Genomic DNA, 288358 nt, shown 5'->3' with positions numbered 1-288358 from the left:
AGTCTGTTCATAACAGTTTTGAAGCAGCAGCAGTAGGAACAACAATAAAGGCTGCATTCCTATGCCTCTGTACATATTTGGCTGTAAGCACCACTGAAAATGGCAGCGCTTGGTTCTAGGTAAACATGCATAGGATTGTGCTGTTAAGCTGCTGTTTTTTCTCCATGGATTTTACCATAAGATTCATAAACATGCTCAGGGTGTCCATCTGCAACAGCAAATGTGTCACTTTTACCGTAGAAAATCACAGGTATTTGCTTCATCTGTAATACAAACTCCAGCCCTTTCTATTTACAGTGTTAGAGCAATTTAGCCATTGGCCATGCATGGGGCTAGCAATTAACCTGAATCAATGGAAAATATGACAATCTGAGAACCAGCGCACCAGTCATAAATCTGACATTTGTATTCCAATTAGTATCTTTCCTTTCTTAACGTCACACTTTCAGACCAGCATCAATTACTGGTAATGCTAGACCGCAATGCCGTTGCACAATAACAGCAGCTTGCAACATGATAATAACAAAGCTCAGCTCTTCAGACAGGTCAACTATTTTCCTCACTGAGTAAATATAAGCTGGCAAAAATAAGATATGAAGTACCTGGTGTGAACAGCTAAATGACTAAAGATAGTTGATAAAAATGAGTGGGCAGTGGTGATGGGGGGCAATATTCAATGTGATGTCACCACAGGAGTTGTGGAATGCCTCCCCCTAATTTCACCATCCTTGTTTTCTTTTTAAAGCTCTCCCCCTCATAAGTATTAAGTATGAATAATAAATGTCAGTTACTCATTTGTACAGATTGCCGTGGCCAGGGGCCAGTTTTTTTTTTTTTAACAGTGACATTGATTTCTTTCCTGTTTAGTGTACAAAGAGAAAGCCAGCTTTCACCAGTTACTTATCCTACACATTAAGCCCCCACTATCAGACAACTGCATGGCTCTGATCTTGAATTTTCTTTAGTTTAAAAATAGCAATACAAAACACCAGAGTATTAATTGGTCATCACCGGTGCTGCTGTGCTGGCTTAGAGTTCTCAGATGGATTTTCTGACAAAATCTCAGCCTTTTGGCTCCAAAATAATTGGATGAATTAATATGAAAAGCTGATGTGATGACTTATTGAACTTTGAAGGATCAGACCACAGGTGTTAAAAGGAACTGCAGAGTGTCAAGCATTTTACAAACCCGTGTCCTTAGCTGTGCCTGAGCAGCAAGTTCATTATTTTATCTATGGGTTCCTCCAGATGACCTCTTTATTCAGCACTCACCCTGATTTGCTTGCACAAATTTTACGTGGTAGATACATTATGTTTGGTCTTTATTGAGTATCTGTTCTTATTTGTTTGCAAACCTTCATGAGGACTATAACAAAAAATCAGAAACTGATGTAGAAATGTTGAGAACATAACTTAATACTGGAAAAACAAGAAGCTGATAGAAACTGACAGAGACACATTTAGCCATTCCTGCTGGACAGTGGGACAGGTTTTCCTGTCCCCTGTGGCAAAAGTAATAATCTCTTTATTATGGTCAATGACCAGTATTCCTCTGAACTATGTTGCACTGCTTTAATGTAGCAAACTCAAGTGCCTAGTCAATAACTTTGCTCCTTTTGCTGGTGTGACCAGTTTTTCTTCACACACAGACTTCCAAACCCCAGTAAATACCAGGCATATCTGGGGTCAGAATGTGCATGGCTCACAGATTGTGCAATAACAGCCAGCACTCTTCATGAGCAATCTGAGTCATAATGCTCTCACAGCCTGGAAAAAGATACTCACTGCTGACAGATCCTGGTCACGAGTTTGATATTTCCCACTCTTTGAAAACAATATAGACGGCTGTTTCACATGTTTTGGAACCAGAGTGTTTTGAGCTAGGCTGAGGAGGGGGTGAACAGCATCACAGTTTGCCGAGTTACAATGCTGACATGTGATTTATGCCTACGTCATGAATTTTACTAAATCAGAGGAGCTTTACAGATGTATAGTGCAGATAAAAAAACATATCATAAAGCTTAATTAGCTGTACAGACTTAAAGAATTAAAACAAAAGGCAGGGACCTAGTTAGCAATATTGTTTGCTTGCTTTTCACATACAATTAGGAATGATTATCCCTTGATTCCTGGGGCTGAAAAATGTAAGGAAATGGGGACACAGGGAAGGAATGTTTCTTTACCACATGCACCCAGTGCCCCTTGCATGATGGCAATTGCTTGAGTGTCTGGAGAGGGCTATAGCGATCTTGAAGTGTGAGATTAATAATGCTTCTAGATAACAATTTTCATTGTTATCTCACAGGACCCTAGCAAACATGTGAAGTACCAAGTCTGGTGGTGCCATCTGCTCTAGGTATTTCAAACAGATCTGGTCATCATTTTGCTCAATTTTCCATTTTCAAATAAAAGATATGAAGGAAGCAAATTTCATCAGACTGGAACACTTGTCCCACTGGGACAAATTAAAATAGGAAACGGTGAGTATATCCTATTCTTTTGTCTCTGTGAGGCCCTGTTGTGCACTTGGATGATACACATGGGAGCTTTTTCACTTAATTTAAGCAAGAGTGTTATCAAACTAGGTGCTAAATATAGTGTTTTCCTATAGAGATGCAATTGTTGCAGACCTGCAAACATTATGCAAAGCAACAGACATAGGGAAAACACAAGAGTTTAGAAACATTTTCTGCACATTTTGAAGCAATTGGATGGGGACTGTGCATTTATTAATATCTGCTATTCTTCAGCTTTGGTTTCTTTCTTTCTTTTCTTTTTTTTAAATGCTACATTATAAAAAAAGTGATTTTGACAATGCAATTGAAGGAGCAGATACCCAGCTTGCATATCTGGATCCATCACTGTCGCTCAAGCTTCAAGCAGCCTTGATGGCTTGGCATGCCTTCCTCCATTAGCTGGTGGCCCAGCTTTGCTCCTATTTTAAAGTGATATAGCTTAAATTCTTTCGTCTATGCTCTAATAATCTCTAGGTTATATATCTGCAATGCATTATACCCAGGGTGGTCTTTGAAGATAATTTGGAAACTGCAACTGGTGCAAAATTTGCATGCCAGGTTGCTCACAGTCTGCATGTAACACCAATCCTGGTCCAACTGCACTGCCTACTATTAGTTTCTTGGCTCAATTCGAAGTGCTGGTTTTGACATAAAAAGCCTTATGTGACTAAAGACTCCATTTCCCCAGATGAACTGACCTGGGCCCTGTGTTCATCCTCCAAGGCCCTTATCTTTGTGCCCCTTCACAGGAGGTTTGGAGGGTAGCAACACAAAAACAGTCCTTTTCAGTAGCACGCCTGATGCCATCTTTTAGGTGCAAGGCAAAACCTTTCCTTTTTTTACTCAGGCTTTTGGCCCTTAATTTGAAGGGTTTCATGCATTTGTGGACTCTTTTAGTGAGGTGGGATCTGCAAATCCTATCAATTAGATGCATCAATGTGTTTTTATAACTGGTTATATAACTTGTAGTTCACTTTGGGTCACTTTCATGAATGCTGAGAAAGGTTCTAGTTTGAAATCCTGGAGAGCTGGTTGCCATTCAGTGATACCAGACTAGACAGACAACAATCTGATTTTGTATAAGACAGTTTCCTGTGTGACTATACTGACTAACATTTACAGAAAGGAACCTATGGGATCTTTAAAGGATCTGGTTCCCAAGCTATATATGGCTTTAAAGTTTAGAATCAGCACCTTTTTATTGCCTTAAAAGGAAAAACAAATTATAACCTTTTACTGATTTTCCAATAGTAAATGGGGTAGAGGGAAGAAAACCTGACCTTCCCCAAAAGTGGACTCCACCTCAGCCCCTTAACTGAGCAGCCTTTGAAGTCATTTGGGTCTCAATGAGTTGTTTCTAAAACACCATTTCAGCATTTGAACGGAATCTTGTAGTCAGTATATACTCCTAGTAACTAGACTGTCACTTAGGATGTGTGGGTAACTAAAAGTTATTCAGCTAGCTATAATACACCATGCATGTCAGAGTAGGACCTCTTAATGAAAGCAGAACATGGAAATTAATTCACTTTCCTAAAAGAATTAATCTACTTTAACGGCTTTCCTCAGAATATTTCATTATTTTTCATAAATTGCTTCTATTAATAACAGCAGCATCAATGAACTGCATGCTTCTCTTTCTCCCAATTTCATCCCTTCCTGCTAACAAGTGCATTCTTTTGTCACAAATGTATTTGTATATAGAAATTATCATGAATATAATGCATCATTTTCTGCCAGCTGCTCTTATTGATGTTTGTGTCTTTTGTGAATAAGGTATTACTCTTTTTTTTATTGGTGTAGCCTTCACAACATGCTAAGTGCCTTCAAAAATACATTCAAAAGATATTATCTCAGTTGTGCAGAACTTGCCGTGTAGTAAAATATAATTACAGACAATACTCAAACTTACAAGGGGAAAATATTCAATTTTAAAAGCCTTGGACAATCTTGCAGTATTGAGTACCCCCCCCCCCAACGCAGACTGCATAAATACACTATGCTCATTTTATTCACATCAATAATAAACAGGGGCTTTGACATGCTGCTTTAGCACACAATGGCTTTTAGGGAATGTGGTTGTGATAGGGAACCAAGAAACGTGCCTTTGGGCATTTATATCAGATAAGACTCTGGCAATAACAAGAAGCAACAAGGTTTATCTTTAAAAGCTCCACCTTTCCCAGCATGCTGTTCTCCAAGGCTAATGAGCTGCAGAAGCTCACATTAGATCAGAAAAAGTGGCTGTTGACCTTCAGTGAAGGTGTCAGAGTTGCTACCTGGCCAATTTTAAAAAGCATTTCCACCACCTAATTTATTGCAGGTCCTGGTTAACTCAAAGGATTTATTCGTTCCGATTTTTCCATGACACATAAAAAGAATCCCTGGTGAACCCCCTGAATTCCAATCCCCAAAATTTCCTAGAAAGAGGAGATGAATGTTAAGCAGTTTAAGTCTGTATTAAATATATTCATTGAAGGTGGGTTGCAGCATATATTTTATTTCACATGATCGTCATGTGATCGTCATCCATGACACTCAATGGATTAGGGCTCCTCCACTCCTGCAGGCTTGGGAGATGGGAAGTGCTATGTGTGCTCCCAGATGGAGGAGGGACCAGATACCTAATGTGCAGAAAATGCTGGAGCTTCAGGCTCTTTATGTTGACACAAATAGCCATACAGGGCTCCCAAAGGTTAATGTTGTTAAGGTTTTCCTAGGACAGGGGTCAGCAAACTTTTTCAGGAGGGGGCCGGTTCACTGTCCCTCAGAACTTGGGGGGTGGACTATATTTGGAGGGAGAATGAACGAATTCCTATGCCCCACAAAGAACCCAGAGATGCATTTTAAATAAAAGCACACATTCTACTCATGTAAAAACACCAGGCAGGCCCACAAATAAACCAGAGGTGCATTTTAAATAAAATGACACATTCTAATCATGTAAAAACATGCTAATTCCCGGACCATCCGCAGGCCGGATTTAGAAGGAAATTGGGCCAGATCCGGTCCCCGGCCTTAGTTTGCCTACCCATGTCCTAGGACTTTAGTGTCCTATGTCAATGGGTTTTTTTTAATGAATGAATAAAAAAAAATGGGGGAGTGTCCCCTGTGACTCTGAAAAGAGGCAAAACATCCCATGATAACTATTGATGACTGTGTCAATTACACTGGCAACTGACAGTCCTTGTCCCACGTGGTCCATTGCTTGAATGCCTTCTTCTTCCACAAAAAGTACCACTGCAATTGACACCAGTTAATTTACTGCTGCTCAGAAGCCTGACTTCCCAGCTGCCCCCCAACTTAACTTCTGGTCCATTTATCCACTGAGCTTCATGCTGATCTTGTTGTTCCTTGCTGGCTTTTGCTGTTGTCTCCCTTCTTCTGACCGTAGAAGTGACAAGCAGGGCACCTGTTCAGCACCCTGCCTAGGTCACTCTATTGTTGCCTGCTGCTGTTTTCAGTACATCAAACTCAGTCCATTGAATTCAGTGCATCAGACTGAAAGCATCAGCTGCAGCCATGACAGCTCTGTGCTCTGAAGGAGAAAAATACTGTAATGCAAGGAGGAGGGAAGGTGGGCAAATAAAAGGAAACAAATAAAATAATGTAAGAAGGAAGGAGAAGTACAAAATGAAGTATTCAATAAGGATTTTAGGAAGCGTATATTTCTGTATCTGCCCTATGTTCCCTGAGAGCCTGCTTGCAATGCCTGTCATGATGCGTGCCCTAATATCAATTTTAACATTAAAAAGGAATGGAAAGGATTTTAAAACGCTGTTCTAATTCTTCATTTGTTTTCATCTGAGATTGTTTAATCTGGATCCACCCACTTTTCAGATATGGCCCCATCCTCACTAGTGTGCAGCCCTAAGCCCATTCCTATTGGAAATAACCCACTATTTAAAAAATTTAAACTATTATTTCCATCACCACCCAGCAAACATTATTATTCCACATTGATATTCAAGTGAATTAGACAGTTTCTTTCTTTTGGAAGGCTCAAGAAAAGACCAAGATGATATTAATTTTTTTTTAAAAACCTCATCTAATTAAAGCTATAAAGGAAACCACAATAATCAACTTCGTTCATCTAAAGCCATCAGATGACAAGTAATTAAATAATTTTTTTACCAGTTAGTTTCTGGATGGACAATTCCAAATACATCTTCTGCTCACTGTGATATCATATTCTGATATACATACACTCTCTCTTTCTCTCTCACTCACACACACACATATACACCCAGTGGATGCTTTCTAAATATATTAATATGGGGGTGAGGAGTCACAGCATGCTCTAATGATAAGAGATGGGGAAATTATAGCTGCCGCACTCCAGACATTAAACTCTGCTCAGTAGACACTCCTGAAGGTATTACTTTATTAGGTCAATTTCAGTTACCTATTTCTGTGCTTCAAAATTTTATCTTGTTTTCTGATGCCATCTGCACAAGAAAACGCTTCTCTGATTACTTGTTCAGCAAGCCTCTTTTTAACGTCATAATTTACTTACAATAAAGCAGGACTGATGCAGAATACTTGAAGATTCCAAAACACAAATGTGAAGACACTAGTTTCATGTGGCATAGTCAATGGTTCCGAATCTGTTACTTATGAAGAGCTGCTATAACTGGCCAGCCCAAAGAAATAACTGTTAACAGAAATGGTCTACATGCATTTGGGGGGAGTGGAGAGGACAAACCACAATCTTGCTATTCCTGTAAGATTAGAGGAAATTTTTGATGGGTTCTTCTTTTGATGAACAGACAGACATCTCATTTGCAGAGTTAGCCGGAATAAGATCTGCATGGGCTCTAGTTTAAACTAGGGTCTACTTGAATCTTTTCTCTTTATTTTGTATCCAAGCTTAGCCTGGAATAGGGATGGATGAATCTGTCTTTATTTAGTCCATGTCCATTTTGCACATGTTCACTCATAAGTCCATTCTGCCCCATTTTGTCACTAACCTTTGAGATTTCATTTTTAAAAGTCTGTATGAAAATTCATATTTATTTATTGAAATAATGAATTTTATCTGAATGTATGCATTTTGAAACATATTTTACCCTAAAATCCTTTTTTCTTCTGACAATTAAATCACAAAATTTTGGGAAGTGCAAAGTCCAAAGGATAATAAAGTGCAGATACCTAAATAAAATTATCCCTCCTTTCTACTGATATGAAGCCATGGTTCCAGCTCAGGCCAAGTGAATGTTACTAAATTTTGTGTCATCTTCTTCTGACACCTTAACTCATGCAATTTCTTTCTCAGCACTGAAGGTCTCTGCCTACTACATCTTCCATTCTCATCATCAGTTCAGCTTTAATGACATAAGGTGAACCAGTATTTGCAGAAGAAGAGTGGTCACCATCTCCATCTCTTCAGTTTAGCTGTTCACAGAGGAGCTGGGTAGCCTGATGCCAAGTAGTTCAGCACCAAGTTAGAGTGCTGAAAGCTTACAATTTGGAGATCAATAACCAGCAAGGTAAATTAGAATCTGTAAGAATTGCAATCTCTGGGTGAAAAAGGGAAGTCCAGGTAAAAATGAGGGTAGACTTCCAAACAAGTTAGATTTTGAGTCAGGGTATAGAATAATAATTTATTTATACCCCGCCCATCTGGCTGGGTTTTCCCAGCCGCTCTGGGTAGCTTCCAGCAGAATATTAAAATACAATGATTCATCAAATATTAAAAGCTTCCCTAAACAGGGCTGCCTTCAGTTGTCTTCTAAAAGTCTGATAGTTATTTTTTTCTTTGACATCTGATAGGAGGGCGTTCCATAGGGCGGGCACCACAACCAAGAAGGCCCTCTGCCTGGTTCCGTGTAACCTTGCTTCTCGCAGTGAGGGAACCGCCAGAAGGCCCTCAGTGCTGGACCTCAGTGACTGGGCAGAACAATGGTGGTGGAGACACTCCTTCAGGTATATTGGGCCAAGGCTGGAAATAATAATAATAATAATAATAATAATAATAATAATAATAATAATAATAATAATTCCTTTAGTGTTTTCTTGTCTACATCTGTTGTATGATTCTGATGTTTATCTGTCTTTCCTTATTATATTTTTCACTCAAGGAAGAGCATTCTGTCTTTCTGTGATCCCTTGCTGGAATTGAACAAGCTCAAATTCATGGAGCACTAGTTCTAGTTTTTTTAGAATGGATAGAAAAGACAGGTTGGCCTTGAACAAATGATTCTGAAAGCACCATTGTTATTCCATCTATTTGAGGGCAAAGGTAGCATTAGCAAATGATGTAGTCACGATTTCACCCCATTTTCTGCCTGCATTTTATTATTATTTTTTACCTTAAGAGTATCTCATATTAGAATATCATAGACCCACCAGGGTCGTGCTCACTACCTTTTCATAGGGATTCATAATACAGAAGATGCAAGGATTATCTATTATGTCCACATTGCTCAGGTAGGAAGAAAATTATCAGGAATAGATTCCTTTAGCACATTACAAAGTAACAGGAGTCATTTGTTTAATTCCCTAAGTGCCTTGCTGAAAATGTCCCCATGGATATTCATCTTTCTTATCTTATGCTTGCTTTAGAAATAGCACTATTTGTGAATGCTGCTGCTTTGTTCTGAAGGCTCCCATTGCTTTTTATATTTATCAGTGGTGTGCATTTGTAACGGCACTTGAGATACTAATTATTCCAAATGTGATAAGATCACAATGACACACTGTAGTCAACAAAAGGTAAATAAGTCATTAGTCCTGCAGAGATATTTAAACCTAAATTGCACATTGCTTTTTTTTTTGCAGGCATAATTTTAAACACAAATAGAGATACCTACGGTTCTTAGTCTTTTCTTTCTTCTTCCTTACCTATCAATAGCAATGCTTTTTATTACCATCCATCTGTGCTCTCTAGGAGTTGTTTTCAGCTACACACAAATTTGTTTGTTCAACAGAAATTTGCCTAGCTTTCAGGAAGCTTCTTCATTCACTTGGGCACAGATGCTGCCGTCACCTTTGCTTTTCAGTGGAGTTGTCACTGTGTTAAAAATAAGACGAGTAGCAAAAGGCTTATCTAGACCAACAGCCTGTTCTCACAGTGGCCCAACAGATGCCTTTGGAAAGCCCGCAAGCAGGCCATTACCAGAATGGCTCTCTCCCCACCTGCAGCTCCCAACAGCTGGTATTCAGAGGCAGAACACTATGGTGTAGTGATTAGAGCGGTGGACTCGTAATCTGGTGAACTGGGTTCGCTTCCCCGCTCCTCCACATGCAGCTGCTTGGTGACCTTGGGCCAGTCACACTTCTCTGAAGTCTCTCAGCCTCACAGAGTGTTTGTTGTGGGGGAGGAAGGGAAAGGAGAATGTTAGCCACTTTGAGACTCCTTCGGGTAGTGATAAAGTGGGATATCAAATCCAAACTCCAAACTCCTCATTTTGGAGGCACTATTTGTTTAATTTTTTTCTCACATCCAAGGTTGGTGGCAAAATTCACACCACCAGGCATGAAACTACATTCTCCCTCTCCTAGCATCCTCAGTCGCTCTTACAACTGCACACTATTGCATAAGTGCCTAACTAAACAAACACACACAGGTCAACAAAATAAAACTTGGTGACCAAAATCAGAATTATTTGGATTTCAAACATATAGTTCTCCAGTGAAGGACAAGGCACGGCTATCCCCTGTGCCCATTGTTTGTTTTAACTTTGGAGCCACTAGCCATACATGTAGTGGGATCATAAACTTGTAAAAAGAATGGACAGCTGAGGACTTGATTGGCAGTCTTCTTGTGATTTTGTGTGGACAGCAGATGCGAAAAGGTACCTTGGCAGATGATGGCAATTATGTGAAAATTCCATTGTGTGTAGGAAAAAGGCATTTGAGGCTCATAAAGCTTAAAATTAGCACTTTGAATTGTAGGTACCAGTGTTGTTTACATAGATATTAATTTAGATTTTTATAAATGTGAAGTCTCATGTTGTTATAATGAAGGATAAGCACAAGGAAAAAGAGGAGCCAATTGTAAGTGTGCCTGTGGCAGAGTAGTACCAAAAACTTGTGTGTAAAAGTAGTTCCCCCTCCCCCTTGCTTTAGGTGCTTTTTAAGCTGACCACTATGCCCTAATTTTAGTATTGCAGTTGGTGTGCCCTTTAAATTTTACATTAAACACAACTTTCTTGATTCATAGACCTCTGCACTGCCTCCGATGCTTTACTGCTTTTCTTGCTCCTCATGTCTGGTATTAGCTTCTCTTCTTCAGCTGACTATATACTTTAACCGTACCCAGCTTACCATCTCATTTGGACTAAGCCAGATAATGTTTTCTGCAAATAATTAAAGTGCCAGGTGTGATTTCAGAAACTTATTCCAGATAAGTCTCACAACTGACACCACAAATGTCTTACACCCTAAACAGATTTACTCAGAAATTAATCCCATTGATTCCATTAGGATTTAAGACTGAAAGGAGGTATGCTTGGGGCTGTAGCCTTCATCTATTTAAAGTTCTAATGCAGGGCTGGTTAACTTTGTACCTCCAGATGTTGTTGGACTCCAAATCCCATCAGCCCAAGCCAACACAGGGATGGTGGGAAGTGTAGACCATCAACATGTTAGCAAATTCTGTCTAAAGCAGTATGGAAAGGAATAAAATAAATAAATAATGCACATCTGAATTTACATTATATTATTTAGAATGTTTTATATACAATTTATATATGACTGTCTAAGCCATGTAAACAATAGCAGTATATAGTGTAGATTTTACATCTGAATTATGAAGCAGAAAATGCAAAAGCCAATTGAAGCACCTCATTGGTGTGTGTTTGTGTGTGTGTGTGTGTGTGTGTGTGTGTGTGTGTGTGTGTGTATTCTGAGTGTTCTAGGAGTTTACTGAGTTTTGTAAAATATAGTTAGATTAGACATTATGTGTCTATGCTCCTTAAGCAGAAGTGAATAGGTTGCCATGACATTCTTTAGGCTCAACACTTTCCCCAGAAACAATGGGAATGTGATCATTGTAAACTGTTCCTGAACAATAAAACAAATATCGCTAAAGACTAGATACAATGAAGCAGGCTGGCTGTATTTTATAGCTCTTATTATGCAGGCACATTAAGCAGGATTACATTCTAAATGGAGACACCCAGTCTGTCAAAGAATGTCCACATTGCTGCTCTATAAATTGTTCTGCTCTGTTAAATAACATGCAATTCTGTCCTTCTTAGTGGTATTGCTGATTTAACTTTTGAAGCATTGAAGCATTTTGAAGCAAAGAATTTAGAAACTGTCCATGTTGCCTGGGGCAAAGGGATGTAGCTCAGGGAGAGTTCCAAATGTAGCAGAAAACCCAACACTAACACCTGGAAAAGGCAGAGGTGTCTTGTCTGGCCAACCTTGGTATAAAGGAAGGAGCCCAGCCTTCTCTTATTGCCCTTATTGCAGAGCCACAGCCACACTACAGAAATGGTGATCCGAGCCTTAAACTGGGTTTCAAGGAGGATGACTCATAGCCCCAGTTTGGGGAGTAGGAGGAATAGCAGGATCTGTTCAAGTAAGAGTACTGAAGGTGTTTTATTTCCTAATTACACTTGCTTCTTCTCCGTCTCCACACTCCTTTCAACTCAGACTCTGGACTGCCCCTTGGTGTCAAGATGGCACCTGACTTTCTGCCCCTGGCCCTCCTTTGCTCTTGATGTGCATTAGCACAATGACTAGAACTTCTCTCAGAAGCTTTGGATTGACGCTCATTGGGGGAATTAGTCAGCTTCAAAATTTGGCTTATATACAACAACACAATTGTTTTCTAGTAAGTGTATATTGCATACCTTCCCAGGGCCAAAACCCATGTTTCCGCCTCAGAAACAGATGGGAGCTACGATTAGGTGCACTGACAGAGAAGCACTGTTAGGTGAACTGACCCCACCATACTACATGGCTGCTATGGTTTCCACAATGCCTATGATTCCAAAAAGCACTGTTGTCATCAAGCAATCGCAAGTACTGTAGCCCACAGAGAATTTCAATCACACGTAAGAGGAATGCTGTTGAAACTCACTAAAGGTGCATCTAATCCAATATCCTGTTATCCGCAGTGGGAAGCCCAAAGGCAGGATGTAAGGGCAAGAGCCTTCTCCTGCTGTTGCTCCCGAGCAGTTGGTGGACAGAGGCAAGACACATCTGAACCTGGATATTGCTTATAGCCAGTGCTATCAATAGACCAACTAGGCAGTTGCCCAAGGCACAGACCTCAGAGGGGCACAGTACTGACCTTTGCGGAGCATGATTTTATACAGATTCTTTTTTGTTATAAATTTTAGATAATATTTTTCTTTTCTTTAATATTGTATCATTTCTACAAGACACCTGTTTCTGACAATTGAAGTTAACCATTTGGGGGGTGCAAGTAGTCAGCCTTGCCTATGGCACAAAATAGCCTGGTACCAGCATGATGAATTTGCCTAACCCTCTTTTAAAAAGGAGTTAAAGCATCTAAGCTAGTGTGGCTTTGCAATCTTTTGACAATGGCACACAAATTGTACCTTCACAGAAGCACTGTTCAACCCTGAACCCTCACAGGAGCACAAAAATGTCTACGTTCTAGGAAGATATGTAAACTAAAAGCAGTTATTAGAAAGTTATACTCAGAATCACTTAAATACTGCCCAGGGCACTGCAAACCAGGCCAAATTCCAGGGAAGAAAATAGCTTATTATGAGTGAGTCAGTGCAGCTTTCAAAAGGGATGTGAGAAATATGGATTAGGAAGCAGTTAATTTCTGACTCAATATGCTTCTGCATTATGTACATATTTGACATACTCAATGCAGAGTTTTCAAGCAAGGTTAGGTCTCTTTCAGCATTACAGTGGGAGGAGATATAGTGCTTACTCATTTGACTGAATTGTATCAAGCTTTCAAAATGAAAGGTTTATGGTGAGGGAATTGATCTACCTATAGCACAGCTGTCAGGAAAAGGGAATATGTGCTGTGTGCCTACACAGACTATTCTTTTAAAACTATTCTTTTATTACATGCTGAACACTTTTTTAAAAGTAGGCTTGCCACAGTGCGACTCAGAATACTTTGCAATGTCAAACATCAATAAAATAAAAGAAAATAAGAGGAAAATATAAAATATAAATACAGCAATATAACAAATAACTTGATATTTGTGTATACTTTAATAGTGGGTAAGAAATTACACAATGCCCAATGCCAAGTCATGTTGCCAATATTTGTACATGGGCATACAGACCTTATTTATCTATGATGTTTTGTGTTATGAAAAGTTGGAGTTTGTTTGGTTTGTGTTCTTATAATGCAATTGTTATCAAAATAGTGTATATTTGCAGCTATCAATCATAACAGAATATAAAATTGTTTACCCCAAAATACGTTGCCGAGGGTTTAAAGGAACTATTCTAAGTAAATAGGTTTGTCAGCTTGAACCTTAGTCTAACATTGCACACACAAAAAACAATTTTCATGTGGGATTCTCACCATTATATCAGAATTGTTGTTGTTTCCTATATAAACCACTCTTCGTTCAATATTTCAATCCCAGACCAGGTAGAAATGAAATAAAGTAACAATTTACAGGGGGAAAGATAGCAATATAAAATTGTGAACTCAATTCTATCAGATAGTCAGTGCTGTTAGCAGTGATAACTTGTTTGCTGGTGGGGACTAGGTCAGTAACATAGCAGAGGAAATACTGAGTTCTTCAGACATGGAAATCCAGCTCTGATATGGAAACAATTGTTTTCCAGTGTTTGTTTGGAGCAGGGTTCACTAACATAGTGCTCATGCGAGCTCATGTGTCCCATAGACCTTCCCTGATGCCTATGTGATTCCCTCCCCTACCCAAAGTTTGACTTGGAAGAAGCATTCACTTGTAGTCAATAGAACAGGTTGAGGTGTCTGCTTGGTTGCAGGGTGCATGTTGTACCTCCAACAGTTCCTCCAGTTTGCAAATATGCCCATGGTCCCAGAAAGGTTGTTTACCCCTGGTCTGGAAAATGCTGATGAAGAGGAGGAAGGAAAATGAATCAGCATGTTGTAGCACTACCCTGATTTTTTCTTATTGAGCACCTGAAATGCCTTTCCTAGCACTGGAACTCAGGAATGCTATCTCTGTGCTGCCACATGAAGGAGATTAAAGGATCTGTATCTGATACCCAAGGCGTCATGTTTGATTCTTTATCTTCAGATTAGTGGGAACATAGTTGCCAACAGCTGCCTCTACCTTGCAGCTCACAGTTAGCCACCCTGATCTCAGGTGATTGAAGAAAACTAATTGCCCCAGAAACTGTCGAAATGTTGACTTAGAGAAAGCAAGAGCAAATATCTAACTCTACAATATCAGAAAACCTTGTGATAGGCTGCTGCTTAAATCTGTGTCTGCCTTTGCTGTTGCCCTGAGCCATATTACTGTTCAACCCAGCCTTGCTTCTTCTCTATCTGCTGACACCTGTCAACTCTGGCTCCAGATCGCCCCTGGATGTGTTGAGATGACATCTGACTTTCTGACTCCATCCCTTGTTTCTGCTTTGAAGAAACAAAACATGAACAGCAACTGATGAAGATCTGTTATGACTACTCATTATGCTACCACTCCCTGAACCTTAACATTATGGGTTGTTCTATCTTCTATCAGGCACCACTTCACATGACTTGGGCCATCTGTTACAGATCCATTCATACATGGTAAGTAATGTCTTAATGTCATTTTTGATGCCATTTTGGAAAATATTGCTCTGAAAGGAGAACACACACCAGCAGTGGAGGAAGCTGCTCGGGCGCATGGGACGGAGTGCCCAGGGGCGGGGCAATCCGCCCATAGGGGCGGGGTGCACCACAGGACCTCTGGAGTCTGCCTGCCTCCTCCCACTCAGCCGCCCTACAGCTGGGGAGAGGTAGAGGGCGGACCGTTTGGGCAGCACGGAGCCTGTGCGAGCCCAAGCCACCGTGTCTCTCCCAGGAGAGACACGTGGCTCGGGTGTGCTGCAGCCCTTGCGGTGACACCCAAGGCGGCCAGCACCCACCGCACCCCCCTTTCCTTCATCCCTGTCACACACATCCTCCCCAATGTGCTTCAATACCTGTCTGACACATTTCCCCCTCTTTGGTGATTAGAGGATTACTGGGAACACTGATAAAACTATACCTAGCAAACTTCAATAGAAGTTCTGTATGAGAACAGTAATATGCTTTCAAACTCCACCCACCTCTGTATATTGACATGGAAAAAAAAAACCCTGATATCTATATCTCTGTGTGTGCTGAACTCTCTTTACCTTTGGAGCAGATGGGACATGGCCTGAGGCAATAGTAATCAGGAGAAATTGGATTCCAGAAGAGCTTGAATACAAAGAGAAATGTTCACAAACTACTTCTGCTGATTGGTGCATGTGTGTGCCTAAAGGTAAGTAATAGGGCTAAAAAACACACAACAGTGTACAGGCTCACTATACAAGTCTGATTTCTCACATGTTCATGAAAAGTTTGCTTTTAAATTGAAACTACATACAGAAATTGTTTTTCGAAGAAATTACAGCATCATACGCCCCCTTTTGAGGCAAGACTAATGCTTCTGAGGCAGTTCTTCCAGACAACAGACTTGGCCACATACTTAACACACTTACTGTAAATTGCCTATGACAATGTAGTTTTTCTTTATTTATTTCTTCTTTTTACATAGTATAAGATGCACTCCTAGAGGGCAAAGATATTTATTTGACTTACTAATCTAAAGTTCTAGAGGAAAGCATGCAGACTTTCTCTATTACTGATAGGTTCAAGATGGGTTGAAACCCATAAAAGTAGATGCCAAGTAGTCAAGGGCAGCTGTTGGCTCTGCTCAACATGAAAAGGGGCAAAAACATTCAACTAAACTAAGGAATTGCATGTGTGAGTTTCTAAAAAATGAAAACAATCTGTGCAGGCAATGGCTTGTTCCAATGGAATTTTATCTTCGTATTTTTACGGGAGATTTTTATGTCGCAAAACTTGCTTCTTCGTTAACAAAACTTTTTCGCAGGGGTTTACTGTTATAAAAAACTTGCTTCTCAAATAAATAAGATAATTTATGGTATTTATCTTTTTCACATTATTCACTTTCTCAGTTAAATATCTTCTTCTCTTGGTGACTTATCAGGCCTTCCCAATAATGCCCCAATTGCTCCCACTAGAAAGCTCCTGTGAAAAAGTTTTATTAATGGAGAAGCAAGTTTTGTATTACATTGGAAGGTATACGTGTTGTTAAGGGTGCAGACCCCTTTGTGTTTGGCAAGAAATGCCTGAAGAGGGCTCCAGACACTTTTAAGTCTTACTCAGAAAAAGAAATAGACTAGGTTGAATGATTAGTCACAGAAGCTTACAAACTTGCTCTAATAATAATAATAATAATAATAATACATTTATTGTCTTGTACAATGTACATTGTACAATGAAATTAAATGAGCCTCCCTCGTTTAAACAAGCACTCAATCTCTTATCGAACAACACACCACCTCACAAGTCAAAATGTTATTTTCCGTTCTACAGCCTAACAGCCCACGGATAGAAGCTATTTTTCAGCCTGTTGGTACAGCTGATTACACTGGTCAACAACAAATTTGTTGTCTGTGTTTTTTCAGTTGATTTAGGACAAATCTGATGCGCTGAATCCAAAAATCACATTGGTTCTGCTCAATCAGGTCAAGTTTTTGAGCTATGGCCACATGTCATTTTTTTACATTTTTGTTCACATGTACGCTTGTGTGGAGCATTTTAGAAGAAGTTGGTGGGGGTAAAATGCCATGTCCAATAACTGTTTTGATTGGAAATGATTATTTTAATGACAAGAAGTATTCAGGTCTGATAGTTGTGGGTGATTATGTCGAAAAGGGATCAGTATGAAGTCATAAAACCTTGAAATCTTCTATAAATTGGTGCGGCAAAGCATAAAGTTGGGAGATCAAAACTAAGTTAATGGGGCAGCCGCTCCACGAAGTATCCTGATCTTCAATCAGCATGTTGTCCTGTAGCTCATTGTGATGAAATTCCAGTGCCTATCTTCGGAGAACTTCCTGACATTAGTGACGAAGATGCCTCCAGTGTTGAAGGACATGAAGAAGAAGAAGTGGTTCTTGAAGATGATGCTCCACATCCATTTTCCCAAAAGGAGTTGAATGATCTAGTTCGCGACCTCAGCTTGTCAAAGGACTCTGCCGAACTGTTGGCATCCAGATTGAAGGAAAAAAACCTCCTCTCTGACAGTGCTCGCATCAGCTTCTTCCGCAACAGGCATCAAGAGTACCTCCGTTTTTTCTCAGAAGAGAAGGACTTGGTGTACTGTGCAGATATTGTGCAGCTTCTACTCAAGCTTGGAGTGCCACAGTATGAACCCAAAAATTGGAGACTGTTCATTGACAGCAGCAAGCGATCACTGAAATATGTTCTGCTACACAAGAGCAACCAGTTTGCCTCTATACCCCTGGCTCACTCGAGTACACTGACGGAGAACTATGAAGCGGTGAAGTATGTGCTGGAGAAAATTGGTTATGATCAGCATAAGTGGTTTATTTGTGTTGACCTGAAGATGGTGAACTTTTTGTTGGGACAACAGTCTGGCTTCACCAAGTACCCATGTTTTCTGTGCATGTGGGATAGTAGGGACCGTGCTCAGCATTACACGAAGAAGGACTGGCCTGTGCGGGAGGAATTGGTGCCTTGCAAAGAAAGGAATGTCATCAACGACCCTCTGGTGGACAGAGACAGAATACTCTTCCCACCGCTGCACATCAAGCTCGGCTTAATCAAGCAGTTCACCAAGGCTCTGAACAAGGATGGTGACTGCTTCACTTACTTGTGCCAGGCTTTTCCAGGATTGACCATGGAAAAGTTGAAAGCTGGCATCTTTGATGGTCCTCAGATCCATCAGCTCATCAGAGATCCAGAGTTCATAAAGTCAATGAACGAAGTGGAACTGGAAGCGTGGAAGGCATTTGTTCTGGTAGTGAAGAACTTTCTTGGCAACAATAAGGCCAGAAACTACGCAGAACTTGTCAACAACATGCTGACTGCTTTCAGAAACCTGGGCTGCAACATGAGCGTCAAGATACACTACCTATTTTCACATATGGACTGGTTTCCTGAGAACCTGGGTTCAATGGGGGACGAGCAGGGGGAGAGATTCCATCAGGACATGAAAGAGATGGAGACCAGGTATCAGGGTCGGTGGGATGGAGTCATGATGGCTGACTACTGTTGGACTCTGAAGAGAGACCTCCCTGCCGCTGAGCATTCCAGCAGTTCCAAGAAATGGAAGTTCAAGCCCCGAAGTTTGAAAAATGGTGAAGCAACATGCAATTTATGTGTACTTACCTTTATCAATGCCCACCATTCAGTTTACAGTAAACCTGACCTGATGGAGAGAAACGGATGCCATTTCCTGATTCAGCAGTACAAAAATACCCTAAATCAGTTGTAGAAATCTAGACAACATTCAAAAAGTAAAAAATTGTTGCCCAGTGTTATACTTCTATATCTCCTGCCCGAGGGTAGAAGATTAAAGAGGTGCTAGCCAGGGTGTGAGTCATTCCTGAGAATTTTTCTCGCTCTTCTAAAGCAATGATCCCTTGCGATGTCATCTAGTGGACTCAAGGGACAGCCCATGATATCATGTGCTGTATTCACCACCCTCTACAGACTTTCTGTCCGTGGCTGTCAGGCCACTTTCTATTGTGGACTGGTAAAAGGAGTTCATCAGCTGTTGTTTAACATTATTCTTTCGCAAGACTCTGAGGAAATGGAGTCTCTGTTGGGCTTTTCTGACCATCTGAGTTATGTTGATTTTCCAAGTGAGGTCCTCACTAAGGTAAGCTCCCAGGAATTTAAAGGAGGAGACTCTCTCCACACAGCCCCCCCCCCAATATATAATAGGGCAGGTTCCCCTCTCTTCCTCCAAAAGTCCAATACCATATCCTTTGTCTTGCTAATATTTAGGTGCAAGTTATTCTCTAAGCACCATGTAGATACTTTTTGAATCTCCCCCTGTACACTGTTTCATCTCTGCCTGCAATTATTATATTATCAGGTTGGGGGAGAATTATTTCCCAACTAGAATCCACAGTGAAGGTCTGGGTTCTATTTGTGACAAAAGCAATATGGCAATCTACCCAGGATGCAATGCTTCCCTATGAATTCCATCTCTGCTACAGAAATAAGGAATTGTGATATAGCAATACAGTGGTACCTCGGGTTACATATGCTTCAGGTTACATACGCTTCAGGTTACAGAAATAGTACCTCGGGTTAAGAAACTTGCTTCAGGATGAGAACAGAAATCATGCTTCAGTGGCACGGCAGCAGCGCGAGGCTCCATTAGCTAAAGCGGTGCTTCAGGTTAAGAACAGTTTCAAGTTAAGAATGGACCTCCGGAACGAATTAGGTACATAACCAGAGGTACTACTGTACAACCATCACACAATTTCTCCTTGCCATGCTCTTGAAATTTAATAATATGGACAAAGTCTAGTATTGCCTAGGAGGCATCACCAGACCATTCTAGATCTCATCTAATATGATCAGTCTCCAATATGGTGAAAGAAAAGTGGCATCACCTACCTCTTTACCTCCTAGCATGCACTGAGCAACTTGTATGCCTAGAGTATCTAAGGATCTATTCTAAATTTCACAATCCATTATGGAGTTTAAGCAGTATAAAATCTATTCATTCCACACTGCATCACAACCCGTCAGATTGTTTCTGTTCACCCTAGTCCCTATCATAGTATTTGGAAGACAAAGTCATGTAATAACGTGTCATCACATTTTCTTCCTAGGTCATTTCTTCTCTATGTCATACCCACAATGTAATTATCAATATTCGTGTGCCAGCATACAATATGTTGTAGTTCTATGCCCAAATGTTGCCCTTATTCATTTGTTTTTATAACCATCAATTAATAAGAAAAGAAATTACACCTGAAAAACCATCAAATGAGAGAGAATATTTCAGTGAAATTCTGATGAGCGCAAGGATTTTGTTTTGCTAACCTTACTTCCAAGATGAGGAAGGGGTCTTTGCCCTTGCATTCTGTAAAACATATATCTAGCGATCTTCAGTCTTCTTGGTTCCTGTGTTTCCTGAAAACACCAATGTATCCTCAGTTGGTAAAGCTAGATGTAGAAAAAATGGAATCCACTTTCAAAGGGGAAGAAAACTTTTGAGAAATTGGAGTATGGGTTTTGTCACAGCATTCTTATATTCTGCATGTGTGAGAGAGAGAGTGTTGCTGTGTGAAAGAGAGATAGGGGTTTAACTCCACTCATTAAATATTTCCTTATTTTCCTCATCTTACAATGGGGTAGCACAGTACTACACAGGTTTATTCAGATGTCAGTCCCAGGGTATTCAATGGGTTTGTCTCCCTATTAAGTGTATTTGAGATTGCAGCATAAAATTCAAATGAATTGTGAGTGGATAGACCCGAGTCTTAGCTGAGAGCATTCTACAACTACTTTTACATCTGCTTTGTCAATTTATATTGTTTAGATGAATTCAGAACATTTCTTGTGACCTTTAAAGCCCTTGGCAGAAGCTCTTCCATGGTAGTAAAGATAAGCTGGAAGACGTTTGGTCTATAACTGGGTTTGAACATTCCATTGAGATAGCACTTTTGAAATTTGCTTCCCTTGGCAGCCTTAACAGAAATCTAGGCTAGTGACCTTCAGAGAATAATGCAAGACATATTTTTTATGTTTAGTACTTTTTTTTCATTTGAATGTCATACCTAATTTGTGTTTTAATCTTTGTAATTCAGGTTTTGGCTGACATAACTGATATTAATAATAAATGGATAAAGCCATACTTATTTTATAATGCTTCTCCTACATATACCTGTCAAAACCTTATATGAGCCACTAAAACAAAAATATGTTTGTTAGCCAATTTATTTTCTCAGTGTCTCTATGTCCCCCTTTTAGTACCTGGATAGGAATTGTTTGTTCCAAATATTTTTCCTCCAACCTTGGAAATGATGCTCATTTTTGAGATCATTGCATAACAAACCCTTGATTAAGGAGGTTAATAGCAGAGAATCTCACGTTGCCCTCTATATTTGGACAAAACAAAATAGGAAATACATTTTAGAAGGCTATGGATTGTAAGGTCAAGACTGAAGTTATTGTGCTGGAAACCATACCAATCAGCCTTCTCACACCTGGTGCCCTCCAGCTGTTTTGCATTACAACTCTCATCAGCCCCAGCCAGCCCCATGCTGGTTGAAGCTGATCAGAGTTGTAAGCCAAAACAGCTGAAGGATAACAGGTGGAAGAAGGAAACCTTAAGGGCTAACATTGATTACGCTATTCTCTTCTAAAGGCAGGGACCTCTGATCATGTTCTGATAAAGTGGTTTTGTCTTGCCTACAAAAGCTGTTGGTACAGTACATTTGTAAGGCTTCAAGGTGCCACAGAAACTACTATAGATGAATATGCCTACTCATTTAGAATTTTTGGCTAAGCTTATAAAAGTGACTTAAGTCTGACAGTGACTTAAGCTGGTGAATGTGTTGATATTTTGATGGAAAACAGGTTATATCCATCATGAATACTTGCTCACATCTATCAATAATAAATTGAAGAGACATACTAACCATTTTCTTTATTACTCCAATGAATGATCATAAGTGGAATACAAAATTTAACATTTTTATTATGGTTTACTAATTTGATTGTGCACTACCATGATATTTTAAAAGAGTTGGCTTTTGTGAAAGAATGTGTGCGATTTCTGCATGAGGCTTAGAACAAAATCCACCCATCACTCCTTCTAGAAATTTGAAACCATGAGTAGCCCACATACAGAGAACCAGAATAGCATAAAGTAACCACTTCAAGTCTGGAGGCTGATTAAATTATGCCCATGCTCCCTGAACAGCTAGGGTACCACTGTGGCATGGCTGCTTCCTATGCCATCACTGTAATATTTGAAAAGAAGAAAATGTGGTTGAATCATCTGAAGTAAGAACTTCAAGGGCAATGCTGGGGCAGATTAACTATGTCACCTGGCCCATTTACACATCACTCCAATGGCATGAGAAGCAGCCATGCCAGGCTGGATCTCACACTGTTCTGGGAAATTTGATCTAAGGCTCACACTTTACACCAGCAGCTATTCCAAAGTATTCTTGGATTTGATGTGGGGAACATTCCTAAAGGTCAGTGCCAAAGAGTTTGATTCATTTTACCTTTCAGATCTTCATTTTTGGACTGCCACCCTATGTATAAATCTAATGCTTTTCAGCCCAATCATCCATACCTTAGAATACATATGCCCAGTTTCAAAGAACTGCCTTCTTATGGTATTTTCAAAATTAATCCCAGATATAATATTTGCAAGTCAAAAACAGGTTTTCTGCATAGTTTTGCCAGTAGGAAAATGCACAACATGTCTTTGGAACAACTATCATCCAGGTGCCTGACAAGTGAATCGTCCAAGCCATCTTCAGATCAATCATATCAATGTGACTTGCTTTGTTGATCTGCAATAATTGGTGGTTCATCTCACATTCTTTTATCAGAACATCCATATGGATATTATACTGAACTGTAATGTTAAGTAAAAGCCATGGACAGAAAATCTATTCAGTTACAGCAATGGAAGAACACACCATACAAAACAGATCACTATCTGACTTCCCAGTTCAGAAATTGAAACTGAATTGTTTGTTCTGTAACTGAATTTGATCAGGCAAGTGTTCTGTGCTTCAGAAGAAGGACAATTCTAGAAGCATAAAGTTCACTTCCCTTTTATTAATGTCTGACATGTTACCATGTCTAGACTCAGAAAATGTACATTTAAGTACCCATTCACCTATTACCTCTCTAATCAATTACTCCTGTTATTCATGCTTTTGCAACCTCCAGATTAAACTCTAATGTGCAAGACGAGAGGTGCCCTCTGCAGACAATTCAGAAACTGCAGTTTCTTCAAAATATCACTGCTAAATTGCTAACTAGCATTGGTGATTTCTCCAATGCACTCATCTCCAGTCTGTTTCCAGGTTCATTTTAATGTGCTGGTCTTTTGAAGCTATTTGCAGCTTGGGGTCAAAACACTGCCTGTCTCCACACATGCACCTGCCCATTTTAGTATATGGAGCAGACTCCAGATAGCATCTGGGGTGCATTGGGAGGCTGTTGGAAAAAGGATCTTTGAAGTAGTGGTCCCTTGATTGTGGACCTTCCCTATTCAGGATGCTCACCTGGTGACTAACTTGATGTCTTTTCGGAGCCGATTTAAACAATAGTTATCCAGGCTTTAAAATTGTTTAACTTAATCTGGTTTACCCTTGCTAGTGGTTTGGTGCTGCTCTTTTGGATTTCTCTCTGTGTGTGAATTTTTAAGATATAATGGCCAAATGGCCAGGTAGCAGGAAGGAGAGACATTTTGCAATCACATATTTTGTAGACTGTATTGCAACATATTTTTTTGGTGCTGGAAAGTAAGTAATGAGGAGGGGAACAGTGTCTGAGTTAGCAATAATTTGATTCTTAGCTGAGCTATCTTTTGTTCTTGTGGGGAAAATGTGATGCATTATCAAAATCCTATATATCTTCTTTCAAGGAAATTGAACACATGGTATTCTATGTAAGATAAAGGATAATTGGGAGTTGTGACTGACAGATTTGTCAAATAAAATATATTTTGGGATGTGTGGTCAGTGTATTATATAGTTTTCAGTAGTTTATTTTTAATTAATTCTTGTACCCATCAGTGGTCTCACCGTGGATGTTAAAATACGTTTCACTGATTTGGGTAACTTCACAATTTGAATGTAGGAATTGTCCCTATGATCACAATCTAGCTGGATGAGTTGGAAACGTAAGCCACAAGTAAAATAATCCAAATTAAAAACATGTTGATTGAAAATCTGTCATGTTTGGGCTCCCATCAACCAAATATTTGTGTAGAAATATGGCGCAAAGCTGCATCCTTGCAGATTGGAATTAGTCTGGCTTGAACGGAGTGATTTTTATTATTTCTAAACAACTGTGAAAAATAGACAGACCTGACACATAAGCGTTCTGCCATGCAATGGTCCTCATGTGAGCTCAGTCAGGACTTACACTCATTTAATCTTCTGCCAGAATGAAGGCACCACCGTGACTTTTTGTAGCTCTTTCTTTCCTGGCCATATGCTTTTGTTTCCCTTTACAGCCTCTTTCTTCTCTTTCTTTCCCTTTCCCTTTTTTTGCCACATATAGAATTCCAGCCATAATTCAGACTATTAGCTTTTCCACACAAATAATACTACTACAGATAACACAGTCTGTTTCTAGGCAAATTCATCTGCAAATATATTGACAGATTTTTATCACGCCCCACCCAGACTGGGTTTAATTTACAGGCAGCCCTAGCAATGGAAGAGGTGAGCCAAGTAAGAGAAGCAATAGTAATTCTTCTAAAGGTCTGCTGCTGGTTTGGCTGTCTTTTGCTTATCTGCCAAACCACTGCTTTTTAAAGGACTCTTACTCCCATCCTTCTGGCAAACTCTTCAGGAACTTTAATGCCATATTTTCCATTACTTCCTTCCAATAATGCTGTTCTGGGTTAAATCTCAACCCTGTCTTAACTCCAGAATCTTAGAGGGATGACCCATTATTCTTCCCCAACTTGGTGCCCTCCAGATCCTTTGGATTACAATTCACCTGCCCCAGCCAGTATGGCCAATGATCAGTAATGTATCGACTTTCCTAGATTAACCATGGTGGAATCCTCTAAATTTAATAAAACATCCTGCTTTCTGGGTCATCTCTTGTGGACTGAGATCAGCCTGTCCCATTGCAGAAATAGTCATGGGTGGCAGATTTCCCCTGGCACCAGTTATAAATTCTTCCAGACATAGCCCTAAACATAATTGCATAGAAGCTAGTGCTACTAAAATTAACAAGGATTATATTGTACACTTGGCTCTCTTTGAATTCAGTGATATGCAGGTATTGGCCAAGTGACATACAGTAATGTGGCATGAGGTAATTTCAATCTGTTTTAGTATTTTAACTTTTCCATGTTTTAAAGTACAGTTCTGATTTTGTATTGATTTTATTGTTTTATCTTCTAGTAAAACTGCTTTGAGATTTTTTTTACAGTCAAGCAGTGTATAATTTTTTATGAAATAAATAAATAACAACTTAATGCCACTGGCAACAATGACAGGCTGGAAAATTGAGTAGAACATGGGGGAGTGGATTTTTATTTCTTTTTAAGCAGAGAGTTTGGGTTCTCTCTGTGTTCAACAGTTTTGTTATGGGTATGTAGGAAGCCATCTTATTCCAGGTCAGATGATGTTGTCAACCTAGGCCACTGTTGTATACTGACTCACAGAACGTCACCTGGTTCTTAGGTCTGTCCATTCTGCTTCCTGATGGTACCATCTCTGTTATCTCTTCAGTGCCTAGTGAAGGCCTTCCTCTTCCTACAGGTCTTTTAATTGTACAATAAAGTCTGCATCTGTATTGGAATTGTTTTTAGATTTTTTTATAGCTTGTGTGGTTGCCAACCTGGACTCCATTGATAAATTTAACAACAGAAAATGTTGGGATGGATTTTGACCTGAGACCCCTGTATACAGGACATGCACTCTGTCACTGAACTAAGGTTCTTTCCCATATCTGCAATACCATTCTAAACACCAGGAGTAAAACCCACATTCCCTAGTAAGTGTGCTTAGAATGTTGTTTAGGAAACAACTTCTTGAAGTCTGAGCTATAGGTTTTGTTAGAGCTTGTGTATACCCTTCATCCATTTATCTGTTAGTTTATCGGGGATTAACCTTAGATAGGAGGTCAGCTCCTTCCAGTAGAGATAGCTTGTTGCCAGTGACACTAAGAATTATTTTAGAAGATATAAAAATATGGCTGAAGTGGAGCTTCACAAACCATTTTTCTAAGAAATTCATTGATATGAGTGGGAAGGGGGACTTCTAAGAAAACAATATGCTACAGTGTTTGTCAATTATGTATATATAATTGGGTTTTATTTTTAACAATACGTTTGACTCATAATTGAACCTAGAAACTATGGAAAGGTGATCCTGTTTCCTGGTAACTCATTACTGAAAAGGTTTTTCAGATAATTAGGGTGGCTATTTTGTAGCTGAAGATAGAAATATTTGGAGATCGTATTTTAAAAAAAACAACCTGCAGTCAAAACAAAAATTAAACAATAAATTATTTAATTCCCCTGGTATTTCATGCCCTTTAGTTGAACTAGACCAAGCTCTACCTTTCTTGAGGTTTAACTGAACTGGCATCAACATCAATTAAAATTGGAGGGGGAGGAGCAGCAAAGAGTCAAACAGCAGTTTCTTGGGAACAGTTCTGATTCTAACAAGTCTTTACAACTGATTTCAATGGATTGAACTGAGCTTTGAATCTTTCTAAAAAGATATTTGATCTTGCAAATGAAAGCAGCAAACAATATCTTCAAGAACTGTGAGTCTTCTCTTTCTGGCTTGCTATAATCTTATCAAGAAAAACAGAGTGGAAACAAAGTACACAAAATGTCCACCAAGGGAGGAAAGCTTGGACTAGCAGATATTTAGAGCCACCCACTCTGGAACATAGCTATAGTGGAGAACATCATACATAATTTGATATTTTGACAGGGACAAAAACCTCCAGTAACATTTCATATGATTTGGCATTCATTTATGACATTTACAGTGGGACCATCATTTTCAAGACAATGCTTGTCACAAGCCTGGCAAATCTAGAACTCCGCTTGATGATCTGATAAAGTTGATAGTCTTTATCTGGACTTTGTTATTTTAACTCATGTGCAACTCTACATGCCTATGTTATAGTTTGGTTTTTCATCTTTTAATTGTGTGTATAATAATAATAATAATAATAATAATAATAATAATAATAATAATAACAACAACAACAACAACAACAACAACAACAACAACAACTTCACCAAAAAAGCCCTATCAAATAAAATCAGGATACTGTGGCTTCAATGTATGGGATACATATTTATGATGTCAAATACCTTATCCTTTGCAAGCTCATTCCACAACAGTAGAGAGGAAGAGACTGCAGATCTGTTGTAGACTACAAGTCGCATTAGCTTTGGTTAACTGTATGCTGAATCAGGTTATAATTATAAAGTGCTGCAGTGATGCACAATGTACTGATTATCAATACAAGGGATGAAAGATTAGAGCACCCAAGTTTCCAGACAGGTGGAAGCTATCCAACTAATTCATAGGAGGGGACAGTACAAAAGATAGAGATTGGGTATTAGAGGCTGGAAACAAGATGTCAAGTTTTAATTGCTGCAGATATATCAAGATTTAATCACTGGCTCTTGGCAATTTAGATGCTAAATATTTGCACTGGCAAATCTTCCTGTGATGCAGGAGTTAGTATCCTTGCAGTGCCAGCATAACCATGATCTGAGACATTGTGCTGACATAGCAGCCTGCATGTCCTTCCTATCCAAAGTGTTTGATTGCACAGCAACACTTACCCTATGGTTGCAAGGAACTTTTTAAAGTGTAATGGATTCTTAATCATGTTTCTATCTAGCTGCTAGTTCGCTCATATTCTGCAGAGGCACACTAAATGTTATATGGCAGGACGTTGTATGGCAGGACGTTGTATGGCACTGTCCTGCCTCCCAGTCACCATATTCAGATTGTCTGGAAAGTGAACTTAACCCCAGACTGAAAGAAATATATCAGATTCAAATAGGCATTGTTCAAATCATGCCTGATGTCTATCTGTGCTTTGAACTACATATGTTATGCAATTTATCATTAACTATTTGTTTCCATCTGAAACTGTCTTTCCACAAAAGATCCTCCTGCCTTTCATAAGAAAGACGCTTTTTTTCTTCTTCTTTAAGCAATTAAGGTGCACTTTAGGTGGAAATATCCTTGACTGTCCATTACACAGTCAGTCTATCTCAGACATAGGCAAACTCGGCCCTGCAGATGTTTTGGGACTACAGCTCCCATCATCCTTGACCACTGGTCCTGTTAACTAGGAGTGGTGGGAGTTGTAGCCCCAAAACATCTGGAGGGCTGAGTTTGCCTATGCCTGGTCTATCTGTTGCAAGCCCTGTTATATTGGATTTGACAATAACATAGTCCTGTTTTAGCTAACATGTTTCCAACAGACTGTCATATACATTTATCAATGCAATTTCCATCAAAAATATGTATGTATGAATGAATGAATGTATTTTCTAGACCACGTTTCATCTGAGGCTCACAGAATGGTTTACAATATAAAAACACAAAAAATAGCATAGTAACAAACAAAAAGAATACCCCCTCAAGTGACAGCAAAGGATCTAGAAGTACTGCCAAGCTGTGTATCCACTTCTTCCAACCCCAGACTATTTGTAAAGTTAACGTTATAATTAAAAATGTAGTATTAAATGCTTGCAATTATGAATGGTCTAACATTAACTTTGTTCTTTTCCTCCTATTGATTGTGCAATATTTTCCAAGAGACAACTCTTTATGTAAATGTAAACATGACAGAGGGATTGTCACCAAGAAATCCATAACCAGTTATTTGCATAAGTAGAGGATATTGTGTCAGTGTGTTAGCATTTCATTTCCTCAGAGAAGTGTTCTTTGTCAGAATTTTAATGTCATATTAAATAACCTTTTGTGCTATTTAGTTTGCCAAGATTCAGAAACTCTTCATTTGTTACAAAATGAGGTAGTCCTAGAACCCAAGGCTACCTTGAGATGATACACAAAGGAAGTATCATCCCTACTGACAGATCAGTCACATCCACACCATGCATTTAAAACATTCCTGCTCTACTTTAACAGTCATGGTTTCCCATGGGAACCCCGGGAATTGTAGTTTGCTAAAGGTACTGACCTTCCACATCTACAATCATGGCAATTCTTAACAAACTGTAACTCCAAGGATTCTCCATGACTGTTAAAGTGGAATAGGAGTATTCAAAAAGCACAGAGTGAATGTGAATTGAAGGCAGGTTAAATGGTCCGTGGTTAAAATTCCTGGCCTGCGACTTATAATTCATGCTGAAAACATCCATGACAAGGTCTTTTGCATTTTTTCTTGGACAGTCAGGTCTTGTATCCGCAGCAGTGAGCACTGCGAGGAGTGTAGAGAGAAGACACACCATGGTGCTCCTGTAGCAGCAAAACTGGATGCCTTCATCTGCCCCACCTGCAATAAGACATGTCTCTCCTCTACAGCCAAAGCCAGCGCTGTAACTCTCCAATGGTTTGACCTGAGGCTGTACTCTTCCATTGTCTCCTGAGACAGAAGGGTGCCAACAATAACATTGTGTCCATGGTCTTTGCTCCACCATGCTGCCACTAAAACAACATGTGGCAGAGCATGGAAGGAAAGGAACCTACCTTTGGGGAAGGAAAGCAATCGATTCTGAGCAAAGAAGCAATTTAGACAGAGCATGCAGGCAACTCATGTTCCTTGCCTGAAAGCAGTCGTGAACAATTAAGACTGTAGCATCCATGCTCCTTGCAAGAGCAATGCATTTGGTATTTCTTAAAAAGGCAATGACAGAGATAGATGGATAGAGAAAAGGAGAGAATGAATGGCTGTTGGTGTGGGTGCAAAAGAAAGAAAGACAGAGATGTGTGAGGAAGGAAGAAAGAATGGGTGGTAATGGAGAGGGGGGGAAAACATGGATGGGAAATGGAATGAGAGAGATATTGGCGGAATATGTGGCTGGCTGGATTTGTGTGAATGCCTGGGTATGTGTCAATGGATTTGTGTAAATGGATGTTGCTTTTGACCAAATCACATATGACTGATCCTACTAACTTTTGGTTTTTATCATATGCACTGCTGGCATATGGAAATAGTCCATGAGGTAGAAACAGCCAAAAGAGCCTTCCAAGGCCTGGTCTCATGTATGACAGAAGAAAATCCAAATGCTACTTTGCTTATAACACTTTCCAGATCTTGCTTTAAAAAAACAACAACAAAAAACATTCCTGTAGAGCAATTGTCACAGTCATGGCTTCAGAAAAGCATGTGGCAGTGCAATGATGGTGGGATATACTCCCAGTCAGCATCTCCTTGGGACCACCTCCATCTCCCCCGCCCTCCATTTTTTACATGGGAGGTTGTCTTCTTGGAGATCATCTCAATGTAGGGGGGACATAGGAATATGTTAATTTAAAAAATGTGTAAGCACCTATTTTACTTTAAGCATGTATGCTGGAAGCTCAATGCAAGTACAGCGGTACCTCGGGTTACATACGCGTCAGGTTACATACGCTTCATGTTACAGACTCCTCTAACCCAGAAATAGTGCTTCAGGTTAAGAACTTTGCTTCAGGATGAGAACAGAACTCGTGCTCCAGCGGCGCAGCAGCAGAAGGAGGCCCCATTAGCTAAAGTGGTGCTTCAGGTTAAGAACAGTTTCAGGTTAAGAACAGGCCTCCGGAACGAATTAAGTACTTAACTTGAGGTACCACTGTAGTGCACCTGAAGGAAAATAGAAACCCATTCTTTCTTCACAAATGACAGTGCAGAAGAAAAGGGAGAAATAAGATTGGGGGTGGGGAATGCCACATGTGATACAATCCTCAGAATCTGCTGTTTTGTGTCTCATGTGCACGTGTGTGCATGTACACATAACGTTGTTCCATTTAACTCAGTACTGTCTATATTAACTGGCTTTCCAGGAGTGCAGATAGGAGACATTCCCAACTCTACCTGTACATGAGAAGCATTGAATCTGGAACTTTCTGCATGCAAAGCAATTCTACCACTGTGCTATAGTCTTTCCCTTCTAGAGGTCTTTGGGTGGTGGTGTGGAGGAACAGGGAGTCATAAACACTCTACTGCCCAGGTCTCAAATTTGCTTATGCATTGAAATTGATTCTTATGGGAAGAGATGGTATAAATGAGTTTGCAAAATTCTAACAGAGAGGTATAGCACTGAACTCCATTCAGAGCCTTCGTGTTGCAGAGGATAGAGTGTGGCACTTGGGGCAGGGAGACCCAATTTCCAATCCTCATCCAGCTATGATGTTCACCACGGGCAAGTCAGAATTACTTAGCCAAATAGCTCTCTCAGCACTCCAGAGTAGATTATACAGTACGTAGAGGGTGGGCTTATGCAATGCCCCAAGCGCCTTGGTAGAAGGGTGGATTACAAATGTAATGAACAAACTCAGCAGGCATGACTGTTCCTGTAGTTCCCCGTCACAGGCACATAGGCTTTTGTGTGAAATTTATGTGCTCTGGAGTGCAACTTAGTCTCTCCTCCGTTTCTATGGGGATGGTGTACAGTATGAAATGTATGGCGCATGCAGGTAGTAATTGATTCCTTGCCCAAGTCCTTCAGATTGGCAAGACATGGCAAAAGAAGGGAAAACATTCAGCTCTTCCTCTACTAGCTAAATAACCGAATGTTGGCAACATCAATTTCAGAGACAGTAAGCAATGCAGACTGTGGACTTGCTTTCTGTTGGTGGTCTAGCAGGACTACAAGGGCTTCACTTAACAGACTGGGCAGAAGGGTCCTGAAATAGAGCAGATCATGTTGAAGTGGGAGAGATAAAACATGTTACTTTCTAAAAAGGGATGCCTGTAGGACTTGGGTCAGAGAGGCGCACCTTCCAATCCTATTTCAGCTATGAAGTTCTCCACGTATCATTTGCCATTCCTTAACCTAAGGTTAGGAATATAAATTTACCTTCCGCTTGCATCACTGTTGACTTTTTTATATATAGGACTGAGTTTTCTAAGTAAGGACTTCAAATACTAACCCTTCCCATAATAATAACAAATCATATATCTAACTGCAGTTCTAATTTGCTTAGTACATCAGTGAGAAACCATTTTGGGTTTTCCCTTACTCTGTTTTGCACTCCTGCTCATTCTCCACCCCATGAGAACTGACATGGCCTTGGGATGCCATAGGTCAGCCTGCTGTAGTGTGTGCCCTACAGAAGTTTTGGAATACAGTTTGGGATGGGGGAGAACTTCAATTCACTTTTCAGTTAAATGTGGGCTTACCTGAATTGTACTTTCTGAAAAAGTACACAGACTGAAACACATGCTTTCAGATTTGTACTTCTCCAAATTGGGCACTGCTTATTAGGGGAATTTGCATGCAAAAAAGTCTATGTCAGGGGAGGGGAGTGCACTGAAATGCTGATGAATGTGAACAAGGCCTTCTTGTGGAAAATCAAACTTAAGACTGGAAAAATGGGAAACACAGATTGACAGATCCCCAAGGGCCCCAGTCAGCACAGTTGAGAAAGACTGATGTAGCTATTCCATTTACTATCAACCACATGCAAAAGACAGTCAATACTGGGAAATAGGTTCCTTGATAGGTTCCAGTATCTGGAACACTCTGCATTTCTCCTGTTCCTGTTGGAAAACTCTTTCTGAACAAGCCTTTAAATAAAATACCAGCATGTGGCATCAATATGTTTTAAGATCTGTGTGCTGTTTGCCTGCAATAGTTATGCTGACTAGCCTTTTGTGCTTTGCTTGGACTGGGAGAGGGGCTTTCTTTATGCATGTTCTTTCTGAGCAGCAATATATTTTAACAACTGATGAGATAGAGGGTTACCCTCTGGTATCACTCTGTATGACAGGGAGCTTGGCTCTATCCTTGCAATGTAACAGATGTTGTGGAAACTGCCAGGAAATAAGCAAGTAGAAAAACAAAGAGTCATGTTGCAATTTTGCATGGTATATTCTTGATTAAGAAGGACCTTAGGCAGGCAATATCCAGATGATAATATTATTTAAGCACAGAATTCAAAAATATGCACCCTATGCTCATGAAGAAAAACAGAAGAAAGCAAGTGGAGTGTGACCAGGCTCCAAATTATTTAATAAGGTTAAGATCTCTGAAGGGAAGTTAAACCAGATGAGCCTAACACAGGTAATGTTTTATCTTTCCTAGGCAGAAAAGGGAACTGATTCTGCCTTGCAGAGCTCCTCCATATGAGGAAGTTTACCTTGTTATGAGGAAAGAACACAACACCGACTTATTCAAGCCCCATTGTGAATGGCAATGCTGAAGAAGCTTGTATTCAGCCCAGGCCCAGAAAGCCCAAACACAGCTCTTGATTTTGTTGAGGCCTAGCTAGGACTAAGGACCTCTACCAGTTAGGGGCTCAAGACCAGTGTTGTCCATCTTTTTGGTGGTGGAAATTCCTCAGTTTGTACTCTAAGGGAGTCTCTCTTCTTCTGTCTCTCCCTGCACCAAAAATCATCATCAATGTACATCCCTTCACTTGACTCTGCTAAAGGATCTATGCAATCATGAATCCAGCAAGAAAGATGCTGCAGAAGAGGTGAAATAGACAAGAGGAATATACTTACTTGAGGCCAAGGTGAGGTGATCAGGTTCAATTCACAGCACTGTTAAAGGAAACTTGATGTGTTACCAATCCTAATTGTTAGAGTGACCTCCTTCAGGGATTACAACCATGAAGAGGCAGCTTGTTCAGAGAAGGACACCTATAGCCACCACCACCATCACCTGAATGGACTAGTGTCGTTGGAGATGCATTGGATTTGGCAATTCAAGGCATCAGTGCATTATCCCACGCATTTATCCCTGGTACTTACCTCCTCTGAACATTAGAGCCTAATTTTGCTCCTTCATTACCATGAAAACTCATTTCCCCTTTCATACCAGTTGCAAGTGCAAAAAAAGACCACTTTACATACAACATAAAGCTATTTAGGGACTTAGAATAAGATTCCCCCCCCCAATCCATTACTTAGGAAATTGTAATGCTGGAAGGACTATCTTTTCTTCCATCCAGCTAAAATGTATAGGTTGAAAATAGCAGGCTTATTACCAAGTAGAGTGTGTAATATCTCCATATCTTAGAATAGCAAAGTTGTTTGAACATGACTAGATTTGTAAGAGTATCTTGTATCTATCTGACCCTCAGTTCTGTAATGTGGGGCAGTCAGATACATTTTTATTGTAATTTTGTTCCCTATTTATGATTGTCAATATCATTTAGCAATACTTTGTGTTGTTCAAAGTACAGGCAGAGGGAAAAAAAGATTTTATTTCTGAAGCCGGAAGGGGAAAAACAGATGAGGCAAAAGTAGCCAGTGTCTTGCCTCATATGTTTTGAAGCCTTCAAATTCAGTTACTAGAATTGGCTGTTATTACATAATGACTGGAATTTTTAAACTTCAAATACGGACCATGGTCTAGTTTTACAGCAGGGATGTGGGGTGGGGGGAATTCTGTAAAGAAGTGTGCTTACCTGTTATTGGTCTGCCTACTAATCGTGCCTGATACCTTCTCTTCCAGTTCCCTACAAGTATTTAGGATGGGCAGCCAAACCAATAACTGGGAGTAGGCAGAAACTGTGTAGAGCATCAGCATTTATGCCATTGATTCCTCATCCTGCTACCATTTTTTCTTGATCCACACAGATATTTAGGCCTGGAGATGGCAGTTAAAGACAGTAGCCTCTGTGCATGCCTTAGTGTTGCAAAAATCTGCACTTTAGAATACATGAAGAGTGTGCCGGATGTATTGGAAGAGTCCAGCATGTAACATGCCATGTGATAAGAAAGATGCCAGTGAATATTTCCTTGCTTTTGTATAGAAGTCAGTGAGGACTGCAGATTTCTGCCACCCTGTGTGTGCTGCACATGTTGGTAACTAGATGCTATTATGTTTTTGTTTTTTTAAAAATGAGTGTTTTGATTGCACTATTATATGTATTGCATTTTTATCATATATTTCTTCTATAATATGTATTAATAGTGTTCACAAATTTGGGGGCTTTCGGGCCAAAAAACAGTTTTTAAATGCTATGGGGACAGGTTCACATACAAAGCCCTGAACAACTTGGATCCAGAATACCTTCGGGAATAACTCAGCCCTTATATCCCAACTTGATCACTTAGCTGATCCACGGAGGTGCTGTTAGCTGGCCCCCATGTTGCAGAGGCCTGACACCTTCACTCAAAGCCAAACATTTAGTGCTTCTGGTCCTATCCTGTGGAATTTGGCCTGCAGACATTCAGTAGTAATCCTTTGACTTCCGGGCATCTTTGTGCTTTTTATGCAGGCAGGTCTTTGTAGTTGTTTACATTGATTAACCAGTCACATTAATTACTATCGTATTGTTTTAAATGGTGTTTCATGCTTTGTTGTACACCACCATGATATCCTATGATGTGACAGCATAGAAATACTTCTGTATCATAAATCAAAGGAACAATGTTGTCACCCAATGCATGTCAGCAGAAGGCATGAGCCTTTCTTGTCATCACTTACCTTGCCATTCTTCAAAAAGTCTGCATTGCGCTCATGTACATATCATAACTCCTAAGTTCAACTTAAGGCACAAGTGGATTTAGCTTGGAATATGTCCACATCCTTCAGACACAAAGACTGTGACATCTGTGCTGCAGAGGTGAATGTAAAGGCTGCAGGTGAAGGTGAGTGGTTTTTTGTGTTCTTTCTGCAAACGGTTATACCAGAAATGAATTTGTAGACCTTTTGCTTAAACAAAACATGACAGTGTGAACTACAGCTGCAGAGAAATACTTAAGAGGCAGTGTGCCTACCTTCTAGGCATGGTCCCAACTTGCACAGCTCTGGCTGGCCACTGGGGATATAAACTGCATGATCAAGATAACTATGATTAGAGTGGATAAGTGTGCTGAAATCCTCTGTTTCAACCTTCAAGGCTGATCTACGGCATTTCTCTCCCTGCAGAGTCTGTTGTTAAAAGCCTTCCAAATACTCCAGGCTCCAGTAGAAGTTGATTTAATTCAGCAGGGGGAACAGACTTGAGGGGGAGGTGAGCAGGGGGGAAAGGAGTGCAAAGGACTCTCATGAGAAATGGCAGATTGACAGTGCTTAGAGAGACCTCTTCCATTTAAAAACATTGGAAAAAGCAGAAGATTCCAGTTTCATGTGCAAATACATTTCTTATCTTTCAAGGAAGAAATGTTTATAGGGGGAAAAAAGAACAGAGTGCTCTTAGACTCCTCATCTTCTTGAAAGAAAAAAAATGGAATAGAAGCCTGTTGGTGCAAGGGCAAAATAGCTCCCTCACGTCTGCCAGTTTGGGAGGTGCTTGTCTTCTCATTCTTCTCTCCTCTTTCTGATTGGGAGTGATCAACTCATTTTCACAGAGTCTACCCAAGCTGCTTTCAGCTAATAATGACTTCAGCTCTGTTCCCATTCATGTTCAGATCTGAACTTCTAATACCATATCCCATTATCGACCAACAGTTCTACTCTCTTAAAGAGGTCTATTATATAGAGAGCTGAGTCTTGACTTAAACTTAGTTATGAGTAGAATGTGAAAGGTTTTTCTTTAAAAATGTTGGAATGTCTGTTATAGCTTCACTGCAAACTATACAGGTACTGTGGGGAGGGGGGGGGGAGAGAAAGAAAGTCCACCTTAAAGCAATAGATAATTTAGCCAAGGATTGGGAAGTCTGATATAATGTAGCATCTCACTGCTTATATTGATTCTTAGATGAAAGGGAATAGTGAAATAATTGCAAGGATATGTAACTGGATTCATTACAATTATTTTGTATGTATATAACTAACGTCAACCTCATAATAAAATGCCAACAGTGCAATCCTATACATTAAGTTCTGAGATGACCCCCATGGACATCAAAAGGGCTTACTCCCAGGTTGCATAGGCTGTAATCCAATATCCACTTATTTGGCAGTAAGCCCATTTTAATTCAGTGGGACTTATTTTTGAGTAAACATGTATTGCTGGCATCTGTCTGTCTCAATAGATAAGTAGGTAGTTGTCTCAACAGACAACAGAATGAGCCTCTGGGGGCAAAGTCAAACCGTTGGAGAATCACAGCACCTGCTGTGGCTACAGTAACCAGTAGCTTGTAACAGCTGCCTCTCTCATCATTTTTGCTGCATTAGAAGTGGGCAGTGTATATGAAGGTCCTGGGCTGCCCATTTGACAAGACCCCACTCTTGGTCTCACTAATGTGGTCCAAGCAGCGGTGGAGGAAGCCACTCAGGCACCTGGGGTGGCATGCCCAGGGGTGGGGCGGGGTGCACTGTGGGGCCTCCGGAGTCTGCCTGCCTCCTCCCACTCAGCCACCCTACAGTGGGGGGGGGGGAGGCAGCAGGTGGACCGTTTGGGCAGAGTGAAGTCTGTGGGCACCCAAACCACCACATCACTTCCAGGAGAGATGTGTGGCTCGGGCATGCTGCAGGCCCCACAGTGAGTGCTGCCCAGCATTTTGTCACCCCCCTCAGTGGTGAGACCCAGGGCGAACCGCCCCCACCGCCCCCCTTCCTCTGCCACTGGGTCCAAGGAAAGGAAAGCAATACATTTGGCAGCAGCTTTGGCTGTAGGAGTTGCTGGAAGGAGACATAGAAGACGCTATCCAACCATCTTAGGGATTCCACTCTGGATTTGTGTAGGGTTTACTCCTTATCCTTTTCTTTCCCCAAAGATGTCCTGCAAGGCAGCGGGTAGGAATTTTCCTTGGGGTTTATTCCTGAAGCCTTTCTCATGAATGAGTATAAGCGCAAGGCTGGGGAGCTTTAGGATCAGAGTTTCTCTTCTCCTAGATGGGCTACCCTTCCAGCTTGACCTATCTGCCCCTCATTTCCCCCTACAGCACATGCAGAAGCCTTTTTCACCATTGGACCCACTGTTGGTCTTATCTACTCAATCCACTTGAGCCCATCTTTGCATGTAGGGGAAGTCCCTAACTCACTGAGGGTTTGAGACATTATTTTTAACCATTTATTGTGCCATTTATTTATTCAAGCATTGCTTGCATTGTTAGACCTTTATTCATAAATTTCATATGGTCATACGTCTCAACAGTATCAGAAACATCCCTAAGACTGCCTTAGATATGTACAGTGCAAGTCCCTTCAGGATCAGGCATAGTGCTTATGATGACATAGGAAAAAAGGCAACAAGAAAATATAGGTGATGCTTAAAATGGTCCACAGGGAAGAACAACATGTATGTTCCGTAGACCAGCTCAGCTTTGCACCATTGCTATATTAATTTCAATTTATTTAGGCGCAATCCTCAATGACATTTCATTGAATACTTTATTCATACTATCTTTTTAGTGACATATCCAGTAGGACCAAGTAAGCTTCTGCAAGAATTGCTGGTTACATTCATCCTTAAAAATCTGGATCCCTTTCATCCTTAAAATCTTTGAGTAATGCTATTCACAACATTTCCCGTCTAGAATAGTGTATTAAAAAAACAAAAAACCTCCTGTTTGCCAATCTAGAAAACAAACCAGCTTCATTTGTGAGATTGACAAAGTGACCTAACAGGACTTTCCCATCTCTAATTTCTGCAATTCACTTAACTGTGATAATGTGCCTAATTATCTCATTTTAAACTGATTACACCTGTAAACATTCTTTGATCATTGACCTTATGTGCTCATGTATTTTACTGACAAATTTAATGGACCAGAAGTAATAGAAAGAGAGCCAATTACTTAAGTGAAATCTATCTTCATAGCTTTTGTTCAATCATTGAGCAATTTTTTGCTTAGCAAAAGTCACAACTATATAATTTTTATATGTAAATCTCAGGTTTTGAGCAGTGGGGCATTTTTGTCAGCTTTTAAATCCTGATAAGGTCAACGAGGGTCAATTATCCTTGCAACAAAAGGGTATAAGGAATGGGAAGCTGTATTAGGATAGAAGAGATTCAAAATGAATATAAAAAATGAATGTGGCACATTACAGTATGAGGAGTCCAGGCATTTCAGCTTATGGTGCATGAAGAGAATGTGTCTATACAGAGAAACCTTTTCAACTAAGGTTTGCTTTTAGGCATATATGATTTTATAGAAAGGCGAAAAGCTCAGGCATGCAGTTTTAAATTTTCATCATAACTGACAGCAATACATTTGTTCAAACCACTTCCTGTGTAACCCTGGGTGCATTAATTCAACGCACCTCTAGACAGGCAGTGCTTTGAATGATTCAAGCACCCACGGGAAATTTGGGTTTACACAGTTAAAGTGGATTAAAGCACTCTGACACCTTAGAAACCAAGTTCATGCAATTAGGAAAGTGACGGGGAAAACATTGAAAAGTGGAATGAATGAATGATGGGAACACATATAAACAGCACACAAGCAAATCAGAATCAATGCAGGATGAATGGTCATTGCGGTATAACCTCACGACAAAATGGAATAAATGCTTAATAAAGACTGTCATAGTCTAACAATCACTTTGTGCAAGCAAATCAGAAGGAATGGTCAATAAACAGGTCCTTTGGAGCAGCAGCCCCCAGAAGCAACTCCCACCATGTTCAGTAGGAGCTACTTTCATGCCTATGTTCATTGTTCTGAAGCCTTATCTCTCTGCTCCTCTAGCCTAACAGATCCCTAATAGTGACCTTTGCTCAACCAGCTACCCATACATCCAAAGCTCTCCTACTCCCCAGAACAATTCTTCCCCCTTATTTGTCAAACTGCTTTCCAGACTACCTCCTTGCCTTCCTTCAGATCTCTCCTCAACCCCTTCCCCCACTTTTCTGTGAAGCCTTTGGAAGAAAACAGCCCCCTCACTCCAGTACCTTCCTGAAAACCAAATGGCATGTAAACGACACCAAAGAATCACATACTCATTATCAAATTTATAACCCTCCAAAGCAGCATGTTCTCCCCATCTCCATTTCCATCTACTACCCTGGTGTTTCCTTTGTGTCTATTTTCAGATTTCAAGCTATCGAGGTTGGAATGTGCTAATCCCTTTCTTTGGTATGCAGATGGTATAACAGTAATAATAATAAATGAAACTGGCAAGAAAATGTGGCACTGTTCATTTTTGCCAAATGTATTTAAAAACACACGCACAAAAAACCACAACATAATAAAATTGGAAGCACCAGTATCTCCTTGAATGATAGCGGCAAGTACTTGAAGCAAAAGTGGGAACCAGAGGCCATTGGTTGTGGCGGGCAAGCTGGAATGGATTTTAGGAATTTAAACTAGTTCAGCTGCCAATTCTCAAAAGCTGCTAAAGGAAATATTTCGTTTAGAGAAGCACTTCAGTTTATTTGCCTAATGCATTTCAAGTATATCATATACATTCTTACAGGATTTTCTGAGAAGCCTGAGTAAACCTGAGAATGATTGCTTCACTCACAAGGTTCTGGTTCCTCAATAGCTGAGGCACAAAGTGAGCCTGTTTTACCTAAAGCTGCCTAAAGGGCCTGTTAACAAAAGATTGATGTGCCTCCAGCAATATCTTAGCTATTTCCTCCCATTCCACTTAACTTTTGTAAAAGCTGGAGTTAATCATTTAATAAGGGTTCATGTTGTAGTTTGTTAATAAAGCTGTGGCCAGAGTTAACCCGACAGTACCTTACAGGCTTCTGGGAGCAAAGGTTAATACTAGTGTTCTGGCTCCCAGTTGCTGGTGAATATGGACTCAGATGATGATGCTGTCCTAAAACTTCAATGCTCAAATCAGTCTGATAAAATGCAAAAACTCCTCTGCATCTGGCCAGTCCATGACACCATGATCCATCCTTTCCATTGCTTTGGAAACTTCTTGTAGCTCTTGTGCACCAATAAAACACTACAGGAGATATTTCATGCTATTTATAAAATAATTGTTTTATGGATTTTTGACACCAAGAATGTTGGTATCAAGTGTTTGCAAATAATTTGAGGAGGTGATTAAAATGCAATGCACAGAAGAACACCCAAAGAACACCCAACTCTATAGGGCTTTTTAAACTGACAAGACAGAAGCCTTGCCATCTGATAGATTGTCAATATATTGTGCTCTATCCATTATGGTTTGTAGGGAGGCTATTTCTGGCATTTAGAAACTGATGTATTTGTTTATCTTCTGATATTGGCAGGTTGTGACTGGTTCTTTGAGTTTCTACAATATTCCTCAAACTAAAAGAATCTGGGATCTCCATCTGCCCTTCAATGAGCTCAAGGTGTTGTACATCATTGTTTTCATTTAGTGTGTTAAAAAAAATCTCTGCACGATAGTAAGCCCTACTGAACTCCGTGGAGCTTGTTTCCAAATAGACATGCATAGGTGTATATTATAAACTACCCTTTTCCGAGTCCAATTTAAAATGTAGTACCAGAGATTTTGTTTTAATTTCCTTTTGCTTAACCTTATGCAAGCACAGTCTTCTGAAATCTGAATTTCCTACTGGAAAGTGGCAGCATCTGAGGGACATGTGACCGGTGGAAGAATAACCAAGTGGACTTGAGGTGATCCACATACAACCATCTTTCAGAGAATTGTTAGTTTCTTTTACATCATATTCCTAGGGCATTCAACAAAGCAAGAGATGAGAAGGCCAATGCAGCAAGACAAAGCTTTCTGCTCCAGCCTTTAGCTATGTTCTATTACACAGGTATCTTTTGTATCCTGCTAGCCTAGATGTTCCTTCTTTCCGGTAACTGATATATAGAGTTAACACAAAGGAGGCTAATACGAAGGCTTGCAGCATTGTAGTTGTCACTTCTATCCATCTTGGAGTGTTTTCTCTCCCAGATATCATTTGTCTTCATTCTTCAAGACAGTTCTTTATCCAGATAAGCACCTCGTAGCTCCTACGATGCTTGCTGACCTTGTAGAATGTCACTTGCTGTGTGGTCATAGATTTTTTTTTCCTGGAGTAGGTAAATCCTGCCTACAACTTCCACCTGTCAATTATTTAAAATCTTGACTTTAAAAAAAAAAAAAGAAGAAGTTGGGGCAGGTCCATTGCATCCAGTATCATTTCTAAGGCACTGAGTAGGTATTGGGAACCATTTCAGTTTGAAGGATTGACTCCTTTTGGATATCCTTCTAAAGCCCACATGGCTGTGGTGGGCAGGGCCAGAGGCAAAAGAGGGTGATTTGTAGGCTAGTTTCTACACACACTGCTCTCTCTCCGTCACTGAAATGTACATGGCAGAAACATTATCAGAGCTCAATAATAAGTGAATCAGGATAAGTGAAAGCAATTATTACATCCTAGCCATGGGATGCAAAGCAGGTCCAATGATGTATGTGGCATGGGGAGAGTTCTGAAGACCTTATAGAGAGGATTGGAGGGCCACATTTGGCCTCTTATCCTGAGGTTCCTTATCCCTGGTTTTGGGGATGTAGAGTTGTTTGTTTTAAAATTGAATTAGAGCTAATAAAGCTAAGTAGGCATTGTTGTTAATTGTCCCTCTGAGCTACAACCATAATAAATTAAAAACTGGGTCAGTTCAGTCAATCATCTATGAGAACTGTTTGGTATTTTGTATTTGCTGCTTATCCAGAACACCATAATGGCAGCCAACATGGAAGGAACTAGATAGCAGGATGCTCTGATAAATGGAACTGTGCACAGAAGGGGAATGAAGGGAGGATAACAAGCCTGACAATGTTGCTTCTAACTTTAGTAATGTGGGGTGGAATACAGCTTTACTCTGTGAATGGAAGCTTCAGAGTTGCCACTCTTGCTCAGGACACATCTACAGAATATTTCTTTGTGTTCAGGGAGTGAGCTCTCCTGCAGCAAAACTGATTGGCGGAATGCTGTTCAAATGTTCTGCTAGGGCAACTGTTTTCCAATGCAACTGTGGATCTTATTCTAGTGAAAGACTAGCTGCTGTCAATCTGCTAGCCCAGGGGTCTGCAACCCGCGGCTCCGGAGCCGCATGTGGCTCTTTTACACCTTTGCCGTGGCTCCGGGGCAGATACTAGTGAGGGGAGGAGGCGCATTGTGCGCCCCGACACTCCCCACTGTGGCGGGCGCTGTACTGGCTGTGACGTCGCATGGGGGTGGTGCGTGCGTTAGTCACGCACCGTCCCGACGTCACCTTCCCGCCCGCCGTCAGATCGCGGCTCCGGAAATATATTTGTTTTAAATGTCGCAATGGTTTTGCGGCTCCCAGTTTTTTTTTCCTTTGGAAACGGGTCCAAGTGGCTCTTTTTGTCTTAAAGGTTGCAGACCCCTGAGCTAGCCCAATCTAACCCTTTGACCAAATACATGGAGCCCAAGCATGAATAGCATTTTGGTAGTTTAGTCGGGCAAGCAGAGTACCCCATAAGATTGGGGTGCAATGAAGAAAAGTCAGCACTTTTCCAGAAAATGAGGTCAATACAAAGAGTAAATTAGTAGCCAAATTATTAACTCTGAGCTTTCCCAGAAAGAGATAGGGAAAGAAAGAGGTGGGCTAGAATCAATTGCGTGGAATGTATTGTGATCTTTCTGCATGCATAAAAAAGAGAAGGTGCTTTTGGAATTGGCAAAAGAGGTTGAAAGAGGATGAAAAACATATCATACCTATCCATATTATTGTGGCAGCAGACTGGAAAAGGGGTGGACACCAGGTGACACTCCTAAACTTTGGTAGGCAACTGGTCTGACAGTAAAAACAAGGACATTAGACACTTGGACAGATTTAGGGAGACTCATTGAGTTCAGAGAATCTAGAACAGTCATATTTATAATCATCATCATTTTATTTATCACTTAAAACCAAAATAGGCTTATAGGTGATTTACAAAAACCAGGTACACAAAGGTTGAAATAGACTTTAGTAAAATAGACTTTGGTAAAGGGCTTAAGATACCAAAAGATTGCTCTGGATGGGTGACTCTTGAATACAAAGAGACATGGTTGTCCTTGGCTTGATTAACAATAACAACAGAGTAGTTGACGAACTTTCTGTTGGCTTTTAGAGTGAGATTTATAGTACTTCCTTGCACAGTATCCTTTACTTTTGGGGGCTCTCATAATCAACCAATAGCACAGTACAGTGAGGGTTGGACTCTGAGGCAGGCATGGCATTTGTGCACTCAGGGAGTTCCCCTGCTAGCTGAATAGAAGGTCCACAGAGGTAGAAAATTCTGATGAGAAACGTTCTTCATTTGGTGAGAAAGACATCTTAATTTGCCTATCCAGCCAAACCTCTGCTTAGTTTTCCTTACTGTGCAAAAGCTTTTGGCGCCAAGAGGCTGAGGAACATGTGAAGTGGTGTCATAACTTTAGTCTCCTGGCAATGCCTGGCATTGTGACTTCTTATATACTCGAAAGACTAGGAGAGTTCTCTGCTCCTTTTGAAGTAATGCTACTTCCTTTTTTTCTCTGGCTGGAAGAAATATGCTCTCAACTCTCCCATCGCCTATTTTGTTGAGAGAGCTGAAGTATAGCTCAATGTCTGTTGCTTCCAACAATAATTTACCATCCTATCTCTTAAAAGGTTTTAGCCACTTTCCTGGTGGCATTTTTTTCCCATGCACACACCTGGCTTTTAATATACATCCTATTCTCTGCTTCATCTTCCCTTGAAATTGTCTCTGCATTACTTGAGCTTCTTGCTATGCTTCTACATTCTTTTCTATGCTTGAAGTGTTTCATATTATAATAGTGCCCTGCATTTCATTGGTACTTTCTATCTAAGAACCTCAGGCCTTTTCAAATATTAATAAAGAGTTTTGGGATGGTATTTTTTGGTAGCAAGCCCAAAGGAGGTTGGTTGTATGCAAAGGCTCTATGCTGAAAAAGCCTCATTATAAAAGAGACAACAAACTGTCAATAATAGCCACCTTCCCAGATATAGGTGACACATAAAATACTGCAAATTCTCCCAAATATTTGTTTTTGGGCATGAATGGGTTAAAAAAGTAACAGAAAACAATAAAATTATAAATCTTAAGCAGCAGAGAACAGCTACTGAATATATAATTAGCAAAATTATTTTTAGTAAATAGGTGAAAGGCATGTAGGGCTTCTGGAAGCTTGGTGTCCTTGGTGGAGCTGTTGCACCAGTGGAAGATGCAACAGAGAAGGCTCCACCCAATGCAGTAGCTACTCTTACCTCTTGTATGGGTGGCATCTAGAAAGCAGGGTTGCCTTCAGGTCAGAAGATGCTTGTGGGAAGTGGTACTTTTATGGGTAAAAGGGACAGCTTGAAACCGTCATTTAAGATTCCTACAAAGTTCTAGAGAAAATCCAACATGACATTGTTCTGAGGCATTGTAGGAAATATAAATTAGGGCTGTGTGAGAGGACCCCCCCCCCCCATTTCAGTGTTTTGAAATAGGCCCCCATATGCTTTAAATTACATGCGGGGGTACTTAAAACCCAAAATCTGAAGCAAAATTCAGAAAACCAAAGCTTTAGTCCTCCCATATACTTTCATTGGGGAACCCAAACGGCCACTTTTTAATGCAGGTGTGTGAAATCTGAAGTGTAGACAGCCAAGAGGAAATTAACCCTGCCATATTTCAGAGTGGTAGTTCCAGGTGTCACCCCACCCCACCCCCATTTTCCCCAAAATAAATTAATTTATTTTTCAAAACAGCCATGATAAGGATGTGACACTGGTTACGTAACTAAGAACTGAAGACTAATAAGTAATCTCTATGTAGACAAGGGGCAACATACAAATTAAAGAAGGGACTGTGTTGGATTGGAAAGGATAGAATGGATTGAAAAGCAAACAAGTAGGCTGGTTTTGAACTGAAAGTTAAATGGATAGGATAGATTGAGAGAGAATAAAATACAGATGTAAATAAAATACAAAACCTAACACTATGGCTAAATTTAGGGAGTAACACCTAAGTAAACAATGTGAAAGGAACATCAATACTTTAAAAAAACAAAAACTAGTACTTCTGAACAAAGATCTCAAGCTCTAGAAAGAACAACTCTTTAAAAGAAAATTTTGCAGAGATGCCTCTATTGAGGATCTGGAATTTTTCCTCCTGCCAAAGCTTCTTTTACAGCCATCCAAAGTAATAAATCTTGTTCAGGATTATTACAAGAAAGTGAGGTCAGAACTGAAAATCAACATATCCTGTCAGTTGCCTAGAAGAAAAATGTCTTTCTGAGTCAGGAGTGCCATCTGTCTGGACTTTCCTCTATGCTGTTGAACTGTAAATGTTGGGCACGGTATCTTTACATTTGTTGGCAGGGAGTTAAAAACATACTGTGCTTTGTGAAACACAGATGGGAAATAATTATATTTAAGAGTGAACAACTCGGGAAAATATGGACATAGTTAGATGAAACAGGGGAAAATATGTCCTCGTTGACCACTGGCTTGTTTCACTGTTAAATACAGTGGTTGCCACAAAGAATGGTGAAGAACAGTTGGAGAAAATTCTACAAAAGAAGTGTCCTTTTTTTCCAAAGGGGTGATGAAAAGAAAGCTCAGCAATTTTCTCAGAAATAACTCTTCTGTTAAATATCAGCTCAGCTCTTATTCTTCCCCTCCCCTCCCTCAAAGCAACATTGTTCTATCCCTTTTCAATATCACAAGAACAGTATATCACACTACTTCCAAAGGGGTACCCATGTTTTTGTCTGTTGCAACAAAAAGAGCTAAAAGTCTAGTGGTACCTTATAGACTAACACATTTATTGTGTCACAAGCTTTTTAGAACTAAAGTCCTCTTCTTCAAAAAGGCAGTGTGTTGCATCTGCTGAAGTAACCTCTAGTCCATGAAAGCTTGTGCCATAATAAGTGTGTTAGTTTATAAGGTCCACAAGACTCTTAGCAATATCAACCTGCTGAATCACAGTTACACAAGTATACAGCCTAGAGAAGTGTGTAGGTGGTTTTTTCTTTCTTTCCACCACTGGAAAGGTCCTTGATGTGAACATTAATGCTAGCACATTTGCCATGCCCACAGAGGATTTTTTTTCCAATAGCAGAAAGAAGGAAATAAAAAGACTCAAGTAGCAGAAAATCTAAAATCAATACCACTGACAAAGAAACAACAGCTGCCTTAGTCGTAGGACCTTTTCTTTAAAAATAAAAAACATGCACTTCTTATTATGCCTGTTATTATATGCTTGCCATTACCAAGGCCAATTATTATTTTAGTATAGTGACACCGCACAAGACATGCTTCTAGGTCTGTAGCTATGCAGTTGGTTCTTTCTGATGAATTGAGTTGTGCAAGGAGAAAATGGAAGATGGTCCTGACTTAGTTTCCTGGGCTGATGCTAATTTAATCTACCAAATTGTCTACTTACGTCTGGTTTTCCAAGCTAAAATACAATTACAAACAGATAAGTAATTAGACATCATCTATACCATAGAACACGTCTTATAAAAATAACAAAAGGACTATGGCTCACTAATATAGATGCACTTATTGACCCTAGATGGTCCCATACATTCTAAATTACAGGGGGGGGGTAATCTGATGCATAATACATTCTAAATTATAGGGGGGGTGTAATATGATGGGGAGCATGTTCCATGGTCTACAGGAGTTAATGAATGTTGAGGATCTCATTTGGCAGGGAAAGGGAGAGGAAAGGAATTTGACTGCCTGACTCCTTTTAACCATAGGAACTACTGAAATAAATGTGACACGGGTATGTGGGGTTAGGATTGCACCCTAAGCTCCTAGCAATTTATACTCTCCAGGAGGTGGGAATAAGGGTCAGGACATGAGGCTAAACATTTCCTTTCCATACCCATTACATGGGTTTCAGAATTGTAAAGGACACACTTTCCCTTTCCCTCTCTCCAGTAAGCTTTCTCCTTCAATATATACCAATAAAAGCTATACCAGTCCAGAACTCAAGCCTCCTTAGGGCTATATATATAGTGTTACATGGAACAACTTTGGTAGAAAAGGAGGTTTTTAAATATATATACACCGGTATATATTATTTTAGCTATAAATTTTATTATATGTTTGTTTTATTTTGTATTTTTTTCCTCTACCTGAGAAATTATCTAAAATGCAGAATAACAATGTATTCAACAACACTTCTTCTTTTAAAGGAATCCTTTTTCCTCTTCCTAAAAACTTCCCCTAACTGCAGCCCTGAACTCTTCTGCAGCATTCCTTCTGTTGGGGGCTGGAGATGCACTGCAACATTTTGTTGCAGTACATATATATTGTTATATATATTTTTCCATGCTATATTTTTGTACAAGTAAAGAAAGTCAAGTCATGTTTCTTTTCTAGCCACTATTTTGATGGACAGCATCATATCATTACTTCTAATTCAATATTTAGAGGGAATTTTAGAAATTAAAGCAGATGCAGCAATAAATGGCACATTTTAAACCCAGATGGCCAACCTTTTTAACATCTTACCATCACATGGAGTACTGCAGTTAAACAGTTGTTGGGCTTTTATGAATTTCAAATAGACCTATGCTAATCAAGGTTCAGTGAATAATTCTGAAGGGGCCAAACTCTGTTCCCAGTACATCCTGATTTTACTTGGAGTGCAGACTGGCTGAATACTGAAATACGCCTCCTGCTGTTCTCTATGGCTTGCAAATGAAAATAAAAAACCTTCTTTCTCAAACTCAGGTGTGAATTGTATCCACAATTAATTTGGGAATGAAGGTGAAGCTTATGCTGCAACCCTAACCTTTCAATAGGAGTTTATTGTTGTTTAGTCGTTTAGTCGTTGTGTCTGACTCTTCGTGACCCCATGGACCAGAGCACGCCAGGCCCTTCTGTCTTCCACTGCCTCCCACAGTGTGGTCAGACTCATGTTTATAGCTTCAAGAACACTGTCCAGCCATCTCGTCCTCTGTCGTCCCCTTCTCCTTGTGCCCTCAATCTTTCCCAACAACAGGGTCTTTTCAAAGGAGTATTCTCTCCTCATGAGGTGGCCAAAGTACTGGAGCCTCAGCTTCACAATCCGTCCTTCCAGTGAGCACTCAGGGCTGATTTCTTTAAGAATGGATAGGTTTGATCTTCTTGCAGTCCATGGGACTCTCCAGAGTCAACTCCAGCACCATAATTCAAAAGCATCAATTCTTGGGCGATCAGCCTTCTTTATGGTCCAGCTTTCACTTCCATACATCACTACTGGGAAAACCATAGCTTTAACTATATGGACCTTTGTTGGCAAGGTTATGTCTCTGCTTTTTAAGATGCTGTCTAGGTTTGTCATCACCTTTCTCCCAAGAAGCAGGCGTTTTTTTTAATTTCGTGACTGCTGCCACCATCTGCAGTGAGTTACTTCTTAGTAAACTTGATAAGGATTGTGCTGTAAGTCCATTTCAATAAAACTGAATTGCGTTAGATTTATGGACTAGATGTTCTTAACCATTTGTGCATAAGGTCATAATTCAGTGTTTTTCCTGCATCTTCTTAACAAATATATTTATGCATTGTTCTGTTTCTTCTTCTTTGGTGATCACTCGTAGCTGAGGAAGATTGTCTTCCATGAACACGGTCTTAACAGTGAGTCCATAAGTGAATGTGGAGGTCAATTCTGGATCCACACGTCCTTCCACAGTAGGAACATTGGTTTCTGGGAGGGAGATGATCATGGTGAGGGTTTGCCAAGCATGCTTTCCTCTTAAGACATTTCTCCCTTTCATCCTGAGTTGGAGCATCTTTAGTAAAGGCTTTTCTCCAGTTGGGGCACTCACAGGCCATTGTTTCCCAATTGTCGGTGTTTATACTATATATTTTTAGATTTGCCTTGAGACAGTCTTTAAACCTCTTTTGTTGACCACCAGCATTAAGCTTTCCAGTTTTAAGTTCGGAATAGAGTAGTTGCTTTGGAAGATGATAATCAGGCATCCACACAACACGACCAGTCCAACGAAGGGTTGGGGTGTGTGAGACAAATTTTGGCCTCACTCCCCCCATCCCCAAGCAACAAGCCATTGTGTGGCCTGCAGATTCTCTGTTGAAGTACTCTTGCAGCCAACTTGGTATGAAAAGTTGGACCACACTGGTCTAGTGGGCCAGCATCTTTAAATATTCTAGTTGGTCACATTTGACAGGAAGGTATGTGAATGAAAGGGATATTAGGTATACTGATGAACAGCCAGTGTCGTGTAGGAGAACCAGTGTGGTGTAGTGGTTAAGAGCGGGAGACTCGTAATCTGGGGAACCGGGTTCGCGTCTCCACTCCTCCACATGCAGCTGTTGGGTGACCTTGGGCCAGTCACACTTCTTTGAAGTCTTTCAGCCCCACTCACCTCACAGAGTGTTTGTTGTGGGGGAGGAAGGGAAAGGAGAATGTTAGCCGCTTGGAGACTCCTCCGGGTAGTGATAAAGCCGAACTCCTCCTCCTCCTCCTCTTCTTCTTCTTCGGCACCTTTAAAAGTGATAGGCATCTCCAGAGGCCTGCTGGTAGGAGCCATGGAGCTCTTTCCTGGATATGGAACATCCTTGAGGCTAATGAGCCTCATCTGACTGGAGCTGTGAGGCTCAGACCAAGGGCTTCCCTGTGTACCTTAGTTGTGTGGTCCAGGTAAAGCGGTCATGACCCAGTTGGCAGAGTAGACTTGTCCAAAGTTGCCCACACAATTAATTCCTTTTGCAGATGTTTGCTTAAATAAAATATGGCCTGAGTTCAACCCATTTTACATGCCTTGTTACTTATCGTGGTTCCAGTTGCTGCACCAGCAGCAGCAGCAACGTTTCATATGAGGCTTAAGAATGCCAAACTCATTATGCTTTGCAAGTTGTTTGCTTTCAACATTAAACTTTAAAGAGCAGCATCATAGTGATCAGCCAGGAAGCTCTTTTTTTCTGTAAACCTTGCTGAACACAGTGGAATTTATTTTAGTAAATATGAATAGGATCAGGTGCATGGTGTGCATCCAAATCATATGCATGTTAACACAGAAGAACATTCCATTTATAAATACGATTTACAGGAAAGTATACAGCTTTCCTGTATGCATTCAGCCGCATCCAAATTCATTTCCATGCAACATAATTTAAAGCAACCTTCTCTCAGAAATCCTCTAGATGTCTATTCAGTATTGTCCCATTGATTCCAGTGGAGTTTCCTTTCAGGTTAGTATGCATAGTAGAGGCAGCCAATGTGGTACTCTCTGGATATTGTGAACTATTACTTCTTATCATCCCTTCGGCCATGCTGGCTTGGGGGGGGGTAATGGGAGCTAGAGCACAAAACATCTGGAAGGCACCATTACCCACTATGTATAGGATTGCAGTATCAATAGTTCCAGTACATGTTCTTTAAAATATGCCACACAAACGTCTGAGTTTTTTAAAAAATGCTTTTTGTAGAATAGAAAAAACAACCTAGTATTTAAAAATCATCATAAAAAGAAACTATGTAGACTGACCCACAAGCAGTAAGTAAATCATGATAATCCTAAAAGGTATCGTGACAATTGCAAAACAATATAGTATCATTGGAAGTGTGAAAAGAAAGAAATAAATTGTAAGTTACTTCAACCATGTTCTCTTTTCAAGGGGGGGAAAACACATATTGGAGAAAATTCAAGGTTAATTTGTGTCAAAGTTTTCAATTAAAGTGAGAAAAGCTCTCTTTTCATCCAGAATCTCACCAGCGATTGAGAAAATGGAGAGAAATAGTTTTGAGTCATGGAAGGATGGGACAAGCCAAAGACAAGTAATATTATGCAATAACTGGCAGTGAGTAACTTAACAAAAGTACAGTACAGTTGCAGTCATAAGAAGAGATGGCGCTTCAGTGTGTGTACAACTAGAACTATGGTTCAGTGACTAATGAGATGAGGAACAGAATCCCTGGACTATAGAGACTGGAAAAAGTTGAGGAAGCCAAAATGCCAAGTTTGTCACATTAGAGTTCCAAGTAATGCATGTGCAGATTTTGATACAATTTTAGCATATACTGAAAAATTCTTTTTTCACTGTGGACTTGGTTGGTTGCTTGATGCTTGTCATTGTAGAACTTTTTTGTTTTCCTGACTGTTTTCCTGGGCTTTAATTGGATTTGTGTATTGTAATTTATGCTACTTAAAATGTTCACGTAACAGGTGTTAGGATTTTTCTTTATTATGCTATTTATATGGCAATATTAAGTGACATGCTTATTGAAACCAGAGGAGTGACATCAGCAACCGAGGGCAGGAAGAGCCATGCCTAGATGTTCCAAGTGGTGATATGCCTCAGGTATTAGAGATAGTTGAAAGTTGAATAATCAGTGGAAATCACTTCTAACCTCAACTGCAGGAATCAATCAAGTATACAAAACAGAAGACTCCTCAGATGGCCACTGGTGCTCCTATCTCTCAGGTCCTTGTTCTTTATGGGGACACTACCAAGAGGACCTGGAGGACCATGCAGCCATATGAGTGATAAAATGCATTGTGACATGAATTATGAACATTTAAGAGAATGGCATAAAGGAACCTGAAGTAAATAAGTTATTATTTCTGTCTTGATCCTCCATGCCAGGGTTCCTCAACCTCGGCCCTCCAGATGTTTTGGGCCTACAACTCCCATGATCCCTAGCTAACAGGGACCAGTGGTCAGGGATGATGGGAACTGTAGTCTCAAAACATCTGGAGGGCCAAGGTTAAGGAAGCCTGCTCAGTGCTCTGACTCACATCCTCATCACATTGTTCTCCCTTCTGTGTAATTCACAACATTGTCTGCCACAAAAAGCAAAAAGCAAGCAAGGATCCCCAAGCTGAGTTTCTGCATGATTCCAGTAATGATTTAGTATAAGAATCCAGATGGCTTGACTAAGTGGCCAAGCTGTCATGATGTAGGGAAAGACAGAAATAAAACAAAGCCAACCTAAAACAAAACACAGAAGCTAGCCAGGATTACTTGAGACAAAATAGATTGCTGACTGGTATTTGAGGGTGGGTGCAGGGATCAGGGCATATATTATCAAAGTGGTGACTTTGTTGTGGGTGTATGGATGATGATGCTATAAGCTAATATAATGACTTTTTCTGTTTACAACCTGACTAATGTTCACATGTATCAGTCTGGACTTGCAATTTAACTGTGACCTTTGATATCTACATATGAGAATCCAATGTGTTTGATCCATACCAGATTGCCTCCATGCAATCAGCAGGTGTGTGGCGGACACAAGGATGTGGTTCACACACCCTATGCACATGATTGCTGTTGGCAATGTGAGTCAGTCCAAAGTTATAAAGTATGGTCTTCTTGCAGCACTGATAAATTATACAGACTCCAGGCTGAAAGCTGGCATTTTCTGATAAGAGTATAGCCAGAAACAGTGACACTAACACAGGCTCGGGGTGAATGCTGCACTCTGGTCTCCCAGCTGCATTTAAGCTGGAGTTTGTTGCCACTGTTGCTGTAATCAGTGAGAAAACTCTTTGAAATGTGCTCATGATAACACTGTAGCTCATCATTAAAGTAAAGGGTCTTGAAAGTGTCCTTTTCCTTCAGCTGGTAACTTTGAGTTGCATGCACACTAGCCATGTATACTCAGAAGAAAGTTCTTTTGAATCAGTGGGGTATAATCTGAGCTAAGTAGGGCTAGGATTGTAGCCTAAGTCATGCTGATTCTACTAAAATCAATGAAACATAAGTTAGTCACATTTACATATACACAACTGTTTTTGTGTTTTTAAGTGCAGCATGGATGAAAGCAACAATATTTGGAGTTTACTAATGATTGCTAATCAGTAGTTATGCTTTTCTGAACGTCTTTGAACTTCATCAAAATGTTGGTCATTTTTTGTTCCTAAATTAAAAGGTGTATCATTAAACAAGAACAGAATAAAAATGTTAAGAAACTTGAATTTGAATAACACTGTTAGCTGCACAGAGAATCTGTGGTTATGGAACTATACTGATGATTCTGCTTTAGAAAGCAAGTTGACAATGGAAGTGCAAAACAGACACATTGTTCATCACACTGCCATATCTCTCCTGAGGCTGATTCCTCTCACGCTAATTTAGAGTGCTCCTGTCCGGAGTTGTTTTATTAATCCACTTATTGGGTCTTATTCTAATTAGATAATAACTTCCCTGATTGTTTTCTAAGCACGCACACACGCGCACACACACAAAGAAAGAGAGTTTTGCGGTATATATCCTAGTGAGAAGAAGGCCTTGAGGCTTTGGAGTATAGCTTATGATTGTATTCTGATTAGAATTTAGACTGTTATCATCACCATCACCAACAGAAGCCTGGAAGCTACACCACAGTATCTAAGAAATATAGAAATTGTTATTGTTGTTATTGCTACTAGCCTCAATTATAATGATTAACACAATTTAGATGTTGTTTGAGCTACATTGGGCAAAATATTAAATTCTAGGAAAGTTTCACCCTTTGCTATCCCAGTAACTGCTTGTTGGTATCGATATCTGAGGACAAATAATCTTCACAAACTTCATTTTCAAAAGCAAGTCTTTCCTAGTTAACCCCCTAACAATATAAGTTACACTGGAACAAAGCTATTTCAAGAAACTTTCTGTATGGTATAGGGAAATGAATTTTCCAAGAATGCCCCTACAAGATTTAAAGTAAATGGAAAAGATTTAACTCTTTGAAATATGTACTCTGAGATGCTTTTAAAACAGAAAAGGCCATGCTAACACTAGTCTTTTGTTGATATTTGCATCTTTGCTACACCATGGTATATCATTGTAATGGTCTTGCTCACTGTTCTAATCAATGTTGGTGCTTACTCAATTGTATTTTTAATTGTGAGAAAGCATTGCATTTTCGATGATTACTCACTTTGGCTCATCAACATTCATTCAAAATGTTTGAAGATGACAGCTTAGTTGTGTTTGCTTGTTGTATGAAAATAACTCCTAATTTTCTGTGGCATCAGGCAGGAAGCTTTGCTCTTTTTATCTAGAATTTCCAAGGACACGAGTCTGGCCCTGTATGTGTCATGAGTCTTTTAGTCATCATTACAAAGATTCAAGTACTGAATACTTAAAAGGCCCCTGTAGCTACCAAACTGACCTGGCAACTATTTCATGAACATTTAAATCTATAGAGTCAACTGTTAACATGAATTTATTATCTAAAATGAAAGTGGTAACAGTCTCTGGTTAGGTTCAGATGTAAGGTTAAGGCATGGTTTGACCTTGAAGAAACAAGGTTCATATGCTACCTGCTCTCATTCCATCTATATCCTACCCCCACCCCCTTGTGCTCCCAAAGATTGCTTTTACATCTGATCTACATTGGTCCCACACCCTTGCAGAGTAGAGCAGCAACATTTAGCCCAAATCTCACCAGGAAACGGTCCATCTGCAATAATGTACTCACAGTGAGCCCACCAATCAATGGAATAGTGCTAAACTGTTGTGAGACAAAGACCAGGCTAAGGGGTGCTCAGCTACATGTGCTGGGTCACTGATTTACTGAGGCAGCCCCATCTGAGGCAGCCTCAGCTGGATACTGAAGTCCACCAGCACCACTGTGTGGGAGTTCTCCAACCACATCTAAGACAACTTCCGCCAGCTTGGTCAGGGAGGTTGCAAAGAGCGGGGTGGATGGCATACCAGCAACATCCTTATTCTGCCTTTCTGTCTCAAAACCACAAACTATTTATCAAACCCAGACACCATGTGGATTGGTCTCCTGGTGAAGGAAACTGCAAATCCCCTACCCTCCTGATTGGAATATGCTGCACCATGTATCCAGGTGTGCACAGCTGGGCAAATGTAGAGCTATCCGGTCCATCTGCCCAAGACTCAGTTATACATGCCAAGTCTGCACCCTCATCTACTATTAAAGCAATTGTATATCTTACAGTTAGTAATTTAAAGGTTGTTATGTCGTGTGTGTGTGTGTGTAAGTTATATGAAAGTCAGTATGATGGACACTGACACACCTCACAGGAAGGGCATCCACATATCAGGAAATACACCTGAGAACCTTCTTCTCTTTCTCCCCCCCCCCGCCACCACCCACAAGCTCCCAAAATCTGCCTCAGAGGATCAGAGGATGTGGTGGGAGAAGATGAAGGAGAAAGTCCTGTCATGTCCACTGGTGTGGTATTGGCCATCACCCCTTGTCTTTTTGGTTTTGGTTTTCATTCTGTTATCATATGCCCGAAACAGGGCTTGTTCAAAATATGGCTATTTTAGGCATATTGTCTTAGTTTTAGGACTACTCCATAATAAATGTATTTCCCCAAACTTGTTAGAGAAATGTGCTGGTAAAGACTGACAATTTCATTTTGATGACTGTCAGAAGTTGTCATTGTATTGTTGGACATTCACAAGATTCATCTGGAATTCCCTATATTTTGATGCTTTTCAACACAGTACTCCCAGAACCTGCACCAGGTTTCTTTGTACCTGAAAAGGATGCCTTATACCAGGCATAGGCAAACTCGGACCTCCAGATGTTTTGGGACTACACCTCCCATCATCCCTGACCACTGGTCCTGTTAGCTAGGGATGATGGGAGTTGTAGTCCGAAAACATCTGAAGGGCCAAGTTTGCCTATGCCTGCCTTCTACTGTCAGTGCACAACATATATAATGGCTATAAAACCTATAGGCATGCCATACTTTCTAAATTTTCTACCTGGCACTACAGCACTGAACACAGAAATAATGATACTTATACAAGCTATTCACAGTGTAGCATGTCTCCTGAAATAAAAGGAAATGGGCTATTGACTCTATTGGGCTTTCAGTCATCATTTGGAGAAACACTTTACTATATCCTTGAGTTTATCCATATTCCCAAAAACATTTAAGCAATTAGGGGAGCAGTACCTGTCATTTTTCCTATACTAACATGTCCAATTTAATGCACCTTGAGTGGACCAGATTCCACTCAAGAATTTTGCTTCTTTCTCCTAAAGGCTGCCTTTGTCTTACCTTCACAAAGGCCTCAGGATATACTTTCAGCATCTTGTTCCTAAGAAAATCATCTCAGTTTCCCTCAGAAAGTTTGTCTGCATCTGGTCACTGATATCATTCACGGGAGAGACAGAATTTCCAGGGCCCAAGCAATTTATAGTGCCATATAATGAGCATACTGCAATAGTAGTAAACTCCATGCTTACCCACAATATTCCGAAGGGACTGCAGACAACATGTGTACACAATTGGCAGCATGGACAATGTTGGGGGTTGCTACATTTTCAGCTCCTCGCTGATGAAGAATAGAGACATCAATTACAGCTACTGATTCTGATCTCGTAGGTGTGACCGATAACTCTGTTGAACAGCACACAGCAGAAGCATCAGCCATTGAAACAGCCCTAAGTCTATAGGAATTATTGCCAAAATACAAATAAATCACCAATAAATCTGGGAGAGGGCAACTTATTAGTTATATGATGTTCTGTTTTGTTGTTATTATATCATAGAAAAATTATAAATAAATGCTTTTTTTTTAAAAAAAAAACCTATATAAAAGTATTCTACAGGCCTTAGCAACTACTGCTGTAACATATTGTGATGTGTGCACCCCATTACAGGGAAGACTGCAGGAATGCTGGAAAGGGGGAGAGGGGTTGAGGTACATTGAGATACAGTAGCCATGGACTGGATTCTAGCTTTAAAGTTGTGTTGCAGAGCAATGAAAAGCTAGCTATGAAATCTGAAATTATGTAAGTATATAAAGAGAGTGGAGAAAAGCAGAAGAGTTTGAAGAGTGATTAGTAGACATCATCTCCCTCCCCTAAGGTAGTCATGGAGAGGTGGATCTCAAAGAGAGAAAAGGTTGCTGTGAACCAAGGAGTTCTAGCCAAGCATCCACCCACAATAATAAAAAAGAGGCCTGTCTGAATAGGAGCTGGAGCCAAAAAGGTGGTAGAGGATGGAACATCACATCTTCAATGTACTTTAGAAGTTGTTCCCACTCTTTCTATGTCCCGTATTTTTAAAATGTCTTAAAGCCATATGATGCTTTGTTACTATCAGTACGTGTGATCAGGTCATATCAATGGAAACTGTAGACTTGCATTCACCTGCTTTTCCATGGGGTTCTCCTGACTAGGGAGATAACAGTCTCATTACTGGCAAATAGCAATGCAATATAGCTTCTGAGTAAAACTTTCTTGCTACATTATAATGTGAAAAGAGAGTGCAAACGTCATTTGCTTCACTGGTTATAAAATATGTACATGTATTTTTAGGTGCTGTTTTTTCTGAGAAAAGGTCCTTCACAGCATTGAATTGACTGCATATCACACAAACAGTCTACCACATTCATATAAAAGGAATGTTTTTTTTTATTTGCATTAATAAAGAAGCCCAAACCAGCAATTTTATAGACGAGTAAATGAATAGGTGTGAGAATTTGTGACACTTTCAAAACACATGGAAGGCTCCCATATATCCACTTTCCTAATATTATTTAAATATTTTAACATGAAAAGACTGGCAAGTGAATAAACACAATAGTAAGGAAAGATGGTGACATTGAGGGGGGAAGGGAGTTAAGCCCTGAAACTGCATTCAAATAATCATCACTTCTTCACCAAATACTTTACTGTCCAGCTAGGAAAGAATCTGGCCAGAATCCTGCAGTTTAGATCTAATTGGTGGATGTGAGCTCTCCTGAGGACTGGTAGCAACCAACAAAGTGAATACCAAGCACCAGTTCAAGAAAGCAGGGAGCACAAGCACTCTGAACATATTTCTAACTCAGGGGCTGTAAATGACAAGGAAATGCTCACTGTAAAATCTGGAATACAATGCCAACACAGCTATAACCTATGGGGACAAAACCAAATAATAGGTGTCAGTAGGCCTGTATAAAAAGCACAGTGTCTTACAACAATAAATGTGAAATGCTGGCCACTTGCCCTGGGGGTCACTGAGAAGTTTGCCTGTCTCAGTGGAGCATAGCTTTCAGGAACTATACAGAACAACAGAAGGGTAGGCTGAAGACCATGGGATGAATGTAAAATGACAAAGCAGAGGTACACAGGAAGCTGTGTTATTCCAAGTTAGCATACGTATCAAGGACTCTGAATGGCAACAGTTTCCCAGAGTCTCAGGCAGACTTCTTGCATGTACACAGCTACTTGTTTCTTGTAAATGAAGATACAATGAAGACGTTCTGTATGAGAAACATATACTCTGACACTGAGCTACAGTATGCTAGGCTGAAGACATCAGACAATGGTGGAATTAGGGAGCATGGTAAGTCTTTTTCAGTAAGTCTGTATACATTTCACCCTAAATATTTAACCAACGGTGAAAGTAAGTAGAACTCTGTTAGATCAGATCATAGACCTGTAAGCTCAGCAACATGTTTCCCACCATGGCCGACCAAATACTTCTGGGAAGTCCACAAGCTTGGCATTAAGGATGTAGTGGATGTTCTATTAGCTACCATAGCTAACTACTACTGATGGAACTATCCTACAGGTTTCTGTCTACTCACATCTTATTAAGCTATCTAAGCAAGTGGCATATGGTGGGGAAGATGGGGGGGGGGGGGGAGACCACAGTCCTCCTCTCCTGGTTCACACAATATTAATTACATGCAACGGAATGCCCAAACAAGGTTAATTTGGAATATGAGAATTTCACATCACCTTGGCGTATGAGGATGTACATTTTTTTTTGTAGATCAAGATGAAATATGGTTTCAATGATAAAGCTTTACAGTTAAAAAAAAGACCAAAACAATATTTTGCATCATATGAAATAACATCATGGCTCTCCTTGTTATGCTATCTTGAGCCTTAAAGTAGTTATCCAGTGCTCTCACCCACGCATAGCTAACCATGGACAAGTAATGTACATTTTTACATATAGTGAAAATTGTAGCTCCTCTGTTCCTTCCTTGGTCCTGCTGCCACCATGTTAAGCCATTGTTTGGTTATGTAGCAAATAGTCCATGCCACAGTCTCTAAAGCCTTCTTATAATAACAACACTCAGAAGATTTTACTCATCTTCTGCCAGGTCTGCATAATCACTACACCACTATCTCTATATTTGCCCCTTTATCATAAACCTTCTTTTAATTAGTACTTCCTTTTATACTTCCTACATAATTCCCCCCCTTTCTCCTTCTTCTCATCCTTTTCATCCCCTTGTCCCTATAGACTCCCCATGTAATTAAACTCCCATCCTAGTGCTCTTGCTATTCCATATGCCTTCATGAGAGTGGCATTGTGTCTTCCTCTCCGTCTGATATAATTGCAAATCCACATGTTTCTTTCCATTCTGCCTGGTACCTAGGAAATAGCAGGTCCAAGCTGGAAATCGAGAGCAATGCCTAGCACAAAAGTTATTATATTTTCTTGGATATATTATTATTTTAATCTTCCTCCCTTCAAGCCTTAACTGTCATCATATAAACATGATTTTTTTTGTTCTTAGAGAATACAGATGGCACGCTGACAAGTGTGTAGACGGATGAACACTCAATCTCCCCCCCACACGCATACACAATATGCTAGTAAATTCAGACTGCATTTTGAAAGCATAGATATATGTGTTGAGCTGCTACTGAAAATCTTTGAAAGTTAATTCATATCACTTTTACTTGAATTAAAGATAACTTGATTTAACTGTGGGAGAACCTTGTCTGAGTAATAGGAGACATGTTTCTCATGCAGAGAACCCCAGGTTCAACCCCCTTTAGGGCTGGGAGAGACACCTGTCTGAAACCCCAAAGAGCTGCTGCCACTGACAGCCAGTGTAAGCAGTATTGATGTCGAAGGATCAATGAGTCTGACTCAGTATAATGCATATTTCTATGTTCCAAAGTGGCACTGGAAGTCCAATAGCCTAACACAACCTTTGTTTCACTGTTTCACTGTTTCATGTTGGAATTTGACGGCATATTTCATGAGCTCTGACAATTTGATGTATGATTTTCAGATTTCCCTAGTCTAAAAAGAACTCCATATATACCAAATTCAATCCTAGTAGCTAGAGTGAAGAGGTGCATTTCATACCCCTCTTTTAACGTAGTTCATAATCATGCTGTTCTCAGAAATTTCTAGCAATTCAGATGTGTGAATATAGCCAGAGTAGGCCCATGATTGACTTAGTAACCACTGATTTCAATGAGTCTACTTTAAGAATGACAGTTCCTGGATCAAACCCAGTGTGCATCCCAAATGACAGCTTTCTAGATAATATGAATAGAGAAGCAAGCACTTGGCTTACACAAAATTTTGAACACTTTCAGATGGTTTTTCGTGAGATTGATTGCAAACTTCATGTTCCTGATTTTTAATTTTAGATACAGTGGTACCTCGAGTTACATATGCTTCAGGTTACATACGCTTCAGGTTACAGACTCCACTAACCCAGAAATAGTACCTCAGGTTAAGAACTTTGCTTCAGGATGAGAACAGAAATCATGCAGTGGCGGTGCGGCAGGCAGTGGGAGGCCCCATTAGCTAACGTGGTGCTTCAGGTTAAGAACAGTTTCAGGTTAAAGAACGGACTTCCGGAACGAATTAAGTACGTAACCAGAGGTACCACTGTATAAACCAGCACTGGCCCAAAGATATGGAGTCAATTCAGCTCTAGCTGCACCCAATCAATGGCCTCATAAGGGTATGAACATATTCATCCGCTTTAAATTGGTCAAACTGCTACATTGGGGTGCCCTAAGAAGCACAATGCAGGTGAACATTGGAAGCCAGGTGTGCATCATTATTGAAGTGTTGGAGACTGGAAAGATTCAGGTTCAATCCCAACTCAGCATGAAGGGGAGTGATTTGGAGCAATCCTTATCTCTTAATCTAGCACGGACTTTGCAGGGTTCTTGTGAAGATGCATTTGGGGAGAGAACTAGGTACGCTGCCTTGAGTGCACTGGAGAAATGACAGGGGTATAAATGCAGTAAGTAACAATCCAGATGCCAATCTGCACCTGCGCTGGTTGCATAGCTCCTTCTCCATTTAGACTTGCTGGTTTGGAGAGAGAATCTTTGGTTCTGGTGTATCTACCCCACACTTAGTCATTCCTTGCCTTTTCAACCATGCATATTATTTCAGCGCCTTTTAAATCCTCATCACTCAATGATGGTGTGGTTATCTCTCTCTGCCCTTTCACCTGCTCTCCCGTTATGTCCTATATTCCCCACGGAAATTTCACCTCAACTTTGGGCATTCCCGTTTTGGACGGCATAGCCTCAAGCCATTCACCCCCACGTCGGTCTCAGGTGGCCTTTCCAGATGCCCGACTTGTTTTCTCTTTTCTCCTTACAGCCATTTTGTTTTCCTCCTCATTAAAAAAGCAAGAAAAAAAAGATAAGAAAACCGCCTCCCCTCGCAGATACAGACATGTCTTTACAGACAGCCACTCCCCGCGTTGTTCTGGAGCCTCACCCACCGCAGCCCACCCCGCTTGCAGCACCTAGCAGGCAGATTTTTTTCACTGTAGAAACCTTTCTGACCACAGACTCCTCCAGCAGCAGCAGCAGCCTTTCCTTCGCGACTCGTCTCCCTCCTTCCCCGCACCTCGGTGCAACCTGTCGCACTGCACAGGCATGTGAGCCCACGCAGCCCCTCCAAATCTGCATATCCGTCGCCTTTCAGCTCCTGCAAACTTTTTTTTTTCCCTCTCTCTTTCCTGTTCTGCCTCGCCACATGCCTTTTGCCCTTTCGCGCTTCCCCACAGCTCCGGGGGGGAGCTCCCTTTCCTCTTCTCCTCGAAAACCGGCTCGCAGCCAGCCAGCAGAGCCCTTTCCCCTTCGGCGGCATTCCGCCAGGGCGGGAAAGGCGCGGAATGTTGTAAGAAGCAGCGCCTGAGCGCCAAAAAGGCGCGGAAGAATCGCTCTCTCTCTCCCCCTTCCTCGCTCTTTACCGCTCGTCGAGCTGGACCAGCTCCCGTTTGTGTGTGTGTGTGTGTGTGTGTGTGCGTTTTAAATCAAGCCGTGCATGTGAGCCGGCGGAGGGATACTTCCCATTCCTTCCTTCCTTCGTGTGTGTGTGTGTGTAACGGCTCCTCCTCTGCTGCTACCGCCGCCGCCTCCTTGATATAGCGAGGCGCCAAGAGGCGCTTGCAGTCACTCGGCGAACGGCGCTCGCGAGGAGGCTTCGGGGCTGGAGTTTGCTCTCGCGGCGCGCGTCTATGTGCGAGCGGGCGCGCGGCGGGCGCGCGCCTTTGACTGAAGGGGTGAGGAGCCTTGAGCGCGAGGAGAGCGACGCAGTAGCAGCAGAGGCGGCGGCAAAGTAGGAGCGAGACTGCTGGCTTCGCCTCCGCTCGGCGCCTCTTAACTTGGGAACTGTCCACCAACGGGAGCTCCTGAAAATGAACCGCCTGACTCTTTACCTGCTCGGATTGTTCCTCAGTAGCGGGCAAGGTAGGAGAACGATTCCCCCTCGCTTCCCTTCCTTCCCTTCTTCCATGAGCCCCTCAATCTTCCTCCATCTCTTCGTGATGCTTATAATGCAATTAAAATAACGCGCGCCCCCCACCCTCACACTCCTATCGCCAGTAGCAGCAGCAACCTGACACTTGAAATATCATTTTGCCTTTTGCATTGGTCACCTTCTTAAATCGAGGAAGATCTCCCCGTTGATATATACGTCTGTGATATACGATGGAAAACGAGCATGCTAACTGCAGTTTTCTTGGGGGCTAATCTTTCTCTGATCATTCGGAACAATGATTGTCCTTGTTTCTTCACAGCTGATTTTGATTTTTCTTTCTTTCTTCCCCTCCCCTCTCCTGGTACTGCAGTAAAAGGAATGGGATTGAATGTAAAGCCTTCCTTCACATACTAATTAAACTGGATTTACCCAATTTGAATGAATTTGAAAGGGGTTGGGAGTCCTTGCCAGTGAGGAAATCTGGAGGTCCCCCCCACCCCCACAAGAGGAAAAAATTGTCTCCTTGTGGTTCTGTAAGGAGAGCTTTCCTGGATTAAATTTGCCAACAGCAGACACTGGGTGCTGTGTTGTGTATGGCACATCTGTGTAGGTATGCACGCAGCCGTTCTGATACAAGGTGGTGCATGGCATGTATACATCCTTAGAACTGAATGGCAGTTGCATTGCAATAAGAAGGCAAAGGCAGAAGCTGCACCTCGGCGCTTTTGGTTTTTGGATATATGTTTGTGTGTTTAAACGTACATTTTAGCAGTGCTTCGCTTGAAACAGAGGCTGGTCTGTGCCTGTTGTGTGCTTCTTACTCCTAGGTTACTTCAGGATTCCACTACTTTTGGACAGGCAGAAGGAACATTGCACTGTATGAATGGGACGCACTAACAGAACCCCTTTGTGCAAATTAATTGCAGCGTTTCAAACTGTTTAGACAAGTTTTTGGCATGACTTAAAGAGTCAGTTAAATTGCTGGAGGAGCTTGTTTTGCCCTCCCTGGGAAAGGATTTATAGGTATTATGGCAACTAGCTACAAGGAAGTTCATATATATATTTGTGTGTGTGTATGCATGCTGGGGAAAAGCTGGACAGATGCATGCCATACACTTTATTTATAAAGCATATCTAAGAAGGGGGGGGGGGAAATTTCACCAACTGGGATTACTTCTGGACTTGCATTTTCTAGGTTGCTCTTTTTACTGAATTATTCTGTCCAGCAGGGGGTGATAGAGTTCTACTGAAATGGCTAAGTTTGTTAATTTCACTCTATGTCAAAGCAAGGCTTTTACACAGGCAGAAAGAGAGTGAGTCTGTCTTCTATCATTCTTCAAGCACAGCTTGACATTTTGGATGTGACTTCTTCAATTCTCTGTTCTCATCTCTCCCCCCCCCCCAGCTGAGCACAGGCAGTGATATGCAAATTAGCTGCACAAGCCATTTTCCTGCCCTGCTTCCCTTCCATCAAACACGTTTAGAATTAAGACCTGCAGCATCTTTTTTTAAAAGCAACATCAACAATGCAGGTTTATAAAATGCCTAAGAGCAAACTGTTGCACATTTTCAAACCAATGATAATTAGGGATACTGAGGACTGTATCTCACATAATTATTTTGTATCTCATGTCCTTAGGAATGTAAGTCACTGGATGCTATTATCTTAAGTGAAAATGCTGTTTTCTTTTCTTTTTTTGCTATCTCTGGGTAGACTTCAGTTCAACTGTATTTAGTAATTTAGTACTGCCCTGAGGATATTCAGCAGAACAACAGTTAGAGCTAAGAGAAGAGGCAATGGAAGACAGTAGCCTAAGCATTCACATCTGCTTAACGGGGTAGTTTGTGGAGCAAGGTGTTGCTAAGGTTCAAGAAATAGATGGGTGCAAATTTGCAAATTCATATTGTTCTTCAGCTGGGAAGATTCCATGTCCTAAAAATGACTTAACTGCAAACAACATATTTATTGATCAATTTCGCACTCTGCTATAACTCTGAAGAATACCACATCCAAGGCTAGACCTTATTGATTCATCAGTAGATCTAGACCATATGCCTTCAAGATCAGTTCTTTGGGTCAGATTGCTTTTGATAAAATTTGCATTGAAGAGAGATTGTATTTTAATCATTTCTGAAGGTCTTTTCAGCATTCAGTGTGCTTTATAGTTGGTCATCCATTCTGTGAAATAGTGGTTTGTCCAGAACCACTGGGTTTCATAGTCAATTACAAACCATGTTTCATGGTTTTTTAAAGGTACAAATACAACATGTTATTTTCATCCACCTTGTATGTTTGTATGTGTATGTGCATCTTTGTCAGAGTAATCTATCTCACTGAAACCCATATACGGATTGCTACAATTGTTGTGGATGGAACTAAATAAAAGGCTAAATAAAATTGCCTAAACAAATGGCAAGAATTAAGAAGAGAAACTTCATTCATTAACAAGAAACACATACATCTTGTTGGGTGGGGACCTTGGGAAAAAATTGGGGGGGGGGCGCAATTTGGAACAATTCTGTTGGTTAAAATGTCATAATTATTTGGGCATCCTATTAACTTCTTAACTGTGTACTCATCTAGAATCTTAGAATGCATGTTATCTCTCAATAACTGAAAGAAGTGGGAGAGCATATGGGAGGCACAAATAAAATAGACAGTAATCACTGGGGTCATTTGTTTTAGATATACAAACCCCCAAGGTTCAGGTTTTATGTTGGTAATATAGTTGATGTGGATTTTATGAAGCATGGTTGAAGCTTGTTTCTTTGGAAAGCATTGTGTTGTTAGGTTGGTGAAGGAAGAATGCATTTCTTTTTAAGCAATCGCAATATGTTTGAGCTGAAGCAACTGCTTGTTCAGAATAGCAGAAGTAAAAAACTGCCAAGCCTGAGTGCTAATCAATGTCATAATTAAATAAGAAGGCCCAAATCAACACATTTAACTGTACTGATAATGCGATATGCACTCCAAAAACACGTTTTGAAGAGTATGTTGTCTTTTTAAAAAAGCAATATCTGAAAAGTGTCTAGATCAGTATTTCCCAACCTTGGGTCTCCAGCTGTTTTTGCACTACAACTCCCAACATCCCTAGCTAGCAAGACAAATGGTCGGATCATGATGGGAATTGTAGTCCAAAAACAGCTGGAGACCCAAGGTTGGGAAATATTGGTCTTGGTAATTTAAATCCTTGTAGGCCCACATTTAACTATAAGATGCAAAAAATGTTGGCTTGCAACATTTAAGTTGTCTCTATAAAATATGTGTAAAAGGTCGATTCACAGAAAATAGATTAAGCCCATTTTGTTACTATAAGGAATTCTGATTTATAGAGGATGATGGGATGCCAGGTTAAAATTTCATAGAGCTTAATATTAATGCTTATTTGGGATCTCAAAAACTGCTTAGCTTTATGATGGAAGAGGACATTGTTTCTGTACAATGGTGAATTGAAACAAGTAAAGTACAGTACATTCTGATCTTTTTGTTATGCTCAATATGATCTGAGAAAGATTTTGCTGAAGGCCTGGATGTAAATGTACATATGAATAAATAATATGGCTCTTACCTGACACTCCCATCTCTCCTTCTGAAATGTCTGTAGGAAGTTCACTATCACTTCTTAAAAAGGGACTGGGCAAGTGTCAGCTTGTAATATTAAGGTAATATTAGACTACTGCAGAAAATCACTTTGATTTTCCCTCCTCTTTGATTGAACTACAAAAAAGTCTTGCCTGGAAAGAGGAGTGTTGCTAACATTAGCAGTTACCTAAAGCACCCCTGGCACTCAAACAAGGGTAGGTATTCCTGCTACTTTTGCCCTGTTGAGCAACTGATTGGGAAAACATAGAGTTACATTCTGATGACATGTCAGGGCTTTTATTCTTCCTCACTACATTCTTCAAAATAAACAGCATAGCACAGGCGAGTGATCTCCTACAATCCTTCCTGAAAAGAGAATTGGGCTGATGCTGAAAGGTAATTATAGAGGATGTTAATGTGCCAAGAGTGCTCTGTTGGCTGAAAATAAGAACATCATGACCTTAAAACAAATGAAAACCAAGAAAGTTTGTTTACTTTGTGAGAGAGAAGCTTTAAAATTGGTTGGATAAAGTTGCATTTTAAAAATTGAACCATTTTGCTGGCATTTTGCTCTCCCTCCCCCCAAAAAAGTCAGAAAGGACTTTTTTTACTAACTTAAACAATATCATACTGGATGTTGAATGAGATTCAACTGGCTTTAATCCATATACATCTACTTAAAAGGATTACTTGTAAGACTAAAAGAGATGGTAGTGTATTAATTCTGTTTGGGATTCTTCTGATGGTAATCTGCGTGGAGTTCATAGGCCTCTCTTAGTGAATGGGTAAGGACACTGTGTATGAAAACAACTCTCGCATCATTTTAAAGCCATATTTTCATATTTCATTTCATTTATTTATTACTTTTATTCATTACGTATCATGTTCTCTGAGTTGGTCTCAACACAAATCCTCAGTAATAAATAAAAACCAAAAAGAATCAGTAGTATACCTTGGTCAGTGTTCAGCTTTAGATAAATCTCACAGATGGTACACTTGATGCAGCACTCCATTTTCTTGTATATGTACTTGCATATAGAAAGCATTTGCGTGAGAATTGTTGTTGGCTATATTTACAGTATAGTGCACACTTGGCCAAATGCCTCTGCCTCTCTGATTGGTCAGAATTTCTTGTGTGAAATATTCTATTTAGTAGTATTTCCCTCTCTCTAAAGTAGGCCTGCTCTGGACCAGCTCAGTTGTTACATCTGAATCCTTAGATATGTGTACATGACAGATCTGGGAACAGGAATATTCTTACTACCATTTTGCAAACACACTCACTTCCATTAACACACTGCCTTGAACTATCAACCACTGCTGCCACAGCAAATTGCAAGGATTTAGATATTGCAGTGAAAAAGGGAGATTTGAAAGATCCAAATTTAGGCCTATCTACCTCTCGTGTTGGCCTGTCAGTATCAGCTATTTTAGATATAAAAATGTGGCGATAACCAAATGCAATATGCTTTCGACATAAACTAGGTATTGAATTTGTAGGCTTTTAAATGGCAGTAGAATGTAGTTTATCTACAGATTTACAAGAAAATACACTGTGGCTGTTTTTTTTAAAAGATTTCAACTTTTCATGCTTTTCAGCAAATCAGATTTGGAGTCTAAATTTAGTGGTATTTGCTCAATAGCTTTAAATAACTGTTCTTCTCATTTTATCTATTTATCTCTTCCTTTCTGTGACACACACACAATGAAATCAATGGGAGTATTTGTCTGAACAGGATGACTTCAGCAAAAGTATATTTCTGGAAGTTTAATAATTGCTTTCTACCATCCTCTGATGTTTGGAAATAAATCTTACTTGGAATTCAGATGTTTGTGGCAGAGTCTCTGGGCCTGAACATGAGGGCTGTAAATTCTGAATTATATGTGCAATGCATCATGTGCTCTAATAACCAGGTCCTTTACCTTAATGGGTGGGGGGAGTTTTGTTAGATCACATCACATACAAACCAATTCATTCCTTCCATTCTATAAATAAATTATAAAAAAAGAAAAGCACTTTAATATGACCTCAGCTAAGCAGTGTTAAGATTACCCACTCGATACCCACAGCTGTGCATCATTTTTGACATGTGTAACTTATTCAAATAATATATTTTCCTGCCACGTAAGTGGTTATATCCAGACTTTGTTGTGCTTAGAGTGGACGCATTGAAATAGTAAGTCCTATTATTTTAACTGGTCTACTCTAAAGCATGACTTTGGATCAAAGCCAATAACTGGTTAATAATAATAATAATAATAATAATAATAATACAGCGGCAACTGATAAGGCCTTCAAAAGCTCCCAGAATTTAACAATGACATCTGCAGTTTTGTCAGCATCCTACAGTACGTTGGGGAGTGATATATGTGATGAACTGGAGGAAGCAGATGGATTATTCACTTCTTGTACATTGCATGTGTACTCCACCTTCAATTGTCAAGATGGCAGCCAGAGCTGTGGTTTATCTAGGCTCTGCAGCTTGTTTTTATTTTATTTTTTCCTTTTTTTAATGTAGTGTTTATGTTTTTAAATGCTGTCACCACCCCAATACTTTATTCTGTGTTTCTAAGGTGTGCTCAAGCATTTTCATACTTTTTGTACCTCAAGGCTTCATGCATTTTGGGTTTTACTCTAATCTATCATGGTTGCTATCTCAGCATGGGAGATGTCATCAGAGCTCTCTGCATCTGGAATACAACTGAACGAGTCTCCCATTACAAGTGGCAAGATTCTGAAAACTGCCTTCATTATTGTCACCATAGTTTTGTAAGTACATTGAACTCAGTTGCTCCTGGAGGCTTTTTTTTTGTTAATTATCAGATGAGGAAAAACTCTTTACCCCAAACTCTGGTTATCCTGGCTGACAACTCAGGATCATATAACATATAAAAACAACTATATGATGTTGAAATTCACACTACAAGGACACTTGTAATAGAATGCCATTCCAATAAGCTATATAAAAATAATAATATTCCAAGAAAGTACCTCATATCTATCCATACTTGTTCACATGAGCTGAGGTGGTGGTTGACTAAGTGTAGCATGAATTCATTTGCAGTTGATGGAGGTGAATGAATGCTATGGGGTTCAACTTGGTGAGAATAGATGCTTTTCACCTGATTGCCACAAGAAAGGGATATGGTACACTTTAAAAGGAAATGTTGTCTGTATTCAGATCTGAAGAGCTCTAATGGTACACATTTTTTTATTGGCCATACAATTACTTTATGTCATGCAGAACTACCAAATTTGTTAAAGAGGCCATGAAGATGCAAAAACCATTGATAGGCTCTGGAGACCATGTGTGTTAATGCATTCTGTCCTGATTTTGCAAGGGAAAGTTTCTATTCAATTTATTATGACAATGAACTGTGTAGGCATGTGTTTTGTTGTTCCTTTATTGAACTTGGGCTATGTAGTGTAACTGCTTGGGATAGAATCATAGAATCATAGAGTTGGAAGAGACCACAAGGGCCATCGAGTCCAACCCCCTGCCAAGCAGGAAAATGTGATACTTATATGTTGTAACGTTTTTCCCAATTAGTCCCTTGCCAGGCACAACTGCAAATTAAGTTTGTACAGTGCTTCCTTTGTTTTAAATAGTATATTGAGTCGTTTGTCACAATCCTCATTATATCTTCTCCACTGTTGATCATGCAAGTGTTTGAAAAACTTTTACTCCTTTATTCAAGAGCATGGAATCAACTTCTGTGAAATACTAACAGTGTATTTAGTCTTGCTACATTCAGACTGTACCACGTAGTGTCCCTTTCTCTCAGTGTTCCTCCAGCTTTAATTCCATATACCTCTTCATTGCTGTTGTCTGAAGACAAATCTCTTTGAAGAGCTCTAAACAAAATGTTACACAATTCAATCAGAGTAATATGTATCTTATCTCAAGGGAAATAACTTTAAACAAGTTTGCATAACTAGTAAAAACAAATATTTCTTATAAATAATTCTGCACATCTTAATGCAAACATTCTCCCATTCAATTAATGATTCTGTAGCAAGGAAAAGTAATCAATTTTGCAATGGGGAGAAAATGCTTTGATTTTGAAAACTTGCACTGTTGGTTATTTTTACATTTGTAAAAACAAGACAGATGCACATACGTATAGCCTCTTGTTTTAAATACAAAAGATTTCTGAATTCCCATCCCCATGTGCTATGGGATATGGACCAGGTTACCAACATAAATGAATATATTGTTACAGATATGAGGTAACAGAGTTTAGGGGTGCAGTAGCACTCATAATTTCTAGAGTTAGTGAATGTTAGAAAATATTATATGGTAGAATTTAGATAATATTTGGAGTAATGAAGGGAAGATGCCAGGCCAATAAAAAATACAGGCTGAACCAGTTTTCCTGTTCAGGAGATCGCTGATAGTGACACTATTTAGAAGAGAATGAAAACTAAGTACCGGAAGAACAATTGACCATGCAGATGCTGTCTTCCCCACCAGCTGTGTGTTAGTTAGCTGAAGACAATAGCAGAGTTGAGATGGGGAGGTTGGCTGGGTAATAAGGGTATGTAGTGTTCTTTTGAAATTTAGAGGTTAGGAAAGAAGGGAGGGGACTTAATGAGCTGCTGTGAAGGCCAGAACCATCTTGGCAGGATGGGACAGAGGCACAGAGATGGTATTCAGGATGCCTTGGATTTCAGTGCTGCACTGCTGTGGGAAACAAGCCCTTCATGAGATGTGATGCTCTGAACTGTCTCCAAAGTAGACCCAGGTATAAACACAGTATGTGTACAATAAGCCATGTTTATTAAGGATACTAGTTTCCTCTGTGTTGCCAATGGAAACACATCCCAGGTTAGCTCCTGGAACTCCTGGATTCATGCTACTGTTCTGCAGCGATTGGGGGTGGCGCGCAACCTCTGTAGCAATATAAACTTTTTAAAACAACCTTGCAAAACACACTTCAGGGCACTGATTGATCATTATCAGTAAAGGCAAATATGACTTGGGCTGTACGTGCGTATGTCAGAGCTCATCTTCGTTTCTCAATCCCACTGTACCCTACAACTTGTTCTTGTGGTTGTTTTTCTTGAACAGATGATGTACGTAGAGACATGCCATTCTGTAGCATAATTATGGACATAGTCCTAGGAAAATGGGATAGATCTGTTCACTTTTGTACTGACAGCCTGTTTACCCCAAATAATGACAATTGCCACTCACACAGCTTGATATTATGCTTCATACCTTTTGTGGGTGCAAAATAGGAACCTGGAGGAAGTCCTTTGCATGCTGATTCAAGTTATGCTGAAATCTGTCCTCCAGTTTCTTAAAGGTTTTCAATTTTTCTCCCTCATTCTCAAGGTGCTTTCAGATCTGAAAGCTTGCTTTATTACTCTGAGATGGCCATGGGTAATGTGTGTGCATTTTAATTTCCATTAAATATTTCTCTAGCCCTCTACAGATTCTCTGCTTGTGATTCCTGATCTGGATAAGGTCCATGGAAAGGAGCTTTAATTGAAGAATAGAAAGCCAGGAGATGTTACAAAGCACATGAGACTGGTTCAATTGTTGACATTATTTTTAAGGGTAAATCTTGCAGGGTTTTTTCTTTCTTTTTTAAATCCAACCACTTAAAAATGAACAGCTGTTGTATGCACCGGAAGCACCCCAACCCCAACTTCCTATGCTTTTAGAAGACTTCAGCTGAAGAGGTCATGGGGTTTTCAGGATGCTCACAAAAGCCCTTGGCCACTTGGAAAATAAGCACAGCAAAACTCTGCACCTCACCTGTGAGAACTTCTCCATTTTGATAATTTTATTATGCAGATTCTTTTCTCTTTAATTGATGGAGATTGACTGGGAGGGGGGAATTCAAGAGACATTTTAGCATGGCACTAATGCTGATACTAAGCTGTGTGCTGTGCAGGGCTCTGGTGCTGACATCAGGCCCTTGTTCTAACATGAAGAAACAAGTTGTGCCTTTGCAGCTACAGTAGGATCCTCATGCCTGTTCCTGAGTGCAGCTGCATAGAATCTGGGCTTTAATAATGAACAAGAGCATCATTCTTATGTTACCATTTGTGTACCAAATTTTAAATCAATGGCAAGCAGTAGCTGCTTCAAATATATGATGCTGTCTGCTAGGAAATCTCACTGGAGCTCTAGCATGGTCATATTACATTTAATTACTGGATATATATTTTTGACAATAAGGTGCTTGGGAATTACGTTCATCAACCTAGAATCTTTCTGCTTATATCTGTACTATAGATTAAAATCTTTTTTATTGGTGAATGCTGTAGTGAAGCAGGGGGAAGTATGGACATCTAACAGAATTCTAGCACTTCACAAAATTTACATTGCCCGTATTTTGTCAGTTACAGATAGGTAGCCGTGTTGGTCTGCCATAGTCAAAATAAAAAAAAATCCTTCCAGTAGCACCTTAAAGACCAACTAAGTAAGTTCTTGGTATGAGCTTTCGTGTGCATGTATCTGAAGAAGTGTGCATGCACACGAAAGCTCATACCAAGAACTAACTTAGTTGGTCTTTAAGGTGCTACTGGAAGGAATTTTTGTATTTTGTCAGGGAAGCCATGTTAGTTAAAGTAGTATAAGACCAATAAAAACTAGATAAGTATTCTTTTTAAATAATCAGAGCAGGATTCAATAGCCTTTTTGCATACTGCAGAAGAATAATGGCAAGTAAGCACATGATCATAAACCTACACTTTTTTGACATGTGAAGTTCTCATTTTTCTAAGAAATCTTTAACAAAAACCATATTATCAGACCAGCTATGAATGTGTACCCATACACTTTCCATTACATTTAAAGTCTAGGTTTTATTTTCTCTTTGGTTGATGTTATGTAGATACTGATAACAGTTTGACAACTATGATAATAATGAATGATTAAGATCTAAGGGAGTCAAGAGATTAAAATAAAACTCTTTGCAGCATAAATGGGATTGCCATCTAAAATGGGATTGAGTCTTTAATTTCAGGCAATACCTAAATTTATTTCCATGCCAATTTGAATTCATTTCCTAGCTAAATACCACACACCCATGATCTCCCCACACCCGAATACCCTTCTTGGATGTTCCATCCTGCTTATCTCATTGTTGTTGCTGGAGAAAAGGAAGAGAGGGATGAATATTCACACTTTTTCTGGTAGACGAGTAGGCACTTGGGTATAGTCAAATTCTACACCAACTTTTAGAATGAGAGTATAAATTATTTTGATGGCATTATAATGATGGAACACTGAAAAATTCAGACACCTTTTTTTTTTTTTTTTTACCACCACTCCTGCAGCAGCTGTATTGTGGTTGTGAAACTTCTGGCATTGTTTGGCCATGTTACTCTGTTGCTCTGGAATGTTCAGTTCAAGAAGCTAAACAATTTGAAGTACATATTGAGTGAAGGAAGGGTAACTTATTAGTTTGCTTGGGATGAAAACTTCACAGGGTACAGTAGGAAGTGGTCCTGGTATTCACTGAAGCTTCAGGACAGGGATCCTAGTAAATTCAATGAAGCCAAAGGCAACAAACGGAGAAATATGAATTTGAAGAAAGAGTAGATAGAGAATGCAAGTAGGGGCAGTCATGGGTTGGCTTTGAATAAATTTTGCAGGAGAGAGGAGTGATCAGGAAGCTTGCTAAGAGGCCTGGGACTGCATCCTTGGATAAAGAAAAACATAAGGAACTGATCAGAAAAAAAGTTCTCTGCCTCCCCCCTCCTCAAGCCACCCATGTACCTTGGTAATACTTTTTGGACAGCCAGCGCATCTGCTGAACATTGTGGGATAAAATACAGGGACTCCTAAGGAAGGGGAGAATTGCCTTGATCCTGTGCTGTTCTTATTTATGGAAATAACTGTTATTCACAATCTGTGATTCACGCTCTGAATGTATTGATTCCAAGGATATAGCATTTTAGATAACAGGGAACTTATACATATCATGTGAGTTTGGTGGCTTAGTTTCTGGTTTTATATTACAACTTCAAACTGTTTCAGAATGTTCAATATTCAAATCATGTTGCTAGTCATTGAAGCATTGGGGCTGGGTGATTGGATATTAAATGGCTTTGTGCCATTTATGGCAGTTCTGGGCTCTGATTCCAACAACTGCTAAGCGCTTGGATGGGTCTTCCCATAGATTTGCATTTGATTTCTGTAGCTATTTTTGCTCATAAATTCTGTGTACTTACAGGGTTATGATGTAATGCTTTTCCTTTTTAAAAAAGACTGGTACTTGTACAGGAGTATTTATTTTAAGATGTGTCGGTACACCCCAATTTTAACATATCTAGCTCTATCCTGACTATGTTACTGCTATTAAAAAATGGAATCTTCCTGAATATATCAAATATTTTATTTGATATGATTGAATTTAATTGTAGAGTTAGTTTTTTTACTCCTGCTTTTTGGCATATATGCACATTTTTTATTTTAATCACATATTATTGTGTTCCAGTGTTGCTTGAACCATGCCTTTACATTGATAATTGTATGTGACTATGAGAAAGAGGCATGGGTTTGATAAATCTGAGCTGAATTCTGAATTCAATTAATGAACATGGTGGTTTTTAAGAATTTGTACGTAGAAAGGCATTAATATAATATATGCCTACCTATTACTAAACATGTGGGCCAGTATCAGTTGGCCTTTATTTAAAATCAGCATTGTCTAGAGTGACACAAATAAGAATTCTAAGAGTTAATTACTCTTTCGGGACCCATTGGTCATAGCACTGGAACATCTGTGCTACATACTACTATGCAAACATGCTGATTCATGCAGCTACAGTATGTCTATTACTAATAGAATTAGAAGCTGGAGAAGCTGGTGCTGCATAATAAAGTTTGAAGCTTAACACGTAAATCTTTGATATGAAAATCAGTGGCACGTGAAAGAAAGAAATGTAAGGGGAGTTCAAGGCAATGCAATTGACCCCAAGCTTCAATAAAGTGATGTACCGATTAAATAAAGCATCTATGGGACACTTAACCCCCCCCCCCAAAAAAAAAGAGAATAAGAATTGTATTGTAAATGTCTGGATCTGAAAGATGAAGGTTTACTGAAAACTACAAGTTGGATTGGTACTATAGAAATTTCTAATGTACTGTAGGTGTAGTTCCCTTAGAAGTGACTTTAATCTTTTTATATCATTCTTGCTTGTATATCTTTTATTTATACGCTAATTGTAACAGCAGCAGCAACAAAATATGGGCAGCTATCTTTGTCTATTACAGCAGTAACCTATAACCGCCTATAACCACGCCCTCCATAACCTCACTGAGTGCTTTTCTTCATCAGGAATATGTTCTTCTGTGATTATGCCTCTTGCTTTTCTGCATGGAGAGTTGTGCATGAGTGTTACTTTGTAGAACCTCATACTTTCATGTGACTTGTATAATGTAGCCTACTGTACAAAGCTAAGAGGCACATCCATTGCCTCTGACCATTCTCACAATTGGCATGTTTCTCCCCTCCCCCCATGGATACCAACATGGGAATGTGGCCCTTGAGCAATGCTTCATGAAATACTTTTCCGTTTGTACCTATTAGAACATAGAAACTTCCCTCCTTTTAAACACAAGAGGAGTTGTCCATAAGACCACATGTGGAACTGTGGGTTCCTTGTAGTATATCAGAAAGGATATCACAGAGCTGGAAAAGGGGAAGAAAGGGGCAACCAAAATGATGAAGGAGTTGAAGCAAGTCCCAAATGAGGAAACATTTCATAATCTGGAGTGTTACAGTTTAGGTGATTAAGGCAGGGCATTGATAGATTGATAAATCTCTCCCTCTTTTAATACTAGAACCTGGGCAGTTTTACAGCCAGCTGCACCTGGAGAAGCTGGGGGTTGACCCTGGGACCTTCTGCTTACATGACAGGTGCTATTTTACCAAGCTGTATGTCTTAATATCCTGAGGGCTAGATCTGTCAAAATCCAGTTCATTCCAACTCTGCATGAGTATGGGACTAATTCTATGCTGTCCTGCTTCTATGCATATTTGTAAGGGAAAAATCTCTTTAAAAATTCATGCAAAAACATGAGGCAGGTAAATGCCTTTACTATTTAAATGGAGCCAGCCATGTTTTCTCCTGTACAATTCTCCTGAAGAGCAATGGGACATCATCACTCCCTGAGGGAACTGCTGTTGTGGCTCCAGATGGTTGGATTATCTGCTTTCAAACATTTAAAGGAAAGAAATAGCTTTCAGAGGCTGTGCTGCAATCCTCATACTACCTTGTAACTGGATCCACAGAACTGTGAATTCGCTGTGGGTTCACGGACTGATCCAGGTCAATTTATGCCTAGATTGTTAAATTGTGGGCGAACATATCAGATGACACAGCGATTCTTCAAACAGCTCTTGTTTATTCAGAGGCCAGAACAGAACTGAACTGAAGAGCTCAGTCAGCCTGCTTATATAGAGCTCCAGAACAACGTAACTGTAGCAACTTTCTAAAACTATCCAATCACTGAATGTCACTTTTGATCCTTCATTTGCATAACTATCTACAGTATCCCCCTGCTGGCCCAGGGTGAGAACTTCAGTACATAACATAGATCAAATCATGTCAGCCTGTCTGAACTTGGTGGATTCCTTCTCCATGCCTAATTATGGTTCCCAACTTGGAAAAATTTATATTACTGTACCTCCAGTATTAGATGTAGAGTGCCAATTATCAGGGAACAAAAGCAAACAATGGCTATTTCTCTCATGTCCAACTTTGGGGCTTCCCACAGGAGTCTGGTTGGCAGCTCTAGCAAAGAGGACTAGCTAGACATTTGGTACGATCCAGTTCTTCTAATGTTCTTATGGAAGATGAGATATGTGCAATGGTGACATAGAACATTCCAGTTGTATTATTTGCAAAGAGATGACATCTTTCATCATTACGAAAGAGACTGAAGTTGTTTTCCAGATGACTTGTTTAGAGAGTACTCCTGTATGTGACGATGCCAGCTATTTACTGGGCGTTCATTCTGATTTGTTTTAATTGAAGTATAAACTGATCTGATCTGATCATACTGGACTGACATGTGGGTCAGAACTTACTTATTCACCAGTTTTCACACTTCCCAAAAATTTGAATGCAGTTCTCAGCTCAAAAAACATCCCGGAATATATTTAGAAATGTGTATTTTCAGATGAAATATTTTTTTAAAATATGTCTTTAAATGTGGATATTCATCATTGCTTTTAGTTCATAAAAGCAGACTTATGTATGAAAACACAAGAGTGCAAAATGGAATGTTGAAAAGCTGAACTTCTCATCCCTTGTATCAAATAGTCGCTTTGAGTTCTTGCTTCTTTCAAAATATAACTGCAAAAATTCACTGAAAAATTACAGGATGAGCCAAACACTGAAATTTTGGCATCCATACTCTGTATTTTATATCTGATTCTGAAATATTTTTTTATTGGGAAGGGGGCCTTTCCTAGCAGTCCATGAAATACACTGAAAAAAGGCCTTTCTAATTAGTAAAATCTTTGTTTGTAATGTTGCTGCTCTGCAGTGCTGACCAGAATGCTAAGTAGGTTTAATCCATATATCCCTTTTATCTGTGCAGGGTAGCTGCCAAATGTATGCCAGCCAATAACTTTAGAAGGTTTTTGTTATGAAAATACAACTACCTGATAGCCACCTAAGAAAAGGAACTTTCCCCCTAAAACACTACTGTTCTATATTTTTAGATTCCCAGGAATGATCAAATGGGGGTTAAGAAATGACAACCCCATTTTGGGGTCTACCTAGCCTAATTTAAGGAGATTCTTTTATTAGTTCTTGAAATTATAGCTGTTGGATCATTGAGTGCTAAACTATAAAATCGTGGTAATTTTCAGGTGCTCTTTACAGAAAGTGCAGTGCATGATTATTCCAAGCTTTTTGATTTAAACCTTTCCCTTTCCCTCCTGTATGAAGGATAAAGCCCTTAGCTAGAGTGATTACAATAATGTTATCTGAGAGCATGAATAGGAGGAAAGTACTGTGTAATGGACATATTAAAATTATAATGGGCCTGGTAAAGTATCATATCACACTTGGAAGCACATGAGCAGACTAACAATAAACTGTTGAGCAAAATATATGCACTTCCACGGCTGCCCCAGGGAAAAAGTGGTGGTGACTTTTCAGAACCCCCTCCCCCCAATAGCATTACCATTATGTCAGTGTTTTGCTTTGTGTGTGGATACAGGACCTACCTACATGTTAGGTTATTTGTATGGTTTGTTGCACTAACATTTGTGAATTTTAATCCTAGGCGATCCCCACTATTGCATTTAGGCGGGGGAGATCTAACATTTTCTTCTTGAGCTACAGGGCTAATGGAAACCACCACCAGACTATATTTAGTTTTAGAAAAAGTGTCCCTTTGGCAACATACAGACCTCCTCCACCCCATTGCTAGCAGTTGCATGGTGTGATTTCTATGGTAGTGTTCCCATGGGCAATTTTATCCCTCCTGCAGCAGAAAGCAGAAAATTATGGCATGCTTGCTGTGGGCAGCTACATGCTTTTAAAATAGTGAAATAGAAGGCATGGGGTGGGGACTTACCACCTTGTTATTAAGTAAATTAAGCCAAAATATTTGCTCCTCTCAAAACATTTGCAAGGTTTTTTGCTCCCCTGCTGCAGTTTTTGTGACTACTTTCCCCCCAGCTATTTTATTGCCTATATTCTGCAGACACACACACACAAACCCAAATAAAAAGCTGGGCCAAAAATTCTGGTTCAGTTCCATTTCAAAATAGTGTAAAAGGGTTGTGAATCTTACACCTTGCACAGGATCAGGAATCTTTTGGCTCAGTCATTAAAGAAGCACATTTTCAGGCACATCAAAATCTCACCAATTGCCACCAATTCCTTCAGGCCAAGTGCTGATGATTGGGCATGCTAAGTTTATATAGTTATCATTGCAACATAGTTGAGCATAAGCTAGTTTTTGTAATTTTGTGCTTTTAGAAACTGCTCATCACTTGCCACTAAACTAGAAGTATGAGAAGGATCCTTAAAAAGCAATGAAAACATGAAGCACATTATACTGGAATTTTGGTTGTAGTATAAAGAGAATTGTGGATTCCTTGCAGCAGCATAGACTTTGGAAGTCTTCGAGATCACAGCACTGATCTTCAGCATCATTATATTTGTTTCCATTCTGCATCAAATTCGTGCAGGCCTTAAGTGCATCTTCAGTGGGTTTTATGTTGATACTGTATTTATCACACAGGAAGCCAGATTGTTGTAGCTTTCGAAATGATATTGTTGTTTGGCAATGCCTAAGGCAGCACAGTAGAAACCTATTTTGAACTTCTGGTTTGGTTCTTGTGGTGCCCATTTTGGGGGCTCATACTCAAACTGCTATTTCTGTCTCAAACGTTGATAGTATTTCTAGATCCTTTGCAATCTCAGTAGCATCTATCAAAACTTATTGAAAATGCTCATCGTACCGGCGTCTCACAAGGTAATTCTTAGGCATTTGCAACTGGCTTGTAGCTGGATTTAAATCAGTTTTCTTATTTTGCAATAGCTTGCTTGTAAGATTGACTTCAAAAAGGATGTTGCGCTATGTAACAAGGGATACCGCAACTTGAACTTACAAATTGCATTGGCAAGGGCCATAGCTTAAATTTAGAAAATATTTCCAGAGAAACTTTTAGGTGTGTGCCATCAAAAATCTCTATTAAAGCATTATTTATACTACCAATATGATATCTTAGTGGTTTTAAAGCATCCGTCTGACTCTTCCAGCTTGTCTTGCTCAATGGCTTAACAGTTATCCCTAAATTTGATACATGGCTAGTTATAATTTTCCAATGTTGAGTTGATGCAGAGGAATAATTATATATCAGCAGAATGAAATTGAAGAAACTAGTCGCTCCCAGACAACACTTCGCACCATTGGCTACTAAGTTTAATGAGTGTGCATTGAAGAGGACAAAAAACAGTTTATGTCCAGGAGTCTCTTTTGTCTGCCATTTTCTTTGCTTTTCATGTTACTCCCATGATCATAACCTTTCATGATTATAACCTTGACCACATAGATTCACAACTGATAATCAAATTTTCTCAAGCTATCCAGGAAGAGTTTCTGTTATATAAAGGCACCTGCAAATTTATTGGAACAAATCCCAATAATTTTTTTATGGTAGCCTCAGGCTCAGACACCTCACTATCTGATAGTCTGATTACATCAACATAATGCACATTCATTATCATTTGTTCAATATGACTAAAATCAGGTATGCCGTCCAGAATAATTAAGTAGTATTCGGCTGAGTTTGCATGTGCTAAAACTCTGTTTTATAGCACCTGTTAGAAGCTGTATAAGCTCGTTTTGGATATCTTATCCTAGGTAGTGAACCATTGTTTCTTGATCTTTGTGCAAATTTTCATTCATTAGATCTAAAAGGACTAGTTTCCCTGCATGAGCTGGCAGAACTGGTCTGGGAGGCAATATTGAGGACTTTGGGGGGACTTTAATATCAGTGCCAAGGTGACTGGTTCTGGAGTGGCTCAGGACTTCATAGCTACCATGATGACCATGGGACTGCCCTTAAAAGGCACCAGTCCAATGCATATGGCAGGCCACACTCTGGACCTTGATATGTTCTGCTCGGATCAAGGTTTTCATCACCTTTTCCCTTCCAAAGAGGTGAGGACCAATGAAGATGATCCACCCTTGGAGGCTGATGGATCCAGTGGGTCTTCAGATGACTCTGAGGGATTTTCCAGCTGTTATGACTGATGCTCCTGCCCATGCCTTGGCCATACTCTGGAACATCTGGGTGCTTTCCTGCTTTGTGGAGCCCACTTGGCTTCCTGGTACACTCCAGAGCTTAGGGCAGCATGTAGTAACATTAATACTTGCTACATAGTGCTTGATATGGAAGAGTAAGTCACCACTTGATGTTCAATCAACTGACACATGAACAGTCCTTAGATAATGTTAAGATTCCTCATGAAATTCCTACTCTACATTTTATTCTGTATTTTCTCACACCCTTCAGTTTCATTCCAACTCCACAATTCTATGATTCCTTGTTGCAAGAGGACTTGGTGATAAAAAGCCAAACTGGGTGATGATGTTCAAATTTAGTAAATAAATATGTGTCTGTGGGAGGAGTTATAGGTCTGTTTGTTTTTTGTTATGTATTTTGTGTTCTCATTTTTTATTTTGTTGTGAACTGCCCTGTGTTCTTCAGATGAAGGCTGGTACACAAACTTAACAAACAAACAAACAAACAAAACAAATACATGAATGATTGCCCATAGTACTATTAGTAAATGTGAATCTTAAGTTAAACTCTGAACTCTGTGGCTGTATGGGAAATGACACACTAGTAATGTCTTGGTAAAGGAGGATAAAATTGGAGACATGCCTATAATTCTAGTTAAATAGTACATGAAATATCTTTGAAAACAGTGAAATGTGAAGTCTGAGTCAGTAGAGCATGAGAATCCCAATATCCAGATTGTGAGTTTGAGCCCCACATTGGACGAAATATTCACACATTGCTAGGGATAGATCTAGATGCCTGTCATGATCCCTTCCAACTCTACAATTCTATGATTCTATACAAATGACAAAACAGTTTTGTTTTTTTAAAAATGCAACATTTGTGAGATCAAGCATGCACTCCTTTTCTAAACTAGAGGTATTAGGAATTTTCTAGTCACATTGCTAAAGCCGATCTGTGTGTGTGTCCTTGTAAAATCTCTGCATTTAAATATATTCTTGCACAAGGCTATCTGTATGTGTGCTACAGCTGGCTTGATCTTAGTCTTAAAACAAACTACCAGGAATTATTTGCATAAGGTGTACTGTGCCTTTAACATACTGGGCTTAATAGCCTAGTTTGCTGTTTCCAATGTGCTTTCTTTTCTTTTGTGGGTGACAGACTATGAAAAAAACAGAGACTACAATTCTTTATTCAGTGGCATTTCCTCTGGATGTGGGAAATGGGGGTGCGGGGGGGGGTTGTTAAATATGCCATTTTAGTTGATATCCATGGAAAATATGGCTTTTGCAGACTTGGCAATAAAACCTAAGGTTTTCAGAAACCCCAACATCTTTTGATGAAAACCACTTTGCAGGATTTACAAACTGTTAAGTGCAAAAAGATGAAGCTAGTAATTCAGCATTTAGGTCATTGTATTTTTTAAGACATATATATCAAACTGATTTAGAAATAAACAAGTGTGATTCCTAAATTTGTCTCGGCTGTTTTCTCCCTCTCAAGGTAGACTGTTTTAACATTTTACACTTAGAGTTTTAATGGTTGATTTTCATATTTGCACAACCACTGCTGTGTGAACATTCTCCAAACTGCACTGCAGATTTTTAAAATAATATTTTTAGCTGAGCAATAAGGCCACCATCCATTGCACACTCATGTGGGAGTAAATGCCATTGAACTCCTTTGGACATACTTCTGAAAAAACATACATAATCTCAAGCTGTTTCTGAATATCCTGGACATTTTCTTTCTTTTTGAAAGAATATAGCACAATCTTTTAATCACTACCTGGATAGCTTAACCCTATGAAGAGTTGGTCATGTCCTTTCCATCTGATTACATGCTGTTCAAATATTGTATTTATTTTTTTAGTTTACTGCTGTTCATCCGAAAATCACAGGGTGGTTAACAATAAAAAACACACACAATGAGAACACAAATTACATAATAAAACAAAAACAAACCAATAACCTATCTCCCACAAACACATTTGAAAGGCCAAAGGCCTGGTATTTAAGTAGCTTCCATGAAAGATTCTCTATCACTAACGTCACATTCACATTTCAATATGTCCTTTGGGTTTGTTTGTGATGTCTGAAACATTAGGCTGGTCCTATTAAAATCAATGGCAACGCTGTCTTTACCTATTAACTAAGAAGTACCCTGCTTCATCCAACTAAAAGTCCATCTGGTACAGTATCCAAAATATGGCACTGCACATGGAAATATTAATTTATAAAAGCTTATTGTCATGTTTGTTTACTTGACTTCCTGCAGCATCTCTTAGGGGAGAGAACTGCAAAGGTGACATGTACACGTCACGTGTGTATGTGGAAATGCATGAAGCTTTCAGATAATACCACTTCCGTCTTGAATGCCAATTTGAGGAAGAACACTATATCATTGCTCACAAGGTGTGTGAAGTTTGACTGAATTGGGTTTAATGCATTTGCTTCTGCTGCCATGCAGAATGGGAAGACTTTTTCAAGAGACAAGTGCTGGATGGCAGGATGGATGCACCAGAGTAGTCATGCCAGGGAATGGACCTCTCAGTAGTTTTCAGTAAGACTGACCATGGTATCCTCCTGGCCCATCTTCCTGGGCTGAGCTTAGGCACAGCATAATGGTGATTCCAATCCTTTTGGAGCAATATTCCCAAAAGGAAGTGTACACAGATTTCTGCTCCATCACATGGCTTTTGATATAGAGGATGCCCCAGAACTCCATCTTTTCCCCAAACATTTGCCTGAAAATCCAGCGATACAGGCTACAATGTCACCAGTATACGGCTTTAACTTTCATCTTCATCTATCAACCCCAGGGAGGCTGCCATGCTCATAAATAGGGGTCAGGAGCTGTTTTTTTTAATTGGATTTTTGCTGAACCAGCTGAGACTTAAACCAAATAAGATTAAGGTTCTTGGTAGGAAAACCAACTGCTCTAAATGGAGCTTTGCGGCTGACTATTGATTTGGGAGGACAAGTTTGCAGCTTTGAGGTTTTCCTGGACTTGGAAGTGCTAGGTACATCATAGGGTAGTACACCAGCAGAGACCATACCTAGAGAAGGGCGACCTAGTCTCTACTACTCATCCACTGCTCATCTACTGACTAGAATATTCCCGTGTGTCTTCATTTGAAGGAAGTACAGAAGCTGGTACAAAATGAAATCACCTGGATTATATTGGTGACCACCAAGAGACACCACAGCAGTGAAGGCTGCTGTACCTAATTGGCACGAGGGAACAGGGATTTGTCTTCCACAGAGCATTGGTAGCTTCATTGACCTCATAGATTAGATAGTGTGAGATGGATTATGCTGCCTATAGTTCCCTCCTTGAATGGACTGCGTGCGATGAGCAATGGTCAGATACTGGTTGATCCCAGGATAAGAACCAGGGTGGAATTGCTTAACGGGGATGACAACAGGATGTATTCATTCTAAGTATCATCTTACTAAAGAGTGGTAGCCATGATGTGATGGGTATTTATTTGTTTCCATTTGGGGACAATAGTTTTTTCAAAGCTTTATGAAAATTACCACCCTCATCTTTGACTGCAGCAGATTTTCAAGATTTTCTTTAAGAGCACATGACATTTTGAACAGAATCTTGGGAATTCACTGAAATTATCATATCTAATTCTGTCTTTCACTCCTCACTTCCCTCAAGAGTGTCATCTGTTTTTTTATTTTGTTCATCTCCATCAGGATTTTCATAAAAGGACAAAAGGATTTTCCTTCTCAGCTGTTTTAACTCATTATCATTTGTCAAATATTGGACATTCCAATAATCCATCTTTAATACTCTGCTTCTAATAATACTATCCATCTGTTTGGTTGATGAAGATTTGCAAACAGGATTAGCTAAAATTGAAAACTGTTCCACAAAATTAATCCACTATATTTTAATATGCCAGGGCTGTTATTTCTTAATCATAAACTCCAAAGTCTTTGGAGCTCTCATTGTGTTTTAAGATGGTATCATTTTTCTGTATCATTACATTTAAAGATTTTCTATTTGAGAGGCTTCAGAAGAGCACCTAGGTAATAACAATACATTTGGTCCTCATAAATGATTTTATACATATTGCATTCATTTGGGATGGTGAAAGCAGTCTAAAAGAAAAAAAGGAATGTTGTTAAATGAGTTTTGGCATTGATTTATATAATTTATAAAAAAGAGTTTCAGTTTAGGTTGGGACTGTGCTTCCAATGAAAGTAAATAATAATTTAGAAAAGCAGAGCTATGAATATTGCAAAAGTCATTTAATGTATGCGGGCAGGAAATATTTAGAATTTAGCCCGATGCAAGATGAGCACCACACTCCATAGTCACCTTTGACTGGACTTCACCATCCAGGGGTCCTTTACCTTTACCTTTTTAAATTTAGTTATACTTATAATTATGAGGTGGTCCAATGGCCTTTTATGTCTTCTTCTTCTTCTTCTTCTTCTTCTTCTTCTTCTTCTTCTTCTTCTTTTTCTTATAACTTGTTTAAAAGTTAATGCCACATGGAGTGGCTAGGAAACATCCCTGTAAATGTCTCTGAAAATTATTTTATTATTTATTTGTATTTATTGAATTTGTATACTGCCCACTATCTGTAGATCTCATGGTGGCTCACAACATAAAAAACACACAAAAACACAAAATACATAATAAAAAAGAACAAAAAAGGCAATACAGTCCCCTCGCCACATCCCCTCGCTTTCAAACACATTAAAAAGGGGTATAAGATGTTAATCAGCCTAAGGCCTGGTTGAAGAGGAATGTTTTTGCCTGGCACCTAATGATTTATAATGAAGGTACCAGCTGGATCTCCCCAGGGAGAGCATTACACAAATGGGGAGCCACTGCAGAAAAGGCCCATTTTCATGTTGCCACACGGTGGAGGCATATGATATTACCGTGACAAACAAGAGTTGTGAATGTCCCCTAATGGAAATTTTGTCCCTGGAAATTCTGCTATGTGTTCATGCAGTAATATTTACAGGCAGTGATTATTATTTTAGGGGTACTCAAGGGTACACAGTACTGGCAAGATTTGTTGTTGTTGTTGTTAAAAAGTGTGACACTTATTGTAACAACTTCATGATAAGTACGGGCACCTATTTTTCTAGAAAAAAAAGCACTGTCTCACAGGGAAATTCTAGCCCCATTTTGGAAGTATCTATATATTGGCAGCCTTGAAGTGCATTCCCAGTTGTTCCTTGGCAGGTAAGCTTGCATTCAATGCCTTTTACATTTGGCACCAAATGCATCCCCCTTGGAATCTGCTGCATTTTCAAGCTCCTGATCAGGAGATCTTGAAGCTTTGTTGATTAGCAGTGACTTCAAGCCTGCTGCTTTGTGGAGTTAAAAAAAGAGTCATGATGAAATCAGGTGACTGACTGCTGCATTGGGGGGCAGAGCTCAGGATCCCGTCCCCCACCCCTGAACTAAGTGGTCTAAAGTGGGACCAGTGCACTACTGTGCATGTACTTGGAAGTCTGCCTGAGAATAAATGGTGATAAAGGATGTGAGTGTATTTGAAGCAACAGGTACGAGTGGAAGAGTCTCAGCTGCTTCTAAAATAACATTACAAATGAGATTTCTTCTTAATATAGCAGCAATTCAATACTTCCTCTTGTCCTTAACTCTTATAATTTCTCTTTTAGACATGTATTTTCTGGAGTTCCTAACATTCCAGGATCTTCCACATATTGATTACAGAACAGTTGAGCAGTGTGCTTCTCTACAAAGTTGGTTACTCTGTCCAAGCTGAGAGTAAAAGGATGTGATTTTGAATAAAGGTTTAACACCACTACCCCTGCTCAGGTCTGCAATGCATGTTTATTTTTTTTATCCTCTTCTAGGCCCTTTTACCTCAACAATGCTGCTTCTGCTCTGGAGTGGGTATGTTGCTTAAATTCCTCAGTGCCCTATGACTTGTTCCTTTATCTTGAACCTTATGAATTCTTTTCCTGAAAAGTTGCACCTTTCGCTGGGAACAATATGATATCCTGCAGCACCCTATAGCACAACTGCCAGGAAGTTGAAGTATCAGCCCTCAATGCTTCCCTCTGAAACCCGCCTTGAAAGTTTGAGCAAAACCACTCCCAACCCATCAAGCCAGCTCAGTAAAACATATACATGCAGAAGATCAGAAAAAGAGGTGCCAGAACTCACCAGGAATACCTTCCTCATTCTTTTAGAATGGCAATGGCACCCACCTGAGAGGTTCTGGAACTGAGTTCCTGTAAGCTCCCTCTGAAAGAAGCCCTGCTATGGATGATGGTATAAAAAGCTGCTGAGAAATTAAGCCCAGGAGGGTAATATTTCACCCTTCTCTCCTGGACAACTAAAGCCACTTTGATCCATTCAACCTGGACCTAGACTGAAACGAGTCCAGATTGATATATAATAAGTCACTTACCTATGTATATTAATAATAACATATGTACGTATTATTTTCATGGCAATAACCATTCAGAAACTGGTTGCTTTATTTTACGAATTACTTATTGGCAGACAAGCAGGCTGGGTTTGGAGCCAGCTATAGATCAATATTTTATACTGAATCATTTGATTCATAAATATCTTCACATTAAAAACAACAATAACCAGAGTCTTTTGTTGGTTTTATTGATCCCCTTTCCACTTTTGATTTAATAAGTAGAAATATTTATGAGCCATATTAGAAGATCTTAATAGAGATAGCAGGCTTTTAGTACCAATTAGAGCTCTATTGTTGCATGACATGTGTGATTCCTTCATAGACACTCACACTTAATATATGAATGTCAAGGGTGCTGGGAATCTGAGTTAAGATATCCACATAGCGAAAGTTGTCCACAGTTACAGGCAGCTTAGGTCCAAACAGTTTTACTGCTGCAGAAGATTATGCTTCAGTAATACAGTTACATACACTGATATATACATACAGCTTGTAGGCTTTTAGATACAGATACAGATATATACAAGCACAAAGGATATCTGTTGCTCCAGCAATTCAAGACGTAACACATATTCCAATTCACAGACAGACTTATTGACTGTCATTCAGCACAAGCGCCCGGACCGCTGAGCTGATGTGCCTTAATGACTTATATAGACAGCACTGGGCCATTGCCATAGCAACTGGCTTGGCTGACCTTGCACCTGTAAAGAAATTTACCCCTTCTTCCATGTCTAGTTCCTCCAACAAAACATGGGACCAGCTTAGACAGATGACATTGGTGCCAGGGCTATTATATTTTCACATTACAAAGAAAGGAATGTCGTTTGTAATTTGAATATATAGTTTATTTACCACTCCTATTTTCCTTTCCCCCATTCTTATACTGATTTTCACTTCATTCTTAGCCTTCGGAATGAAACACCTGAAATATTTAAATAAATAAGACTGTAAAGTCATAAGAGTTTTGGTGCTGAGTCAGCCCACTGGTACTTAGATGTGCATGACAATTCTTAGGTTCTTATTTACTTAGATGCAAGTAATATGCCTTTTATAAATCAACTGGCATAACTACATTATAGTTCACATTTCTGCTTCAGCAGGCAAAAGTTTATTTTACATTAAACTTAAAAGTTTTATTACAAGTTTATTTTTTTGGAAATTAGACTGTGGTTTGTACTTATAAATTATATGCCCCTATAATTTTGCCAACCTGTATGTGAAATGGAATTACTTGATTTCCTTTTCTAACAGTTTATTGCTGAAATGATTGAAAGAAAAGTGTATGAATGGCAGAACATGTGTGCAATTTCTCTACAAATGTACTAAACTCTCTTTGGTTGAGTGGTTTATAATAAGAATAAATTTGATGTTTAGACATATACCATATCATAACATTGAAAATGCCTTTTGAAATTGAAATGTGTGCTAAATTACAGTGGAATAGTGGTCTTCGCCAGGAAGAGTGAACTCTAATGATATTTGTATAATACACTTTGCTGAATTCCTATTATTTTCTGGACACTGTAGGTCCTAGGCAATGAATAACCCCTACTTTTATTGAGCCACTTTCAAAAGCTTTCATCACATCTTTTTTAATTTTTATTTCAGCAGGCCAGCTTACCATTGTGAATAGAGTGCTTAGTATTGTTTTCTATGTTAGCGTATGTCAATTTGTGACCTCATTCTCATTTCTGAAAAGGAAGGAAACAGCAAAAAATGTTTGTGATCATATTTGTGTGATATGAATTAGCTATCAGAATAGCAATGGAGTATAAATGATAAAAAACTAGGAGTCTGACTTCTTTTTTAAAGCAATGTATGGCTACGGTGGGATTCACTCAGCATTTGAACCCATCTGCATGTTCAAAACTTTTCCATATACTGCAGGGCATTCCTCTTACCCATAAGCTTTATTCTAGATGTTGAATCACAAGACTGAATTGCATGAGGCGAAGAGTGTGGCTAGTCATGGCAATGGAATAGAGGAGGCAGGACCAGTGAATGGCCTCACTCTTTCTAACCCACATGCTTCCAAGTTGGGCTATCATCACAGGGAAAATAGTTTCCTGAGAATGGATGCATATTGTACTGGCAGCAACTCTTTCATATCAAAAGCCATTCTTAGTTATTATTTTTAAAGTATTTAATACTTTAAGTGAATTGGTTCATAAAAAGGGACTGTGAGAGCTAACCTGAAGCACTGGAAGAGACTAGTAATCAATTTCAGTTGATAAGATCTTTTTGAACAATGCACATGTTCCAGAATGAAATTGCTTGTCATTATCCACACTCCCCCTCCACTTACATATCTGCTGGAGCAACAGAAGGAAAACAAAAGATAAAGATAAATCAGTATAACCAGCCTACCAAGATATCTTGATGAAGCTTTTCCTTTCTTGAGGCATGGATTTTTCATCCTATAAATGGCTGACAAAGACAAGAAGTGTTCATATTATCTGAGAGTTCCTAGGCTGAATTAATCTCTGAAGTAATGTAACATAATGGCAGATGCATTGCAGAGTGCTTTCATTTGATATACAAATAATAGTACTCAGATGTACCAATCACTATGGACGTTGTTAATAGTACATATTCCCTTTGTATGGGGAAATCTGTATCGTAGACAGGAGTGTCATTACAGAGGATGCTTTTCCTTCACTCCACCATTTTAAATCAAGAAACAGCCTCACAAAACTGCAGCTTCACTACACCTTATAAACACAATTCAATCTAATAGGAAGAAGAGCAAATCATTTCTTCCACTATTGGGACAATGTCATACAAACATACAATTTTCCTACCTCCCAGCTCACCTCTTGAATGCATTCATTCAAGTGAAACTGAAATATAAAAATTTCTCTTCCAAGAAAAAGCTTTGTTTTAATAATAGTGTGAATCCACTGACATGGTTTTGTCATATTTTCCCTGTGTTCAGCCTCTGGCCAGGTAGGTTTTTTCCTGTATACATGTATGCAGTGGAAGGGAAAGGGATTGAGAGAGAAGACAAAACTTGTATGACATCTCATCCCTTGTATCTATGGTGTAGCCTCAGGTCTCAGTAATAGAGTAAAATAATACAGATAGTTCATGGTCTGCATATTTTAATAGCATTGCTCATAGGTTGGATCATCTGTAATTGCCTACTCATGAGTAACACAAGGAAATTACTTCTGTTAACCTAGTTTCATTTTCAGTTATGATGGTGTAAAGATTAGTGACCACCTTCATTCTCTAAAAAAATGAGGTACAGGTGTAACTTCTTGGAATATAGATTTATACAGTGGATGAATAAAAAACCCATTTCTGAGCCCTAATTCATAGTGCACATTATTTTTCTCACACATCTTTAGAATAGTAAATTAGTGATAATGTGAAAAGACCTATCTTAAACACAAGTAACATTTTAAGGGAGCTTGGAAGTAAGGATTTTGTTTGGGATTTCAAACAAAAATTGAATTATCCCTGAATTGCCTGCAGTCATCTCTAGATAAAACAATCTTAAATAATTTTATTTCTCCAAATATACTTCTTAACAAGTCAGATTGCTACCCAATTCCATTTCTCCTCAATTTATAACCCACTCAGAAACATTTTGGGGCACTTGGAAAATTATCCAGGACCTATTCTAACAACACCCCTGGGATGATTTATGCAAAAAGCTGACCAGCTTCTTCACTGGCAGATGTCTTCACAGAAATATACAAGTGATTTGATTGATTGATTGATTGATTGATTGATTGGAGTGGGGCCACAAACATGATTTGAAGTTCCAAGGGTATCTTTGTTGGGAAAATGTAAGACATGGCTGTATAAAATTAACAGTTCCTGAAATCCATTTGATTGATGTAATAAAAGTAAGCTTATAATGAAAAAGTCTTAACCAATTTATGGCCTTACTGAGGCCAGCTTAACTGAAGGAATAAGTGAATTTATATTCCATGGCACCATGAACTACTGAAAGCTCTGTAGTGGAAAAACTAATATATGTTCAATGTTTCCAGAGGAGAAGCTGTATCACACAATATCACACAAACTGAAGTAAAACTCTTACCAAAGATCACTGGGGAAATGGCAAGTTAAGATAAGAGGCAGTGTCTTCTTTAACAGGAGCTAACATTAGATATGCAGCACACAGAATACTGGATGTGGGGAAGAGCACTATGTGTTGCGTCCATTAAATACTTCTATTTTGTTTTCTTTAAAACATTTTTAAATCCTGCCATTCGCCAGAAAATGCCTTAGTCAACAAGAATGCAACCACAGTAAAACTATTAAAAATGGATGGTGTAGTGCCACAACCCTGATAAGTAAATGTTAAATGGTGCGGGAAGAGGAAATGCCACAGAGTAGAATATATTGCAGACCCTTGAAAGAAATGCAAAATGGAATGTGAAATTGCAAGCAGACGGGGCATGTGTGTCCTAAAACTTCCCTGGTGAGTAGGGACTGCAGAGGATCTTGCATCTTATCCCCAGGGCAGTCAGCCCCATTCACTTGTTGCTGTGGCTCTGATCCTGACTTGAAAGTTGAAGAGGGCTCATAAGTCAAGTGATTAACATCTACAGCCCCTCAACTTTAGTGTTTCTTGTGTGCTTTCTCCAGGTTGCCAATTGCCATTCATCAAGGCAAAGCCATGACTTACGAATACTTTTTGTATTTGTACCTGCACTGCTCTCAGATGTAACTGCACACTCCTTAGTGTCTTAAGCTTAATAAATAAAAGAGGGTATGCTTTAAGGAGGGAGAACTTTAGCCATGCACTAGGTTGTACATACTATGCCGAGTGCCAAGTTCAAGTCTCAGTTATCCGGTTCTATTTGATTTTGAACATTCATTTGCTTGAGGAAATGTCTCTGAATTTAGGTATTATTGCTTTGGAATATAAAGTAGGGATAAGTATGTCTTACTTCTTCAGTGTCTAAAAAACAGAATAAGCACTTGAATTCTTGTATGCTTATAAATAGAAGTAGATTGTTTAGTAAAAGCTATAAACATCTACTCATGCTTTTCCCTTGAAAGCTAAACACATCACCTTTTAAAAAAATTAACAGGCTACAAAGCTGAGAACACTTAAGTATTGTGATGTGATTTAAGGCTGTGCATGAAAGGTCTGCATGGCATGAGTACTAAAATTCTGTTTCATTGAAACGGGTCATAGATTAGATTTTACACGTTTCAGTTTCATGTACTCCAAATGTTGTGCTTCCCACCATTCAGGAACAGTACATATGATGGTAGATGACTACTGTATCAGTTTTTAGCAACAGGCCTCCACACATCCAGCAAGAAAAAGCAACAACCCTGTTTCTCTCCATCGTACTGAGAGAAAGTAAGCCTCAAAAATTTAGTCTGTTAACCTCATAATGGTGTGCACAGAAACAGTCTAGCACACATGGGACATCTTTATCTCTGAAAAGAGTTGCCTGGTCCATTTCCTAGGACAGGGGTAGGAAACCTTTTTATTCTCTCATGGGTAATCTGTCAGATGCTGCATACCAATGGGCAATGGGGCCAGAGGCAAAGGGACAGAATGCAAAAGGGGTGAAATCAGAGCCAAAGGTTGCTGCCCTTTCTTCTACTACTACTACTTCTTCACCATTTTCTCTTTGCCACCTGTGCCCTAATGGAACTACTGTAGACAAAGGGTATTACTGCTTCTCAACATCAGAAATTCACTTTATATCACCCTCTTCAGATGTGTATTTGCAACTACTGCTTTCAAAAGCATTTACTATGCTTTTATATTCAGAACCTTGCTTTGCTTTCTGTACTGTGGCTGCTTAATTTGGCCATTAATCTTTGGTGTCAATATTTCTTTGAAAACTGAAATATACTATAGTTACTGAATTTTCCTTTTTTTTTTTTTAATCAGGGGAGTAATTTTTATAAGAGGTTGTTTAAGCATGACCTCTTCTGCCTGAATCTATGAGTCTGTCATAAATCAAACCACAATTTTGTGTGTGTGTGTGTGTGTGTGTATTCATCATATATCTAAATCTAATTTCAAAAATGATCCTTCATACAGGTATTTATGATTACTCATTTGACGTTTCAGTAGCTCTCCCTAAAGGGGCAAATCAACATGAACCAGTGGCACATATTAGTAAAGTAAAATTGCTTCTGAAGCTGCTACTGTACATAACAAGATGTTACTGTACAATAGTTTGCCACCTGAACCCACTGACCTACATTTTTTTTTTAAGTGTGGGAGCAAAAATGTCAGGAAGGAGCAAACAAGACCATTATCTCTATGCTTGGCTCCATAAGATTTGACCTTTGACCTTTTATATTGTTCTACATTCTGATGTAAGACATAGGAGAAAAATGTAACAAATTGGGAATGATTTCTTTTAAATAATTTATCATTAAAATACAGTACCATTACACGAAAATAATGGCATCCAAACTTTTAAAATTGTTATTTTTTAGTATTATTGCTTCTTGCTTCATACCCGCATGAGAACATACCTGAGATGAGCAAATATATTTTTATGACATAATCATCAGAAGGTTATGCAAAATATTTGTATAAAATTATTTTAAAATTACATTTCCACTACATCAAATATAAGGCTGGAGACTTGAGGGAAATTTTAGAAGTTAGTAGGAATTTGAGCAGTTAATTGATGGGTTGAAATGTTACAGTGCCTGCTGTGGCTGTAGAGATCAATATAGGAGATAGATGTTTTATTGCAGCTGGGAGAGATGAAGGCATTTAGTTGTGCTACTGCAGTTGCACAATGGCGTTTCTTCTCTCTGCACTCCTCTGCATTCCTCCTCTGGTCACTGCTATGGATGCATGACCTGACTGTCATCAGCAAGTGATTGGATGTTAGCATCACATTCTCCCGTACCTTTCTGGAGAGTTGAGATACTGCTATAGCTGTCTTGCTGATATGTTTGTCCAGCTCAGTATCAGTAGAGAGGTCACTGTATGTGGTGGAGCCCAGGTAGACAAAATTGTCTAAAACCTCAAGTATGTGGTCATCAATGCTGCAAAATAAACCTATCTAGACTTACAAAGAATATCCAAGGTCAGAGAACTTTGTGCTGAAGACAGACATTCAAAAGTAGGGATAAGGAACCTTTGGTTTTCCAGATGTTGTTGGACCCCAACTCCCAACAGTCCCAGCCAGCATGGTCAGGGTGATCGGAGATGTAGTCAAAAACATTGAGAGTGCGAGTTTTAGGAAGGCTGGGTTATCCAGACTTCTACTTTGGTTTCCTTATATTTGTGCTGTTAATTCTGTTTTGCTTGGCAAACATCCAAATCAGGCATTGATAATACTTGTGGTTTCTCCTAGTCCAAGAGTAGATTTCTCTAGGTCCAACTGTAGCTTGCGTTTTTACATATTTTTTTGTATAGGAGGGAGAGAAATCAATTACTTGTCATTCCTATTCTCATGCCTCTTGTCACATTATAATATATAATTAATAAGAACTAACCTGCCTCCTGTTTGGTGTGATGTGTATCATATGAAGTTGTATATGCATCAGTTTCCTACTTTTGGATATTACATAATAATAATGCAACATTTTATTTTTCCCTTCTCCCTACCCAAAGCTATCCTTTCGGTGAACCAGTCAGACTAGTTTAGGAAAGAATGTGAGCCTGCAAAATAGTCATTTTTCATGAATTTTTCATTTCTTCATGAAGAGGGAATTACTGAATAAGTCAAAAAGTAGTTTTCTCCCTGCTGTTTTATGTTTCATTATGACATTGCAATGCTTCCTTTTCCTATCTTGAAATACTCTAGCTGTGAAATCTAAAGTAAAATTAGCATGCCTGAAATTGTGCTTGTCTGTTAAAGAGCGTGTCTCTTGTGTGATTCACAAGATAACTTTGCAAGAATCCCAGACAGAAAAACAACACTCATTGGTGCTTTGCTAGAATGTGTTTTGAAATACACACTTAATCAATAAAGAAATTTAGAATTGTTATTTTAAACATACTATGAATGTGTAAATCTTTTAATAAGTTCATTACTAGTATAGATTCAGTATGAAGTATTGAAGCAAATAACCAAGACTGAATTCTTGCCAGCCTTTTAACGGTAATGATTGGCTGTAGATAACCTGACTCCATCCTGCATTTGCTAAAATTATTGGGCTGAATCCAGGCATGCTCTTCCATAAATAGTAAGAGCTTCTTCCATTTGTGGAACAGACTTCTATCCAGTGGAGAACCTCATGATTTGATGGCTAAATAACGAGGAAGATGCAGAGGTTGAACTGAACTAGGATCACAAGGCTGAAACACAACTATTCCCATTCCTGTACATCCATGAAAAGTGTATGAATTAAAGACCAGATTGACATAGTTAACAACACAGCAGACCATCCACTGACACCACCCATTTATTCAGTACAGAGTAGATGGAGAAAACCCCAAAACAAGGTAGATTACCCCAAAATGCCTGCTTGTCCCCTAAGCCAGAGGTTTTCAACCTTTGTAGGTTCACGGCTCCCTTGACCAACTACATTCTTTCTACGGCACCCCTGGAGGACTCAGGAACCCAGCTCTGTCACCCCTTGCCTGCAGAGCTAGCACCCTCTCACCTCTTTTCGAACACGGTCCCTTGTGGAGTGTTCCCTCAGCTTCCTCTCCTCTCCCCTCTCCTTGGGAGTCATCTGGGTCGCCGCAGCTGCTGCCCCTGGTCTCTGAGCTGCCCCCATGCCCCAAAGAGAGATGCCTCCTCACACTGCCCCACAGGGGCCTGGGAAGCACCCCCTGGCCAGATCCAGAGGCACCATTCACCTGGGAAGCTTGTTGTTGTTGTTTAGTCGTGTCCGAGGCTAATGCATCAAACAGCTGTGCAAGCCTTTGGGAGGCAGAGCCACAAGAGGGTATCAGAGGAAGTGAGGGAAGGAAGGAAAGAGGAACAGAGGCCATTGTTGCCTGTGGAACCTCTGATCATCATTCAAGGCACCCCAGGGTGCCACAGCACACTGGTTGAAAACCACTGAAAGTAACCAGGAAGTCACACTGAGACAGGGAGGAAGAGCAGGTACTGGGAAGAAGAGGGCAGGGGAAGGCTGACTAGCCATTAAATAGGGCTTTGACATCACCCGGCCTCCTGTGCCACACAACGCATGTGTGAGGATGCAGAGCATCCCAGGGGAGTGTGCCTCATCAGGTGGCAGGCTGCAAATGTGCCCTGCTGGCTAGCACCAGGGTTGAACGGGTCGTGATGGAGGAGGAAGGGGAGATATGTTTTGCCAGTTCCTCTTCATTGCTAGCCCACAAACTCTCCTCCCATACTGTTCCAGAGGGACCCCCCAACTTTGGAGCAGCTTTTCATGGAACACAGGAGCGGGTAGGAAAGTGCAAAACCCATGCATAGGAAGTCTGGCTCCACTCTATTGTATTACCGTATTTTTCGCCCCATAAGACGCACCGGCCCATAAGACGCACCTAGATTTTAGGGGGGGAAATAAAGGGAAAAAAATTATTTCCCCCCCAGGTGCGCTGCGCTAATCCAGAAGCTTGGGGCAAGCTGAGGTCAGCGCGCCCCAAGCTTCTGCGTGCCGGCAAGCAGTCCGCTGCCGCCCCAAGCCTCCCGCACCCGGCAGGAGGTCCCGCCGGGTGCGCAAGGCTTGGGGCGGCAGCGGACTGCTTGCGCGCACCTAGAAGCTTGGGGCGTGCTGAGCTCAGCACGCCCCAAGCTTCTGCATGCCGGCAAGCAGTCCGCTGCCGCCCCAAGCCTCCCGCACCCGGCAGGAGGTCCCGCTGGGTGCGCAAAGCTTGGGGCGGCAGCGGACTGCTTGCGCGCACCTAGAAGCTTGGGGCGTGCTGAGCTCAGCACGCCCCAAGCTTCTACATGCCGGCAAGCAGTCCGCTGCCGCCCCAAGCCTCCCGCACCCGGCAGGAGGTCCCGCTGGGTGCGCAAGGCTTGGGGCGGCAGCGGACTGCTTGCGCGCACCTAGAAGCTTGGGGCGTGCTGAGCTCAGCACGCCCCAAGCTTCTGCATGCCGGCAAGCAGTCCGCTGCCGCCCCAAGCCTCCCGCACCCGGCAGGAGGTCCCGCTGGGTGCGCAAGGCTTGGGGCGGCAGCGGACTGCTTGCGCGCACCTAGAAGCTTGGTGCGTGCTGAGCTCAGCACGCCCCAAGCTTCTGCATGCCGGCAAGCAGTCCGCTGCCGCCCCAAGCCTCGTGCACCCGGTGGGACCTCCTGCCGGGTGCGCGAGGCTTGCAGACACTCGCCCGAAGCAGGGGGAGCCCTCCAGAGGGCTCCCCGTGCTTCGGGCGACAGGCTGCCGCCCCAAGCCTCGCGCACCCGGTGGGACCTCCTGCCGGGCGCGCGAGGCTTGCAGGCATTCGCCCCATAAGACGCACCCCGATTTCCCCTTCATTTTTGGAGGGGAAAAAGTGCGTCTTATGGGGCGAAAAATACGGTATATATGGCCGTTCCTCCACCAACTCAAATAACTGTCATCAGACAGTTGCCATTACAACAAAGTGTAGCAGAGTGAACAGAAGCAGGACCACTCTATCTGCTCAGCTAAAAGTCAGCAACATTTATTTATTTGTTTATAAGAATATTTATAAAGTGCCCACTCATATAACATAACAAGGTATATAGCAACATGTACAAATACAGCAAAACATAATATATGTAATAAATAAATAAATATCAAAATAATCATAAACATGACTTGCATATTTTGAAGGGGAAAAAATGTAGGCAATTATATAGACCTGTCAACATAAAATGGTATTTAATACACATCTGAAATTAGCAGCAGAATGCCTGACTCATCTCTGCGGATCTTCCTGAAATGTTTTCCAAAACTGTTCTTTGTTGCAAGCACTTTGTGACCAAAGATTAGCTTCCCAGTTTGCCTTTTTCCTTCTCTGTCATAGTGCCTATTCCTTTTGTGTTACAACTTTTAGATTTTAACTGTAAGGAAAGGAAATGTCTTATTATTGACATTTTTTAAGCCTCTGGGAGCCTTTTTGGTGTTCAAATAAATAAATGAAACTGAAATCTTTATATCCAGTGTAACAGTATAACTCTATTTTGACAAAATTGGTTAAATCTGAACTGGTTAAATATTGGTTACATAAGACAATTGTTGTTGAACTTAATGAGACCTCACCAGCGCATGCCCATAAATAAGCTAAATTGTGCTGTTGAATTAAGTTGTAGTACTTAGAATGAAATGTCCATTAGGTTAAAATTCTGTATGTTTCTATACCGATTATGGTTTAGATTGTAAACAAGCATTGTTTCTTATTCAGATTTATTAATATACCTTAAAATACACCAACTGCCTTTAATTGGAAATAAAAACAGCAAATATAAGGGAGAGCACTGAATGTTTAGTGCAAATATAATAAGTCATTACCTAGGAAATTAAATTTATTGGATCAATTGAATTGAATTAGTAAAGTTTCCAGTCTTGCAGGCTCCATACATTAGCTTTTGAAGGCATTTTTGACATTTTTTACTCCATGCAAAGATGAATATTTATTTCTGTGTCCATCAACCACTAAGTGCTACACAACTGATACAACAGAAGACCTTCTACCACAAGCTTGCAGTTAATTGGATTTTGCTTCAGAAAATAAGCTTCAGTTTCCAATCAGTACTGAATGATGATTGTAGGCAAATGCGTTCCAGCTTTTTCGCACCTTTGCCTACCATCCAAGATCCATTGCTGTATACTCTCCACAATTATACCTTATTGCATTGATGATCTGTCAGTCTCACAGTTTAACATTAATTTTCTAGTCTGCTTCTGCCTTCTCAGATTTCCCCCCTTCTCAATTTATTGTCAGCTACCCATAAATGTCCTGCTAATCTGAGTGCAAAACAAACCACACCAAGAAAAATCCTTACTATGCAGTCCTGTGCTCAGGAACAAGTTATACTGAGTACAGCAGAGCTTGTTCCTATGTAAGCAGGTATAGAATTGCAGCCTTCTTTCATTCTCAAATTCTAGCAATGTGATACAGTTTAAAGTACAGCTATTTCTTTAGCTTCATCAAAAGTTTACTAAGACAGCATTGGGTATCAGAAAAGAACAAATATATTTACAGGCATAAGTAACTGCACTAGGAAAATAGCTGAAAATTGTCTAATTTCTCACTTTGCCTAAAAGGAGGAAAAGATTTCTGTGTAACTGAAATTGCATATTTTTCAGACAATGGGTCCAACAAAAGCATTCCTATGCCTACTTTGAATGAAAGCTGTTATTTATCTCAGTACACTTAAGAGTCATAATATTGTAGTGCTTTTCCCAGTAATGAATTCGAAAGAAAAGTTTGCAAAGGCAATCTCATACTCTATTTATTCATGTAAAAGGCATTACAGTGCAGACATGAGAAGATTACATTTCTGTAGCTTCAGTCCCCATGGGATTTGGTGGCACATTAGCTGTTCTCCATCATCAAATACTTCAGTGAGCAGAATGAAATCAGGTGTCACTCTGATGTGATTTGGCATTTTCATAAAGGATTTGTTTGTTTTCCTTTCTAAATTGGATTGTGTCACTTTATAGGTTAAACCAGAGTGGTAATAATAACTTCTCACTATACAGCAGATATGAGAAAATTGTGTTTTGTTTCTTTTTCTTTCTTTTAAAAAACCTCTCTTTTCTCTAGAGCCCAATTGTTTATTTGTTCCTAGGACCTACTGGGTTTCACATTATTGTGTGATACCTGTATACATCCTTCAGCTAACAGATGATTGATTCACTATGTTTGGGGAAAGGTGGGGAGACGGGCCTTCATTTTGGAAGAATCCATGAAGTTTATTCAGAAAGAAGTCTCCTTTGCTAGATTAACTCTTTCTTTTTAAAAAATAATTATAGGTGGGGAAACCCACACATTTTATTGAGATTACTGTATATTACAATTAGTCTTGCTTCAGTATATGATTGATTTACTTCTTTGTTATTTGGGGGGTTTATAGCTGCCCTTCACCCCAAAGCTTTTGAACTATTCTAATGGGGGAAAAGAGCAAAAGGAAGGCGTGTCAGTGACAGATTGGAAGAGGTTTTGGATCTAGTAAATGCGAAGTCTGGCCATTCCCTTAACACTCCTATCCTCATCCCTCACTACAGCCCTTTGGACAGGGGGAAAGTATGCTCTGAGGCTAGCATATTTTTTCTTTTCAGCCATTCCATCACCTTCTGGATAGCTAAGTTGGTTAGAGCATGGTGATGATAACACCAAGGTTGCAGCTTTGATCCCCATATGGGACAGCTGCAGTTGGAGTAAATGAGCCTTGTGGTCCTTTACAACTCTGCAGTTCTATGATTCTTCCCTGTCCTGGTCTAGGCAAGACTGTCTGGGTTTGGGATTTGGCAGCTTTACTCTATCTCTCTCTTTCTCTCTTTCTCTCCAAACCTGTTCTAATTGTCACCTGTTGCTATCTCTAACTCCGCGTGGGGTATAAACAACAAATTATTATTATTATTATTATTATTATTATTATTATTATTATTATTATTCCACCACACTCTGCCATTGCCAACCATTATTTTGTTACACAGCTTCTTAGGGTGATTTTCATTACTGTTCTTGAAATAAAGGAGATGCTATAAAATATTTACAGACACACATACAATTTTGGTAATGTGAAGCAGTTGAAATGTGATGAATAATTCTTACCTCATTCACAACTTTCACCATAACCAATTGATCAAAACATTCACATCCATGTTTTCTCACTTATCACTTTTCACATGAATAGCAATCCTCCTTTCTTTTGTATGGATCTGATAAATCATGGTAGACTGAATTTCAAAAATCTTGAGTGTGATATAATTTATACATTTTTTCAAAAAAAGCATTTTATACTGTTGCTTTTATTGTAGCATGCTCTGCTAGAAAATATTTTTTTCCCAGAGGCTTAATTTTTCTTGTCAAAATTGACTAAAGATACTTACCAATTTACATTTAAATCACATATTGATAAATCCCCTTGAAGAGCAAGTTTGATGTTTGTGACTATCTGCTATCATTTATAATGCAGCACAATTATTAGACACTACGTTTCACTGCATGCAAAATGGAAACAAGCTGATCAGCATGACAAAAACAATACAGCTATTCAGATATGCTTGTGTCATAACGAGGGCTGGCTGCGCTATGTACCAAAGGAACCCAAATTTATTCCAAGTAAGCTCAAAGTATTGTGTTTTAGAATGAATTATGTATATCAAGTACATTTGCATGGTGTTACTCACTTTGCAAATATATTCTTTCTCCATTACAAGTTCAGAAATTTAGAACAGCTGAGCTTCATATTTGTATGTGTTCAAGGATTAGAATGACAGAAGATAAAAAGAGCAGGGGAAATGGATGGCAGGGCATTTGGAGATAAGGTTACATAAAAGGGTTGTAGAAGCAGGGCTGCAAGGAATAGTAATTGTTAGGAAGGAACATGGAGCTGTGCATGACTATTAGTCTCTCTCCAGCCCATAATCAATGGTTCTGAGCCTTCCGATAGCACGTCAATACATTCTCACAGCATTGTTTGTGACGTTGGGAAAATCTGTGCTCTGCGATATAATGTATGAAAATGGGAGGTTATAAAAATGTTAGTCATCCTCATCATCAAACCTTTTATTGGCATCACGTACAAACATCCAAAACAAATCAATACAGAATTACCACTTCCCCAGTGGCACAAAACATTTGCTAAAAGAAAGGAGACAGAGCAGTCTATCGTCACAGGAAGAAAAAAAGTTAGTCAATTTCTTAGTAGAAGTTATCGTTTCCTAATGGGCCTAAAACTCAGACAAAATCAACATTAAGCATCTGTTTTTCTGTTCAGCCATGCCAAGCAGCCTTGCACCACGCTGCTGTGTTCAAGAAGCAATGTATGACCTTAAGCCTCTCTGAATCCTGGTGCTATTTCTCAGCAGCAATTTGCATGAAGGAAGTGGTTGAAATAAGTGGTAGCACTTGTGCAAATTGTCATAGGGAAATTGTGTTTGCATTCCAGGTCAGACATTATTTTGTATTCTTTTTGGAGTTCAAAACACTCAAACGTTAACACTGCAAGTGCTGTAATGTGTGCCAGCAGCCACAAGGGGGAGTTTCTGCTTGTTTGTTTTTTTTCCATTTGTCCCTTCTAGAATTCTGGAGGTTCAGTAGAATACAGTTGTTGAGATTGCCCTAAATTAATATTTTTTTTCTGTTACTGAAAAAGACTCTGTATTCCTGAGTTAAAAATATTACAGTATGCCTGGTGCCCATAGTATCGCATGAAAGCTTCACATTGACATTGACCATTATGAACTCATTTTCTAATCTATTGATTTATTGATATTTGTTTGCCCCACACATGGAATGAAGAATTGATAGTAAATGTTTTGGTAGAAAGAAAACTCTCACCAGTCGCGAAACAAATGCAGGCAGGTAAAACCTAGACATTGGCAAATCTCCCTGTCTGCATTTAGGGACAAACCTCCACAGATAAATTCCCTGGCATTACCAGAAAGAAAAAGGCATCTTTCCATAAAGGGAAGCCATGAATGAGTTACCAGCAGCTGCCTCTGCCACCCAGCATTGAAGGTGGCAGTGTGAGGTGCGGGGGCTGCAGACAGTATGGAGAACCAAATAAAATCACCTCTTTTCCTGTTCGACTCATGGTAGCCTCTACTAAATCAAAGATCCTTCCATCAGCAGGACATCTTTGCATACAAACCAGTATTTTATGGTGTTTTTCCTTCCTTTATTTAGTTTCTTTATTCAGCTGGGGATTGATAAAAAACTTTAAGGATAGTGAAATGGTAATTAACATGTATTTGGAAAACATAAACTATAAACTTTATATTAATTTCCTAAGATGCATCTCAAGCTTTTTTATCTATACTGTACACACATCTTGTCAGCATAATCTGTATTATTTTGCTTCAGGTGGTTTCTTCAGAGAATAAATCATCGCAAAGACAAAGATAATACTTGATGATATAGCGCGGTTTATGAAATTTAATATCCTTGTTGGACTAAATCCCTTTTCCAGCATAAATTCCAGTATAAGGACGCTTCAGTAAAATTCAGCTCCTTAGACTTTTATTGATTTTCAAGTATCATCTTGGATTACATTAAATTATGAAATTCAGATTGCTCTAAGGAAAGTAGCATATGGAATTGATTTCCAAGTATGCATTCTAGCTGTTGTTAGTAATTGAATTGGATTGAAGTTGGGGTTATAAATGGTCCAGATGTATAAACAGGTTAATTTTGCCATTATATTTGGTGTGAAGACCTTCAACATTTCTTGTCTAATCTAAGAATTTAAATCAGGGCATGAAAGAAAAAGAGGGAGAAAGAAAGTGTGAAAGGAGAGAATAGAAAAATTGAAGGTGGGCAGTTATAATACCCCTGTATAGGATTCGGCCATCCAGAAATTACACTAAAGGAACAATTCTGAGCATGTTCTGAGTCAGACACAAGTCCCACTGTTCAATTTTCTAGTGTGTGTAGAGTTGACCTCTGTGCATGTTTGATGGCCTCTGTGTTTTATTTCTATTATTCACTCTACCCCTTTAAAAATATTTTGTGCTACCAGTAATGTGTCATTTCTTATCTGTAGAAAGCAGAAGAGATATTGTTTAATGATAATATTATTGTGGGAAGTTTTCTCATGTTTCAGTGTCTAATTTTGCAACAAGAAAATTTACATTACTAATGCAAGTTAAATATAGGTGTTTGGGTTTATACAAAAGGAGCTTAATGGAATTATGACTTGGATAAATCACTCCATTTCACCCTAACTCATATTGTAATTTGAAGCATTTGGTCTGGTGAGCAAAATGAAATAAGCTGTGTCCCTGTAGGCAAAATTCTGTGTAACAAAACCAAGAAAGCAATTATACATCATTATGTGGGCTTGACATTGCTGAGAAATCCCAATACCAAGCTGGTATAGAAATTGAACAGTGGAAGGTGGTAGTCCTCACACCATATCTCTCACACACCCCAATTTAGACCTGAAGAGATTGTACATTTTGGAATCTCATAGAATAGAGTGGAAAAGTGGCTCAATATGAAGTATCTGCCTTTTTTCAACTGGTATTTAAAACTGGGTCACCCTTTCTGATTTATGTTATTATCATTATTAATGTTAAAACCTAGACTACTAAACATTAAAATATCTAAGCAGTATACAGTTCAACATAGCACAAAATAAAACACAACATAAAACATGGCATGGAAAAAATCACAATGCAACATCAGTGGTACAGAAGTCCAACTTTAGAAGTCAGAAAAGTGCCAGGCACATTTATGTTGCCCCATCAGGTTCTGGCCTGTTGTCACAGTGGATACTCTAGATAAGTGTTTAGGATCAGCATATTGGTTAAAGAAGTACGAACTCACATCGATTTTAAACATCCCAAAGAAAAATACATTTAGAACCCATTTATGGCTCAAAGCCTTCTAGAGTATGGTATAACTCACTTTGTTCTGGAACTGCTCATACTAACATGTCAACTACCGTATTATTCGCCCTATAAGACGCACTTTCCCCCCTCCAAAAATGAAGGGGAAATGTGTGTGTGTCTTATGGGGCGAATGCAGGCTTTTGCTGAAGCCTGGAGAGTGAGGGGGGTCGGTACGCACCGACCCCTCTCGCTCTCCAGGCTTCAGGAAGCTATCCGCTAGCTGTGGGAGACCCAGCTCTCCCACGGCTAGCGGAGACCTTGCCTGCACCCAGAAGCTTGGGGCGCGCTGAGCTCTGCACGGCCCAAGCTTCGGGATTAGTGCAGCGCTCCGCTAGCCCTGGGAGAGCTGCGTGGCTCTCCCAGGGCTAGCGGACTGCTTGCCGGCACCCAGAAGCTTGGGGCGCGCTGAGCTCCGCACGCCCCAAGCTTCAGGATTAGCGCAAAGGTCCGCTAGCCCTGGGAGAGCCGCGTGGCTCTCCCAGGGCTAGCGGACTGCTTGCCGGCACCCAGAAGCTTGGGGCGCGCTGAGCTCCGCACGCCCCAAGCTTCGGGATTAGCGCAGCGCACCTGGGGGGGGGAATAAAAATTTGTTTCCTTTATTTCCCCCCAAAAAAACTAGGTGCGTCCTATGGGCCGGTGCGTCTTATGGGGCGAAAAATACGGTATACCTTACATGACAACCTTTCAGGTGGGAAGAGATTTGAAAATCTACTGGCACCATGGACAATCTGCCTGAGATTCATGCAAACTACATATTGGATAATTTTTATTTGAGCTGCCTTTGCGAAGGAATGAAACTTCATAGGAAGTGGCACTGTCAAGACAGGCTTTAGACACATACACTGTCAACTGGATTACGTAGCACAGTTGCTCAGTGCAGATGTGGTTGTAGTTATGAATAGTAAACAGAATGTATCACAATATATATTCAGTGGTCCTATATTGCTAAACATCCCTCCCCTGTAGAGGTTCCCAATATGTTCAATATTTTAAATGATGTACAATTCCACTGTCTTTTAAACAATATTTTGGGTGGTTTAATAGCAGAAGTTTCTGCTTTGTCAAATACTTTAAGAAACAATGCTTGCTTTTTAGCAATATATTATAATCTGCCATTAAACAAGTATTAAATAGGTACCAACTCAGCATCCAACTGTTCCTGTAATCCCACTGAACGTCTGGGCATAATACAATTTAGATGCTGTTAAACACACTTCAGGTAATCAGCTCATGAACACTAATCCCAGTTAAATTAACATCCATGTTGTCTGCATTTTTTCTAATTCTATTAATTTGTAGATACTGTGGTGATAGAAACCTGGATGTGAGATGCTGCAGTCATTACATCCAACCAGAGGTAACTAGAGCTGCTGCAAAATCTGGCAAGCAGCCTTAACTCTAGCAAACAGCAGAGGCAGCACCAAAGAGTTGCCCAGAAGAGCCACTGACTCAGTATCAACAAGTGTGTTGTAGCTCCCAATGTTGCAAATCTGCCTCTACACCAGCAGCTATAACCACTATGATAGCCACTACTGTGCTGCTAGCAGAATCATTTGGAGGATTTGTATCCTTTTCAGTTTGATTTCTGATCTGCTTCAGGAATGGAAGCAGCTTTTATCACCTTGGCAGACAATTTCATCTTTGCTTGCAACAGTCAGGTGGAGTGCATCGCTGTTGAATCTTACAGAGCTTAAAGTGGTTCTTGATGCCATCAACAATATTTCTGAGCTACCTGGATGAGTTTGTTAATGGATGTAGCATTTTATGTTGGTTCTGATCATGCCTGGCAGGCAGGTCTAAGTAGGTGATACTGAAAAACTAATCTGCAGCCCATGGCCTTTGAATTCTGGAATTCATTAGGAATCCATCTTGTCACTGTGTTGTTCAGCTGTTACATAAAACTGCTTTGTGAAGTGTAGTGGAAACCCTGAACCAGTGTCTGAGATGTAGGCTAACAAGCTGAAGCTTTACCCAGACAAGATGGAAATCCTGTTAGTAGAAAGGATTCCTGACCCAGGACATGTGTGTGACCTGCCCTGAATGGGATTATATTCCTCTCACAATAGCAAATAAGTAGTTTGGAGTGTTTCTGAACTCAGTTTTGTTCCTGAATAGGCAGGTAGAAGTCATAACTAGCAGCACTTTTTCTCAGCTTCAGCTAGTATGTCCCTTCTCATTCCTGAGGAAAGGCTGGTCTTGCATACTCTGGTTATTTCCAGTCTAGAGCTCTGAGTAGGGCTGCCTGTGAAAAATGTCCAGAAACTGTAACTGGTACAAAATGCAGAAGCTAGCTATTGACCAGATCCCACTAGTTTTAAGTCTCTGCCCCCACCCCAAAATTAAATATGGGTTGGATCCAGGTGAGAGGCAAATTGAAATCAATGGTATTGGTTTGAGCGATTCTATCCTAAGCATGACTAATCCTGGAATCATCCCATTGATCTTGTCAAGATCCTGGGCATTCTATTATTGATGTGGAAGAAAATAATTGACCAAACTGCAGGAGGCAGTGGAAGACAGGAGTGCCTGGCGTGCTCTGGTCCATGGGGTCACAAAGAGTCAGAAACGACTAAACAACACAAGGACCAAGATAGAAGTTTTGTTAAACATATATATGCCACCAAGCAACCACATGTCTAATTCCTCTTCCCCTTCCCCCGCTAATGGAATTTGCCTCATATAATGTCATGATCTATGTTTTCCCTTTCACACTGTCAGAAAACAATGCAGTGGAGTTGGGGTGGAAAAACACAGGACATCATTAGATCTTAAAATAATAATAATAATAATAATAATAATAATAATAATAATAATAATAAACAACTATTATTTATATCCCGCCCTCCCCTGCCGAAGCCAGGCTCAGGGCAGCTAACAACAATAAAACAGTACAAAAGTACAGCATAAACAACATTCTAAAATCATTCATTATAAAATTAATTAATTCAAGCCACTGGCAACCATTGGACCAGAGCTCCATGAAGATTGCTGAGGGAGGGAGTCAGGCTGTGCCCTGGCCAAAGGCCTGGTGGAACAGCTCTGTCTTTCAGGCCCTGCGGAAAGATGTCAAGTCCCGCAGGGCCCTGGTCTCTTGTGACAGAGTGTTCCACCAGATCGGAGCCACAGCCGAAAAAGCCCTGGCTCTAGTTGAGGCCAGCCTAACTTCTCTGTGGCCTGGGACCTTCAAGATGTTTTTATTTGAAGACCGTAAGTTTCTCTGTGGGGCATACCAGGAGAGGCGGTTCCGTGGGTACGAGGGTTCTAGGCCGTATAGGGCTTTAAAGGTTAAAACCAGCACCTTAAACCTGATCCTGTACTCCACCGGGAGCCAGTGCAGCTGGTATAGCACCGGGTGAATGTGATCCCGCAGCGAAGACCTCGTAAGGAGTCTCGCTGCAGCATTCTGCACCCGCTGGAGTTTCTGGGTCAGTTTCAAGGGCAGCCCCACGTAGAGCGAGTTACAATAATCCAGTCTGGAGGTGACCGTCGTGTGGATCACAGTGGCTAGGTCAGGGCGAGAGAGGTAAGGAGCCAACTGCTTAGCTTGGTGGAGATGGAAAAATGCCGCCTTTGTTATAGCTGCAATCTGCGCCTTCATGGAAAGGGAGGTGTCGAAGATTACACCCAAACTCTTAACGGACGGTGCTGGCACTAATTGTGCCCCCGCAAGAGATGGGAGTTGCCCCCCCAATCCCATATCGCCCCGTCCCAGCCACAGGACCTCTGTCTTCGAAGGATTTAGCTTCAACCGACTCCCACGTAACCATCCAGCTACAGCTTCCAAACATCTGGTCAGTGTGTCTAGGGCCGAGTCAGGATGGCCATCCATCAACAGATAGAGTTGGGTGTCACCGGCATACTGATGGCAACCCAGCCCAAAACTCCGAACAAGCTGGGCGAGGGGGCGCATAAAGATATTGAAAAGCATCAGGGAGAGTATCACACCCTGAGGTACTCCACACACCAAGGAGTGGTGCGATGACAGTTCCCCCCCAAGCGCCACCCTCTGTCCCCGGCCAGAGAGAAACGAGCGCAGCCATTGAAGGACTGTGCCCTGGATCCCCACGTTGGCAAGGCGGTGGTCCAGAAGTTCGTGATCGACCATGTCAAAAGCTGCTGACAGATCTAGAAGAATCAGCAGCCCCGACCCACCTCGATCCAGCTGTGTACGAAGATCATCTGTTAGGGCAACCAGAGCCATCTCGGTCCCATGACCAGCGTGGAAGCCATACTGGAATGGATCCAGAGCCGATGTTTCATCCAGAAACCCACCAAGCTGTTCAGCAACCGCTCTCTCAATCATCTTACCCAGGAACGGAAGATTCGAAACCGGGTGGTAATTGGATAGATCTAAAGGATCCAATGATGTTTTCTTTAAGAGCGGGCGCACCACTGCCTCCTTCAGTTCCCCTGGGAATGTCCCCGTGCCAAGGGACAAATTGATGATATCCCCCAGGAGGGCCCGCACCTCGTCTGGACACGCTCTAATCAGCCAAGATGGGCACGGGTCGAGAGGACAGGTGGTGGGCTTTCCAGCTCGGAGGAGTCTGTCCACATCGGCTGGGGATATCCGGTCAAAGTGGTCCAATACTGGACCTGAGGACAGTCGAGGGGCCTCTAGTTCCTTTATTGTATCCAAATTGGCAGGGAGGTCATGGCGGAGCAACAAGACCTTCTCCGCAAAAAAGCTCGCAAATGCCTCACAGCTGTGTGTCAAATTGTTATTTAAATTTGGCTGTCCCTCAAGGGACGTTGAAAGACCTGATTATACTAAATAATTGTGCTGGGCGAGAGCTAGCGGATGCAATGGAGGCCGAGAAGTATGACTTCTTAGCAGCCTTCACCGCCATCTCATAGGTTTTCATAAAAGCCCTATAAGATGTTCTTGAGGCTCCGTCATGGGCACCCCGCCATACTCGCTCTAGCCATCTGAGGTCCCGCTTCATTTTCCGGAGCTCCTCAGTAAACCAGGGAGCCCGGTTTCTGCGGGGTCGCAGAGGGCACTTAGGTGCGATCTCATCGATGGCTGCCAGGAGTTGGGTATTCCAGCCCTCAACAAGCTCAGTCAATGAGTCGCCAGGGGGAGCAAGGTCCCGCAAGGCTTGGCGGAATCTATCAGGGTCCATCAGCCTCTGCGGGCGAGCCCAAATTGGCTCGCCACCTAAGCAGGGTGGGGGTGGAAAGTCAATCCTGGCTTTCAGAGCGTAGTGATCAGACCACGGCACCTTCATGATCACATCTATACCTACGCCAAAGATCAAATCCAGCGTGTGGCCTGCTTGATGTGTGGGGCCTGAAACAAACTGGGAGAGCCCTAGTGTCGCCATGGAAGACATCAGGTCCAGAGCCTGTGAGGAGGGAGTGGCATCAGCATGGATGTTAAAGTCCCCCAATACCAATAGGTTAGGGAACTCCAAGGCCCAGCCGGCCACCGCCTCCAATAAGCCTGACAGGGTGGCTGTTGGTGCGCTAGGTGGCCGGTACACCAGCCAGACAGCCAAGCTCTCCTCGGAGCCCCACACTAGGCCAACACATTCAATGCCGGGGATCGATGGTGATGGTAGAGCCCTGAAAGGACAATCTTCCCGGATTAATAATGCCACCCCTCCCCCCCCCAGCCCACAGTCCGTGACTGGTGGAGGACGGAGAAACCCGGGGGCGCCATCTCTCGTAAGGTAACTGTTGCCCCTTCGCACACCCAGGTCTCCGTCACACAAGCCAGGTCGACCCCCTGCGAGATCAAGAAATCTTGCAGGGTGGCGGTTTTATTGCCTATAGACCTGGCATTGCACAGCACCAGTGACGGAGGTGAGTAATCCTTGCTCACCCTACCCTCGTCCCTCGGGATGGGGCACAGATTGGAAGGGGTATGAGCGTATCCATATCTCGGTCCCCTTTGCCTATAACATCTGCCCCCACCACCATACCTCCCTCGCCCCTCCACGGTAGCAATCCCAGGCCTCATAGTAGCCCCCATTGGTGGCAATTAATGTTATTCTTTCGCAGCCTAAAACAATAAAACCTTAAAACAATAAAAACAAAAAACAAAAACAACCCAGAAAACAATAAAACAATATAAATAAAAACTGCAAAAATTACAAATTCATCAAAATCTAACAAATTCCCAAGCCCACCCAAACATCCATCCCACCCCCATATATAAAAAATCTAAAGGGAAAGGAAAATATTTTTTTAAAAAAAATGTTAAAAAGAATTCTGCGCCCCTCCGGGTCCTCCTGGGCAGTAGCAGCATCAGTGGCAACAACCATCCTTGCGAGACCCCACCCTGGGCCAGATAGTAAGTGGCAGGAGCAGTCCTTGTGAGGCCTGTCAGGCCCTCCCTGGGCCAGGTGGTAAGTGGCAAGAAGAAGCAGGGCCCTCAGGCACTCACACAGGGGAGTCTTCCTGGGCAGCAGGCAACAAGCAGTCCTTGTGAGGCTTCAGGCCCCGCCCCAGGCCAGATGGTAAGTGGCAAGAGCAGGGCCCTCAGGCACTCACCACAGGGGAGTCTTCCTGGGCAGCAGGCAGCAAGCAGCAAACATGAGCTGAGACTAGATATTACAGGAGAGAGAAACTAGATGTAGTTGTTTTTATTTGGTGGGAAACACACTTGTACTTTCTTGTTCGGTCTTAAGTACAGTGGTGGTAGAGTGATGCTGAACTTAAAATGCCTGTGAGCTGACTGAATTTCCACAACTGCTGCTTAGTGACAATACAGTTCCTTCTGAGATACTTAAGTAAAGCTTATATACTTGCACAGTTGATTCAGTTGTTCTTAGCTCTTGTCAAAGAAGCTGCTCCCCACTTGTGGCTGATTATTAAATATATTAATTTATAAGATTCATGGGTACTTGAGAGCCAGTGTGGTGTAGTGGTTAAGAGCGGTAGTCTTGTAATCTGGTGAACCGGTTTCGCATCTCTGCTCCTCCACATGCAGCTGCACGGTGATCTTGGGCTAGTCACACTTCTTTGAAGTCTCTCAGCCTCACTCACCTCACAGAGTGTTTGCTGTGGGGGAGGAAGGGAAAGGAGAATGTTAGCCGCTTTGAGAGTCCTTCGGGTAGTGATAAAGCGGGATATCAAATCCAAACTCTTCTTCTACAATGAAGCACCATCTGTAAATGTATGAATGTTACTCTTCACAGAAAGTTTTAGGCAGTTTAAAGTGTTTCTAGAATGTGAATTAGTATCCCTCACTGAGGAGCAGAAATTCAAGGTGTAAAAACTACTGATGTACGTTAAAAGTTTTAAAACTATTTGAGCATGAACACATTCCAGCCACTTAAATTTTCTTGGTAGGTTGATAGCTGCCTTAATTTCATGGCAGTCCTTGACAGCTGCCCATTGAGAAGTACCTTTTTCAAAAGAAATCTTTATCATTTATATTTGCCATATCAGCAGTCAGCTGAGATGATGAGAGACTGACAGGTAAAAAGCAAAAACTTCATAGGATCAAGATATTGTTTCCTTCTTGTGAATCTGATGAGTTTTCAGATAGTGCCCCCTTCCTGAATGAATGATAATAGGACAGATTATTCTGCTAGCCTGATCTGTAACTGCAGTGTCAACTTAAAATCAGATGTTTTTCCTTTCCTTTTATATGTCTCGCATGTATGATAGCTGTTAAATACTAATTACTGCCTGTGGTATTAAATTACAAAGAATTACAAATATAACATAATGTAGCCTGACACCTCATTATAGATTATTTGCTCCAGCAGGATGTGACAGAAATCAACAGAAAACTACCATTTGTTTGGAATATGTTGCCTAAAAGAAGGCTGGGTATGATTGGAGGGACCAACAGCATCTTTTTCTCTCTCTACCCAAATAATTCAAATCACATAATAAATAAGAGAAGTTTCTTTCATATACTACCTTTATGTTTTTAACCCACCTACTCTGCCCCCTAAAATGGCAGCTTACCAGTAAGAATTATGAGCAGTCAGCAAACCATATATTCCCCTCTGATTCCATAGGAGAGGGAACTTTTGCGTATGGATCATGTACCTCATCCACATGTCCCATCAGGTCTTTTGCTGCAGATGGGCCTGGTGTCAGTTCTGTGGAGATGCTGGCGATGTCTAAGGTAGCTCTGGAGTTAGGGTCCTCATTCTGACATCTTCATGTGCTTTTAACTTAGCAAAAAAACCACACAAAAAAACCACACAAAACCCCAAGTGAGCCAATGGTAACAGGATTAAGAGGAGGTTTTATTTTATTTTATCTTATTGAAAAAATCGATTAACTGCTAGAGAAAAAAATCTTCCACAGGAAATGTAAAGAGACCTGCCAAGATGCTTGAAAAAAGTGGGGGGGGGGATTTCAAACTTGGATTCTTTTCTTTTCCTAGGAAAAATAGATCATGTTCAATTTCAAACTAAATTGCTAGGTCTGTGGGCTCTCTTTTTCTAACCATTTCTTTTGTTCGGATTTTCTTTTTAAAGAACACTCAAAGCAGCTAAGAAAAAATCACACAATACAACTCGTGAAAAAAGAAACAAATAGATCAAAAGCACATTTCATAACCTTGGCACCATGGCAGGGAACCAGTGGTCAGGGTATTGGCTTTGAGACCCTGTAGGAGGGAGGCAGTGTGTCAGAGACTCCCATTACATTGTATCTCATATTCTAGCTCAATGGCTGAGTATAGATGATAAATTAGTAGTTCATTTAGGAGGTGATCGTGCCTGTACAGTATTGTGTGAACTTTCCTTTCTTTACTAGTTAATACGTATGGAAAGGGCAAGTAGAGTTTAACATAGATGGTGAGCTCACCATACTTGCAAATGATGTAGCCATTTGAATCCTCCACCATTCTATCTAAATCCTGTATCCTAACCTCAACAAATGAGCCTAGCTTAAAGTGTGGGAGCATTGAGAAGACATTCATGTTTGTCAGAGTTAATATCAAGGTTTATGCCCACTCTCTGACCAAGGGCCAATTTGCCACAAGGGTACCTGGCAGCTGGCGAGCCTTTGCCCTAAAGCATCCATTTTGTGCAGTGCAACTCTCCACCACCAACCACCACCATGAAGACTGATATGTTCCATTATGCCTGCCAACACTTCATAAAACCAAGAAAGTCCCTTCTTCTATCTGAGTGAAACTGTCATTTGTGTAGGAGGGGTGGGATAGAGTGTGATTTCAGGTTAGCTTGGAAATTATATGTGCCAGTTCCAATGTTTTTGAAAAATGGCTTGTCTTATTTTTGGCCAATTCTAATCCAAGATTTCCTGTTCACTTGGGTCACCTTGTGGGCAGTGTTTGCTGCCTGGAGCAGCTGCGAGTCCTGGGTTAGGCCATCTTCTTCCATCATAGCTGAAGGGGGGGTGCCCAGTGACTCTCCTTTTGGTTGCGCTGGTCTGGTGGGAAGGCCAATCAGGAGAGTGGTGGAGGGAGCTAGACCAGGCCTGCCTCCACAGTATTTAAGAGGGTGACCCTTGGAAAATCACCTTTTTGGGAGACCGACATGGGATTTACCACCCGTTTACTAGACTCTAAGTGGCTTGTTCAAATGCAAGTGGGCACGCCAACATATGACCTTGTTATGGTTTATACCAGACTTCCTCAGCCTCAGCCCTCCAGATGTTTTTGAGACTACAATTCCCATAATCCCTGACCACTGGTCCTGCTAGCTAGGGATCATGGGAGTTGTAGGCCAAAAACATCTGGAGGGCCGAGGTTGAGGAAGCCTGGTTTATACAGTTGCTGGGTTGGGAGAAGAGGAGGATTTTACCCCTGCAAATAAGTAGCTCTTTCTGCAGGTTTTTGCCTACTTCATAAGCTGTCACAACTTTGGTGAATAAAGCAATTATTTGGATCCTTAGTTTAATGGGTGCCCCATTAAAGGAGTCCAGGAGGGGTATCGCTGTCTGGGAGCCCACAAGGGGGGTTATGGGTCATAGCATCTCTCCCAATGGTGACCTTCAGGATGAAAGCACCTGGTACATGTCAGGGGTGACTCTCAACTCAGGGTTGACCCCACCCAAATTATCCAGCAGCAGATGGGCTGCTTGACACACACCCAATGTCTTGGTGAAGACCTACTTAGATATGCAGTCAATAAAAAGTTGTGGCCTATTTCAACCTAATACAAATATCCTGGGGTTTTTTTTTCTATGGTTCACCATTCCCCTTCACTGGGTTGTGGTCAGCATGCACCTGGGCAGCAAACACTCCCTCACACTCTACTTGTTTCCTGAGCTCTTCTTTGATCACTTGACCATTGGCTTAAGGCAGGACTTGCCAAACTTTTTGGACTAATGGGCACATTTCAAATTTTGAGAGCTTTCTGAATTGCCAGTCACATATTGGCTGCCATGGAATGGGTGTGGCATAACACAAAATAGAAAGAGACAACTGTCTCCAACAACCTTATTCTTATCATGGGAAGTCTGCTGTAGAGCAGTGCAACTCCATAACCTGAAACATGTGCAAAGTGAAGTAGGCATAGGCAGCTTGCCATTTGTTCAATTTCTCACATTTTGCCTCCTTACTTACTCAGCACCCTTGTTGAATGTCTAGGCTGCCATGGCCCAATTGGATCCTTTCCTGTCTCTTAATTGGTGGCTCTGATGTTTGTAGTGCACTGTGTTTCTAAACAGAAGTTGGTTTTTATACTTTGAGAATCTTTCATTGAAAATATGCTAAAATATGTATACTGTTTTATTGCATTGTTTAGTGTTTTACTGCCACTAAATGAACGTTTACAAACAAGGATGGAATATTGATTACCAATAGAACAATGCACCTTTGCGTATTCATGAAGATAGAGCATTTGGTGTCAGCAGATTAGATATTTGGATGAAAGCCAAACACAAGCTGCAGTTTTATTGTGCTCCCTATGTTGTGTTTGATTTTGCTGTATAACACTTTTTAGACAAAAAAGGAAACAAGGAATCTACTGACAAAGCCTTGTTTATGTAGGTTGCCCCATTGTAACCAAGGAAGCTCTTTATATAAAAGACAGCTGATACCCAAAGAGAAGGAAGGAATGGAATGAGAAGGAGCTAATATTTATTCTAAGAGTGGCTGTGCACAGTACTTTAAACCCCATGCTGATGTTCTAATTCAGTCTTGGCCAACCTGGTGCCTTCACATGGTTTGTACTACATCCCCAACTAGTACATCAGATTGGTGAAGACTGGTCTAATTGTATAAGTGTGAATGGGGGTCATGATTGTACCTCACAGTCTTGGCAGGCCTATAACATAGTGTTTGTGTATGTGCAAGTCTGAATATTTTGGACCACCACACAATTGTGTTATATTGTGTGTTCATTCATGAGCGTCTCTGTCAATGATGCAATCTCCTATTCCACTCTCTGCTTATGTATGTACCTGGTATTAAAAGGCTTTCTTTTTCTTGAGTAATCCTTCTTCAGAAGACTGAGCACGGTTAAGTAGTTAGATTCAGTATTGTTACTGATAGTGTTACTTTTATTATTTTCCAAGGAATAGTAAGACAAAGCTAAACTATTAGTATAAATGAAGCATAATTGTGCTGCAAAATATGTTGCATGTATTAAATTCAAACAACCTGCATAAAAATCTAAACTAACTGAATTTCTTCTGTCTTTCTCTTTCTCCTTCCCCTTTTGAATACAACCACATCACCTGGATTTACTCTCCCTGATGAAACAAAACATACCTTTTGCATTGGGATATATTCTGATATGCTTAAAATAGGTAAGTCAACAGAGTGTTTATGCTCATGTTGTTATTACCCTGTCATTGCAATGTTGTGGTTTTTATATATAAAAAAATCATAATGTTATAAAAAGATTTATTCCCTTCACTTAATGGGATGAATCCAGATAGACTCTGCAATACTTTGGTTCCTGGGAAAGTGTACCAGAAAGAGCATAAGCATTGGGAGGTTTGACCTTAGGGATTTAACATTGAATGCTTTCACTCTGCTGCAGAAAACCTCTGCTGCCCTTTCCCTACTTATAGCAAAGCTACATCTGGAACATTGGGCTGGAACGTTTGAACAGCAGCTCTATAAGCAGATTGGGAGCCATCACATTCCCAGTTCTCTGATGTGCCCAAAGCAGGGATGAATCTACACCAGACCTTCAGAGGGCAGAGTGAATTTTCCTCATAATGGTTGTCATTAAAAGCAAGAAAGCAGACAAAGGAAAAAGGACAGAACAACAAAATAGCACTGTTCCATCTTTGCTTCTATTCTGCTGGCATAAGCCCAGCAGGGCATAGGATATGATGGTGAAGCTACCTTCAGTTTTTTATACCTGCCCCATTAGGATTGCAGCCTAAGAAACCAGTGGCCAAATGAGACATGTCTCAGGTCCAATTTTTGGTTCTAACTTCTTCTTTTTCTGATAGTGAACAATTTCTGTTAAGCTTTTTTTGGGGGGGAGGTACAAGTTTGCTTTTCTTTTATCTAAAAACAAAAAGTGGGATTGTTTATTTTTAAGAGTATTTGTCAGTTTCCCCACTTCACAATGCCCTTTCTCTGTCTTTTCCTTCTTGAGCATTCTGGTAAAGAAGATGATTGCAATAGATAAAGGTTGTATATTAACTGCCTTTCCAATGGTTTACTTTTATTTTGTGAGATATCTTTAAATAAAATTTTGTCACTACTGAAAGTATTCAGGGATTAATACAAGAACCCAACACCTATGCATTCATGGATCTCATGGGCTGGGCTGTGGGAGAACTGTCCTAACAACAGCACACAGAACTGGTCTGAATTAGTATTGGTCCCTCTACATTCAACTATGTGATTTTGCAGACCTTTCTCACATTAATTTTTATATATAATTTTGTTTTGTGCATTTCTTTTGAACCTTGTAGGCAAAGAATCTTATACCTGATTCTCTTATTTTTGTAGCAGTTGACTCTGTCACACAAGTGGACTGTAATACAATATTCAGAGTACGTGGTATGAACTAAAAGCTTAGTTTTCTGTAGCCAACAGAAATCATTAAATAAATCTCCCATAAGACTAGCTTCCTATGGGTAAATTTGAAAAGGAAGGCAATTTCTTAAAATCCCTTTTTAGGATTTAAACCTTTAATTCTTGATTATTTAGCACCCAATGAAGCAAACAAATATACTTCCAGGATTAAGCCAGTACACATACACTAGTTTGTTTTCCCTGGAACAGCTAAAGCCAAAGCTTGGCATTCTTGTTTTGCCTCCTGAGCCAAGTTAATGAGGCCTAAATGGAACTTGTTTGGAGATTTCTTTTATTCTTAAATTGTTATTTCGGTATTAATGGTATTGAAGGCAAATAAGTTGGCAATTAAATAACTGTATATGCAACATCAAAAAAACTAAGATCATGGTCACTGGTCCCATCACCTCCTGGCAAATAGAAGGGAAAGAAATGGAGGCAGTGAGAGATTTTACTTTCTTGGGTTCCATGATCACTGCAGATGGTGACAGCAGTCCCGAAATTAAAAGACACATGCTTCTTGGCACATGCAGTGGCAAACCTAGACAGCATCTTAAAAAGCAGAGACATCACCTTGCCGACAAAGGTCCATATAGTTAAAGCTATATGGTTTTCGCAGTAGTGATGTATAGAAGTGAGAGCTGGACCATAAAGAAGGCTGATTGCCGAAGAATTGATGCTTTTGAATTATGGTGCTGGAGGAGACTCTTGAGAGTCCCGTGGACTGCAAGAAGATCAAACCTATCCATTCTGAAGGAAATCAGCCCTGAGTGCTCACTGGAAGGACAGATCCTGAAGCTGAGGCTCTAATACTTTGGCCACCTCATGAGAAGATAAGACTCCCTGGAAAAGACCCTGATGTTGGGAAAGATGGAGGGCACAAGGAGAAGGGGATGACAGAGGATGAGATGGTTGGACAGTGTCCTCAAAGCTACCAACATGAGTTTGACCAAACTGTGGGAGGCAGTGGAAGACAGGAGTGCCTGGTGTGCTCTGGTCCATGGGGTCATGAAGAGTCGGACACGACTAAACAACTAAACAATGCATTAAACCTCTGTGTCTTCAACGTGTCACAGGGTTGTTGTTTTGGAGTCAGGGAGTATTTTGAAAGTACCGATATTGAATTTATCTAGGCAAAGTTAAATTTTGCAATGTAAATCCCACACTTCTGAAGCTCGCTGAAAAATAAGAAAGATCTATGAGTCTGTCACACATTTTCTTCATCAAATCTCTTGGGGAAATGTTCTTTTCTTTTTTAAAAAAAAGATACTTTGACTTTGCAGTACCTTCACATCTCTGGTTGCCTGTCTCATTTAATGACATAAGAATCTATATTGCACTTTAAATGAGAAACACAATTTTAGAAGTGCTGTATTGTGGAATTCATCTGACAGAAGAGCGTTTGATAAAGTAGGCAGGATAAGGCATGCAATCTCTTCTCAATATACTGCTATACTCTAAAACAACATTTGATTCCTTTGGATGCAGTGATGTCTGTTGGACTTGGTTGAAATTCATGTTCAGTTAAGAAATGTTTTGGGTGGCTTTGAGTAAATTAGTTTCAGACTAACCTGATTCTTGTTGAACTTCTGGTACTACTAAAGACTGTTATTCCAGCTGACATTTTAATGAAAGCTTGATTTTATAGTTATAACTGTTTTTTATGTTTTGTTACTTTTGCACCACTTAAAGGCAATCTTAGTTTAAGTGGCATATAAATTGTTTAAATAAACAAGATAGTGAAGTGTAGGGTCCTGGTAAGACTTGGTCTATTTGAATCTCTTGGAATTCATCACAACCTGCTGCCTAAAATGGCATAACATGATGTGCTTACAAGGATATAAAAAATATAAAAAGAAAGGAAACATTTAATTTTTTTGCAATGTATTTGCTTCACGGTTGTTGCAGTTGTCTTGTGTCAAATGCTGTTTTGAAACTGGCACTATCCCTGTGCCTGCTTGCTTGCAACTTTCTCAGTCTGTATATCTGTATGTAAGAAAACATTACATATAGAACCTTGCAGTGTTCTCACACCTACATCTATAGGAAAATGACCCTATACTGTAAATCTATTCTTGAATTAATATGTTCCCTTGGGTTTATTAGTTTTGCCTATGTTTCTTACTCTTTCAAATATTAGTAGCTTATTGTCCTTAAGAATTATTCTGTCCTTCTCATGTAGCATGCTTCTCACTGACAACTAATTTCAGCTGAGTTGAAACACTATTGTTGTTTGTTTTGACTTTCCTTATTTTAGAAAAGCACCTTGTGTTTCGATGTACTTTAGACTCTCACACAAGCCTTTGGATTTTATCTGTTGTTTTGTTCAAGTTCTGGACACCTATAAGTATGCAAAAGCTTCCAAGTGCTCTGCCCCACCTTGCCCAGCACCATACAATCTCATATCCATCCCATGGGACACAACTCAGGGGGCCTTCTGGAGTTGGTATCAAAACAGTTTTGCCTTTGTCTAATTCACCTCTGGGAAGCTCCCAGAGCCAATTAAATTACAGCTTTGTCAGAATCCCTCTCTGTACTCTCTGTAAGCCCTTGCCTTCATTGCTAGTCACCATATTCATGTTGCTTGTTCTTAAAAGTGAATATATAAAGACACTCTGACTAAGATGGGAACGCCAACTTCTCCCAACATCTGCACACTACTATGCTTCCCCAGTCACTCGTTATGTTTTAAGTATTGGGCATATTGTAAAAGAAAGTACTGAATAATCCAGAGCTGGCTATAGGAATCTAGGAAAGCTGATTTGGCTATTGAAAACAAAACAAAAGCGGAATAACCCTCTAGCATGTAAGTAATGATCATGTCAATGTGGCAGCTCCCTTTGTTCCTGTTTGGGAATAGGTGTACTGTTGAAAATACTTCCTCTGGTAGATAGCAATGTCACCAGGGGCTTGTTTACTTTAATGAGCTTTGACCATGGGTTCTTATAGTTTGATGACAGCCTGCTAGCATAAGAAATGATTGTTTAAAGCTATATGGAATATTTAGCTAAACATTAGCAACCTTCTCTTAGGAGAGCACTTCTAAGAGTAAGAATAGCTGAACAGTGGCTCAGCAGTCCACCCCCCTTTCTTCTGAGGCTTTTATATGAAGATTTGGTAGGCATCTGGGAGATACATGCCTTAGCTGGGGGTGTACGTATAATGACAATTGAATTGTACCTCAAAGGGCACCTTGTCCATTTCCTCTACCAGTGCAGGAAATCTGCTGTTACAGCACCCATTCTAGGTAGCCATCCAGTCTCTGCTTAAAAACCTATGCCAAGGGAGAGTTCACCACATTCTGAGGGAGTCTGTTTTGTGACCAGACACTTCACACCACCATGAAATTCTATACGATATACAATATACGATATCTTTATTGTCATTGTCCCATGCAGAACAATGAAATTGAAATTCTTTGTAATGTTGGGTCAAAATTCCCTTTCTTGTACTTTGAACCTGTTGGTTTGAGTCATAGCATCTGGAGTGACAGAAAATAAATGTGTTGTATCATCTTTAAATGTTAAAATATCCTATTTTCTTCAGGCTACACATAACTCCTCTCACCCTGTGTGACATCGTGAACTAAATGAGCCACTGAACCATTTAGCATTTTCCACACTCCCATTTATTCAGAGTGCTCCCACTGCAGATTTTGGGAGCACTGTACACAGGACATTATCCATAATGCATACCTCTCTTGTGTCTATCCTATATCTAGCTACCCATTGTTCCTTATGAATTGCTGCATTTTAATGTGTTTTCCCTAAAACCAGATTCCATCCAAACTGACAAAAAAGGAATGGCCTAGCTGCATTTTAAGCCAGTAATGTGTACAGAGCCTTTTGGTCCTAAAATCTCACGCTTCTTCATACCAAATCTGCATCTTTTTCATTCTTCACTTTTAAGAGAATAGAAACTACTTGGAAGTCAGCCAAATCCTAAGAAAGACATATCCCCCTGTCTGTTCTTAATGGGACATAGACATAACTTTTCTTCCAACTCATTACAAGAAAGAGACAAGCTAGATATATGATCAGAACTGATGCCAACAGCACTTTAAGGTTTCATTATCCCCAATTCTGTTTAAACCTAGATATCTGCAGCCAAAGTTAGTTAGCTAAAGTTGATATGTGAAATTCAACTCACCATGAACACATCCCTTCTTTGTATTCGGTGGCATACAATTTCCCAACCTTTGAAGCACATTTGCCTCTGTTTGTGGTCCACCATTTGTTGCAGCAGTACAATTTGCATCCCTCCCTAATCATTGGCTTTCATGTCTGGGGCTGATAGGAGGAGGAGTCCAACAACATCACAGGTTCACCAATTGTGCCCTATGTGAGGTCACCCCCTCCTAAATGTTGCTATTAGCATATTTGTGGGGATAATATAGGTGCCTGTACCACACTTGTATATTGTGTGTGTTTCAGATCTGGAATATGGCACCCTGAGAAAAGGTTAAACACTCCCTTCACCAGTATTACTGCTATGATTTGAAATAGAGTCCCTGGGACAGCTTTAAATTAATACTACAACCAACCCCTCATGATGAAACTCCTATGACCTTTTTTGGGTAACCTACAAAAATGTTAATGATTAGCTTGGTTCCCAGCCCCATATCCCGAAGCTGTGGATTTAGTTGGGGTTTCTCAGTTCTTTCACTTGCAAGGATTTTGGCTACCACATTAAATGATTATATTTCCTCCACTATCCAAAATATTCCCCAAACTTGCCACTGAAGCTCTAGGGAGTGTGAAAATCATCAGCATAATCCAGAGATCAGGAACCTGTGGCCCTCCAGATGCTGTTTGATTGTAAGTGTCATCAGGTCCAGCCAGCATGGACAATGGTCAGCGATGATGTAAGCAATTGTCCAACAGCATCTGTGGCATAGTGAAAGCCCCCCCCCCCGTGAGTAAGGAGTCTAATTTACATTGCCTCAATTTTGTAGCCATCTGCTGCTCTTCCACACAGTTCTCAAAACTGAAGAACTTCATTTCTGATACTACATACTGTTTGACTTCATTGGCACATGTGTCTTAGGTAAAGTGAAGTCTGGCCTTATTTAATATGTTGTCATCCTTTTCCATGGTTTCTTACCTGTTTGCTAGACATTCATATTATAGCAGATCATCTGTTTGCTTTCTTAACACTTGAGATTTAATAATATTGCCGGGGGGGGGGTCTCTTTAATGTGGGGAGGAGAAGAATGAATATGCACTCTATTAATAATTTTAGCAGGATGAACTACTGATAGAAGAATGAATGAAGCAGTTCTGAATTAATTGATTTGAAAGCTGGTGATAGGGAAAGAAATATTGCTTAATTAATACTGCTGCTGAAAATATATTTGTATGTTTTTGTGGAGGGAGAGGGGGATGTAGAAGATTAATTATGATTGATTATTAATACATAATATCATAGTCTTATGAAGCATCACAAATATTAAATGATAGCAGGGAATCCATTTTATTCTTGTTGCTTTTTAACAACTGTGGCTCATGAATAGTTACTATGCAGTTCGAAACCCTGAAACACATTCTAAATCAGAGCTGATTCAATAAACAACCTTGCCCTATTCTTATGCTACACACACATACACATTCTCCTTTGCTCAGCATTGATCAAACAAATCAAACACTATTGAGAAGACATGTGTGGCCAATCCCACCAGGGGCTTGGAGGACCTCTTGTTCTTTTCCTTCCTGCCTGGTCTATCTAGTGGTTGTCAGAGTATGTGACAGGTGAACTGCATTTGAGTATGATGGTCAGAAATTGTGCAGACCTAAGTTAGTTGGTTTTTCTAAATACAATTTTTGTATTGATTTTCAACAAATTATAAACATAATGCCCTTCAGCAATTATGCATTTAGCACCAGAACATCCCAGTTGATACTAATTTCCTTTAGATAAATATGTCCTACATTTTGGTACAGAGGGTACTGGGTGCAGTGGTAAATTCTGAAGTTAATGAGCTCACCATGACAGCCCCATAGTCATATTGCCAAAGAGAAATCATATTACATTCTCAATGAGAATACACCTCTATCTCCCTCTCCCCCTACCCTACCTTACCTATCCGAAAGAGCATAATGCATAGCATAATACCATTTTATTAGAATACCATTTTATTAGGATCATCTGACAGAATTGTGAACTGACATGGTTGTTATGCTGGGCAAACAGTTTCCTTTGGCTGGGAAAATCTGGGTTCACTCAGTGACTCTAGCCTACCTGACATGATAAACAATTTTCAAAACCAGACCTATGCCAACCACCCCCACAAGTTTACAATGACCTACTAATATCTCTCTGGCAGGTCAGTAGATTGCACCACCAGTAGAAAGAAGCCTAAAAGTTTAGCATGTCCTTTGGCTTTCACATTAACCTGAGAATAAAAATCTTTTGTAGCTGATAAATATGTTTACAATTTGAGGTTTGAAACCCTGCAGACAGGCACCGTGAAACACATTAAGTGTGGCAAGGTAGGCGGAAGAACTGGCACACTCATGCACATTTCCCTCTCTTCCTACATTTTCTCACTTAGAATGCAGGCATAGATTCCTCTATCTCTATAATTAATTAACTAAGGTCCTAAGGAAGGTTACAACAATTTAAATTCAGCATTAAAAACAACGTAAAACAAGAATATTTTTCTGTGTATGGTTTTAACATCCTTCTTTCTGAAGTAGCTCCACCAGACCAACACCAGCCTAATCCCTGGTAGACTAGGGAGAAAGAAGGTTCCACTAAAGAGCTAGGTCCCCCATACTGTTATATGTGATCTAGAATGACTTATTCCCTGAACATGGGCAAATAGGTTTAAGACCTGAATGAAAGGGCAGCTTTCACCTCTTTCAACTCACTCTCTCTTACTTGGTGGTTTGATTGGGTGTATTGGGTCCAGTCCGCAGCAGTTCCTTTTCCAGAGGAACAGCGCACAGGAACAAGTAAGTGAATGGGACAACTTCTTCTTCCATTAACAAACCAATATGCTTCACTGGAGAGACAGACAAACAGAATATAAGATTTGTCTATTCCACACCATGGGGCCAATCCTCCTTGCCATGATGTCTGGGTTGCAGAGCCCTTCCTAGCAAAATGTGCACGCTAATTTCTTGGCTCACCTGTGGGGCAGAGTAAGGGAAGACAGATTTCTGGTTACTATTTAATCATTTCTCCTCTTCTCACAACCTCCTCCTCTCTCCCTCCCTCTGTTTGTCAGGTACATATTGTGGACATATGATTATAATTACAGTGGTACCCCGCAAGACGAATGCCTCGCAAGACAGAAAACCCGCAAGATGAAAGGGTTTTCTGTTTTGGAGGCGCTTCGCAAGACGAATTTCCCTATGGGCTTGCATCGCAAGACGAAAGCCCATAGGGAAATGCTGGCGGTCGGGAGCAAAGACTTTCGCCCACAGCCGGCCTTCAGAAGAGGACCTCTTCTGAAGGCCGACGGGGGGCAAAAGTCTTTGCTCCCCCCCCCGCCTGCCTTCCCCCCCACCTGCCCCGGGCGATCTTAAAATGCTGGCGGGCGGGAGCGAAGTGTTCGCTGCCGACCCCCAGCATTTTAAAATCTCCCCCTGTCCCGGGGGACACGGGGAGATTTTAAAATGCTGGGGGTCGGCAGCGAACACCTGCCCCAGCTGCCCCGCTTCGTAACGCTGTTCCGAAGCGGGGCGGGGGGCGGGAACACCTGCCCCAGCCGCCCCACTTCAGAACGCTCTTCCGAAGCGGGGCGGGGGGGCGGGAACACCTGCCCCAGCCGCCCCACTTCGGAACACTGTTCCGAAGCGGGGCAGGGGGGGGGCGGGAACACCTTCTGAAGGCGGGCGGGGGGCGAAAGTCTTTGTCCCCCCTGCCTGCCTTCCCAGGGGCTTTTAAATCGCCCTGGACAGCGGAGAAGTCCTCCGCTGTCCAGGGCGATTTTAAAATGCCGCCCGCCAGCATTTTAAGATCGCCCAGACAGCGGAGAAGTCCTCCGCTGTCCCGGGGTTTTTTAAAATGCTGGGGGTGGGAAGAAAAGCCCTTGTCCCCGGACCTGGTCTGAAGGCGGTTTCCCTAGGAATGCATTAATTGATTTCCAATGCATTCCTATGGGAAACCGTGCATCGCAAGACGAAAAACTCGCAAGAAGAAAAAACTTGCGGAACGAATTAATTTCGTCTTGCGAGGCACCACTGTAGGTGGGTGACCATGCCTAACTATGGCTAGCTTCTTTAGTATTTCTGAACTTTATTGTCATTGAAATCTATTCATAACAAGGAATACTTTACATGGCTATAGTTGCCTATGTTTGACATGAAGTTGAATTTATGAGGTAAGTGTATTCTACTGCTCTCCCTGGTCTTGTTTTAATCAATGTCATGGACAACTAAGAGGGAAATCAGTTAAGCCTTACTTTCTGTAAGCACTATTCAGCGCAGACATAATTAAGGATCCATCAAATATATATAGTTCCACCTTAAGTTCTTTTAAGATTCAAGAGCATCAAATCTAAGCCTGATTGTGCTTTGTGTTTTACTTTTTCTGGGAAATCAAGTGGCACAGATTTCTTTGTATGCAACACTATTCATTGCATTAAGTCACTTTTATTTTGTATTCAGCTTAAGTGATCCATGATGTTGTGAAAGTGCATCATTATCAAGCTAGAAAATGCAATTATTCTGGAATGGGTTTCTAATGGGTACTTATTTTGCCAAGAAAGTATGTGAAAAAGTATGTATTAAGTAAATGTCATTCCTCTGGGGGAGAAACATGGTTTTGAAATAAAACTGGATTTTTGCCTGTGTTGTGGTGGTTCTGCACAATCCTATTTTTCACATGATGGCTACAAATGTAGCTTTCAAATTTCTATCAAATGTTTGCTCTGGCTATGATAGCTATTTTATACATGCAGGCAGCTCCTTTTAATTGGATGCACTAAGCTTACCATGTTGCAGTCCACAATAGGCATGTATAGACTAAAATGTTTGTGTGCATGAAGATTTGTGTATGCCGTAAGGGAATACATAAGACATAAGTTGAAAGACGAACACTGCCAACAGCATCGGCAACATCTAAGGTCAAGGAGAGAGCTTTTGCCATAATTTCCCCCTCAAAAGGATTTTATTACTGTGTTATTATGTATTATTTTCACTTATTCTGAACATGTCTTAGACACTTGTTGTCAGGCAGAAAGGCAGGATATTGTGAATAAATAAACAAGACCTGAATAATGCTATAAAAGGTTACTGTGGTTTTTTTAAAACCATCTGGGGCACATTACACTATATTTATCCAATACTAAAACCACACAGATCTTCTTTAAAGAGGATCTCCAATCACCTTTCATAGCCAAGCATTCTAAGCATCTTCTACAAATAAAGTATCACACTATACAGGAGCTGAAGCCGTGACAGGGTGAGCTCCTGTTACTCGGTCCCAGCTCCTGCCAACCTAGCAGTTCGAAAGCATGTCAAAGTGCAAGTAGAGAAATAGGTACAGCTCTGGCAGGAAGGTAAACGGCGCTTCCGTGCACTGCTCTGGTTCGCCAGAAGCGGCTTAGTCATGCTGGCCACATGACCGGAAGCTGTACGCCAGCTCCCTTGGCCAGTAAAGCGAGATGAGCGCCACAACCGCAGAGTCGTCTGTGTCTAGACTTAATGGTCAGGGTTCCCTTTACCTTTACCTTTACTGTGTGCATATGCATGAGATCATTAATATCAGGGTCATGGGTTCAAGCCCCACGTTGGGCAAAGTTTCCTGCATTGCAAGGGGTTGGACTAAATGACCCTCATGGTCACTTCAAACTCAACAAATTCTATTATTCTATGCATATATCTCCGTTAGTATATGCACCTCTTTTTCTCTGAAACATGTAGGTGCCATTTTCTTTAATATGTGTTTAAAATGAGGCTGTAGTACACATACATCAATACATTTAAGGTATTTAATTGACATTTTACTGTGGAACATATTCCTATCAAGCTGTTCTTCTCATTCCTGCTGTTTGTTCTCGTGACAGATGTAGCCTGCTATTTTTTGTTGGGTATTTACATTTCAAAAATTAGCAAACAAAACAAGAATTACAGAAGGTATGAAATGTTTTTTATTTATTTCACCACTAGACAGATTATTGCCATTTTAGTAGTGTTACAGATGATCATGCCACATGTCTCTTTATATTCATCTATCTTCTGGAGAGTCTCTATGATTGATATTTCAATTTATGAAATAATTAGCTCAGAAAAATGCCATGAAATATGAAAGATCTTCTGTATCAGTAAAGGTCAGATTGATAAGTATGGACACAATTGATGGTTTCCATTGTGTCACATGTTAAAGCCTTTTATCAGATTTCTTCCGGAGCTTTCTTATTTTTAAATGTTTGGCTCATTAATAGATTATTTGTATGAAATAATAATGTGGTTCAAATCTTACAACTGGAGTTGAATGTGGTAAAGCTGCTTCTGTTTGCAAATATTTCTAATTTTATTTCCATGGTAGCAATGCATTGAACTTTTAATTGTCCATTGGCACCTGCTTCTGAATGAAACATTTTTACTTGCGAAAGGATATGAGAAGCATCCAAGTTTGAAGGAGTGGGCTCAGTTGATATATTTTGGGTACTTCCCTATTTCCACCTTTGTTAATGTCAATATTTGGAATAATTTCACCTTATGTGCATGTTATGCATTCAGTAAATGTTTTCATTCTTATATCTGTATTTATTGATAAAAAGAGTCAATAACAGAACATTGTCCAAGTTTCATCAGCCACAAATGTACAAAGAGAAAGTCTCAAAGAACTCAAAGCCATTACGCTCATGCTTGCAACGTATTAAAACAAAGTCATGTTTTGAAGACCAATATACATTGTAACCAAAATCCAGATCCTGCCAGTAATGCATAGTCTATGGGGGTCCAGTACCCAAGTATCCATGGATAGGGCTTCATGGTTTATGTAATAGCAAACTAACTAGTATATATATATCAATGACCTCTTGAATGACTAGTTTATGTCAATGCCTTCAGAAGGCGATAAATTCTCCATTTGAGGTTTCTAAACAGAGAGGCTGGATGGCTATCTGTCAGGGATTCTTTAGCTGTGATTCCTGCATTGACCCATGAGTTTTCTCCCAACACTACAATTATACTGTCAGGGAACTGACATCGGAGCGAGAGGCGAAGGGGAGGCTCCCAGATGATGCTGGCGAAGGACCCAGCAGCAGGGGGAGAAACAGCTCAGTAGAGGGGGAAGTTAATCAGCGCAACACCAGGGAAAAAGGGGGGCAGATGGGGGAATTGGAGAGAGGGCTCCAGGACTCTTCACTGGACACCAGTGAGGAGAGCCCAGGTCCTCCGCTACCCACGCCTTCCCTGCGCAGAAGACTCCCGCGCAGTGAGAGGAGGAGGAGACTGGGTGTCAAACAACTTTTATGTTGGAAGAGGTTCAAGAAACGCCCACTGACGGATTCTGCCAGCGACTGAGGCAGCCACGATGAGAAAGGGCTGTGCAGTCAGAAAGGTTTAACAAGGCAAATTAGCCGAGAAAGGCACCAGTTTACGCACCAGTAACTCATACCCATTACATCTACGATTCTATAAAACTATGTTCTAAAAAGCAGTTGGCTTATACTTGTACTGTTATCTCACACACTGCATTGCATTGTATTGTATACAATATTCCCATCAGTTCTTCAAAAAGATTTGTGCTATTCTTTGTTCCTAAGTTACTTCCTGAAACAGTGGGTTTCTCTTGTCTTTGCAACATAGCAGCTTCATCTACTCTTTGATTTGTCAGAACCAACTACCCCTTCTCTCAAATGTTTTCTATTTTCTTCATAGCAGGATGCATTTCCCCCCTCCCTCTCCAAATGTATAAAAAGGTGAGAGGGGAAAAGAGTCCCTCTACCCCTTTATCTTTCTGCTTTTCTCTTTCTTATATCATGTAGGTCGATATACTATCATATGCTTGGCTTGCTGTCTTTTTTTTAATTATTATTATTTTGCAAGAATACCTTTCATCTGACCCATCAAAATCGTTTTCTGTGTGCTATTCAATGGGTTAAGCCATTGTGCTGTGACACCTAGGGTTGCATTGAAGGATGGTCAGGGATGCTGCAGGCAAATCTGGCCTCTGTCCCTCTTTCCTTGCCTCGCTTCTCTGATGCCCTCTTGCGTCTCTGCCTCCCAAAGGCTTGTGTGCCTTTGTTGCAGCAGTCCTGGCTACAACTCCCCAGGCTAATGGTGCTGTTTGCTAGGAACTTAGGCGGTGTCAGAGTAAGCAAGCAAGTGCATGAGGGAGCCCAGCCAGACAGTCCACCAGCCTTTGCTGTTGGGAATGGACAGACAAGTGGGAGGCTGGGCAGGCAGGGGCTGTGCTGGCCTTTCTTGTGCTTGCTGTTTGCAGTGCCTGCCTGGTAGCTGAGTGCCTGGTGCCAAAGGGGAGCCTTTTCGCCATGCAGGCCTGGCAGCACCCACTACTACCACTGCTGCCTCCCAATGTGAGTAAGATGGTGGCCTCACATTCACCCTTGGGCAGTCTCCCATCAGGGTGCTAAGGCTGGGAGCACCCTCTTCCCAGGCTCCTGTGGGGTGGAGTGAGGAGGCTCAGGGACCAGAGGCAGCTGTGGCAGCTGCTACCTGGATGGTTCCCAAGGAAAGAGGAGAGGAGAAGAGGCTGAGTGACTACTCCACTTGGGAGGGTGTTTGAAAAGTGGTGAGGGGCTGCCAGCTCTGCAGGCAAGGGGTGACATAACTTGGCTCCTAAGCCCCACAAGGGAGCCAAATAAAGAATGCATTTGGTCAAGGGAACCGTGGACTCAGAAAGGTTGAAAATCTTTGAGTTAAGCAGTCACATCTCCTTTACAAGCAGAAGACCCCTCTTTTTAAACAAAAAATTATCACAACATTGGCTGAAACCTTAAAGTTCTGGTCCTTAAAGACCATAGTGGCTTGGGTTTGAGTGTGTGTTTCTCCAGGTTACAAACTTGAAGCATTTTATTGAGAACTTCCAGTATATTTACCAACATAGCAAGGACAAAATAGGGAAGTAGGGGAAGAGACTGACAAAATGGATGCTTTATTTGGAAATCCAAGCCTGGTAAATCAAACCTTTCTTAACCACTGCAGCTTGCATTATTTCCTTTCTGGTCCACTAACAGGGAAGAGTTTGTTCATAGCATGCATCCTTCAAATGAGTTGCTTTCTGTTCCTTTGTTTTAGCTGCAATGTTAGATAGGTTCAGATGCATCTCACCCAGGCCAGTCTCCTAAATTATTGCTACAGAAAAAAGTAGAACAAACGCAGAGACAGATACAAATTGGATCAGTTTAAAAGACAAGGTTCATAATGCCCTTTAAAATGAGTATTTTTACAGAAAACAAAACAAAAACTAAATTAGCTACCCATTTGTGCCAGGAATCCAGTGAAGCCCACAGGTTCCCTCATGTCAAGAGTAGGATCTGGATTAGCATGGTGGGGACTGACAACACAATGCCTTGCAGCACTGAGAAAGTATCCTAGGTTGCAGCCTATGGGGTGTAGGTCTCTTACTTGGTTCACTAAATTGGGTTGCTCTGGAGCATCAGGAAGTTGACAAAATTCAAACACTTTCAGTGGTTCAGTGGGAGGGAAGGACACACATCTCTTCTTTAACCTTCAGCCATCATTTTCTTGCCACAGTAGCTGTGCCTGCCAGCTGTCCTAAAAAGTTCAGGTCCTAGGAATATCTTTACAATGACAAATATGTTTCCTTGAACAGACACTGACCATTTTCTCTTCTTATAAGATTGTAAAGGGCACACTCCAAGCAACATTAAGCACTTTTCAGTGCCCTTGTTTTTTTCTTTTTCTTTTTGTATTTTAAAATTTATTTTAAACACTGAACTTTGCTCTTCACCAGATAAAGCATCCCAGGGCAGCTTACCCGAGATCAGTAAAAATGCATTCCCTGCACTCAGGTTTACAAGCTAAAGGCACAACAAAGGGCTTTGATGAAAGGAGGTTCCGTAGGCTTCTCAGCAATTCTGAATGTGGACTTGCTTCTCATACTTTTGTCTGCTGCAGCCTAGTGGAATGGTTGCTGCCACTGAGGAAGAGAAGCCTGATGGAGTGGTCTTGCGTGTCAAGGTTCGGACAAACAAGGGAGATCCCTCGGCTGTGCAGCAGCTTAAATCAGCCAAGCCACGCCCCGCCCCCTGCCACCTGGATTTGCTGGCTGGAGTCCATGGCACAGCCAAGGGATCTCCCCGCTGTGTGTGAGAGGCCACGTGGTCTGTCTGCAACTCCGCCCTACAGGGAAGTGGACCGGACTTCTCAGCAGAGCAGATAGTGACTAATTTACATCCTCTCCCTTTGCTGCTGATTTCAGACAGCTGAACGTGCAATTAGCTCTGTCCTATTGATATGATTTAAGTACTGAATTTTGTTTCAATGAAGCCCAAAGGTATAGCAGTGTCATATTAGTGTAGTAGCACTTGTGGCACTGAGAAGAGAAATAATTGCTCTACTTATTATAGTGACCTGTACCTTTTCATGTTATCTACTATACATTTTGGAAAGTGTATGATCTGTTCACTATGCATTTGGACACCTTAAAATTATAACCAAATCAAGAAGCAGGATTTTGTCTGTCTTTTAAATCAAGATGGCAGGTTGAATTTTTCAAAACTGCACTGATTTTTTGGTTTCTTAGAATTACCAAGCAGTGCTGGGTATGAGGCTTATAGTTCTGAATAAATGATAAACAAAGGTTTCTTCAAAAAACAAAAATTGTTGGCATCTGTCTGTCTTGAGAGACAATGGAAGAGACTGTCAGTATATGGAAACATCGCAGCTGCAGACAGCCAGATTGTTGACATCACATGATGCGCCTATCTGTGGGAAAGAAGAATTTCCCAGGAATGTTCACAGGCTGGAAAAGTCTCTGTGAAGTGTGTAATTTGAAACCTTCCGTGTGCGCATGTACAGGAAGTTTGTCAGACGTGCTGGAAGAACTGAACTGAAGGGATGTGTTTTTCTGTAGTGCTGTAATGTCAGAAATAAACATCATGTAAATAGATTTCTGACTACTTTTCTTTCCCCTGCGGAAGCAGGAGGGGGTGTGCATTTCCCCACGCTTGGGAAAATGTCGCCTATCAAAATCTCCCTGGTCTGTCTGGATGTCAGCCAGAGGAGGTTACCAGTAAGCAAGCTCCGAGGACAGTGAGAGGGGCCAGCCTCTGTGGAGGGGGCTTGCAAACCAACAGAGACAACTGAGGTAGAGTCAAACTACTGGTGAGTTTACAAAAAAACAACTTGTGGATTTGAAACAAAATACAAACATAACTTTCTCTTCTACAAGGTCATCATTAAAATGAAAAATGGGCATTGTGAAATATATATCTTCTTCTTATGTCAGCTATAAATCAAATATTCTATAAATCAATCCATTGAAAATGCATGAGAATCTTGTCAAAAAAATAAATATGCTTTAGAATTCTGATACATTTTTTGACTCTAGACTCTAATGTTGTATGTAAAAGACAGCTCAACACTTCATACAGCAAACAAAATTGCTGCGTCTTCAGCAAAATATGTACACTACAGTGGGGAGGCACACTGTGTCCTGATGTGGACACCAAAATAGAAACAACAGTTAGCTTATACTATTGCTTATTGAACCAAGCCCAGATCAGAAACCATAATTTGTCTTTGGCTTGCTTTAATAAATCATGTAGTTCACACTGACCAGAGATTGTGTGTAACTGTTGTTAATTTAAACCAGAAAACAGACATCATTCTGTTCCTCATCACCATGATGAAGAGGGTGAGATTGCACACAAGGCTCAAGGAGGCTTGTTCCCATAGCACTAAATTATGGTTATGGTTATATCCAAACTAGCCCTATGCATGTCAGACTGATTTTGTCCACAAGTTGGTGAGCAATGCTGTTGCATGCACAGTGGCGTAGCGTGGGGGTGCCAGGGGGGCCGGTCGCACCGGGCGCAACATCTGGGGGGGCGCGCTCGCTGCCTCCGGAGTCGCCGAAGAGCCTCCGGCGTAGGCTGTAGCAGAGCCCCATGTCTCACGGAACCGACGAGCTGTGCGCGCGTCCGGGCTGAAGGCGTCCGGCAGGCAGCGGCTCTCAGCCCCGCGTGTCAGGGCCGCGGAGGACGCGCCAGCCAGCCCCTCCTCACAGCCCCGCCTCCGCCGCTGCTGCTGCAGCTGCTGGGCCATGTTGCATTTTCCTCGCCTCTCTGCCCCCCTCCTCCTCCGGGCAAGCAGCGTGGTTTGGGCGGCAGCGCCAGCGGCAACTCGCCTCAGATCGGCAGGTTAGGGGTTAGGGGGGGGCGCAAATTACTTGCCTTGCCCCGGGTTAGGGGGCTCAAATTACTTGCCTTGCCCCGGGTGCTGACAACTCACGCTACGCCGCTGTGCATGCAATAGAATTGAATATACGTTTCCCCTCTAAGGTCATCCAGACTGATACATATTGAGTAACTATGTGAACATGGTTACCCACTGTGTTTTCTAGTTGTTGTTAAATTCATTTTAGAATTATGGTAATGAGAGAAGTTACATTAGGACATATTATCTGTCTTTGATATTAAAATACATAACTACTTTAAAGGCAGGTGCTTAGAAACTTTGGTAGTCATGCTCATTAGCTCAGCAGTCCTATAGGCAACAGGGGGAACTGGTGAAAAATTGAGTATAGTGAAACTTTTCCAAAATTAAAAGTCTCAATTTTAATCTACTCTTTGTTTTTTTTTTTAAAAAAAAAATCTGTGTTGAAGGACATCTGTGCTGAAGGACATATAAAAGGCTAAAGCTAATATGTGTTGTTTGATATAGTAGGAAATGGTATGGTACAGCCCCAAATGCTCCATTGATTCGGATCAGATTTTCTGGCAGTTAAAGATGCTAATACACTTTTTAGCCATGATAAAACAAAAGGGCAGGTATTAAGGTTTTTTTTTTTAAAAAATGTACAAGGATCATACCATTGTATTGTTGAAAGGGCATTGCATTATTACATTAAAACACTTTGTCATACAGCAAAAAGGAAATATTGCAATAGTCACAAAGGAATTCGGGCAGTAATTAAATTTATAGTCCATCATGTGCTGGGAAGGAAATATGTGGTCAGAATCAGCAATCTATCTTTGCAGTAGCATTTGAAATTTGAAATTCCTAAAGGGCAACTGGCTAGTAACATGGAAAACTAAGCAGGATGTAATGAGATTTCCAAGTCCCATAGAGACTTGGTAGAAAGTTTGGCAATATTTAAGACATTTCCAGATAACCTTTCTAGAGGCTGTCCTGAAAAGACTTGTGTTGGGACAAGAAGAATGCTGTGGAAGTCAATGTTATTTTTCCTGAGATAAAGCCTCATTGTTCAGTAATGAAGTTCTTTGTGCTTCTAATGCGAAACAGGGTGGGGTACAACACCTACATGTAGACAAAGGTGAATTAAAAATAACCATGACTTTATTGAAGATGGGGAAAGAGTTTGGAATGGCATAGGGGATGGATCTATGCACCGGAGAGCCTAGTTGCTGATCAGTATCACCAACCATCCTCTGTATTGGGAGAATGTTAGTGGGAATAGGCGGCAATCACAGGCCCACATCAGCATGATGTAGGCCTTTACTGTGACCGGGTGTGTGACTGGTGTATTGGCTGCTGAGCTTGGATAAGGCCTTGATGTGACAAAGCAAGGTGTCTTAAGGGAATCGTCCTGGGGAATCTAAATCTGCATGACCAAAGGAGGTATGGTCTTGCGTTTCTCCAATGTATAAAGTGATGCTTGAGGAATTTGATCTTTGCTAATTACTGTATGAAGTATTCTGATCCATATCTATCACTCATGTGCAGACTGGAACTTAGGTTTCTGTCTTCAACAGAGACTGGAAATAGCTTTGTTCATCTCTAAATACATGCTTCATGGAAAATGGACTTATGGGCCAAAAAGGGACCTGTTCTGGGTCTAACTAAGCCCATGGGCTGGTGGTTCCCCACTTCTGCAGCCTTGGTTATCAGTAGGAAACACAGTTATAGCAGGCAGACCAATATTCTTTATCTGCCTTTGAAGCTCTACAGCCTTGGCAGAACTGGCTGAAGGCATGATTGTGGTTGACAGGACTCCAGCCAGCTGAGCATCATTTCCCTTAATATTTTTTATGGAAGCACTGTGTGTGTGTATCTTTAGTAGAGTCCCACTCACAATGTGGAGCTACTTTATAGCCCTAAACTACTACACAGCTTATATTAGTGATCAGCAATATATCTTCCTTCTGGCTTGAAAAAGATCCAGTTGAAAATGAATGAAAAACATCCTGTTAATGTAATGTTCAGCAGACTCCTGCTGGGATGTAATTTGCATACTTAAGCACTAATTTTGATATTGGAACTATCCATTTGTAGTTCTCCCCTACACTGTTAGAAAGAAACCATTGATGACAAATAATATTTTCAGTAATAATCAACCAATTCCTCAAAAAAGAGACTTCCATTTATTAATGAAAAATCCATATGCTTAGGAATTATGAAATGATTCCATCTGAACAATTTATTGGGTGTTTCTACTATTAACTTGCTTTCCCAAGTTGCTAACAATAGCACAGTGTATCATAATGGGTCCCTGTGAAGTTAATTAAACATAGCTGCTGTGCAGTGTTTTCTAAGGTGTGCCTCTCAAATGCATAAAAAATGGAAAGCATTGTACATAATACTGGACAAGAATTATAACCTTGAATCAGTTTAATAATGTATAAAATAGAGGAAAAACTGCAGGACATTTTAATTTGCACTTCAAACAAATTTCAGTGGTCTGAACCAGAGCTCAGATTAATAAATCTAAATTCAGTCAAGGGAACACGTTGGCTTCATCTAATTTTGAATAGCTTCTTCTTGAAAATGGAATGTAGCAAATCATTGGATTCTGAAAAGACCTTTGTAAAAATAAGCTGTTCCTAATGCTCATAGAATGTAAAAATAAACTTTTGAATAAGATCATGTTAACGCTTTCAATGTTAAATTAAACCCAGATTATTCCATCCTGAACTATTTTTGTAAAGCTGAAAAGGGAAACTATTGATGATTTTGAAAACATAACGATTTCGAGTCTTTATGCATTTATTTACAAATGTTACATTATCTGGAATGCACCTGAAACAACATACAACATAAAACAAAATAAAACAACTAACTACTAAACTCACTCATTTCAACTTGTTTATTATGGTTGTTTTTCTTTACACAAGTCTCATTTTTATCCACAAGGTCTTACTAGATATAAGAGAATCGCAAGAGAGTCTCTTAAAGATGCTCAGTTCTTTGGCAGTTCTTTGACATTTCCCCAGTCATTCCATTTTTATGGCCAGGGACAATGCTTAACAACTTTTTGGATGGGGGGGGGGTTCCTTCAAACACATGGGGCACGCGTGTGAAGACCCTCAGCCCCTAGGAGTCTTCATGATTACTTTGGATTAGGTAAAGGTAAAGGTACTCCTGACCGTTAGGTCTAGTTTCGGACGACTCTGGGGTTGTGACGCTCATCTCACTTTACAGGCCGAGGGAGCCGGCGTTTGTCCACTTCCACAGAAATTTTTTCTGGGTCATATGGCCAGCATGTCTAAGCCAGTTCTAGTGAAGCCAAAGCAATGCACAGAAACCCCATTTACCTTCCCACCATAGCAGTACCTATTTATCAACTTGCACATCGTGCTTTTGAACTGCTAGGTTGACAGGAGCTGGGGATTCGAACCGCCGACCTTCCGATCAGCAAATCCAAGTGGCGCAGTAGATTAAGGCCTACTAAGTTCAGTGTGAGGTACTCCTGTTGTATAACTGTTGATAGGACATGGATGTTATTTACTCCTACTGCCTTGCATCCTATATTGAAATGTTAGTTTTATCTGCACAGACTACTGTGATGACATAGGAGGAAACTGACTCGGCCTCCGGAAGGCATTTTATTATCTCTGGGGAACATTGCACTTGAAAACCAATATGAATCCCATACCCATAGCATACAGCAACCAAAGAATTCAAGTACAACTGCCTTTTGAATTCAACTACTACAGAAGATTTCATGCACTCCCTTGTATGCCAGGGAAAGAGCTGCTGAGAAGTTGTAAAAGAACTGAAGTGTGACTAGATAGCTCAAATTTGGTAGTTGTAGCTATGTAACATTCATGCTTAACTGCAACCTGGGTTTACTAGCATATAATCTTTCCCCTGGCCCCAGTCCTGCCACTCACCACCTGGCCTATGTTTGTGTTTTGTTTCTCTTTTTTAAAAAATTGCTCTTATTTTTTACCTATGTCATTTTAAACTGTAATATTAATGCTATATTCTTAGTTTTAGGTTTTTATTTATGTGGAAATTGTTTTCCATTTGGCTGTGGGTTTTTTTATGTGGTTTATTTATTGAATATGACTTTTATAATTATGTAAGTCTTGTCATGTAAGCTCCCTTGAGCATTGTTTTTAACTGTGGAAAGGCAGCATACAAATAAAATGATGATGATATAAAGATTGCTGAGAACAACACCACAAGGGGAAGTTGAAAAAAATGTATTTTCCATGTTTAGTATGTTACAAAATACTCCCCAAAACTATGAGGACACATTTTGATTAGGTTTATCTGTCTGTTTCTACATAGATATTTGACAAATTTCAACATATCAAACTGACAAAATATATTCCTGTGTAATTTTCTAAAATATTGTTACTGTGTAAATAACTCATGTACAGCTGCAGTTGTTTGGTTCACACAACTTTTTAAATCACAGTTATGTTTAACTAAGGTTTAGAGGTGGACATGCAGCATGGTGGTGAATAAGGCTAAACTGACGAATGATTCACTCCTTCCCCATGCCTATGAAGCGTGCTGTCCTTTCAGAACCTAAGCTATGGTTTAGCTTAGTGTGTCTGAACCTGGGCTCAAATAAACCATGACTACTAAGCCAAAAGCAAAGCTTGGTTACCGCTTGTGATTTGTTTGTAGAAAAACAAACCACAATCCCATAGTTCGACTGATTTCTGTTTTAAAGTGAGGTGAAAATCAGGCCGGTATCTTTATAAAGTGCAATACATGAATAGATTGTATGAAAGGATCTTAACAAGATGAACATTTGTTTCCGATTTCATGTTTAGTTTATGCATCACATGTCTGCATCACATGCTATGTCTATTTGTTGTTCTTAATATTTTGATTTTTTTTTTTTTGCAGATAAATAATTAAACCAACATTAAGTCCCCAAACCCCACACTTTTATTGGGACCAACGAAAATATTACAAAATAATGATGAAGCTTGCACACTATTCTGTGACATTTTGGTTGGTCCTAATAAAAGCATTGCCCAACCATGGGTTTTTATTCACCACCCTCATCCCCTATTATGAACCAATGTGACTTCATTTGTTTTGCATGTGTCTTGAAGAAATAGAACTATTAATCTACAAATAGCCTAGCTACATGTCAAACAGATTCTCTCTCTCTGGTGGGGAATCTTATAATAGAAGACACACAGCCATCTGAATGTGTAGAAGACAGCAAACTGGGAAGCAAATACATTTCTATGTCTTTGCTGATCTCTGATCCTATCCTTCTTGTTTATGATGGCTATCCCTACCCCACCCCACTGCTTATGTAGCAATGGCATTGTATTCAGGATATAGGATAAATGACTTTCGCCCCTGCTCCAAAGGACTAGACAACTTCAAGGAGGACAGATCTATTCCTTGCTGTACTGTAAGTCATTATAGATTAATTAGATTACTGATTGGCAGCTGGGGAAAACATGAGGGGGAAGAGGCTTCCTGTTCTGCTGTTGAGCTGTCTAGAGGTCTCTGACTGGCTCTCTCTGCCAACAGGACTACTGAGACCTTTCTTCTGATCCAGGAAGGAAGTTGATATGCTCTGAAAGTAATTTATGTTTATATCTGAAATGGCAGTATACATTTCGTGCGTGCTGTGTTTGTGCTTGGCATCATCTGAAGCATTTGCATTGGCATACTTATTTGCAGTAATGGTGTGAAATCAAGTTTTGAGTCGATGTGTTGGTCCCTTTATATAGCAAGCAAGTGCCAGGTTTAAATCTGAAAATATGTGTAGGAATCTAAGAATACAAAGTGCAACCTTATGGTACAGAAAATAATAATAATAATAATAAATGTACCCGGAAGGAGAAAGCTTTATGGCCTATGAGAAGAAAAAGTTCAGTTCTAAGAGAGCATGTAGGGTTTTTATTTATATTGCAATAGTGCCAAATGGGCCCTGATAAATTCAGAGCACATTGAATATGACTCATTGATGACATTTTATTTTCTAATTTACGAACAGATTTCACTCCAGCTATATAATCTCATCAATACCAGTGGTGTTCTGGATAAGCACAAAGGCTTTGTGTTCTGCTATTGAAAAGACCAGGGTAAGCAAAACATTAGGGTTGCCATATTTCAAACAGTGAAAAACCCCTGCTATAGACAGCAGTATCCCATATATGTCCAGGAAATTCTGGACGTATGGCAACCATACAAAACATAAAATATTAAACTCAGCATAGGCAACAAGCTTAGCTTGTTTTGCTCATTGATCATACACACTCTTATTGGGACAGAATTGTTGATTCATACAACATATGGACAATGCTCTGGAGAGTGGGAACTTTTTCCAAAGCATGACACAATGTTTTGTTTTTTTCTTGGTATGCTGCTACACAGCAAGCATGTGGTTTGCCACTACAGTGGTACCTTGGGTTAAGAACTTAATTCGTTCTGGAGGTCTGTTCTTAACCTGAAACTGTTCTTAACCTAAAGTACCACTTTAGCTAATGGGGCCTGCCGCTGCGCGATTTCTGTTCTCATCCTGAAGCAAAGTTCTTAACCTGAGATACTATTTCTGGGTTAGTGGAGTCTGTAACCTGAAGCATCCGTAATCTGAAGCATCTGTAACCCAAAGTACCACTGTACTAGATAGACTTTCTGTCTAAACCAGCAGGACTGTAATGATGTTCTTATAGTGTGCTATATCTGCACTTTCACTTTCCAAATGACTAAAGTGGCACCATTGCTGCACCTGTCAGGCCCTTAGAAAATAATAATGAAAGGGCTTAAAGAGTGGCAGGATGATGAGACATAGTTGGGCTGGCTGGCTAGGTCAGATGAGTTAGCTAGGAATACCTGGGGAAATAACCACCCAGTTTGTTTATCTTGCTCTTCAGACAAGTATTGTCTCAGTTTTCTTTATTAAAAAGCAGGGGGGGAGGGAGGGAGGCCCTGCTCTTAGCCTTAAAAACTTTTTTTAAAAAAGACCACAAAAGGAATAGAAGTGGAAGGAAGATATAGGTCAGTTCTTTAAGGTCAGAACAAAGAACACGGATTTCTGTCTAGTTTGGTCCAAGCCCCATAACTATGAGTTTCATTTGCATCTTTATTGTTATGTGTTAACCCATCCCCTGCAGCTGTAAAACATGTGGCAAGTCAGATAAGTTCATTCAGTAGAGAAATAAAATGGATGGTCATAGTTGTGCAGGGGAAGTTCTTATCAGTTTCATTTTTGAATGACAGACTTATTTGAACTCAAGCTTGACAGTGTGTCTTCTTCTTGCTGAAAACGTATGGTGGGGACTAGATCAATGCTTGAATTATAGGGAATCTAGAAGTCCCAATTGTAGGGAATCCAGCTTGTTTTAACAAAGCTATGGGGTGATATAGCTAAAATTCGGGGGCTGGGCTTTGTGGATACCATTTATAACCATTTTCCTTTTCACCTAAGAAGTGACCACAACACACAACATCTTGCTTAAGCTTGAGAAAGTATCTGTAAAAGTAAGAATGAAAGACAGTCTTTTACCCACTTCTGCAGTTAGCCTGGAGAAGACCCTTCACTGTAGAAGGATCTATTTTAAAATTCCTTGTCAATTACACCACTGCACTGACAGAACCTCTGGGACTCATGCCTACTAAGAACCTTTTTTCAACACAAATTTCCAAGATTGTGCAAGTTCTATTTTATCTATTTATTACAGTCATGTTCACCTTTCATCTCCAGAGCTGAAGGAAGAGTACTTGATTTAATAGAATAATGGAATTGTAGAGTTGGAAGGGACCTTGAGGATCATTTAGTCCCAACACCTTGCAATGCAGGAATATGCAGCTGTTCCATATGGGAATTGAACCTGCAACATTGGTATTATCAGCACCACACTCTAATCAACTGAGCTACCATGTTAGGCTGAGCTTGGCTAGAGAGCTTCATGACTAGTTGGGGATTTGATCCTGGGTCTCCCCTGTTCTAGTCTGACACTATATTCAGCCCCCAATATCCCATTTCTCCAAAGAAAGTCAGATGAGATTGAACTGGACATAAGGATATGGAATTCTTGTCTGCTCAAATGGAACTGCAGTACCTTCTTGACAAAATTGAACCTGGTAGTGTACCAACAAATCTGTATTCAAAATCTAGTGAGGAGTGCATATTGAATTCACTGGATTAAAATATGATTTATTTATTTTTTGGTGTGGGTCACTGTTTATTTATTTTTCACACACAAACAACAAGAAAATAAAGCAATCTTTTACAATCAACAATTTAAGTCATTATATTTACACTGCGTGTCCTCACGCCTTGGCTTCCTTCCTTTCCTGCTTTGATTTTCTTGAGATATGTCCCCTCCTGTAGATTCTTATTCCCCTTCTATGCACATCACAGGAATTAATATATGAATTTAAACAGCCTTTGCAGTTCAAAAACAGAGTTTCCATATTACCTAACATAATCTTGAACATACTGCTTTTCAATTTTCACATTCAGCTGTGAGTAATTGATTTTATGTTGCATAATGTACAAGTGTGTCTGAATCAGCCCTAAGTCTTATTATAAATCTGCATTACTCTTCAGTAGTCAACAGTACCCCTAGAGTACTTAAGAATAATAATTCCTCATAGCAAGTGAGAATGAGTTTAGCTTAGATATGTTAATTGGTTTTACTTAGTCATGTAGATATTCATTTCTCCAGCAATTTGAGAACCATGCTCAGTCTCATTTCTTATTTCTATCATGATCTTCTACCAAAAGTATTTAGAGTAGCTTAGAACATGTAAGAAATAGCTACTCATTACATTCAAATGCATGTAATTGAATCCCGGTGACACCCATTCCCCCCCCCCTCCCAAGTAAAGCAACTTCAGCTGGTGTTCAGAATGGAAAACAAGCTGGGGAATCATGTAATGTGGGCTGGAGAAAAGGTTTAACACCCTTCCATCATTTCCTCACTTCGAATCACCCTGTACTCAAGTGACTTGTGGGGGCAGTGGCAGAGTGCTGGTGTTATGATTAAGTTATATGCATTGGTGAGTAGTGTGTATTTCAAGCCTTGATGTATTTCAAACAGTTTTTGTTTTTTCTTTCTGAATATAAGATATACAATGGTATGCCCCCCCACAGGTGAACCTGGTACTGCCATTGTTCAGATTTCACCACTCATCTCTTTCTTCAAGTGGAGAGGGACACTGAAAAACCCAACATTGGCATAGGTTACAGGGGTTCCTGGCTTTATGCAATTTTGCATTTATACATGGAACCCAGGAACTGAACCTTCATGTAAGCTGCAAGTTACCTGTATACATTTTGAGTCAAGAATCTGTAATACTCTCTCTCTCTCTCTCTCTCTCTCTCTCTCTCTCTCTCTAAATGTTATTTTGATATGATTTTTTTTTAAAAAAAATAATGCATACAATGCTAAAAGAGAACAAAAAATTTAAATGCGCATGTGAAAATGACACTAGTCTAGACAAATTTGTCCATCTGTAATTTTGTGGTAGCTTTTGATAGTGTTCACTGTGCAGAAGAATATAATTTTGAGTGAACAGTTTAAATGTTTAGTGAAGTACCTTATATGAAGTGTTGATTTCATATAAGATTTTAATTTGGTTAGGGTAAGATATTCCAAAGCCAGAAAGGAAAAGATTGGCATTAGTATTTCAGTAAAATTACTCAATACTTTTGGTTATAAAAGAGACATTAGTTGTTTTAAGAAATACGATATGTTTTTGAATTATGCAAATTTTCTCTTTCTTACGTTAAGCTTGCATCACTACATTATCATATTTTTTGCAGTTATTTAGAGATTAAATCTTGAAGAAATGAACACATTATTTTAAAGCAATATAATATTCATTTCAAAAAGGAAAGTGCATAGTTCTTGAGTTAATTTTCAGAGCTCGTTTTCAAAACAAGACATAATTGTTGCTGCTGCTTCCCCCTCCTTTTGTTTGCCCAATCTTAACAGCCAGTACAATGGAAGCACATTCTGTTTCTTTGACACATATTTTATGTAATGTGTATGCGTATGTGTGTGCATGCCTTGCCCCTTATTTTCTGGCACCGGTAGAGTTCTGACATTTTAAAGAACACAAAAGGTCTGGATGTACATATCAAAAACTGTATGTTTCTGAAAACTATACCAACAAATCAATGTTTATCGTATTTAAAGATAGTCCATTATAACTTAATTGGGAACAAGTGGCTGTTATACAACTAAGCATCCTGTACATTTGCCAGAACCAGCAAAGGTTAATAGGACCATTTTTAATTATCATTACAATAACATCATGGAAAAAGGAAGACTGAAGAGGCTTGTTGATTTGAAGGCATTGTCCTAGTGAAGCTTTAATGACTGTACTCTAGGCTGCTGGAAGGAAAGATTTTAGGGGGGGGGGGGAAACATGCACATGATTCTCTTCTCCATCAACCTCACCAGTCTTACATGCACTTTCACTTGCCTTTTCATTCTTCTTCTGAAAGCGTATCATGATGGTGCTGATCTCTTAGAGAGACTGGGGAAGTACAGTGTCATACTCAGGATTTGGAAATATCCAGGAGAAGAAAATGGAGAGGTGGTCAAGCATTGAGTGCACACTGATGGGAGAACTTTCAGATTTCATCCCACCTCCAACTCAAAAGGGCTTGGCATCGGTCTCAGTTTTGCTTCTTGCCCCTTTACCACTGAAGGGTCTTGGACTTTCAGAGGAAGAGAGGGGAACTAGCCCCGTTGTATATCAGGTGGGAGGGGGCTGTGGGGACAGAGTCTCTTCCTTAAAATTTTTGGGAGTTTACCTTAGTGAAGACCTCACTTGGAAAAACAATATAACTCAGGTGGTTAGGAAGGCCCAACAGAGACTCCATTTCCTCAGAGTCTTGCGAAAGAACAATGTTAAACAACAGTTGATTACCTCCTTCTACCGGTCCACAATAGAAAGTGTCCTCTCATATTGTATCACAGTGTGGTACGTTGGCTTGACAGCCAAGGACAGAGAGTCTTTACAGAGGGTGGTGAACACAGCACATGTTATCATGGGCAGTCCCCTGAGCCCACTAGATGACATTACAAGGGTTTGTTGCCTTAGGAGAGCGAGAAAAATTCTCAGGGACGATTCACACCCCGGCCAGCACCTCTTTAATCTTCTACCCTCAGGCAGGAGATATAGAAGTATAATTATCCGTAAAGGTAAAGGACCCCTAACCATTAGGTCCAGTCGTGGACGACTCTGGGGTTGTGGCGCTCATCTCGCTTTACTGGCCAAGGGAGCTGGCATACAGCTTCCGGGTCATGTGGCCAGCATGACTAAGCCGCTTCTGGTGAACCAGAGCAGCACACAGAAATGCCGTTTACCTTCCCGCTGGAGCTGTACCTATTTATCTACTTGCGCTTCGTGCTTTTGAACTGCTAAGTTGGCAGGAGCAGGGACCGAGCAACAGAAGCTTACCCTGTCACAGGGATTCGAACCACTGACCTTCTGATCGGCAAGCCCTAGGCTCTGTGGTTTAACCCACAGCCCCACCCACGTCCCATAATCAGTCGTACCAACAGGCTAAAAAATACTTTCTATCCGTGGGCTGTTAGGCTGCTGAACGGAAAATAATATAGTGCAACTGACTTTTGGGGATGGTGTGTTGTGCGACAAGCACACAAAATGCAATGAGATTGAGTGGGGTTTTTTGGGGGGGAGGCTTGGTAAATTTCATTGTACACATGTTATACATTGACAATAAAGGCATTACTACTACTACTACTACTACTACTACGCATGCTGTGATTTTATTGGAGGTGAGGGGAGCCAAGGCTTTTCTAGTTGTTCCTGCATTCTTATTGTGAATTATGAGAAATGAACATTTTTGTAACCATCATCATGAAGACAAGCCCCAGTCCATGCCCCACCCCACAGATAATTCCTCGTGGAAAAATAATGTTGAAGCAGGGCAACAAGACCAACCGTATAGCCTTCTTTCAAGCCAGTCAATCAGGAAATAGTTATTTGCTTTAATTTGCATAAAGTGGTTCACTGCAGACTGACACCCACAACAAATCCATTGCAAGCACTTCAAAATATTTCCCCCAATTTTACTCTGATTGTTGTCATGGGATCAATCTGAATTTATTCTGGACAGTTTCAACCAATCACATTTTTGTTGTTGCTTCAGTTCATTTCCGAGGAGCCAACACACCATTTTGAAGAGTGAGTAGATAGCTGTGGAAGAAGCAGGCAGGTTGTGTTGCTTTGACTAAAGCAGGAACGGGGTACCATGATAAGATCATTTGGTTTCTTCCTTTCTTGCACCACATCTCAGAAAAGTTCTCCGCTATTGCATCTCCACGTGATTGTCTGCTCTCTCTTTGTATCATCCCTTTCCAAAGTGTGCAATGTTTCCTTTTTCCTACTCTAGAGTAAACATTTGGAAGGCCTAATAATATAGTTCCTGTTTCAGTTAAGAAAAAAGTTTGTGTTGGCTATCAGAAATCTGAGAAACACTACTCTTAAGATAGTCCTCTTGAAATTTGAGGTCACTTAAGAGTACTGCAGTTGTAATGTGAAACAGGATATTCACAGCAGGTTTCCTCTTTTTTTACCTTTACTGTTAGGTTCAGTACTGCTTTGTTTCTGACTTCCAAGCTTTAAAATAAACATTGCATAATGCTTTAGATCAGTTGAAGACTGCAGTTAATATCTGTGATAGGATACCTTCCATACCCCTATCCAGGGTCAGCCCACCCATGGAGCAAGGTGAAGCCATCTCTCCAGGTGGCAAGATCACTAAGGGAAACACAGTCTGATGCCAATCTTTATTCAGGGCTGGCTCATCCGTGATACAAAGTGAGGCGCGACTACTTCAGGTGGCAGAATCCACAGGGGAAGCAGACCCCAATGTTGATTTTTCTTCCTTCCTTGTTACTAACATAGCTATTCTGTAGCACCTTCTTTCCTGATATGAAGTGAGACACCATTTTGAGATCCACATCAGGTGCCAAAATGTATTAGGATGGCCCTATCCCTATTCCTATCCCAAATAATCTGGAGCTCTGCCTGGTCAAGATCAGAAAAGGGGTAATGCAGATTGGAGTTGTGCAAAAGTCTGAAAAGTACGGTACTTATCTCTTAATGGCACCCTCTTTCCATCTGATATGTTGTTAAAGCTGCAGTTGATGAAGCAGAGTTTCAGCACTTGATCATACAAGCAAACTCCTAAAATGTACCAGTTAACATAGTACTGTTATTTTCCTTGCCTGCTTTCCTTGCTCATTCTGTTTATTTTTGAAGCAATGCCCTTATTTATATGTAATTCATTATTATTATTATTTTGTAACTTAAACTAATTGATTAGTGGTGCCTATACTAATGGAGGTTCCCTGAAGTTCCAACCTAGGGCATAATTTTAGGACATTAGTGTTGCACTACTGTATATAATACTGCCCTGCAGGGTGTTTATTGATTCTCACTGGTGTCTTGAGTATGCAAGAATGGCAATCTGAAAATGCCTGTTCTGCTGGGGAAAAGGCTAATCCTTTTATATAAAAATTGTGACTGGAACCAAGAATCACTAGATGTAACAAAGGGCAAAGAATGAGAACCTGAGATTTGTAGGGCATAGCCGATTAAATTGAGGTGAATGGGTATTTCAAGGAGACTTTAAAAAATTTCTTTTTCCCCCTTTTTTGGTGTGTTAACTTACACTTATCACTGGCAGCTGTTCTTCTATTTTATCACTTTAATTATATTTTCCATTTTGTGCTTGTGGCAGCAGTGCCTGTCTTATTTATCCCCCAGGATGCCCTTGGAATGACACTACATGAACAATGTCCTCCATTGATAGTCACCATTCCCCCACACCCTAAGGCCTGTCTTGGAATTATGCTACATCTCAATGTAGTGTTGTTTTTCAGGCAAGTAGCTAATGCAAGAAAAGGAGAAATTGCAGGCATTCCCCAGCTGCCTATGGTAAATGCCGCTGAAACTTTTGGAGGGATTAAAAAAATGGTATTCCTCAAGAAGCACAAGTGCCTCTGGGGTTCATGGAAGTAGTTGTAAAGTGTTTTGGATTGTGGCGAATGATATCTAGGTATTGTGGATAAAACAAAAACCTCTCAATTTTATTGACACCAAGTGCTTTTTTAATCATTGTTTGAGCAAATTACCTCAAACAATTTTGTCATAGTCTAGAAAGAATTAGTTGCAGTTTCTGTTTTATCTAATACTGCTATAATACACTACCTTATGCACCATATATATTTGCTCTTCAGTCTGGATAGCAGGTATGTGGAAAGCATTTTTTAATCAATTCAAAACCATCTGCACTACATATATTATACAAACATATACCAGAGCACTATACCAGGCATTCAAAAGTGGGCAATCCTGTGTATCCTTACTCAAACGTCAGTGGGGCTTTCTATAAAGTAACGTGTATGTAGAATTTACAATCTTAGAAATCTATGCTGTTTTATAGCTTCTATAGCTATGCTTCTCTTGTGTTGTTACATTATAGGAAACACTTATTTTCAATTTAAATTACACTTGCTAGAAATGTGCATTTTTTAACCTATGAATTGGTATAGTTTTAAACATGAGAATTGGTATTTTTATTCTTCCTTGTTGAATATGATTTCATTTTTAAAACGGTTGCTTTTCAAGACATTTCCCCAAGGATCTGCGTGTATTTGAGATTAGTTGAAATACACTCCCCCAAGGGTGTCCACAAAATTCTGACCATGCATTTTAATTCTGAAGTTTACAGCCCTGTTGTGCTTTAATATATCTTCCTTATCTTTTTTTTAAAAAAATTGAACAATGAATGTCAAGTTAGTGGAAGGGCCATTAGCTCAGTGATAGTCCAACAGCATTTCAGCTAGAAAAACTGGACATGAGTTCTGCATGTTAGTCATTTTTGTGGTAAAAGCCACAAAAGCCAACAACATTTTGCCAAATGTAGAATACCACTATTCATTGTGCATTTATTTCTTTTATTAGTTCATGCTTCATATGTAATCCAATTTTTATTCAGGCATGTGTGCTTTATTCCAAGGAGAAATATACTAAAATAATATAATTCCTACTAAGCATGACCACCTAACTCTTTAATCCTCTTTATTAGTCAAATTTCTTACACATTATAATTTTGAATCATAGTGAGTCCCCATGGATTTTCATTGTTTCTCCTGGGAAAATTACTAGTTGAGAGACTGAAAATGATTTCTAAACCTTCAAAAACATTGGATTGAAATTGTGGGAATGTATCCTCTTCTTGTTTGCATGCAGGATACAAAATATAGTGTGTGCATTTGCGTGTGTAATTTTAGAACAAAAGGTGGGCCCACCAAACCTCCCCAGTTTGCCCATGATATGGTTTTGCACAATTACTTATTCAGCACTTGATGTCACCTGATGTTATGTGTGGGATAGGTAAAAGTGTGGGGCCTAAATGAAACTTCTAAGTTCTTTCATTATTCTTCATTTGCACCCACTGACATAATTTAAAACACTTAAAATGGTTCTGCCACAGAAAAAGGCACCCAAGAGAAAAAAGTGTTGAATTGCAGTTGTAGGGAAAGAATTGGGAGAGCACTGCAAGTGGACTTCTGATTGTTCCTTTGAAGTCGAATCACATGATGTCAGGTGATCAACAGGTGGGCTGCCCCTTCTACCTGTGAAAGGTCGGTTGGGGGACCTGGAAACTTTCAGAAAGATGGCATCTCGTATCAGGGCTCACAAGCAAAATTGCTATTTCCTTCTCTCTTTCTCTCCTGTTTATTCCTAAAGACCGGAAATTATTTGGACTTAATCTGTGATATCTGTTAGAAGTGTTAGCTACTTTTACCTCCATGGTATCCCTGTGGGGGCATATATTTGCCTGCCTGCCTTTCTTTCTTTCTTTCTTTCTTTCTTTCTTTCTTTCTTTCTTTCTTTCTTTCTTTCTTTCTAAAAATATTTCTTATTAAAGATTTTCCTGGTTTACAAAAGCACATACATTGTCTCTGTCTTCAGGTTGTGTTTTCTACAGATCAGTTACATCTGTTGTGAAGCATTGGTGTTATATGCAGTATAGGGTTGGGAAGAAAAGAGGAGGAGGGAGAGAGGGGATGGTAAAGCTTATGTTCTTTTACTTAGTGTATGTGTGTGGGGTTTGTGCAAGCGTCACTTGGGTAGGTTCTCTTTCTATTTACTTGTTATGTTTCCTTGTGGTGAGAGAGGTTGGGGTGGCCTAGGGTGTGGTTGATTGTCTTTGGTTGGCAGAAGTGAAGTTTGTGGGGGGGGGAGGGGGTTGTTGAGTTAAGTTAGCCATATTGAATATCTTTTCAACCTGGCTCTAGCAGAAAAGGACAAGGTGTGTATTAATAAGAACTTTTGCCAGTATGCACTTACTGTACAGAAAGTATCCAGACAAGAGGGCACCAAACTCATTTAAAAGGTTTTAGTTACCCTTTCTTGAGAAAGAAGTAGCAAACTCACACATGCTACAGTTTAGATTCAGAGTAATCACTGTGAGCTAACCCTGGGTCTACAAATGCAAATGAATGATGTGGAAATGATGTGATGGACTACTGTCATGGTATATAGAATTGTACTGCTGCATACTATTGGTACAGGGCTCCAGGTTTTATTAGTTCTTGTCCATTTAAAAAATAATATAACTTCCCCACAAATACAAACCAGTCAATCAGGGAGAAACGTTTCATGGATTTTTGTGCTGATTTTCTTTCAGAAGAGAATTATAAAAAACTATGGTTTTCCTACCTGCTGTTAGAAGTGGTGCATTCGATACTGCCACTTCCTTTTTCATAACTATCCTCAATCTTGAGTTACAATAGAAGCATTTTTTATTTTATTATTCTCTATTTCTTCAGAAAATATTAAGCAATTTTCTTAGCTATTGACAGGGTTAGCTGAGAGCAGATTTTCATGTAATTTGACTTTCTATGCCAATCTAAGGATTTTTATAATGTCTGGGCACTGAGGTCTCTTGCTTCTAGGCTCTAATTTATGGTGGTGTTCATTGATTTTGTGTATGTGCAAAACAAATTGCTTCTGGAAATATATTGATATATGAATATGGATCATATTCAGCTTTCTGGAATGGCAAACACCATGTGAGAGGTGTATCTTGCCCTTTCAAAATCATCTTTATTTAGTGACTCATTATCTTTCCCCGTATTTGATTCTCTTCCATATTTTATATAACAGATCTATGTACCCCAGTAACTCATTAACTTGTTAAATGATGATTTTTAAAAAGACATTCTGTGTTGGATATTAGAAAGATTGCTGGAAGGTTGTGTTTAGAGCAGGGATGAATCATTTATTATATTTTCTGTCTTCAGGGATTAGTGCTGATACTTGCGTAGCCAAAATTCATGCACTTATTGGAAAAAAGTTATACACTTTTCATTAAGCGCTTACTTTCTTAAAAAAAGAAAAAGCAATCCCAAACAGACAATAGATGTATGACTACAGACATTGCAGAAGTAGATGCTATTATAAGAAAATGAGAAAAAAGAGCAAAACAAAAGAAACCTGAGGTGGGAGGGACCCACAATAGACTGTGCCCATACCATGCTCTGTGCAGTCATGCAGAAGAAAGGGGAAGGGGAAGGAGCAGGAAGAGAAGATAGCCCATATAAATGTATATACTTGTTCAAAGACATTAAAAGCATAAGAAGAACCCTGCTGGACTAGGTCAAAGGCCCAAGCAGTTAGTTTAGTTTCCTGTTCTCACAGTGACCACACAGAGATGTCTTTGAGAATCCCATAAGCAGCACTTGAGTGCACCAGTTTTCTCAAATCTGCAATTCCCAGGTTTGTTCTACCTGCTCCAACAGTGCAGGGAGAACAAAAACATGGCTAGATGCTTTATATTTCTTTAATCCTCTTTTAATGTCATCCCATTTTATTTGAAATAATTTCAATGGAAATGTTACTCCATTTCTATACTGCCGCTTGAAACAAATGGCTCAATGCTAATTTGGAAACAATCATAGTTAAAGTGTAAATGTTGGGGCATTAAAATAGCATGTATAGTAGTGCCATGCATAGCAGATAACTAATTACAAGCCTTTCGCTCTTGAGTTGAGCCCAAACACTTTTAGATTTTAGGCAACTTCTGCCTTTCCAGCACAGCATGCTGCTGCTTTGCCTAAAGGTAAAGGGACCCCTGACTATTAACTCCAATTGCAGACAACTCTGAGGTTGCAGTGCTCCTCTTGCTTTACTGACCAAGGAAGCTGGTGTTTGTCCACAGACAACTTCCAGGTCATGTGGCCAGCCTAAGCTGCTTCTGGCGAACCAGAGAAGTGCATGGAAACGCTGTTTACCTTCCCGCTGGAGCAGTACCTATTTATTTACTTGCACTTTGACGTGCTTTTGAACTGCTAGGTTGGCAGGAGCTGGGACTGAGCAATGGGTGCTCACCCCGTTGTGGGGGTTCGAACCGCCGATTTTCTGAGCAGTAAGTCCTAGGTTTTGTGGTTTAGACCACAGCACCACCCGCATCCCACTGCTTTGCCTAGCAATTGCTTTAATGGCTGAAAAGTTTTAGTTCAACAATCTTTAAGATAAATTATAATTTACTGCATGCAAACAACTGAACATAATTCCATAGTGAACATTACATTTACATTATTCTGTTAAAGATCTCAAATGAATCTGTTTTGATATGTAAAAGAGTAAGACCCTGCAATATTGTCTTTTTTTATTGTTGTTCTTATATAAAGAAGTCTCTGTGCAAGAATATTCAGGCATTTACTGTAGGGGAAAGCAGTCGTTTCATCAGAACATCCCACAGGGAATATGGTGCTGCAGTGTGGACAATGGCTTTTATTAATTTGCAAAACAGCCTTGACATAGCTTGGAAAAGAGAATACAGTATTCCAAAAATGTTAAATAGAAGCCTTCTACTTAGAGTTTTAGGGGTTTTTACTGCCCGCCATCTACAGTTTTCCAGACCTCTGAATCCAAGCTACTACAAACAATGTTACAACTCCTGCAAAAAGGATGTTAGTGCTATTACACTTTTCTTCCTAGCAAGAATCCTAAGCACTTCATTTAAAAAAAAAATCTTTTAAGATAGTCCAAATTAAGTTCAAGATATGTAATAGAATTCTGACCCCAAATTACCTTAACTTAAAGTAATTGCACTAATTCTACAAAAAGTTCTCAGCAGTATAGTGTAATTCAAAATAAGTGTGGGCTTCCTATACCCCAGGGTGTATTTTCAAGAGAGCTGATTCACCGGTTCCAATTAAAATGAATGGGCAGAGAAGGGCATTTTGTACCTCTGAAAGTTAGGTTACAACTAATATTAATAATGTATGTGAAGCTAATCACATATTAATACAAATTTCTGTATTAAACTGAGCCAGGACACCAGGGGCCTTCTGAAAATGTTTATAGGCCCCATTCTTAAACATTGACTAACCAGTTATACACCGAAGATCATTCATTAAAATTTTGGGTTTCAAGACTTGACTCAAAGCATTTCTCAATTTAGAGGGTAGCTACCAAATCCTAGGTGTGTAGCTGTGTTTAGTCAGGAATTAAGAATGTGCCCTATGAACATAGTTTTTCGAGGTCCCTATAGGCCTTGAAAAATAGAACACACAATTTAGCATAAATAATGCTTTTTTAAAAATGGCATAGGTACTGAAAGAATACCAGCTTACTGAAGGTTGCACATAACAATGTTCAGCACAGTATTACCATAGCAACTGCTCAGGCTGGGGCTAAGGATAGCAACTTCTCAGGTTGTGTCATTGAAACTGGAACTTACTTCTTAACATAATTTATCAAGCCAAAGTTCATTATATTTAAGTGCCACTGATTTCAACAGAAGAGAGTTAAGCTTGTAGTTAGGCTTCCTTTTAGATAAATTAGACTTTAAAATATTTACCTTTGACTAGGTAGTGCCATTAATTTTAAAAGTTTGTTGATTACAATGGGATTTAAATGCACCTAATTTGTTCTGGCTTGTTGCATCCATATATTTATTTTCTGTACCAAAGGATGAAACACTTGCATCACTCTTCTTACACTGGAAACATCTTGAAAATCCCATGGGCTGAATGAACTTTGTGTGACTTCTAGTTCAGTCCCATAAGTAGAGAAACTACGATCACTTTGCCTGATGATACAACGAAGAATATTACACACAGTCAGGCTAGGAACATAATACCAGTATAATGAAGAGTAGTCATTGGTAAACAAGTTAGAATCACTCTTCAGAATTAGTCAACTTGTTTTCAGTTCATGTTGATAAATCTCAGTGATTTTGTGAATAAATCCTAAATTCTTAAATACATATGATAACTGATTTAACAACAGATGAAAAAAATTCCCATTTGAAACTTAATGGCAAACACTTAAAAAATACAACAAACATCCTTCATTACCTTTGGGACTCTGGAGACTGTTGTTTGCCAAATATGGGAGGAGGAAAAATAAACTCTAAATGACCTCAGTAGAGTTTAAAGTTTTGTTTTGTCAAAACTGGCAGGTGCAGCTTACAGGACCTGTGGAAGTTTGCACAATGTAAACTGCCAAAAGCTGATGCCATAAAGCTACTTGGGAGGATGGCAGAGGTTGCCATGCAGAGGACATTAATCAGCCGAATCTTTCTCCTCCCACTGCAATAATTAATGATCACAGAATCATAGAATTGAAGAGTAGGAAGTGATCCCCTGCAATGCAGGCATCTTAACTAGATCATGCATTTTCTTGTTGACCTATTTAAATGTGCATAGGTTCTGTCTAAGAATATTTATTGATTCATCACACAATTGCATTTTTTGAGGAAACAGATTTGTTGATTTCAATGTACGTAAATAAGCAAGGCTGAGCATTCAGGGATGCAAATTTTGTGTTTTTGAACTCAAAAGCAAAGCAAAACACTTGAGCTCATCTTTAAAATAGAGTACACATTTATTACAGTGGGTCAAAATCACTTGGGAAGCTTCCACAATATGGTGCCTCCCAACTTCTCAAATAGGAAAGGTTTAATCTAAGATTACCAGACATCCCCATTTCCCAAGGACAATCCCCAGATTTACAAATCAGTTCCCATACAAAATCCATTGAAGTTGAAATGTGTCCCCTATTCATTTTGGGGGGGGGGGGAAATCTGGTAACCTTAGTTTAATCATTATATACACTACTGCCACATACCTGTCTAAAAGTCAGTTCTATTGTAATAATAATAATAATAATAATAATAATATAGAGAAGAAACACTTCTATCTTGACAGCAGGTCATATATGGAGCCTGTTTATATGGTAAGCACATGGTACAGCATGGGTATAGCTCTTCAATGGAGAAACATTTCCAGTGGGAAGGGGAATTTTGAGAATGGGTTCTAGGAGTAGGAATGATTCGTATTTCTAGCTTTTAGAAATAGAGAAACATATTATTACACATCTGCACATTTCAGAATTGACTGTTGTTGGATATCACTTAGTAACAATCAATAGCATATTATGGAAATGGAATTTACTATCTTACATTTTGTTTTTAATGGCTTAAGGTTGTTCACCAAAAAATAAGAAAATAATTATTGTAGAATATGTCTGTAGGATACCAGGGGTACCTTGCAGTGGTAGCTTGGTTGTCAAATGGCTTGGCTCCCAAATGCCGCAAACCCGGATGTGAGTGTTCTGGTTTGCGAACATTTTTCGGAAGGCAAACGTCTGACACGGCTTCTGTGGCTTCCGATTGAGTGCCTTGGTTTTCAAATGGTTCCGGGAGTCAAATGGACTCCCGGAATGGAGTAAGTTTGACAGCTAAGGTACCACAGTAATTAAAGAAATATGGAGAAATAGAAAATAGCAAAAGGATAATTAACTTCTGATACAGTGCACAAGCAACTTGAGAAATATAATGTGTAAATTGAGATACTAAGGGTACTGTATAACAATACTTCCCTTTTCTCTCCTCTCCCCACACCTCTAAAAAATCTACTCTAGGATCCCCCAATGCTTCAGCAGATCATGAGGGTGCATAGGGGACTGCAGAGTAGAGGAGGAGGAAGTGCTGTTGTCTGTCACTCAAGTTTACATGTCACTCAAGCTGACTGTTTGAGGGGCTTAAAGAAGTGGCATAAGTGTTACTCCAGAAGCAGATATGAATGCACACTGGTGGGATGTCTAAACCAGCTAGAAGTTCCCTAACATGCCTCTTTACAGATCCACTGCAGTTATTGTTCCACCAGCAGAGAGGAGAAACATGTGCGGTGTAATATGTTCCTCCATTGTTGTCTAGAGGTAGGAAGGGCCGTTCACCTCCCCGCTCTGACCACAGTAAACCAGCAAGGGGATGGATGTGATAGATGCTCCACAAGTGAATAACCATGGGCTGCACAAGCATAAATGCGAGTTAGAACTGATCTTCTCCTGCCTTTTATGCAGTAGCTTCATCACATCATCTTAGTACTTCCTGTCGTGTCTTTACAGCTCTACATCTGGTCATGACATAAAACTTTTTTGGACACTGATATCCCTTCAGAATATTTTCATTTTAATTAAATGTCATACTTCAAATAACTGATGAGAGAACATTCCATGAACCGGTAATAGAGTTTGCTTAACTACCTCATAAGCACAGATTGCTCAACTAATCACTAAGGAAATACTTTTCGATTCTAATCTGCATCAGGGATTTATTTATTTTTAATTCTCCCAAACCGTATTTACATAAAGCCTTGCCAGAAATGATGCTTCTGGCTGGGCTGGGGAAAGAGGGCATATGGTATTTTTTTGTTTTCTATTTTATAATTATTAAATAACCATATGTAGAACATGTGTTTATATTCTTTCCTTTATTCTGTTACTACTAGACTTGTGCATACATTTATAAGTGTAGTTTAGAATTTTTAATACCAGTGCCTTCAAATTCTATTCCTCCTCATGTTGTTTAAGTTGAGGAGCAATCTGTGCCAACTGAATATTAGTGTATTCAGCAATCCTTGGAAATTCAGTCTTCTTCAAATTTTGCAGTGTGGTTCTCCAGCCAACTCATGGAAGGTGATGAAAAGGAAGAGAGATGGGCTGAAGCTAACATATTCATCTCAACGTTTTCCTCCTTATGGAAGAACTTACTCCATTTCCATAATGCCTGAATAGGTTTTCTGCGGTGCTGTGCTGTCTGTCCGTGTAGCATCACAATACTACAGGTTGCATCAATGCAAGCAAATATTGCAGTCTCTTGTGCCATGTCCCATACTGCTCTGAAGTGTCCCCAACCCTCATAAATATATTTTTGGTAGCACAGGGGGTTCCTCTGGGTAGGGAAGGGGGACATCAACAACATTGGGGTGCCCTTCTTGCTTGACTGCATCCCATTAAAAACAATGAATGATTTCAATGTGAAGCATAATTAATCAGAGATAACTTTTTAACCACTACAAAAGTGCACTCATTAATCTAGCCTATTAATCAGCTAAACATTGCAGCTAGGCCCATTGCTATTGATCTAATTATTATTATTATTATTATTATTATTATTATTATTATTATTATTATTATTTATTATATCCCACCATCAGGCTGGGTTTTCCCAACGACTCTGGGTGGCTTACAGAACATATAAAAACATAGTAAATGTCAAACATTAAAAACTGCCTTCAGATGTCTTCTATAAATTGTGTAGTTCTTTATTTGCTTAACATCTGATGGGAGGGTGTTCCACACGGAGGGTGCCACTGCTGAGAAGGCCCTCTGCCTGGTTCCCTGTAACTTCACTTCTTGAAGTAGGGGAACCACCAGAAGACCCCCAAAAGAGGACAATTTCTACTTTCTGCATGCAGTTTGGAACTTTTTAGAAGCCAGCATCACTAATTTAGTCAGAATTCTGTTTTCTTGTTTTAATTGTATGTCGCTCAGAACCATGGTCTTCTGTCCCCTTTCAGTAAACATGATATTCTGTTTCATTGGCAATGAGTGATTTAACATATTCTGATGAGTTTTAAGCTTTTATGGTAGATAGCAGGGCACAAATGGGATTTTTATTTTTATTTTTCACTAACCTTTGGAAGCACTCTGTGTCTCTCTGTCATGGTCCTAGTAACTTTCAGGGTTCCTCACACATACAATCAAGTAAAGAAAAAAATAGAGATGTAGCTGCACACTAAACATTAATATTTAGTCCGTTTGATAGCTGAGAGGAAAGCTGTAGCTTGTTGACTGCAAGCAGACTGGGCACAGAATCATTTTGTAATCAACTGTTATGATAGTTCTGCTGATGGGAAGGTTGAGTAGTGAGCAAGATGGATTTCTTTAAACAGAATATGACCCCTTTTACAAATGACAAATCTTTTAAAGTGTTATGAAAATTTTGTAACTTGTCGGGGGGGCGGGACCTACATTGCAGCTGAGAACCAATGTTAACTAACATTAATGGTAAATGGGGTATTTTTCTGATTCCATTAAGAAACCTTCAAGAGAACTGCTTTTTGTTAGAGAAATATGGATATGCCCCACCATTTCTTGACCTTTCTTGAATTTTTATTCACCCTGTTCTGCTAACTTTGGCTTGTAGTAAACACATCCCAATGGCAAAATTCAATGCATTTCAGCGTCATATATATTTTTTGCCACAGGTGGTTTTGTTGTTGTTGTTTTGTTTCCAGAAGGAAAATAGCAAGTGGCAACTGGCTGTAATTTGGGGACATTGTGCAGGTAACAATCTGTGACAATGTCACTCAAGGACTACCATGTAGGTCTACTTATGCGTGAATTATTTAGACACCATTGAGTTCATCTAGCGTAGTCTGGATTTAGCTAAATGTATTTAAAAATTAACAGATGGTGTGATGTGTTTAGAATAACGTGATTGTCCCTTTTAAAAAATCTCATTAACTGTTTTCCCCTTTTTTATACATGAGTATGTCTGCCCCTAATATTTGGATTCTGCTTCTAAATATTGGTTTGTAGCGCTTGTTACTTAGAAGTATTCCAAGAGGTAGGGTGTAAGGCTCTCTCACAGAGGAATCTAATTTGTAGGGACATGATCCTATTTATGGTTTTAATATGTGGAAGTTTTTCTCTTTGTGGACATATGGAAAATTCTGCTTCAATAATAATAATTTTTATTTTATTTTATTTTGCAGCACTTTTACAAGTGTCAATTTCCCTCAGCAAGGTAGAAGTCAGTGTGGGTGTATCCAAATTCTTCACATGCACAGGTATGTATATTTGCTTAATTTCAACTTGACTTCTATCCCTTTTCACGTGTGACTAGTGTGTACACCAATTGGAGGCAAGCAGCTAAGCGTCGGGATGGTTAAGGAAGTGTAACAATGTTGTTCATTGCAACAATCACTGACTAGTGATTGGCCTGATGGGAATGTAAGTATTTGAGGCTTGGAATCTAAGATTGGAGAATATGGGGCAAGGCAATATCTTACATAGATATCAGTGAAAGAAGAAGCTATGAGCTGATGGAAGGAAGGAAGTGGTAGAAACAAGGAAATTTCAAATATTTATGGCCCTCCTGGTCATAAGACACTTGCTGGAACCAGATGAGTTTTATGAGGAAGAGTGCAGTTTCAACCTAATATTTTGTAATATTTTTTGACATTATTTTTTGATACATCAACATGGATTCTTAATGTTGTGTGCACTTTATGTTTCATTGTATTATTTTAGATTATATATAGTTACATACCAATATAGGTACTCTCTGGTCTACAGGAAGCCTGGTCCTGCAGAGCTTTTATGGAAGCAAAAATTATTTGTAGGCACCCCACTTGAGAATAATGTCTGACATTATTTTGATTTGATTGATTGGGAAATGGTCCTTGATCTTTGCACGAACTGTATAAATTACATATTCTCCAACTCTACCCCCCCCCATAGCATTGAACCGTGTGGAATGTGCTTTGCTTGAATTGTGTTTTCTTATCATTTAGTGCCATGTGGTGATCACAGGCACCTGGTGAAATGGTCCCTTATATGCAAACTTTCAGAAGTGAAGATTCCTCTCTATGGGTCTGGAGTCAGTAGTCTAAGGAGCAAAAGGGGAGAGTGAGAACTTGGCTGCCTCAGGTAGAACAGCATATAGCGGTCCCTACAATTCAGATGGTATAGCGCTCCCTTCAAGTCATATGGTATACTTGGTATACTTTGTAAACTGGTGTTATATATATATAGGCAAGACTTTGGTCTTTACAAGGCTTTATTATCTGTCCAAAATGTTCACAATGCAGATTGACTCAATTCCATGTCTGCTCAGTCGCTAGCAGAATCTGGGAGTGGGCGGTCCTTAAACTTTCCCCAGCAGAGTAGTCTTTTGACCCCCATCCTACGCCTCCTCTCTCTGCACGAAAACTGACTGCGCAAAGAGGGCGTGGGCAGAGGGGGACCTGCCTCCCCCCTGCTTTGTTCATGCTCGGTACTGTGGCTCTCCCTTGCATCCTCCGAGCCCTGCATCCCTTCCCCACTGGAGGCGTGGCTTTCCTCCTTCACGGAGGAAGTGCTGCTTCTCACGATCTTTGGAGGCTCCCTGTAACCCAACTGCCCTTCCACCTCTCGTCTCTGAGCTGATGGCAGTTCCCTGACAATATATATTGATATATATATAAAATTAAGCGGTATGTAAATTTTATGATGATGACAATGATGACGATGATAAATTAAAAAACTAATAATTTGCTTCTCTTTCATGGCCCCAAATATAATGCAGGCACCACCTCTAAATAATGGTAGAGCCAGCCCTGGGTAGGAATTGAGTTTTTCATATTGAAGCAGCCAGTTTGCAGAGGGTACAAACTAAGGCAATTAAGTGAGAGAAGAACTGAGCTGGTTGGAAACATTAGTGGCACTGGGCATGACCTCTTTTCACTTCTGAAAAGATAGCAAGAATAGAGTTGCTTTCTATTTTACTGGATGTTCTCCTGAGCTTTTCATAGTAACCCTCTGTATGGAAATTTAGAGGGGAATCTTTTCCTGGTACTGAGTAGCTAACTCTACCTGTTCTGCAAATGCATTACAAAGCATTAAAAATGTATAATGAACTGAAACATTGAGAAATGTTCTGGCACTAATTATTCAGTGGCTACTGAATAAATTAAACTATCTGAACAATGTGGGGTTTCATTTAATGAGTACAGGTATTGGTGGAATTTCCTTCTAAGTCTTAACTCTGAAAATCACATTTCCACTGCATTTATGCTTCATGATCTCTGCAATGTGCTTCCAAGTGAGATTTGAAAGGAGTTGATTTTACTGTCATATCATAGCCAGGAGACAATGAGATATCCCATTAGAATTTAAGTATACATTATTAGGTCTATAAACCATGGGGTCACTACCTTCTAACTTTGAAATTGTATTAGGACAGGAGAAAGTACAAAGTTCATTCTATGTAATTATTTTTATGGCTACTCATTCCGACCAATTGAATTTTGAGTTAATGGCAGATAATTAAAGATTATTACAAAAAGAAGTAATACAAACAAAACCTAGCTAATCAAATGTCAACCACTAATGAATAATTTGTTCCTGAAAATACTCTACATTTCAGTTGTTTTATTCAAATAATAGATAGAATGGTTGGTTAATTTATTTTGTTGTTTTTAGAGTTTGTTTTTTAAAAATTATATCAATGCAGGAATGGATACTTGGGCAATGACACAAAGGCAGAAAGACTCGATTGTCTATCATTTTGGAAACAAATGTCATTAGCAGAACTAGCAAAACAAGCAGAACTGGTAAAAACAAAGTGATATAGTACTTTTTAGCATCCTTTCCCTGAAGCATTGTGATTGCAGAGACGCAATTAAATTATTTCCGCTTTCCCACTTTTACAGTGGAATTTCATTACATTGGAATCTTGGGAGAAATGGTATGATATTTGCAGGCACACTGTCCACAGATATAAAAAAGAAAGTATCTCCAAATCACTTTAGTTGTTCTTGCTTCAGTTCAAGGCACTTCAGACAGATTCCTCTTTGGTTTGGACAACCCTAGGCTTGCCATATATCCGGAAAATCCCAGACATGTCCTGTTCTGGGGGGCCTACATCCCCATCTTTTCTTTCTTTCTTTTTTTTCATTTTATAGGAAATGCCTGGGTTTTAGGGGGCTTTATTTTGGCGAGATTGCAAAAAAAGGTGTTGAGCTTTTATTTTTTGCAAGATCACCCGAATTTTTACTTCTTGAAATATGGGAATCCTAGACAAGCCTGAAACCTGCCATTTTGTGTTGCTTGTTTCTAATTTAGGATTCAGTAAAATCAGATGCACACCCCTAACAAAATCAAACTTCTGGAAGACCCCTACTGGACATAATATTGTGAGGCTGCTTGATATTGTCCCAAAATATAGAACCAAACTGATGCACATGAGCATAGCATATTTTAAAGAAATGTACCTGATACCTTGTCCATTATTCATTATGTACATTGTTGTCTTTCTTTCTTCTTTCCTTTAGTAATTGGTGAGGCTGAGAGTATAGATTGGTACAACCCACAAGGAGAGAAGATTGTATCTAATCAAAGAGTGGTAGTACAGAAAGAAGGTGTCAGATCACGGTTAACAATCTACAATGCCAATGTGGAAGATGCTGGAATATACAGGTGTCAAGCAACAGATTCTAGAGGACAGACTCAAGAGGCTACTGTTGTTTTGGAAATTTACCGTAAGTAAAATCCAAAGGTGAAAATAAATTCAGTAGTGAGGCTTCTCTTCCTTCATGTTGTACCGAAAATGATGAATATAAGTGCTCTGTAAACTTTATATCAAAAGTATTCATTATATTGGGGCTACTCAGTGCTAAGTATTGTATGTACTCAACGATTACTTTGAAGTAAGCAAATTTTCATATATATATATTTATAATAGATGGCAGCAGAAGACTTATTTATAGTAATTGGTCACGACTAAATGACTAAACAACAACAACAATGGTTTACTTTTAACTTGAAATAGTTTTGTCTTTGTTAATAGAAACTTAAAGTATTCTGGTATTTTTGAAAACAAATTTGATGTGATTTAAAAAACAAGAACAATCAAGCAGTGTATGACTTTTATGAAATAAATAAATAATATAGCACTGATACCCTGCTTTATATTTTTGCCATCGACCTTGTCTTTTTGCTGCAACAGAACAATACAATAATCGTACTTATCCAACTTGCATGTGAAATACTTTTAACACTTTAAAGTACTAAGTAAATTCTCTTTGTTACCTAAGTAATGTACTTTGGAATTCTCAGCAAATGGTAGAAGCTACTAACTAAACTGTCTTTCCTTCTTTCTTAGAAAAGCTCACATTCCAAGATATCTCATCCCCACAAGAATTTGTACAGGGAGAAGATGTACAAGTCATTTGCCGTGTTACTAGTTCACCTGCACCTATTGTCAGCTGGTTGTATCAAAATGAGGAAGTCTCAAATATTGCTGACAGTTAGTATTTTGGTAACTCTTTAAATTATCTGTTTTCATTCTACATTCAACCAGTTTAAAGGCACTTACGTTAATGTTCTGATATAGTAATGAAACACCTATTGTGTTAGCAAAATAATGAGTAAATGTGGTCATTGAGATGTTATATTGTGGAGATGGGGAATGCAATTAATGTTACTATTAAATCGTGATGTAGTCCTTTTCCTGATATATCCCTCTGAAATTTAATTTTCCATTGCAAAGAAAGGTAAATAGCTTAGGGATTGGCAAATGAAAGCCACAAGATAAAACTGGCCAAAAACAAAACAAAACAAAACAAAAACCCTGGTGACTACTTGGGTCCTATGTACAAACTCAGTGATGAAAGAAATTTCCCAAAGAAGTGGTGGTTGTGGCCACAGGACTATCTACCAGGTTATTTTAGACTCTGTGTTGTTTGAGACTTCTCTGCTCAGGATCCCTCTTGAATTTACAAACTGACTATGTTTGGTACCTTCTTGTTAAGTAACCCCACAGTTAGGTAGACTCTTGCCAAGTATAAAAATAAAAAATTCTAGTCAACAGCTGTGGGAAGACATTTGTAAATTTTTAGCTTTAAAACTTGGTTGTAAATTAGGTTAGTCATGGAGACCAGTGAATTCAAGAATTGTCATGTTAATCTTCATTTGTTTGGTCTTTGGATTAGACCCTCAAGACGATATTTTTTCTCATACATGACTTCAATTCTACTTTAATTTCTATACTTCCTTAGTAAATTCTGAGAACTAGCTAAAATATGCTGAATTAAACATCAGGAAAATGACTGAATTTTAACAAAAGATATAAATATCTGCTCTATGGTTGTTGGATTTTGCCATGATTTGGAGCATTGAATTATTCTTTCTTTGTCTTCTGCTATCCTATTTTCAATCAGTCAGTTGATTCTGGATTATTTAAATCATTGTGGGAGCTTTCTAAGTGCTACATTGGGAGAGAGGTAGGGCAATGGTTTCAGCAGGTGGCCAGAACCTCTCCTTCCTAACCCCCCTGCAGACCATCTTTGACAGGTGGGCAGGGCCTCCACTGGTCAGTCACCTGACTTTATTATATCAGGTTGCAACCATTTGAAGTTGATTGGCACTGGGAGTGTGCCTGCAAAGAGGCTTGCTGTTAAGGATGATTAGGAGTTACATTGAGTTACAGCAGTTACATTTTCCATCTGCAGGGGGTATCTGGAAAGCAAAAATGTCTGTTTGCAGATGTGCTATGAAACTTCACCTGCAAACAATAGGGGGTCTCACTCAACATTGATCCCCCTCAGCAGCATACATACCCAAGTGGGGTTCTCTGCCAGTGCTTTTGAGCTTGCATTATTCCTTTGGAGCTGCACCCTTACCTCCCTCACACCTGAGAGGAGGTTTGGGGGATATTGGCATGGTTTGGGTGAGAACAGTCTTGTGGACCAGCTTGGACTGACCCCTGCATTATGAGTTCAACAACCTTCATTGGTGGCAAAAAGTTAAAACTTCAAAACCATGAGCTATCTCACTCTCCTGTTATCAGTTACATAGTAGAGACATGCAAGAGTTCAGTGTGTGGAAAAGTCATATAACAGGAGAGAGACTTATAAAAATGATTGAGAATCCGTAGATAAATTCATATATAACCTTCCAATAGCCAATGTGGTTCATTTCCTGTGCTTGTTGGGCAACCACTTGCACATGCCCAAGCCAGCTAGCATAGCCAGAGGTCAGAATGATAGGAACTGCAGTGTAACAATGTCTGGAGGGAACCATGTTGGCTTTCCCTAACTTACTTCTTTATCTCTCTTGCCGCATCTGTTCTTTTTTTTTTCTTTCCTGCCTCCCTTTTTCTTGTTCTGATATTCGTTTCTTCTTAGGAAAGTTTGTGAGGTATGATGGGTCAGATGAGCTGTTGTTTATAAGAGGTACATTTGTTAATTTTTTTAAAAAAGACAACATGAAGCATTTGATATAGGATAACTGAGCTTCTAGAATTACATTTTACTTGTAAATTGAAGTATGTTTTGTTGATGAGCTCTCTGATAGTATAGCAGAATAGTTTAAATTTTATCAGTTCATAACCATGTTCCCAGCAGTGCCTTCACTTACTGATACTATTTTATATCTTACATGCCTTTCCAGATAGGTTTGCCATGCTGCCAAACAATAATCTTCAAATTCTTAAAATCAATAAAAGTGATGAAGGTGTTTACAGATGTGAAGGAAGAGTAGAAGCCAGAGGGGAAATTGACTTTCGGGATATCATTGTACTTGTAAATGGTAAGAAGCAAAACTGAACAGTTCTACACACAGAGAGAGACAGAGAAAAAGAGAGAGATGCCTGTTTTTTGTGTTAAAATAATTCTGCTTAGCACCACCAAACAAAATATTACGTAAATCTAAATTATCACCCTTTATGTGTGGCCCTCAGTGCTTTCTCTTGCCTTGTTATTACCACAAAATATGCTGTAGCTTACTCTAAGTGTGTAAATAGCTGAGGTCTGGCAAAAGTCATGAACAAAATCAATTTTTCTAATACTATAATATCAAGGTAATAGTCTACCATTGAGTTCACATTCCAGTTTATAATAGAAATTGGGCTAGATGTTACATTGGGTGAACCTCCACTTATATATTTCAGAATAATCAAGGATTCAATATTATGCTCATTACTGTAGCAACTTTATCAGCTTGTTAAATTACACCTTGAGACTTTCATTTAATGATGCTGCAGCCAAACACACACACGTATATAATCTAATGTTTGTGACTATTGTTGTGCACCTAAAGTTTACATGTGACCAGGGTTGTAGTCTTTTATTACATATATGTATCCATGCAAACCTTTTATTTTAAATGATCTTCAGTTCAGCAGAAGTATCTTGATTAAAAAGATAGGCCTGGGTCCAAAGGTGCCCTGCATAAGCTGAAAGGCAGTTCCATACTGGGAAGGTGACAGTGCTCCAATGGGGCAAGTGGAGTCTCACTTAACATTTCTTTTCATCCAAGGCATAATGTTTGGTGTATTATTTTTAAACACTACCTTAATTATGGGTTGTGTATGACTTAGAGCAGACCTCTGAATTTCAGTTAATCATCTTCTATGATTTCATTAGATACAACTCTATATTATTATTTTTCAAAATGGCACCTTTTATTAAGTGTGTGGTATAGTGCATAGAAGGGACGTGGGTGGCGCTGTGGTCTAAACCACAGAGCCTAGAGCTTGCCTATCAGAAGGTCATGGTTTGATACCCCGTGACGGGGTGAGTTCCCATTGCTCAGTCCCAGCTCCTACCAACCTAACAGTTTGAAACAATGTCAAAGTGCAAGTAGATAAATAGGTACTTCCCTGGCGGCATTTCCGTGTGCTGCTCTGGTTTGCCAGAAGCGGCTTAGTCATGCTGGCCACATGACCCGGAAGCTGTCTGCAGACAAATGCCGGCTCCCTCGGCCTATAGAGCGAGATGAATGTGCAACCCCAGAGTCATCCACGACTGGACCTAACGGTCGGGGGTACCTTTATCTTTACCTTTATAGTGCATAGAATGGGCACAGTCCAGCCAAACCAAACATTTATATCCCCTCCTTCCAGAATGAAGATACATGCAGACATAGTATAATAAAAAATGAAGTAATAAAAAGCTATTGGCTAATCTAAGGTGCTATTGTTAAGGCATTTTTCCTGTTTCCAGTAATGAACTCCTTAAAACATTTATACTGCAGTAACCTTTAAAAACTATCATGCATTTATGTCAAAAAATCACTATATATTTTTAATTTTAAAATGGCATCAAAATGCTAAGAGTTAACAGTTTAGAGCCTAACAATTAAGGTTTAAATATCCATGGTTTCTTCTGATAGAAGTACTGTGGTTAACTCTGAACTGACTAAAACTGAAACTATAAACTGCTAATATTCTTGATCAGACATAGGCAAACTCAGCCCTCCAGATGTTTTGGGACTACAGTTCCCATCATCCCTAGCTAACAGGACTAGTGGTCAGGAATGGTGGGAGTTATAGTCCCAAAACATCTGGAGGGCTGTGTTTGCCTATGCCTGTTCTTTTTGATAGTAAATAAGTAACTGAATTTTACTTGACTAAAAATTATCCATCGGCCTTATTTGTGGTTCGAAAATGAAATGGTTATAGCAAAGTTACTTTAAGAAACGAGAGGGATCTGTGTGCTTTCTAACCTTATCTAACCTTACATCCATTTTCCATATTTTCTTCAGTTCCTCCAGCTATCACATTGCTACAGAAGTCCTTTAATGCCACAGCAGATCGAGGAGAGTCAATTACATTATTCTGCAGAGCCATGGGTTCTCCTGAACCTGAAATCAATTGGTATAGGTAAGCTCAAATATATGCTGCAGAGATATTTCAAATATACATTTGAATAGTGAGGTGAAAATAAACCTTTCAGCTCATAGGGATTTCTTTTTAAAGGGTCACTAATTGAGCAGGTATTTTGTTCTTGTTTTTACTTTATTCCTGTTGGAAATGTCATGTAATTGGACTTTGTGCTTTCTGAAACCATCAAAATTAACATGAAACATTGTCTGAATGCTGTAAATACAAGAAAGACATGGATCCTGAAATATTATTCACTTTGTTTATATCTGAGTTACACTGCCAAAGTGGATAGTGCTTCAGCCAAGCTGGGGAGAGGCAAAAGTTCAGACTTTCATATTCAGTGCAGTCATCAGCTTGTCATCCAGATGATCCACCAGCAGTTCATCCAGATGAGTCTCCAGGGACTGCGGGGTGCAATACACACACCTCAATCTGCTGCACTATGGATGGAGCCTAGAGCAGTTCTGCAGGCCTTTCCCCACGTGCAACTCTATTCTACCCACTGAAAGTGTGGCTGGGTTGTTTCTCTTACCCTTTTTGACTGAGGTGGTTTGGGCCTCCATCATTTTGCATGCAAATCTTCAGTGCCAATTAGATGTAGAATACAAGCTTTTGCCATCCTAGCAGTTTGAAAGCACAGCAGTGCAAGTAGATAAATAGGTACCGCTGCGGTGGGAAGATATATGGCATTTCCGTGTGCTCTGGTTTCCATCACGGTATCCCGTTGCACCAGAAACAGTATAGTCCTGCTGGCCACATTACCCAGAAAGCTGTCTGACAAATGCCGGCTCCCTCGGCCTGAAGCAAGATGACCGCCTTCTCCCATAGTTGCCTTTGACTGGACTTAACCATCCAGAGGTCCTTTACCTTACCTTTTTAGAATACAAGTTCAGTTGTATTCCCACATATGGATAAGGTAATTTGTTTAGAAACATTGCTACATAGACTATAACTAATACAGTCCATGGTCAAACTTTATTTCTATTTACTAATCACCTCTTGTTGAGAGATGCTTTCTTTTCCAGAAAACATTTTGTTGGGATTCTGTCCCAAATCTCATATTTCTCTCGTATGTAAATTGTAATGAGCAAAGAGGTGCTTAAGAGAAAAGTCAATCAAAAATCTGAGCTTTTCTGTCTAAACAAGTATTTCCAGTTGTGTGTTCAGAAGCATACTCTTTCTCAAAGATGCTTCTGCAATTTTGAACATGAAAAATCTGACTCAGGTATTGCATAAAAATACCATTTCGTTATGTTAAAAGCATGAGGGGTCATCTCTCAGAGAAGTTATTTTACCAACTTTTTTCTTTCTGCTTATCTATTTAAATAAATATTACAAAAGCTGTAGTTTGCAAACTGATGCAGTTTGCACATAGATGCATAGATTTTAAAAGGAAAGGGGTGCAATTCCAGTACTATACTCAGTCTAGCATGAAATTATTCATAGCAATATTTTTTTTCAATGTTGAGAATTACAGTAGTAGACTTGTACATGCTATTTTTATAGTGCCCACCTGTATATAAGCTGCTGGATGAGATCTCTTCTGTTCACTGGAGGGTTTGAAATCTGATCTTGCGGATCTTTCAACAGAAAAGTTCCTTCATAGGTAGAAGCAACTAAATCAGCAGATTTTATCAAAACGTCATTTTCAATGGCAATTATCATTGATTGAAAAGAAGTCCCCCTGATAACATCTTTAAAAAAATTCTGAGGGTTATCTTTAAAAAATGAAAATGGATGCCTTCTTTTAGTATTGTTCATTTTCTTAAATTATTAATCTCTTGAAGACTTATTTGCAACCTCAACTGTTGGTATTCAGATCCTTGTTTCCTGACATAAGCAGAACTTCCTGTTGCCCCGGGGTAATTCCCTCTCTGCCTGTTTGAGGATAGCATGTTTTGGAGTATAAAGCTTTCTTTTAAAGATGAAAATATCCAGTATTTAGCTGTGGGGGTTTATTTTTGGTTTGGTTTTTCAGTTTTCTTTTTTCTTCCCATATCCTTGAGAAAAAGACATATTCTGCATGGTGTGAGCAGGCTATAATTTGCAACAATGAAGCAGGATTTTTGCTAATATTACAGGTTTTCTCTTCCTCCTACACCAGTGTTCCCCAACCTTGGGCCTTCAGCTGTTTTTGGACTACAACTCCCATCATCCCTCACTAACAAGGCCAGTGGTCAAGGATAATGGGAATTGTAGTCCAAAAACAGCTGGAGGCCCAAGGTTGGGGAACACTGTCCTACACTACAGCAACGTACAGTAACGTCCCTTTTGCTTAAATTGTAACCTCTTTGGTATTTGGTATATTGAGTCCAGTAGGAGAGAAACAGCTAACCCAAGCTTTCAAAATGCATTCATATTTCATTCACACCAGTGGCCATGGTGTAACACAAGAACTAATGTCGCTGGACATGTCACCACAATCTCACCTGTATGCTCCCATTTATATTTCTCAAAACAATTAAGACGTAAATGAATGTTAAACTTCTGTTAGATTCCAGTGGATTTCTAGAAGTTGCTTTTATGCCATAAAACGTCAGGGTCTGTACCTTGAAACGTATGTAACGGGTAGGGTTGTGGAGACATGTCCAGTGACATTTGTTCTTGTGTGACCATAAAACATGAAAATTAACAGGTATGGAAAGGTCAGGAAGACCAAATAAAGTGCTGTCTGAATACAGCCTATGAGAGTACAGTGGTACCTAGAGTTACATACGCTTCAGGTTACATATGTTTCAGGTTACAGACTCCACTAACCCAGAAATACTACCTTGGGTTAAGAACTTTGCTTCAGGATGAGAACAGAAATCGTGCAGTGACAGTGCAGCGGCAGTAGGAGCTAAAGCGGTGCTTCAGGTTAAGAACAGTTTCAGGTTAAGAACAGACCTCCAGAACGAATAAAGTTCTTAACCCAAGGTACCACTGTACATCTCTTCTGTTAGTTGTTCAACTTTGTGATTAAATTGGGCACAGGTCAGTCAATCATGATAAAGTGACTGTGGGTAGTAAGTTCAGTAGTACAGTGAGAATATATTTAAACTCTCATGACTGGAGCTGTACATCCAGTGAAAAGGTTGGAATGTGTGAGGTTATATTGAATTTACCTGAAGCTAATAAATAATTTGACCTCAGGTAATTAATTTGCATAGTCCTCAATTATTCAGTGAACCCTATTAAAATGAATTGCCTTGCAATTTTTTTTTAAATAGCACTGTACATTTGCCAGTGAACCAAGAAACTGTGTGCTACTATTGACACTAGTATGCTATGTACTAGAAATGATCGTGAAAATATTCTAAGACTTATTTATCATTATTTATTTATTAAATCTGTTAGTCACTTTATCTCACCCAAGACAACCCAAATAACAACAGTAATATTGTTTTGAAATGCTTGCCTGTTTCAGATCAGATGATAAAGTATGCTTTGTGCTTATAAATCATTTTCATCTCTCAGGAGAGGAAAACGCATTGAGGAAAATGAAAAATACGTACTAAGGGGAAGCAATACAGAACTGACCATTAGAGATATCAAAAATATTGATGCTGGACCTTACATCTGTGAAGCAAGAAATAAAGCAGGAAAGATGACAAATCAGACATTTCTTCAAGTTTTTGGTAAGTATTGCTTGCTATATCTACCTTTGAACTCTGTTCAAAATTAGAGTACATATTCTGATTCCTGTTGTATTGTTAAAGTTGCCACTGAATTTCACATAAAGATTTCAGACAAATTTGGAGGTGCTGTGCAAGGGTGTATGACATGCATAGGCTAACTCGGCACTCCATATGTTTTGGGACTACAACTCCCATCATCCCTAGCTAACAGGACCAGTGGTCAGGGATGGTGGGAGTTGTAGTCCCAAAACATCTGGAGGGCTGAGTTTGCCTATGCCTGGTGTATGGCATACGTCCAAGTTGCCAGAAATTTCACCTAAGGTAAAAAAGGAATAAGCAAACTTCTGAACTCTGAGGAGTTTTAAAGGAAACTTAGATTTTCCATAAAGCAACATATCTCAGGGAATAGGGATTATAGTATCTTACATATTGTGATTCTTCCCCCAGCCCAAATGCTAATCCCCAAGGATTCATTAGGATAACCTAGGGGAGGGACAGTGATGCTATAACTTACCATTATTTCTAATGCTGAATTTGAGTAGCCTAGTGTCTGTCAGGCTGGCAAAAATACAGGAACACCCACAGACATTACCCCTTTTCCTGCTTTATTATAGCCAAGCACTCTGATTTGAAACTAGTAGATAGCTCCAAATGCCTTTAGCACTATTTAAAAGAGTGAGGGAAACATTTCATCTTTAGCTTGAAAAACACCCCTCCCCCCTTTTCCTTAGTAAGCACAAACAGCACTATGAAAATCCTGTGGCAGCTAACTGAAGCATTGAAGAAGACTACTTTTTAAAAGTTATAAGGGTTCGCTGCAACTTTTTTCTAAATTTGAAATACAACTTTCATTCTTTTAGTATGGAAGTGATGCACTGATGCACCGAAACCAACAATTTCCAGTTTCATTTACTCAATGGCTGCTATTTTTTCTTTTCTTTTATTGCTTACATTTATTCACAGTCTTACAAAAAGTATGTTCTGATTAGTGCTACAAGGGGACTTGAATTATTGCTAAATTTTAGATTTGGAAATAAGAAACACCCAGGCTTCCCCACTTCTGATTTAATGTATTACTATTCTACAAGATTCTTTGTTGTCAACGACATGTATACCTTGTATTTTCAAATTTGTAATGGTTGCCAAATGAATAAATCTGATTAGTTTAGTTGACTATGTTAAAGTCTTTCCTTTTGTAAGTTACAAGCTTATTTCAGAACTTCACTTGGTTTCACAGCAGTTAATGTTTTCATCACCTGTATGGGTTGGACACTAAACAATGTCTGCATGTACACCTAAAATCCGCTAGATTTGGATGCCTGCTGTGATGAAAGCTTTACCACAAATGTGCAGAATTTCATTCATCATAGGTTACCGAAGTTCCAGGGGAAGTGGCACTCAGTTGGTAATACATTTGAGTATAACAAGTTTGGCATAATTATCTACAAAAACCAGTTAATAGCAAATTTCAGCACAATCTATAAGAGGAACGCCCTGCTCCCATTCCCTGGGGGCACTGATGCACTTCCAATAATGCCCTTTCTCTCTGTGTGTCCTGCTAAATATTTATGTGTGTTCAGATCCAAAAAATGTTTTCAAATTGTCAAGTACTCTTCCTTTCATTCCACTGCTAGGGGAGACTTGAAGTTATGCATGATAGAGCCTTCTCCATGGCTGCAGCCTTCTTGTGGAATGTCACCCACCCAACACTAACATAGTGCTAAATAAAGGCATACCCACTCAACCTTTTTAGTTACTGTTTTAGTCCTTTTCTCTCCTTTGTTGTTGAGTTGCTGTTTTGTTTCCTGATGCTTTCTTTTATTATTGTCTTTTAATAATTTATTTTGTGTTGTATCTTCATTGGTATTGGTACCAATGAAGGGTAGCTTATAAATCTTCTAGCTAAACAAATAGCATTGTTCATATTTATTCAAATCAAGAATGAATAATATAAATTATATTTCTAACAGTACAGCCTCAAATAATACAACTTAAAAATGAAACTACCTTTGAAAATGGCCAAGCTACCCTCATATGTGAGGCAGAAGGAGAACCTGTCCCTGAAATTACTTGGAAAAGAGCAATCGATGGAATCACATTCTCTGAAGGTGACAAGGTAAAACAGTCTCCCTTGATTATTATTTTTTTAAGAATCAGGATTATGTTGAGTAAAGGCTAAATATATCTCTTTATTACTGGAAAAAATGGAGTTGGAGGAATGGTGTAAATACCAATGTCACTTTGAGTTTGGTACTTTTGTTTCCAATATATTTATACGATAGTGTGGGAATTGCAATTTTCCAGCGGAGAGGAAAATAAAGACAAAATACTTAACAACAGCAATTCCACAGACTTCAAGGGAAATGGTCTTCCTTGAAACTTGTTTTCTGCACAGAGATGAGACAATCCAAAATAAGGGAACATTTTTGAAGAATGCTGTCCTATATCCACTTACAGGGAGTAAGTGTCATTGAATTCAGTAAGATTTGCTTCTGAATAAGCATGGGTAAGAATACTTTGTTGATCTCTTAAAAATTCCCTGCTGAAATTTGACAGGACATTTCTCTACATTTCCCCTATAATTTAGAATGTCAGTATTTCCCCTTTAAAAATGCTCCCTTAATTTGCTTTATCTAGGTATAATCCCGAAGACAAACTGCAGGGTGAATGCTCTCTTCAAAATCTGTAGGACTTGTGCACATTATTTTGTGGATAATTTGAACATATTATTATGAGAAAGAACTATCTAGTTATGTGATTATACATTGTATTCAGATTTGGGGCTATTTATAATATGATATTGTTTTGATGCATCTTGTTGGGGATGCAAGAGAATATGGAAAGAAAGGGTCATAACGTACCTAACTATAAAGATATATCTATAAAGATTATATTGGAAATATGAAATTATATAACTGCTGGAAATGAGTAAGAGGTGGTCTTGAGAATGACTTCTCATGGCAAGTTCCAGTCTTCATATTTCTGTACAATTCTCCATTAACCCTAGTCCCAGCACATATTCTGTTACTTGCTACCAACCAATTCTTTGCAGCTCTGAATTCTTTTTACCACTGCTTTAGTTATTGTTAATTATTTTGTTGGACCTGTTTGTTGGTGTTTTTAATGTAGTTTTATGAGCTTATTGAACATTGCTTGTTTTATACCATAACACTCTTTGGGAGCATTAAGATAATAAAGCAAGAGGTAAATACTAAAGAAAATGATTATATGTGTGTACTAGTATACTTTTTTTTTAGTTCTCTTAATGTCTTGAATCTTCCACTAGAATTCTTCTAATGGTGACCTCTTTGAATTATAGCAAATTTTATATGACACCCTTGCCTTGTGTGCAGATAAATATGTTCCACAAATAAGATAGATGTCCTTTGGGGAATGTCCTTTGGTGTCAGATTTCACTGCTATTATCTGCAAAGTCGAATGTCCCATACACCACTGTGGATATGTCTCCTCTCATAAATTGTTATTCTTAATAGAAACTGGCAAAGTTTATCTTGTATGTGCTAGTATACTTTGAGAAGATGGTTGAAGCTATGTACTTCCAAGGATGGTGCTTATTTTGAAGTTGTTGTTTTTTCTGTTTGGAGCTGTTCTTTCTGATAATCTCAGCTGAGTTGGTTATACCTATTAAACCTACTCCCATGAGTATTTTACTGGGTATAAAATGGTGTTATTTGGAACTGGGCTTTCTTTGTTTCTGCCTTTCTGGCTTTTGTTGACTCTGTCCTTGAACTTTACTGTAATAAGTTTTTCAATACATGTTCTCATCCTGTTTCTTGTAGACTATCTGATGGTGATGCAAAGATTATTATCCAAAGTAGAATCATATAAAGAAATCCTGAAGGAAATGACTACTCTTGATCTAGAAAAAGATTTGCAAAGCAGTTGTTTTCAACTTATTTTGAAAAGGCATCAGAGTAGCAGGGGCTGACTAGGTCAGCTTATAGGGTGGGGAGATCTTTCTTTTTTCCTTTATCCTTTAAAAAAATCCATCACCCACAGAGATGAGTTCAAATAATGTCCAATTAAGTTTTTTTGTGGTTTTTTTGTGTTTTTTTACAGTTGAGATTAAAGGAGCTAGGGCATTTTTATTGAGAGAGGACCAATAAGTACTTTAATATATTATCAGGGTACTCAATTAAATGACCTGGCAAGGTATTTCATGGTCAGTTTCAATAGGTTTCCAGTTCTGTGCACTGTGTAAATAATTGTTAGGTTATGACTAACCTGTCAAATATGGGAATATTAACAGTGTACAGTAGACCTTAATATATAAGACTTGACTCTAATGTACCACATTGTATTATACAAGCAATCTATATTCCTTTCCCTCCACCCCATTGAACCTCACAGAGGATAGGCTGTAAAATATCCGGTCATTCTGTAATGTGCTAACCTATTACTATGGTGCAAGTCCTATCCTCTTATTTTCTTGGAATTTAATGTGAAGTATGTTTGATGCAATTTTTATAGGTTCTGTTTATTTCTTCTGGTGAAACTATTGTAATTACTATACAGGAACATCAGTAGAAGGGATAGAATTAAACAGGGGAGAATGAGAACTAAATGGGGGGCATAATTTCACTTTATAAAGAAGCCCCCCAAAATTACTAGCCTGCTAATAGTCCTTTGAAGTCATTTCTTCCACAGCAAGCATGGAAACAGCAGACAATACTCTCTTAACAGACTAATAAAAGAAAATTGGTTTATATCAATCAGGCTGGTGGAGAAATTGGTTTCTCCACTCTGCCAAGCCACATACTCACTGTCATGCAATTCCACACATTTGACTGCGTGGAATTCTTTATCACATATGGCTACCAGTCAAGTCATTAAATACAATGATGGCATAATCAATAATGCATGTTATTCTGGTAAGAAGCATATACACATACATGCTGAAAGCTTGAATATGAAATGTGATCCACTGGATAACTGAAAAGAAGTGGGGTGGTATACTTTTATCTGCAGGTGCTGTTTTCCCTTTAATTCAGCACCAGTATTAGTACATCATCTTAAGTGTAGAAATATTGTGTTTGCACTTTTAATTGGTTGTAGAACTCATATAGTAATTATTACAGAATTCTGCTTTGTCATCTTCATTTCCACACCCTTTTGTTCCAGAAATTTAGTTTCCTATAATTTCCTCCCAATCTCAAGCCTCTATATTTTAAACATTTACAGCTTGTTCAAAATAGTCTAATTGCACAGATTAATGAAAACTGGAGCATTAGATTATACTGAGCTGCTTTGGAAACACCAGTGGAAACATCTTGCATTTTTATCTTGTGAGCCGCCTTGAGATCTTTTGATGAAAGGTGGCATATAAATCTAATAAATTAATAATAATAAACATAAAGGGTAGAATCCAGCTGATGTTGTTCCTCTAATGAAGGCCTTAGTCAATGGAACAGGGAAGGGGGCAATTTTGTCTCCCTGCAGCTTCCTACACCCCTTTCTGTTCCACATGGTTGGAATCTCCAGAGCAGTTTTTGACAGTATCTGACATCATATTTCAGTGAAGTTTTTAGTATCCTTATGTAGTCCCCTTTATTTTTTCTGTTCTGTATGATTACTGATGCTTCTTTACTTTTTTTTAGCAACAAAAACACATTTAAAGTATCATTTTTCTTCATTATTTTCCTTTTTTACCTTCCTACAATTACAGGCGCACCAATGCCGGCTCTTTCAAGAACAGAAGAAGTAGTATTGGGTTTGGTATGTACAATGCCCTGTGTCACCTCTTTCTATAACCAACCAAAATGTTGCATGAAAACACCAGCATAAAGCAGTGATTAATCATGTCTCATATTGCTACCATTTCTTAAATTATGTCTCATGTCCTTTAGAATTTACTTATTGTACCTGTATGTAATGATAATTATCAGGCAATTTTCAGTACATACCAAGTGATATTTCTACTTTGAAATCATTAAAATTAGCTGCTATGTCTACAGATGGACAGAAAGCCAAAGCAACAAAACAGCTTTCCTTCAGGATTAGATTTCATATAATGACCTAAATACTGATCAGCTCTTAAATGGGTGACTACAAATTATTTCTTCCCTTGAAGGGCGAAAGTATATAAACCCATTAAGGAAATTGTAGCATGTTGCAATGATTAGTACCTGCGTGAAACTGAGAAATAAACTGCACTTATAGACTCCATTCAAGGTCTTTCATTTAGGGGAAAAAATCACAATCAAATGCAAGACTCAGGTGTAACATGACTGAATCAGTGCGCAATAAGGAATATACACATGGCAATACTCTGGAATTTTCTGCTGTTTCCAACAGGTGCATGGATAGAATACATTTACCAGAAGAATGTGGGGAATGTTGTGAATGTTGCATCCATAACCCAGAAGGGAGCTTCCATCAGCTTCTCCACATTGGTGGCTGTTGTGAATAACAGCCCTTGCTCATCAAAGGTAGCTTTCAGCCTAGGAAGTCTTGGCCATCTGTTTCAACTTCTGGAATTTTCATAACACCTTCAATTCAGATAGCACTTTTTGTCTCTATTGCTTTTCTTCTACTTGAGGAACAAGCTTACTGCTAGAGTTGATCTACCCTGTGTCCGACAGTGAAGCCTGACTTGCAAGTGTCTGTACTGTTTTATTTATCTCTCCTGTGGATGCTAGTTCATCAACCATACAACATGCAATATATTTCTTGGCAAACAGATATATTTCATGGACTTCCAATAATCAGGATTCTGGATCTTTTTGAAAATCAGTAAAATCTGGTCCTGACAACATGAGTAAACCAAACCATATATTTGACTTTCTCAGCCAGCTACCTTTTGCCTGCTGAAATAAACAGCAGCTGAATTAAATAGTAGCAGTGAAGAACTAAGTATACGATTGAGGCATCATCTTGCTTTGGCTCTCCTACCATCTATACTTGTGGCAATTATAGGTACTCAATTTCTGATGACTGCTAATAATAAATATTGCCTTTTGGAGGGGGACAGATTGTAGTACAATCAAGAAACCAATATTGTCATATGCATCATACATTTGAGAAATGGCAGTATTATACATACTGGGGCTCTATTTCCTGTCATTATAGCTGGTGACACATGGCATTCTTTAGATCTAAACCAAGTGAACATGTTGATAACAGAAATGCATTTGAAAATGCATTATGGCTACGAACAGTGACAAGTAAAATCAACCTATAGTGCAATAGTTTTGTAGTTGTTATACAGAATTCTAAAAATAACAGTAATTCAAACATTTACTCAGGAACAAATAAAAGTGCCACCGTCTTTTCTTAATTTTATTTCTTCATAAATAATTTTGTTCTAGTCCTTTAACTCTGTCATATAATTGCCTGTGGAAATTTACGTATGGACACTGAGACCTCTACAAAAGAAGACAAGCTTATTATATTGTAATCCAAGTAGTCATTACTGCTTACAGCTCTTCTCACATTGTATATTATCCTCCATCTAATTAAAAATGGACAATAGGAGAACTTTATGATGTTATCCCTTTTACTGCAAAAAAATAAAAAAAATCCATCAGACACTGATCAATTAAACTGAGTTATCGTTCACTGCAATTTGCATAGTTTTGTAACTGGGGATCAACAAATAATTCCCATGTAGGACATCATTACAGGCAGCCAGCAAGAACTAAAATTAGAAGCCATTCTTCTGCATTGGAACAAGACCCCTTCTCTCATCAGTGTCAGTGATCTCTGCAAAGCATTGCATTGCTACCATAGATTTTAATGCTACAACGCGTATATTGCTGGTTATACAAATCACCTGGGTTACTTTTCTTTGACTTACTTAAATGAGTTAATTATTTATTTATTAAAATCATTTCTAGACTGATTCCCATCCAAAAATCCTGAACATGTTTGCATAAAAAAATACAGAGCTAAAACAAAAACTCTTCAAACGAACATTCAAATTTCTTGAATATAATTCTGTAAGATTTCTGGGAGTGAATTGAAATTCTGCCAAAGAGCTACAGTCTCTCATAGGCAGTCGCCCAGAGCTCACATGCCAGTGGTGGGCAGGGACAGAGGCAGACTAACAGATGGGACTGTTACATTTTCCCAGCAGGCTACACCCCTGTCATGTCTGCTTTTATTTTCCTTTTCCCTGTGTAATGTCAAATCCACCTTATCCAGTGCAGCCGTTTATGCCTGCCAAGAGCTTCTCCTGAGAGTTGGAGGACCCTCTGAACAGTATGGAATATATACAGGGTTTCAATTGGTAGAAAGGATTGCTTAGGCTACAACAAGTCCACTGTTGGATACAACCCTTTGAAAGTAAATTGGACAGCTTTCACCAATATTTTAATCTGACCCTATTATATTGAGTCTGATCCTTATTCTTAAAATAAAAGTGTTCTTCTATGTCTGTTTTTCATATTTATATCTATATTCTTAGCCTTATTTTGATGCTATTGTTTTGCTTACAGTACAATCCTATGCATGCCTGCTCAGAAGTAAGTCCTAGACTTACTTATGGGTGAATATGCATTGTATTGCATAACTGTATTTTAATGATGTTTTCCTCCTATGTTTTCATTTTGTAAACTGCCTTGAGGGTTTTTTATTTTTAAAGAAAATATATATATGTATTTTTTGCAATAAACAAATACAATATGTATAGTTAAATTCAGTATTGTGGATGGAGAAAATGTTTGTTTCTACTGGTAACAAAACTACATTTGTTGTGTTATTTTATATTACATTTTATGCAACATATTCATGAAATGTAATTCTTTTTCCATTGGAAGTGATGACAATGTGTCAAAAAGTATTGCAGCTTTATAGTCAAATATTAGTTTATTTAACGACATAACTGAAATGATAGGTCTATATATACCTTTAGCTTTTATTATTAAAACAAATGAAAGTCTTTTTAAAAACCGTGTCCAGTCTCAATGAATGTTAAGCAAAATAAGTCCTAGGTAGCCTGTGGATATCCATATTATAGGGGTAAAAGTTGAAATGAAATTTCTAAAATTTCCTTCTGTGTAATCACCACCATTCTTTCAACCTTTTATGGCTTTTGTTCTAGTCGCAGGGCTTTTGGTGTAAGAACTTTCCTTTTAACTTGAATGGTGATTCATTGTTAGATTCCCCTTGAGCGTGTAGTGATACTCACCAAATAATGTAAACTGGAATCACATACTCCACATGTATATCAAAGTACCCATGGACTCTGGTTCAGGGACAATTCATTTTATTTATTTACATGATCAGTAAAGGCCCAGAAATCCATATTCAGTAAACTTCTATTCTCTTACATAGTGTATGTGCAAGGTTTTTGTGTCAGTGTCATGTGGGTAGGTTCTCTTTCTGTTCATTTATTAGTTTTCACTGGCAGTGAGAGAGATTGGAGGGTCCAGGGCATTGTTGGTTGCCTTCAGTTGACTGCAGTGAGTTTGTTTGTGTGTGAGAGGGGGAGGGATTGCTGGGTCAAGATAGCCATATTTATTTGTATGCTGTCGGCGGGTTCTTTTTGTCTTGTTGGACTATGTGTAATAAAGGAGAGCCACACTGAGGTTAAGGCATCCTCTTTTATTTTTCCCCATGCTAGTTTCAGTTTGTTGGTCAGGCTTTTGCCTTCATATGATTAACATTGCATGGAACACGGGAGCAGGGTGATCCTGTATTCTTTCCTTCTGCTCACCCTGCTTGTCATGCATTCAGCAAAGGTCTGAAGAAGGGAGCCTGCACTGTGCTCTTTGGCTCATTGTGTGATTCAGAACCTTCCCATAATGCGTGAGCTGGCATTCTAATGGCAAAAGCAGACTGTAATGGCAGCACTACAGTGGTACACAGGCAATATAACTGGCAAGTAGTGGGTTGGCATCACAGAAGTAAGAAAATGGTGGCTGCTTCAGGTTGAGATAGAAGAGGAGCAACTGGGATGAGAAGTGTCAGAGGAGTATATGGGCTGCACACAATACAAAGGGGAAACGAATGCTAGCTTGTTTAGAGCCAGTGGTGTGTGATGGGGGAGGGATGAGTTTTGTCGGTATGGTTACTTGAATGCAACTGGCAATTTTTTTTAGTAATTTCACTCATGTTCTTGAGGGATTTGTTCTGTGTTAGTTTTGGCATGTCTGCCATGGATTCACTGATTCATCGTTTGAGCTACACACCGTTAATCTCAGATTGCCCATCTGACAAAAAGTGCAAATGCTTGCTAGGATTATTTTAATTTTTTGATTTCTCCTGAATATATATGACACTAGAATGTAGTCTGTAGTTTGGCTCGTTGTTCAGCAAATGGTTCTGCCTGCACATTTAGTTCATGTTTTGTACTTGTGCCATAAGTGAAAGCTATGTGTGGGTGGTCTTGCTTGTTTACAGGACAAGAACTAGCTGTATTCCATAGATAAACAGATCCACCCCTTTACAGCTAGCTCTGTATAGGCACTCTGGGATCTGCATATTACAGATGTATCTACCTCTAGGTACTTTGGGTTCCACTCCTTACCACTTTCTTTATTTCTCTGGTGCAGCAGCCTTCACCTCTATATTGCTGGGTTCTGGGGCCCAGACCTCTTGATCTGTATTCTATATTGGCCATTATAGTGAGGCTGATGGGACCTAGAGTCCTTCAGAAGGGCCACAGTGGTCCCAGAACTGGACGATATCTGAATTCAGTTTTTACATTTTGTCATTAGCACTGTGAGGTTGCAGTTCTGTGCCCACTTAGATAACAGCCAGCCCCATTGACCTCTGAGGGACTTGCATCTGAGCAGATGTATAGAATGACACTGTGAAGAAGGAGCTCTATATCCAAACTTTGTGTCAGTATCACATTTTTCTGCATACATAAAATTGCCACTGGTTACAAATTGCAAAACCTTAGGCATATTTGAATACAGCTGAAATCAGCAGGATTTAAGTGCTTAATTGTACCATTCATTTCAGGGGGACTTTGGTGTGCCTTTCTCTAGACTGTATTTGCTACTGATGAATTAATTATATTTTCCTTTACAACATTGTATGCCCTTTATTATTTTTTACTGCATAGGTTTTGAAACAAGTTCAATGAAACTACAAAATCTAAAGGCTACATGCAGTTTCACAGCAAATGCCTCACAAGTTTTGTTTTGTTTTTTTAAAAAACATAGCCTATCTTTAGCAATTGTGTCATTATAAGAAGAAACATTTAGCCCTTCTGTTTCTTTGCGCTATGCTAGACGGTTTACTTGCATTTTGTGGTTTGCACAGCCTTTAGGTACATGTAGGTCAGCATTACTCTTTTAAGTGTTTTACATCTGCATTATTCATGGATATCTTCAATATAATATGTCAATCTGATTAGAATGCAATTAACTATTATTTTCAAATCTGTTTGTGATATGTTACTTTATGTTATGAAAAAGTGGGGAACCAATTTATTCTGATTCTAAATATTCTGGTTTTACATTTGTATAAAACCAGAACACTTCAAATGAGGACTGCTTTATTCTATAATTTTTTCAAGCCATTATATTCATCAAGTAACATATACACTGTGCTTTAATTAAGAAGGTTGAGTGAGTGTGTGTGCCATTTTATTCATGGTCCCAGCATCAGTGTCCCATGTGTACTGAAGTGCAGGAGCAAGCCTCAGCCTCTCCACTGCCCCCTAGTACCATATATAGAGCATAAAGTATATTGTGCATGCATTTATGATGTCGAGCATGCAGTCTACATGTCTTTACATATGTAGGCCTGACCCACCCAAGCTATACTCACCAAAAATGTGAGGAGGTAATCAAGATGAGCCTATATTGGTACAGACATGTGTGTATCAGCACCATGTATGATTCGCTACACTATGGCGAAGTGAGTACAAGACAGATTGGTTTCCCGGCCAAGAGATGCCGAAATCTGTTTGCTTCCTGTCTGTGCCACTTTCTGTTTTGTTCCATAACTGCATTAATCACAAATGTAAATACCCTCTCAAAATACATACTTAAATGTGTATTTAAAATAATAATAATAATAATCCAAAGGCTATTTAAATGTGTATTTTGATAATGTTTAAACTGCCAAGAATAGCATTTCAGCATTCAGAGACATGCAAGTTTCACATATTAGTAATAGGAACACAGGAACTTGCCTTATACTAAGCCTAGATCATTTGTCCATCTAGCATTGTCTATGCTGATGGGGAGCAGTTTTCTAAGGTTTCAGACAAGGTCCTATACCAACTGTATGTGTAGATTCCAGGAACTATACCTGGCACTTTTACAATAAAGCCTTTGCTCTATCATTTGGTTGCCACCATTCCTTGAGACAGATAGATCAGGTCATCTTGGAAAGAAATCACAAATATCTGCCTCACCTCACACAGGTCATTATCACAAGGACTCTAGGAGAACCAGCCCTGTGTGAGATGGTAACTGAAACTTTAATCCTTTAACAGCATGAAGCTATTTATTTAAGGCAAAGTACAGAATAAACACTATGCAAAGTACACAATAAACACTAATGCATATATTATGGTTAAAATGCTATTTTAAAACATCCAGAATATGTCATATAAGCTTTATTAAAATTGCTCTGTTTTCAAAAGAGGTATGCATTCAGATACAATTGTTAGTAGCATTTAGTACAAAATAAATTGAAGACAAAATAAGTTACACAAAAACTTCTTTCCTGAATGTCTACAGAGCCCAGATGGCCGGATAGAAGTCAAAGGGCAACATGGAAGATCCTCACTGCACATTAAAGATGTGAAGTTGTCAGATTCAGGAAGATACGACTGTGAAGCAGCAAGTAGAATTGGAGGGCACCAAAAGAGCATGTATCTTGATATTGAATGTAAGTTCTACTTTCTCTTTCCTAAATTGTGCTGTGAAAGGAAAATGGGAATACACTCTTTAAAATAATTCTGATTGAAAATTATAATTTGCCTTTAATTATTTGAGTTAGTAAAGTTTTCATAACACTCCAGTGTAGTGTATCACTGTATTCAGTATAATGTTTTTCTCTTGTGAAATAAAGTTGCCCAACAGATAATTGGACAAATATATTGGATCCAAAATCAAGCTTATCAGAGTTCCACTTGTGCTTACGGAAAGAGAGCAGCAATTAGCCATCATCTCCAAATGTCATGACTATGCCAGGACTGCCATGAAAACCAGTAAGCCATCATGGTTTCTTCCTGTGTCACAGGCTGTCCCAATTTTAAAAGAGCTGTGGGCAAAATTGCTACTAGCTTGCCTTCAGATGTCTTCTAAAAGTCTGGTAGTTGTTTATTGCCTTGACATCTGCTGGGAAGGTGTTCCACAGGGCAGGCGCCACTAGCAAGAAGGCTCTCTGCCTGGTTCCCTGTAACTTCGCTTCTCACAATGAGGGAACTACCAGCCCTCAGCGCTGGATCTCAGTGTCCAGGCAGACCAATGGGGGTGGAGACGCTGGAACTAGAATTAAGTTCCATTAAATTCTGTGGTCCTTACTTCTGAGTAGAATTGTGTTGTAAGAGACTTGGATTGCTGTTTGCATTCTAAACACCTAGGCTAGTAGCACTGGACTAATGTACTTAGTTTTCTTAGGATACCTAAGGGCTGTGGTTTTGAATTTGGAGTTGCCCAGGCAGGCACAGTATGCAACCCATGATAGCAGCAAAATAACCAGACTATACAATGGTGATAGGATAAAATCTTTATTGACAGCAGCAGGCAGGGCAAGGGTTAGCATGGCTTGGGTCTCAGGATCAGTTCATCGTTCCACATGCTCCATGTTGATGGAATGGATCCGCTGTGTCTGGATCGCTCAAAATCTATACAGCGGGACTCAGCCGATCAGCCAGGTTCTAACCCAAAGATAGGTGGGTGGGAAGCTCTCAAAGCAAAATGGCTGTGAGATCCAGGGAAAGCAGCCTTACATAGGCTTCCCCCTTCCATCTTCAGCAAAGGTTAATGGGACTGCTTTTTCCCATGAGCCCATCACACAGAGAAGATACTGGGCAAAACCTTGCCCATTATTTTGCTGCAATCTATGGGCCACAGCACCGCTGGGCAAAGGTGTCCCATGCTTATTGGGCATGGAATCAAAGAGCTTTAAACCAACATTTAACTGGTTAATGCTTTTCTTGGACTTTTAAGTTTACATTTGCACTAAATTTATAATATTAATAATCCCTCACTATCCATTTCAATGGGATGTGTATTTGGATGCTCAGACTGTTTATCTCCTTGTAAAGAGTTTCACACATTTTCAAGAAGGGGTACCAAAAATCATGTGAAAGGCCTGAAGGTTTGTTTACAAGGAAGCAGTCCTTGCACAAAGCCCAACATGTTTTCATAAAATAGTCTCACATAAGAAACAGCAATATTTTAGTTTTAGTGACAATATTGGGCTTGAAAAGTAATTCTATCCCCACCAATCTCCCCACTCCCACCCGATAATGTATTTCAGGTCTTTCCATTCCTTTGAAATGTTCATAATTTGGTTCTTCCCTACCCATCCACAATTGTTTCCTGTACTATGATATTTGAGTTCCCACATACTTCAGCTTTCTGTGTTTTACTAAGTAGCTGCTTGTCTTTAATACAAATTGCTCTATCATCTGTTCTGATAACTGGGGTGATATAGGTTAACCAGTATGTGTGTGACAGATCGGGTTAGACAGTACTCATATTAATGTTTAATTCTAGGTGTTAGTATAGAACAGAGTCTGTATATTGGAAAACTAAATACAAGTCCAACTTTGTGTGCATGAGAATTCCAGGATCAAGTTGTTTGGACTTACTATCAGTAATAATTTTCCTCAATATTCCTGGCCTGAAGCATGAAATAACTTGTTTTAGTTCTTGACTTTCGGCTTTCTTATTTAGTGAACTCAGGGAATCACCTCTGTATCTGAACTCATCTCTGTGCAAATTGGTATAATGCAAACTTATTTTAGTGACACCCACATTAACTATGACAAATCCACATAGTAGAAAATCTGTCATGATATAGCCAAAGATTAAGTACATCGAAGTCCTCTAGATTTCAGTGGGACCAAAAAGTGCTGTAAATTACGGTATCTTGATTGTGCTCAGAGAGTTCAGAACACTGCTTTCTTTAACTTCACAGAAGTATTGAATGGTTTTGTATACAGCAATTTTCTTCGTAGAAAATTTCTTTTTCAAAAGAAAAACGAAAGCAACTCATTTATGAGCTGATCTGTTTGTCAGCAATTTTTCTTATTTTTGTTTTTCTTTATCTCATAGTAAGCATCTTTAACTGCACTTATTTTAACTTATTTTATAACTTTAAACTCATTTTTAAAACAACCTACTTTTTAGATTGTCTTGAAACTGGTTTGGTATTACTTATAAACAACTTCAAAATAGTACTATTTAAAGATAGCATGCTGGGGTTTAAACTGAAAAATGGATTTGGCATTTACTCATTTGGAACTGATTTTTTTGCCAGCATGTGAACTTTATTGCAGTGATATATCTTAATGATGTCAGTGAGCAAATAAACTACTTAAGTAGGAGTCACCAAAAAGCATATAAAAGCAGTTATGACATACACTGACCTTTGAGGCAGAAATGAAGCTCCTGAAATACAATGATTTAATGAATAAAGGGTAACTGCTTTTTCAAGTTAATTCAGAAAAAGGAAAAATTTCAGAAAACTTCAAGTGAATATGACTATGGTGAGTAATATAATTCTTGGGTAGAAAAAAACTGAGGCAAGTGAAATCAAATGCATTAATATTCATATGATTTATTTCACATACCATGTGATTTACATTAAGTGTTCACAAGTATAGCAGGAAAATGAGATGGTCATCTGGTTGTTGCAAAAACTTTGTAATTGGAAAATACATTCAAGGCAAAAACTATCAGTTCTTAAACTGAATGGATTCTTGAAACTAATCAAGGGAAGGAACAATTATATAAAATTGTGGTAATGAAGCAGTTGAAGAATCTGAAGAAAGGAAATGAAGATCCTTATATAAAACCTTGTGGGATTATTTTATATATATAGAATGGAGATATATATATATATATATATATATATATATATATATATATATATATGCAGGTTTTGGTGTCTTCGGGTGTCTTCCCGTGTAAGAGTTGGGGTGTCTAGGCGACGTTTCGACGAGGTCTCACTCGTCATCTTCAGGCTGGTGCTTTCGGCTTCTTGTTACTGGAACAGAGCAGGATCTCAGTGTTTGAGTTCCTATAAATACTGTTGAGGGGGTGTGGTGTATAGCCTCCAACGTTCTGGGCAGAGAGGAAGTTCCCAGGTTAGTGTGCCTTTTCTTCTTTTGTTCCTTAATTACTTGAGGGATATCTTGAGTGATTTCTTGAGTGATATTCTGAGTACCACTTAGGTGGGTCATTAAGTGTGGATTAGTTGCTAAAGCTTTCGTGTCTTGACCTCTTGAGCTTGTGAAGAGTTTTTCTGAGAAGATGGCTGTACTGCACTTAGTTGTGCTCTGGCTTGGCTTCGTGTATAGGGGCGAGCTGTGGTTTTGTGCCCTGTGCCAGCCAGATCTGTGTAGGGATTGCAGGGGGGTGCAGCATCCGGAGGTGCCACTATGGTTTGGCTACTGGATGGTGTCTGTAATTTATCTGTGGAGAGGGTCTGGGTTTGGGTCTGGTGTGGTTGATTGGTGATGGCGTTCTGTGTGCCTCTGGTTCTGGTGTCGGTTTTTTGTGGGGAGGGCTAATTTCCAGATGTCTGGCAGGCGGGACGTGTCGTCACGCTTGTTCATGTTGTGAGGGTGTTTCTCTATCTCGATGGCTTCCATGATTATTCTCTTGTGGTGATGTTCCATGTTAAAGAGCAATTTGGAATCTGTAAAATTAATTTCGTGTCCTGTTTCTTTCATGTGTTGGAAAAGAGAGGAAGTTTTTTCTTCTTTTTTGACGGCATTCTTGTGTTCTGCGATACGTGCATTTATTCGTCTGTTTGTTTGTCCAATGTACGTGGCTGGGCAGACTTTGCAGGGTATTTCATAGACCCCTTGGTTTTCCAACTGGATTTTATCTTTGGGGTTTCTGAGGATATTGGCTATTTTTTGGTTGGTGCAAAAGGCTGTTTTGATATTGTGTTTATGGAGGATTTTGCTAATTTTATCTGTAGTGCCCTTGATATAAGGAAGGAGGGCCATGCCATTGTTTTCTTCTGTGTCTTGGTTTTTGGGGGGTGTTTCTTTTTGGATTAGCTTCGTAACCCTGTTTTGCTGGTATCCATTGGCGATTAACACATTTGAGAGATTCTGTAACTCAGTTGTCAAGTGGTCTTTGTCAGCCAGGCGTTTGGTTCTGGAGATGAGAGTCTTGGCTACGGAGTTTATTTGTGCAGGGTGGTGGTGTGATTGTGCATGTAAGTAGCGGTTGGTGTGTGTTTTTTTCTGGTAGATAGTGTGTCCTAGGGAGCCATCAGGTTTTTTGTAGATTAGGACGTCAAGGAAGGGAAGTTGGTTGTTGGCTTCTATTTCCATAGTGAATTGTATTTTGGGGTGTAGGCTGTTGAGATGTGTGAGGAAGCTATCTAGTTTTTCTTTCCCGTGTGGCCAAATTACAAAGGTGTCGTCAACATATCTGAGCCAAAGTTTGGGTTTGTGTTCTGACTTGGCCACACGGGAAAGAAAAACTAGATAGCTTCCTCACACATCTCAACAGCCTACACCCCAAAATACAATTCACTATGGAAATAGAAGCCAACAACCAACTTCCCTTCCTTGACGTCCTAATCTACAAAAAACCTGATGGCTCCCTAGGACACACTATCTACCGGAAAAAAACACACACCAACCGCTACTTACATGCACAATCACACCACCACCCTGCACAAATAAACTCCGTAGCCAAGACTCTCATCTCCAGAACCAAACGCCTGGCTGACAAAGACCACTTGACAACTGAGTTACAGAATCTCTCAAATGTGTTAATCGCCAATGGATACCAGCAAAACAGGGTTACGAAGCTAATCCAAAAAGAAACACCCCCCAAAAACCAAGACACAGAAGAAAACAATGGCATGGCCCTCCTTCCTTATATCAAGGGCACTACAGATAAAATTAGCAAAATCCTCCATAAACACAATATCAAAACAGCCTTTTGCACCAACCAAAAAATAGCCAATATCCTCAGAAACCCCAAAGATAAAATCCAGTTGGAAAACCAAGGGGTCTATGAAATACCCTGCAAAGTCTGCCCAGCCACGTACATTGGACAAACAAACAGACGAATAAATGCACGTATCGCAGAACACAAGAATGCCGTCAAAAAAGAAGAAAAAACTTCCTCTCTTTTCCAACACATGAAAGAAACAGGACACGAAATTAATTTTACAGATTCCAAATTGCTCTTTAACATGGAACATCACCACAAGAGAATAATCATGGAAGCCATCGAGATAGAGAAACACCCTCACAACATGAACAAGCGTGACGACACGTCCCGCCTGCCAGACATCTGGAAATTAGCCCTCCCCACAAAAAACCGACACCAGAACCAGAGGCACACAGAACGCCATCACCAATCAACCACACCAGACCCAAACCCAGACCCTCTCCACAGATAAATTACAGACACCATCCAGTAGCCAAACCATAGTGGCACCTCCGGATGCTGCACCCCCCTGCAATCCCTACACAGATCTGGCTGGCACAGGGCACAAAACCACAGCTCGCCCCTATACACGAAGCCAAGCCAGAGCACAACTAAGTGCAGTACAGCCATCTTCTCAGAAAAACTCTTCACAAGCTCAAGAGGTCAAGACACGAAAGCTTTAGCAACTAATCCACACTTAATGACCCACCTAAGTGGTACTCAGAATATCACTCAAGAAATCACTCAAGATATCCCTCAAGTAATTAAGGAACAAAAGAAGAAAAGGCACACTAACCTGGGAACTTCCTCTCTGCCCAGAACGTTGGAGGCTATACACCACACCCCCTCAACAGTATTTATAGGAACTCAAACACTGAGATCCTGCTCTGTTCCAGTAACAAGAAGCCGAAAGCACCAGCCTGAAGATGACGAGTGAGACCTCGTCGAAACGTCGCCTAGACACCCCAACTCTTACACGGGAAGACACCCGAAGACACCAAAACCTGCATTCCTGTACCCGTGAAAATCTACGAAAGCATATATATATATATATATATATATATCTCCAATGAACTAAATTGAAGTTAAACTTGTATTGAAAAGCAAAGGACATAGTGAAAAATAAAGAATGCTTGAAGATATGGGCAATTGAAGAGGGAAATCCTTGCAACTTTAAACGATTAATGTGTTGTAGTTGTGATGGCACAGGCAATGCCTTGTATTATTAATATATTCAGATTCCAAAACTTTAGCCTGTAGGTGTGTGCTTTCCAATGTTTTCTTAACATTAGCAAAAACCATTGTCATACGGGAGCTTATTCTATATCCTGAGCTTCTGTTGAGAAGATCTTGTGCTGCTGTCCTGATCTTTTAAGCTGTTATAACTAAAAGTAGGCCCCTCACCTCTGATATGACTTCCCTGCTCATATATGTAGGAATGCTGTCTAAGCTATGTTATTCAAAGATTATGAAGCCTTTAAAAATGGGCCTGGAAAATCGCCAGCAGATGCTACAATTTTTGCAATACTGTTTGAATCTGTTTCCATCTTTGGAAGGTGTAGCTGTGAAGCTTCTAGTTGACATCCAGCTTATTTCCTAGCTTATTTCACATATATTTGACTACTGAAGCTATAAAAAAAATAATCTTGTATGATAAAGTGAACTCCATATCATAGAAGAGGGAGCTTATAATATATAGTTGATAAAAGGTCCATCTGGCTGTGGGCATGTTTTTCTTTTTCCAGTAGCAATGCCAAGTCAATGAGCATTCCTACCCTTTTTGTGCACATGATCTGACAGGGCAAGAAAGAGACAGGAAAAGTTATTTCCCCCTCAGTGTCTAAATTCTTTGTTTTGTCTAAATTTTGTTCTGAGTTTTTCTCCTCCACCACCTTAACACAGTTTCTCAATGGTTAGTTTAAAAAGCGATCCTTGCTGTGTTTATCTGTATATTAAATCATAGATTACTATGATGTAAATGCACTTCAGATAGCTTTGCACTTACATGCTCCCCACTTGCTCGTCCTTGTGCAGCTGTGAAGAGGAGTTTGAAAGCTTTTGCTTCTGTCTCCCCTCCCCACTACAACTTGCTGTTACAAACTATGATTAATGTTTGAAACAACCCACCTTGATCAGTTTGCCTGTTCAGATAGCACAAGAGGTGGTTAATCAAAAATGGAAGTGAAAGTTTATTAATTCCAGCTTGTAATCATGCTGTAAGAGGAGATGGCATGAGGAGCATGCATACCCAAGGCTCACGGTGATGCATAATATCACAATAAATTCTGGTTTGTATGATGTCTGAATGCAGAGTCCATATTGAAAAAGCTTGAGAAACATTGGTTAGATTAGGAATGACTGCAGTTATGCTATCTCATACGCTCAGTAAGATTCCCCAAACAGAGACATAATATTCTAGATTTAGAGAAATCTTGTTGAATATTCAGGGAAGCTGAATTTCCACAGAATATTCCATTTTTAAAACATTGGGCTGTATTCAGACTTTCCTCCTAATGGTGGATGGGGAAGTTGATGTTTGCTGATTCCACATCTTCCTGCAGACCCAATTGCCACTTCCCACATTCTCCCAGAGGATTAGAAACCCTCCAGAACAGTATGGAAGGTGGCACACAGAGCTGCATGGAGATGGGAGCAACACTGGAAGAAAAGCTAAGAATAAGAAGGCATTGGGCTGTTAATCCCTTTGGTAAGGGATTGGGCAGAAGAAGTTGAGGAAGAGTGATAGTGTAAAATATACACCTTTATTGAGAAGATCTAATGATAACATTCAAGGCCCCAGAATAAGGATCCTGCCAAGATTTGGCCTTAAACCCAAAGGTGCTCCTTGTCTTGTTGGATAGAATAATTGCAGAAGCCGGTTGGATGCGTTTGATTCAAAAAAATCACGAGCAGTCAAAGCTCATTAGCAAATAGAACTTTTACTAATGATTTCTGGCTTAGTTGCAAAAACAAAACAAAAACCAACTTCAAGAATAAATATATAGAAACTCAGAGGATGTGAAGAGAAGAAAAGTGAAAGTAAGAATGAGCAGGCAGTTCACTGAGCTCAGATATATCTTTCTGGCTCACTGTGGCCTTGACATCGAACACACAGAGAACAGAGAAACCCATGACATCTGCTGCTGTCTCAGCAGAAATGAACAGTTACAAACACACTAGAATAAACCAGTATTTTCCAGTACTGGGCAGTTGCTGCCTTCAAAGACTGCCATGAGAGATCCCACAGAGAATAAAGATTTCTCTGAAGTGAAAAGGCTACTTAGGTCTCTGAAGATCATAGGAACCCATAAAAAATGTATTCAGTCACTGGAAGGAGACTTACAGAAGGTGAAGCTTGGAGCCAACACATAATATGTTTAGGAAACAAGGCAGCATCACTTTCAGAAGATGACAAACATGTATTTGCTACATATATTAGCACTGAAGTGGCAGGAAATTCTTTTTCATCAATTTAGAGAGTTGGGATCTGCTGAGGTGTGTTTACTTTCTAAGAAATCTCACCATCTGTATAAATGAAAAAGAGTCTTGTGGCACCTTAAAAACAAGCAGATTTGTTATGACATATGCTTATGCTTCACTAAATCTGTTAGTCTTTAAGGTGTCACAGGACTGTTGTTTTTACTGCAACAAACTAATACAATTGTCCCATTATAATTTGTCTGCCTAAGGTAATTATTGCATAGATTCTGCCCAATTCAATTGTGAAAATGTTTACATACATACATAAAAAATATATCTTAAGAAACTGGTCTAAAAATGCATGATGTTTCTTGAGTACACACTGTAATCTTAAAATTTATTCAAATTCTTTGAAGACTTCTTCCACCGCATAGAAGTTTAACAGCCTGCAAAAGGCATAAACTGACTGTTTGCAGAGCAAAGTGCTATTTTAATAGTTTTTTGAAAGAGTTGTTTTGAAGGGTTCCATAGGGGAATGGCTGAGGCTCAGAAACAGACCACCTTCTTTGCATGCAGAAGGTCTCAGGTTCGATCCCTAACGTCTCCAAGCAAGACTGGGATGTGTATAGCAGTTGTAATTCTGAAGAATCTCTGCCAGTCACTGTAGATATACTGAGTTAGATGGATCAAAAGTTGTACTTGTTTTAAGACAGCTTCCTATGTTTCTAAATATGTAAGAAGGCCTCTCCTCCTTCCGGAGGGGAGGTGTTGTGAGCGCGAGGCGATTCCCGCATCATGCAGGGTGCGTTTTGCCCCCTGCCCTATCCTCATGGCTGGCGCGCCACGCTCCCGGTTGGGCACCCAACCGGGAGGCTCGGTGGGGGCGTGGTTTGCTGCTCAAAATGCAGCCGTGCCAGCCATTCTGCCTCATTACGCTTACTTTTCGCCTCAAGTCCATTAAAGGAATCCGGCGGTCGTGGATCTTGTCCAATGCTTGTGTGGTGACATCAGGGGAGAGCTTATAGTTGTATTAGCATCAACAGGCTCCCCCGACTGGTGGTTAATCCCTCTTCAGGCTCACCCCTCTCCGAGTGGGTGGAGTCAAATCTTTTGTGGTCCAGTGCCTGAGCCAGTACCTTCTCACATGCTGTAATCAATAAAGTTGTGGCCTTTTCTTCCCCTTTAACCTTACATTCTGTGTCCATTTGTCTGTATTCCCCAAGCGGGGATTGGGTCCTTGAATCACAAGTTATGAGAAAATAGAGCTTGCTCCTTGTGGAGCCTCACTCAGCATGCACGTTCCTGAGTGCTGTTATGTGCATGCAGCTTGTTTTATTTTTAGTTTCCTTTTATTATTGTAGTAAGATGCCCAGAAAACTTGGTTCTAGGGTACAATATTAATACTAAAATAAATAATAAATAATAATTCTTCTGTGAGAGGGCTATGCATATGAATAAGGATCATGAGCAAGACCAGCATTCATAGATTAGAGGATGTATAAGGAACTGAATTTTGTGCTAAAGAAAGCACTTTTGATCTAGTGGATGTGTCTGCTAAAGGAAAAGGAAGAGAGACATTTTTGCCTATCTTCCCTGCATCCCCCAATGCCATTGTTCCGAGAGTGGGGGGATGTCACAACTCTGTAACCAGTTTTCAAGGGAGAACTGGAAACTGGGAGAGGGGGAGGAATGGTTTAAAAAAAATATCACTTCCACTCTTCTTCCATTAGCATGGGCATCTGTTGAATCAAAAGGGGAAGCAGGGTTATTGGCTTGTTTTGTTCTTGTTCTTGTATTGATTATGAATTTTGTGTTTGATCCTGTGTTTTTATGCTGTGAACCACCTAGATTATATTTATTTATCTATTTACCAGATTTATATCTCATCTTTCCTGACAGTTCAGTGATAAGAGACAAAAGCACAGCTATAAAACCAGATATAAAAACCAGATGAAATGTCTGCCTTAAAGGTTTGAAATGCTAAACACAAGCATCAGTGGCAGATAAACATATTCAGTTGCAAAGTAAAACAATCCAATAAAACCAGTTATTCAAAGGTATTAGCAAATTAGAAGGTCAGAGGTGAAAGATTCCCCTGCCCCCCCCCAAAAGTTGTTTTACATTGAGCCAAAAAGCTAGCTGCTTGGGAGTAAAAGGTGAACATTGCATAAATAAGCCACACAGTTTACTCCCACCCCCTCCCTTCTGGAGAAGGGAAATACACTAAATTTTGAAAACCTTTGGCCATCTGTTTAACAAGCAGGTTTATGCCTGGCCATCATAGCTCCCTACGCGCATATGCTGAATCAGGTAAATTTCCATATCTAATTTTGGATACAACTCTGAACATACACTAGGGTTGGATCTAAGAAATCATTAATTGAATTACCTGCTGGATGTGACAAGTGATATATTACCTAGTATTCTCTTAACAGTTTCTGAGGCATTAAACATAATGGAAATATTCAAATGTATGGAGACAGTTTCCAGCCAAGGGTTTGCTGCTCTGCATAATTTCTGTATTGATTTTATGCAAAGCCACTTCTCATCGATGTAATAATGGCCTAAGAGAGTTTTTCCCTCCTCTGAAAGGAATGGGGAGAATGACTTATTTTATATTCAGCAGTATTGAACACTTTCCTTGTAGCTTCTTTAACCCTCCTTCATTAGAAAACCTGACTGGACCATTCCAGTACTGGGGTCAAATGTGCCTGAATTTGGGGGCATTGTTTATAGTAATAAATTAGGAGGACTGCTGTAGGTCTAGTTCTGTGTAAATTCTGGAATGAACAGGGGCCCCAGGTGGATTGCAATTCGGTTTTCATTCCATTTCTATCTAGAAGGCTGTTTCCAGAAGGTGGTGCTATGGGGCTGCTGTTCAGCCCAGTATGCTATGTAGTCCCACAGTGTTCCATCTTTTCCCATATGCATCTCAACATCTACCTGAGGCCACTGAGTGACATCACCCACAGGTTTGATGTTTGGTTTCATCGGTATGCTTTACACCTGAGTCTGGCGTGGACGTGAACATATTAAGTCTGTAATAAAGTAGATGGAGATTGGGAAGCTCCAGTTGGTGGGCAATTTGTTGTCCAATGAATGTTTAACCTGTTCTACATGATGTTGCTATTCCTCTCAAGGAGTTCACAATTTGGGGGTGCTTCTTGATCCAGCTTTGTCACTGGAACCATGCTTCCACAGCTCATAATATCTTTTGATGGCACATTAGCTGTGACTCTGCTTGGCTAGAAATAGCGAGCCTCACTCATCCATGTGCTGGCAACCCCCAAATTAGACTATTGCAATGTGTTGCATTTGGAGCTACCTTTGTCAGGAAACTGTTAGGTAGTTAGTTAGCTACTCATCTGCTAACTAGACCTGAATGGTGGGGTCATACCTTACTGGTGCTGTTGCACTGGCTCCGGGTTCATTTTTGGTCACAAAATGCTGTTGTTTACTTTTAAAGTCCCAAATGGTTTCTGACCTGGGTAGCTGAAGAGATGCTTCTAACACAGCCTGAGGTCCAGAGTTCCTGCTGCCTCACGTAAAGCAGGTGGCAATGGGAATAGGGTCTTGTCAGTTGCTGAGCCTTATTTATGAGATCCTCTTCAAAGAACTATGTTGTCTTTCTGGAACAAAGACCTTTCTATTTTTTCTGTGTTTTATTCTCTCTTTCCAGAAATGTTTTAATTGCTGCTTTTATCCTGCATTTTGTTTCTTGTTGTATTTTTTTAAACAGCAGCATATGTTGTTGTTTAGTCATTTAGTCATGTCCGACTCTTCGTGACCCCATGGACCAGAGCACGCCAGGCACTCCTGTCTTCCACTGCCTCCCGCTGTTTGGTCAGACTCATGTTTGTTGCTTTGAGAACACTGTCCAACCATCTCGTCCTCTGTCATCCCCTTCTCCTTGTGCCTTCCATCTTTCCCAACATCAGGGTCTTTTCCAGGGAGTCTTCTCTTCTCATGAGGTGGCCAAAGTATTGGAGCCTCAGCTTCACGATCTGTCCTTCCAGTGAGCACTCAGGGCTGATTTCCTTAAGAATGGATACGTTTGATCTTCTTGCAGTCCATGGGACTCTCAAGAGTCTCCTCCAGCACCATAATTCAAAAGCATCAATTCTTCAGCGATCAGCATTCTTTATGGTCCAACTCTCACTTCCATACATCACTACTGGGAAAACCATAGCTTTTACTATACAGACCTTTGTTGGCAAGGTGATGTCTCTACTTTTTAAGATGCTGTCTAGGTTTGTCATTGCTTTCCTCCCAAGAAGCAGGCGTCTCTTAATTTCATGGCTGCTGTCACCATCTGCAGTGATCATGGAGCCCAAGAAAGTAAAATCTCTCACTGCCTCCATTTCTTCCCCTTCTATTTGCCAGGAGGTGATGGGACCAGTGGCCATGATCTTTGTTTTTTTGATGTTGAGCTTCAGACCATATTTTGCACTCTCCTCTTTCACCCTCAATAAAAGGTTCTTTAATTCCTCCTCATTTTCTGCCATCAACGTTGTGTCATCTGCATATCTGAGGTTGTTGATATTTCTTCCAGCAATCTTAATTCCGGCTTGGGATTCATCTAGCCCAGCCTTTTGCATGATGAATTCTGCATATAAGTTAAATAAACAGGGAGACAAAATACAGCCTTGTCGTACTCCTTTCCCAATTTTGAACCAATCAGTTGTTCCATATCCAGTTCTAACTGTAGCTTCTTGACCCACATAGAGATTTCTCAGGAGACAGATGAGGTGATCAGGCACTCCCATTTCTTTAAGAACTTGCCATAGTTTGCTGTGGTCGACACAGTCAAAGGCTTTTGCATAGTCAATGAAGCAGAAGTAGATGTCTTTCTGGAACTCTCTAGCTTTCTCCATAATCCAGCACATGTTTGCAATTTGGCCTCTGGTTCCTCTGCCTCTTCTAAATCCAGCTTGCACTTCTGGGAGTTCTCAGTCCACATATTGCTTGAGTCTTCCTTGTAGAATTTTAAGTATAACCTTGCTAGCGTGTGAAATGAGTGCAATTGTGCGGTAGTTGGAGCATTCTTTGGCACTGCCCTTCTTTGGAATTGGGATGTAGACTGATCTTCTCCAATCCTCTGGCCACTGCTGAGTTTTCCAAACTTGCTGGCATATTGAGTGTAGCACCTTAACAGCATCATCTTTTAAAATTTTAAATTGTTCAGCTGGAATACCATCACTTCCACTGGCCTTGTTATTTGCAGTGCTTTCTAAGGCCCATTTGACTTCACTCTCTAGGATGTCTGGCTCAAGGTCAGCAACCACACTACCTGGGGTGTACGAGACATCCATATCTTTCTGGTATAATTCCTCTGTGTATTCTTGCCACCTCTTCTTGATGTCGTCTGCTTCTGTTAGGTGCTTACCACTTTTGTCCTTTATTATGGTAATCTTTGAACGGAATGTTCCTTTCATATCTCCAATTTTCTTGAACAGATCTCTGGTTCTTCCCATTCTGTTGTTTTCCTCTATTTCTTTGCATTGCTCATTTAAGAAGGCCTTCTTGTCTCTCCTTGCTATTTTTTGGAAATCTGCTTTCAATTTCCTGTATCTTTCTCTATCTCCCTCACATTTTGCTTGTCTTCTCTCTCCCGCTATTTGTAAGGCCTCGTTGGACAGCCACTTTGCTTTCTTGCATTTCCTTTTCATTGGCATGGTTTTCGTTGCTGCCTCCTGTATAATGTTGTGAGCCTCCATCCATAGTTCTTCAGGCATTCTGTCCACCAAATCTAAATCCTTAAACCTGTTCCTCACTTCCACTGTGTATTCATAAGGGATTTGATTTAGATTGTATCTTACCGGCCCAGTGGTTTTTCCTACTTTCTTCAGTTTAAGCTTGAATTTTGCTATAAGAAGCTGATGATCTGAGCCACAGTCAGCTCCAGGTCTTGTTTTTGCTGACTGTATAGAGCTTCTCAATCTTTGGCTGCAGAGAATATAATCAATCTGATTTCAATGCTGCCCATCTGGTGATGTCCATGTGTAGAGTCGTCTCTTGTGTTGTTGGAAAAGCGTGTTTGTGATGACCAGCTTGTTCTCTTGGCAGAACTCTATTAGCCTTTGCCCTGCTTCGTTTTGAACTCCAAGGCCAAACTTTCCAGTTGTTCCTTTTATCTCTTGATTCCCTACTTTAGCATTCCAATCCCCTATAATGAGAAGAACATCCTTCTTTGGTGTCACTTCAATAAGGTGTTGTAAGTCTTCATAGAATTGGTCAATTTCAGTTTCTTCAGCACCAGTAGTTGGTGCCTTGCCGTGGCAAAGGGGCTTGAAGAACTCAGAGAAGCTATGAACTATGCCGAGCAGGGCACCCAAGATGAACAGGTCATAGTAGAGAGTTTTGACCAAACGTGATCCACCTGGAGGAGGAACCGGCAAGCCACTCCAGTATCCCTGCCAAGAAAACTCCATGGACAAAGACAACAGCAGCATATATGTGCTTTCATATTGTGTTCTATATGACTTATATAAGCCATCCAGTGGTATAAATTTATTAAATATAGATTTGGTGCTTTCTTTAATATATATTAAACACTCTAAGTTTCATGTTGCAATATGGCCTTCATCAAGTATGCGTACAAATTTCTGAGAATTCACAGAGGTGTTACATATTGTTTGAACAGTCTATGCCATTATTTCAGCTTAACATCAGCAAAGCAAAACACCTGGGCAGAAAATTTGTCGAAAAATACATACTGTAAAAAAATATCCTGATCCACTTTGCAGGCTGGGATTGCTGAGAGCTGCATAGGTTTGCTAAATACAAGGAACTGTTATTGCAGAAACTACCCACTTTATGTAGGTGTGATATCCCAATTAAATGATGAAATGCTCCAATATTTGATTACCAGTTAGCCAGAACATGATCTGGTTTCCAGCGGAAAAGTTTCCACTGCAGTTTTACTTCCTCAAGTTTAGCACAAACACTCCAGATAGCACAAACACTGTGCTTACACAGTTCTGTTTTGCATTTCTAAGAATTAAGTGGCTGTGTTTTACTGTTCCCCGTTGCACCTTTTACTTCTTAGTATCTCTGCCTGATTCCACCCAAGTGGAATAATAATAAAATTATTAAACAAATACGCAGGAAAGCCTTATAGACTTTCAGATACATTTATTCCTGATACAGTACTATGAAGATGCTAAACTCTTAGAAATGAAAAGTGCTTAGTGGTTCTGTGCCTTGAGAATTATAACTCAAGTTATAATTTATTATGATTCTATCAAATACTATATATGTTATTGATATGGGCCTAATTTACCAGTAGTATAGCACACACTTCTTCTCATTTGAACTTACTGGCTTCATTTTGAATTACGGGTCATATCAGATACCATTGACAGCACTGCAATTTAACTGTCATAATAGTGCTTCATGTGTCAAAGTCAAAGTAATTCAATTTGCTGCCAAGCTTGGTGCTTCCAGTAAACTGTGTTCTGTCATATAAGCTGTTGATTCAGTGATTCCTTGGGCATTATTTTTTGTTTTAATCCTTTTAAAATGAATCTACCTGATTTCGATGGATCTTATCTCATGTCACACGGTTTGCAAACCCATTCATCTTCAACTTTAAAGCCACTATTTTAAAGTCGTATTTTCAACTTTCAATTTGTGGTGGCCATCCAGATGAAGATGGGGAGCCGTGAGCATTCTCATAGAGCCCCCTTCCTTAATTTGGCCCAGCTCCACACTATGGTCCAGTAGTGTGCTATTTCCCTCTGAGCCCAATTCTCACAGTTTCTCTCCATGCTCTTTATTGATTCTTGCGTGATCAGAAGGATGAACAGCCTGCAGCAGCAAAGGCAATTAGCTGGGTCAGTGAGTGCCTAATGATGTTGTCCCCTGGCATTGACCTTCTTCTGTAGCTTCTTCAGTGCATATTCTGTAGCCTCTGTTTATGAATGCCACATATGGTCACTCTGGCTGATTCCATGTGACATGGTGAGATGTTTCAGGTGACAATTTTTAGCAGTGGTGAAGTAACCAGTTCTTTGTTTTCAGTGTTTTTGATGAGAATAGCTTAGGGACAATTTTTCCACCCTGAAACTGTATTTAATGAGGAAAAGGGGGGATTTCATCCTGTTTGCTATGTGCCATGTGTAGCTCACACCATGTAGCTATGTGAGAATTAAGTTTAAATCAGATTTTAGGTTGGGGGTTTTTTTGAAAATAATTTCTAAAAAATAATTTTAATAGCTACTTGCCATTGAGTTTTAACACAAGCAATGCTAAAAATGCAGTCAAGCATGTTCACTAAGCCATGATTTGCTTTAACCACGATTTGTTCAACAAACAACTAATCTTCTCACAGATTAGCAAACAAACTATATCTTGTTTCTCCAAGTCGCTTGATTTGTTTTCCAGTTGATCTTGCACTGTGCATCTATATAGTGTGTTGAGCATTTGGGATAGGCTTAATTATGTTTAATTTTTACTAATATGTAAAGTTAATTTCTGTAATCATTGCCCCACTCACACAATGTATTTAAAAGTGCAGTATAAAGCCAAGTATTTTGTTCATGAGAACAAAATAGAATAGGAAGTGTGCTAATAATATTTCAGAAATTATTATGGAGTAGTTCTTTATATATTACACACTGATATAATTGGTCATTGAAATCTCTATAGGATCTTGTATAGCGTTGGGTTGACTGAAAAGAAAGCAAGAACATACTTTTACAATATGTCCTCTCTTTTTTTTGCAGATGCTCCAGTCTTTGTTTCAAATCAGACAACATATTATTCCTGGGAAGGAAATCCCATCAATATAAGTTGTGATGTTCTATCTAATCCATCAGCATCTATTCAATGGAGACAAGGAAAACTACTTTTACCTGTAAGAAACTCAACTCATCTAAAGACACACAGTGCTGGAAGCAAACTGATACTAGAGGTAAGACCTTGAACCTGTGTTAGTAACTTAAATACTGTTTTAAAAAAATCATAATATCTTTGCTTCTACAATTGTGACTAAGATTATTTTCTGATGAGGGATTCTTCACCCTTCCCTTTTACATTCCCTTTTCAGCTGTGGCCCTGGCCTAATTGGAACAATCTCCCACAAGAGATCAGGGCCCTGCGGGATTTGGCATCTTTCTTTTAATAATAATAATAATAATAATTTGATATGGTTTGTTATTCTATACTTGAATTTGTCATTTTTTTCCTAGTGTTGTGTGTGTGTGTGTGTGTGTGTGTGTGTGTGTATAAGTAATCCTATATACACTTATCCCAAGTAAGCACCAATGAACTCAAAAGGACTTCAGAATAAACAGGCATAGGATTGAGCCTCTCCAAGTGCAGTTCCAGTGTTATTGTCGCAGAGGACTCAGACAAGATTCATTACAGCCCTCCTTCCTCACCTGTCTTGTACATACCAGCAAGGTTTATGCAGCTGAGCCCCTAAACTTGGTGAAATTATGCTCTAGAGCATTGTTTCTTTCCAATATTATTGCCCAGCATGGTACCCTCTAACTCCCATCAGCCCCAACCAGCATGGTCCGTGGTGAGGGATGATAGGAATTGCAGTCCAACAGCATCTATAGGGCACAACATTGGCTACCTCAAATCAAAAGTAACTTGTACAGTGGACAGAAGGACAACTGGGCCTCCTTTTCCTTGTAGTTGCCCTGTGTACATGACAAGTAGGTGAAGGGAGATAGAACAGATCAGATTTTAGCAAGTAAGCTATGTGACATCGTTTACAGCTAGATTCTGTGCTTGCTGTTGGCAGGATCAAGCCCCCAGAATGGAGGTTCCTTCTCAAACCTTGTACAGTATTGATGTTAATCACAGAATCTTAGTATTGTAGAGTTTAAAGGGAGCCCATGGGACATCTAGCACAACTCCCTGCAGTGCAGGAATATCAACTAAACATCCATGACAGATGACCATCCAATGGCAGTGGATATTTATGCTTAACCATTTCCAGTTGCTAGATGGATATGTAACTAGATTCACAATTATTATTATTTTTATTATTTGGGGGGGGGATAAAAACTAGATAATAATAAATTGCTTAAATATTATATTGTTTTGTTTTTACATGCAGACTGATACACATTTGTATTTATCTATTTCCCCCCTCCCCTGTTGTGACCCTAAAGTTTGCTCCTACATCTGACAATGATTTTGGACGGTACAACTGCACAGCCACCAATAGAATAGGAACACGATATCAAGAATATATATTAGCTTTAGCTGGTAAGTAAAAATATTTGTTGTTTTTTTATATATTATTTCAACAAACTTACTGAATGGAGGTACTTATCCCAGCTTGTACTGACTTTAATTTAGGCTATCTGCGCTGTTGTTTGAAAGTGTGTGTGCATGCATAAATTTGTGGGTTTTTTTAAAAAAAGTTTATATATGCATTTGTTTAAACTATTTTTTTGTATATATATTACATATTGTAAACTGCTTCAGGGTAGCTCATGAGAAGCAATACTTTAATGAAAAATGGATAAATAATATACTTAAGAATGTATAAGCCTACTTAATGTGTAGAAGTGAAAATCTCAATATAGCTTATGAATAGTGGAAACATATAATTTTTAAACCATAACAACACTGGATCATATAATTGGCCCTAAAATCTGATTGGCGAAGTGTTTCACGAGAGCATACAATGATTAAGCTAGACACACTTGCCTGAATAAATGAAATTATTAAGCTTTTTGAACAGTGTGTGTGATTTAGAGATGGGCAGAGAGAAGTGAATGAGAGCAAGCCTCACAGGCCTCTGTGGGATATGAAGAGGAAAAAGAGGGAATATCACTGAAGGCCTTCTTCTTTATAACTTATTTCAAATACTTATTTGTTTATTTTACTACATATATGCCCTGCTCTTTTGGCAATGAGAAAGCAAAATGGTTAGCAACAATAGGCATAATTAAAATTTCTGTTCCCACCCTCAAAAACATCAATATGTCAATAACTGCTACTGTCCAGGCTCCCACCCCAAAATATGCAAATAAGGGCTCTTACTTGTAAGCAAGAAAGATATATTTATTCAGGCAAATTATGGTAAAGGCTTAGCAGCAGACACAAGAGTTCAGGAGTTCAAGTGCAAGGCAAAAAGCTGAGAACTAGGTGGAAGCAACGGAAATGTCTCAAGAAGTTTCTACTCTCTGCCCACCAAGATGAGGTGTGACATGTTCACTCGTCTCACAGGAATGTTCAGATTGCAAGTGTGTGCTACGACAGGGTGGGTGGGTCAGCTCCAGTCTCCAGACATGGCATCTGGTTCTAGGTGACATCCCTGTTCCCTGTTTCCAAGCAACAGACGTTGGGGTGGAAAGGCAAGATTCCCTTTTCTTCTGACAGGTTCCCAGCATTCAGGCTCCCTCTGTTTCTCCTCCTCCTCCTCCTGCATCAGAGCCTGCTAACCCAAGCTCAGCATTTCACAGTAAAGCTTTATATACATAGTACAATAATGGTTACACATGGTTAGACCAGAAATTCTCAAACTGTAGCAGTGAGGGCCCTTAACGCTGCAATCCTAAGCATGTTTACTCACCATCAGTAATTCAGGGCAAATGGTGCAGGGTGAGTGAGATGCACAACCCACTATTGCAGTGGGTTTACATGCCTATAAAGAAATATTCTAGCCCGCTTTTGACATACTGTGACTTATTTTAGCCACATTTTACACCACAGCACATAAATCTAGGTGTCTTTTGGTGCAGACTAGGCATGACTGGAATGATAGTAATTTACACCAGTGAAGAATGTGGATCAAAGACACAAATCTCATTACAAAGCCAGATAGTTGCAAGGTGGTGATTATGTACGTAGCTTTCTCTCTGACTTCATTTGCTCTAATTGTTCTGCAATTCTTAAAGGTTGATTATGCTGGCTAAATGTCACTGTGCCTCCTTCATAAGCAATTAACATTTCTTTTATAAGTTTTATGAGAACAGCCCTTAATACATTCTTTAAAAGAGAAGTTTACAAGACAAAGAGTTGGGGGATTTTTGCTGCAGAACATTTTTGTCTGAAGAAATAATGGGTTATGCAGCTCAATAAATTTACTCAAAGCAAAGAAAAACTGTTTGCCAAGCAAATATTTCACAAGCACTGCACCCCCTAGAAATGTATATTTATACCTGTTAATATAACAGTTTTGTGTTAAGGGGAAGGATGGCAGTTTTAAGAATACATTAGCATCTTTCATCCATGGCATGTGATTTGTTTAACATTTATTCTGTACTACAGCAATTCTTTGAAAATATATTAAGCCCTGTATTTGAAAACCCCCATTTTGTTAAGGCCACTATAAAGGCCAGTGAAGAAAAAAATCAGCAACCTTATTTCACTTTCCTGATGTATATTGTTAAGGTTTATGATTTAATGAACCAGAATGCTGAAAAAAAGTTGCAGGGGAAAATATATATTTGGTAGATTATTCCTATCTAGTTCAGTTGAATAGCAACATTAAAAACCAGCATCAAACAAATAAACGACATAGACGCTGGTCACTTTTATGGTCCCTGGAAAGGCAGTTCAGTGTCCTTCCAGTGTCTGGGCTAAGGAAAGAACCAACTGCTGTTACTTCTCCATCATCAGTTACCTAATGGCTGAGAAAACACAACAGGGTGTGTGTTGAAGAATGTTTTGAATCCTGTTTATCCAACGTTCCTCCTCCCTCCTCAAGCTGGCTTAATTATTTTGTGCTCCCAATGGGAAGAAAATCCACGGGGTGGAGAACTACAGAAGGAAGAAGAAAAAGAAGGAGAATAAAGAGAATGCAAAAAGGAGGAGAAAGATAAGCCACCCCCCTGTCCTGGTAGCATGAGCCCAGCAGGACTTTGGATTGCTCTGTTGGTCATCAAGCTCATCTTGCAATAAAAATGTTTTTATAAGCCATCTAAATACAGAAGAGAAGAAGTCCTTTCCCAGGCACACTTCAATCAGGTCTTAGCCGATAATGGTCCAGACAACAGGGCGTCTGATTCTGATCTTGAAGCTTGGGTTGTTTCATGTGGGCAAAGCAAGTGGCTTTGTCCCAGGCTGTTTAGGACTCTAAAGGTTAATTAACAGCAAGTAAAACTGAGTCAGGAGATGAATTATTTGTTTCTTTAACAATGCAGTTTAAGAATAACCTATTGCAATCATCTGTAGCATCTGGTCACATGAGGTGGTGAACTTTACTGCACCCTAATATTTGACTCTTCTATATGTGGCATATATATAATATACCTTTTTCATTCAGATTTGCATATAACCTTTGCAATTAACCTTTTCTTTAAAAACAAAACAAAACTGACAAGGCATCGGCTCAGATATAAGCTGGCACTTGATGCAAGAGAAGTCTGATGTGTGTAGAGCTTCGTCAGGTTGGAACCACCAACCATGTACAGATCCATTTTAAATGAATTCGTCATCCATCCATATCTAGGATGGTTAGAGTTGGCATGGAATTAGATGGGGAATTGTGCTCCCAGTACATTTCCGAGCACAATTCAATGTGTTGGTGCTGACCTTTAAAGCCCTAAACGGCCTTGGTCTTGTATACCCAAAGGAGCGTCTCCACCCCCATCATCCAGCCCGGACACTGAGGTTCGGTGCTGAGGGCCTTCTGGCGGTTCCCTCACTGCAAGAAGTGAGGTTACAGGGAACCAGGTGGAGGGCCTTCTCGGTAGTGGCGCCTGCCCTGTGGAACACCCTCCCAGCAGATATCAAGGCAAAAAACAACTATTTTACTTTTAAAAGACAACTAAAGGCGGCCTTGTTTAGGGAAGTTTTTAATGTCTGATGCAGTATTGTTTTTAATATTCGATTGGAAGCCACCCAGAGTGGCTGGGGAAACCTATTATTATTATTATTATTATTATTATTATTATTATTATTATTATTATTATTATTATTATTATTATTATTATATTGCATTACATGGACAGGAAAATGACAGAGGTAAAGTCACGTGAGCACAAACTTAACATGCTACCATAAACAAGCTGAAACCATGTAACTCTTTTATTGCTGTTACATTAGCTACAGAATATCATTTAATGTTTCTGCAATGTGGTTTTGACATTTTAAGACACATCAGTACACATTTTATAATATGTTCTTCTCAAGATGCTGAACACAGTATTATGTTTTTATTGATAAGGAATATAATTTCTAGTTACTTATCTCTTACACTTCCCTAGATGTGCCATCCAGTCCACATGGAGTAAAAATTATAGAGATCTCACAGACGGTTGCAAAAGTCTCTTTCAATAAACCAGATTCACATGGGGGCGTCCCAATCCATCATTATCAAGTGGATGTCAAAGAAGTCTCTTCGGAAACATGGAAAGTTGTTCTTTCTCATGGAGTTCAGAGTGAGTCTGCAACGGGAAAAATGGGGATAATTCATAATATGAATATAAAAGGAAAATACTTGTTAAATGCTCATTTCTGTCCATGGTATTACATGGGAGAGCACATTCTCTAATGGGGAACTAACATGTTTTAGATAATGAACACATATAGTCATCTTTAAATAGTTGTGGTAATTTTAGTGTGTAATAAAGTTTCAAAATTTAACCACTAAGATTTACTATGCTGTCGTCAAGCAAGATGTTCTTCATAGCAGAGTTATTCCAGCCCCTTGACTATTAGGTTGACTTTTCTCAAGCATTTTCAGATCTACAAAATCCTAAGGTATGGTGACTAAAACACATTATTCAACATATAGCCACACTATTTTTAATTTCTTTCCTAGCAGAATTTTCCTTTCACAACTACAACACACTAGGATGACAGTTTCATTATGACCCCAATCATAGCTGGCAACCGTCCCTTATGTGGCGGGAAACTCCCTTATCCCAGCGCCATGTCCCACTGCTGTCCTTTATTGATGATGTCCCTTAAATTTCCCGGGTTTCAAAGGAAGCAGCTCCTCTCCCTCCCTCCCTGCCGGCCAGGGAGGAGGCAGGCTCCAACTGTGTTGCTTGGCTGCCCGGCCCGCCCCCCTCCAGCCTCCTCTCACCAGCCTTGGCCCCCAGGAGCCCCTCCCTGCCGGGACTGGCGGGAGCCTCGGGCCCTTCCGCCGCCATCCTCATCGCGGCCGCTGAACTGAGCGTCTCTGCCTGGGGCCTCTCCTCTGCTGCTGCTCCCACTAGGCCGTACTGCAGCTGCGCCGCCGAAGGACCTGGATGAGATGGACAACCTGGTGCAGCCTATGAATTGCAGAGGAGCCATGAGAGGAGAGTGAGGGCAACCATAGAGAAAGCAGTTCAGAGAAAAGATGAGGAGGCGGAGGCGTGGGCAGGTGTTCCAAGGGCTAACCATAGAGGGGGAAAGCGGAGGAAGGACCGCAAGCACTTCTCCCATAGATTTGTAGTGGTAGACTATCATAGATGGTCTGATCTGTGGGTTTACGTCGGGCGCTATTCCCCCCCCTTCCTCCCGCCCCGCCTGATGGAACTGAGAGCTGCAGATGGAACATGAGAGAAAAGATACAGAACTGCAGCAGCATCTTTGTAGCTTGGTCTTGGTTTTGCGCGAAAAGTGGTTGCTGCTTGTAGTTGCAGTGTTTCATCAGCTGGTATCTTGAGCAGCAACCTCTGCAAACGAAGGGCTAAAAAGCGGCGCTGCTCTCCAAAATTATCTGGTCTCTTTTATCTTCGTATTTCAGCTGGTTGACTAAAATCCCTTATTTTGGCTGCTGATCCCTTATTTTCGAGGCTGCTGGTCCCTTATTTTCAAATCTGTAAGTTGACACCTATGACCCCAATATATATTTTCTGGTTAGTCATTGCCAATTCACACCCCATAAGAGTATATGTGATATTTTTTTTTGGGGGGGGGGTGCCACACTTAACTCCTGCATACCTGAAATTGCATTACCTGGACAAGAAAATGACAGAGGGAAAGTCAAGTGAACACAAATACAAATGTCCTCTCCACGTGGATATACATTTTATGGAATTTTATATAAAGAAATATATCAAGCACACTTTAAAATTTATGAGCCAAGAGAAATATTGGCCCAGCTTTCCTATGGCGTTTGTTTGTTTTTATATTAAGTACTCTAGCAGCATAATTCTACATGTGGGAGTTTAATGGGGTTTGTTAATGAGTAAATGGGTGCAGGATTACATGATTAGATTATTAATAAAATTGGTGGTAGTTTTAGGTATGTTTGTGTGTTTAATATATAGTGGCTATACATATTTAGGCAAGGTCCAGACAGTCTGAAGGACTGTATCTCCCTGTATTAGCCTGTCTGTGTTTTGAGATAGCTAAAGACATTGGAAGAATTATAATGCCTGTAATGTTTTTATTAGTGGCCATGAAAATTATTTAGGCAAAGCATGGGAAATTAATATGTATACCTGCAAAGAAAAAAATGACTGGGGAAAGCCATTTATTAACATAATTAATGCTATAAATTAATGCAAGAATTTAAAACTTTTATAATTGCTGGATAAAAAATGGGCAATATTATGTTTGACACTTCACAAATATTTGTATTTGTAGAGTATGCATTATTTGATAACTGTGGCATATCTGTTACATCCATTTCAAATTTCTTTTTGTTATTGAAAACATTTTTAATACTAAAAATAAAGGTAACTCTTCATGCATAGTGGATACTTGCGTAGAATTTTACACTCCCAGTTTCTTGATTAAATCAGACTATAGGCTCACACCATATATTCAAGTAGTTTGGAGACAGTTCACTCGAATAGCATTTGAGGTTGTTCAGCATAATAAGTTGTTTATTACCCAAGCCACAATGTGTGTGTTTTATCAATACAGTGGTACCTCAAGTTATGTACGCTTCAGGTTACATACGCTTCAGGTTACAGACTCCACTAACCCAGAAATAGTGCTTCAGGTTAAGAACTTTGCTTCAGGTTGAGAACAGAAATCGTGCTCTGCTGGCTCTGCGGCAGCAAGAATTCCCATTAGCTAAAGTGGTGCTTCAGGTTAAGAACAGTTTCAGGTTAAGAACGGACCTCCGGAATGAATTAAGTACTTAACTCGAGGTACCACTGTATCTCAGTTTAGTGTGTCCCTCAGACATACTATTTTCTCATAATATGCTGTATTTGTGTGGTGCTACGTTTTGACTTTATTTTATTACAACATAGGAACTTTAAATGGAATCTGAAAGACTGAGAATTAGTGGTGTCAGAAATGATACACATATCCTAAAATAACTAGTAAAATGAAGAAATTAACAATGTGATTTCTAATGGTTATGTGATGGCAGCATTAACGTTCATTGTAATGAATAATCTCACTTTCTCTACCCAGAGGCTGAACTTCTGAAAACAGATGTAAAATTTTAAGCTTTCTACTTGTTACACATCTATTTATATAGCATGCATTTAATTATAACTGCAGTACTTCACAGACTGTTTTGGAACTGGTCCTTCATATGATAACATTCTTTCTTTTCTTTTCTTTTACTGGACCAAACAAAGCTGCTGAATAAAATAACACAGGGCGTAGAACATACTAATTAAAACCCATTCATACAAAGTCCATCATACATAGTGTTTAGTAGCTTCAGAATGAACAATGTTTTGTTCTATTTTCTGGCTCTTACAGAACTAAATGTGTAAAGTATTGGTTGGTGCATTTAATTGGGCTGAAGAAATGCCACTGAACAATGGGGAGAAAATGTGCAGATATAACAAAAATGAACAATTTAATGTTTCATTAAGGATCCTGCCACCTCATTCCATGGCCTGTGGTTGACAACATTTCGAGGTTTGAGTGGGTTGGATCCAGCCTTTATATTCTGTGGACTCCAAGACTTATTTTGTCTTTGAAAGGCTACCAACTCAGTGGAGGGCCAGACTATTCTGGAAGACCCTCTGGAATAGTATTGGAAGTAGTACTGGCAGATAGATATAGGAGAGGGGGAGTTGGCCACAGTCACATTTGGCCAGCAGAAGTGTTCCCTGAGAACAGAGGTATACCTGGCAAAGGTGTGCCCATGCCTAGCAGCTATATCCCCCCCCCCCATGGCTTGAGCAGCAGAGCAGCAACCCAGGGTGAATCCAGATGGGGTCCTAGCCACTCCTAACAAGGGTGGAGACGTATGATTTTATACCAGCACCAAGGGCGCAGGCCAGCTTAATCAACCCATAGGTACGTTCCTGCCTAAGAACTCTGCTCAGAAGATATTATAGTGGGGAGGAGCAAATGCCAAATTGAACCCAGTTTATTTACTTATTTTGGTTTTCATATTCCTCTAGCAAAATAGCTCTGCTATTGTATCTTGTGTATATTACAATCAAACTCTGGGATGTGTGTCCATTATGGTAGGGTTGCCATCTGTCTGTCTTTCCCAGACCTGCCCTCTTTTTCTAGCTTAAAGTGTCTGTCTGGGCAGGTTTTTAAAATCAGGCAAAACGTCAGGAGTGGGGAGAGTTTGGGAGTTGAAGTCCGTAGTGGTGAGTGAACGTGTTAGAAGAGTACTGGTCCTCTTTACCCTGCCTGTGTGAGTGTGTGTGTTTGGCTCAAGGCTCAAGGGTCTTTTCCATAATCCTTGCTTGCCTGCCTGTGAGAGGGAGACTCCAGTGTGTTTGTGTGTGTGCACATGTGGCACTGCTGGGGAAGAGGGAGTTTTGCTGTTAGACATTCTGCTTGGCTTCCTGCAGGCACACTTTCCTTGGGGTGTGTGTGTTTCCCCTTTAAAGGGGACCAAGTGTTGCTATTAAGGAATCCTGCAGGGCTTCCTGGGGTGAGCTCAAGGGTATGTGACTGCCCATGGATGATTCAGTGTTGGTATGCTGCAAGTGGCAGCCCTGGGTTTCAACTTAATCTTGTTTGCTGTTACCAGCAGTGTGCAGGTGTTTGGGATAAGTGGGTGTGAATATTAGTTTTTCTAACTGGGCATGAGTGTGAGGATGAGCGAGCCCCATCTGGTACACAGGCTGAGACCCTACCTTCCTGCGGGACTGTCTCGTCAGAGTGGTGCATGCTCTAGTTATCTCCCGCTTGGACTACCACAATGCACTCAATATGGGACTACCTTTGAAGGTGACCCGGAAACTACAACTAATCTAGAATGCAGCAGCTAGACTGGTGACAGGTAGTGGCCGCCGAGACCTTATAACACCAGTCTTGAAAGACCTACATTGGCTCCCAGTACGTTTCCAAGCACAATTGGTGCCAACCTTTAAAACCCTAAACGTCCTCTGTCCTGTATACCTGAAGGAGCGTCTCCACTCTCATTGTTCTGCCCAGACACTGAGGTCCAGCTCCAAGGGCCTTCTGGCAGTTCCCTCACTGCAAGAAGCAAAGTTACAGGGAACCAGGCAGAGGGCCTTCTCGGTAGTGGTGCCTGCCCTTTGGAACACCCACCCATCAGATGTCAAAGAAATAAACAACTATCCGACTTTTAGAAGACATCTGAAGGCAGCCCTGTTTATGGAAGCTTTTAATATCTTATGAATTATTGTATAAATGTGAGGGGCATTATTATTATTATTATTATTATTATTATTATTATTATTATATTTTTCACTGTGAAGTACAGTCTGTCTGGGGCTCCCTCTTTTAAGTTCATTGTCCCTTTTTCAGTTCATGGTTAGTGTGAGTGTGTCTGCTATGTGGGAGGTCGTTTTTGTTTGTTTTTCTTGATTATATGAGCAAGTGTGGCAGCCTGATTGTTGGGATATAATTTAACCCCTTTGTTATAAAGGTTGCATTAATTTTGCCCTGGCCATAACAGTTGTTTCCCCTCAGATCCCTTGTTATCATGCCACAAATAGCCACAAGTAAGGGAAGCAGCCTCTTTCTGTAACCACTGTAGCAATTTTAACTGAAGTGTTGGGGAGAATTGTTTTTCTCTTTTCTCTTCAGCCAAACAGTTGCAGTTCATTGTTACAATAAATACAGCAAAAATAGAGGGTAATTTTTTAAATAAGCAAATTACTGAATATTCTTATTTTGTTGTTGAAAATTACAGAACGTAGAAATATTTCACAGCTTCTATAGTCTACATAAAGTAGGGATATTTACAATGAGAGTCTTCATAAGATCCATAGTTAAAAGTAGTCGGCAAATGTGTCCTCTTTTTTGCTCTTTAAAATATGGCAACCCTACATTATGGGGACTATTTTGCAACTTGATTGGGTATGCGGATCTGGCAAGGAATGGTACAGAACTTTGTGTTACTGCAGTAGGGTATGCAGTAGAACCATGGGATATCTTTCCACTTGCTGTTTCTGCATAGGGAAGGTGGCTATTCTCATTACTTAATGTAAGGTAGAAAGATTTCTTCTCCTCCTTCTCCACTTCTTCCCTATTTTCCACATCCTTCTTTTCTGATTTTAAATGTTGCTTCGCTAGACTTTTAAAAGGGGTAGAAGTTGAATGTCCTTGCATAACCAGATTCAATAAAGAAGGGCCATGGTTCAGCATGCACTTCAGTAGTTACTGAGCTTAGCTGTAGGGACACGGAAAGGTAAGTAGATAAGGCAACCCAAAATCCTAATGGAAATTTGCTTCTAAAATTCCGGGCAGATCAAAATTTCACCTTCATACAGAAGGACCTCTTACTGCCAGCCTGGTGAGGAGCAGCAATTGTGGTCTGGCAGCCATTGGCTGGGGCAGTCTGATCTTCTGGTCCCTGCATGGCCAGGGGAGGACATCACTTCCTGCTTCACTGGCCATGCTGGCTGCTTGGGGAGCAGACCGGAGGGACAACTTGCTCTAAGGTCTGCTCTCTGGCTATAAAGCCAGCTGTTCCCAGGACTCACCACTTAGACCACTTCATCCCAATTTAAAACATTGCTGCTTCATTTCAGAGAAACTAAACATTTTTTTTGATAGGGAAATGTGAAGCTCCCATTATTTGTTGCTGCAACCTCCTAAGGTTTCAAATTGATTTAAAAGAAAGTATAATGCAATACTTAATTATCATATATGTCTTAACCTTTAGCATACAAATTGTTTATTATGAAAGTGCAACTTGGCATTTCAGCTATTTTGTGACATTTATAATGTGATTCTTGACTCACAATTTATGAATTGAGTTGTTATTTGAGTATTGCAAACTGAGGTAATTGGGTTAGTGAGACAGTTCCTGCATGAAAATTAATATAGTGTCTTTAAAGAAAGGGAAGGGGAGAAAAGATGGCATGCTTCAAAATTATTTTTGCTTGCTAGAAGAACTACACATCCATACACAATTTAGTTGCAGTGTTTTTGTGTTTTTGTTTTTTTTAAAAAAAAAAACCTGACAACAATCAGACAATAACATTATTTTATTTCCCTTAAACACTTGATATCAAAATTATTCTGTAAAAAGTCACAACTCATATAGTAGAAATTACCTGACTCTTGTTTTGTGCTGAAAATTGTCATCATCTCCCCCTCCCCCATGCTATCTATTGAACATTATAACTTATACTTTTATTCTGTTGATTAAAATGTATTTCTATATTGGATTCAGGCTTGCAGTTTTCCAGGACAACCACACTCTCCTTCACTATACAACACTGATTGAGATAGTGACATGGTGTGATTGTCTGAACATGTGCTCATGAAATTTTTATGTTTACTTAGATGTGTTGAGTTCCCTCATCCTACAGTATACTTGTGATCACAAATCTCGTGGAACATAGATAGTTACATGTTCATTGTTATGTATTTTTATCATTTGATCATTAATAACACCAAAGCTGATTGCACTATCATAGCAGCATTCTTGTGTAAAGAAAACATATTTGCCTATTGGCGAAGAACTTAATATTCCCACTTAAATATAAAAACATATTTGTCTAACTTCTCAGTATAAAATTTGTGAAATGCTTTTGAAGTAACTGAAGCAGCAATGTTACAAAATGCTATATCCTATTTCATGTGTGTGTTTCTAAGCAAAGTTTTTCTTCTTCTTTTTCAGCAACTGTTATTCTCAGCAACCTGGAACCTAATACAACATATGAAATGAAGGTTGCTGCTGTAAATGGAAAAGGGCAAGGAGAATATAGCAAAATTGAGATATTTCAAACATTGCCAGTTCGTAAGTAATCTCCTTGCTCTTAAATGAATTTTATTTGTTGAAAAATCAAGTTTAGGTGATACTTTGGATGCATATTTGCTGCTGATTCTTTCACCAATTCTGCCCATTTCCTCCTTCTGCTTCCCAGCAGCATTTACAGCACTTGCAGAAAACAACACTTCCCCCTTCTGTGTTGGCCAGCCCACCAAGATGTTCCATGCCTCCCCTTCCCCAAAAACATTGGTTTTTAAAGGGAGACTTTTCTTTCCAGTGGGTCATCACACCCACTGCTATCCCTGGAAACCTCCATTTCCCCAGACCAAGGATCTTCTTTTGATGTGTTGATGACCGGTCATCAGCATCATTGTACTCCTTAACAAATTCCCCCAGGCAATATCCTGGACTGGACAAGAAGCTTAGCCTGCCATTTTGCACTGTTAAAAAAGGTAAAGGACCCCTGACCGTTAAGTCCAGTCGTGAATGACTCTGGGGTTGCGGTGCTCATCTCACTTTACTGGCCGAGGGAGCCAGCGTACAGCTTCCGGGTCATGTGGCCAGCATGACTAAACCGCTTCTGGCAAAACCAGAGCAGTGCACAGAAACGCCATTGACCTTCCCACCGGAGCAGTGCCTATTTATCTACTTGCACTTTGACGTGCTTTTGAACTGCTAGGTTGGCAGGAGCTGGGACCTAGCAACAGGAGCTCACCCCGTCATGGGGATTCGAACCGCCAATCTTCCGATCGGCAAGCCATAGGCTCAATGGTTTAGACCACAGTGCCACCCACGTCCCTTTGCACTGTTAGCTCACCTTAATTCTTAGCACACTGATTAAACCCCAGCACCCAGGAATCTAGAGGGTATTGGGCACCCAGAAACCTGTAACAGTATATTAAATGTGTTTTAAATCCATGGTGTGCGGACCATGAGCCCATACCATCTGTGAGTTATGTTTTGCTATATCCTGTGCCTACCTTCTGGTACACTGGGCTACATAGCAGGAAAACAGTTTCATTCTGGGATACACATAAAGTAAACAAAACGCTCTTTACCACTTCTTCCAAATATACACAATATATCCATTACAGGTACATACCATTCACGTAACTAATGGGTATCTGCTGAAACCTAAGTTCTCTAAAGACTTTTCCAAGCTGTGGGAAAGTAATATTCCATAAATAAAATGAAATTCAATTACCTTTTCTATTGCAGCATACCAGTGAGGAAAGCAATTTTTATTAATCATTTCCTTTCCCTATGAACATATGGAGATTTCTAATCTGTTCACATAGTTCAGATAGGGGACCATGGGGAGTGGGGCACAAATGCTTCTGGTTGGAAACACATGAGAGAACAAAAGGAACAGCAACACGGTTTCCTAATTTACATCTCTCTCCTCTCAAGGCATTAAAAGTACAATTGGCTTAGCTGTGCAACAGCTTGTACAAGCAAGCTGTCCCTTTTTCCACTGCTTCAATTTCTTCAACCTGTCCTGCAACAGAAAATATATGGTTGCTTTCTAGTCTGTGTTTTTGTAATAAATTGCATAAACAGAGCTTGGTAACTCACAGGCCAGAGATTTTAGAAGGAGAGCATTGTGTGATTTGCTGTTTGGTGCGTAGATAATGCTAATGCAGCCATAGCCATGAGTCAGCCAAGAGTGGTGAGACAGATCCTGCACTGGTTTACCTCCCTACACATGGAATTTTACCCATGTAAGATTCAGGAATGGATTGTACCCTGGGTGGTCTTTTTGTAACCCAGTCAATCTTTGGAAAGATATGTTGTTAAAGTTATATTTTTCAAACAAAATATAACACAATGTTTTCATTAATTGTAAATACTCCCTTATGTGAAATTACTGTTTCAGTGATATCTGTAAATGGTGCTTAAGACCAGCTTCCCAATAAAATTGTGCACTTTCTTCATTTGATTGAGATCAACTCACATCTGTAAAATAACATGAGAGCAACCTAAAAATACACATATAAATGAAATGCAACAATTACATCATAGAATTATTGCATATCTCTTTTCATCTTGTATTTTAGGTGAGCCAAGCCCTCCAGCTATTCATGGACAACCAGGCAGTGGGAAAAGCTTTAAACTTAGCATAACAAAGCAAGATGATGGAGGAGCACCTATTTTGGAATATATTGTAAAATACAGAAGTGTAAGTATTTTATTAATCTCAAGAATATGCTTATGTTAGGATTTTTCTTTTGAACTTTTAAAATAAAGCTACAAGCACACAAGGTCTTTCCCCAGACTGTTTTTGCTAAAGTTGCCACAAGGTTCTTTTTTATTCTTGTTGCAGCAAATTTATAAAACTTCCTGCCTGGAATATGTTTCGACAGTATCTACAAGCAAGAACCTCAGACTTCCATTGCAGATTTCACATTGGGGCAGTTACTAGTGTGTTGAAAGGATGTGTATGCTGCAATCCTATGCACACTTTAAAACACACACACACATTTTTTATTGGTTGTTAAACAAATACAAATACAACAACCATTAAACATTTATCCAGCAGTACATCTAATGGTGTTTGTTTTATCCATTGACTCTAGACATAAACTTACACATATAACATTCAAACATATCACTTAGCATACTCTCTCCACTGAGAATATTGAGTTGTTGGCCTAGCAAGGTCTTGATTTTGGTAATTAAAATAGTTAAAGTAATGGGTCCACGTTTCTTGAAAGGTGTCTCTTTTCTTGATGTCTTTAATTGCTGTCCTGTGTCTAGTGCAGCCATAGGCAAACTCGGCACTCCAGATGTTTTGGGACTACAACTCTCATCATCCCTAGCTAACAGGACCTGTGGTCAGGGATGATGGGAGTTGTAGAGTTTGCCTATGCCTGGTCTAGTGAGACACTCCCACATTGCTATATGCAATACATTATTTCCCCAAATGTTCAGGGGTATTTCTGTCTGGTTCTTCCATTGTTGAGCTATCACTAAGTGTGCTGCGGGCAGTAAGAAGCCTACTAGTTCTCTATGGTGCAGCGTTGAATGTAACTCTTTGTCCAAAGGTAATAGAGTTAAGGCAGGATTTGGAAAAACGGGTTGGCTTGTAATTGCAGCCATAATGGAAAATTCTCAATTCCAAAAGTTTTAAACATGGGAGCATTTCCATAAAACATGAATAAATGAACTAAGATGGAGGATATCTTGTAGGCCATGTAGTCCAACCCTTGCTTGGTGGTGTTTTCCTGTGGTATTCAAATGATTTTATTTAATAATGTATTATCCAGCTTACATTAATTGCTCTTGAAAGAAAATTGTGACGCTAGTTTCTCATTAAAAATGGGCTTTTTTACAGTGAAAAGTATGTTTTAATTGTAGTTGACCTTGATTGACATTCTTTCCGTTCTAATAAATTCATTTGAATTTCTTTCTTACAGATACATATGTTATATAAGGGTGGGTTAATCTGTAATTTTCAGTTTATCTCAGTTTCCAATCTTAAATTCAGTGTTCCACATTTCTGCAGGAAGTTGTGATTTATTCATGTATTTAAAAACCTTCATGAAAAGTTGTGAATTTCTCTTAATATCCACATTTTTGTATGCAGTTTCAATGGATATGCGCATTTTTGTGCAGCTTTCCCTACTATGATGCATTTTTGTATCTTACATTTTCTAATATATGCACTTCATGCACACTTTATCCAATACATGTGCTTTGTATACATTATTTGGTTGGAGGTAAAGGTAAAGGACCCCACTCAAAGGTGACTGTGGGGTTCAGCACTTATCTCGCTTCAGGCCAAAAGTGCCAGCATTGGTCCACAGTTAGCTTTCCAGGTCATGTGCCTAGCATGACTAAACCGCTTCTGGTGCAATGGAACACCGGGATGGAAGCCAGAGCACACAGAAACACCATTCATCTTTCTGCCACATCAGTACCTATTTACTTGCATCTATTTGCTTTAAAACTGCTAGGTTGGCAGAAGCTGGGACAGAGCAACAGGAGCTCACCCCATTGCACGGATTCAAACTGCCGACCTTCCAATCAGCAAGCCCAAGAGGCTCAGTGGTTTAGACCACAGTGCCACCCACTTCCTAAGACAGGCATGGCCAAACTTGACCCTCCAGCTGTTTTGGGACTACAGTTCCCTTCATCCCTGACCACTGGTCCTGTTGGCTAGGAATGATGGGAGTTGTAGTCCCAAAACAACTGGAGGGCCAAGTTTGGCCATGCCTGTCCTAGGACAAACGCAGGCTCCCTTGGCCTGAAGTGAGATGAGCACTTTGCCCCATAGTCGCCTTTGACTGGACTTAACTGTCCAGGGGTCCTTTACCTTTATTTATTTGGTTGGAGAACATCACAAAATTCAGGGAAGTCCTGGTTTTGAAGGATAGCTGTGTTTTGGTTCACATGCTTTTTTGTAAGTGTGATTAAGGTATTTTCTCATTAATACGGGTGCAAAATCAAATTTCTTTCTCATCCCTAATAGATATAAGTAAGTGGGGGAAGTATAAGACTTTTCTTCTCACTGCTACCTGCTGCTACCTATAGGCAACTAGATCAAGAAAAGGCTTAACTGTCTTTTATGAAGCAGAGGCCCTGAGGAGCTCCAGTCTGCTTCTGTTTTCTGACAGTTATAACTGTTTCCCAGATCTCTCTCTCTCTCTCTCTCTCTCTCTCTCTCTCTCTCACACACACACAAAATATAATTTCATCCAATATAATGCTACTTTAGAAAGAAGCTATTGCTTTAAATGCTTTGTTGAGAGTAATGCTGTGCCATAGTAGTGGTTTACTACAGAGGAAATAACTGTTACTACTTTCCCCAAGCCTTTCTGTACTTTATATTTCCTCAGAGTGTTGTACCAGTGAACTCTAGATTATACGGATGGGCAAGAATTTGTTTGTTTAATTATTACATTCATTTTTGTTACTAAAACCTCATATGTTTTGTTATTCATTAGTTCTTCTCACTATTATTTCATTTGTTTCCAACTGTTTTCATTGGAAGATCAGCTGCTATTATACTATCTGTATCTTCTGCTTTTTCCATCTATTTGGAATTAAACAAGAAATTTGACTTGCCAGATTTCAGACAGATATGAGAAAGGGTTCCTGTTTTGTAGGCAACCTCAAAAGCCACCCACACACAACCTAAAAATGGGAAGGAGAACTGGTTTTGCACAAGGAGAAAGATGAACCTCTGTGCATGGATTGAAAGGCTTGGGGATGCAGACCAAAAGGTTGCCCAATATAGTGTGAAATCCTCCCCCCATCCCTTCTCCAGCTAGGGCTGCTGCTTCTCCCTCCAACCCTCACTTCCAAGTAAGGTAGCTTCCAGAAAAGGAGGCTTTCCAGGGCTGTACCAGGAACATGCAGTATGGAGGGGCAGTGCTGAGCCCTCCCAACAGCAAAGTCATTGCAGAGTTGCTACCACTTATAGAAGGTGCAGGGTAGCACTGAGGTCCGGGCTGTGTGGGTGCATCAGTGCAGCCAATCCAAAACTCCTACAAGTACATCTACAGAGCCTAGCCAAACCCTACGTAACTCCTACACTGTCTCAGCAAGTAGCAGTAACTAGTGTCTGAAAGGGGACAACACAACACCACTTCTCCATACCAGCAGCTCCTGGTCAGTTGCTTATTATATGCTTAATAGGAAAGTACAGTCATATATTAGATGACTGATGTTGTAGTTTGGGACTTGCTTTCAACTGTACTCAGTTTAAGGACTAAATTCATCACAATTTAGACTGTTCTTTGCATTTTTACAGAAAGATAAGGAAGACCAATGGGAAGTGAAAAAGTTTCAAGGTAATAAAGACCAAATTATTCTAGAACCGTTGCAGTGGACAATGGTCTATGAAGTGCAAATTACTGCGACCAACAGACTGGGATATTCAGAACCAGCTGTATATGAATTCATCATGCCACCAAAGCCCAATATAATTACAGGTAAGTTAATTCTAACATACTACTAACAGTTACTTCTGCTCTTATTTTAACATTAGTGGAGAATTGGTTTTCTATATTTTCTAAACATCTTCAACATTTCTGGCCCTGCCAGATATACCGTTTGTAGCGTTATAACTGGTGGGGCTTTTATCTTTATTTTTCTACATGCTTCCACATGGCAGCGATATTTCATCACTATTCCAAAGCACAGCAGTCATCAAACCACTTTTTCTTCTGCAGCAAAATTTCTGACATTTGTGAAAGATCTGGAATTCTTCTGCAATCTTTTCATTGTGTGGAACACCATTGTGTGGTGTTTTGTGCAGTTCCATGCATTCTAGGTACTGTTCATGGTGTGGGATTTAAGCCACTTTAGCTTTGTACTTCTTTAACCTCCTTGGCCTTTTTTGACAGGAGGTTGTCCATAGCCAAGACCAAAAACTCAGAGAGTTCCTCCTGCCTAATCTCCCTCACAAACAGAATTCCAGAACATCAGGTGTGGATGCAAGAGGTCTGTCAGTCTCATAACTCTTACACTGGTTTCAGGCACAAGGTGAAGGAAGGGGTCTGATTACAGGCACAGATTTTTTCTCAGTCTGAACCCATCCCACCATTGGTATGGGTAGTGGGGAAAGAAGCAATCAGCCTCCAAAAAAGCAGCAACATGTGACAGCTAGTGTGGGCGGTCCGCTACAATTTTGCTGCCAAAATCATCAGAACAAAGAACAGTTATAGCACTACAAATGGTATATCTCAAATGGCACACAGTTGCTTATTACTGGTATGACTATTTCCTTATTACTAGCAAAATCACCAGCTACAAGGTTTACAATATTCTGTTGGTTTTATGCGCTGACATATGCTAACAGGTCGCTATTTCAAAAGAAATCACTTACCATATCTCTGCAATTTTACGGTCTACAGTTTGGTAGTTACATCCACCTAGCAGTAATTGGTTTTGTTGCAGTAGCACTTAGAAGAAGTCTCTGCATGGTACTGCATGCATCAAACAACAGGCTCCTAGAGGGTGACATTAAAGGAGATGATGGTGCAGTTGCTAGCAGATTGTTGCCTGGAATATTAAAGTCTGGTGGAGTGGCAATGCCTCCCTGGGATCATAGTGTAGAAAAGATCATGCTAGGCATTTTTGAAAGCACATTAGTCAGGTGACATCTGCCCCACTTGTATAGCATATGATGCTGGTCATTCTGCGGCTGCCATGGCACAAGTTTCCATACCAGAAGAGGTGGACTTGTGGCCATCCAGGTGTTGTTGGACTTCATGTCTAAACACAGGGCTGATGAGAGTTTGGTGTCTGACAAAATCCAAGAAGCCACAGCTTCCCTAATCCCTGTTCTTTTCCATGACTGTTTGGGATCAGGTTGTCCAAAAGTTACCAATAGGTACTTTAATTAGAAATCTGAAGAATATTAATGGTGCCTTGTTTGCCTGACTTCTGACTTGAGTGTTTGGTTCCCTGTGAAATTTTGTCAAAAGTTTCTTTTAGCTATAGGCCACTAGGTAATTCCTGCAATCACATTTTCACGAACTATTCAAATGAATTTTCAAACTTGGAAGGAATTATAAAAATTGAATTCTAGTAATGATGTGAAAATCAGATTTCAAAATCTTGCTGGGTAGGGCCTGGAAACAGACCTGATGGAAGACCTGATCTGCATTTGAACCTTAAAAGGGTGGTGGTGACCTCTGTTGTCTCCCCCCACTGATCATGCCTTGCCAAACCCCAATGTTCCTGTAGGCTTGTTGTGGATTTGTTTACCCCATACACGGTTTCAGTCTGGTTATTTCTTCATGTGCACCTGCTCCCTTGTGCCTAGTGCATAATAAAAAGCAGATAAATTTTATTCAGAATCACAAAAGAAATTGTGCAAGATCTGAAATCTTGCAGAAAATAAATTACAAGCCTAAATGAGATAGGTCTCTGTGATTAATGGATTATTTCTACAGAATCATTTTTTAAAAAATTCATTAAAATAAAAGTTGAAAGGGAAAGGGCAAGACAATGGGTGGGAAGATGGACATAATCATCCAGGACTTTGTAAACAATGTTTTAATAAAGCCATGCATGAATGATCTGGCTACACTCTCATCCCTACACTGTTCCCATTATCCAGCTGTGTGAACTTTTTGGCTTGCGTTAATCCAGCATTCCATTTTACACCTGAACTAAGGAACTATGCCGGAGCTAACAAACCAGGAAAATAAGGCTGGGTATCATTATTGCTTATAAAGCCTTGATCAAGCATCCAAACGTGGACATTATGACACATTTGGTATCAAATATAACTCCACTGAGAAGGATTTCTGCCATCCTCAATTACTTTCTAGGTCTCACAATTATATCAATATCAGTTTGGTATCCAGAGCAAATTGGTAGGAAACTAAAACTAATATTATCGGGTGATTTGAAGGTAGAAGTTGATTACTTGATTCAACCATCATCAAGACAATTGCTATCTTAGGAATCCACATTGATTATTTTTAGTTAAAATTGAAAGCTTCTAGACATATCTCGGTTCTCCCTAGAGTTTAACTTATGTACAATAATTCTCAGCATATTAAGAGTGTGTTTATCAGCGAGGCAGAATTTATTTGTTGATGTTTGGGATGAATAGCTGCTGTTTCCAGTCACAACCCTTCAGCTTACATAGCAATATTTTCTTGACTATGGACTTAAGCCAATTATTTCATGGAAGCGCACCCATCAGTCATTGCATTTAGGACTGTTTTCAGATTCCACAAATACTATGACCTTTTATGTCCCTGACTGGAATGTCTTGCATACCCTTTCAAACAAAGTGCCATCATGTGTGCTAAAGCATCTTCACTCTTCCTGACCAAACCCATTTTGTCATAGGCAGAGATGATGGATAATCTATTTAAAGTGATCATGTTGTGCTATATACTTGCAAAAAATGTCAGTGTTCATCAAGTTAAACCATTCCTTTATATTTTCATTAATTACTTGCAGTGACAGCCTTATGAACTTGAAAGGTTCACCTGGAGGTTAAAAACATTTATTTTTGTTTTAAGTATAACAATAAGTTCATATTTTGAAGCTTGAATAAACACAACACTGATATATTCTTTTCTGCAACCCCCCATAGGAAATGTGTGAAACACTTCTGTTTACTTTTGCAACTAGAGTTTCTTTCTTGCTTCATAGTTTTCTGTAATGGTAAGGTGGATTCAGTACCTAATTTCAAGATATTCTAGGGTACAAGCCTGTTACAATACTGCTACCTGCTTCCAAATCTCATCACTATAGAAAAGAGCTTTCAGTTTATTCATATAGATTTACTTACAGAATAAAATTAAATTTAAAATAGAAAGAAACATGTTAGATCTGAAGTACTCCCAAAAGTGCACCCTGAGCCTTGATGTGCGTAGTCTGATTATTCTCGCTGCAACAGGAAATTCACTTGGCATATGCTAAGAAGGGCACTCAACTATTATGCACTTCTCCCAAGGCTAAAATATGAAAGTAAAAACAGGTTTGAAATATCACTCTGGTGGCCCCTAGCAGAATTTAAGGCCTGAAGTGTTTTGCGACACTGCGGGAATGGGTAGGGGAGAGATTGCTGTATAGAAATGTCTATAGCATCAGTGAAAACTGTGTAGGAAATAAGATGAATAAAATCTATCTTTGTTTGTTGGCACAGAAAGAGAGGAAACAGATAGTATGTATGATACTTGTTAATTATTACATGTTCACCCCACCTTTCACCCAACAAGTGCAGGGTGGTGTACATGCCCTTCAAGGGGGCCAATGTGAATAAAATATGGGGGGGGCAGGTAAGCCCCACCCCACATAATTGATCAAAATACACAGCACAAACCATTTGAATGGTAGTGCCAATCCGCTTGGGGGAGGGGGATAGCCCCCTCAAATACTTTAGGGGAGGCTGAAGGGACCTCAGCCCCTAGGAGTTGGCTCCTATGACACCCTCCCCATTTTATCCTCAAAACACACCTTTGAGATAGATTAGAATGAGAGGGTGATTGTCCTAGGGCCACACATGAACATAGTGCCTTATCAAGGCTGGAACAAACTTTTTACAACAGTAATTGGTGGAGGAAAAGTTCAAATTCTTGCACGGTACTTGATCCCATGAATGATATCAACATTCAGTGCTTACAGTAGTTTGAAGAATTTAAGCTGAAGAAAAGACCCATTTAAATATCAATTATGTATTATAATCCAATACATGACAACTGTATTAAGAGCTGGCTTAATTTTTGACTCTGTTCTCTATAATTAAGGGCTCCTTAATTATACACCTTTAAATGTAACACTAATGTCTCAACAAATGAAACTGATCTGTAGAAAATGTAAGTTGAAAAAAGAGACATTGCACATACTTTTGTAAACCAAGAAACCTTTAATAAAAACATCACACACACACCTTTAGGAGCCAGGCAAAAACATTTCTCTTCAACCACCCTATATCTTTTTAAATGTGTTTGTGGGAGGTGTTGGGGAGAGCAGGGTTATTGTTTTGTTCTTGTTTTTATTATATATTTTGTGTTTTTATTTTGTATTTTTATGCTATTAACCACCCTGAGATCTATGGATGAAAGGCAGTGTACAAATTTAATAAATAAATGCACCTTTTTAAAAAAACAAACTATCATAGAAACAAACCAACTTCAAATTATTTGTTATGGAGCAGGCTTGTTTCAATAAACCATATTTAGTTTACCACATTTTAGGCTTGGGATGCAACACTAAGATAATGTAAAACAGAAGCAAAAGCTTCCAAACCCCTCAAGACCCCACCAGGGGAAGGGAGTAAATCAGAATGCTCATTATCTGAAATCTCAGTTATCTGAACACAAAGAATGATACCCAAACCTCATTACAGCAGCAGCTGATTCAGATATCTGAACAGTCGAAGTTTGCCCACTTCCTTACTTTTTTGTCTTTTGCCAGGGAGGGAGGGAGGGAAGGAGGGAGGGTACGAGGGAGATCGGACAAGTCATGATTTATTAATCTTCCCATAAGAAATAATGGAAATCATCAGCTTGTTATGCAAACATTCACCTAACAAACGATTTCCTGGGGATGTACTGCTGGACCTGTGTGTACATGAATTCATTGCTTACTGTAGCTCATCCTCATAATGCTAAACCACTGTTTAACATTAATGTGTAAATGCAGCCAATATGTCACAAGAGAATCTTTCTCATGAGCAAGTCTTGATTCTGTAAAAAACTCTCAAAATCTGCAGGATAACAAAAAACAGTAAAAGCACACGCCAAAATGCTATATTCACCTGAAAGTGTAATTAATTCACTATTCAGGATGAAAGAGCTATTTCAATTACTAATTACCTGAACTGAAAATATATAACTGAATTGATAAAAAGTGTGCTTGCCATTACTGAGTTGACTTTTGTAGAAGATTTCCTCTCCACCAAAGGGATTGAAATGAACAAGAGGAAAGTTCAGGGTCCTGAACTGATGCCATTGCTTTAGTCAAACAAAGAAGTACAGCATTTTCTGGGAAAGTTAAATTATTGGGTGAAATACACATATAATTTACCACAAAAGCAGCACTATGATTCCGGGATGTGTGTCAAAATATCAGTTGGATGTATTATCGTCTGAGCAAGGAGCACAGTCTGCAGATACACAAATCTATTTTGACAATGGCTGACATACGAATATGAAACTGGGAATGCAGAAGCAAAGGGAATACCATTATGTCCTCTTATCAACCAAAGAAACAAAGACCAATGAGATGCTGCTCCTTCACTCTCCTAGGAAGAACATCACAGGAAGTGAAAGATCATCTTGTGTCTAGCTATCAGAAGAGCGCTGGCCTCTGCGTTAGCCTAAGGAACAAGGGTTCCTGGTTTTTTGTTTTAATTTATGTAGCCTGTTATAAGCCACTTTTTGAAACCTGATTAAGAGATGGTGTGCAAATCTTCTAAATAAATCTGACTGCGGCACAAACAAGATACACAGAAATCAACAAATAGTTGCTGGGAATCTTATTTTATTACTATATCTGTGCAAACTGCCCAGAATTAAGCAGATCACAAACTCCTTATACCACATTTTAGCACAAAACAAATGATAAAAATGCAAAAGTAGAGTTAAATGTTGCACCTGCATGACAGGTAAATGCATATTTTAGATGTTATTTCTGGAAATTTAAACTCTGTATTGAAAACTTGTAAGATCTCTGAACCTGAGCTGCAGGCCCATGCAGGATTACTTGTCAAATCACTCCCTCTAGCATAAAAAACAATAAACAGGAAATCAAAGTGGAAATGGAAAAGAGGATTGTTCATTGAGAATTCTAGAGGAAGCAGTCATATGAGAAAGCTAGAAAATAAATGTAGCTGTGATCTCTGGGTGAGAGACTACAGGAATTGCAGATGGGATAATTTTGGAAGGTGCTTGATTGCAAGAGAAGGCACTAAATTCTCACCCAATGCCACAAAGGAAGGGATGGCTTGACTTGAAATTCCAAGATGCACTTAATAATTACATTTACTGTACCCCAATATATCTATTCACTACATGCCACATGCATCTCCTCAGTGGTGGCTGTGTTGTAGTTAACATTCTCAAAATATAGCATACCAAATAAAGTCAGTAATAATTGGCCTCAGTTTCCCAGTGCTGAATTTAAACTGAGTAACTGCAGCACAAGTTGCTCGCATAACCCAGAACTGTGTGTAATTGAAAGAGCCACACAGTGAAATAATTGATGAAGGAAGTATATGTTGTATGGAGATTTGTTTAAAGCATTACTGACCTATGTACACCCCTGGAGTATGGCTTATTCTCAGTACAGTAGCAAATGGGATGAAGGATGGTGCCATACAATTAATGACACCCTACTGAAAACTCATGGCAATGTCACCTTAAAGAACATGAAAGAAAGAGAAGCAAAAATGTTCATTTGACAAATAGACCCAGGAGTGTCTTTTGCTGAAAACAAGTGATACTGTCTGCTTCAGAGATAAAACTTCAAAGTAAACAGAGCCAAAGATGAACACCCTAGCATTTAGTGCATCTGCAGACTGGATCAACAAGATCTCCAGTTATTTGCTAGAACATTTCTGTGGCTGAACAGATGATGCTGATTTGGAATTTCCTGAGCCAGCTGGTCTTTCCCTATTACAAAGAATAGCTGCACTAACAATGCAGTGAGCTGCACACATTTCATGAAGGGACTGACACTCTGATGACTCACAGATAAAACGCTTATAGGCCAACAAGAGTAAATGGGAATTAGGGACGTGAGTAGTAAAGACTCACTCTATAGCGATGTACCACTGACATCTCCTCTGTAGTTACAGGAATTCTTTCTTAAAAGAGTTATATTATTTCTCAAGTTTACACAGCCTTGTGCCAGGTAAATAGGAATTACAAAATGAATCTTCACTGGAAACTGAAAGTAGCTGAGGCAGTTAAAATCACACGTCTTGTGTGATCACCCCAGAAATGACTTCAGGATTTAGAGATGCTCTCAAAATGACTCAGTTGACTGTCTTCCAGAACAAAACAGTTGATTGCCCAGCAGATTCATGTCCAAAGGAAAGAAAGCCAGATTATGATGGAATAAAGGGGGAATCAAACTCTGCTGGGCATTTTAGCTCTAAACTTTTAGAACAAATGACAATGGGTTCCATGCTCCTTTCTGTTTTAGATTTATCTTGGCAAGTCCTTGCCCTAGCAGACCACAAGATATCAAAGATGGAGCCCATTCTGGAGATTCTGGACCAAATTATGTTAGTTCTTTGTATGCTATCTGCCATGTTTTGGTGGAACAGCTGATGTACAACTACGGTAAACCGAAGGGCAATTTAAAGTGGATACTTTCACGAAGAGAAATTCCAATAAATATAACAGTCAGAATTCCAAAGTGTAATGGAGCAAGATGATATGATCCTCTACATCTCAATTTTATTATTATTATTTTCATCAAGATATGGGATTCTACTCATATTGGCACATTCCAGTGGACCATATTCCAGATCTGTGCAAAGCTACTGTGTGAACTATATCTCAGGCATTATTCCCAGGATGTTTGAACAAAGATTGACTGCAGTTTTGTGAAAAGCAGCCTTTCAGGCTTTTTATTCCTGAAAACACTCACGACTTTGCCTAGGTCAACAGTTGTCCCTATGTGGGAATGAACATGGATAAAAAGTAGAAAAGAAGAATGCACATATCTGTAGCTTTTATTTTTTGGGGGGTGGTAATATCAAATGGCACACGTGATTTCTGCCTTTGTCCCTGTAAAGGGTCTTGGTTGTCAGGAAGGAACTGAGTAGTGAGGAGAGAGGTGCTCAGCCTGCCTATCAGCACATGTCCACTAGGTCAAAACCCATCAGTCAAAAGGGGACCCAGGCACCTTTGGGGCTGCTTAGAGATCTAGAATCTGTGACTTGTATATGTATGGTTCTATGTGTGTGACTGCAAAGAGGACCTGATTAATGAAGAACAATTTGGGGTAAGTGCAACCATTTTTTTTGGATTTCCTGCACTTGTAAAAATAGCTGCTGGGAATGTTATACCCAGGGGCAGATAATTTTCTGCACCAAGCAAAATGTTCCGTAAATTTGTTTCGTCACCATCACCACCACCATCATCATCAGCATCAATGTCAGCTACGTTACCCAAATTGCAATTAAATTATGATATTTTTTCAACTTCAGCACTTTTTGAACATTAATTAGCTCTTCAGGAAAAAAAAGTAAGAGAACACATCACTTTGTATTACTGCCCTAAGTAATTTACCTTTACATAATTAAAGCTATTATGGCATTGTTCTCAAATAGCTATAAGACTGAAGAATGAATTTGCCCAACAACAAGTGGACCTGCATTTTATGCACTTCTTTTCTGCAATCTGCAATTCTATTCCATTTATCATTAGTTATGGTAAAATTATGATAAGACTGTTCTTCTGTATTTTGCATTAAATCCTATATATCAATATATTTCTAGTGTGCTTACACAGTAACTTTCCCCTAGACTGTGTGATTTCTCCTCTCCTGTTTTGCTTTTCCTTCTAATGTCTTTCATTTTTTTAAAAAAGAAAAATTGTTTAAATAACTTGCACAAATTAACTTCAAGGCAGTGCCTATTTTCAGATAAACAACCACAGAAAAGTTGCTTAAGAAGAAAGTAAGGATGCCAGAACACATGGGGAATGAGGTCTTTAGAACTGTGGAGTGAGTCTTCAGGGACTAGAAAATTAGACAGAAGGAGGCAGGGGGTGAAAGCAACAGTTCTTTAGGTACACAGGTGTTCCTATTGCTTGGTGTCCAAACAACTCACTAATCAGTCACAGCTCTGACTTCACTCGTTGACTATAATCACTGAAAGATGTGAGCAGCCAGACTGACATGTCATCTCACAGAAATCGCTTAGAAATTTGCCTCCATGTTTGTTTCATATCTTCCCTTCTGGGAGGTCTAGCACCTCTTTTTTAAATGGTATCTCAGAGTCCAGGACCCCTGCTGACTGCAGGTCTTGTAAATCAGTACCTTCTGTATCCACCTCTTGGCAGCCCTGCCTAGCATAGTATCAAAGAATTATAGTTGGTAGTGACACAGAGTCATCTATTCCAATCCCCTGCAATACAGGAATCATAGATCTAAAAATCCCTGACAGCTGGTCATCTAACCTTTATTTAAAAAACCTCCAGTGAAGGAGAGTACACAACTTCCCAATAGAGTCCATTGCAGTGTTGAACAGCTTTTACTACCAGAAAGTTCTTCCTAATGTTCAGGCAGAAACTCATCTCATATAATTTGAATCTATGGGTCCAGATCCTACCTCTGGAGAAACAGAAAACAAGCTTCCTCCATCATTGATGTGATTGCCATTTAGATATAAGTTGGCTATCATATCATATCATATTATATTATATCAGTATAGACTCTTTTGGCTGGAATTCAGCATTGACCATGTAGAAATTTCTAGACCATGTAGAAACTAGATATTCCCCTAGTTTTAAGTACATAGTCTAAGATCCAAAGAGTATACCCAAGGACACAGATATGTTCTCTACATCATGGGGCAGAATGTTTGTGATACAATGAGGATTCAATATAGATTCAGTAAAAATATTATTAATAATAATTAAATTTGTATACTGCCCTTCATCTGAAGATTACACGGTGGTCCACAACACAAACATATGAAATGAGAACAGAAGAATACATAATAAAACAAAACTGATAATAAAAACAGACCAATAATGCCTCTCCCACAAACACATTTAAAAGGTCATAGAGTATTATCAGCCAAAAGCCTGTTTGAAAAGTTTTTGCCTGGCATGAAAGGATATATTATGAAGCTGCCAGTTGAGCCTCCCTGGGAGAACGTTCTACAAATGGGGAGCTACCACAGAAAAGTCCTGTCCCAGGGTTGCCATGTTTCAAAAACATAAAAGCTTTTGAGCTTTTTTGAGGTTTTGTTTTGTTTTTTGGCCAACAGAAGCTAGGCTATCCTTGTCCAGGTAAAGGTGCAGCTAGGTTACTGGCCAAACCTAACAGAAGCTAAACCATGCTAGCAAGGCCACCTGAGCCTCAAGAGACAGCTGTGGCTCCAGAAGTAACCTAGAGATAAGAGTGAACAGGGGATTAACATCTGATACTTTGAAAAGGCCATTTTCTACACTGGGCGACTGAGAAACTGTCAGCTCCTGGGAACCTGAACAAGGATGGGCAACTTATGAGTAGAGGAATCAACATTTTGCCCAAAAGCCACGTAAGAGCCTTGATGGGTATGAGCCTGAAAAGCATCCCTTTTTCTAACAATCTCTGAGGCAGTTATATTTTATGACTGAGAAAGATTTCTGTTTGCCAGTGGAAATTTAATCTGGCGTGTGATCTACTTTCTGGCCTTAAGAAGAGTTGTTCATTCAAGGCAGGAAGAAAAAAACATGCTCTAATTGTTTGAACCAATAAAGTTTTAAAAGGTCACGGGAGATCTGAGTGCTGATAATTCTTATTTTAATTCTCTGTTTTATTGATGAAAGTGTTGCCTTGAAATTGATAGTAATTTTGCCACTTCATACCTCCTCCATGGAAAAGGAATGTGTTCTGATAAGAGGTAGTGACTTTAAGAACTTAAGGCGAAGATGGCAGATGTAATGAGACTGAGTTGTTAATAAGATCAAGAACATTCAGTTTTGCAAATACATTGTTGGACATTCCATTGACTGTTGGCATCCTTCAGGAAATGTTTGATGAGCAAATAAAAGTGATTAGAGCTAAGATTGATGAAATGGTGAATGAAAGCAGACCAGAGAAGGATGAAATGGAAAGCAGAATTGAATATGACACAGAGACTTCAGAGAACAATATGGATAAAAGACTGCCAGAAAAGGAGGGTGAAATTGTAGAGTTGGAGGCAGTGGTTGGTGAAATAGAAGAAACCCTTCACACAGGAGTTTAGAGAAATGAAACAGCCAAATGCTGGAGTCCTGATGGAGTAGAATGAAGTGTAAACAGAAGGGTAATTTTTAAAAATCAAGATGCAGAACCATGGCAAATTCATCAGGAAATGGAAGAAACTGAACTGGGTGTGAATTGATGAATACATCATAAGTAAAGAACTATGGAATATTAGTTTAATATATGATCACAGCAGAAAGAGTCTTATGTGGACAAATATGGAAAGAGTTATTATTATTTAATATGGAGGAATGGTAGTTGAAGTTATTGGAGAAGAAGTTGATACATTTGATTGGATAAAAACCATTTCAGACTTTTATTAATATCAAGAATTAGAGAACCATTGTTAAACTTTTTGTGTGAAAAGGAAAATGAATTAATTTGAGACATTTGGGTCAGAAGATTGGGGGGGGGATGCCTAACAGAAAGTAGATCAGTTGGGTGTCATTCTAGAATGTCTATTTTGAATTATTTATTTTATGTAACTGACAGACAGAAAATCAAAATTCCTTTATATTTTTCTTCTTTTTTCATTTTCTTCCATTCTTTTTTGTTTTCATTTGTTCTTTTCTCTTTCTCTTCCTCTCTCTGTTTTTGTTTTTATTCAGATTAGTTTCTTTTAATTTGTTGCATTATGAAAAAGCTTTAATAGTTTTATTTTTTTAAAAGAGTATTTTTCAAGAAAATACAAGTTACATATCAGTTGTGGCTAACATCATGTAATACCCATCTTCAAACACCAATGGTAACATGTACACAGCTTCAGTCATGTTACTGTTCTTTGCACAGCCCAGCTGAATTGTAGAAACAATTGAGGCTTCCATGATCCAGTACAGATGAATGATAAACTCTAGACATCTTTTGCCAGCATAGGCACATTGAGATAATTGTGAGATGAAGAGCTGTGAAAGAGAGATACCCAAGGGAGGAAGTCTGAGTGTAAACTTCAGTGGTGCGCCAAAGAAAACAGGTTATACTGTAAGGGTTGTTTATCAAAAAAGGGATACTGTGATTTGAACCTGCCAAGCAGAACCTGGAGTAAGAAACCATTGTGGGTCTCTGAGTCCACCCTGTAGGGTTCTATGGGAAAGAAATCTTGACACTCAGCTCTGCTTCTTCCTCTCTGTCCTATTACCACTCAACATGTTACAGCATCTACAGTGCAGTAGTTTCATTGCCACACCAGTATGCTCTGTAAGAACTATAAGTGGGTAAATTATATGGTTCTTTCTAGGAATGGGTTTGGAGAATTCAGTTCACATTTAAAGGTGAATTTATCAAACTCAGAAACAAACATGTTTCTGAAATGCTATGGGAATGGAGACACGACTATTCTTTGAAATTCGCCCTTATCTGACTTTTTCACCTCAGTTCTCCAACTAATTAAAAATGAATTTGTTAGAAACAATTGTGCATAAAAACAAATATATTGGTGAGGCTTACATACAAAATGGATTATATTAGGATAAATTCACTGCAAAAACATGTACTGCATAGAAAAATGTGTTTATTAGGAGAAAATCACACAATTATTAAATTTGACACTATTTTCTGATATTTTTCTTGACCTAATAAAATTATTGCCCTACTGTGGAGTGTGTAATTTTTCTTATGGACCAACACTGCTATCTTTCCCTTTTGTGCTCCTTTATTTCAAACCCTCCATATTAAGCTGCTCACATTCTTAAATAATTTGGAAAGCACCGTCTCGGTTCAAAAGTAGAGGACATTTCAAAGCAAGAGAACTGTGTAGTAGCCATTTATTCCCATTTCTCAGATGTGGCATCTACTGTCTCAGAAACAGAGACCTGATCAATGCTGTCGGGTTGTGCAATGTTGCTCCTAGTTGCTGTTGTCTGAGAGATGTCTAGAAAGTGCCTTTGCTCAACCAGCTGAGAGATCCTAGAGATCTAGAGTTAGGAGTCAGCAGTGAGGTGGCTAAGTTTGCTGCTGACACTAAATTGTTCAGGGTTGTCAAAAACAAAAAAAGAGAATTTGAATAAAGGACCTCTCCAAAGTGAGTGAATGAGCAGTAAAATTGCAAATGCTATGCAATATAAACAAGTGTAAAGTGGTGCATGTTGGACCCCCCCAAAAATATTAATTTGAGGGGTCTGAACTGGAAGTGACAGAGCAGGAGTGAAATCTGGGAGTCATAGTGGCTAGCTAGTCAAGCTATGGAACTCTTTCCCCCAGGAGGCATTGACGGCGAGCAACTTGGATGTCTTTAAAAGATGATTAGGCAAAGTCATGGAGGAGAGGGCTATCCATGGCTTCCAGCTATAATGGCTATGCTCTGCCTCCACGGTTGGAGGCAGCAATGCTTCCAAATACCAGTTGCTGGAAACCACAAGAGAGTGCTCTTGTGCTCATGTTCTGCTCACTGGTTTGCCACAGGCATCTGGTTGGCACTGTGATAACAGGATGCTAGACTAGATGGGCAATTGGCCTGATCTAGCAGGCTATTATCTCCAAGCCCTTCTTAGAGAGATGTCCTGTCTGTATCACAACAGCTTCCAATATTTCTTTCTAATGGAAAAAAAAAACTAGTTGGGGAAAGTAGTATAGGTCAGGCTAAGTGGAGCATGCCTGCTGGGAAATGCATACCTCTTCTGAGCAGCATGTCACCCTCCCCAGCATAAAAATAGGCTGATGCCTCAGAAGCTTATGTGCTGATCGAGAGGCACCTGGAGTAATTTTCCAATGGAATGTGAGAGGGCTAAGGTGAGTCATGGCTATTGGCCAGAAAGAGCAGCAGAAAGTCAGAAACCCAACATGAATTGCTTAGAAATCTTACATTTAAAGTCCTGTAGGATAGAGGCGTAGAAAATTCTGTTAGCTGCATTTGCTATATATGCTTATAATGATAGGAGTGTTGGGTCTATTGGATCTCCCTTGGAGAAGGAGGTATGAAATCAGAGGCTTCCTCTACTGTATGTTGTTGTGGAAAAGTTCACAGCCAGTTTCTCTCCAGCACTGGAGCACTAATGTCAAAAATGGTGATGGGAACATTTATGTTTGCGCATGAAACTGTCCCCATCATACTCCCAGAACTGGAGCAAACCCAGTCCTGGATCTGATGTAATTATTTCTCTCTCATTGTGAAACTGTTTAAAAGACAAAAAAATCCAGAACTAATATATACTCCCACTCACCCACTATTTCTTCTCTGCTGGTGATTTGTAGGGCACAGGAAGAGAAAGATTCACCCTCCATTTTTTCTTCCCCAATTCTGCTCTTTGATCAAAGACTGGAGGTTTCAAAGACACTTAGGCTGCAATCATAACCCTACATACTTGAGAATAAGCTTCATTTGATTCAATGAGTTATTTCTGAGTAGACATGGCTAGAACCGAGGTACTTCATTGGGAGGAAGATGGATTACATCCATCTAATTCATAATCAGGATAGACCCACTGGAATTAATGGACTTGAGTTACATATGCCCATAGATTTCTGTGGCCCTGCGCAGAACCTGAATAACATTTTTTATTTCCCAGTGCAACTTATTTCTTACATAACATGAATGGATAAATGGTATTTTGCTATTACCAATCAGATAAGGTCATTCATGTGATAGAGCTTTGGGCTTCATACATGCCACCACCATCCATATACATTGCATGCAGAACCTGCACAGTGTAGCAAGATATGCCAAACTGATTTATAGCTCAGCCACTTCAATAGGATTTCTACCAACACTTTAAAAGATGAAAATTGCATAGCCTTTCAGTACTTCCAAAGTAACAGAACAGAAAGAGCTGTATCTAACTAGTATGTACTGCAGATCAGCTGAAGGCAACATAATGACTCATAACTTATTGCCTGCACCTTGGCAAGGTATTAAATGTTGGTGAATGGGAGGCCATTTTGTTCCATTGCAATTTTGACTGGGTTCTGATGCATCTGAGTAGTACACTGATCAGCAATATTGTGGTAACATGACATCTTGGCGTGTCTAATAATATCAGTAGAAGGACTAAAATGGGATTAGAAGTGGTGTGGTTCCACCTGAAATTCATATTGTTGTCCTAGAGCTCTTATGGTGCACTTTTACTGAAAGTATATTCAGTATCTTAACCTAGTGATTCCTTCTACTTCAGATGATATTTGTTTCACGTTTTTTAAAAAGGGCCCTTCATTTACCTACATTTTCAACATTTTAAAGTAATTGGTTTAAGTAAATGTCTTTGACATTGTATAAATATTGCATTAATTATTTTTTCTCTTTTTTCTTTCTCACTATCACTGTTTCCTTTTAATTTTCTTTTTTCACATTTTATAATATTTTTTTCATTTTTGTCAATTTTTTTCTTACACTTCTGATTTTTATATCAATCTTCATCAAAGCAGATACCTGCTGCGAAGCCCGTAAAGGTGGAAATGGATGCCAGTCACGGCAGCTGAATGCTGCTGGCTTTGTTTTCCTTATAGTCATAAGTCTATTGTGCACGTTTTCATATTGGTGGTGAACCATGCAGAACATTGTACGAGGTTTTTCTTTCTTTCTGTGAACTTCCTATTTAAGGGGAAATAACAGACCTGGATACTATTGGACTTTCTGGAGCTCCTTTAAAACATTTGTTATATTACATCAACATGAAAGCAACTGAAGAAACTATGCATGAATGAATGTTCCTTACGAGTGGCTTTTTTTCATTGGGGAAACCCTAAGAATGTTTTCAGAAGTGATGCTTAAATCATCTTTTGTATTTCATGCATATGCAATTTGAGTGTAAAATCTTCACGGTATAGAAGTAGAATCAGTTCAAAATGATAGATTCTCAGCATCACTTGAGGAAACAGTTTCAATCTTATGGCAAACACACAACATGATTAGCTACTTGTAGCATGGTTTGGAGTAAAATGTTGCCATTCTGTCTCAATTATGTTTCTTTGCAAAACAGCAACAGCAACAACAACCACAAGCATAGTTATTCATTGGCCCATGGGTTGACCTGTAGTTCACTTTTATCACATGACTTGAATAGTCTATTAGAATACTTTGGTTTCATATATGCCACTATGCATATTGCTGTGCCTTTATTAAGATGTATTTATATGCTCTTTGTTATTTCTTATGACATTGTTTGTTTTTTGTTTTTAAAGCAAAGTGTTGAAGTTCAGCCCTTTCTAAAGGACTATTAAATATAGTTGGGACCTCTTAAATACCCATAAAGAGTTTTACTGTCCCTACCTGTATTTTTCCAGTCACTGTGCTGTCAGGGAGAGCCTGTTTAGACATCCCTGTACAATGTTATTTCTGACATTAAAGTCCATGGGGAAACCTGCAGAAGCATATTGGAATGCATGCAGAACTTCAGGCCAGAGCGTTTTTGCCTAATATATATTTTAACATAGTTTAGATTTATATGTATATATATATATTCAAAAACAAACAAGCAGCCATTTCGTACCTCTATAGGCTTTGTAAGTTCCCCAGGCAATCCTTTTCTATTTTTCCTTCCTATCACAATTCTTCAGACAACTAAAACCTCTCTCAGAATACCGTCCCAAGACTGAGAGTAAAATATACTATTTATTGTAGGTGAAATGCAGCCATTCCTGCCTTAACTAATACTTCTTTACAAAAAAATAATAATCATTCCCATATGAGACAGTTAATAATTTTACACTAAATGTTGTTACTTTTCAATACATCCACCAGATTAGATATTGGTGATAATTCCATTAACACAGTAATAGGCAATATTTTATATTACTGGCCTTATTAGTATGTAAATTATTGGAATGACAGGGATTAAGTTATAGGGAAAGGCCTTTCTTTTTATGTATTAAGGGTAAAACACATTCTTTCATATAAATACATATAAATGTTCAGCAAATATAAAGGAACAACCCACTAAAACATATATCTAGAAATACATATTGAAGTAAAGATCCCAGATAAATAATTATAATACCTGATGATTTTAAACTACCATATAACAATCCTCTAATAAAATTCATCATTGGATTCTGTTTCATACTATTCAGTATCTCTATGTGAAATTTAAAATCTAACTTTAAATAATAACCCAAAGGCCACAGGTCTTATTGTATAGTTTCTGTAGTTATGTCACTCGACAGCATCAGAACTGAGATATCAATATGCCTCATTTCACCTGTGTCACATCTGTTCCTATTGCTGGAGGAAAATTTCTATTACCCTTAGAAAAGCAGCACTTTCCCCATGTGGATTCAGCACTCTGGAAATTACTTCCCATTTTATTATGTAGCAATTATGCTATGCTATGCTATGCTCTCATTTACCTAAAAAAGGTATAAAGCAAGATTTGCACCTCCTCTCCACCAAAGGAATTTCTTTCTCTAAAACAGTGTGAAAAACACATTTTCAGACTCTGTGTAATACTTCTCAAATATGGAAATCAACAGGGAACAGAATTGCATTAGTCAGCTTTCATATCTTCACTTCTTAAAGGTATCAGTAAATTCATGCTTGCTTAGAGCTTTCCACCTCTGAAATGTTACTTTATGAAATTTGGATTACATCTGGAAGCAGCTAGTGGACTGTTCTGAGGCTATGATTCTCCCCTTCCATTTTACCCTTACTGTATATCAGTTATTATTTCCAAACTTCTAATACATTAAGGACTCAAATTGTTCCATTTCTTGCCATGAAGCTTCCTGATATATCCTTCAACGGACAAGCATAAAAATAATCAGCAATATGACCGTCTATCCCCCTTAAGGCAACAATGTAGGATGTATCTCTTGTTTAGCTTCATTAAAGTATTTATTTTAGTTTGCCATTTCATTAATGTATTGGGATAATTAAATAATTGACATTGCTTGAAACAGATAATTTTTGGAAGTGCTGTCCAAGATAAACCACACCCCATCCATATTTATAACTCCCCCCCCACACAATTTTTATTGGTTTTTAAACAGATACACGAAACATTAAACACTTATCCAGTTGTACATCTAATGGTGTTTGTTCTATTCATTGGCTCTAGACATAAACTTACACATTCAACATTCATACTTAATGCAACCTCTTCAGAACATTGGAGGTGGAAATCTTGGTTCATTTAATCATCTTTGGTAGGAATAGAATATTCTCCATTATATCCACAATTATAACTTCTTAACACATACAAACACACACACACACACACCACACAAAGTAGTTTATTGCACATAAATATAACATGAGAAGAGCCTGCTGGATCAGGCCAATGGTCCATCAAGTCCAGCATCCTGTCTCACAGTGGCAAACCGTTTGCCTCTGGGAAACCAGCAAGCAGGGTTTGAGAACAAGAGCCCTCTCTCCTCCAGTGGTTTCCAGCAACTGGTACCCAGAAGCAATGCTGCCTCCAACTATGGAGGCAGAACATAGCCATCATGACTAGTAGCCATCGATAGCTCTCTCCCCTCAGAACATGAGCAAGTGATCAGATGTAGGATTAGATCCAAGTATCTCCGATATTTTTTAGTCCACACAAATGGGAACTTTGATTTACTCTCCCCTTGCCCTTAGTTGTTAAAGTAATATACTTTTCTGAGTTATCATGGTTAATAGCAAATCAAAATGCTTCTCTAATGCAGGTGTGGGAAATCTTTGGCTCTCTAGATTCTACAACTACAGCTCTCATAATCCCTGGCCATTGTCCATGTTTGCTATGGCTGATAGGATATGCTGTTTAGCAACATCTGCAGGTCCAAAGGTTCCCCAGAGAGCTACTGGGGTGATGTTTTCGGTTCTGAAAAACATAATATTATAAGAGATACATGATATCCTATGACAATAGTGATATCTTACTAGTCTGATTATTTATTTTTATTTCATTTGTATCTTTTACTTAACGTAGCATGCTGGTATTCAAGAACAGGGAAAAAGGACATCTCTTACTGGTTTTCCTATATAAAATTTTAATTTTGCCCACTGAGACATTTGCTCAGTTATTCAGTCTTTCTTGCATCAACCATAGATTTCTATAAAGAAAATTAGTTATTTCTTCAAATTAATCATTTTTACATATTAAATAGTCAGACATTTTATATAGTCAGACAATTTTCACTACTTACCTTTGGGCATCTAATAGGTCTCATGATTAAGCAACTACTATACAGGTAGGTAGGTCTAATAATTTTGTTATGTTTTTAATATACCAGGGAATACATTTTTTTCTAAAGGCAAAAATAGATTACATGAACATTGTAGGATAGTAATAAACTTATCATTCAATCTGTGTTTCAAATACAGAACATAAGATTGAAACTTCTCAATGGTCAGTGATATCCACTTATGTATTGTATTTAGGAAAGTAAATGTTCTATTTCACATTATTTTTATGGGTATCATTCAACATATCATTCATATTGGGAACTTCACTAGCCACTTTATAATTTAGCAAATAGTACCTAGCAACTGTTTTGCAACTTCAAAACCTTAATGAGCTACACTTGATATGTCGTTTTATATAACTTTCTTCACTCCTAAAACCTTTAGTAATATGTTGGGAATCTGCATTAGGCAGATGTCCTAAAAATACTTAACCATGTGCATATCCTCTCTGCTAGTGTATATGCTTTAAATATGCATAAGCCTAAACATATTGATGAATTGAAGCCTGTCGGTTTGACTGGCCTGTCAAAATTAATAAGTAAATAATCATTTAGATACTAGATGTTGCTGTTAGTTAGCATCCTTTCCTTCTATGATCTGCACGTCTTGTTAATGTAAACCTACTATGGATCCTATAGAAATATAACAATAGAACTTAAAATAGGACTGGGAATTTTTAAGGAGGGGTGGCCAATGCAGTGCCTTCCAGATGTTGCCTGCAACTTTCATCAGCTCCAGCCAGCATGTGGCCAATGGTCACATCTGGAAGGAACCACTTGGGCTATATCTTATACAGATGTTCAGAAACATATTAGGTTGTTCCACAACTAACAGAGAGAGGGTCTGTTCAAGTGTCACTCTCCCTGTGAAACCACCTTCCCTGTGAGTTGCAGGAAGCATGTATATTAATGCAATGTTGGCACTAGCTGAAAATGCATTATTATTTTTTTGAGTGTTCTGCTGGCTTCTAATGCCAATTTGTTTTTTATTGTAATTTTATTGTAATTCTGATTTTTTGTATACTGCCTTACTGCTGTGTATGAATAATGCTCTAGAAATATTTTAATAAATGAATAAATAAATTTTCCCATATAATTTGTCTAATCAGTCAGCAATGAGGCTGCCTATAGCATTGTTGATTCTAATAAGAGCTTGAAATTGCATGTCTCCATGCAATAAAGAGCCATGCCCGCTGAAGTAGTGAAGTACCATATATAAATGGAACATATAGAAAGCATACTATAGGATATATAGAGAAACAGAGGGGATTGCTACCAAATGTGTGTCATCTGCATTGCCCACCCCCCATATAGCTATTAGTCTATATGGGCACTAATGAGTAGCAACAATTGGTTGTTCTAGATGGTTTAGGTCTATATATCTCCCTACTGTCTTGCTACTATGACATAGCATCTCAGTTACATCAGGGAAGTGAACTCTCAAAAAATATCTGGAAGCAAGGCAGCAGCAGACTACCTCTTTCTTACCAAAGAGACAACACTGGAAACATGCGAGCTATCTTATTTGGAAAGGAACACTTCAGTGGGTGGGTTTGGGGTAGAATCAGCTGTACTGCCCTTTACATTGACCATGGCAAAGGCATTCATGACTTTCAGGCATTCAGACTGAATGTAAGTGAAGCGTAGGTGCCAAGCATTGGGTGACCTAGATGCGCCGGCATCCACAACGTTTTTCTGGGTGCTTGGTACCCACACTTCGGGCTCCGATGTGACCTCTGGTTTCTACCCAAAGTCGCGCTGGAGGCCCAACCAGGCCTTCTGATAGCACTTTCAGTACAAACCAGAAGTCTCGTTGGAGATCGTGGGAGGCCTTGGGCATGATCTCTGAGGCGTCCAAGGCCCTGCCAGGCCTCAGAAGCTCTGCTGCAGCGCACTGATTAACATGACATCATGACACCGCAATGTCATGTTATGTTGCAGGTGCCATTGGGCACCTCTGGGATGAAGAGTCCCTACACCTTCTCTTGTCATCTTTCAGTGAGGCTTTCCCTGTGGACAAAACAAGGGGCAGGATCATATTCACAGCTCCTGATCCAGTTCTGACCTATCTCAACACTGGAAAATATTGGTGAGTAGTGAGTAGGGAGAAGGTGATGGGATGCTGTGACTGTGGAATGGGAAGTTACGGTAAACACCTGAGTGCTCAGATGAAGGGCAGAAACTTCAGCACAGGGCTGCTGAATGAGGGAGGGAGAGCCATGAAACAGAGTCTGAGTTGTGAAGGGGAGGTGCTGAAGCAAAGGAAGCAGAAATAGGTTGGGGAAAGGGGAAAGAGATGGTGTGAGTCCAGAGACTATTACGCCAATCTGATCCTTTTACAGGCATTTAACTAAATAGTAAGTACTATGTGAGTGAGTAATAACATATTTCTCTAATTATTGCAACATATTTTTATGGGGTTTTTTATTAGAGGCCCACACCAATTCTCTAAGAATTTAAAGGTGTGACAAGCAGGACATCATTTAAAGCTAAATCTCTAGGCAGCAATACAGCTACCCTCACTAAAGCACCCAGTAATTCACAAAGTTCAAAACTGTGTGTGATATCCAGCTTCAGCCATGCCCAGAGTAGACACATTGAAATAAACTGAGCATTGTATATCAATCTTAGAATCGGTTAGCATTTTATTTGTTCTTGTATTTCATAATCCTTAAAAGACATCTACTTAGCATTAAAGCTCTGGATACAAAAACATGTTGCTGTCCATTAATGTAAACTCTTTATTTCAGTAATCAAATTACAGGAATGTATATTTGCAGGTTGTAAAATAATTGTTTTTATTTGATATAAAGTTGGTCTTAACATTATTTTGTTATTTTCTTTTAGTTACTAATCATATTTGAATTGTAACACATAAATCAAGCATATCCAGCATATGTCTAGTTCACTTAAAGCAGATGTGAGGAACCTCTGGCTTTCAAGATGTTTCTGTACTACAGCTCCCAACAGCACCAGCAAGTATGGTCAGTGGTAATGGATGATGGGAGTTGTATTTCAGCAACGTTGGAGCACCAAAGGTTCCCAACAGCTGGCTTAAGCTAGTCTAGCCTGGTTCAAACCAGAGTTTGATCCTAGTTTGCTTTAACTAGCTTTGGTTAGAGCAAACCACAGTTCCCCAAGGTCAGATGTAATGGGGAACTGTGGTTTTAAAGTTCATGGGTCACTGCTTCTCATTCCCAATAAGCCATGATTTTAGGTGTGGGTGTGGGGTGTAGGGGTGTGTGTGTGAGAGAGAAACTGTCCATACTAAATATCTTCTCTGGAATGCTATTTAAAAACAAAACTCTTTCCAAATGTAGAAATATATAGTTTTAAAGTAGTTTATGAAGCACTGTGTAACTCTTTATTCATTCATTCATGTCTCATTGACATTCTGTCTCAATGGCTTTTAGTACACACTGATGGTTACTGTCATGCATCATATCTTTTCCTTAAAACAAGTGTGTGCATTGTAAGTGTAATGTCCCACAAAATCTTCCCAAGTGTAATGTCAAAAACATTTGTAACCTTATGCACGTCTTTCATTACTTGTTTAATGTCCATTTTGTTTTATGTAATCTTTACACCATTTTTGTAATAAAGAAAAGTGATGTAACATTCATTTAGCAGTAGTTTCTTTAATTATATATAAATATACTCTTGTTCTAATTCACACGTTTCCACATCACAGTTAATTGTATAACATTCTTCTCAGGATTCCCCCCCCCCCTTTTTAAAGTCAAAGGACAGTATTGTCTTATCAGTAAAATATTGAAGAAAACACAATCATCGCATTGTGCTTATTGCTTCTTATTCTGAACCCTACCAAATGTAATGCAGCTATAAGAACAGTTTAGTTCAGCATCTGGTTCTCACAGTGACTAGCCAGAAGCCTATGGGAAACCCACAAGCATGACCGTAATCCATTTGTAATGCCCAGAAACTGCTATTCAGAGGCATACTGCTTCTTTACAATGGACATAGAACCTAGCTTATCATGAAGATCTTTCAGTAAAACATAATAGTGTTCAGATTGTGTGTGTGTGTGCGTGCGCGTGCATGTATGTGTATGTGTGTGTCTGAGTATAACATTTAAAAAACCAAGCAAAATTGTCAGCTCCTATTAACAATAAAAGTAATCTATCAGTTATCCTTAGGCCTCAACTTCAAATCAACCAAAGCTGAGACCCACCTGAATCAGGTTGACTTGGCTTGAGATTTGGTCAAATCTGGGATACAGCCCTAGTACAATAGTATTGTGGGAGTGTGACATATATACATCAGTTCAAACTTGGCTGTACACATGGCAGCAGCTAGGAGGAAAGGTTCTATGCCACACAACATAATAATTTCAGGCCTGTGATTTTGGTAGCATTTTCAAAAGAGCTGCACAAGTGCCTGCTTCCTTATTAAACTTGTGTATACCTGTTCCGTCTTAAGTCAGAGACCTGCCTTAAAGCATTATGGGAGTGGGGGTGAACAGCATATGGTGCTCCTCCAGTAAGATCCCGTACCTTTCAGTCCAAGAATCACATTTTTTCACAAGGAAACATATGTGGACTGCATGTCAGCTGTGGGCAGGGCCAGAAACAAAAGTGGGTGGAGCAATGGAGGTACTCTTGCCCTTGGTAGACTACAGCAGCCACATGAAAGACAGGGGCCCTCTCTTCACATAGGCATTTTCCCATCCTGCATATAGGAAATCAAGATGCATTTTCAGAGTTAAAGCAAAACAACCCAAGGAAGGCACAGAGCAGGGACATGGTCTAGGGAGAGAGGGTGTGGCATGGGAACAATCCCAAGGCCCTATTATGCCAGGAGAGCTGGATTCAGTCCCAAGGGTGAAGATTCCCTTTTCCTATTCTGATTCCAACATATAGATGTGCAGAGGAAAATAACACATGAGGAATAGCTCTTAGCAACTGTTTAATTAATTTTTACTCTGATAATTTATTAATCATATTAAAAAAAGAAAATCCTACTTGTAATCCAAGGAGGGCACAGTGTCTGACAAGCTATATAGAGTCACCACCCTGAGATTTTGTTGGTAATACTTTCACCTTCCAAAGCTTGGTCTTCGATATCTACTGTTTCAAATTGAAATAAACTGGGACCAGTAAGAAATATTGTTTGTATTTCATTCCCATTTACTGAACCATCATTTGAAACGAATGTCATGGTGATTTCAGCATCTTTTAAAATTAGTAATTATGGGCTGTAGGCAATGCTAGTTTGACTCAGAGTAGACACATTCAAACTAATGAACACCACTAACAAATGCATTTCAATGAGCTTATTCTGAATAATACTAGCATTGGATACAACCCTTTATTCCCATGCAGGTAAATATTACAACAGATTACACTAAGGCCCTCTTTTTCTAAGCTAAAACAGCAGAATAGACCAGTGCAGGTAATGAGTGGTCCACATAATTTACATGGCTTCCTGAAGTATTGAACTGGTTGGATGCACTGCCCATCTGAGCCCCAAGTTGTCACATGCAGCTAGTTTCCTGCAACCACAGGTAATCAGAATCATTTTTAAAATGCTGTACTTTAAAATACAGCTTTGTGGCGTCCTACTGATGTTATTAGAACTCCCATCAACCTCACCAGCATGGCCAATGATCAGAGATGTTGGAAGTTTTATTCTAATTACATATGGAAGAAGCCATGTTGGCTACCTCTGCTATATATTGATGGGTACTACCTGCGAATACTAATTTTCACATGCCATCTCATTTATCTGATTCTGCTTTGATGGAATATTTTCAGAACAAAGCCCTCTGTCATAGATAACATATTTATAATTAAAAGGGTTGGGAGTGATAACACATTCAAAAGTTTTTGAGAAACTCTTATTGAACCTGGTGTAGTGATGGCAAAAAAAAATTATAGTTAACTTGACAGGACCATAGATAAGGCATGCTATTTTCATTTATGAAAAGCTAGTCATATTTGAAAGTGATAGAATTGTGGAACCAGTACATTTTTGACAAATGTCAATCAAACTAAACACAGGATCCAAATTAGCAAATTTTATACAGCCCACTATTTTAAAATCTGTGACTAGCTTGCAAAATGTTGAATTCTCAATTTCAAATTGCCGACGCTCAATTCACTAGAATTAAGTATGAAAATATATGATCAATTGAAATTTCAGATTTTCGTTACACAGAGTGTTGCCCATAAAATTCAATATTTTATTTCCTTTCTTTACAATTTGATGTATGTTTGCTTCATAACTGCATTGCTTTGCAAAACCATCTCTCCTTATTCTGCTTTCTGCAAAGGCTTTCATTTTCTCTGTAGCAATTTATGTAACAGTAGCTCTAGCTCTATGATGGTGATCACCACAAGAAAGTGGTGGAGAAAATTCTACAAAGTTGCAACTCCCCCCTTAGGGAGAGAGAAAAATAAAAATCTGAGCTTTTTTACGGGAGGGGGAAAGTCTGCTTTGGTTTATTTTGCTTTTTGCACACTGGACATCTTTAGTTGAGAGTTGGGTCTCAGAATCTGTCTCCAATTATGTGATCAGGATTTCCAAGAGAGCTGGAAATAAGGACTTCTCCCTTCCCCAGCTATTTGCCGTCATTAAGGGGTTGCATCCCAAAGAACAGACCCAATGCAGAAGCTTGAATGCGAGTTTCTTTGGTGGATTGGGGGGGACAACAAAGAAACAAGAGAGAAAATAATCTCTGCAAGTGTCATGAAACAATGTAACATGAAGAAATGCATCTCAATGCATTTTGGATATAAACTGCTCATTAGGGGCAACTTGAAGATAATGTTTGTTGTGCTACTTCTTAGGCTAATTAAGTTTAGCACCTGTTGAGGTTGTCTCCTTTCTTGCTTATATCCCTTCGTGAATCAGATCACTTCTTGTCTCCTTCAACCATGAAATTCTAATCAGTTCTGTTGCTAATGGGATTAGAACTATTAATTGCTCCACTCAATTAATTAATAAATTAAAACATCACATAATAAAAAAAAACCAAGAACTTAAAGTGAAAGAATAAAGGGATGTGCTATTCTCAGCAGGAGCAAGATGATTAAATGGGGCTGTATAGTTTTAGGAACTCACCAAAGAGCGAGTTGAAAGCACATGATCAGACCATAGTTGTAATGGATAGCATTACTTAATCAAGTCTTGTTCACCCACTTATGTAGTGAGAGGATTCTACCTGCCAGACTTGCACACTAGGGATGCACAAATTTAGGGTTTTATCCAATGCTGCCACCCTCATGTAGCAGGCTCCCACTTATGAAATGGAAATTTCTCCTCTTCTCCTTCCCTATCTCCAGCAGCCCCCTTCTTATGCACCCTCAGAATCTTCTGTAGAGGGTTTGGGGACCTTCTGAAGCAGGGATGGGAGATGGGGAAGATCTACTGTGCAAGTAGAATGCCACTCATGGACTGTTGGATACAATCAATGCCTTGCAGCCTCTACAGCTCCCTGCTTATAGAGGATTTATCCTAAGATAGTCTTGTGACTCAGTTCTGTACAAACAATAATCATCTGCACAGAAAGAAAAGCCTAACAGTAATGTTAAGCTCACTGCCTGAAATCCATCAGCATTGCAAGAAAAGATGGTAGGCTTTAGATTTATTGGTGGGCAGAGCTCTGTCCACAAAATTCTCCCACAGGGAGAAGGGGACAAAGCTGTTTTTGCTGATAGTGTGAAATGTGACGTAGTGTTTGTAGGGGGAACTTGGGATTTGGCTGAGTTTCCGTTTTAACCCAAGGCAATTCTGAGAGACAGGCTAGAAAGTGGGGGCAGAGAACATACCTAAAGGCCATTTCATTCAGATTTTGAAGTGAAATCCACATAAATTCAGCTCACTTGTATGGAATTTGGGTTCCAAAAACTTAATCATAAATGACCATTCACTCTTCGACAGATTGTAAGTTAAAACCAAAGTATTAACACCAGTTGTTTGGCAATGCAACCATTTGGACCAGAGAAATGGGATGGGGGAATTAAGGGACCTCTTCCCATACTATTTCTCAATTTCATTTTTTTCTCTTTTCCAAACTGTATTCGTTTTGCTCCCTCCCTGGCATTAAAAAGGTCATTGGGCTAGTGGAATAGATTCCAGATTTGACTAAAATTAAGCCTGAGTCTCAGTTTCACAAAGCTACCTCAAGACAAATATTTGGCACAAATATCTGAAGATTTCAAACATCTGCTTTAAGCTGTGCAGCAGTAAATTACATCAACAAACAATTTATCTATTATACCCAGAGCCGCTGTTCACCAACATATGACTATAGCATATGTGAATCTACCATTACAGATCAAGCACCACAGGGTTTAGCTCAGAGCTGCACATCAGCAGCAGGATTCATGGAGTGAGGCAGCCATGTCCATGCTTGTTTACATTAAGCCATGGTTTGGCTTTTTGTAACATGCTTACTAAGCCAAAGGTTGTCCTCTTGCTGCATTGTATTAGTTGCATTTTGTATTGGTTTTAAATTATCACCCTGGGATCATAGCTGATAAAGGGCATTAAAAATAATTAGCTAATAAATAAATTTGTAAGAAAGCTTGGATGAATTTCACCAACTAAAGATAAGATTGACAAATTATTTTCTTTTGAATTAGGAACAGCAGTTCAAACTGGGGTTAGGTTACCCAGTAATCTGAAATGGAACGCAAAAATAGCCAGTCTTTTTAGTGAGACAGTCAGAATCATTAATCAAAATTTGTGACTATTGCCCTTAGACCTTCTGAAATTGCATATAAGCCAGTGAACAGTGTCCTGGTATTGCAAAATTATTCTATATGTTTATAATAGTTCCCAGTTGTTATCTTGGCTGTGGTGCCTCACTGCTCCTATGTTATACATAAAGAAAGAAAGAAAATTGTCCTAATTTCATTAAACTCCTCTAAACTGTCTTATGAGTCATATAATTAATGACTGAGCCTGGAGGGATAAGAAATAAGTAAAGTGCAGCATTACTGGCCTGATCATTTCCCCTCGATTTTCATTTCTTGCCTCAATATTTCTTCAGATATTTGGCCTAAGCAGGACCTCCCAAAGCTACTGTGAATTTTTCTATGTGCAGCATTGTGGGACAATTGTACCATCCTTCAACCAAAGGTGATTCTATGGGATTAAGATGTACAATTCACCAAACACAACCTATGCAATCATATATTAAAGAGATTATTTATTATTGCTGCTGCTGAAAGAATTGGGGTGTCCAGTAGCCTTTAATCACTAAGTTCCATTTCCCATGTTTTGTGAAATGCAATGTAAGACAAAGCACTAAACGTGCAAACCTTCACATGGCCCAGGTACAGTTGTGAAGAGTTGGTGCTCCACTCCCACTCTTAATTACGGTACTAGTCCTACTTTTTTCCTTTCTACTTGTGTCAGCATCCTTTTTGGTAGTAACAGATTTGCACTATTTGAAATTTGTTTTAATAGTGCTGCATGTATTGGGGCTCTGGTCTATATAAGGCTTTCAGACCATACTTGCTATTTGATGTCTAGAATATAGCAGTCAACTTTCCAGCTTCAAGTGCTCAACAAATAGAACAGAAAAAGATGAGATATAACAAATAGACAAATTTTATTAATGTATATCTGTCAATTCTCTATTCTTCACTACCACTATCCATGTCCATTCTTACTAAGGGCTGAGTAAAGGCCCTATGACAACAGCCCACCCTGGCATTTTTTGACATTCAAGGCCCAGATATATCTTTGAGCACAGATATCAGAGCTATTACTACTGCAGAAAAGAGGGTGGTGCTGTTACAGTTGCTAAGGAGATGTCAGGACTGTAACCAATAGCAAAGCACATGTGAAAAGGTTCCCGTTAAATCCCACATCTCCAGCTGCTGGTGGTCAGTGTACACTAGAGATGGAAAGCTGTGGCCTTCCACATGAAGTTGGATCCCTTTCAGTGTCAGCATGGCCAATGTTCAAGGGTGATAGGTGGTGGAGTCCAGCAACAGGTTCCCCATCCCAGGTGTAGACAGTTGTGAGCTAGATGGACCAATGGTGTGATTCAAGGCAACACAGCTTCCTATGTTCCTAATATGCCAGGTCTTACTAGAGCTGCAAAGCCATGACACAACCAGCCAGTCACATGCAATTATGCAATTCAATATTTTGTTTTGTAGGCTTAAATGATCTCTGTCTACTATAATGCAGTTGGATGGGATAGGAAAGTTATGTAAAATAATTTACTTGAATAAAGATTGACAGTGTTGATTTTTGAAATTAATAGTTTTAAAACTACATTTGTATATTTCTTTATTACCTTCAGATAAGGTCCCCTATCCCTCACAAATGATTTTGTCTGCCAAATGCCAATTGTATGAACGTGTAGCCTGGATAAACGTTTTCAACCAATTTTTATTCTGCTTCAACTCCAGAGTAAACTTAATGAAGTTCTGTGTGTTTACACTGGAATAAGTACAAAAATATATTTGGAGTTCATCAAGTGTGAACTAATAGCTGCACAATTAACTTTGAAAAGTGTCTATTTGTACTAACCGTAGCATTTAAAAAAGTATTTACATATAACCTTTCTGTTTCGTTCAACAGTGGAATGATGGGATCTGACAAACCATCAATCAAATAATGCATGTTCTAAAAATAACACCCCTTTTGAGCTATAATGTTTGATTATCTCCAAAGTACATGATCAGCCATTGAATTCTGTAGCTAAATTACCTGACAAAACACTCTTCCTAGTTTGCATGTAACTACCACGCTTTAAAGCCAGTAGGCACAATGCATACTGCATTGCAGTAGAAGAAAATTGTTTTGCTAGAAAAGTCTGAAGTACTTTAAGGCCTTTAATGTGCAAAAGTAGGCCTGCTTTCCCCTTTGTGAATGCATCTCCCCTTTGTGAATGCATCACAGTAGATTAACCAGATTGCCTTTGTCTATTTTGTTTATTTTCAAGACACACTTTTTAATGGACTTGGACTCGGTGCAGTCATTGGACTGGGTGTAGCTGCCCTTTTATTAATCCTTGTCGTGACTGATGTCAGCTGCTTCTTTGTACGGCAATGTGGATTGCTGATGTGCATCACCAGAAGGATCTGTGGAAAGAAGAGTGGCTCCAGTGGGAAGAGTAAAGAGCTAGAGGAGGGGAAGGCTGCATATCTGTGAGTATTAGTCGCAACATTTAGCCAAAGGACAAGCATATGTGAATTGTGAATCTGTCACGAACTGCCATTCACAGAACAACCTTGGGTCTCCAAGGCTGAGAAAGCTTATTCACTGTGTCATTTAACTACAGCTTCTTTATGGCCCGCTGCACTATTTCAATGGTGTGCCAACAGGTGACTGGCACAAATTGTGTTCTTTAACTCCAGACATGCTGCTCCAGTCCTTGCAGGTCAGTCCAATTGGACTTTCTGTTGGACTTCCTTCACCAACTGAGTTAAAGCAGCGACTGGGGCAATGGAATAATAACTTGCCCACAATATCTTTGCTTATCTTTTATTTTTAAATAGTAATCAAACAGCTGCAAAGCAACCCTTCTCACCACTTCACTCCAGCCAGTATCATACAAAGCATTTGATCAACTTAAATGCAGTTTTCAAAATAATCAATTACCCTATCACATCACTGCATTCGGTGCAGCAGGTAAACTCCCCCCTGCTAATTAGTTAAATTGTTAAGAGACTGCAGGTGTGTTGAATTGGCAAGAGCTCACAGATGTGCTGCCATGCAGGTTATAATTACAAACATATGCCTCTGAGTAGCACCATTGACCACATCAGTATTAAGAAAACTCAATGCTTCTTCCTTAATACATGTGCTTAGGATCGCAGCTGTACAGCCTGCTCCTATGCATTTTTATTGATGGGCCATATTGCCAAGGAAAGGCAGAATTACACATTACACTTTACAATTTTTTAAAATAGTTTTTTTAAAAATAGACATTTGTGCTGAGGCTTCAGTGTTGGAAGGGGCTGTAGTTCAGTGGTAGAGAACATGCAAAATATCTAAGCTTTAATCCCTGGAATCTCCAGGAACCGCTTGGAAGGACCATTGTCAGGAACCGCTTGGAAGGTCCTGGTCGCGGGACGGCTCAGCTTGGATTGCCGCGCCGTCCAGCAAAACAACAAAAACCCTGGAAACCTGCTCTCAGTCAGTACTGAGACTGAAGACACAACAAATCCCATTCAGCCAAAATTAAGCACATTCATGTTTTGTTGGTGGCTTTCAGTGAGAGAGTTAGGTAGATGCTGATCAGTTTCCCATATTTTTAAGCAATGGGAGTTAAAAGTCCTTATATATAAGCAGCACTCAAAAATGATTTCATTCCCTGCCCCACACATTATATGCTACTTTGATGAAAAGGAAAAGGGTTTTCCAACATAACACATTAATGAAATTGGCAAGTCTATGCAAGCATATCGTGACAGCTCTGAAAATCTTACCATCAGTTTCCATGAGAAAGGCATTAGTTTTTCTTCTTTTATTCAGAAAAGCATATTAATTAATCTATATATGTTGAAACTATAATATGGCTACTATCATTTGTCATGCTGAATAGATCAGATAGTTTGCTAGCCTCAATGTTAGTTTTTGAAAAATCCAATTTGGTACTCTCAAATTATTATTTAGAAATAACATTTATTTTTGCATATTCGTTTGAGGTTAAAATGTATGATAACGTATGAGGTAACAATGATGGGTGTAATAAATGTTGAAATATTTTTATCAGTATTAATTATAGTTGCCTTTTGCTTTTCAACCATGATTCTGAAAGCAGAATACTGACAATTAATAAAATGCAACATATTTTTATCACAAAGGAAGTGAGGCTAAGAATCTTTCAATGTTCTTTAGGAAAGACGGATCAAAAGAGCCGATAGTTGAAATGAGAACAGAGGATGAAAGAATTACCAATCATGAAGATGGAAGTCCAGTAAATGAACCCAATGAAACAACACCATTAACAGAACCAGAGTATGTAGTCCACATTTTAATAACTTCACACCCTGTATATTCAAAAGTGAATGTCCAGCAGATTAATCTCCCAAGACTGGACGAGAGGTATAAGTTCTAAAGCACATTATATACACATATGTGATTTCCTACTGTACCCTGCCCATCCCCATTGCACTCCCCTGATTGGCCTGTAGCACAGGAACCAACTCCTAGGGGTCAAGGGGGTCTTCACCCCCTCCAATAAAATACTTGAGGGGACCACCCCCTAAGTTGATGGGTATTGCCCTTCAAATGAAGTGCATGCACCATGTCATTTGATCAATTTATGGAGCAGGGTTTACCTGCCCCACCCTAGTTTACTCAAGTTGGCACCCAGGTGCAGTCCTTCTATGGACGTGTTTCTCTCAAGCCTTGTGTTTCTTCCTATTAATCAACTTACGCTTTAGTTGCAGCAGACTGATGTTCTAATTTTTATAAATTGGGGCTATCAAACAGGAACTCTGTGGTTGACCCTCAGCTCAGTGTTGAGCATCAGAAACTAGCTCAAGCAGGTGCTGTGGTTGCTCGCTGCCTTGACCCCTGCCTCTGGAGCACTGTAATTTTTGACATCAACAGGAAAGTCTCAACTGTAGTCTGCTCCGTTACAGAATTAGCATTCTCTAAGAACAATAGGCAAAGGTACCCCTGCCCATACGGGCCAGTCGTGTCTGACTCTAGGGTTGTGCACCCATCTCACTTAAGAGGCCGGGGGCCAGCGCTGTCCGGAGACACTTGCGGGTCACGTGGCCAGTGTGATGAAGCTGCTCTGACGAGCCAGCACCAGCGCAGCACACGGAAACGCCGTTTACCTTCCCGCTAGAAAGCGGTACCTATTTATCTACTTGCACTTAAGGGTGCTTTTGAACTGCTAGGTGGGCGGAAGTTGGGACCATAAGATGGGAGCTCACCCTGCCGCAGGGATTTGAACCGCCGACCATGCGATCAGCAAGCCCTAGGCGCTGAGGTTTTACCCACAGTGCCACCCGCGTCCCCTAAGAACAATAGCTGCTAGCTAAAAAGATCAGGGTAGCTGCCTTGTGTTGCCTGCTACTAAGAACTGAATGAGCAGAAGGGATGACTCATCGCTGAACCCATGTAAGTGGGTCTGTGACCTAGGTCCAGATCACACTACCATCTCCATAGTGTATAGGCTGTAGGTTGTGCACTAACAGCAACAACTTTCCTCCCAGAACTATGGGAAAAAGTAATCTTAGTGTACCTTACAACATATCATCTCGATGCTCCTTCCATCATATAATACATATTTTCTAGCAACTGCTTGTTCTTGAAGATATTTGTCCCAATCCAAATGTAGCTGGTTAAATGGACATCCCTTTGAAATCAATCAAATGTAAATGGCAGGTGTGGGAATGCCTGATCTGGTTTGGGACCCCAGAGAGAGAAGGAGAAGCTTTAAATTGTTGCCCCCCCCATTCCCAATCTGCATTGGGGGACCCTGCCTGCTAGTAGTAGTATTTCTTAGATTTGTTAATCATTTTTTATGGGAAAGTCTCCAAGTGATTTACAACAATGTTAAAAACACAACTAAACCTATTTCTACCAGAAGAAAAGCTTCTATTGAGCATGAAAGACAACAACACATGGGCATCAGTAAAATTCTTCACAAAATGAAACTTGATGCAATTGTATGAACAATTATTTTTTGGCAGTGTTGCACATTGTTAACAGTGGTGGAAGGTGGTGTGGGGAGGAAGAGATGCATAGAGAAACTTAAAGATTTGCCACTGCAGCGGTGTAGTGCTCTCAACAAAATCTGAATAAGAGAAAAATGATCTAAACCCGACCCCCCCCCAAAAAAAAAAATCACCCATGAATTTACAATGTAATATTTTGGTTTTTCCTTACTTTCTCACAGGAAACTGCCATTAAAGGAAGAAAATGGAAAAGAAGTTTTAAATTCAGATACTATAGAAATCAAAGTTTCTAATGACATCATCCAGTCAAAAGAAGATGATAGCAAAGCATAATACAACAACTACAGCTGTCTAGAGGGGAATAAAAGGCATTTGGATTCAAATAAATCTGTGACCAAAACTTTACAGCTGACCTTAGTTTCTTGGGCAACTTAAGATGGAATAATTCTCAGAAGTAGTTCAAATAACTTCTGTTGACTGTCCGTTTTCACTTTATTTCAATAGTTTTAGTCTGTAGTCCTGGATGACATCAGTCCCGTGGTCTCAGTTTGGCAAATCAGCCAATATAAATATTGTAATTTATTTTATCACTGAAGAAATCTATTTATAAAAATTCAAGAAACCCCCTTAGCCACAGACTGTACACCTGACAGCCGTACCACTTACAATGGAAATTAAACCCTGAGAGAAAGTGCCATATACATTTATATTTGTTTGTACTTGAAATTTTAAAAGATTTTGGTTGCCTTTAAAAGAATATATATATAAACAAATTATATATATATATAGATATAATATTAGGCTCCATTAGAAATTAGATATATGTGGCTGGCAAAGCTAAATAGTGACTTGACTGCAGCTGATCTTTGACACAGAGTAGACAACCTCTTTATGCTGTTAACCCTGCACTTCACACCAGACAATGAAGGGTTTGTAGGTTTGATGTACAGATTTTAACAAAAGTTGTGAACTATTTTGATGAAGACATCGATCACATCCTAACTATCAAAAGTCCACAGAAATTTCAGTGCTTCAGATACTTTGTATTTATGTTTGGAAGATCATGTGTAAGCTAAAAATGTCGAAACTTATTTTGTTGTGAAAATAAGAATCCTGACTTATGACCATAGCACTCAGCTTCAAAGCAAGTCTTACAACAATAAATACAAGCTCAACTGAGTTGCCTCAATGTATTTATAAAGAAACATAATATGCACATTTCTGCTTTCATTTGTTTACTACAACAATAATCATATTTGTTCTAATATATATTTTAAAAGTTATTCACGTAAACTCAAACCCAAGATCAAAAAAACTTCTCTAGGCTTGGCCACGCCCTGTGTAATTTTCACTTCCACCACCAATTTTAATAAACCAACTACACAAAAATAAAATAAAAGCAATGGAAAATGTGGGTCTTAGGAGGAATGTCAAAGGATAGGTGATTAGAAAGATAAGACTGAGGTTGTGTGAGCTGCATTTAAACAATAGAGGAAAATATATCCAAGAAACCAGTTGACTTTTAAAATGCTGTTTCTGTTCTCATAGAATTCTATACAAAATTTTTCCCGGCAATATCTTCCCTAGCTTGGGAATGAACTAAGCAGACAACCTTAAGAGGCATTTAAATCCAAATAAAAATAGAATGTTGAACTGCAGTCTCCAAACCCTAGGCATGCCTTGTACTGGATAGCTGTGATGGCAATAGAACAATTTGTGGATCATACCCTTCAACAGTTAAATTTTGGTTGGCCTCTACAGATGTGTAACTTGCTATTGAAATAAAATAACAAATAAAAACTGTGCTTTTTTTTTTTTTGACCCTTGGTAAAATTGCCATCAGCTGCAGTATATTCATTTGGCTCCCAGGTCCCCCTTAAATCGTTGCTGTTAATAAATATATGGAACAGTAGTCCTGCATGGGAGGAATGCATTATGCAACTGCTGTTGTTGAGTGGCAAACAAGGGAGCAAAAGGCTGAAGGTGTTATGGGAGGGGTGCAGAGATATGTTGGGCAGAGATATGGAGGCGCTACCCCACCTCCATGTCCTGACGATTCATGCAGCTCCCAGCAAGGGCTCATGGTATGATAGGTCTGCACTGCTGGGCTCAAGGTTTCCATCCACTAATGGCCTGATAAAGCATTCGCCTTCTCTGGCATACACTATTGAAATATATGGAATGGGTATAAATATATATATATTTGATTAGAAATTTTCATAACATGTTTACACACTTCCTGTGTCATCATGCTAGAACTGCTAAATATTAATGGTCCTACAGTCTGATAATGTGGTGCCATATGTTAGAGCCAGTTTTTTCTTTATTTGAAGACAAATATAGTTTTTCTAAACTACTTTGAATACTTTTTGCTTTATTTAGACAGTTTATATAGTGTTCATGTTTTACCAAAAAAATAAAATCTCCAGGTGATTGACAACATCTTTGCAACCTATCTTTAAACATTGAATACAAAAATAGCATAATGAAATCAACATGATAGAATTCCACAATTAAGAGTTAAATAGGGAATTCTCTTAAATTTCAGAACAATGCAATACATGTGAAAATCAACTACAAAATGATTGTAGTTAATTTCATATTTAATGCTTTATTTTATAGCACATACCAGTGCTTTAGCTTTCTATCAACTAGAATCCATTGTTCCAACTTCTCCTTTTGAAACATTTGAAATATTGTGGTGTGGAGAGTGCCCCTTTCTAGGATACTCACCCCCTCCCCAAGTTTTCCATCCTTCCCCCAACGGCCATTCAATCCTCAGTCATCAATGAGATAGTATGTAACTTTTTCCTTCCTCCATTAATCCCGCCCTGCCCACCACCTACCTCCTTCTTGGACTGACACTCAGAGAATGAATTTTCTATTAGTATATAGGAATATCTGGTAACTCGAGTGCTAGACCAATAATAATAAACCAATACCACCTTGTAGGGTGATGCAAGATTGTAACTGTCCTTCATAAGCAGCTCACAGGTGTGTGTGTGAGGTCTAGTTTCTATCTACAGAAATATACAGCAATAGTCCACAATAAAACAATTACTGAGACAGACAATATGTAATCATATGACAAATCCCACTAAATATTGCCAAGCTTTGAACTGTGTATTAGAAATCAATTATTTGTCTAATGATTGTGAAATAAGTTCATTTAAGTGCCAAACTGTGAGTCATTTTCCCCTGTTGCTTAGCACGGTAAGTAACAGAGCGGGTAGGATGTCACTCTGCTTTAGTCAAGCAAAAAACAACACCCACCTCCAGTCATGTATCTATAGATCCCTAGTTTCATTGAATACAGAGCCTCAGACTTGCTTACGTTCTTGCATATGGAAATACACCTGGGCCATCATGTTATTCAGTGGCACCATGAAAAACCCAAACCCACCTAAGACTTGCAAAGTAGCCATTTTGTTTGTATTTGTTCAGTATGTTGCTAAATGTAGTTATGGGTTTTCAAACATCTCTCTTAACTTTCCTTTAAGGGAGAGAGAATGAGAGCTGTTTTGAAGAAGATTAAAACAAAACAGACACTGCTATCTCCCACAAAAGCAATGAGAGAAACAAAAGCCCCATTTCAATTATTGCCTTCTTTAACTAAATCATCATAGCAAAGGCTTATTAGAGCAATCTTATCAATAAATAGCCTTCTGTGTTAATATTCCTAACTCTTAACATTTAATTCTGTTCTCTTTTTTTCCTAAAAAGGTGTGTGGGGGGGGAGAGGATCTGCAACATACTATCCCTCAATTTTCAGTGGACCATAAAACTATTAGGAGTGTTGCCGAAGCTCGTATTGAATTCACTGCCTCTGCTTGCATTGTCACAATAAATTATTGACCAAGAACTCTTATTGCAGCATGCAGTTCAATCATTTCAATCATTTCTATGCAGGGAGTAGACATCAGGTCCAGGTGCTAGTCTTATAAGGAAAACTTAGTATCTTTGACAAAATTACTGCAATGGTCCCCTGAAGCTGTTTAGGAATTCAGTTAGATATGCTTCTTTTTCAGAACCCTGGTCAGTAGCCACACGTGAGATGATTCTTTTACACACGATAACTTCATTGCTATGTAATATTACACTCACCAGATAGAGCGACTTCTGGCCACAGAATTTGCAACATTTCCACCATTCATGTATAAATGTAACCTGCATTTAGATTTTGAAGACCTGATCAATTTACTGATGCAGCTGGGAAGCTTCAGAGCTGTCTTTGGGCCAATTACAGTTTGTTAGTTAAAAATTCTCTTTAAAAAGGCATTGTGATTTCCATTCTGCTTGTATTTAAGATTTTCTTGTAGACCTGTCCTGGGTTGTGTGGTGTGGATGGGCACAAAACAATTGAAGTTTATCAATGTGAAGCCCCACTGATTCCACGTGATCGCAGTAGAGCAGTAAAAAGAGAGGTGACCAAAACAGGAAAAGATGGGGGAAAGGATAGGACAGCAACAGGTCCCATGAAGGCAATGCTGAAGTGGTGGTGCAGCCAACAGAGAGCAACAAATAGATGGACAATAACATAAAAAACTATGCTTGTTTTGAATGGAAACTGTAAGGAGACTTGTTCTCAGAAAGAGATCTCAGACAGAATAATCCTAAATGGAGGCAGGGAGTAGTCTGTGGAAGACTACCCATCATATCCTAAGCCCTGCCATATTGTGTGTACAAGGCAGAAGGTCAGGGGAATGGTTTTTTTTTTTAATATTCATTTCCTTCTTCAGGGGCATAGGAGGGATTTGGATCTTGCTAATCTAAGACTTCCCCCAGTCCCTCCTGACATGTTCACAGCCTACCCCTTTTCACTCTCTACTGCCACTGGAAGTCTGAATGCAGAGGAGCAACAGCAGTGGAGCTTTCTGCCACTGCCATGAGGAGCCTTCAATGGCAAGACTTACCCAACCCATGTAGATTGGGAACCACTGCACCCTGCAGCCACCTGCTACCCTCCCCTGGGGCCTTTGAGTTACTTCCTTAATCATGCAGTTTAATTCAGTTGCCATCATCACAACAGCCTCTGAATGTACATAAGTGGATAATAAAAAAGAGACAGAGCATTTTAAGCCTCCAGATATATAGCCTACTTTGACAAGGATAGTTATCCTGCAAAAAAAATGAACATTTAGTAGGTATTTTGGATTCTGTGTACAGTAAAATTAAGACTTAACAGTTTTTGTTTATCAACATTTCTTTTGTTTCAACATTCCATATGGTATCTGCCATCTGATCCACTTACTGTACTGTTGCGTTACCTACAACTGGGGTGCGTTTGTTCATCGTTTCAGAATTTTATGTCCCTATGAAATGCTGTATATATATATTCTAAACTGTAAAAAAAAAAGATACTGCAATGCTGAAGTTTTGTATTTATGAAAGATATTGAAAGTATGGATTACAGTTATATCAATTATTTGTCACTCTTCACCATTTGTATATTAATAGTAAAGAGACTTTTACTTTAATGAAATGCTTCACTTTCCATTTCTGTCTCTCTGCCAGGAATAAGCTGATTTGGGAGAGCATTTACTTAAAAACCTTCACTATTCCAAATTTTGTTTCCAGAGAAAGTTTTCCAGAAGACATTTTAAAACAAAAACGACATGCTATCAAAAATGAGAAAAAATAGTATATTCCTTCTGCACTACAACTTATGATGATGTTTTGGTATAGCACTTATGGGAAAGCCTTCAAGTACACTGCTATTGTCAGTGAGATAGTTTGGATCACAAAAATAATAATCAGTCTTTAGTTCTACAAATGCACTGTTGCTAGCATTAAAAATAATTCCACCTAATAACTGCAAGCAGAGCTCCATTGGCAGGTAAGGATGAAGAACCTGTGTTAATTTGCATAGTCAACTAGGTGCCTATGCTTAAAAAAAAAAATGGTGTTTGGAATAGTTTCCAAGAGAATAAAATATTTCTTGCATAGATTGAGAAAAGTGTATAAAGAACTGCAGAATCATCTCTTGGAAACAAATATATAAAAAGCTATTTCAATGAATAGCATGTAATGAAAGGACATTCACGATGGCGTGCCTTGGGGCCTTTACTATTATAAGCACTTCCTTAATGGGGTTCTGAGTAGACATGCATCAGGTTGCACCATAAATAGACATTAAATCAGTTATTATTTATCTTGGCTGATACAATCTGTAAAAAACGACGCCATTCTAATACGTAGAATATAAAAATATGGTATGCTTCATATATATGAACGTTTGAAAGTCTCAGAAACTCTCCCATATGTTTCTGAGCTTCTGCAGTGTTTGGCATATGCAATATCCTTGACTGATAAATAGATTGACAGTGAACTGTCACAGTCTCTAAATGAAGTTTCACATAACATTTTAAGTATTAATGTTAGATTAATATTCTAGCACAATAAGGAGTTGCATGCGTGTATTTTCACTGATACACTTTCTTCGCTATTTGTTTATTTTATACCAAAGGTGGCATTTCATTACAGTTTTCTCCTGGCACCCTTCTAGCCCCTTTTTGGTGATGATAATGATTATGGCAGGCCTGATAGGGGGCAGGGGGAGGGAGTATTTCAGTGGTCTGCAGCAGTTTAAAAGTTGATCCGCAGGGTGAAAAATTTCAAATCCACTCCTCTAGAATTCCCGGAACCTGAACAATATTGTTTTCTGATCTATGGATGTTAAAGTCTTGGAAACTACTTTTGCAGAGCTCCTGACACCTAAGATTCTGCCACAGCAGTATTGTGAAGCAGAACTGAGACCTAATTTCCAGCAGTTATCTTTCATCACTACCTTGGTCTGGGAGTTTTGGTGAAAAAGAGAAAAGATCAGCAGTGTTGAGGAACATAATGTGGCTCACTTGCTATTCCTAGCCAGGCCAATTAACTTACAAACTAATTTAGAGCAAACAAACAAACAAAAACTCTATGTACTGGTAGGGAGAGTGCCAAAATAATGAGTAACTGGAATAACTGAGTCTCAGTATGCATGTTGGTTTTTGTTTGTTTTTCTTTTAAGAGGAACAGAGTTAGATGAATGAATTTTGAATGGTAAATGTGTTTCATAAAGGGAGCCAATACAGAAAAAGCCCAAAGGTGAAAAAACAGAGATAGAAATACAATTTGACAAGCGACAAAAAAAGAAAGGAGGCCACAAAGAAGAGGACACAGAGAAATCAGAGATTAAAGATAAGCATTTGTCAAAAGAACTGTTCACACCTTCATATTGGGGAAAGAACACCTGGCGTAGCAATGAAAGAGATCACACTCTCTGGGCCCACTTCCAATTTCACACATTTAAATGAATCTATGAACGACAATATCTTCAGCACACATGATTGTTAATAAGAAAACCCAGTGGCCAAAGATAAAGAACACAGATCAAAGGGCCTCAAGGAGAAGCTTGAGGAACCAAAAGGTTTGAGTCAACAAAGGAAAGAGAAACATTAATGAAAATCCAATAAGTATGATGCATAAGATGAGAGAACTAAAGGCAGTTTAAATAAAACTAAGGAAGAACAAAACTACACAAAGGCATTACAAAGGATGAGAAGAAAAAAATGACCAACTCTTAAATAATAATAATGCAAAACATTGCTGGTGTTGATGCTTTGACACATTATGACAATTTGTTAAGTAATGGAACATTAACATTTGTCGTTTATATCAAAATATGGAGTTTTGGAGGAGAAATTTGGAACCCTTATTTCATTTCCCTACATTTTATTTTTAATGTATCCAATACCTTTATACCCCATGTTTTCTCCAGTATTGTACATATCAGGATTCCTGGTGACCTCAAATTCAGGCACTGGTCGCACCCTCACCTGCTTAGATTCAGAAAGTTGCCTCATCTCACACCTTCATATATGCTTCTGTAAAAACTAATTTGGTAAAAAGTTTCATTATTTATTGATCCATGCTTGCCAAAAGGACTTTCATTGATAGTTATCCCTCACAGCTTGCTTCTCCTCTACATCAAGAGATTGCGTTGTAAGTATTTCACACCTAATAACCAAAATTGCAATTTATCTCAGGTTCCATTCTCAAGTTCCTATTTTGTCCTGGGTTCTCCTGAAGAATTCTTGGGCTCTGTGTATGCATGTTCACATCAAGGGAGAATACTTCCTTATTAGAAGGTGTGGAACCAGTGGCGGATGGCAGGCATTGTGAGATTGGTAGTGCAACCCCACTTCCTTCCACACAGTAGCCCTATGCATGGGGGATAACATCTGAATAGGCCTATAATGTGTTATTATGAAGCTATTAGCTTTCATACATAATCATGCTGCTATTTCACATTAAACCATGGTTACACATTAAACTGTGGTTTAATGTGATGTGGGAACCAGGCCACAATTGTATTTAAAAGGAAAAATCCACTGGAGTGGAAATAATTTAGGCAGAATTTGCAGTGTTGGAAAAATTGAAAGTAAATTGGAGCAATTTAGTAAAAGCACTCTTGATATCGCCTTAGTTTTACTTAGTTTTTCCTTGCATGTGAATGTGTGTCATATTGTGTGAATTTTCATTTTAAACCTGCTTTCCCCCTCATAGGAATGACAATAAATACATTTTTTGTATTTATGTGTATGGGCTCAGTGTTAATATGTGCTTAGGTTGCATAGTGGTTTGCAATTACACAGGATTTAATAGCGACCATGTCACTGAATTACATGAAATGTATTTTCCTGGTTAATGTGTTGCAAGACATAAAAATGCATCTTCTGTTTCATCATTTATCCAGCCAGAAAACCCATACTTGCATATGAATAAACACAGATGTGCCATAATTAGAAAATAATAATATCCTAGAAACAAATGCTGTTCATCAGAATATTTTGCCTACTTGAAGATCTTTGCCAACAAACTTAAAATGTATCTCTGTGGATTCAAAGAGAACAGAACCAATACCTAATGATTATATGATAATTCAGCTTGTGTACCCCCCATAAATGCAAAGGAATGAGTATTATTTTACAGGCCTAATAGAGGCACCTCTAGTATTCTTAATGTTATTTATGATTTGTAGTTATAGTCCACCCTTCAGTGAGTCGTCTCAGGTTGATTTACAAAGAGCAGACTTAAAAACATATACAAATCACCATTAAAATCAGAGATGTGATTTAAGTTGCTTAAATCTCTTCCAACAATAGAGAATTCTTCTTAAAGGCATATTACTAAGCTAAGTAAATTTGTATCCCTGCCTTACTAAAGGTTAAGAAAGTACTTGATTGTTTTGAATTATGTATCTCGCTTTTTCTGAGCAACCATCAGAATATGGAATAAGTTTTCATTGTACCTCTTGGTGATGTACCACAGCGGAACCACCAAGATAATGATAAATACCTTGACTTGTATTCATGTTAGCACTATTCAGTGTAACCCCATTAAAATTAATGAACATAAGTCAGGCTGCATTTAGACAGCATTTTTCCCCACCATCATGTTTATAGCACAAATACAAGCCAAAAAATACTTTTAAAATATACAGTCAACATTAATGACAGGCGCACGACCACAATGAAATGTTTTGCATATCACTCTCAGGAGAGTTGATAAATTGAATGAATATATACATATGTGCATACATAACATATAACCCCAATATTATTTGGAGTAAATTGGATAGAGCTGAGTGCATTGAGTCTGTAGCATACATTGGCCCATTCTGACCTGATATGCATGAAAACAGTTCAGTGTAGATGGAGATGGACACCCAGATGAAGATTCTGGTGTCCATCACATCCAGGCTTCAGTGAACTGGTTTTTGGAAGGTTGCACATTCCTATCCAGGGCTGCCAGTTGTGTATGGGAGCTGCATCAAGACCTGCATCTAAACTCTGCTGCCATTATTTTATCATTTCCTATTTCTTTCTAAAAATAAACAAGTGTAGTAGTCAATTTTAATTATACACATAATAATAAATTGGTTTTTCTGCATCTTGGGTGGCTGTTGCTTTTAGAAAATCCACACATGGAAGTGGTATGGGATTTTGCACTTTCATAGAAATCGAAAAAAGGCCTTCTGAGGTGTTTAAAATGTTGCATGTACATATCAAAGCTGAAACATGAAAAAGAAGTGAAATGCCATCTGTTCTTAGAGTGAGACTGGGTGACTAAACAGCAATGAATAATTCATCTGGTGAATGTTCTCCCTGTTTTATGATTGAGTGCTTAGAATACGGAAACCTATAGCAAATTGCTTCTGAAAATAATTCTTGGCTTGTAGCTTGCTCACAAATAATGTGACAAGTATTGCAAGCATTGGACATTCAAGATCAGTGCTTAAGAAGTTAATATGGTTAACATTTCACATCATCTGCATGTATCTGTTGAACATCTGAGTTTGGGAGTCTACTCAAATGAAGTACAGTGGTACCTCGGGTTAAGTACTTAATTCGTTCCGGAGGCCCGTACTTAACCTGAAACTGTTCTTAACCTGAAGCTCCACTTTAGCTAATGGGGCCTCCCACTGCCACCGCACCACCGCCGCACGATTTCTGTTCTCATCCTGAAGCAAAGTTCTTAACCTGAAGCACTATTTCTGGGTTAGCGGAGTCTGTAACCTGAAGCGTATGTAACCTGAGGTACCACTGTATGTGTAAAGCTGGTCCAAATGTGGAGAAAAGCCTGGAAGAAGGAAGGAGGCTAGATACAGGATTTCCAACTAATTCATGATGTGACAGGAGAGAATAATAATGCCATTTACCTCTCCTAACTTGCCTGAGAATTTAGGGTAAATTATTAATTGTTGCCACCTCCTACAAAATAGGGAATTAAATCGCTCGCCTCTTGACATAGAAATGCTTGGATAGGTGACCAATTCCCAACAGGTGAGAGCAAGGGAGATTTGTCTTGCAACAGCATCTTTCTTCAGTGGTAACAAACTGAGCAAGGTCATTGCACAAACAGTAGAATTTCTGATTGTGTAGTGGAACTTCCCAGCCCTTTCGCCCCAAATCTACTCCCCACAATGCTTCATAGCAGGTTTGGGAAAGGTACAGAAAATGTGCAGGGAGAAGTTCCATAAGAAGTCCCATTGCTCTCACAATGACTTAGTTAGATTCATCCCTTTATGTGGCCTATGTAAATGTTTGCAACCTGTCTCTAACTGCCAAGAAGAGAGTGTCTTTCAATAAAAGCCAGGGTTTTTTTACAGTCAAAACTCACGGAAACTCTGTTGCAGCTCCTCTCAGGTGGGCACCATTGCCATTATAAGGGAACAAGGGAGGCGTCCATGGTGAGTAATGCACCTCTTTTTCTATAAAAATAGACCTAATAATAACTTCTTTGTGTGTGTTAATGCAGTTATTTATTTTCACTTTCAGAATTTGCATTCTGCACTGTCACAGCACAATGGTTCCTTCAGGGAACCATGCATTGAAAACATTGTCAGCAGTAAGAACAACAAGACAGAAGTACTGTTTTGGGGGGACAGGGGGTGGGCGGGTGTGGGGAATTCCCTGGTCCTGAATGGGGTAAATGTGCCCCTGAAGGACCAGGTGTGCAGCCTGGGAATCATTTTGGACTCACAGCTGTCCATGGAGGTGCAGGTTAATTCTGTGTCCAGGGCAGCTGTCTACCAGCTCCACCTGGTACACAGGCTGAGACCCTACCTGCCCGCAGACTGTCTTGCCAGAATGGTGTATGCTCTAGTTATCTCTCGCTTGGACTACTGCAATGCACTCTATGTGCAGCTACCTTTGAAGGTGACCCGGAAACTGCAATTAACCCAGAATGCGGCAGCTAGACTGGTGACTGGGAGGGACCTCCAGGACCACATAACACCAGTCCTGAGAGATGTGCATTGGCTCCCAGTACGTTTCCGAGCACAATTCAAAGTGTTGGTGCTGACCTTTAAATCCCTAAACGGCCTCGGTCCTGTATACCTGAAGGAGCATCTCCACCCCCCATCGTTCAGCCCAGACACTGAGATCCAGCGCCAAGGGCCTTCTGACGGTTCCCTCATTGTGAGAAGTGAGGTTACAGGGAACCAGACAGAGGGCCTTCTCAGTAGAGGTGCCCAACCTGTGGAACACCCTCCCTTCAGATGTGAAGGAAATAAGCAGCTATCCTATCTTTAAAAGACATCTGAAGGCAGCCCTGTTTAGGGAAAATTTTAATATTTAATGCTGTATTGTTTTTAACACTTGATTGGGAGCAGCCCAGAGTGGCTGGGGAAACTCAGCCAGATGGGTGGAGTATAAATAATAAATTATTATTATTATAACAAGAACAGAAGAAAAACCCGGAAGCCTGAAAGCACAGAATTAAACACAGTACTCCCATCTGTTTCAGATGTTTTAAAGCCTGGGATCAAACCTATCTATTCTTAAGGAAATCAGCCCTGAGTGCTCACTGGAACGACAGATCCTGAAGCTGAGGCTCCAATACTTTGAAAAGACCCTGATGTTGGGAAAGATGGAGGGCACAAGGAGAAGGGGACAACAGAGGATGAGATGGTTGGACAGTGTTCTCAAAGCTACCAGCATGAGTTTGACCAAACTGCTTGAGGCAGTGGAAGACAGAGTGCCTGGCGTGCTCTGGTCCATGGGGTCACGAAGAGTCGAACACGACTAAACGACTAAACAACAAAACAACAAAGCCTGGGAAAATAAATGACATGAATATAGGTATTGCATGAGTCTCCATTGGGAAAACATTTCAGAGGTGTGAGCCCATGAGACTTTGTACAAATTTCAGAAACAGACCATGTGCAGTTCCCATAGTATATGCAAGATGAGATCCTGCCACCCAGACCCATTTAGTAAAACTGATTACATTAGGGATGGAGGAGATATTAGTTAAATTCACATTTTTATTTGAACCCACCCAATTCACTCTTTCAGAGCAGGGCTGTCTTTTGAAACTATCATTATCCAAATTTTGTGATTCAGTTTTTCAGCCAAAATATGCATACCAAGAAGCATATCTTAATATAAGAGTACAGCACAAAATGTACAAAAAAGCATTATGTTATAGAAAATGGCTGCCAAAATAAAGATATAAGATGAAATGCAGACACACACAAAAAATAAATGCATGGATTTCCATAAGAACTTCCCCCCCACAAAAAAATTCAGATTAGAAAAATTAGAAATTGGGAGATACTAAAATTGGGAGATTCATCCACCTCTACATTAAATGCTTACAGGAATGTTGTAGAAAAATGTACGCTTATTCTAGGTACAAATGTAGAAGCAGTCATTTAAAACTTTCAGATGAACTTTTACAGGATCCTATCTTTACATTACTTCATTTTCTTTCTGAAGCTAAATGACACAAACACTGGCCCTTATGAAGAGGGCGATGTTTTTACAACTCTCGCTGTTCTTGTTTTCTTTGTGTGCTGTGAAATCCAATATTGCTTTGCCAATTATGACAATGAAAGAACAGATGAGCTACCATAGGCTTTGCCCCTTCAAGCCTTTAGCAAACAAGGTGTTCAATGATCCAAGCAGATGTTGCTGATTTGAGCCCTTTTCACTGCTTACCACAGGAGCAAATGCTGCAGGAACGATCAAGATCTGGACCGGAGCCCATCCACACCAGGAACAATGTGTTGACATGGCTAGCAGCACTCGGAATCTAGCCATCATTCCCAACAGCTTAATTTCCTGATCAGCCAGCCTGATCATCTGCTCCTTCTAAATAGAATGTCTTGTTGTTTTCTCTCTCCTGGGTCACTGCACTCCACTCAGCATATTATTTATTTATATTTTAATCCACATTTCCCTCTGTCCATCCGTATGTTAGCAATTGTCCCTGAGACAGCTCTGAATCCCAGACACATCTGTTGTTTGAGATTTGCCAAAAATTCTCCTGATGTTCTTCTCTCATTCTGCCTTCCTTCTCCCATAAGGCAGGCAGGCAGACTGCCTGCCTGCCTTATTTCCTTAGTTCATGTAGTAATAGTGTGGATTGACTGCTTTGATCCGTGGAGTTTCCAAATTTGCTTTTCTGTCCTTTGGAACTTGCCAGCTGAAAAATTGTGCACCCTGTTAAGCCACTTAAATCACATTGACTACAGTAAGATTTAAGCAGTCTATGTGCTACATTACAGCCTAAGGTTGCAATCTAATGCATTCTTACCTGAAAATAACCCTTATTTAAATTACAGGACCGTCTTTTTTCTTTTCTTTTTAAAAAAGGTATTAAAGTTAGGGTGTCATGTTATTCATTCTCTAGTGAAAAGGTTGAGGGAGTGGAATGTCAAAACGGTGAATGTAAATGCCTTCAAAAATCTATCCCAAAGCTAATTCTTTTCAGATAGAATAGATTCATCTAAAACTGATACATTCCTTGCCTTGAGCTTTCCATGTGAAATAATCTCAGGGGATTGTAGTTACCTTTCATAACAGTCACAGTATTCTTCATTTGCTCCATTGCAAAGCCTTAAGATAATTAGGTAGTCATAATTCTTAGCACACATATGAACACAACTGCATGAAATACATAAATATAACAGCTAGGCATTGCCAGTCAAGTACTGATTATACAGTGTTCTACAATGTGTGATAAGGCTCTGCATGCAGAGGCAGCTTCTGCTTCAGAAACATGCATTTTGACACATGGCACTTGATGGCTGGGAAATTTTTACATTAATTGCCCCAGGTGATCCTTTGGAAAGCAAAATTTGAGTGGAGATTGATTTGGTTTACCTGGTGCCAATACTTACAATTAGCCAGAATCTATATTCTCAAGATTATGCCAATGTTCACTATATCATCTTTCCTAGTCTGTCTGTTCTGGAACTGGTTTAAACATTTTCATTGTTCTATCTTCTGTATGTTTCTCTGCCCTGGTCTCCTTCTGGAGAAAGGACGGAGAGGGAGGGGGCTATAAATTTAATAAATAATCATATGATAAGCAGAGTTGGAACAGTATTAGAACTACTATATAAGCAAACCTCTTTGGAGAGGAAAATACCACATGGTAATAACAACAACAATAAAGATTAAGAAAGCATTTAATATAGTGTCTGGTGTTTGGCAAATTGTGTTGATATAGCAGAGTAAATGAATTAATGACTTTGAATTGATTTTTTTTTTCCTCTGAAGGAAATGTAAGCGATCCTGACTTTCAATGAGTTATATATAACTGAGGAACAAACAAATGTGTTTTATGGATCTCAAAGCTTGATTGTGGTTTTTGGATGAGGTCTGTTTCTCAATCAGCTATTATCCCCTAAGTGTGGAGATGTCTGGTTTTGGCAGGGGGCGGGTGGAATCTATAAAGTTATCCAGCTTTAAGAGCATCCTTATTATTTTACAGTTTGCATATTGCACTAAGTCTTTTTGTTAACTCAGGGCGATGAATGAACATCAAGCATCTTTAATACATCTTGGAAGCACAGGTTGTCTTACAAAAGAGGCTGCTTCTGCCGAATCGAAGAAATTTCACTAAAGACATGGTGGTGTTTAAAATCTAATTATATGAAATTGAATCATTCAAGATATCACAGAAAGGATGAAAAAGACATTTCTAATTTCCAGAACGATATACCCCCAGAGAAGATAGTAAAAATAAAGCAATTATAAAAGGCTGGGAAAATAAATTAGACCTTATCTAAGATGGGCATGTTTGAAAAGGGCAAAAGAGAAGCTAAAATAGATTATTGGTTCATATAAAATGGACTGATCCCTACAATTACTAGTTTGTATTCAATAAGATTATTCTCAATGCCTCCTCTCACCCATTCTTGACAAGGTAGTTGTATCTTTTAAACAATACACATTCATGTAAAGGTGAGCATTCCAAGAAGTTCTTAGATGTCTATCCTTGAAACAATAAGACTTATGGCTAAATTGCTAAAGAGTATATGAAAAAACATTGTTCTGGAGTAAGTATATTGGTATGTAATGAATGATGCTTTACAGGGTTAAAGAAAAAGAAAAATGGTGTTAAAAAAAAGTACAAAGGTGGAACTAATCTAATTAGACACAACAATATAGTAAGAGTAAATTTTTTGAGGTCTTAGAACAAAGGAAGGAAGTCAATACGTGTTTATGTACGTAATGATATGGTTTTTTTCTGTAGATGTGTACTTTTTCGTTTATGTTTAGTTTAGTTTTGTTGCCTTTGGTTTTTTTCCCCTTTTTATTTTTTTCTTTTTTTGTATGTTCCTTTTTTGTATAGTATTATTTTGGATTCAATGTTTGTAATTTTTGTTATAATTCTGCATTGAAAATAAAAAAAATTAAAAAAGACTTAGGGCTAAATCTTAATTTTTTCACACACTGTATATGCTAATAGGGTCTGAACTGGCAGTGACTGACCAGGAACATGGCTTTGACATCATAGAGCAGGCTTCCATAACCTTGGCCCACCAGATGTTTTGAGACTACAATTCCCATCATCCCTGACCACTGGTCCTGCTAGCTAGGGATCATGGGAGTTGTAGACCCAAAACATCTGGAGGGCCAAGGTTGAGGAAGCCTGTCATAGAGGATAGCTAGACCCAGTGTGTGGCAGCTGTGTAAAGGGTGAATTCACTACTTGGGATCATTAAGAAAGGAACTGAAAACAAAGCTACAAACATCCTAAAAAAAAATAGTCAAACAAATGCAGCTTATAGCCAAAAACTACTGTTATCATAGTGCCATTTATATAAATCTTTGGTGTGGACATTTGGAATGCTGCATATAGTTCAGCTCACCTCATCTTAAAAAGTATATTGTAGAATTGGGAAAGGTTCAGAAAAGGGCAAAGAAAATCATGAAGGGATTGGAGAAAACCCCCTATGAGGAAAGCTTTCAGCATTAGGGCGTTTTAGTGTAGGGAAAAGGCAAGTCAAGAAGCTTTTAAAGAAGGGGCGGCTAGCTTCCTTTTCAAGGACCTGATAAAACAATATTTCCCTACCCAAATTATAGGAGCAGGTGCTAAATGAAGAATAAAAAAATAGAGCGTGGGGATTGGTAGTGCCCAGTGCCCCTTCATGGGCATCAGTTTGATAATCTGGTGAGCAGAGAGGGGCTATAACCTTTTCCTCGGCTGACCTGCACAGATTAGCTGAGGGGCCTATGTGCCTATTTGTGAATGCAGACGTGTACAAATGACATACTGGCCCTCAAAATTGGCCAAGAGTGAATGTGGTTCACCATGAATAGTAGTAGAGAACATATGGATGACCGCATACAAAATACAAATTCTTCTTTGGGTCTCATATGTGATAGAGATTATTACTCCTCTTGCTGATAAACTTGGAGTCATTTCAACCTAAGCATTCTAATATCTTGGCTTTTTAACATTTGCAAATGACACAGCTCCCTCCCTTCCACCCTTTTCACCCTGCAGTAATGAAACTGCACAAGGTAATTAAAATTTTAAATTCAAATGAAACATTGAGCTGATTAACCTAATTTTAAGCCTATTATTGTTGGCAAGTGTGGTCCAACAAAACTCTTTTTTTTAATGCATTACGTGCTAGATCCTAGTGGCATGTCAGTTAATATATTTTCGTGAAGATAGATAAAACTTTTTGCAGCAGCAGGAAAATATAAAGGCATCATGCTGTGATCAATCCAAACACATCTCTCACCTTTAGTTCTGAGCTCTGGGAAAAATAGCACTCTAAGTTGAGAACAACATTTCTCGCTGTGGATAACTGAACATGTATTTTGGTGCCATCATCTCCGATTGGAAAGGGCACTAGAGTACTTGCTGGTGTTGTCCTGAGCACACAAGAGATCATACTGAAGATTGAAGCATGCACTCAAGCCTTCCCCTGTTGTTTACTTAGCTGCAGTCTCCTCTCAAACCTTTATATGTTAAGCATGAAAGTTGAAGAGGGGCTCCCTGTCATTTTCACTGGATGCAATTACATGCATCTGATTGGGAATCTGACCTTATCAGGATTCCTAGTCTTGAAGAAGCTTTTCAGTGCTTACAGTTAAATATGCATAGATTCAATGTACAAAACTCTGAGAGGCTTCTGCAGGTATGGAGACCCCTGGGCACAAGGTTTGCTATATATTTGTATCCCTCCTGTATTCAGATAAATATCTGCCAGGGACCGATAAATACACAGCTATTCTTTTCTGCAGCCTGCCTGCCCCTTCCTTCCTTCCTTCCTTCCTTCCTTCCTTCCTTCCTTCCTTCCTTGGCATGTTTATTTAATATTAATACAAACCATAACAGTGGAAATGTTTTGTTTGAAATGTATTCATACACAGCTTTTCCAGCCAGTTAGATATCTCCTTTCTGCAATGAAACCTAAATGCCACTTTGCAACTACCTTCCGCTTTACCTAGGGCTGTTCAATGATGTTTACAATTTTGTTAGTCCATTTGCTTTTCTTATTAAAGACCTCACTCTTTTTGTGACATAAAAGGCTCATTTGTTTCAGCATTTGTGTGTATGTGTTTTCTTATGCCAAGGGTCTAACACAGAACATAATTCTATCTGCATGAAATTTCAAGTCCTCTAACATATATAGAAAGCACATCTCCCCCTTGACATACTACCAGTGTACAACTTTCCCTACTATATGTTGAATAATTCTCATTAGAAAGGCGCAGCAGTAGACCCAGCCACACATATCATTCCTTTTTTTCAACCACAACATTTTTAACATTTAAAAAAACTGAAAAAGGCAATGAAAAGCAGAAGGTATATATGAAAGAAGTGTATATATGAAAAATCTGTAAACTGGCCTCTTGCTACTGTAAATAAAAATCCTGCTGTTAAAAAAAACACATCATGACACTAATATTGAAGGCATAATAAGGTAAATTCTATTAAAATATTAAATATATGTTATATTCTAAGACAGCAATCCTGTGCATAATTATTCAGTCATAGGTGACCCTGTCTCTGGCAGAGTTTCGTTGTTGTTTAGTCATTTAGTCGTGTCTGATTCTTCGTGACCCCATGGACCAGAGCACGCCAGGCACTCCTGTCCTCCACTGCCTCCTGCAGTTGGGTCAAACTCATGCTGGTAGCTTCAAGAACACTATCCAACCATCTCATCCTCTGTCGTCCCCTTCTCCTTGTGCCCTCCATCTTTCCCAACATCAGGGTCTTTTCCAGGGATTCTTCTCTTCTCATGAGGAGGCCAAAGTATTGGAGTCTCAGCTTCACGATCTGTCCTTCCAGTGAGCACTCAGGGCTGATTTCCTTCAAAATGGATAGGTTTGATCTTCTTGTAGTCCATGGGACTCTCAAGAGTCTCCTCCAGCACCATAATTCAAAAGCATCAATTCTTCGGCGATCAGCCTTCTTTATCGTCCAGCTCTCACTTCCATACATCACTACTGGGAAAACCATAGCTTAAACTATACGGACCTTTGTTGGCAAGGTGATGTCTCTGCTTTTTAAGATGCTGTCTAGGTTTGTCATTGCTTTTCTCCCAAGAAGCAGGAGTCTTTTAATTCCGTGGCTGCTGTCACCATCAGCAGTGATCATGGAGCCCAACAAAGTAAAATATCTCACTGCCTTCATTTCTTCCCCTTCTATTTGCCAGGAGGTGATGGGCCCAGTGGCTGATTGGCCAAGGCTGCAAACCCCACATCAAATTCAACAGGGTTTACTTCTTAGGTAGAAATGGTTTGAACTGCTGAATAAGTAAGCTTATTCTGTTTGCTTGTACACATGAACCACATTGTCATGAGCCAGATGAGAAGTTTCATTGACAAGCTGCCAAGCAACACTCAGATACCCCAGAACATAGCTTGAAAATGTCCTCTGAACAAACCCACACCTACAGCATTGGATTGCACTCTATTGAAGCAGTACCCTGTTTAAAAGAAGCTAGAGGATGTGCAATATATGTAGGAATGGATATTATTATTATTATTGATCTTTCTCTGAAAGGTTGAGTTCACCCACTGGTCTCCTGTGGCTGAAGCCATTCCCACTTGGTTTCTCATCAAGGCAGTTTACAAGGACAAACCAACTTACTTTCAGCTTTAAGACCAATTTTTGGAGCATTTTTTATACTATTGACTATTAGACATAAATCAGGAGGCCAGTGGTTACCATTAAATATATATTGATGATCCATTATTTGGATCTGACTATAAATATATAATGAACATTGATGTATATGGTAAAAGGTAGCCTTAGGCCTGATTCTCATATTATGGTATTTACTCAAGACACAGTTAGATTTTGGATGGTCTTTGCTTTTAAAGACAGAAACTGAACTGAGGTACAGTGAAGTTTCAATATGGATATCACTCAAAGTTCAGATTCCCCTGATCTCGTAAACCAGGCATGGGAAACTTGTGACCTTCCACATATCACTGGACTATAGCTGCCATCATTTTGGACCACTGGTCATGCTGGCTGGGGGTCATGGGGCATCAACACTTGGAGGAACACAGGTTTCCCAAGGCTGTTGTAAACATTGCCTTGCATAATGACAATCAACATGGAAGGCCATCCAGGAGGCCTGGTCTCCATGCAAACCCCAGATCAAAGCTGGCCACTATAGAGGAAGCTATCTGCAAATGAGCAATTCATGCAGGGAACAACTCTGTCATATGCAACCTACTGCATAAAGTCTCTGCCACACTAGCATCTTCAAAGGGACTGTAGTACTTTATATACAGGGATAATATAGTGGAGCCACTACTCAGAAAGGGACAGGAGTGCTTGGGTTCTGGACTAGTGAGAGTTTCTAAGGCTTTGGGATAGGAATAACAAGAAAGATAAGAACTGCTCTGGGACTCCAAATGGCTGTTAAAACTAATGTAGCAAGCTTCAGATTACTTTAAAAGAGCCAATGCTGTTTTCGTTTTATCATACTGAATGCACAATGCTGCGTACATCATCATTTCCCCTTAAATGCCAGCAGCACCTTCATCATGTTGATGATAAAGTACCTGCATAAAGAAAAATAAGTAAGCACCAATCAACACACTTTCCCCCCTGTAAAAGCTGCTTACCTTACTTTCTAATCTTCATAAAACAGATTTTGTGTGATGGCGCCTTGCCATAAGCTGTGGAAAAATCTCAGTTCTTTTTGTATGTTTTTTAGCCCTCAAAAACTGGTGGCACAGATGTAAAGACTTCAGTAGCACTCTGCAAGGTGAGTTTTATGGAGATTGAAAGTAAAGTTGATGATCTGACAGTGTTCACATTTGGAAGTGCAATCAGTCTGTGGACAAAACTTTTGAAAAGCAAACTATCATTAAGTCTGATTCACTCCCTTGAAACTTTTTCTTAAGGAATGTTTCACTTTTTGTAACAGACTGACAACTATCTCTGTAAAAAGATGGAATGAAATGAACATTGCCATTAGCATATGTCAGGAACATTTTTACTTCAATTTTATTGCTTTGAAAAAGTATGGCTATTTTAGACCCTTAATTACCATTGCCCAGATCTAGGGCTCGTCCAAACATACCTTTTACAGCACTGCTGCACTGTTTTTGGGTGACATTTTTAGTGCAAAAATGTGCTGTTGCTTATGCACTTCTGCAGTCACTTAACTGTGGTTGAGACTGTATTTGATGCTCTTTCCCTTCCACACTAGTGATGGGTTGTGTCCAGAATGAGGCTCTTTCCATCACACTTATCACTTCGCCTTATCTTGCCACTAATAAAATTCAGGTTTTTGAGCATGCAGAGAGGTCACTGGTTTCATGTAAACTGTCTTTGAAATCTCTGTTAGAGAATACTGAATTTACTCTCTCTTTGAAATCTCTGTTAGAGAATACTGAATTTCAGACCAGCAGCGATTGTCCTAGGAGACTGAAATGTACTTCTACTGAACACTGCTATTAAACATTTTCATATGCAAGATAGAGCTGACGAATGAGAACAATGAAAAATACCGAGTTACCAAAAGGCCAAGTTTTTACATTCCACAGTTCAATTAATACTGCTTTAAGAAAAGTAAGCTAGGTGTAATTGCTCCTTTAAGTTCATCTCCATGCCTACCAAAACCACTACTTTAGGAGAAGCAGGTGCCATTTTGTGTGACTCAGAACATGTCTTCGCACCCTCCATTCTTGGCCTTACATTAAAAATACTTTATCATTCTACTTTGAATTTTTTGTTATACCTTTAAAATCAAACAAATTTACCCATTCCACTACAAAATCTTCCAGAACAGTATAGGGAACTTTGCTGTGATGGATGGGACTACCTTAAAAAAAAAAATTGTATGCAATTGTTTCAGGGGAAAACACCAAAACAATTTCCTCCCTCATTCTCAATCATTTCACCTTGGGTCACTTATTCTATACCTGCCACACTCAATAAGATCAGGACTTGGGCAAATGAAATTTGTGAGTAGTCTAGTATTGCTCGAGGGGACTGAATACATATGATTCGAAACAGTATCAAATGCTTACCTACTGAGAGCAGAGTTGTCAAGTCATTTCACATTGGAATCAATAGCAAAATAAATGCTTTGATCAGGACATGCTCTATGAGAGCTCTGGGGGCTGCACTTTATATGTAAATTCTGATGTACAGACAGTGGTTAGAGCCAATAATTAAAATGACGAGGAAAGATTTCAGGAAGGGAAATGTAGGGAAAGTGCTGTAAAGTAAACACATTTTGAAACTTGACCAAATGCCAGATATACAATTCCTAGTAATTTGTGACCTTTAAAACACAGTTTTTATTGCTTAATTTGATTGCAGGAGGGTGGGTAGGAAGGAAGCCATAAGAAGCTTTGTGATAAAATACATACTTTTGTGCTGAGTGGTTGCTGCTTCCAGAGATCCATTGGCAGAGTAATCCTAACTAAAGGAAACCAGTAGAAGTTACACTAGCCTAATTTAACACAGTGTATGTTACCCCCTTATGCTGAAAGCAGTTTGGGATAGATGTGAGTCTGCCCCTGCCCCTGCCCTTGCCACCACCCCCTTTCTCGGAAGTTATGCTGGTCCAGCTCCAGCCAACTGAAGTGACTGACCACCAGCTAAACTGGTGTATTTCCAGCTGAGGCACTTCAGCTGGCATAGGCCCAGCTGAGCCCAGATTCTTCCAGCTCAGCCAGAGATCTGCCTATTTCAAACTTGCTTATCCTGGAAGATTTTGGGTTTGTTTTATCTGTAAGTTTAAATAGGAAATAACATGGGTTATATGGGGACTGGGCAGTCTGAGGTGAGCATTTTAGAAATCTGTGACAAAAATAATTACCGTTTAAATTTAACAGAAGAAGGCCTCATTCAGCTCCTGCTTTGGGCTATTTGTGGGACTAACGTAACTACATATTTTTCCATTTAACTTGTTTTTGGACTAATGTAAGTACATATTTTTTCAATGTAACTTGTTTTTAGTGTTTATTTATAGTTTTAGTATGCCTCTTGAGAAGGTTACTGAAAGGAGGGTTTTGGTGAACGTAGTCACTCATTTCACTGTGGAATGACAACATGAGGAGGATTATCAGCATAGGCGCTCCAAGTGTCCCTATTTTCCAGGAACATTCCTGATTTAGAAAAGCAGGCCCAGTTTCTGATTTGATCCCATAATGTCCCACTTTTCCCTGGGATGTCCCTATTTTCATTGAAGAAATGTTGGAGGGTATGGAGTTATCTGACTCCTGAGCTAGCTGAAGGCAATCCTGTGTAGGGAAGTTTTTTAATGTTTAATGTTTGATAATGTTTTTATATGTCGGAAGCTTCGCAGAGTGGCTAGGGGAACCCAGTAAGACGTGTGGGGTATAAATAGTAAAATGATCATTATGGAATGGGACATCCCTATTTTCATCAGAGAAATGTTGGAGGGTATGTCAGCATGATCACTCCAATGCAGTGGGGTAATCCAAGAGAAGGCTAGAGCATAAGTGCTATAAAACTAACTCTGAAGCTGACCAAGCACTTGTTAGAGCACGTACCCATCTAGTTGTGAGATTTTGACCAGCTTCGGCCCATCTGAAGCTGATACAGGCTCGTCTTATCTTGAGCCCAAGCAGAGTAGTCCACACAGCAGAAGGATAAGCAGGTAAATGTGCCACATGCTAATTTATTTACACTCTATGCTGAGAGTATACAAACATGCATCCTGCCTCTGTAAGAGCAGAGAAGCAACTCCGTCTCTAACAAAGAAACCGAGAGAACACTGAAAAACAGGAAACCAGTGAACGTCACATTCAGTCTCCCATTCCCGTGGGAATCCAACAGTAACTTGGACTGTGGAATGCAAAACAATGTCTTGTGACATGCATTCGCTGCTCAGTGAGGAAGCAGAAACGAACACTAGTAAGTACCACTGAAGGTGGCTAAAAAGATGCTCTTTGCTTCTTGCATTGCATCATCAATGCAGTGAGCTTTTTTCTGTGGTCCAGAGATTTAATATGGTTGTATTTCAGGAGTCCTTTGCACTATGAATGTTGTTCCATTTTTTCTTCTTCCTGATGCTTTAATCTTTGTTTTCAATCTTGTACATTGTATGTTTTGGGTTGTTGTTGTTTTTTTACAGAAAGTCACTTTGAGACAAACAGTGAATCAATCAATCAATCAATCAATCAATCAATCAAAGAAGTATTTTAGATCCATAAAAAGTGTTCAAGCTAACAATCCACTGCCACAGAAATCTTTGCCATATGTATGGGTATAGTGAATGTTTCCTGTCTTCAAGCATCTATAACAATGTACATTGTTTTGGCTTTTAAAAAGCAGAAAAAATGGCAAAAAGACATGCTCAGGGACGGTACAGAACATCTGTACAATATTGTCTTCAATAAAGAAATTCAATTAAAAACTCAACAATGTTATGCATGAGGTTTATTTCTTGTCTAATAGAAATATGGCAGGTTCAAGTGCTAAGATCATCTATCGCCTAAAGGGGGAAAACACTTGTGATTTTAGCATGGCAAGCAGAGTTTAATATGATTGTTTATGGAAATTGTAAGACATTAATTGGAACTTTCTATAATAAGGCTGCCGAGAGAAAAAAAGTTTCATGTTCACAGATCACTTATAAGGAGGGCATGCCTTTGCAGACATTCTACGCTTCTTTTATAAAATTAGTTTCCTGTAGGTTTAGGCAACTGGATCATCTAATTAAAATTTAACATGCCAGTTCCTGGCCTGCATGTGTATTTGGTAAAATGATGTGGTGACTTTTTTTTATTTGTTTTTTAAGTTTCTAGTTATCTCTGTAGTCAAGCAAATCCTAAGTAGAGATATTACATTCAATAGAATTCTCTACTAACCACCCCCCTGTTTTTGTGGATGTCATTGCTGATGTAGCCAAAATGTCTCCACCCACACTCAAGAGTGAGGAATCAGGAGGTTTGATGGACCCTCATAGTACAAAAATGTTCCTCAATTGTTGAGTCTACCGTATGTAGAAAAGCAGAGAGAGATAATACGGAATAGCTTAGAATCTTGAGAACTGTAATAGTTTATTGCAGGCCCCATTTGACCTCTAATGTCCTTTGACATAATTCAGCAAGTGTGATCCATGAGTTGAACTGATTTTCCATCTGTGGACTTTCAGTGCAGTCAGTTGTTGCTGGAGGATGGGATTTGCTAACATACATTACTCTTAAACTATCTCTAGGGTTATTTTAGGAAAAAATGTTAATCTGTCTTCATTGCCTTAAAAAAAACACAGGAATGCATTTAATGCCCATGTATCTACAGAACAATCTATAGGCCTTAGATTTCAACAGGAGCATTAGAGTACAATCCATTGCATGTAGAGCAAGATATAAGTTTCACTGTGTTCAGTGGGTTTTCCTAGATAAGCATGGATAGGCCTGTAGGTTTAAGAACATTCCTAAATTTCTCTTGTTTAACTCCATGGGGCTTTAAAGTGCTAGCATTCGGCTGGATACTGCCTTATGTAAAGAATTATAGTCGCCTCCCCTTATTATCAAGATGCTGTTTTATATGCAAACTAATTCAGTTCCATTTTACTTTCATGGTGCTACTTTTGGGTCTATAATTGTTCTAAACTTTACCAGGCAGGCACTGAAAACTTATTAGAACAAGGCTAGCTTTAAGTCACAAACATGAGTCTGACCAAACTGCGGGAGGCAGTGGAAGACAGGAGTGCCTGGCGTGCTCTGGTCCATGGGGTCACGAAGAGTCGGACATGACTAAACGACTAAACAACAAAGCTTTAAGTCTGAATTTCTTTGATTTATAGTATAGCTGTCAAACCATCAAGGGCACGGGACCAACTGAAAATGTAGAGCATGTTCGTAAAATAACAAACACTACTAGTATTTCATACAACTTTGATCCTTGATGGGGGTCGAAAGAGAATTTTAAATATAGGCTAACTTGTAACTAACACTCTAAACACACCAATTAGCAGGGCAATTCTATAGGTGTCCATTCAGAAGTAAGCCCCATTGAATGGGACTCAAAGGTCAGTATTTATAAGATTGCTTGGTAAGCCTCTGATGTTGCTATCAACAGTGTGCCTAAGAAAGTATGGGGGGTTCTTATTAAGGGGAAGAGGAACTGGAACAATTATCAAGGAGTGGGATTGACAGTCCTAGATATCTCTGCATTCAACCTAAAGTAAAATTTGAAAATAATTTGGACCCCCTACTTTAACTGAAACACTCAGTGAATTTTTAAAAGTGTTTATATATGAAGAGCAATATTTCTGGGGAGTTGGAAATGGGTAGGTTTTTTTTTTATATGGTGTGCCTTCTGCCATAGAACCACATACGGGTGCAATGGAAGACACTGTGAACCTATTTAACACCATGAAGATGACTGCAGCACATCCTATGGGTAGATCAATCTTCCATTATATAATTTGGCAGTAGTAATTGCTGCTGTGAAACACAATAGATTAAATAGCACATCCAAATTACGTTCCAAGTTGGAGTACCAAGAAAACATTCATTTCTTAAGCTTGCTATTTTACTTAAGTGCCTAGCAATAATAAAATTATTTCCAGCATTATGAGGAGAAACACTTACTAGTTATTATGCATAATCACCTTCTTACCTAGAAATTTCTATTATGTTTTGAAGATCACACTGAGAATAATAAAAAACCAAAATGCTGCAAGATTGTGCTTAAATATTTAATAGCTAATCATTAAAAAGTCATTCAATCTATTTGCATTAAATATTTTCTCATATATTTAATCTTATAATAGCATTGCATTTTTAGACATAGGGCCAACACGACACTGGTACAATCACATATATTTTCCTTCCATGAAACTGTAGCTTGTGGGTCTGATTTCCATGTAAGGTGTGACACAATTATGTCAAGTATTGGCGACTGACTCTAATTTAGGAAGGTTTGATGTTTTACATTGTTTGGGCAACTTCCAACAAATTAAAACATCAGAGTGGCTGGGGCAACCCAGTCAGATGGGTGGCATACAAACAAACAAACAAGCAGTAATAATAATAATAATTATTTATTATACCTTTAGTTAACCCAATACTATGATTTTACCAGATGTCCAATTGTTTGTCAAATTGTTGAAGGATCTGGGCAGAGGGAAGGGTATAAAATAATGATTAAGCTGTTGCTCTCTCCTCTTGTGAGTAAATGGTATTCAGAGTCATGGTCAGCAGCATAGAATAGCTTCCAGCATCATTTCATGTCTGCAGGCTAGGGTTTGCTCCACTAAGTGCCATTGTATTGAGGCCAAGAGGATAGAACTTGGGGGAAATGAGCTAATGAGAGAATTGTTAAAGTACAGACAAGTCCCCATTTACACAGGGTTTACATTCTGAGGCACTGGACATGTTAGCAGTAAGCCCGCCCCACCCTGTTCTGCCCTCACCCCCTTGCAGTGCTGAAAATTGTGTGTGTGTTAGCAGTAATACATGTGCTGATTGCACACAAATGGAGAGGTACCTTTATCAGTTGAGTTTTGTCCTTGGTTACAGTAAGTTGCTAACTTGGAGCTATCCATGGTCCTGCTTTGACCCTGTGGGTGCCTGGTGCAGATGGGTCAGATAAGGTCCCTCAGTCTGAGCAACTCATCCTACAGAGTAGCTTTTCTAGAAATGCCAGTGCTTCCTATCTTTTCTCCTGCTTTGCCACCTCTAGACTCTAAACATCTGCCTGATCGTGATAAGTACTTTTCTCTTGGTTCTCCTGCCTTTGTTTGCCACTTGATTTCTGCCTGATAGTTGGTTCTGGTTCCTCCAGTCCTTCTTGGTTGTTGAGGATAATGACTAATCAGGTCTATAGGTCCTGACTCCATAGGTCCCTGTTGGTATGTTTATTATCTGACAGGCATAAATAGCAGAACAGTTTAGGAAGGTGTATGCCTCTGGAAAGCATAAATGAACCATGTGTGTGTCGGCACCTTTCAAATCAAAGGGAATGAGGATCCCCACCTGATATTTAATGGCTGACTATGTTTTCTATTTCCTAAATTGCAGCCATCAGAACAAGGACAATTCTGTGTGTATCAAATAGGAGGCAGTTGAAGGGCATATGTCCTCCCAGAAGTGATGATATATAATTAGTGTCAGTCATTTTCACAGGAACAACAATTAGGTGCTGTATTTGGTAGCCCAAAGGAAAGCTAAATGTGATTGCTGCTGACTACCTTAATAAGCAAGGATTATGATTAACTTCCAGTGTTCCTTAAAGAGCTTTGGGTGGAAATGCTGATGGGTCAGCAAACACTGCTGCTTTTTAAAAGAATAATGAAAACATTAAGTATCACTGGAGAATATTTTATACTTGTGTGCTTTCTAGTGGTCCTTTATGTATCCACATTATAAATAGCTTAACATGCCATTCGTTAATCAACGTAGTAGTGTGGGGAGCCTTTTTTGGGAACCTGAGTATCTGGGCCCCTGTGCTCTTCTGGTTCTGCGAGATTCAACAACCACTCCCAAATTTGACTCTTAAATTTGATTCTTAAATCTCCTCCTCCTTCAGGCATGCTGATATTTCCCTCTTCTTGCTAGATAGTGCTGTGTAGGGATCAGTAACTACCCCCATGCATTGCTAATGGAAAGGATGATAGCAGAACTCTCATGAATGGGTAATTCATAATTATTAAATAGTGGGAGGCATTGCATACTTCTGCATCTTAATTTAAGAACAAAGACTAACCCATTGAAGATACTCCCCCCCCCTCCTTATTTGCATGTATGATGTTAACTTCACCATTTTGATAACCTGTGACATTTTAGCACTTGGGTGCTGACAGAGCTGTAACTTTAGTCCATTTATATGCAACCAGAATGTTTTGCTAGTTTTCAGATGCCATGCTAAATCAAAATCTCTGAATGGAATATTTTGGATGTAATGCTTTATCTGCCAACTCCACCACACCACACTGTCTTATTTAGCTATGCATGTGAAGGGGTCAGAATTTGTTGAGGAAAGGCTTTAGGAAAACTGTCCCTCTCTAATTTCATACCAGTAAATAGTATTCCTTCAAGACATTTTTTTTTTAAATTGCTCTTTGAAGTGTTATAAATTTATCCTGAAAATCAATACAAAACTTAATTGAGGTGGGGGTAGAATTGGGATGTGGGTAAACGAGCAGCTGTTATGTGACATCAAAGCTCAGCACATACACTTCAAAGGTATGTAAAAATGAGTTCAGATATGCCTTTTAGGTGATATTAGACATGATTTGTGCTTTTCTGATCCCATTTTGGCAGGCAACAGAGATCTGCACACAAAATAACACCTGCACACTCACCATCTACTAGGGAGGAATTAAAAATTACCACTTACCCATGAACAGATTGATGGAAAGATCAGTTTTAAAATGGAAAAAAAAGTTTTAATGGGATTCTAATGCAGCTCTCCCACCTTTTTATAGAGAAATTGACGCAGCTGGCACTCAATCTTTCCAACTGAAGGTGTGTGTTTTTTAATAGGATAACTCTGAGGAATTTTATTTGTATTGAATTAACATCTTGAAATATCTATCTGAACTAAAGCCTGAGTTGTCTAATGGGTGGACTTGAGCTTGGCCATTTGCCTTCTGCATGATTCTAGAAAAGTCACACCATCTGACTCTTGATGTCTACTTATTTTTCATCCACATTTATGTCCTCCCCAGTATTTGCTCTGTTTGTTCTGTTTGATGCAGAGGCTGTTTATTGCCAATTATCTCTCTCATATTCCTTGCAAATGGGCTTTCAGTTATAGCAGACTTTGAGGAACAAATGTAATAGTACTGATCCAGGAATGTCTGTGAAGCAGTGAGCTGTATGTCAACCAATAGTTTATGTGTGCTTGGTGACAGGTGGTAGGCCAACCTTTGACCACTCCAGAGTGGTGGTTTGTGTGCTTGTCTGTGTATCTGTTTTGCAACATGTCAGACACAATAGTAATGTAATAGTAATAATGTAATAGTAATGTCCACAAGTCATTTCCCTCTATTAGATATGTGATGCTTTACAGTGTTATTGCATTACTGGCATCTGAAGGGGCATTCTTGCACTATGGACAGGAGAAAGGAAATAGGACAATTGGCAATAAGTACTTTCTATTCTGTCCCCACCCCAGCTTTCACAAGAAGCTGCTGCAAGAAGAGCTGATTCAGGGAAAGGTGTTAGAGAATTATGCTATAAATGACCAAGTGTTTCTTAGAAGAAGTACAATCTTCAACAAAATGTTGTTATGTGAATTGTCCCTGTTCTGGGTTCCAGGAAACCATGTCCCTTTCTAGGATATTCTTTGTTCTTCATTCCCTCTCCCTCCTCCTCTCTCCCTACACCTCAAGTTTTCCATTTGTCCATGCACACTCTGGCATCATTACATGGTCACTAAACATGCTCAGGCTGCATTGAGCTATTCTCATCCTCCACCATATTTAGGGTTTTCTCCCTAAGGATTTTTCATTTTCTTTTGCAACTTACACCAATTTCCTTCTTGTGAGTAGATGGAGTTCTTTTGATTACATAAAGCTTCACACTGGAAAACCGAGTCTGCTGTTAGTATATAAGAAAGTCAAACCCTTTGTATTGCCAGAATTGTAATATTTGGTGAAGTCTCAGAGAATACTTGCACTGATCGTTGTTTGTATTGGTATAGATGCTAGAAATTGTTCAAATTCAGCTTACCCTAATCAGAAAGGAGCTCTAAAACAGTCACAGTTATAGGTGTCATTTTACTTTACAATCATTTCAGACAAAAATAACATTTCCATTCTATTTTTAAGACAAACAAAACCATTACAAAAGAATTGTTGCAGGAGTGTTTTATTCTGCAGGGATTTTTTATTAAATGATCCAGGCATGAACATTCAGAAGGAAAAAACAGCTGTATAGTTGGAAGTGTAAATACATTGTTCTCACCAAGTAGCTTTACAAAAATACAATTTAGGTCCATTATAAGCTGTAGAGTGCAGACTATCCAGCAATTAAAACAAGAAAAGTACTGAAAAATAAAGTCCTGTTAATGGTACTCTGGAAATGAAATCAGAAATCCTCAAATAATGGTAGTTATGAATTCTGAATACTACAACACTTTAATATGAGGGGCACACTTCACTTTCATATGAGCATGTGAAAATGAATTAGTGACGTGAAACATGTTAGAGTAACAAATCACAACTAGGGATGGGGGAAGAACTCTAGTCAGTGCACACTTTCAGATAAATCTACCTAATCCATATTTTTAGAAACAATATAGGAACACACCCACCCTTTGAAATTCACCCTTCTCCAAATTTTGCAGTGCGGTTATCAAGAAAAGTAATAGGTACAAAAATGCTTATAATAGTGTAAAGTGTGTATATAGAATATACCAACTTTCCCTTGAAGCCGGTACTGGTACAGTTCAGGACCGCATGGTCTGCTATATTGTTGTATTGGTTTTAAGGGGTTGTTGTTTGGGTTTTTTTGAATGGATATTATTTTTTAGATTGTACATGGTGTGACCACTTAGAGATTTTAAAAATATTAAGATGATGACGACAACAACAACAACAACAACACATTGTATAGCATCAGCTCCCCCCTTTGCAAAAGTACCCAACCACAGAAGAAATGTGAAACTCTTACAGGCTCCTTTCTAAATTGGATTTTAAAATTCTAGATGTTACTTCTGACAACTCATTGAAATAAATCCCAGGAAATAATGAAAACTAACCAAAGTATATCAATATATGTCAACAGATGCTACATCTGTGTCTGTCACTTCAAAGCAGAGTCCCCCCCTTATGTTAGCTTCTGTATGAAAAATGTCACCATTCTATTCAGACTTATTGATTTCATTTCCAGAGAACTTCCCGTTTTCAGCAAGCTTTATTTCCTGTGTGTTTGCTGACCTGACTGCTTTTTCAGGGGATTTTATTCGAGGATCTGCTTGATTCCATTCTTTCATTGAAAACCATATGGGGAAATGAGTCATCACTAGAAGCTGCTTATGAGCTGCAGAGAAAGTTAAACATATATTTTACCACTAAAGTTAAACTCTACAATATAAGTGAAATGTCAGGAATGTTAATGATTTTGTTGCCTTCAGAACTTCCATTATGGTACACATTCAGTTTCAAATCAAGTCCTGCTCAGCATTCGATCCCTCAAAAGAGAGGGAGACCCCAAATGCCTGGTCCCATTTCTCCAATCATGTCCCCATCATGTCTTCAACATATTTCTATTACCCAGGTCTACACACTGGAGAAGATGTTGGGACCTGGGGAGCCTGCTGTGTACACATAGGCTCCACATGAGATTTAGAACAATGGAGAC

At 39.4% G+C, this 288358-nt stretch overlaps 1 protein-coding gene and 2 long non-coding RNA genes across 5 annotated transcripts; 1 reads left to right on the top strand and 2 right to left on the bottom strand.

Annotated features, from left to right (window-relative positions):
• The first annotated feature begins 63163 nt into the window (after positions 1–63163).
• On the top strand, positions 63164–261279 carry NCAM2 (neural cell adhesion molecule 2). 3 transcript variants are annotated; one of them, XM_083500344.1, is made up of 18 exons: positions 63164–63469; positions 159969–160043; positions 163290–163496; positions 164120–164263; positions 166408–166545; positions 168502–168619; positions 172079–172239; positions 174210–174355; positions 184902–185052; positions 202448–202635; positions 203849–203945; positions 207899–208072; positions 215605–215724; positions 217755–217876; positions 221453–221633; positions 252101–252305; positions 254002–254121; positions 256019–261279. In XM_083500344.1, the coding sequence occupies exons 1-18, from the start codon at positions 63418–63420 to the stop codon at positions 256128–256130; spliced, it is 2511 nt and encodes an 836-aa protein (XP_083356470.1). In that variant the 5' UTR covers positions 63164–63417; the 3' UTR covers positions 256131–261279. The 3 variants fall into 3 exon arrangements, with proteins under 3 accessions (XP_083356470.1, XP_083356472.1, XP_083356471.1); XM_083500346.1 differs by lacking the exons at positions 252101–252305; positions 254002–254121; positions 256019–261279 and adding an exon at positions 237436–244795; XM_083500345.1 differs by lacking the exons at positions 252101–252305; positions 254002–254121; positions 256019–261279 and adding an exon at positions 237433–244795.
• On the bottom strand, positions 81811–90653 carry LOC310705664. Its single transcript, XR_014525442.1, has 3 exons — positions 90608–90653; positions 88014–88062; positions 81811–81899 (listed from the first exon to the last, which is right to left on the bottom strand). It is a non-coding gene; the product is annotated as an uncharacterized lncRNA (long non-coding RNA).
• Positions 113542–122932, bottom strand: LOC310705651. The gene is made up of 3 exons (XR_014525430.1): positions 122714–122932; positions 116128–116242; positions 113542–113780 (listed from the first exon to the last, which is right to left on the bottom strand). It is a non-coding gene; the product is annotated as an uncharacterized lncRNA (long non-coding RNA).
• Positions 261280–288358: the final 27079 nt, after the last annotated feature.

The sequence above is a fragment of the Podarcis liolepis genome (assembly GCF_965112155.1).
Source record: "Podarcis liolepis genome assembly, chromosome: 4".
In the NCBI taxonomy this organism is placed as follows: domain Eukaryota; kingdom Metazoa; phylum Chordata; class Lepidosauria; order Squamata; family Lacertidae; genus Podarcis; species Podarcis liolepis.
Note: the sequence above shows the minus strand (reverse complement) of the source record. Positions and strands in the feature narration are given on the sequence as shown.

Excerpts from the sequence above, each read along its gene's own strand:
- NCAM2 (XM_083500344.1), top strand. The coding sequence starts at position 63,418 with ATGAACCGCCTGACTCTTTACCTGCTCGGATTGTTCCTCAGTAGCGGG. Across the intron at positions 174,356-184,901 it reads CATTCTCTGAAGGTGACAAG|AGCCCAGATGGCCGGATAGA; the intron begins GTAAAACAGTCT and ends GAATGTCTACAG. Across the intron at positions 202,636-203,848 it reads GAAGCAAACTGATACTAGAG|TTTGCTCCTACATCTGACAA; the intron begins GTAAGACCTTGA and ends GTGACCCTAAAG.